A 259547-nucleotide genomic window follows, 5' to 3' on the forward strand; every position below is an offset into this window, starting at 1 on the left:
TATTTCTGGCCCTCGGTTTGCTTCTCCCCTTTCTCAGCTGCTTTCGCAAATCCCATCATCATTGTGAGAAGCCACAACAAGAGCCTCTCTTCACTGGGTATGAATCATCATGAAGGCAGCTTTCAGCATGACACCGCTTGGAAACACTGGCCATTTGGTGAGAAAAGTAAAGAACACAATGTTCATGGAACTCACATGGAGAATAACTCAAGACCTTGCCTCCAACACCAAACTTCAGGGAGCATTTCTAAATTCAGAAAGAAGTCAACCTTTCACCAGCGGCAACCACCAAGCTGAGCCCCTGTGCCACAAAGCAGCTTCTCACTGGCTATTTCACAGATGGAAGCATATAAATAAATGTCGGTGCTACTCTCTGTGATGATCGAGAGAGGTGGAATGGGGGTGGGAGGCAGGCAAAAAAAAAAAGAGATTTCACTAGCAGGATTCTTTCAGCGAGAGCCCCAAAGAGCCAATCTAGGTAACTGAGAAGAAACATTTAATTCAAAGTAGTAGTTAAAACTACTACCTTGCTCATCACAGTTTCCTAGTTAATGTTAGCAAAAGACACTTAACATGTCCTAAGTGTAAGTTTGGTTATACTCCAATGTTTGCATATGAATCCAACAGGCTATTAGATTATAAAACAATGAATTTGTTCACCTGAAAGAAATGCATTTTATGTAGTGACATAGAAATATGCAAAAGATCATGTGGCTGATCCAAAGCAAGAATGCTATTCTCTGCTTCTCTTCCCTCTCCTCCCTCCCTCTCCAATTCTTCATATGCCTCCAATGAGTTATCGTCTCCATTTGCACTTATTGCATAATACGAAATTCACTGTTCAACTGGAGGACACTCATTTCTGGGTTTTATTGTATTTGATTACAAGGAAAATGTCTGCTGGGGCTTCCAGACTGAGGTAATTTAGTATAAGTGTGCATGCCATATGGAAGGAGTAACAATATTCTTTCAATTCTGGGAGGGATCTCGTTATAGCCTCTGGCAGAAATCAGCTTATGTAAAAATGTTTTCTTTGACAGAAGGCGTAGAAGGTTCGGCCACTAAGGTTTGCTCCAACTTCTCTTGGAAACAGGCACTCCCAAAGCCTGACTGATGACTCTGGTAGATGCATTCCACCACCTTTGCCCGAGCAGAGAAAATGCATCTCAACTACTATGGTAACAGAGGAGCTCTAAACATACATATTTTTAACATAACCCAGTTGTACAATGCAGGACCTGATTTCTTTGTTGCTGTTGGGTAAGATGAGAGTACAAGGAATTTCTAATGAAATCATGAGTAGAGTCATGAGAGTTTTTATATGCAGAGAGAAATAGAAACTAGTTTTCTCATGGAGAAACCAAGTCCAAGGGTTTTACTACCATCTGCTTGAAGGCACTGTACTGGATTTGATGAGTACAAATCCAGTACTCACAGACTGCAGCCAATCAGCTGCCCAGTCACATCTTTGCTCTCCACCTGCTAAGAGTCTAGCAAGTTCCTGCTCATGGCTGCCGTCACAGAGACCAGGCTGGCGGTCTCCTTAATATTTCATCCTATATTGTTCCTTCCCATGTGCCGAAGCATTTCATCAGGGGCCAAACATGCTCCTAAGTGGTCTCCCTTCAATAATTACTAACCTTATTTCTAATGTTCTAGTATCTGAATGAACTCTCAAATCCGTTTCCCCGACATGAGACTTTCAATAAAACAATGGATGCTGTAAGTGCTGTTATATTGCCATCTATTCAACAACAAAAATTTATTTTACAGAGCGAACCTAAAGCTGTTAATATCATCCATCTTGTTAACTGTGTCGGTAATTTGGAAATGTGGCCTTGGGACACCAAGTCCATGACTTTACATTCTAAGCTTAGACATGTTGATAAAATACAAAATGGGGCAGGGAAGGGCACACATCATGTTCTCTAAAGTGTTATTCACAATCCTTTAAAGAAAAAATGTATTTATAAGTAGCTTGACCAGGTAACAACCTCCAGTATTTTCTAGATATATTATAGTAGTAGCAACTGGAAAATCAAGGACACACACTTTCACACACCAACAACAGTTTTTCTTTGAAATCTAAGTTCTTTGGCAAAACTATAGCTCAAAAATCGTAACGGTGAAACACATTTTGTAAATTAATTTTCTGACTACTTATAAAAAGTTAGAATTTTTCCAAACAAATGCTCCTGAGTCTTGCTTTCTGAATTTATAATTAGTGTGCTTATCAGAAGCAGCCTCTCATTTTATCAGCATTTATGCAAAGGCATTCACCCTGGCAAATGAGTGACAGAACATAGACAGGAAGTACATATCTAAAAATTTTTATTTATAATTAGGGGACCAAACCAGATGATCCTAAAGGACATCAAACCCGAATATTCATTGGAAGGATTGGTGCTATGCTGAAGCTCCAATACTTTGGCCACCTGATGCAAAGATCTGACTCATTGGAAAAGACCCTGATACTGGGAAAGGTTGAGGGCAAGAGGAGAAGGGGACGACAGAGGATGAGATGGTTGGATGGCATCACCAGCTCAATGGACATGAGTTTGAGCAAACCCAGAGAAATAGTGAAGGATGGGGAAGATTGATGTGCTGCAGTTCATGGGGTTGCAAAGAGTCAGACACTACTTAGCGACTGAACAAAAAACACCACCACCACCAGATTAAAATTCTTTCTGTTAAGAAAATTCACATCCATATTCCCAAACTCAAATTGTTAAGAGCAGAGATTCCAAACCTTTATTAAGGCAATAAAGAGCCTTATGAGAATTTAGCGAGAGCCAGGAATAATTTTTTAAATCTCTAGGAAAAGTGAGTATACCTGTAAATTTGCATATATTGGGAGAAAGCCTAGACCCTTGGAGTCCATCAAGGAGTCTGTGGTAAGGAAGCCTGTAGTCAAGAATCTTAGGAAAAAATTGTGTTGCCTCTTACACTGGCCACCTTACTTACGATGGATGAGTAGACCATATCGGGTTTCTGACATTGCAGGGCTCACAGGAAAGTTGGGTCTATAGTCTATACAATTAAAACTTTCCCTAGAGGCTTCCCAAGTAACTTAGTCCATAATGGTACAGAATTCTATTCTGCAAAGTTCTCATAAGAACACAGCTCAGACTGGCAGAATCTCCCATTACTTACCTTTGGTGGATTAATTCACGCAGTGCTGTTAATACTCACAGTGGTAAACTTTTTGGAGGGCATTATTGTGCCAGGAGCTCCACTAGGCACATTACACATTTTACTCCATCTAACCATGAGAACATGCCTGGTGTGGGATGTATTACTACCCTCACTTCACAGATGTTTAAGTACCTTCATTGAAGTCACGCGGTTCAGTTACTCAGCATAAGGCATTGCAATGCCCAGCTGTAGGAGTCTAAAGCCTGTGTTTCTGAAGCAAAACATTTTATACAACTTGAAGCTACTATACACCCAATTTGGCATCATGACTATTCAGAGGGTCAGTGTTTTGGGCCCTGGCCAAGGATCAGGAGTTGGACACCTCGGATTTGCCAGCCGACTATGTTCTTTTGGGGTCAACTCCCCGCTGTGGCCTGATCCCAGCACATTCACGAACAGGTGCATGCGAGGATCCACGCAAGCCCATGTGGACTTCTGCAAATCCCGTCAGCCTATGCTCACTGAGTCAGCGGTGACATTCACATGTCCTGTGCAAGCGTGTAAGACCCTACGGGAAACTGACCAGAGCACTACACTCAGAAGAGCAATGTTCTCAAGACTGGATTTCATTTTAAATTATGGCGCTTTTATGGGATTTCTTAGCCTTTCATCATGGAATATTTTAACAGAATGAAATAATCAACCCCTACTTACCACCTCCTGGCTTTAGCAATTATCAACTCAGCCAATCTCGTTTCACCTAATGCACAACTCACTCCTCCCTATCCTCATGTTATTTTGAATTCTCAGATAATTATATGATGTTTCACAGACATCATACAATTTTATCCATAAGTAAGGGGAAAACTTAAAAGTCCACGCTGGGCAGTAGTTACACTAGTTTGCTTTATGACCGGGGTCCTGGTGATGATCACTCCATGAACTGTGGTCTATGCAGTGAGGAATGCTGTGTGCATCACAAAGGGAAACAGAAACTACTCATGACAGTGAAATGCCAAAAATTCACCAACTCTATGCTTTTTTTTAACAATATCATTTTTCATCCTGCTGTGGCCTGTGGAATATGCATTATTCTGTTTCCTGCATTCCACACGAGATCACTGGAAGGTTTATGTGATAGAGTCATAAAAACCCTATATAACTAAAAGGAATTATTGCTTGTCATCCTCAAATTATATTGCTTTTTGACTTAAGAAACAATTAGCACCTGGATGTCTCATAGCAGTGAACTGTTGACCTACATTCTTATTCTACCTCTTGGGATTTTAAGCTCAGTTCACACAATGAAAATTTAACATTCTGAGAATTATTTTGCAGAAACACAAAATACTAAAATAGAAGGTCTTGCTGTCATCATCACAGGTGGCATGATGAACATGATTCCCAGATGCTTCTTGGGTACCAAGCCCCCACAGATATTCTGAATATCTCTGGGACCCCAAACTCTGTCCTTGCCATCTCAGCTGCTAAAACTGAGCCCTGACTGAACTTGGCATTTCTGGAGCTGCCAGAGACACACTTAGTCTCCTATCACTGTAGCTATCATTAGAAATTTAGAAGGATGTGGTTCTCAAAAAACTCTGGCAATGTCAACCTCTGCTTTAAATAAAAAGGCTACATATACACACTTTCTGATGCAAATTATATTTAGAGTCGTATTTGGTTCCATTATACCTCTGTGGCTTGGCTTGCTGAGATAGGTTTCCCCAGAGAGGAGGAGTTGTTTATGTAATAATTCTAGAGAAAGCAAGAAAGATCTTTCACAAGGTGAGAGAGAATTCCATGGGAACTGATCCCAAAGAAGACAGCCATGCAAATTATATTTAACATGTTCACTTTAAATAACTAGGGAAAGACATTCTTCAGAATATTTTGAATGAAACATACCATACCATGTTGGTCATTTGCTGTATAATGCTTTTAACATTTGAAAGAAAATGAGTCTGGGCATAAGCTTCACAGTGAACCATCCTACTCAGAAACGGGTGCAGCCCGTTCTGCCTGATTCATTAAGGGTCAGTGGACTGTTAAGCAAAACTGAAGCAGAGGACCAGATTTTAGATGGTGCAGCTAAAATATTTCCTGAAACAAAACAAAAAATACACAAAGAAAACAAGCAAAAATATGCCTTGGAGAACTTGGACAAGCTGGGGGGTGGATTATGTAACCAGGCAGAAGGAACTGGCATTCTAAAGAGTAGATTTACAAACATTTGACATTGTTTTAGCCATTTGAAATTGGTGAAGCTGGCAGCAGCATGAGATTATAAAATATCTGAATAACAGATTTAAAAAATGCTACATCCCACAAAATACTAGAACCTCTGACTGACAGGAGGACTTGAGCTTATTTTTCAAAACCTTCATAAAAAAAGAAGTGATAAGTTTAGAGAATAAACAAACTTTATTTTATAACAGTATTACAGAAAGCAAAATATCATTTAATACAACTTGCAGCTGCTAGATATCTAATCTGGCATAACTATACATGGGGGCAAAGCAAAGCAAAGAATGTTCAATACAGTTAATACGTCCCTATCAGGTCTCTGGCATCAGCTTTACTGGTGTAACTTTCTTACAACTGTCAAAAAACCCCACCATGGCCCTACTCCTCCAACCCAGCATCCTCACACCTGTGAGTCATCACGCTATCTGAAAGAGATACACCTGCTTGATAAACAAAAGGTCAGTTTTTACATGGAGACAAAGGGGTTTAATACAAAGCCAAGTGTTCTACACAAGTGTTCAAATAGTGGAAAGTATGGAAATGTGGACATGTTAGGAAAGAAAGCACTAAGGTTTTTAAGCTGCCTGAATGTTTTAGTAGGAGGGGAGAAAGCGTTGCCTCTCCCCTCTGGTTTCTGGAATGCTGCCGAAGAGCCCGTGTCGGAGAAGGACGGGCACCGCGGTGCGGCAGGGTCTCTGCACACAGTGTGTGGTCAGCGAACTTCATCATAGTTCTCCAGTCCGCAGATTCCCAGACTTCCTGCTCCAAAGTAAAAAGTCACAGGACTGGAAAGTCAAAAGGGTTCATTATCAAAAAATAGCCCCAAGGACATTTTCAAAACATTAGAAAATTTTCATAATGTAAGAAACACTTTTAAATCTGCATTAACATTTTCTCATACAGTGTCTTTACCGCAAACTGAAAACTGTAAATATTGACTTCTAAGAACCCAGTGGGAAGCATCCGGAAGAAGGAAAGCCACTCTCAAAATCAAAATGAGTCACAGAGTCTCCTTTTCGCACAACAGCACCCGATCCAGTGAACAGCACCGTACCAGCTGGGGCTGGCTTTGTTCACTATCATTTGATCAAAATGAGTCACAGAAAGCAGGTAGTTGTACACAAAGTAAACAGGAAACAAAAGACAAAACTCTCTAACTAAAAAAACAAAAAAGAAAGAAAAGAAGTGATATTTAGAAGTGGTTATAAAACAAAACAATATATTAAAATGCGGGGGAATGGTATAGACCAGAGCTGTTAAGGTAAGGTTTGGTGTTGGCGTTTTAATTCTTCAGGCTTCTGGCCATTGGAACCAGTCGCGGTATAAATTTGCTGGAGCAGTGGTGTGGCATTAAGACTTGGAATGGTCAAAATTCTTCAGGTTCACAAAGTTGAGTGTTGTCTATAAAATGAATTTCTAGGAGGAAAATAAAACAGAGAGAGAAGGCTTAAATATTCCAAAGACAGAGGCTTGGGGGGAAAAAATGTAAAATTCATTAAATTCCAAATGAAGTAATCGACAATTTCTATTTGCCTGGTTCTACAGTAAATAGTACTTTACCAGAAGACAAACATGAGAATCTGATTCGCTCTTGAGGGCCTTAAAATACCTGGAGGATTGACGAGCACAGTGGAAACAAGCGGTAAGTAAGAATCTGACCAAAAATTTTAACTATAAAACAGAGGTAATTCATATAGTAAAAATCTAAAAAATATATTTTTAAAACCAGTGTAGGTTTCAAAGTTAGTTTCAAGAAAGAAGGAAAAATAATTTTGACTTCATTGAAATGAATAAAAGGTGCCTCAGGCTAGGAGAACAGAATGAGGAAAGATGTAAGAAAGGGAGAAAGTATATGGTATTAGGTTGGTGCAAGAGTAATTGCAATTTTGCATTGTTGAAATTTGCCATTTGATACTGGAATATATCCTTAAATAAATGCAGTTATGTTATACATCATTTTAATGTGCATTTCTTGCTTTATGATTTTTGCTAATGACTTATTACTTGCTGTTTATTTATATTTATTTTAGACTATAGAAATGATGCTAGACAAAAAGCAAATTCAAGCGATTTTTTAATTCAAGTTCAAAATGTGTCATAAAGCAGCAGAGACAACTCACAATATCAGCAACATATTTGGCCCAGGAACCGCTAATGAACATACAGTGCAGTGGTGGTTCAAGAAATTTTGCAAAGGAGATGAGAGCCTTGAAGATGAGAAGCATAGTGGCTGGCCATCAGAAGTTGACAATGATCAATGGAGAGGATCACTGAAGCTGATCCTCTTACAACTACATGAGAAGTTGCCCAAGAACTCAATGTTGACCGTTCTATGGTTGTTTGGCATTTGAAGCAAATTGGAAAGGTGAAAAAGCTCCAGAAATGGGTGCCTCATGAGCTGACCAAAAATCAACAAAATCGTCATTTTGAAGTGTTGTCTTAATTCTGTGCAACTGCAATGAACCATGTCTCGGTCCAGTTGTGACATGAGATGAAAAGTGGACTGTATACAACTACTAGCGACTGCCACCTCAGTGGCTGGACAGAGAAGAAGCTGCAAAGCACTTCCCAAAGCCAAACCTGCACCCCCAAAAAAGGTCATGGCCATTGTTTAGTGGTCTGCTGCCAGCTGATCCACTGCAGCTTTTTGAATCCTAGTGAAACCATTACATCTGAGAAACATGCTCAGCAAATTGATGAGGTGAACCAAAAAGGGCAATGCCTACAGCCCCCATTGGTCAACAGAATAGGCCCAATTCTTCTCTACGACAATGCCCAACCATACACTGCACAACCAATGCCTCAAAAGTTGAACGAATCGGGCTACCAAGTTCTGTCTCATATGCCATATTCACCTGACCTCTTGCCAACTGACTACCACTTTTTCAAGTATCTTGACAACTTTTTTGCAGGGAAAATGCTTCCACAACTAGGATACAGAAAATGATTTCCAAGAGTTTGTAGAATCCCAAGGCATGGATTTTTATGCTATAGGAATAAACAATTTTATTTCTCATTGGCAAAAATGTGTTGATTGTAATTGTTCCTATTTTGATTAATAAAGATGTGCTTGAGCCGAGTTATAACAATTTAAAATTCAGGGCCCGAAACCACATATTACTTTTGCACCAACATAACAGTTGAGTATACAGATTATGGGGTGGAGGACAGGAATGAATAAGGCAGGGGGTGGGGGAGAGAGAGGACAGTGGAGGAATGGAAGTGATGGGGGCTAAGCCTTGGTATGGGGAGTAATCAAAGGCAAGAAAAAAACACGAGATCTACTTTTTAATAACAGACTGAGAAGTATGAGCTTGATTTACCGGGTTGGTGGCAAAGTTAGTTAGGGCTTTTCCAGAAAGGTACTTTGTGGCCAACACAATAAAACATAAAAATAATGAATTCAGAGAGAGCATTCAGACAAAAAATAAAAAGCAGTCAACTATCCATCTACTGCAATGACTTCAGAATGAGTCAGGGAACCAGGGGTGGGCCAGTTGACATAAGGCATGACAAACCCAGAAGAGGAGAAGCTTGGCTCTGACTGGAGACACCAGAGGAGACTAACAGGTGTGGAATCTGGGACCTCAAAAATAGCAGAATGAGAGGCCTAGAGCCTGGGTGAGGTCATAAGATTAGGGATGTAGATCGGCAAGTTGGCACCAATGGACACATGAGACCAACCGATGGAACCAGTCTCACGTGAGTATGTCTTGAGGAAGCCAACTATCAAAGGTAGGTAGGTAGGAGAGTGGACTAAAATAAAGTGGACAGGGAGGCAGACAAAATGTAAGGATGGTGCATTGTCTCTGCAAGAGAAAGGAGTTTTAAGAAGGCAATTGTTTCACTTTCTATTTCAGCTTGGTTGAAATTTTTGGCAAATGGTAGGTGATTAGAGAGGGCAGTGGAGAGCAGTAATTAATGTCCTTTCCAAGAAGCATTGGTCCAAAGTCAATTAGATTGTACATTCTTTTGATTAGATAAAATTGCCTTGTTTTAATGAAAAAATTTCCCACCAAGTAGATTTATCACAGATATTAGTATAGCCTCTTGATTATTCAGGACAGATTGCCTAATCGAATTCACAGTTCCCCACCTTGCTGTCTGCTCTAGGCTATTTCATTACTCAATAGGACTTCTGCTTGATTATAGGAAGGGGGAAAAAAAAAAATCAATGGAGAAAACAGTCTTCTTTTTTTTAGGTTAGTAATCATGAACAGAAATGTGGGGGCAGTAAAGGGGTCAGCTAAAGCTACCAATCAAATTTATTAGAGCGTAATGTGACCTTTAGTTGTGCTGTTTGTCTATTCCTATTTTCTTTCTTTTTTTTTTTTTTGAGAGCTTGTAACTCTGTTTTACTTAGTGAACAAGTATCATTTGTTGAACACAACTTCCACTCTGCCTAGCCTATGTTACAGAAAATAAACCCCTGGAAATCTTCATAAAGAATGAAAAGTAGTATTATATTCTCCACTTTCTTCACACATTTCCAGGACGCTTTATTACATTGAATCTGTTTTCACCAAAGATTAAATTTTTAATTTGTAAAAGAAAGCTAAAATTAAGTCTGTTTCAGTCATTAGCAGACAAATAAGAATCTAGGAATATACAGAAACTGCATCAAAGAGATCTTGGTTTCAAAGAACTTCAACATTTCTTGAAATATATGTAAAGAAAATTAGTTACCCATGTAAATCCAAATATCATGTACTTTCATTTTTTCACAATCAAACCATTAGAAAGTAAAATAAATCCATTTCTTTCTGTATTACAGAATGACAAATGACAGTATTACAAATGACAAGTATTACAAATGACAGCCTTAATGTGCTCTTAGGATTCCCAACAACTTTCAGAATCAAAGAAAATTATTTTTACTGTAATTTTAATATTCACTATATTTTTTTCTCATTCTTTAAAAAACTATAAATTGAGTAACTCTGAGTTAATTAGATATTCAATGTGTCAGAACATCCCAGTTCCTTACTGTTCTGGATGAACAGGAAGCAATTTATAGTATGAAAGATTTTATTTACACATTCACCTATCTTTTTTTACAATTTTACTTATTTATTCATTTTTCTGGGTCTTTGTTGCTGCTCGGGCTTCTCATCACAGGGGCTCCTCTTGTTGTGGAGTGTGGGCTCTTGGCTTCAGGACTTGCGGCTCCTGGGCTCTAGAGAACAGGTTCAATGGCCATGGTGCACAGGGGCCTAGCTGCTCCACGGCATGTGTGATCTTCCCGGATCAGGGATCCAATCTGTGTCTCTTGCATTGGCAGGTGACTTCTTTACCACTGAGCCAATCAGGGAAGCCCTCATTTATCTTTTTTTATTGTGTTCTGCATTTAAACACCTAGAGAAATATATTCCCAAGTACTAAACATCCAGCTTTTGAGCTGGGAAGAAGAAAAGGTGGGACTCACCAATGCCATTAATACACAAGCATCTGACATTTAAATTTTTTCTGTCTTTTTAGCAGGGGGAAAAAAAATAAACAACAGAACTTTATTATTTTGCCATTTTAAACAAACTACATTTTGGGTCTAAATAATTTATTACATAGCCCAATCAATCTGAAGCTAGGCACGGTTCTTCATGAAAACCTGTACAAGTTTTAAAAGCTTTCTTAAGTTTTGATTCTAACTCACAGACATAGAATTCTGGATTGTCAATGCAAATTGACACACATTAATTATAGCATTAATTCAACCTGCTTTCACTTTTTGACAGTGTCATAACATTCACCTTGAGTTTGGATATGGTTCCAACAGTTAAGTATAAGTTATACTTTATGTATTTGAATATTGGTCAAGTAAAAACAAAAAACCAAACTGCTATTTCCTTGCTTCAGTTTCCCACCCCTGGACTACACAATGTCAGTGAACATGGCTACTAAGTCATATTCCCTAGCCTGTGTTCCCCTCTATCAGTCAATGAGAGAACAGATCAATGCAGCCTTTTCATCTGATTACAGGTCTAACTCTACATCTCAATTTTTCAAGCATACATGCTGGTTGCCTACTTTGCCTTAAGTCTTCATGTAGGGTCCAGAGAATTCGTAAATTTATCTTTCTCAGTGTGCCTGATGAGTGTGGGCAATCAGCCAAGCACAGTGCTACAAAATTATCTGAAAGGCACAAACTTAAAGAGTTTCCAGAGATGGGGGTTCACATGGCCTCAATCTCGAGCATGCTCTACTCCAGAAATGGATTCAGTACACAGCAAATATGCACTTTAAAAAGATCATCCTAATGATGAGTGGGAAAGCACTCATCCAGAGGGGAGTCTCAATAAAAATGCAAAACTGTGGCCTTTATCTAACACAAAATAATGCAAGAAAATATAAAACCTTTCAGGATGATGATGACTCAATTATTATACCAGAGGGCAGTAATATAGCTGAGATTTAAAAAACATGAGTAAATTATTTCTGTAAGGTAATGCAACTATTTCAATAAAAATGAGGCGCATGTACTCAAGTGTGAAACAGTTTTAAATATGATAGTTTATGAATTTCAGTTATTTCTAAAGTTTCATTTTATTCTTCCTTGGCTCTCAATTTGCATTTTTTAATTTTAAAACAGAATTTTCATTGTAAGACTGTAAAACCCTAGGGCCAAAAAACACAAGTATGATAAATAATCTATTTGGTTAGACCAAGAAATAGTCAATTCTTACAATGCTTGTATTACCACTATAATTTAGACCCATCAGTTCTCCAAGTGTGGTCTGTAGACCTTGGGGGTCACCATGATTCTTTCAGGGGGTTATAAAGTCAAAGCTATTTCATAATCATCCTAAGACACTACGTGCCCCTTTCACGGTGTGAACACTTTCAGTGATGATGCAGAAGCAATGGTGAGTAGACCTGCCGACGTCTTAACACGGGCCAAGGGAGTGACACCAAACTGCCCAAAGTCACCGCATTCTTTACCACCAAGCACGCACAGTGAAGCAGAAAGCCAGCTGGTCAGTTTCTCTCAAGGATGTCCTCGGTGAAACGGGGAAAAAAATCTCAGTTTTTCTTACATCTCCACTCCAGCGTACATCTTTTTAATATTCTGTGTGATGAAATAAAAACGCATAACACATTCCCTCTGCATACAAAAAGTGCAGCGATGTCGAGAAGGAAACTGAATTCATATGAATGCATGAACTGTGAGCAGAAACCACTCTGGCACTGGATTTCTGGCACGCATTTTCTTGAAAATGAGATGAGCCTGTCACTTCAAGGAAAACAGTTGACAGAACTTGATACCAATGATAAAATTCAAGTTTTCATGTGAAAATGATAATTCTGGAAAACTGTATTTCGGGCCCCTTGAGCTTGATAGCTCCTCTATATTTAAAGACTCTTCTAACGAGATCGGCGGCAACCACAGATCTTTTTACTGTCTTAACCATTTTGCCTTTTCCAGGACGGCACAGAGTTAGAGTCATACAGTACATGGCACCTTCTCAGGCTTCTTTCACTAGGCGATTATTTTTAACTTAATATTTTGAAAACTGTTTAATTTGTAAGTGGCAAATTTTAATCAATAAAATTCACATAAAACACTCTTTGGACTACTTCAATAGTTTTTGTGTGTTCTGAGACCTTTGCTTGAGAACTACATCTATGGAATCTGCTTCCTGACCTACTGCTGTTTCCTGTTCTCACAGATGTTTGTGTGACTGCTGAACAGAGAAGGAAAAATGAAATCTAGTGTCTTTTCCTTTTCAGTCAAATGGCACAAAATGCCTCTTCCACAAATAATTGAGCAAAATACCTCTCCCACAAATAATTTGCATCTTTTGGTTTGCCTGAATACATTAATGCTATGTGGAGGCCACTTTTCTCATGAGGTTTGCATGAGGGTTTTCTTCAAAGCTAACAGTAAGCTTTCTGTTAGAGCCTTTATGCACATTCCAGTCACTCTCCCTAAAGAATTACTACACATGGCAATTTTGGAATATCCTGTCAAATGAAAGCAACATCAATTCTACCACATTTTTAAACATAATTATTCTATAAAATCTATAAAAGTTTTACTTGTTCACTTAGCTACATATTGCAGCCTCAAAGACATTCTGTCCAGAATACATTTTTCTAAAATGAGGTGTGCTTCAATTACTGAATCGGCCAAAAGTTCATTCAGGTTTTCCTATGACATCTTACGGAAAAGCTCGAACAAATTTTTTGGTCAATGCAATCCACTGGTGGAAATCTATATTTGAAAGATTCCCATCATGAATCCCTCAGAGCAAAGCAATATGCAGTGTGGAGTCAAACTGACTGAGGATCAGCTCTGGCTTTGCCAGGCACCGACAGTATGACTGGGTGAGGGAGGGACTACCTCTTTAGGCCTCAGAGTTGTCATGTACACCCTAAGTGACTGCAAGAACTAACTGAAATAATACGTGGTAGAGTCCTTCAACAGAGCTCAGCATAGAGTAGGCACTCAATAAATGTGAGCTGATACTATTACAATGGATTTTCACATACACCTTATTCCTGGTTTTACTTCCAAACTCAGTTCAAATCTACTCTTAAAGACAGAGGTCCTGTTCCGTTTTTCCATTAATAATTGCCTTAACCAATATAATGGTTTCTTTACAGAGTAATTCATTCAGTCAAACATTCGTTCAATCTAATCCTGCATACCACTGATAAAGGATGGTGCTAAAAATGCTCTTCTTCTTTGCAAATGACCAACAGAGCAAAGTTTAAACTGAGATACTCACGTAGAGTAACTCTGCCATTTGCCTCTGCCAGTCTGTCCAGCCCCTGCTGGGAACGCCAGCCCCAGCCCCATGTAGGACCTGCTTCTCCTGATGTCCGGCCCGTGGTTTTCCTATGTGCTCTCTCCTCTCTGCCCAATATGTGCGCCGGTGCTCCCCGCACTCAGCACGTGGGAAACTTGCCGCTGCCGTCATGGGGAGGTCTTCCCTGACCTGCCGATCAGAAACAGCTTCTCCTGACAACTTTCACGGCCCTTTCTCAAGGCTTCTCTTAAAACACTTTTTTTAAAAACCATATATGTTATTTGTACACTTGTTCCTATGCATTTTCTCACAACTATCACAGCCCCTTGAATGTAGTATGTCCCCAATGTACATTAATGAATCCACGAAGTAACAGGGACTAACCCACAAGGCAAGGCTGAAAAGCAAGAGTTGGGAGGGAAAACACAAACAGAATTGTATCCTATCCCTCGGAAAAAGCATTACTGGCCTGTCCTCACCATTAGTTTCATCTGCTGATTTAAGTGGAAAATTTTCAGGCTCCTTTTTCTGTTCTCTTTTGTTGAATAACTACTTCTGAGATATCCCAGGAAGACTCTTAGTTCTTTAAAACACTAGTTTTCCTGAATCTCTGCAGCTTTGACAAAGATTTCTAAGAGTAGTGAGTATTTGGCCCTAAAGCGAGAGGCAGGTCTTCTGGTTCACTCTGCCGACTTCAAATCTTGTGAGAACTGGATTTGAAAGCATTCCACAAAATCTTAAAGCTTCTTTTAAATAACAAGTGGACTATGGTAAGGTTACACTCAATATTGTCAATCTTAGGTTCACAAGTGGGGATGAGAACAATCTAATCAAATCAAACAAAATAGAAGTTGTGCAAAATAAAAGTAACAAAACTCTTTTATCGTTTAGAAAAAGTTTTGAAACATATATGACTAAAACTCACTTAGTATTTGTTTTGTATTTTCCTTAAATAGGAAAGTTAATGAAAATCAAAAGAATTCATCTCTAGACTCAACTCCCTCACTTATTAACATTCTTTTTTCTTACCTTTTCAGTATCCGGTCTGTTATTTTACACTTACAGGACAGCTCAATTGGGAATAGCCACATTTCAGATGCTCAAGAGCCACACGTGCCCTACCTGACAGAACAAGACCAGATTCTCACTCTGCTCCAATGCTAACTGAAGTATTTTGATGTGTGACAGTAAAATAAATGTAGGGCCAACATGTCCTGGGAGTATAATCCTAATAAACACAGGAATACCTTAAGAACATACAGAGACTTATTAATTTATCCCCCCAGCAAAATCTCCTAATCCACCCACAAAATTACATCAAAATTTAAAATTACTATTTAAAAACTAGTATCTGGGATGTCTAACATTAGATAAGTTCTTGAAACAAGTTAAACTATACTCAGCTCTACACATGATGGCATTTTATGATTCTTGCCTAGAACTGACCAATGACAAATTATTTCAATCTCTAGGGTTTTGGGGGGAAAGAAGATGCTCTATGTGAAGTTTTAAATTAAATATTCTTTTAATTTCCATCCTCTACAACACACCCCTGCACTAGGGTACAATAAAGTCACCACCTCCATATTCCTCAAAGGCCGGGAGGGGGGTAACATATAAGTAGGGAGACGGGTACCAGGACCCCAAAATGAAGAGACGGGAAGGAGACTTGGAGAGCTTGTTCTCCCCCTAAAGAGGCAGCACCTACTGAGCCACGGTGGCCTTGACAGAAAGTAGGCTCTGGCGTTTTTAGGATCACTGGGTGTCTTCCCATTTGAAGCATCAATAATTCCAGTTCTGTAACATGCTAAACATTAAAGTTTGTTTGGGCTGAAAAACAAACCAAAACTCTGGATATGGTCTGTGTGTCTCCAATTTGTTAATTTTGTCTTGGCCTCGCCCTCTCTTTTTAGCGCCATTTAAAATTCTCAATTATAATGAAAAACTGGAGAAAACATGCAGAATTTGTGACTAAGGGATTAATATTCTTAACAACTCTGTAAGAGATAAAAGATGATAAACACTTGAATAGAAGGGAATGCCTATCCACTCCAGTATTCTTGCCTGGAGAATTCCATGGATAGAGGAGCCTGGTGGGCTACGGTTCATGGGGTCCCCAAGGGTTGGACAAAGGACACAAAATGGCAATTCAAAGAAATGCAAACTGTGTTCATGTGCACATATGTATACACATATATGTGCAAATATGTGTACTTCCAAGCAATGAACAATAGTGATTTAAAAATACTCTATCCTCACAATTTAAAAAAGGGAGGGGACAAATGCTCTTTTCTCACCAGGTTGGCAAAGATTTTTTAAACATCATACAATCTTTAGTGTTGGTGAGTGTGCAGGGAAACTGGGAGACTCTTAAGCTGCTAGTGAGTGTCTAACTCTGCAGAACCTCTAAGGAAGACAGGTGGGAAATATGTCAAGAAGAAACGTTTGGTGGCACACCAACTCTAATTTCTAAAAATTTGTCCTAGAGAAACAATGAAATTAATGGCCTCAAAATGTACATACAACTACAATCTTCGCAGCTGTGCATTTACTTGTGAAAACTGAGAAATTATTCTAAATAGCCATTAAAAGGGGTCAAGGAAGCCGTCCTGTGTCCATTCGATGGCTGTTGGAAATTGATCAGATAATGATGGCAAAGTCACCTCCTATGTACTGTGAAGACACTGTATACAATGGAGAAAAATGCCAGATACATGATAGAATCAGCAGGATTGGCCTAAATGAATAGAGACATGAAAACACACGTGCAAGAGCATCTGGGTGTGTTCACACACACATACACTGTGGAAAGGGGTTCTCTATCTCTAGGAGCAGAGTGATTACAGGTCACTTACATTTTCTACCATCTTTCCCTTTCAAAAAACTATGATTGCCTCTCCTTTTTTATTACCAGAAAAAACACAGTTTCATTTGCAAAAACAACAGTCAATGATGATTCTGTCCTAAGAGCAAGCCCTGGGGAATCAGACTCCCAGGTGCTACACAACAGCAGAGGCATCCACCGCCTCCTCTGTGGGGAAGTTCAGATGCACCGGAAGGAACTCAGTTACAGCACCTGTCAGATTCACAGACGTTAAATGGAACATTCCACAGCATTCCGCAGTGAAAGCCGGCAGTGCCTGAAACTCACCAAATCCAAACTGACTTCATTTCTATGCAGAAGTCTTCATTTTAGGTTAACTTACACTGAAAACTAAGCTGTAATAAGACGCTAATTTGGGGGTACAAGACTAGTACAACTAGGCAAACAGAATAAAATAAGAATGCAATACAACAGCAACTGATATGCCTGAAACATCCCTGGCTCTTGAACTGAAAAGAGTCATCTGGAAGCTGATAGGCTGGTGCTTCTCTTCCAAGGACAGGGAGACACTCACATGTAAATGAGTCGCTTGTGATCCGTTAGAGCTCCGTTCCGCCAACACCATCGCTCTCTCTTGTCAAGGGAGGTAGACACTTGATGCTAATTTCCTGTTTGGCTTTTCCAGTTCATTTTGAAACCGTGAACATCACCCTGAGTCTGAACTGCTGATTGGAACACAGTATCATTTTGCTTAGAAACGTGTTCATGGATGCACGCTAGCCCAGAGAGCACCACCACTAACTCCGAGTTATTTACTGTGGGTGGGTCAGAGCCTGGAACTCAGGGGCCATCGGACAGGCTCAAAGGAATGAGGCATGTACCCGGTTTTTAGTGAGCACTGCACTAGCTTTGGTGGCTCTGTCAGACTGACACGCTCTGTCTTCTCAGATGGAGGCAGGCAAGGTGGGTGGAAAAGCAAAAGGCCCAGTAACTGAGCTTTCCTGCTTCCTGAAAGCACTCTGTGTAAATCCTGTTTCCTCAACCTGTTCTCCGCTCCCTCTCCACTATGTGACTGAAGTAGCTCTGACAAAACCCCCAGGCTGACTCTGGACCACCAATTCCAAAGGAACACGTCCCTGGTTCCTCTGTCGTATTTAATGCTTGGTTACACTCTCCTTCTCGGACTTAGCTTCTCTTGCAGCTTTTGTGGCGCCCTTCCTCCCGGTTCCTACCTTCTTGCCATCTGACTCCTCCTCCTAGAGCTCCTCCGGTCCCCAGGCCCCAACTCTCTGACCTGGTCCTGGGCAGTGTCACTCAAACCAAAGACTTCATCAGTGGACGACCCATTCAGATGTGTCCACCTCCTGTTTTCAAGCCTGCAGCGGTCTCTCTCTCTGAAAGCTCTTGGCTACTTCCTGGACCTCTCCATGGAGCTATTCCACATGCATCTCAAACTCAGCATCTCTGGGGTTGAAAATTGTAAATTTTTATTTGACTTTTTAAGAACAAAAGGGTCCATGGTTGGCCTTTTACGTTACAAAAAGTTTTTACAATGTGCCTGATTAACAAATTCTCGGTAACTCCTATTGTCTCCCCCAGTTTACAGATGGCAGAACTGAGACACAGTGAAATAAAATAAGCTGCCCACATCACACAACGATGAATTGGATTTGAACCCAGCAAAACTGCTGTTCCACTTTCTCTTGACACTCAGACTATCTGGTAAATTTCCAATTAAGCATATCCTATGTGTGTATGTTTAAGTCAGAGACTTATACATTTACTTCCAAGCTTCCACAATAATTCCCATGACAGTGGGCCTCTCCTATGGTACCAGACAATGACAACAACAACGTACACTTTTGCTTTAAGACGGCTACACTCAGAGAACCGGCCATATTGCACATGACAAATGAAAAATAAAACTCATGTGTTCTATGATTAAAGTTACAGGTACCACCAACCACCCATCTGCCCAAGACAGAAACCTGGGCATTATCTGGGATTCTCCCCAGCTCCTGCATCCTCCCAACTCACTAACTTCCATATCCTCATGCAAACAGTCAACAAGTCACAAACCTTATCTCCTTACTGTTTCTCAAATACAAAGGAATACCCCATAGCTTTTCGGGATAAACTTCAGCCTCTTCTGATCGGCCTCTCTGACTGTTTATGATCAGGCCTCTGCCTCTCTGCCCTGCTCACCTCCCATGACTCTCCTACAAGTGCCCTGCAAGTCAGCTGCATGGCATTTTGCACAATTCCTGGAGTGCTGGGTTCACAGAATCAGATTATGCTGGCTCGTGGATGGCCCCCTTCCACTCTTTTCTTCACTGGGCCAACTCTGATTCACTGTGACATTCAAGAGAAGCCACCCATCCTGATTCAGAGATATCATCTCTGTTCCCACCATATCCAGTCCAGAATCTATCAGAAAACTTGAGACTCTATTCTGCTGTGAGTGCAGACCTGTTTGATTTAAAATCTCCATGGTAAAACAGCAGATAACACTAATGAGCCTTCCAGCATATCTGTATAATGAACAACAACAGAGAGAACAAAATGAGTGAATAGATGAGAGACCGCTCCTCCTTCATTTCATCCTTTGGCCATCCACTGCTGTCAGTAAAAAGGAGGCGCCATTCACTTTTTCTTCCTACATCAGTGATCACTCAAGGAGTCTGAGTTCACAGAGCTGATGGTGCCAGCTGAAGCAGGGTTGGGAGCTCCCCCTCCTGGGGCTCATTCTTTCTGAGGCCACACAGATCACCCCGCCAAGCCTGGGCTCTTCTCCCTCCTCATCAGGACCAGTGGGGACACCATTCTAGTGGAGACAAGGTCGGTAACATTGTGTATCCATCCGAAACCTCATAAATACGCATTTAGGATAGAACGGTAAGGGAGAGTAGTCCTTAAGAGGACATAAAAACAATGCAAAGATTTAGGAAGTGCTCCTCCAAAGCATTTCCTTGTTCACAGAGCTGCATTTAGCTCCTCTGCCTCAAACGTCCGGCTAGGGGAGGCAGACTGGGAGTTCCGTCAGCAGGTTGTTCTTTGACCACCTTTCCACCCTCCACACCCCACTTTCAACGCTTGACCAAGAGGTCAGACCACTCCAAAGGGAGCGGTCAGGTTAAAGCAAGAGGAGAGCTTTTCCCACCTGAAAAGGGACATGGGGCCAACACAGCACAAACAATACTTTCTCCTTCTTCTCTGATGTTGAAATGCTGCTCTGTCTCCACCGACCTGCCGCCTCTGTGGGATTCTGGCAGGGCAGCCAGAGGGGAGCTGAAGCCGTGGAAACACATTCGTCCCAGCCCTGACAGTATCAGCAAAGCAGATTGTTCAGAAATGTGGTGTGGCCCGGCAGGAACGGAGATGCTAAAATGACTCTAAGACACACTGAGGTGGCTCTCGTTTGTCCTTCAGATTCCAACTCAAAACTGAGCTTCTCCAGTAATCGCCTAGTCTGGCAAGAGGTCAAACCCTCTGCTTTGTTCCCGCATATTATTTCCTTCAGACATCTGTGAGATATGCAGTCACACTTTGTTCATTTCGACGCCTCCCCGCCTGGAGTGGACTCTTCCGAAGGAAGGGGACCATGACTGTGCTGTCTGCCCATCTGACGATCCGAACTCTCACTGCCTAAGCTACCCCGGCACCTTTTGGCACTTGTTAAATATGTTTTCGATGACTGAATGAATCTTCCTAAGTTTATCTAGCTTGCCCACCTTACATGTGAATTTATACTTTAACCGCCTAAATCTGTTTAATGAGGATGCTTATAAAAGATGACCCCTGAGACAGGCATACTTCAAAGGCTGTGTGTATGTGTTCACTGCACAAGTGAATACAAGGTGCCAAGAATAATCCAGGACAGCCAAGACATTCTTGAAGAAAAAGAACCGGAGGGGTGTTATCCTACCAGATATAAATTTTAATTTTAAAGCTATAAGGCACTGGGGTAGGGGGAGGCACAGACTGATGGAAATGAGTGTGCTCAGAAACACACCCAGGCTTGTAAGAAACTTGCTCTCTGACCTGAAGACTACATGGGTCAAGGGTAAGCTCTTCAACAGAGGGCTGGAACACTGGCTACAAACAAATCACTGTTTTCTAATCACACAGAAAAAATTTCAGATAGATTAAGATTCATGAAAAGCAACATGGAAATTTCTGGATTGAAAATATCTTTAACACCTCAGGGTATGGAAAAAGCATATGCCATAAAGGAAAACTTGATGGTTGAACTACATTAACATATTAAATACTACATTGAGTATATTAACATATTGACCTCTATTAATAATAAAAGATAAACCACAAACCTGAAGATACTTGCAACACATAAAATTGATGGAAGATTAGTATTGAGAATCTATCAAGAAGCAGCAAAACCAAGAAAGTTATACGGCATTAAGTTACATGTCACTATATGTCGTAAGTTGTACGTCATTTCATATCTATCTATCACATTGGGAAAAATGAGTAAGTCAGAAGGGAGGCTGTGTTCTGGCAGGACCCCTCACTCCCAGCGATGGGACAGCATTTGGCCTTGCCACGGTGAGGAAGACGTGGTCTGTGACACGCCATTCCAGTGGGGACCTCTCTCTCAATTGATCAATGTATGGATGACTTTAAAAACAAAAATGCAATCTTAGTTATATGTGCTGTATAATAAAACTTGCTTTTCAAAATCCTAATACATACACAATTAGGAACACTTACTCCTTTTTTAAGAATTCTTTAATACAGCCTTTAACGGCGATATGTATTTTTGTCATCACATGGAAGCAGCACAATGTACAACCACTCCCTACTGCGGGCCATTTAGACTGCTTCACACTTCTTGCTAGCATATATAAAAATGTGATAGTCCTGAAGATAAATATTTGTATACATCTCTGATTATTTAAGAAACTCCTCACAGTAGTTCAAGTGGTAAGCAGGTTTAATATAATGTTTTGTTAACTTGCCCTCCAGGAAATACTACTAATTTATACACCAGCGTAAGTATAGTTTCCCTCCCACAACCTCCCTAACTCTCGCTAATATAAACTTTGCCACATTTAGAAGTGAATTTTTCATTTGTACTGATTTAGGCAATGAGGCCAAACACTTTTTGCTTAAGTTTCTACATGGTTTACTTGCTTAATCCTCTACTCTTTTTCTTTTTTTAAACTTAAGTGAGTGAAGTGAAAGTCACTCAGTCGTGTCCGACTCTCTGCGACGCCATATAGTCCATCGAATTCTCCAGGCCAGAATACTGGAGTGAGTAGCCGTTCCCTTCTCCAGAGGATCTTCCCAACCCAGGGATCGAACCCAGATCTCCGCATTGCAGGCAGATTCTTTACCAGCTGAGCCACAAGGAAAGGCCTTATTTTTTTTTACTTAAGTGTTTACAATTTTTGATGACACATAAATGACAATATATTCCTTTCTCTGCCAAGCATACTGAACTTTATCACTTACCCTTTACTTTTGTTTTTGTTGGTTTGGCTCAAATTGTAAATACTTGTATAGTCAAAGCAATCTTTCCCTTTATGGTTCCTTCTCTGATACACAATTATTCTTAATGAGCACATTTAAAAGACTTAACTCATCTTGCCCTTGGGCCCCTACAATAAAAGATCCTCATCTAACAATGGCAATAGCATCTTTCTCAGAGCGTCACTGTGAACACTCAGATAACTTATACTAATCTTACAAAATAGGACAGTAACACATAAATGTTGACTATCAGCAGCTCTCAACACGTGGCAGTTATCAACACCACATGATGCCCATTGATCCCCAGAGTTTATAATTAACTGAATGCAGGTCACCTGAGCAGGTGAACTTGGGGACGATTAAGACTGAAAGACTGACTCCTGCAGCTCAATTCCGGAAAAATAAATGACCAAAAAATGGGCCAAAGATCTAAACAGACATTTCTCCAAAGAAGACATACAGATGGCTAACAAACACATGAAAAGATGCTCAACATCACTCATTATCAGATAAATGCAAATCAAAACAACAACGAGGTACCATTACATGCCAGTCAGGATGGCTGCTATCCAAAAGTCTACAAGCAATAAATGCTGGAGAGGGTGTGGAGAAAAGGGAACCCTCTTACACTGTTGGTGGGAATGCAAACTAGTACAGCCGCTATGGAGAACAGTGTGGAGATTTCTTAAAAAACTGGAAATAGAACTGCCATATGACCCAGCAATCCCACTTCTGGGCATACACACCGAGGAAACCAGATCTGAAAGAGACACATGCACCCCAATGTTCATCGCAGCACTGTTCATAATAGCCAGGACATGGAAGCAACCTAGATGCCCATCAGCAGATGAATGGATAAGGAAGCTGTGGTACATATATACCATGGAATATTACTCAGCCACTAAAAAGAATTCATTTGAATCAGTTCTAATGAGATGGATGAAACTGGAGCCCATTATACAGAGTGAAGTAAGCCAGAAAGATAAACACCAATACAGTATACTAACACATATATATGGAATTTAGAAAGATGGTAATGATAACCCTATATGCAAAACAGAAAAAGAGACTCAGATGTACAGAACAGACTTTTGGACTCTGTGGGAGAAGGCGAGAGTGGGATGTTTCGAGAGAACAGCATCGAAACATGTATATTATCTAGGGTGAAACAGATCACCAGCCCAGGCTGGATGCATGAGACAAGTGCTCGGGCCTGGTGCACTGGGAAGACCCAGAGGGATGGGGTGGAGAGGGAGGTGGGCGGGGGGATCGGGATGGGGAATACATGTAACTCCATGGCTGATTCATGTCAATGTATGACAAAACCCACTACAATATTGTAAAGTAATTAGCCTCCAACTAATAAAAATAAATGAAAAAAAAAAAGACTGAAAGGCTGGGTGGACGGCAGGAGACGGCCCTGTGACGCAGATGCGCCCCCACGTCCCTCGGCGGGCTCGGGGACACGGCACAGACGACGCTCTTACCTCACTCGTCCCCCTCCTCCAGTTCGGTTTCCTTGTGCACCACCACCCTCGTGACCGACATGTCGGGGTGCTGCTCCCTGGCTTCCCTGATGGCCTGGGCCAGCGCCTGCGGGGTCAGGAGACAGCGTGGTGAGCAGAGAAAGAGGCTCTTTTTCGGGGTGGCAATGCACGAGCACGCCCATCACCTGCGATCCAGCCTCCAGCAAAAAGCAATGCATTCACTGCTTTACCATTACCAGAAGATCTGAAATGGCCTCCCTGTTCATTTTAGGGAGTCCATCTCATTCCCCCAGATTTCCCACTTCTCCCATCCATTTCCAGATAACAATTCATGGAGGAGAAACACTCTGGCCCTGAATTCCACCCAGCCTGGCACGGAGAGCATGAAACATGGAGAAAACAGATCTTCCCTGACCTCAGAATTTTCATCCATTACCTGACACTGGCGCCGAGACTGCAAAGATCACGTCAAGGCCTGCGGGATGGACTGAAGGAAGGGCATAAAGCCTTCGGCATGCTGTCTGCCGTCTACACTCTAGTGATACATGTAGTTATCCAGTTGCCTCACCTGCCCACCCATCCCTACACACGCCCCAGCAGGACCAGGCTCAGCTCATCTTTTCTCTCTGAGGCTCTCAGTAATTGCTTGAGGAATGCTGTGGGAAAATTATATCAACTTTCAGGACACAGAACGATTAAAACTGCAAGCAACAATGACGACAATCAGTAAAAGCTGAAGAGAAGACAGACTAATCTTTAGATAATAAAACACGGCTCCCTCTTTTACGTGGAAACAGCGAAGGTGCAAAGGTTAACAGGCTCTCTCAGGGCCATCCTTCTGGGGGCTACAGGGCCGGAGAAGGACCTCAGCCACCACTCCATTGGTTCATGGGCTCTTTCCTAGACCCGGAAAGCAGACAAGGTTTCTCTGTGCTTGATCAGAAAGTAAACTGTATATAAAGATTATATACAAAGTAGAAAGATCGTATTTTTCAGAGGGAAAGGTGTTTAAAGAGGTCTTAGGGAGAAAGTAAAAGAAAACCCACACAGAACAGAACTCTTCTGGGACAGATCGTGAAAACAAGAAAAAGAAGTCTTACTAGGAGAGAGTTGTATCTCATCAGGAAAACAGGCCTTTGAAAAAAGCAGCAGGATTTTCTTGTGACTGTCACCTGACTTCAAGGACAACTGCGTTTCTTGTTTGTAACACTGTTTCTGTCAGCTGGAAGGTTAGGGAGCAAAACCCTGAGCCTCCTTCCACAAAGAAACATAAAGCTAACAGAAGATTATTTTTTACACCGCAAGTTTTTTACTCAGCTTGGAAGTCACTTGAAGGTGCTTCAGTTCCTCCTGGGGAACAAATTCTGGCGACTCACCTGTGTTGGGACAAGAGAGAACTTAGGAGATCAGGCTTCCATTTGAGCCGCAGCAAAACTGCTCTGTCACATGGGGACAGCAGGCAGCCGGGAGGGCGGGAGTGGAGTGGGGACCTGGTCTCAGAGCAGGACAGAAAGTGCTGCCATGTGAAGACTGCAGTGTGCGTGGGGAAGGAGACCCCGTACAGTAGGCGGCCTCTAAGTCTGGGCGCCCGTGCAGAGGGAAGGCGGAGACCCAACAATCAACACTTGGCCTACCCCCGGCTGGTCTGCGGAATCCCATCTGAGAAAGGCCAACTCTGATGGGGGCCAACGTGGCTACAACCAGCTTCTCAGACACTCTGAATTTATGTTCGTGACAAAGGTCTGCCTGGGCTTCCCTGGTGGCTCAGATGGTAAAGAATCTGCCTGCAATGCAGGAAACCCAAGTTTGATCCCTGGGTCGGAAGATCCCCTGGAGAAGGAAATGGCAACCCATTCCAGTATTCTTGCCAGGAGAATTCCATGGACAGAGGAGCCTGGAGGGCCTCAGTCCACGGGGTTGCAAAGAGCCAGATGCACCTAAGCAAGCAGCACTTTCACTTTCTTTCACAAAGATCTGCCTACGTTAAACCAGTGCACTTGTTAAAGAGGAAATATACATGATACCCAAGAGAAGGTGGAATACACGAAACACACTTTAATTAGCTGAAAAGTAGGGAAAATGGAAAACTGCTATTATCATCTTCAAATGCATTTGAAATCAGTCATCCTTCAGTTCCTTTCCTTCCATAACCTCAGTACATATAATTAAATACTGTAAAATGTTAATGTATTATAGCAACAATCAAGACTGTGAGAAACCTATCACATCACATTGCCAAGTTGAGAAGTTATTTTATTAGAAAGGAAACATTCCTGCCATCTTGTTTCTCCCTCCCTGGTTCAGAGCTGAGAGCCATCAGGTGCAGAACTTGCAAAGCGAGTTTCTATAGAAGCATGCCTCTTTCATTTGCCAACACAAAAAGAGATTCCTTTTTTCCCTATCTTGCTCAGATGAAGGATTTCCTTCCACTATTAAACTTCTTCTAATGTGGGCAAAGAACTGAAAAAGGTGCCAATGACATGAAAGTCACTGCATGATCAACCTCAGTTTTTGCCAGGGAAGTGATTTTCCTCCTTCACTTTTCAATAGTTTCCTAGTCTCATTCACAGGCTTTATGGGGAAAGCAAATACACCATGAGCTTTGGATAACAAGCACCCCAGAAGCCACAATTACATTTACTCAAAAAAGTTTAAAACTTTTAACTTTTTCATTCAAGTTATGAAAAGGGTAAATGTCTCTTCATTTGGATATCTGACCTCATTTTTAGTTTTTTTTTTTTTAAACTGGAGTATATAGCTGGTTTACAATGCTGTGTTAGTTTCAGATGTACAGAAAGCGATACATATCCATTCTTTTTCAGATTCTTTTCCATTATTGGTTATTACAAGACACAATATAGTTCCCTGTGCTATATAGCAGATCCTTGCTGTTTCTCTGTTTATATGGAGCAGTGTGTGTGTTAATCCCAACCTACTTTATCCTCCCCTCCCTCCCAGTTTTAAAATGGGCTAAAACAGAACATCATACACACAGGGTGTGTGTCCTCACAGCAACACCTAAAGCTGTGATGCACCATCATGACTCTTTTTTAATGGAAGAGTTAGGAATGTATATTATTTTGGAACTGACATTTCACGCTGTGTTTTTAATATCTGCTGTTCAGAAGCAGTATCAAGGAAATTTTAGTTTTCAGGTGAAACAGGACAAAAGGAACACACATAAAATAAAACCTGAGAGTAATCCCTCAAGAGAAAAAGTGGCATTTTAAAGTCTGAAAGGGCCTCGTTGAGTGGAGAGAGTGTGCAGGAGAAACAAAGGCTGAGAGAAGGCGCCAATTCCCACCTTGCATCATGCCAAAGAATGTCGGCTCCTGCCCAGCACACATTCAACAAAGGCTGAGTGGGAGTCCCAGAGGGAAACAGACTAAGAATAGGGTTTATTCAAACTTAAGGTCAGAGCAATTCAACACTGTCCTAGTGAAGAGAAGTAGAATAAGTCCTCTATATGGGAAACCAGAGGCTTGGTCTCCACAGAGGTGATTCACTTCCTAGTGGTGAAGAGACACATGTACAGTCATGTACTAAGAATCCCCACTACTAAGTCAAAATAGAGTCAAGGCAACCCTTTACCTCTAAGAACTCTCTTGGAATTTAAAAAAATACATTATGAAATATGTAAGTAAAATTCTGTATACAGTAATGAAAAAAAAAGAATTATTTTCTTTCTAGGCATAGAAGAAATTCTACTCCTCTTTAGCCACATACAGTGAGCTCTTCTTAAACAAGAAATTTTATTCTCTAAAATTCTCTTTCCCAAGTCCAACAGTGTTCAAAGCTGGGTTAACCATCATTTGTTCCTACTTCTCAGCTGAGATGGCTAATTCAACATTTCCTTTTCCTCAAATTATTGTAAAAGAAAAAAGCTTGGTCTCCTTTAAAGTTGAGATAAAAATCACTGAGAATGTAACAAGACAAAAAATTCTCATCACCACTTGGCACTGCAGTCTAAAATTAAAACAACTCTCCAAGTCACAGTGATTCCATTCCTTGCCTGCTTTTGAAAGGCATGCATTCTGCTCAACAGTAGAACGAAAGCACTATTATTCTTTAAAAAAAATCTTTTCTGAATACATGTAAATTTTTACTTTGTAAGAGACCTTATATTACCTTCTCCTACCCCTCAATAATGGTAACGACTAGAGGAAAACACCTAGAGGTAAATAGTCCAACTTTTCTAATGCTATTAAAAAATACTTGATAAGTTCCTAAAGACAGGCATAAGTCAAATTTAGCAGCTTTTCTTATTTTCTGAAACCAAGGTCATGAAAATGCCATTTATTTTCTAATAACTGATGACTTACCGTTAAATCAGGCCCACGTGAATGCCTGATGGTTGCCAAAATTTTTTAATAGCTTAGACCCAAAGGTGCATGTAAAGCTAGTGGGAAATGAAAAAGCAGCCCATGTTTTATGCAATTCAGTGCTTCTAGGAAGGCTGCATGGACAGGCTGTGTGTCTAGGCTGTGAGCTGTCCTCATGCCAAGCTTAGGAGGTGGACTCATCCAGGAGGTCCTGGGAGAAGGGATATGGCACAATAGAAACTTAGGAAATGAGCATGATCAATCTCAGAAGCAGATACTCTGATCTTTACCTGGTCATGATCAATGTCTCCATCTCCTGTGATCACGATGCGTTTCTCAATTCTTGTTTCAGATATCCCACCTTTTACAGTCTAGAGGTCACAAAGGAAAAGGGAGGGGGGTTAGCAATCACTAAAACACATTTACACGTAACCAGAGAAAACACAAATGGAGCACACCGAGACCTTCTGATAACCATCAGGCAGCTGACACTGAGTGGGGAACACTGACGCTCTAGAAACTTCTTTATCTATAAGCTCAAGGTAGAATTCTATCATCCAATTTGAAAGCAACCTTAAAAGCTCTCTTATCATAATTCAGGTGAGATCAAGACGCAGTAGATGTCATTTAATCCAAACAATTCCACTGGAACATTTCATTACAATTTCCTGAGTTTCTTCATTTCCGATTGGCCATTATTTTGAAAAGAAGCAAGCGAGGAAGAAACAGTTGTTTGGTTTATGTAGAATTTACAGGGACTCCTAATCATTTAGACATCTGGTTTAGTTAGGTTTGGAAAATTGCTTGATGTTATAGCTCTGATTGTTCTACTGGCTTCATACAAATCCATCTGGCAATTTTGTTCAATTGGTTTAGCGCAATAACAGAAAGAGAACTTGGATTTGCTTTCAGATATGTAGGATGGGTGAGGGTGACAGACTTCCATCCAATGTTTGGTTTGATTCCACATGTGGCTGTGACATGAACACAGAACGTGGCTGAACAAAGGCTGGAGGGGACCCAGGAGCAGGAGTGTCTCAGTAAGCTGCCGAACAGAGTCACTGGCTTGGAGCAGGGTGACAGAGCCTCGGGCATGATAGAGGCTGAGAGATCACACGCTCTGACACTCTAAACCAGGAGTAAACACCACAGTCCTGAGAAAGCACAGACCCAACCTCTACAGCACTGATAAATTTACACAGTCATGGGTGATAACACCTAAGTGTAAGACACAGGGCTGACCATAGAGACCATTAGGTTTTAATAGCTAGATACACTTTAAAATGAACACCAATACCATCACGCATTTGGGGACTTTTTTAATTTACAAAGTTTTTTTTGTCGTTGAAATATTGAGTGAGGAGGGCAAAAGGGATACATTCGGGACCTTCAGTTTCTAATAGAAGCAGCAGGCATTACTGGGTTAGAAATGTGATGACCACAGCATACACTGGAATCACCTAGAGGGCTTACTAAACACTCCTGGGGTTTCAGAATATCTGGACCGGGGCGACAGTATTCACACCGCTAGCAAGCCCCTGGATGAGACTGTTACTGCCAGTGCAGAGACCACATTTTAACAACCACTGGTCATCAGATGTTAAACACTTAAGAGAATGATTTGGAAAAAATGCCCCAAATCCACATACTAGAACCTTAAATCAATGGGGGAAATTTACATTATTTGAATAAGTCGGCGAAAATTTCCAGTGGTGGTCTCCACTCCTTTGCTTCAGTCAGGAGAGCTAACTGGTACTTACCAAACCTGTGCTTCTATTTTATTAAGTTCCCTCCGCTCTTGTAGCTCTCTCAGATATAGCTATTTTGAACTTATTTTTACCCCTTGTACTTTACAAATTTGCAGTTTGGTTTAAATACAAAGGTCAGTGGAGCCCAATGTCTTGCATACTTTAAATCTATGCATATTTATTCCAGGGCACTGTGTGTAAAAATTTGCAGTGTGAAGAGGAACAAAGAAACAATTCAGAAAAGATTTTGTTGGCAATGTACATTCCCCTGGACTGCTTTACCTTGGTGATGTGTGTGGTTGTTGTTGTCGACACGGACTCAGACGTGATGGTCTGTGCGGTCAGTAACGTGCCCGAGTCACCACGAGCCCCGCCATCAATCTTGGGAGATTTAGGGGGAAAATACAAAGTAATGCTTAACTTCCATCCTATTGTCAGAGAAGACCCCTCCCCGTCAAACATGCATCTTTTAAGACCTATGCAGTTGGCAGAAGATGCTAGCTGCCAATCCCCTGCATGTCTGTAACGGCGATTTACTGATCGAAGATTGGCTAGCCATCCAAAGAGTAAAGGCAAGGATTAAGTGCACGTGCTGAGCAGAGAGAGAAAAAAGGAAGAATGGGAGTAGAAGATGGGACTGGGACCCGCCGGGGAGTTGTGAGAAAATCTGACTGAGGGCCACTTGCAGAATCTAGAAGAAGAAACCAGAGGACCAAGCAGAGAAGTTGCCACAGTGACCAGAAGTACTGGGTTTGTTGGTTTTTTAAGCACAGGTGGGTAAAAATAAGTGTTTTCTCATATTACTAAGCAACAGAGCCTGACTAGGAGAGACTACACTTAAGTGATTTGGTTAATTGCCTATCTCTAGATTTCTTTCTTAAATGACACTGTTCCGTGATAGTCTGTGCATATATACACAGCTACCATGCATATGGCACCTGGCAGGCACTCTCTCTAGATGTGTGTATGCATGTATCTCTCACACATAAATCTTATATCTAGACATATGTCTATCTACGGTTTAACTTCTTTGTTCTGATACTAGAAAGTTCTAGTTTACCAGGGCAAATAATGCAGCACATTAACGGCCTACAAGTTTATGCTAAGACCACCAAACATATTTGTCTCCAGTTTCCTGACACTGACACAGGAAATAACTGGAAGGTTCAGAGTCTTTCTTACTATAAGTTAGGAGGAAATGTTTCGAACTCAGGTCATGCTCCTGTATTTCTTTACAAGGGCACTTACCACAATAGAAACACATGAATACACGCTCTCCCACCACACCCATTCATAAGAAACCTATGCACATTTACAGAGAGCATATCTTAAAAAAAAATTTAAAGACTGTTTCACACATAAATGCATTACAGCATGAAAAACATATTTTGAGAGGATAATAATCTGCAATCCTCCACCATGGTACCTTCTAGAACACTAAATTTCTCAGTTGAGAAAAGAGTTGTCTAGGTTTCTAAATGGTTCCATTTCCAAATGATGACTATTTCCCCCATTTTGTTACTCTTAAGGTTAAATATCTTAATTCTTACTTCAAATCTTTACAGAATCAATGTGTGAATACCAAAAATCAAACACACGAATGTGATAATTACTTAGATGCATAGTATTACCATATTTACGTAAGAATGGCGACATGTTTTCAGAAAATAATCAACTGTGAGGAGAAGCACAGATGTGTATGTGAACATACAAACAAAAGTGAGTTGATTGGCTCTGTCTTCATGGAGTCAGGGGTGGGAAGGTGGCAGGGATAGAAGCCTAATTCTATGAATCCACAAATTTACATCAGATTCAATAAACCTTGTAAGATGATCTGTTCCCCAAGTATATATAAACATTCCTGGATATATCAAGCCAGAAATGGTTTATAAAAATAATAAGAACAACATTGGTACAGTCTGTCCCAAAAAATCACATATACGCTTCCCCCATAATTACTGGGTCAGCAATTCAATTGCAGCACGTTATGTGGCTAAAGTACAGTTACAAAATGAAAATTAAAAAGCTATGTCAAAGTCAGAAATGTAAACTAGGAGAAGACAGAATGGAAACAGAAACAAGCTAAGTAAAAAAGAACCCAAACCGTCCAAGTCTAGAGCTTTTGTACCTGTGGAGACTCATAAGTGATGGTTTTGGTCTCAGTTTGGACAATAGGGACTTCCTTGGTGGAGATTTCTGTCCTTTGTGAGGCATCAGAAATTGTTACCATCTCTGTTTTTACCACTGGTGGCTGAAGTGAAAAGGAAGGGAAACATAAATTCTAGAGGTAATAAAATAAATAAATAAATGTGTTTCATGGAGCCTTCAAAAATAACTCAAATATATCCAAACACACACTCATATGCAAATGAAAAGAGCAAAAGGAAATAATAAGACACAAAAGAAAAACACTTTCCTTCAAAATCATATATATGTGTATAGATATATATATGAAGAATAAGCTAGCACAATGGCTCCTGAAATTGTAGTAGGTTTCAAATTACGACGGTCCCATATTACTTACGTGTCAAGCCTGGTGTACAGTGATATAGAAACTTTAGTTTTAAGCAAGTAGTGATCAAATTGAAAAGAAAATAAAACAGAATTAAAGATGAGAAGTGACCTGCCTCCATTTTTTGTTACAGTTTAAAGAACCACATGGTCTGTGTGAAGGCTCATGGTCTTTAATTGGCATACCTGGTGGGTAAGCCAAAAAGTCCTTGCTGCCCCGCTGATATGGAGATCCCATTTTCAGAAAGAATATCTTCAAGCAGCATTGTTTTCAGTTATACTAACCTAAATCTTACAGTGTTTCTTCTGTATTACATAAGTTAAAATGTGATATATCTATAGTGTTACTCCACCATTGATGCATTAATGCTCTGAACTATTTAAAACATCCAAACAGAGGGTCACAGGCTGTTAACATTGGAGTCTGCCAAGCATGTATGCTTAATACAGACTATACTGCTACCAAAACACTACAGTGCTTTCCTTGAGAGAAAATTCCCAAGTGTAATAATTTAAAGAGGAAATCTCTGCAGAAAGCAATAGTTCAAAGCATTCAAAGACTTTCAAAATGTCATCTGAAGTGAAATCAGAAATTTAAAAGTAACATAAATCCAGTTAATTATTCCAAGACAAAGTCAGTTCAAGATTTTCCACCCCATGAACAAGAGCAAATATGGAAAACCCTCTACTTTTGGCATTTAACTTTAGAATCAAGGAACATTCACATAGAAGTAAATCTTTCGTCAGAATAACTTTAACTCCCAAATCAGAGACCCTGCACCTAAATGACCAAGACTTCATCTCAGGGGAGTGTGGAAAGTTCTGTTTCTTGAAAAGAAAAAGGGAAAGACTCATGCTTGATCGAGACGAGTCACAAAACATATAACCAAACTTGCAAATAATCCAGAATTGACTAGAGGACAGAATGCAAAGAGAAGGGTATCCTTTGCTTAGCTTCTCACTGCCCAGAAGGAAAGCTAAGTCCCTTGACCAGACTGTACAATCCCTGGAATCTAAAACCTGAAATGCCAGGGGTATTCAAGAAATAACATTTTCATCATTGCTAGATGCTGAATTCTGAGCACCACGGTAATAGGAGCCTGCTGCCATTCCTGAAAATCTTATATTGAAGAGAGAATGAGCCAGAAGGTCAAACCCAGTCGTGACACCAGCAACACTCACACTGACCATTTTTGAGCAATACACACACAACTTCCTAATGAACAGAATTCAGGCATTTAGTATGAGGAGGCAGTGCAACTTAAAGATAAGCCTTGAAAAAAAATCTGAAAACGTGCAAAGAAAAATTTCAGTGTGAAATGAGAAGGGAAAAAAAAAAAAATGAAGTGGCTGCTGTCGAAAGTTCACTCTTTCAGGAGATCCAGTTGTAGTAAAGATGCCAGAAACTGTGACCCCAGAGGGCGGAAAAATCGACAGAGCAGGGCCATCCCCCTTCCTCCCCGGAGAGATCAAATTCAGCATCTTGTCGAAAAAGCTGAAGGAGAACGGGGAGGACAGGAGAGGAGGAGAGGCAGGTGTTCTCCACCTGAAGAGCGGCTCTAGCGTTGAGCTCCCATTTACCTCTGAACAACAAATAATCTCTGGCAAAACATCAGTGTCAACAAGGGCCGCCTCTCCATTAACCTTCTGGGGCTCGGCCTCCGCTTCTTCGCTGGCGTCTTGCTCAACAGCGCCTGGGTCTGCACTCCTCTCGGCAGGGAGCTGGGGGGCCACTACCTTCTCCTGGGCCCCTGTCTCCGCCGGGCCGAGGCCGGCCCCCGCGCGCGGGCCCGGGCTGGCTGCCGGCACGGGGCGCTCCCTGTCCACTACCTTGGCTGCTTGGCCGGGGGCCTCCTCCGCCTCCTCCGCGTCCTCCTCCTCCCTGATGGTGCTCGCAGGCACCCGCTGGTGGGGCCGGTACTCCCCCACGTCCTCCTCCTCCTCGCTCTCGCTGCCGCCGCTGCTCTCAGAAGACAGGGAGGTGGAGTCTTTCTGCAGCCCTGGCTCCACCTTCCGCATCTCCCCAGGACCACGCCCAGGGGACAGCTCTTTACCGTTCATTTCTTCGGGGATTACTCTTTCGTCTTTCCCAACCTCTGCCTGCTTCTTCTCCTCCACTACATTCAGAGTCTCAAGTGAACTCTGCACAGAAACAAAAATGGATGAGGGGAAACAAAAATAGATGAATAAATCAAAACGACGGCAACCCAAATTAACCGATGGCAGGTTTCATGTCATGGAGAAAAGCAAAGATGATGATGATGATGGCGGACTGAAAGGGAAGCGGGGGGGAAACGTGAGCAGGATTGGAAACATCGGGCGATGGTGTTAACATGGTAAAAGGGAGAACCTTAACAGCATCAGCGGCTCCGGCGCAAGGCCCTTCGGACTCAGGAGTGCGTTTCTGCGGAACAAAAAGCAACCGAGGACACAGGTCAATAAAGGTTTACCTCGACACCCACCAAAGCAAACATCTGACACTGCAAAGCAGAGCAGCAAGAATCAACAGCTAGAAAAACCTTTTGCTCAAGGTCACGTGAAGGACAATCCAGACAAACGCAAGAAACTTAGGGAAGGAAACAAAAACACAAAAATAGCCAGCATCCTCCCAAAGAAATGAAATGCTTTTCTTATACTCAGATCTATAAGCTCCTTCTTGTTGAAAAGGCGTGGGGGAGGGGGTGGGGCATGGAATTATACCAAAGCTTACTCATTATTTTAAAGTTTATATATTAAGACTTTTAAAATCTATTGACAGATTGATTTTAATCAGACTTAAGAAGAAAAAAGCAAACAAACACACACACACAGCATGGCCTGAACACAATTCCTAAATGAATTATCAATAAGATGATATTTTTATAGTTTGCTGGCTTATTTAAAAATCAGTTTTAGTTGGCAAAATTATAGTTGGTCTCGGATAGTTATTAACACAAAAGTGTTGCCATTTCAGAGATGGTTATTAGCATCCCAAACTGTGTTATTGATTAGCAAAAAGGGGTATTATAACAGTAGGGTGGATGTCAGTGATGGCTCCAAGTGTTTTCGCTTAGAATTTAGCTCCTCCATTTGAAAATTGAAATGAACCAAGTTTATTATTTGAGATGCTCATTGCTGCCCCCCTGCAGATGTCTACTTTGGGGGGAGTAAATTTACTCTAGCTAAGTACAGCACCTAAATGTTCAAATAAATGCTTGAAGACCAAATATATTGATAATCAGGGTAGAAACTTTCTTAAAAAGGAATCTGTTTTTAAAGATTAAAATTTTCCTTATATTTTGAAAAGGATAATTTATACTGATACAAATAATTCCTAGCCAAGTTTCTGGCATTCCAGTAGCACTAATGCCTTGAGCTCTGACTTTACAAATTCAGCTACAGACAGTAGCCTGCTTATTTAGGAAGGTATCTCGATGCTGAATGAAGAACGCTGCGCCTCTGAACCCTCTGGGCAGAAACAACCCGCACTGTGAAGACACTAACTGGACTGGAGCTGCTTCCTACAGCAAATAACGCAAGCTCATGTTCATCTGCTCTGGCAACATGGAAAACCATGAGCAAAAGGTCCCGGAAAGACACCTATCAACATATACTCACAGACCATCTTTGACCTGCACTGTTATTCTTAAATGTATGGTAAAGGAACATTTTGAATGCTCAACATTATACCATGTAAATCATGTCACTGACAGAACAAGAGAACCATCTTTCCAGTGTTACTGAAAACTGAGGTTTCGCACATTAAACTGGAAACCTCTAAACTGACTTTGCTAATTAGGCAACATTCAACTGTAACTCCTTACAAACTTCTTTATAAATAAAGATATCCAGTGATCAGAACATTTCTAAAGGAGATATTTCATTATTACTACTTTTATTACTGAACCTCAAATGGCCAGATGGATTCTGCCCAAATTCAGGGAATCCCTTAGGGGTCATTCCCCAGATAATTTAAATTGACTCTGGCAGGCACTTCAGTTTTCCCCTATGAGCAGAATTCTTAAAATAACAAGCCATCTGAAGACGTTTAAAAGACATTTTGGCTTTGAAAACTTCTGCAAAAAATGCTTTAGCTTCTACGTAGTTGAAGGTTTCCCTCCACCTAACACCCCAAACTCTGTACCTTTGTGGCTGGTTTAAATGATTCTCTCAATTTAGGCAGATTGGAGAGGGGAGAATAGAAAGCAAGAGAAACATCCAATCAGTGTCTTTTCCTCGTGTTCAAATTCACTCATTATTTCTTGAATGTTTCTCCAAGGAAGAGTTAATTTCACCAATGAAAGCACTGGAGGAAAGGGTTCCTTAATACTCAAAAAATAAAAATCACTCTTAAATGTGACTTTTAAAAAATGGGAAACAAAGCAAAATGCACCTCAGGCAACCGTGAGAAGGGCGAGGAAAGCTTTTCAGAAGGTGCATTAGAGTTCACAGCAGTGCCCTCTGCTGTCCGAGTGGTGGCTGAGCTGAAGGAGGCTTTCATGCTATCAGAAAAGCCCTCTTCACTAAACAAAATGGATGTTATCTCCTCTTCTAGGCTCTGGAGAGGTCAGAAAAGGAAGAGCAAAGAATTAGCAATAAGTCAGAACAGACAGCGGTGACCTATTGAAAGAAAGGGAAGGTTACACAAGAAAGAATCACAGACCAGCATACACCGAAAGAAAGGCAAGGATTCTAACGATGCTGCGGCAGGCATCTGTGGCCATTTGCCGGGATGCTGGCCTTCCACCCTGTTTGAGGGTTGTTGATCGCTCTAACCTTCAGAAATGCACTAACCTCTCTGGTTTCTCACGGGAGCTTTATCACAAGCTGAGTATGACTGACCCACCTGCCCATCAATCGCTACTTCGTATAATGTTGAGGGAGCTCTCCGCAGGGGCCTCTCTGCATTCAGCAGCCTACTCCGGGGCCCCTCCACTTGCTGCACTTATTTCAGTGTTAGACTTGGGATGTCCATAACCCTCTGCCTCCAATGCTCTTAACTAGGCACTCTGGGCCTTGCCAATTCCGTCGTCACTCTGAGGTCCACTGCACGCTCTGCGTGTGGGCTTAACTATTTCAGCTCCTATGCGCTCTCCCTTCCCTACACCACCTTGTCCATACAACAAGCACTGTGAAAGTAACCCACTGAAGCTCCCTCAGATATGCTAGATATGCCATGGGATGAAGAAATAGTGTCTCTTTTTCTTTCAGTAAGAAATGGGTAAAGGAAAAAATTCTAAACAGGAAGAAAAACTTCAGAGGGTAAACGCTAAGCAATGTGAAAATCATCTGTCCCTGAAAAGCTACTAAGGTGAATTTAATCTTCGCCCTTCTAGCCCTTAAATGATGGTCCCTAATCTGCCTGAGGGTACAACAGGGAAGCTGGGGACTATCTCAGATATTACACCTAGAATACCAATAGTAAGGAATTATCGTGTAGCTCCCTCTCACGTTAGATGTGTGCAATAATATGTCCTAACAAATGGCACAGCTCAGAGATCAGAGACAAATGAATAAATGAATGGCATTCTGGGGTGCCTCGTGGGACAGTGCCCTAACCGGGATGAGTGGTAGCTACAAGGAGATGCGAAGCATGCTAAGTTGCTTCAGAGATGAGGAGAGCAAGGTGCATAAGCACTTACAATAGTCAGGAGAGAAAAAAGCTTCTGGACAATTTCAGCTGAATTAAGAGTCTCCGTAATTACATCATCCCTAGGGTCAGGTAGGTGGAGATGGTGTCCTACTAGGTAAAAGATCACTGGGGAATTTAAATAAGTACTATGCATCGAAGTAGTCAATAAAATATCTCCAAAAGTACCTTAAAACTACAGTCTATGTAATCTCTACTAGACTCTCGAGAGAAATTTTATACAAGTTCAAAGAAAGAAAGAGTGTGAAGTCACTCAGTAATTTCTGACTTTTTGCAACCCAATGGATTGTATAGCCTGCTAGGCTTCTCCATCCATGGGATTTTCCAGACAAGAATACTGGAGTGGGTTGCCATTTCCTTCTCCAGGGGATCTTCCCGACCCAGGGATCGAACCTGGGTCTCCCGCACTGCAGGCAGGCACTTTACCGTCTGAGCCACCAGGGAAGCCCTATACAAGTTTAAGTGTGTCATAATTCTCACAACATATGAGAATATATTTATGCAAAAAATTAATAATATTTAATAATAGTAATTAGCCTATATGTATGTATGCCCGTCGCTCAGTCATGTTCACTCTTTGTAACCCCATGGACTGCAGCCCACCAGACTCCTCTGTCCATGGAATTCTTCAGGCAAGAAGACTGGAGTGGGCTGCCATTCCCTTCTCCAGGGGATCTTCCTGACCCAGGGATTGAACCCGGGTCTAACTGCACTGAAGGCAGATTCTTTACCATCTGAGCTGCCAGGGAAGCCCTAATTTGCCTATTAAAGACCAAGTAATTTGACTTCAAATTTTCTGCCCTACTCTCAAAATCATTCATAATATACTGAAGTCATTTTGAAAGTTTGATGTATCAACTGCTAAACAAGAAACAATTTTTTTTTTAATCTATAAAACTCATTATTATAGACATTTGGAATTCTGGGGAAATTATACCTATGTATAATTTTTATTTTGCATTTTATTAAGGACTGCAATTTAAAGAAAATCAAGAAACTGTGAAAAATTAAGTAGCAAAATGAAGTCGGAAGAAAGATAGCAATTTAAAAGATACTCTGTTAAAAGTCAAAATACTCCAGTAGACTTACTTAACTTTCAACTAATAGTAGTGATGTATTATTTGAGGAGTGGGAAAGGAAGTACATTGTAAGTGGTCAAAAATGTTTATTGGGTGAATGGATGATCAAAGTTACAACAACCCATACATGTGTCAAATAAGTACATATTTTCTAGCATGTGCTACAGAGGAGAAGAATAAGAAAAAAGCAATAACTTCAATTGCAGATAAACCATTTAGGAGTTTAAGAGTGGGTGAATTCCAGATTTAAATTTCACATGACATCATCTTAATGTTAACTTCTACAATAATGAATGGATAGTTTTCACTGTACACGGTTTATATCGTACACTACTAAATGATGACATCCAGAAAACATGATCATTTTAAACAGCTTCACCAAAATCCCAAAGTTTCCTACTGTAAGGACATCACTTTAAATTGATCAAATAATGTCATCTGAGTCACTTCTCAGGAGGATAAATTTTCAAAACTATATAATATTTCAAAGCATATGATATTGAAATCATCATTTGATACAGAGTCTGATTTGCCTTGGATTTCAAACTAACCTTTCAAGTATATAGATGCTACTTGGTTTAACTTTATGATGTTATCTTTCACATCTGCAGTGTTGCAAAAATATTTCATCTCACCTAGACCTCAAATCCTTTTAGTACAAAGCTTCATCTTCCACTTATCCTGCCTCCTCTACCACCCCAGCGTACATTCTGATGAGTAATACTCTTTACTGATTAACAAAACCAAGACGAGGTGGGAGGGAAACACTTTCTCCTTATTCCAATCTGTGCTCTCATTCACATCCCCTATAATCCATCCCTCATTCAGCACCAGAGGGATTTTCGTTAGACACGTGGGATTATATTACTACTCAGCTTAAAGCTCTCCAATGGCTTCCCCTCACTCACTCCTCTAACAGCTCCAAATTGTTACTATGATCTTAAAGATCCTGCCAAGATGGGGTCTGACCTCTATGACCCTTCTAAGACCTTGTCATTTGGTCTTTCAGTCCTTTAAAGAAATTTCTGTCTTGGGGCTGTTGCATTTGCTCTTCCTTACACATGAAAGAAATGTCACGTGTCCACCTTCTTTCTCATCATTAAGGCCTCAACTCAAATGTTACCTCTTCTCATGCCTTCTCAATCCTCCTATAACACATAGTAAGTATGTCATCTCCTTAATACTTCTTTATACCCCAAAATTTCCAGTCACTAATGTGCATGTCTGCTCTCTCCCACACTAGACTCTAGGCATGCCAGTCCCAGCAAACAGAAGGTTGGTCAGCTGGCTAAACTAACTCAGTAGAAACAGAGGAATAAGAACGGAAAAGCAACAGAAAACTAACTTTCCTAGAAATGCCAGATACTTCATATATGCAGGAGCAGACAGATCTGAGGGGCTGCTTGTGTGCACCAAAATTTTTTGTCCCATTGAAAGTGCACGTACCTATGGTTGATTCTTGTCGATCTATAACAGAAAACCACAAAATTCTGTAAAGCAACATTCCTTCACTTAAAAATTTTTTTTAAAATCTTAAAAATAAAAATTCAAAGGGATTCCAAATGTAATCAGTAAAACAGTAATCTGGATCACACATAGTTTGTTATTTTAACACCACCGCAGTGAGCGTTGTGCAAACAGTGCACTGTCACGTGAAATCATGGTTTTCCAACTGCCAGCCACATCCATTGAAATGAGGGGTCACTTATCACCTAAATCGCTTACGATGTCTGCATTTCAAATTGTGGAGTTTTAAATCAAGTCCTTCTGCAATATGGTGATTCTCATCTAATAATCCCATGGAGTTATCTTTTCAAGCACTCAAAAATTACTTTTAAAAATTCAGGTTGACACAAGGGAAAAGACGTATCTCATGGCTGCGGACAGAAATCAAGGAAAAGAGGAGAAAAGCAAGAGTAGACCAAGGATGCGAGGTGAACACCTTGTCTGCCTCCTGGGGCTTTTCTTCAACTGTCCGCGCTGCCACCATCTGAGGCTTCTCCTTCATGGATAAAATGTCCTTGAAAAGATGGTCTCCTTTGCTCTATTGTTTTAAACAATAGACATAATCAACAAATAAGACAAACACATTACACCTACAGCAACACAAACAGAAAACGACTGTGTGGGTCAGCGGAACAAGCCAGACGAAGCGGCACATAAAGGGGGACCCAATCTCAGCACACCATCAGTCTCCCCGGAAAACACAACACTCCAGGGTTGATTCTGGAATATGGACATTAATATCTTCAGAAAAGCTGAAAATAAGAACTTAAATGTAGTATGCAACTTCAGAAGACGCTGCTATGGTGTTTTAAATCTTAATAGTGTCAAAAATCTTTGCGGTTTAGCGATTTTTCTTTTGCTCATCTGCTTTAAAGAGATTTGTCCCTTCCACTGTCACACAGAAGTTTAAAGCAAATAACAGCTTTGCTTTTTAAGAAAAAGGTGAATAAAAAAGCATGAAAATAGCGAATTCAAATGCCTACAATTTGGCAACATTCAAGTCAGACTAGATGATGAATTTAAGGAGAAGAGAGGGGTGAAACGAAAAGGAAAAAGAGAGAAACTGTAGGGTAATACCTGAACACACTTTTTTTTTTTCTGAACACACTTTTAAAACTGCATGTTAAACATAGGATGACCATTATTTCCTCAAGCAAAATAAATGAGCTAATGAAGTTCTTGGTTGACAGAAGGAGAGAATTTGGAGCATCAGAGAAGAACAGATGCAGACGCAAATGAAGAAATATTTTAAGAATATATTTTAAAGGCAATGCTTATGTTGGTGGTGGAGAAATAAAAACCGTGGAAAGAAAAAGGATGAGTTTGGAAAGACGGGTGAAAAAATTTTTAAAACATTAATCTGGATTTCATTACTAAGAAGTTTCAATTTAAGTTATACAATTAACATTTTGCCAGTTTTCAACAGAGCGCAGCAGTCTTCAAAGCTAAATTTAACTCTTTATCCTTACAGTAATAACCTTAAATCATTCTAAATATGGTCTATATTACTACATCCCTTTAATTACTAATTCTTTAATTATTAAACAAACTCTTACTTTAGACGTCAATAATTTAAAAACTTATTAAATACAATATACATTGGCTTTTAAGTCACTTGATGTAACAACTCATTACTACCAATTTACTCGAGTAAAATAGTGAAATTATTCTGAAAGTATTTGAAAAGTGTTTTGAAACTCATACAATTTACCCAAGAACTATGTCAATAAGTATTACACGCTGTTAATAAATATTTAGTATTTAAAAAATTGTTAGCAGTTACATTTAAAAAATGGGAATATTTTCTAACTTCTCATAAGAATCAACATAACAGATTAACAACCTAAGTTTTATGAACAGCTGGAGTGAGACATATAGCCAACAAATAGCTAGTCACATACCCCTTGTGTCTGTAGGGACAGAGGTGTGATACGTCGTTTTTCCCATTCATTAGGGCGTGGTTCAGGTGTGGATTCCATAAAATTGCGCTTGAGTTCACTAATGCTAGCCTGGTGTTTCAGTATTTCTTCCTGGGCCTTATCCAGGTCCTAGCAATGTGTAACGTAATAAAAGGGGAAAAATCCAAAAGGGGAAAAAAGAAAAAAAAAAAACCCAATAGGATAAAAATAAAAAATGAAACCAAAAATAAGACAAAGCAAACTTATGATTAAAAAAACATAATAAAGCAAGAAAAATGCCAAGTCTCAAAAGCCATATCACCACCTACAAATATGAGTTTGTCCAAATTTGAAAATTAAAGCCAATGTGTAATTTTTTTATGATTCACAGCTTAAAGGGTTCTGATTTCTTTGTTCAGAGTTGTTTAAGAAATCATAAGGAGGCGGCCATGGAACTCAACATGGCCAATAAACCTTCTTTCTCATAGTTAAGTTTGAAAGGTACTTTGTTCCTGCAAATTCACTTTTCAGATTTGGGCTACTACTAGAGCTGCATTCTGTGAATAAAATGAAAAAAGTAAAATTAGAGAAAGGTGGACTCAGAGCATATTGGGCCTGATAGGAAATGTGATCCAGGATCATACAAAAAAAGGGGGGAATGGTGGTGGGGAAACAACGGTTGACGTTTTTCAGGAAATTCCAGCAATGGTTTTTAATCCTTATGGAATAAACATAACAGCTGCCAGAAGCTGCTTCTGTTTGGTCTTTCTCTAAAATAAATGAACGTCATCTTGGTTTCACGTTCTTGCCAAGCATAAATGTGGGACCCAGCCATCCACATATCAAATGGTCCTTAAAAAAGGATGTGAGAAATACTACCGGGTCAATTTTCATTGAAATAGGCCCTGACAAATGTTACTTGTGGGATTTTTTTTTTAGATTGGTCCTGATAAATGGTATTTGTAGGAATAAAAGGTAGTATTCAAAAAAGTTTTAACTGAACTTTAAGTGCTTTCTTACATTTCAAAAATCATGGGGCCACCTGTGGATTACAGCTTTCAATTCCACTATTCCCTGAGAAATAGGTCATGCATCTGAGTAAAGAAATATTCCATATGCATGCACAAGCATAGTACGGATAGCTCATCTAGGAGCCCCTATTGCCATTTGCAAAAACTCAGGAAAATCTAAAAATCTTTGCATGGCATGGAAAAATGACTGTGGCTTGAGATCAGGCACATTTCTTGCATTTGTTCAAAGCGCTGTTATGTATTATTCTTTAGAGCATTTTAGTAAGTTATGCAAAAATACATTTCCAACAGTTATTAAAGCTGGCTAAAGCAACCCAACAGATTAGTCAAATTACTGAGGACCAGAGTTTTCCACTGAATACATTGCTATATCCTATCCTAAAAGAAGGGGGAAAAGAAGCAAAAAACCATTCTCGTGTGACATGGGGAATACATTTTACCTTCCTAATTGGGCAGCTAGGCTTCTTTTTCCTCTTTTCTTTCTCACTTTATTTCACTGCTTCTCTCTTTTTAATCAAAACAATCCCATTAACTAGCATCTTCTCAAAAGGAAGATTTTAAGTGGACCCCATTCCTAACTGCATGGATTTTGGTACTTCTTTACTTCACCAAAAAAAAAAAAAAAAAAAATCATGGACACAGATCTAGGGCCAAATGAATTAATGCCAGATTGACAAATATTTTTTGCAGTTAATATACATTAAGGTTGGGATCATGTCCATTCAGAGAAAATAGGTTTACTTGCAGAACTTAAAGATTAATGAATAAAAACTTTATTCATTTGATTACACAGAATCTTTTCTTCTTTCCCAGTTGTCACTTTGAGAACTTCTCATAGACATATTCCTACCTAAGCCACTTGAACAGAACAAAGTCAGAATGCTAACATGCACTCCCACGTTGAATTTCCCCCATGCATGTCGTGCACTGTGCTTGAAAGCCGCCAGCCAGCCAGCCTGTGCGTGACCCCCCGTCCACAGCAGCCTGGGCAGCCATTCGGACAGAGCTGTTTTCTTAAATTATACAAACCTCCAACATTAAATTGCTATGTCTGACATAAATATTATCTCCTTCTACTCTCAAGGAATTTTTCTGTGAAATTAAATCACACACAGGGAGGGAGGGGGGAAGGCAAATAAACATAAGTGTATCAATCAGCAAGCACCAGAAATGACTCAGAGTTGGACAGTCTAAGACATTAAAAGAGAAATAAAAATCTTAAGAACCTAAAGCCACAATGAGCAAAAGTCACAAATAAATCCTAAATGTGCACTCCCCCAACCCCCCCGCCGTGCAATCATAATGGCAGGCAGCAACCACCAGGTATTTAACTTTGGGGAATAATATCCACCTCCTCCAGCCGTGCTTCGTCCTCTTCCATCTTCGCCTGAAGTCACCCAGCAAGCAGCCAGAGAGAAGGGGAGTATTATTGGAAACACTATCACCAGTGCAAAGAAGCTGTATTTGAACTTAAATGGTGAACCAGCATTACCAACCTTTATTGTCTGGCCCTCAGAAGACGCAGAATATTAAGCCACTTTGGTCTTTCTTCACCTACAATGTTGTACAAATGATGGAAATGGTCCTTTGCAAAGGTGGAATAGAGAAGGGAAGCTTCACTCTTTCTCAGTCACCAGATAATGTGTTGCTTTTTAATATGTTTTGACTCAGGAATGAAAATATGAGAGTGTAAAAATGGCATAATTCAGTCTGCTCTAACCTGAAATATTTAAGTCAAACTGGCTGTAAGGGCAAAGTGTAATGATGCAAATTTTACCTTTCACTCTCAATCAGGGACAAATGTTCACCCTACATAGATTTCTTTCCTTGGGGAGGAACTGGTTTATTTTGCTACTTTTACGTAAAATGGTGGACAGTAAAAACTATTCCTGAGTTTTATAGTCACTTTTCTTTCATAAAATTCTTTAAACAAGCATATTTATTCATAGTTGGGACAATTCTCAGTTATCTAACGATCCAAAGAATAAATCTGTGTATTTAAAACTAATAGAAACACTGATGACTTACTGACTCATGGAACGGAATAGCATAAAGGAAAAATACTGATTCAGATGTCAAAGGAAAATAGTGTAACTTTCACGTGTTCATTTAGAGCAGGATTATATACATTATTTTTCTTCTTTACTGTACTTTTTTTTTTAGCCATTCAAGCATTTTTGAGAGGTAAACAGGGAACTCAGAGTATCTTTTGATCAAGAGGGAAAAACAGAATACAACCACTCAACAATCTGTTAAGAATAATCTTCTAATTCCTTGGTCAACACTTCTCTAAAATGTCAATATTTGGCATTCCTTGGGTAACATTTAGGAATCATGGATTCTCCCCCTGTGTTTAATTATCTTCACATTTTTCCTTAGATTTGCTCTAAATTTTGTGGTTTATTCTATGTATGAATAGTACCTACAGGATATAGGACACTAGGTCCCCAGACCACATTTAGCTAAACAATAAAAAAAAAGAAACACACTAAGCACAGCTTAGTACTGCAGAAGTAGCCTTTTATGGGGCAGAAATCCTCAAACCAGACACTTAATTTTAAATAAAAGGACACTAAGAGGTCTGACCCAACCTTAGGGCTACAGAGTCTAAATTTTCAAAATGCTGTGGTTTATTTTTCATACGTATTTGTTAAAGACAGAAGAGTATCTTCCTTAAAAATACCTGACAGGGACTCACAGATATGATTTTGAGTTAAAAAAATAAATAAATAAATAAAAGTAAATAAACTACATGAACTTCATCTGGGTCCCAAATGCTACAATAATAGGGAGACAAAGAGTTTCTGAGATTAGACCTACACACCCATCAGGAGTAACGGTCACAGGTGCATTCTCCTTAATGAAGAACAAGCTTGGCTTTCTAATAGCAAAATAGTAACACTAAGGAATTCTATTAATACATATCGATCAGTTATGTCCACTGTATTCGAAGTTCTATACCAAAATAAAGTTTCCATCCTAAAGGAACAGCATTAACATTTATGTGCAAAATGGACAGACCCAAAACAGACTATTAAGGAGGTCCCCCTTAAAAAGGGGGACTACTTAAGGGAGACTACTATGGAGGTCCCCCTCTCCTTCTTTTGTGGCCTAGTATGGTTCAGATATTTATTTTAAAAACCAATAACTTTGCACTCAACGTAGAATGTGTGGACCTAGTCAATGAATATCAGTGAGGGGAAATGCTTAATTACACTTATTTCTCATGCACTAAAGCTACGTGTGTGTGTGAAGGTGTGCAGATCATACTGTTTTGGGGGCAACCCATGCTGAGGTTTATGCGCATGTTTACACTCTGCATCAGGAAGGCTTAAGGAGAAGTGGAGCGCCGTTGCCCGCACAGGTTTGAAGCTGATGGAGGACAGCCCGTAAGTGCTTCCTCCTCCTCTGCCTTGTCACTCCAGTCACAGTCATAAGGAGCGGTCAGGGCGGCAGCTCTCGCCTCCAGATAGCAGAGGGAGAGCGCCAGAGGGAGGGAAAGGGTGAGAGAAAAGGGCACCGACTGAGAAGCGGAGAGAAGGAGCCCGAAGATGAGGATGAGCGAGGGGAAGAACGAGGCGGAGGCGACGGGCACGTAGGGCCGGGCGTCCGCGGGGAGGAAGGAGACCCAGACCTTGGGGAGGCTGGGGAAGGCCAGGGACCCGTCCTCATCGAGCAGCGAGGGGAAGCGAGGCAGAAAGCATCTGCAGAAACTGAACAAGGACCCACACTCGGAATCCGTGTGGTCGGCCTCTTTTGGAGCCTGCTCGGGTGCAGCGGGGCGAGCAGGCTCAGAAGGGGCTTCAAGAGGACCCAAGTCAGGAACACAGGGCCCCTGCTCTGACGCCTCGCCTGTGGAAAGGCGCTCTAAGCTGTCGAGAGTGATGCGATCGGCCTCCCCAAAGGGGTCTTCCTCTGAAATGTCAGAGAGGAAGTCCATCTCAGGGACTGGCAACAGGTTTGGGGAAAGAGATGAAGCACAGCGGATGAGTGGTGAAGGCGGGCACAAGGAAACAGGCTGTTCTCGAAAGCAAACCCATGGTTGAATGTGAAGTTACACAGCGATACAATCAGAGGAGAACCAAAGGTGAAAGAATGAAAGAGGAGAAAAGAAGAAAGTTAGTGAAAACTTTTACTCAGAAGTAACGGCTGTATTAACAGTATCATTAGAAAATTAAATGATCCATTTTTAAAAGAGGAAAACTGGACTACTTTCATCACATACAACTTAACAGGTGGAGCCTGATTCAATTAGTGTTTCCTGACTGGTTGCAAACGGATCCTATGAAACTCAGATGGCATTCTTACTTTTAAACCTGGTTGCTGACAAACGTTGAAAGTATCACTGAAAAGGCACACTGAGTCATTTGCCAAAAACAGGCAGAATTTCCCTGGGAATTTAAGAGAACTTTTCTTTTGTATCATATTAACTATGCAGGATGGAATAGAGACTTGCCGTGACGCCCAGCTCTCCTGTTTCTGATGGAAGTAGCCACTCTACTGGGTACACTGGCAGTGTGTTGCTGGTTAACACCAGTCGCTAAGTTGTGTCTGACTCATTGAGACCCCAGACTGCAGCACATGAGGCTTTCCTGCTCTTCACTATCTCCTGACGTTTGCTGAAGCTCATGTCCATTGAGTCGGTGACGCCATCCAATCATCTCATCCTCTGTCACCCCTGTCTCCTGCCTTCCATCTTTCCCAGCATCAGGGTCTTTTCTAATGAATTGGTAGCATAATCATAAACTCTCCTGACACCTATTCAGTTATTGATGGATACTGTTTGATGTGATATCTGCTATTCTTAATTTTTAACCAAATCCTTTGTAGAACAGGATAAAGACTTTTTAACAAAGCGATGAAAAGGATTTAATGGCTCTCTCTACCTGCAGCGCTTGTCCCTGCGGCATAGGGCAGGGCCCCCGTGGTACCTGAGCCCTTCTCTCTGCTGGGGTTGGGAGCCATCACTGCAGGAATTCCTCAGACACTGGCAGTTACCTCTTCTGGTAGGCTCTTTATGAATTCATGTTACACATCTTTAAAATTTTCCAACTTAGAATTTTGAAAACATTATAAATTTTCAAAGTTAAATTTCTGGAAATATTATAAATCCTCAGGATGATTTTATTTCTTTTTCATGTTTACTTCCAATGTTACCTATTCAAAAGTTTCTCTGTGGGATATGGAAAAGAGATCTGAAGGACTCAAAGCCATTCAGATCAACTTCTAAGTGACTATACTTACACTTGCCCATGGTAATATAAAATAACCCAAATAAGTCTGAAAACACAATATAGGTTATTTCTCCATTCATTATGGCATGCACACCAAATAAGACCGAAAGCCATACACCATCTTCTCACACGGTATTCACAAAACAATTACTTTTTGCTTAAGAATTTCTTCTTCAGTGACAGATTATTAATGAAAAACCATAAATTTCATAAAGACCACCTTTCTTCATTTCAAAATGTTCAAGTCAATATAATTATCAAGACATAGGCTATATTTTAAAATTTAATTGAAACAAACCAAATATGAATTTCAAATTATAGCTTTTATAATTGGGGGGCTTAATTAAATAGGATGATTATAAAGATGGACAAAAGGTCAATAAATTACTTACTTGGATTAAAGTAATTTACGTTGAAATATTTTGCTTTGAATAACAACCAGAAAAAGGTTAGAGACTCAGTCCAAAACAGCAAGAGTCTACACACATATGAAAGGTGGAAACTTTTACCAACAGAAAATACAATGACTGATTTTAAATGATACCTGAGTTCTGAAACAAATGCAATAGACAGCCTCTGATCTCAGCACACATTTAAAACTGCACATTCCACTAATTCACCATACCTTTCCTTCAATGAGCGGCATATGCGGGGCTTTAGCTGGGCTTCTCAGGTCCCTTCTGCCATCACCATCTTGTACCACGGCAGTGCTCACAACTCCAGGGCCTTGTGCTGAAATCTCCCCAGCAGGGCCAGGAAAATCCTTCATAAGACTTTGGTCCACAGCATCAATTGGAGCTAGTGACGAGTGATCACAGGGATCGCGTTAGGATGTTTAAACGAGAAAACATTATGAAAACCTCCCTTTCCAGAAAATCAGGCAGCTTATAGACAATTAATAGAAACCGGAAGATTCTTTTGATCGTGAAAATAACAAATCAAATAAACGCATGTTTATACTTTAAAAAATACTCTGAATTGTAACCCATTAAATTACACCAAGCTCTCGAGTCACAGATTTTTGAAGGAGAGATACTGATCATGGAATTGGCCAGTAGGAGGAGCTCTAAGACCAGATGAAACACCAGAGTCGGGGAAGTACCTCAGAATTACATGAGCAGTACTTCAGCTCTCTGGGGTTTCTTTAATCTTGCCTGCACTTATTTCTGAATCTATCTATTGTGAAATAATCACCTAGTTATTAAAATGGTTTGCTTTAATAAGTTTTAATAATTCCTCCATAAAGGAACCTTTAATTAGAACACTAGACAAAATTGTGGCAAGACAGGAAAGGTAGATTTTAGAGAATTAACTTCTCTGTTTATGTTTACTGTTTTTTATTTTTTTTAACCTCCCTCCTGAATGCCTCGACTTGACCTTCAGCAAGCCTAATACATAGAAACCTTCTGCCTTAGCAAATCTGGCCTTTTGGGTCCCTTCATCTATCATACAGATGGGCAGGAACATGTACTATATTGACATTTCTGTCATACGGCAGAGCAACCCAAGATGGCCTCAGATCTCAACAAGGCCAAGTGAGCAGCAACTGGCAAAAGCCTCTATCTTTAGTTTCTCCTCCAAAGAGTGGGACAACCACTGCAGTCATTTCACCTGCATAAAAAGCATCTTCCTGACACAGTATGGTTGGCTCTGGTTCCAGGCTCCCAGGGAAGCACAATAAAGACAGGCCTTTAGGCTACAAGCTCTTGAAGAGCAGGGACGGTGTGTGACCCACCATACTGAACTTGGGCAACATCTAGACCCCTAATTCATGTGTTACAAGAAGCCTTAATCCACACCCCTCACATGCTCTGTCCAAACTTCCTTCTTTTCTAGTCTCACCTTTCAGCAAATTACTGAAGTCAGAAACCTGGAAGTCTTTTCCTTTACCCCTCAACAGCCAGCACGTCCAATAGAGTCCTTGTATGTATTTCCAAACATGGCAAATACCTTCCATCTCTATTTTACCATCCAGGTACCTTTTAAGAGTTTCATGGCTTTTAAACACTCATACTTTGGAAAGCCTGCACCAAATCCAATTAAACATTAAAACAAATTCACATCATACATTAAGTATAATTATTTTCTAGAGTTTTTTTTGAACTTTTAAAAAGATTTTAATAATTTTTCCTTGAAAAGTATATGGCTTGAGTAACTCTTTAACCTAAGATTATGGTCCCTAAGCACTCATTATGCATACTCAGAAACTGACTGCAAAATGAGAAACTCTGACCTAGAAATGGTTTTAAATGTAATGATATCAAATTTTAATGAATATCAAATTTAAAGTTGCGTAATGAAGTTGGCAAGATGTTGACACTGCATACTTTTATTAAACAGTTACTGATTTCAGTTTGCTGCTATTAAGTTTTGTCAGGCCTTAAACCTTTTTAGAGCCCTGAGAGTATAAACCCAAGAGGCTTAGCCTACAGTGCCAAATGGCTAACTGTACCATCTGAGACAGAACCACCGTGACTCACCAGGACTGTGCCTAACCAGTCGGCCTGAGCTTCCTCCCTCATCCTCTCCAGTTGTTCTAGACACGGCATTAATCAAGTGCTGTTTTTTTTTTTTAAAGACAGCACTGTACACTTCATGGCAAGCCAAATAGATGGGAAAACAATGGAAACAGTGAGAGACTTTTATTTTCTTGGGCTCCAAAATCACTGCAGATGGGGACTGCAGCCATGAAATTCAAAAATGCTTGCTCCTTGAAAGAAAAGCTATGACCAACCCAGACAGTATTAAAAAGCAGAGACGTTACTTTGCTGACAAAGGTCCCTCTAGTCAAAGCTATGGTTTTTCCAGTAGTCATGTATGGATGTGAGAGTTGGACCATAAAGAAACCTGAGCACCGAAGAATTGATGCTTCTGAACTGTGGTGTTGGAGAAGACTCTTGAGAGTCCTTTGGACTGCAAGGAGAGCCAACCAGTCAATCCTACAGGAAATCAGTCCTGAATATTCATTGGAAGGACTGATGCTGAAGCTCCAAAACTTTGGGTACCTGATGCGAAGAACTGACTCATTGGAAAAGACCCTGATGCTGGGAAAGAATGAAGGCAGGAGGAGAAGGGGATGACAGAGGATGAGATGGTTGGATGGCATCACCAACTCAATGGACATGAGTTTGAATAAGCTCTGGGAGTTGGTGATGGACAGGGAAGCCTGGCGTGCTGCAGTCCATGGGGCTGCAAAGAGTTGGACACGACTGAGTGACTGAACTGACCTGTACACTTATGTGCTGGCACAAATGTGTACACATGTGTACATATGAACACATACAGTCTTCAGTGGTTCCCTGGAACAAAAACCACATTCCCCACTAAAGCCTGCAAGGTCCTGTGTGATCTGTTCCCAGCCTACCTCTCCCCATCACTAATCAGCTCTGACTACATTTGCCTTCTTTCTGTTCCTGGACTGTATCAAGCTGTCCCCAAACTTACGACCTTCAGACTTGCCACTACTACTACTGCTACCTGGAATCTTTATCTCCTATTAGAATAGGAGATCCTTTCTCATCCTTCAAGTCTCAACCCAAATGGTGCTTCCTCAGACAGACCTTACCCAGTCTGTAATGTCCTTCATCACACTTTCCACTTTCAGGAAATCATGAGTTCCCTGTTCTCACATGCATCCTGGGTGTTAGCACTCTCAATGACTGATTTGTCTCATTTCAGGTTTTATTGTGCAATCCTGGAATCTCACTGTTCTAAAATAGCTATCTAGGTTGATTTTTATTTGATATTTGATCTTTAGATATCACACAGAGAGTAAAAATCGACGTAATCACTAGTAAATTTATTTTGTCAAGCCTTAAATTGAAGAATATTTATATATCTAAATAGTCTGTTTAAAAACAGAAAAAACAAACTACAATACATATAAATAACAACAAAAAGAGGTATATTGATGGTGTGGTGAGGAAAATAAAGCTTAGTACCAGGTTACAGCCTAGCTTTGCTCTGAAGGGAAAAAAGAACATAAGCCCTAACCAAATAGTTCCCGGTCATGTACTGGCATGAAAAGCCTCCTATTTTTCACAATAACACAATAATCCTTTTGATGACTTGCCCATCTGATGAATTACAGTGTCCTAAACACAAAAGGAAAAATAATGGATTACTGTGGCATGTTTGTTGCTTTTACTTGTGAAAATCCTTGTTTTCAGACACAGACCCACTATCACCCGCTGCACTCACTGCCCGGACAAGACGGCGGGCTTCCTTGAGCCCAGTTCATGCACCTCCAAGGAAAGGCCCTGCTTCACTGCTCTTCTCCAACTCTAAACACTCACCACATATGAGCTATAAAAACCTCACAGTTTAAAAACAAAGGCTGAAACAGACAGTGTGACAGAAAGAGGAATGATTTCTCTCAAGGCATGAAACAACACTGATCGCATTTATTCAGCACTTGTATAAATGCTCTGTGGCAAGGGGCAAGGCTTGTGAAATATTTACACAAGCGGGCACATTCTCCGGATTTACTTGGAAAAAAGTGCTCAGTTGTTGATGAGCTGAAAGATACTCTGACAACTATCATATACCAATAATTCATTAAATGTAAATCACTACATTTGGGGATGTGGACATTTATTCAAACCATGATTTATGATCCCGTTGCACATTTTTTCCTGTGGCCTCATAAATTATATGAAAGATTCTCCAGAAGATTCAGTAACTATATATACCAAAATGCCCGCCAAATTATCTCTGTGTCTGTCCAGATCTGTTTCCTATGTTGATTCCAGGAAAAATAGATCTAAGCCAATGAATGTCAATCCTTCACTAATGAGAGAAGATTTTTTCATCTATTAGCATATCCAGCCTGCTTTAGCTACTTATATGAAACATAAGCCATTCAAGTTTGTATTTCAGAATGATTATCAGCAATATTAATAACAATCAAAAATAGGATTTTGCTGATAAACAACAGTAAAATAGAACTTACCCAGTTCAACATTAAAGGATCTTTTGCATATATGTTTTGAGATTAAGCAACCAAAATATGTTGGGAAACTACTTTTGGTAGAAAAGCATCCATACCAGTTACTTGCTAGTAGGTAGAAAGGAAAAAATTTTTTAAATATCTTAAAAAAAAATAACCTCAGCTTTTTTATAGAAAACCTGCTATTAACCCAAAATTAGGGTAATAAGATATATATATATGTGAAATGAAGGGAAGCAACATCAATTTATTTCCATGTATAATTTATTTAAAAACTACAAATATGTAGCTAATTAGAATTCGAATAGAAAAAATGTATATGAATTTGTACATGTCTCTCCTGGGGTGTAAGAACAGATGAACACATAATATTTCCTTTCTTGTTGTCAGAACACTGTACTTAAACTAATCCTTGAAGCTGTAAATGGTTTCCTATATGCTAGAATGTCTGTTAAGCTTTATAAGAGTTTTTAAACCTAAAACTATGATGATGCAATGAATGTTTTGCATTTCTTTGAATAAAGGGTCTATATATGCTACCACACCAAAAACCCAAGTTTGCCATTAATTAATAAGTTCAAGAAATTAAATCACACAAAATACATCACAATTAAGAAGTCTGTCCAACATCTCATCAAAAACTCTAACATCTGTGTGTTTTGACAGTGCCAAGAAAATTTAGGTTCAGAATGACAACTTCAAAACACTATAAAATTATTTTCATGTAAGTGTAAGTAATAGTAGTTTATTTACTCAGGGGGAAAAAAATATCTAGAGGCTATCCCTCTAGGTATTTCTAGGGGCCTTGTAATAACTAGTTCAATATTTTCTAATCCCAATGGATTAGAAAAAGAGGACTAGAATTCAGAATCCTAATACAATAAATGTGTTTACCTCCATCTAGACTCCTGGAGACCCGTTTACTAGAAGTGCGTTCGAAGTGTGGCGCTGGCCGGTCGATGAGGCTGCTGGCCTGGCGGGTCTGTGCCTGCGTGCGGCCGCTATAGCGGAATTTGGACCCTAAGGTCAAGAACTTGGCCTTTGGTGGCTGCTCTGGAGACACAAGCCTATGAAGGTGGGGAAGGGGAACAAAATTAAGACTTCATGGATTTTTTTTTTTTAACTTCAAAACTATATATTTAATATCTCACTTCATTAAGTATGATTATTTGGTCCAAAAAATGCTGTTTAATCTAATAAAAGTGAACACTGTTTATAAACCCTCCTATATACAGAGCTTTATGATCATGATAAGATGAATAAATCCTCATTCATGTATTCATGAGTAATATGTTTTCCTCAACCTGAGCAAAAACGCAGCTGTTCTTTGTGTACCAAAGGTTATTTATTTGTATTAATTTAAATCATTTATATAAACACATATGCCTGAATTCTTGCTCCTAGCCTTAAGTGCCAAGCAGCAATCCATTACCATTAGCAATTCTTAATATTTATGTCTATTTCTCTGGGAAAGAACATCTAATTCAAGAATCTGTTCCATCAAGTGATGCTCTCCCCGTAAAGCACATGGCAGATCTGCAGAAATGACTAACACCCTTTATTGGCAGCGATTCTGCTGCTTAAACCCCAGGTCCATAATGAATGAGGTAAAACCTTACTGATGTCAACCACTTCCAGACTTATGTGAAAACACATTTTTAGTAAATGAGCCAATCTTGCCTGGTATACAACCGAAATGATCTTGCTTTCACTGCCTGATCAAAAGCTAGCAAAGCATTTTAACAAAACAGATAATCCCAGAGCTCTCAGAGAATGTATTAAATAAGACAACTTCAGTTGACAGTCTCAGAATATAGAGAACTCCACCAAAATTTTTCTTATCATTCTCCAGAGAAGCGTGATTTCTTAAAGGGTTCTTTACTGTATATCAAGTATGTCAGGCATTTCTGCTCAATTTTTAGAAATCTTGTGCTTAACAAGCAATGAAGAGAGATTCAAGTCTAGGGTAAAGCCACATATAGTAACTCAAGTGGTGGCTTCCCATTGATTCAGAATTCTCAATCATATTAACCCAGAAATACAACATGTTAGAATGAAACTGATGAAAAAAGAACTGATACACATTTGGCTTGAGTCTTGTCATGGGGGGTGGCAGAAGTGTTTCTTGAGAACATCCATTTTATGCAGACCTTCAAAGGAGATACAGAAGTTGCTGCTGAGAAAGCAAAATCTGAAAACACTGGTGCCTCAAACTATACTTTGGAAAAAGCCCTATATTCTTAAATTAGAAAGCCAGAATGTTAAGACATTTAGACAGGACATGAACTCTTATCTGTGCTCTGTATTCTCTTTCTTTACATGGAAGAAACCGAGGCACTGAAAGCCTAAACCAACCATGAGGACCAGGGGCAAGGTGAGAAAGGGGGTCATTTACCATGTGCTGTTTTCTGATCGACTGACTATGGTAGGTTTCCCTACCTGGCAATCCACCTAACTATGGTCAAAGAACGCTAAGTAAGAAAGCAGTTAATGTATAGAGAAAAGGGTCATTGACAAGCTCATTGGTGCAGTAATTAACAAATGCTCATTCTCCTTGAAAAACAAGTTGACAAATTCGCATTTATTTTCATCATCTATTCATGAAGTATGCTCTGTAGGTATTGAGAGACCAGTACCTACAAAAAACCAGACATTTGTAAAAAAGTATCTCAAAGGAGAAATATGCATTGATGACCCAAAAAGAAATACACCCTGCTCCACAAAATTTCAAAAACTAAAGACAACCAATGCTGGAGAGAATGTGGAAAAGCTGGGACCCCTGCATACTGTTGGTAGAATGTGCAAAATGGTGCAGAAGGTGTGTAAGACAGTTGGGAGGCTCCTCAAAAAATTAAAAATAGAAATATCACATGATTCATCAATCCCACACATGAGTATTTTTCTAAAAGAACTGAAATCAGGATCTCAAAGAGGTAAGAGCATTCCCATGTTCAATACAGCAATGGTCACAATAATTAAGATGTGGAAACAATGTAACCATCCATTGATAAATAAATGGATAAAGGAAATACAGGATACACACAAAATGGAACACTATTCATCCTTAAAAAAAGAAGGAAATTCTGCAATATGTGACAATAAGGATAGACCTTGAGAAAATTACGCCAAGTGAAGCAAGCCAGACACAGAAGACAAGTACATAATTCTGCCTATATGGGGTATCCAAAATAATCAAATTCACAGACTCAAAGACTTGAATGACGGTTCCCAGGGGGTGGGAGAGGGGGCAATCGAGAGTTGTTAATCACTAGGAAAAAACTTTTAACTAAATAGGGTAACATTTGCTCAGTCATGTCCGACTTTTGCAACCCCATGAACTATACAGTCCATGGAATTCTCCAGGCCAGAATACTGGAGTGGGTAGCCTATCCCTTCTCCAGTGGATCTTTCCAACCCAGGAATCGAATCAGGGTCTCCTGCATTGCAGGCGAATTCTTTACCAGCTGGGTTATGAGGGATGCCCCACTGTACCAGTCAGTAATAATACTTAAAATGTGTTAAGTGATCCTGCCACTATAAAATAGAATTATTTTAAAAGGAGAAAAACAGACTAGAGGCAAAGAGGAGGGTGAGGCTGGACCTTCTGGCAGCCTCTGCAGGCTCTCCTCTGCTGACTCTAACTCAACCACAGGCCACTCCTTCCCAGAACCAGCAGCTCCACTTGAGCATTTTCTCTTATGTCCAGTTTGCAAAAGATACAAATCCAAGAAATGCAAGAAAAATATTTTAAATCTAAGAAATGCAAGATATAAGTCATAATGCAAAAGGGGGAAAGCCATTAGCCAGAGGATTTTTATTTTACATCACATTGAGATAAAAGGGCTTTCTTGCCCAACTGACAGTGATGACCACATACGCCAAGTATTAGCTTACAGATTAATTTCCTGATCAAAGAAATCTTTAAGCAATTAAGCTACAATTAAACAGAAATAGACATCAAAACAAAACAAGACAAAAAGGGTTGAACACAAGCATTTATGAGTTTTCTCCAAAAGAATTTTTTGGTGACTTAAGTCAGTGGTAATATGACTCCTCTGAAATGAGTGTATTAGAGCAGTCTTGAAAGTAGACAAACAGCTCACTATGCTACCAAACTAAGAATAACGATGAGTGCAAACATTATTACATCCCAGAAATGGTTCTAAGTTTGCTTCATGTGGGCTATACCGTTAACTTTTCAAAGCAACCCTATAATGTAGGGACTATTGTTACTACCATCACATGAATGATGAAATGGAGATTCACAAAGGTTGAGTGACTTACCCTTGTCACACATCTAGGATGTGGAGGGACAGCATTAGACCTTAAGAGTACAGAGCAGAAACTTTAAAGATGAAGGGTCTAGTACACAGCTATCTAGACTGCAGAGATAGGAAGCTGAGGCAAGGGAGGAAAGACCAGCACAGCGCACTTTGCTAAGAAAAGTGAAGTTGAAAATCATGCCCATGAATAAAAGTACGACAGAAGACAGGACGAAAGCCACAGGAGGCTGATCAGTCTGAGGGGATCTTCTGGGGTTTTTTCGTTTGTTTCTTTCTTTTGTTTTTAAGGGAACAAGACACACACATATTTATTGTCCAAAAAAGATGTCAAAGGCACCCACTGAAGGGCATGATTTACAGAACGCAATCCTACATGAGGCCTGGGATCATGGCAGAAGAACGACTCCTCTTCCTTGAGACAAGACAGGAAGAATGAGTGAAAGAGAGAGAAATGATGCTTAGTTATACACAAAAAGAGAAGATGCATGAAACCAAGAACATTCATGACCCACAGCATCTACTATCAGCGTTCCCAATGATGGAGGGCATCTGAGCAGTGGGGCAGGGGGCTGAAGAAGACCATGCACATTTGTGATGGTGGCCCTGAGGATCCAGCCAACGTAGGGAATGATTGCTCTGCAACAGCATCAACCCACAGAACTGTGCGAGTGTGTCTATGAGAATAGTTATGCTATTGAAGGTGTTGTGTGGCAAGCGCAGGTATAGAAACGATGAGATCAGGACACAGGATTAATCCATTGCCAGGAGACTAGACACTGATGTGCAACAATGACCGGGGCTAAGCGGGTTAGAACACTCCTGACAGACTAGCCAAGGGGCAGGGTCCAGAGCTGGTCTCGCTGGGAAAGAAGTCAAAAAAGAGGGAGCTGGTAAGAGCAGTTAAGTGACACCCGGTGAGTGACAGCGGAAGAAGGGCCAAGGCGGGCGGGTAGAAGGAAGGGCAGCTGGACTTCTGGACCATGGCGGAAGACCAGTTCCAAGCCGAGAGGAGCACGGCCAGGTGACAGAGAAAGATGCACGAACGGGGAGCCCGCAGAACCGCACAGGAGTGGCCGTGTCTGCCACTCTATCCGCTGCCGCCGCCTGTGATCTCAAGGGTACCCAGGGCTGCTCACGTGAATCCCAGGCTGTTTTCTCAAATTACCTGTAGAAAGTATGATGTTCCACACACACCTTCCATAGCCTTTTTGCTGCCCGATGGTTTGGCAGCTTAAAGCCAATGGTGCTCTCGAACTGTTCCAGCTAGAATAAATCCGTAAGACAAATCAGCATATCTCCTTAAGAGCAGAATAGAAGTTCCTGAAAATCATGGGCTCTGATATCTCACTAAAAACGAATTGTTCCCCTTGGAAAAAAGGCAAATACCAACCACTGACATAAACCAGCTATCCTTTAATGTCCACTAAAATTCATCTCACCACCTCCCCATCCACGGATCTCGACCACTTAGCTGATTCAAAAGAAAACCGAACCTCCCTGGTGTGGCAGGCGCATAATACTTTCTCTCCTCTGTGAAATTGTGGCTGATACTTGTTTTCTTACCAACAGGAATATATATGCAAGTTTATCATCAAAACCCTGATGTGACTATATTTTTTTAACCACAGAGGAATAAATAATAGTTCATTTTCTTAAAACTCAATGGAAAAGAATTCTGCTAGGTCATGGCCATAAAGGAGAACACTGACAAAGCCAAATTAGATATGCCCAGGGCTACGTGACTCTGCTTACCTCTGCTGGCCTAACTTTAATGTAGAAGTTACTGCGCTTATAGGAGATTTTCAGGATTTTCGGCCAAGCAAAACGATTGATTCTCAGCCTGTCTTTGTAGATGAGGAGTCCATTAGCACATACACCCAGCTTGATGTCCACGCCTTCTGAGTCCTGCCAAGAGAAAGCCATTTGACCATGATTAAAGCTGTGAAAGTTATACAGGTTGGAAAACCAACAATCTCCCTCAAACCATGATCAAGAATGCCAGTTTAACGGGCCTGTATTTCAATTTCAGCAACAGTACACATGTTAACAGAAGCAGGAGACCTGACACATCCTCAACCTAGATACTCCACTTGACGGGCCAGACGTTAGGTATGGCAACATGGCTACAGGACGCAGTGTTCTTCACAAGGCCTCACTCATGTGTTCTCGAGCTTGGCTGCAAAGCCCAAAAGGGAGGAAACAGACCTCGATTTAGACATCCTGAAGCGAGGGAGAGAAAACTTGTTTCGTGAGAGGCTGTTTCAGCTCCTGAGGACAGTGTGTCAGCCTGCCCTAAGGTCAGTCGGCCATTTTACTGCAGGCAAATTTACCTCAGATGGACTATGCCAGCTAATGGCTGTTAAATAACGCCTATATTCTGCACAACACCAACCTCTCACAGACAGTTTCTATTCTAGGCTGACAGTGTTGAAATCCTTGAATTCTTTCAAGCAGTTTTCCAATAACTCTTAAGTGCTGACATCTAGTTTTCATTACAACATTCCTTCAGCTAGCATATTTCAAAGGATGGTAGACTATTCCTAAACTTATTAATACTGTTTTCTTTCCTCAGTGTTTTAATTTGAAAAAGATAACCTTCTAGAATAATCATCAGCCTGAAAGACATTTTTAAAAATCAAATAAATTTACAGACAAAAGTAAAAAAAAAAATTGTCTCCTCACATTTCAAGTAGTATTGGAAGATCTAATATACATAATACTCAAGGATCTTTAAGAGAACTAGATCTCACTCAAGATATGAAAAATTATTCAGAGATATCTACATATTCAGAAATCATTAATAACATAGAAAAATTCTCACAAAATATGCTGAAACAAACCCCATACAGTCTAGGTTTCAATAAATGTGTAACATTTCAACTGTCTTGTTACTGAGAACAATTAAATGCAATTTTTAATCTGTTTTTTAAAAACAGAAGTACTAGGTGTGTGTGTGTGTGAGTCGCTCAGTCATGTCTGACTCTTTGTGACCTCATGGACTGTAGCCTGCCAGGCTCCTCTGTCCACGGAATTCTCCAGGTAAGAATACTGGATTGGGTAGCCATTCCCTCCTTCAGGGGATCTTCCCGACCTAGGGACTGAATCACGTTGCAAGCAAATTGTTTACCGTCCGAGCCACCGGGGAAGTCCACAGTGCTAGGTAACTGATGTCAACTGTATTCACCGCTGTGATATGTGAATAATTCATATGTATAAATAATATCACATTAGACCATCTGAGCAGGTTTAAAAATCTCATCTATCAGGTGCTTTTATTCACTGATATCCTGATGGTCACAGTCCTCTCTAGGAACAGAGTGAAAGCTGGACTGAACCAGTCACATGTACCCAAGCAACGTGGCACCAGCCACAAAAGATGCATTTGCTCAAAACATCACTAACCAAGGCCACAGGGAGCGGCCGGAAGATGCCCAAGACAGCATGTTCTCTGCACAAGGAGGGAGGCAACCTTCGTTTGAAACATTCAACAAAGCCATCACCCGTGTGAGGTAATCTTTCAACCGGACATTGAAGCTACTTTATCTGACTTAAAAATAAACACAATCTGGATCCAAGTTAATCAGTTGATTTTCGACTGTTCCACATATTGTTTAGAATTATCAGTATCTGTATGAATAGAAATTACAGATAAAGAAGCTAAAGGGAAGAAAGCCCTAGCTCTCCATGGTTGACTTCTGCCACTCAGCAACAAAGTCAATAAAATAAACTAATAAAAAGGGAGCACTTTCCTTCCTTCCTTCCATCCGCCGTGCTCACTGCCTCAGGAAGCCGCCCCACGCGGGACGTCAACAGGATCCCACGCCCACTGACGTCCAATGGCTTCAGCCGATGGGAAGTTCTCAGATATGATCAGAGAGGAGAAGCCAGAAAGGCCAGGGGTTTTAACACCCAGACTCCCTCCCTGTGCAGTGGCATCGGGGTGGCTCTGTCCTTGACAATCGCAGCTCCCCTCAAGCCCTCTCCACACGGATCTCTCCCCTACTCTCTGCCTCACCAATCCACAGCCAGAAGGTGAGGAGAGCAGCTGTTAACAGCTCACAGGTATCATTCTGCTCTTTGGTTTCCATCTGTCTTTGTCAAGAGCCCTTTCATTCAACATCCTCACCTTGTCCTGACAGAAGTGTGCCATTAAAAACTCTTTTGACAATAAAATAGTAATTAAAAACTTGTAAACATGCTCTCAAGGCAATGAAAAATGTATAAACACACAAAACTTTAAATTACATGAAAAGTGTTTTTAAATTGCTACAGATTTTTTTTTTCAATGAGCTACAAATATCTTGCTCATCAGGTATTATCTAACAAGTCCATCAGATGATATATTGAATAAATGCATGTTATTCTGACTTTTTTAAAGTGATATACTCCTAACCACACAGTAAGAACTGAAATTATAACAAAACCAGCAACTTTTTAACTTTTCTAACATCAGTTCAGTTCAGTTGCTCAGTCACGTCTGACTGACTCTTTGCAACCCCATGGACTGCAGCACGCCAGGCTTCCCTGTCCATCACCAACTCCCAGTGCGTGCTCAAACTCATGTCCATCAAGTTGGTGATGCCATCCAGCCATCTCATCCTCTGACATCCCCTTCTCCATAACTTCAAAAACAAGAATCCCGAAACCTTCCAGGATTACCATCTAAAAACTGGTTTCTCACTAATGATCAACAAAAGCAGCAGATGGAAGATTCACGTGTGGCAAGAATAACAGGGTTTAGAGGCGATATGGGTTCCGGGGGCCTTTAGGATACCAAATCTGCTCTCTGCTCCCTCCTTTAGTTCTGTGTGTCTGCTGACTCCGCCTGTCCCCATCCTACAGAGAAATGAGCTACAGGACACTGATCTGTTTCACCTCCTAGCAGGATGCGTCAGCAGACATCACACAGATGGGGCCACTTTACACTATGTGGCTGGGGGCAACAAGCCAGCTAGTGTAACAAGCCAGCTGCATTCTGTTTTATGTCGTTTTTGTAAAAATGAAAACATCCAAACCATAAATAAGATAGTATATGTGGAAGTGTTTTTACAAATTAAGAGGATACAGCATCTAGCAGTTAAAAGTGTTGCTGTCAGAGAGCATTTACTAACATGGAACAGTGTTTTCTAAGAGCAAGTTAAAAATTTACAAAATAATACGCATAGTATAATCCCATTTAAAAAATGTGACATTGCTCAGATTTTTTTTAATAAAACAAGAAATTTTTAAAAAATCAACAGTGCTTTTTTCTGCATAAACCGATTTCTGCCTTTTTATATTCTGCTCACCTCTATTTTTTATGATGAATGTGTATCTCTCTCATAATAACAAAAAAATATTTAAAGAAAGAAGGGAGACACAGAGGAAAAGGCAATTCTTTGCAAATATGAAGTACTATTAACACAAAAGCAAGAATTAATAATCTGAGGCCAAGAGAGAGGATATCTTTGAGTGAGGGGCTTTCCTAGAGATTTCTCAAATCCTCTAACTCCTATAACCTGCACTTCCTAACACGGAAGGATTGGCAGGGTGTTTTAAAAGCAGGCAACAATAGGTTCCCGTCTCATGTTGAGCTGATTCTGGATGTATTGTTCAAAACCAAATACATCTTTCCCCTTATCTTTTGTATCCCCAACCCCACCCTCCATCCCGACTCTCCCTACTACCGGATCATGAAAATTAGGATCATTAAGTAGGAGACGTTTTTTAGACACGAGGCAGCACTTGGCAGAGCAAAAACTGGGACACAGAGTAAAGACAGAATGAGGAGTAAAGAAGGCTGATCAGGTGAGTCTTATAGTAAGTATATATGAAAAGGGATCAACTCATAACATTGAGAAAAGAAGGAAGAATACAGGGGAGAATCAATGGTCCCACCTCACAACCAGAAACCCCAAGGAACTACTATAGAGGACCTCGGGTGAGGGGCAGTAGTCTTTGCTAAAAGTGAAGCAGGCTCGTTTAAAACTGAAGCCCTCTCAGAACTTCAGTCAACAGACCAGGAAGAGGCAGCTCCCCGTCACACTCCCAGTACCTTGGCATGGTGCAGGTCAACACCGTACATGGAAAGCCTCTTGGCGTTTTCTAAGAACTGAGAGTCAGCTTGTGCTGGAGATAAGCCCCTAAGGATCAAAAGAAATAACATTATCTTATTGGTGGATGCAAAGCAAATCTAGCCAAAATGGGGAAAGGCGTGCATAAGCTTAGAGTTTAGGACAAACAGGTTGGCCCAACTAAATGCACAGACAAGAAAGAAACAGGTAAGAAGGTTTAACCCTCAACCTTCAGCATTTTCTTCTTGTTGATGTTTTCAATCACCACATCAAGTCCAACCCTTCAAGACCCCATGGACTGCAGCACGCCAGGCCTCCTTGCCCCTCACCATCTCCTGGAGTTTGCCCAAGTTCATGTCCATTGCATTGGTGAAGCCATCCAACCGTCTCATCCTCTGTCGCCCCCTTCTCCTCCTGCCCTCAATCTTTCCCAGCATCTGGGTCTGTTCCAATGAGTCGGCTGTTCGCATTCTCAATAGGAACCTACTCATTGCAAAGAGGTGCCCCTCCACCCTCACCCTTTTTATCTTAGAAAGTTGCTTTCATTTTTTTTCTACTAGGGAAAAAAGCCCAGCAGTAATGGGTACAATACAAATTAACTTTAAAAATAAAAGAATATAAAGTCATTGTGTCTTTCTGAGTAGACAAATTTTATTTCACTAGGATTGATCATACCAAAGATCAGAAGTACCTGTACTTGATTTTACAGCTGACATACCCCAACTAAACAAATCTTAAGCTCCTAGAAAGCAGACTTCTGTTAATCTTCATATTTCCCATGGCATTTCAGCACCTGATATTTCAATTTCAAATTATATGATACATGTCTACTGAACAGAATTGGAATAAAGTTCTTAAGAAAATATTTAAAGTCAAATACTGCATTTATTTTTCTAAAGACAAGTCAGTGAAGGTGGTCTGTTAAAGACCTCTGATCTTTGAAATTTCCTTTCAAATCATTTCAATCAAAATTTTTGAAAAATTCAATTTTGCAATATGGGACTTGGTCACTGGGAGTTTTAAAAACTTGTGCTTAAGAAAGCCATTTGTTTTCACACAGATGTAAAAGTTCTCAAAGTGTAACATGGTATTTAAGTAATTAATAATCCTCAGCTAAACCAAAGTCATCCTCTGTGGACAGAGAAACCAACTGTCGATTCATTCCCTTTGTGTCCACTGCCACTCACATTTCTGATTCAAATCCTGATGCTTCATTATCTCCTTGGCTTTCTCAAATATGGTGATAAAAACAATTAAAAGGCAGAAGAAGTGCCAAACAAGTACATATGTTTGTGTCAAGGGTGTGTGTGTGTGTACACGCACACACGTGTGTATGAAGGGAGAGGACTGGGATAGGGCAAGGAGATGTCACAGGGAAATGTAAATATTTCTAATAAATGAAAACAGCCCCGTGAGCACAGTTCCTCGTATTATAGTCATAAAGACAATGAGAGGATATTTCAATGACTCCATGTTGTCTTGACCAGTCCTAGGTGAAGCTTCACAAGGGCAAACTGATAATCCTGTCAGCGATACCCAAATGTCTAGCCAACGCTCTAAGGGAAGTTATCTGAACCCACCACGGCCACTGGCTCCCCAGGAAGCCAGTCTACAGACCTGTGGGTCTTATGCAGCTCTGCCACCTTCTCTTCCAGCTCTTTTGTCTGGGTGGGGGCAAACTGGAAGTCACTGAGGTCATGACTGGCATGCTCTTCCGGGTCATAGTCCCCAAGCTCAGCCTGCAGTGTGTACGATCCCAGGAGGGCGTGAGTCACAAAGGAGCAGGGCAGGCGACCCGAGGAAATGTCCTGCCGGAGCTGAAGGCACAAGAAGTATCTGTGAAGAACAGGGAAGAAAGAGCAGAGAGAACAGTTACTCAAGACTGGAACACTCATAATTCCAATATTCCTTTGGAAAAAAATATACAATATGGCACTCTTCAAATCCAGAGCAAAAAAGTATTCCATAAGAAGAAGCCCGACGTCCTCCATGGATTCCTAATTTTGTGATCTATTTACAGAAACTGAATCAGGAGGGCAAAGTAATAGATGGAAATTCTGAACTGCTATTCTGGCAACAGTGTATTTTTACAATTACAATAAAGAGTTTTGTGACTGCAGGTGAAATTCTAATCACTTAGTCTCCTTGGACTTAAAACCAATCAAAATTAGCATGCCCTTCAAAAGTTGTAGAGATTAATAAAATTTAAGAAACAGCTGCAGTTTTTAAGCATTTGCAAGAAAAGCTAAGGTCACCCACCCTTTATTCTCTCTACCGTTTTCATGCTAATTTCTTTTCCTGAGATCCTTTAATAATAATTACAAATTAGTCTATACTTGGAAGCCCTCACCCGCCCATTTACCCCATCCAAAGAGGCAGCTATTTCAGTTTACAGTAGAAAAGGCATGGGTTTGAGAGTCAGGCAGAGCTGACTACTAATTTACATGCCTAAGACTAACTTCTGGTCTGTAAAATGGGAATAACTATTTCCCTTTGAAGGTAAGGGCAAAAAATTGGATAATATAAATTAAGCACATAGCATGGTACCTGGGAATCAGTGGCTAGTAGCCATAGTCATAATATTATCATTCAAGGCTCCAGGTGGATTATTATACAGTTATAAAAAAAATACTGGCTTTTACTAAATAACATGCAGAAACACATTATTTATACTCTGTGAGGATCCGGGTCGGTGGGGGGGGGGGGGGGGTGCGGTGTCTCCCTATCAGCTCTTTGTGGTAACATTTTAAAACCCAATTTCTACTCTTAAATTTAACTGCTTGCTAAGGTTACCATCAACCCCACCCAACAAAACGGCAGGATCCTCCCTCCTTCTTGAAGACTGTTCAGTGACTACCACTCCTACGGGCTGCGGGCTTCTTCCCGTGGAGCCTTTTCCCTGGCACGTGTCACGGCCCTGTCCTCCTCTGGCCTCTACCCAATGCATTCAGACAGACAAGCCGCTTCTGGTCCAGGACTCTTGTTGAGGCAGAGAACGTGGCCCAGTACAAGGAATCAGCCATCCCCCAAGTCAGTTACACCTGTATTACACCCTAATCTCCAGTCAGGCAGGGCAAGGACTCTGTTTATCATTATCATAATCCCACAGTAAACAAGAACTTGTGCTCCTTAATTTTCTAGGAATGACAAGTGCTCCATTATTTTCTTAAGGATGAAAGTCAGCTCACTATCACTGTTGGCATGCAGTTCAGGACAGGGTAGGGGGGGAACTGGGCTGTCCAGAGAGGAGGGCGGGGTGGGGGTGGGGTAAAAAAATCATAGTTCAATAGACTTCCAAAAATAAATTTTAAAAAAGTTTTTCATTCTTCTACCTTTGCATCACCTTTGTAATATAAGATCGTTACACAGGCACACATGGGTTACACAATAAAAACCATCTTAGTATTAAAATTTGAAACATTAAGTACCAGTAATTTTTGATAGTATAACACAGGAAACAAAATTGTTGCAACTTTTTTAAAAACTTCATTACTTGAATATAAGTGGGGAGTTAAAGAAAGGTGAACAAAATTTTTGAAACTAGTAACATTTCAAAGTATTTTGGAATATTCATTTCCCAGGAAACTTCTAAAACTCTACTCAAGAATAAATATTTTTGTTTTAATGCTGAAATTACCACCATTCCCCCAGGGCACAGGAATGAGAGCTGTAAGTAAAGAATCATTTTTAATAAAAATATAAAGTACCTGGTGATATCTTCAGTCAGTTGAGAAGGATCAGGAGGATAAAACTTCACATTAAAGCTGAACAGCCAAGGAAGATCTGTGATTATTAAAGATCATGATTATTCATCTGACCAACACAATGACCATTTATTTACAGATAAAACTTAAAAGTCAATTGGTGTTCATATAGTATAGATCAGTTCCAACATAAATCAGTTTGGAGAATTTTGTTTCTTAATTTAAAGAAAATATCATTGACAAAGCAAAAATGAAATAAAAAATAAAAATCATTTCCATAAAAAACCCATCATTAAAGAATAATAAGGTTCATTTTTTCATAAATGTTCACTGGTAGCCTCACATGTGAGGTTCCTTTACATGGTGAGCTAGAATGCAAAAATTTTAATATAACCTTCACATAATAGTTTAAGATCTGTTTTAACCACAGGATCTCTAGATGCCAAATCTCCACACTTAAAAACAAAAAGAAATCTAGGATTTCTACATTGTTGGGGTTTCAAATGATCAATGTAACCATTCAAGAAATGATTAATGGGCTATTTGAGAGAGTGATAAAACATCATAACACTTAAAGACAATAAAAGTATTTCCCAGGTTTTATAAAGTAGGCTTAAAAATATGCACATATAACATACACTTTGCTGTAGTGTGCCTAAAGAGTAAATATAGTAAGCAACCATGTCATAATGACTAACAAAAGTTAAAACATTGCTATCTATATTACCATGTAACTAATATTTGATTTATCATGCTTCAGATGGCTTTAAAAACAAATCAACAACAACAAACAGACACACACAACTCAGGGGACAGTGCAGGCATTATTTTCCAAAAGGGATCAAAATAATTCCAGTGGCCTGAATGTAGAGTTATACTCACAGTTCATGGTATTTCCAAATAGAAACCAAAAAAAGGTGTGTGTCTGTGTGCTATTTCATATACTATTTGAAAGCTTTACAGTTGCTTTCACTTTGGACTTGAAGAAAAATTTCTTGCATCCTATTCTCTTGCTTAAGGGGTCCTTTTGTTCTTTTCTCACCATAGACACATTGATTTTTCTCCCACTCAAAAGTCAATGAAGCTATTTGCAGGGCGGCGACAGAGACTCAGACATAGAGAACAGACTTATGGACACGGGGAAACTGAGAGGGTGGGACAAATGGAAGAAACAGCGCCGAAATACACACAGCACCGCGTGTGTAACAGGGAGCTGACGGGAAAGCGCGGTACCACGCAGGCAGCTGGCCTGGTGCATCCGTGACGGCCCAGAGGGGAAGCGGGGTGGGAGGGAGGCTCCCGAGGGAGGGGACGGGGCACGCCCGTGGCTGATGCATGCTGATGCAGGGCAGAGACTAACCCGACACTGTAGGGAGATTATCCTCCAATTAAAATAAACTTTAAAAAAAGTCAATGGATAGTTATCGAATGTCTACTGTGAACACGCAGCATCACATAGCACCCTTGCTGAGTCTGGGCTGAATACATCATTATTCTACTAATAAAAGTCAATCCTGCTGAATTTCAGGAACAGACTTTGCTTCCCTCTACACATTTAAAACATCATAAAAAAAGATATGGAACTTTTTTGAGTATTAAGAAACATGCCATTTTTTGGCCAGCAGCACCAGGTTGGCCGTGATGCATGTGTACTTGTTAGAGGTCATTCCTAACCCATAATTAAGCAAAGTCATCACAGAATTATCATTTCGTTTTTTAATGGATCCTTATTTACTTGTCTCCTAGGTATTAACAGTAGCACATGCTAACCAGGACAGACAACAGGAATAAGCTTCTAATAGAACACACATTTCAGGATCTATTTTCAATTTTAAAGTTATTTAAAAATAAATAAATAAAGTTGATAAAATGCACCAATAATGCTCAACTTTTTATTTAGTTATATACTATTGATATTATCATTTCTACCTAGCTATATAAACTGTGTGTCTAGCTATGGATTGTTTACATATTAATACAGGCAAGCCTAAGATACATAAACATAGTCTTATGTATCTATATAGTCTTACTTGTGCACATTTGCAAACATGAAGATTTTGAGGCTATTTTCACACAGGAACTTATCGGCTGTTGGTTGTTAGTGTTAGCTACTCAGTCGTGTTCACCTCTCTGTGACCCCATGGGCTGTAGCCCCCAGACTCCTCTGGTCCATGGGATTCTCCAGGCAAGAATAATGGAGTGGGTTGTCATTTCCTTCTCCCGGGGATCTTCCCAACTCAGAGATCAAACTCCGGACTCCTGCATTACAGGCTGATTCTTTACCATCACGTAACCCAAAGAAAGGCAGTGCCAAAAAATGCTCAAACTACCGCACAATTGCACTCATCTCACACGCTAGCGAAGTAATGCTCAAAATTCTCCAAGCCAGGCTTCAGCAGTACAAGAACAGTGAACGTCTAGAAGTTCAAGCTGGATGTAGAAAAGACAGAGGAACCAGAGATCAAATTCCCAACATCTGCTGGATCATTGAAAAAGCAAGAGAGTTCCAGAAAAACATCTACTTCTGCTTTATTGACTATGCCAAAGCCTTTCACTGTGTGGACCACAATAAACTCTGGAAAATTCTTCAAGAGATGGGAATACCAGACCACCTGACCTGCCTCTTGAGGAATCTGTATGCAGGTCAGGAAGCAACAGTTAGAACTGGACATGGAACAACAGACTTGTTCCAAACAGGGAAAGGAGTACATCAAAGCTGTATATTATCACCCTGTTTATTTAATTTATATGCAGAGTACATCATGAGAAATACTAGGCTGGATAAGCACAAGCTGGAATCAAGATTGCCAGGAGAAATATCAATAACCTCAGATATGCAGATGACACCACCCTTATGGCAGAAAGTAAAGAACTAAAGAGCCTCTTGATGAAAGTGAAAGAGGAGAGTGAAAAAGTTGGCTTAAAAGCTCAACATTCAGAAAACTAAGATCACGGCATCTGGTCTCATCACTTCATGGCAAATAGATGGGGAAACAGTGGAAACTGTGATAGACTTTATTTTCTTGGGCTCCAAAATCACTGCAGATGGTGACTGCAGCCATGAAATTAAAAGACCCTTGCTCCTTGGAAGAAAAGCTATGACCAACCTAGACAGCATAGTAAAAAGCAGAGACATTGCTTTGCCAATAAAGCTATGGTTTTTCCAGTAGTCATGTATGGATGTGAGAGTTGGACTACAAAGAAAGCTGAGGGCTGAAGAATTGATGCTTTTGAACTGTGGTGTTGGAGAAAACTCTTGAGAGTCCCTTGAACTGCAAGGATACCCAACCAGTCCATCCTAAAGGAAATCAGTCCTGAATATTCATTGGCGGACTGATGCTGAAAGTGAAACTCCAATACTTTGGCCACCTGATGCGAAGAGCTGACTCATTGGAAAAGACCCTGATGCTGGGAAAGATTGAAGGTGGGAGGAGAAGGGGACAACAGAGGGTGAGATGGTTGGATGGCATCAGTAATAATGGAAATGAGTTGAATAAACTCCAGGAGTGGGTGATAGACAGGGAGGCCTGGCATGCTGCAGTCCATGGGGATGAAAATAACTGGACACGACTGAGTGACTGAACTGAACTCAGCAAAGATTAATGTTTACCTCTGCTAGTTGTCTCTTAACTGAATAAAAAATCATAGCAGAGACTGGCCTAAGATAGAATAAACAGTTCTTTTGTCCATTTTAACACAAGCAGAAAGAAAGAGGTAAAAATACAACAGCTAAAACTTCATTTCCTCAGCCTACTTTCATGCTCAGGAAGGTACAGAAGTTCACTCAGGAAACCAGCTCCAATACTTTGGAAAAGCCAGATCCCATGTGTTACTGTTATTCCTCTTGCTAAACCACAAGGGCAAGTTCTGAAATAACTCTTTAAAAGAAAAAAGAAAGGAAAAAAACCTTCACAAATAATCAAAATGTAAGACTGTGATTCATAATCAGCAAGAAAGTCTTGCCCTCTGAAAGTTAGGATAGCTCCATGACTCTGAAATGAGTAGCACATAAAAATAATCCAACAAAAGCCAGAACAAAACCATAGGAAACAAACTCAATAGAACATCAATCGTGTTTCAGAGGTTATTCTGTTTCGTCCACGGGCTGGGTCACTTGGCAGGTCTGGTTTCAGAGAAGTGAAAGAACCAAACATCTGTCTGTTTTGTGAATTCATGAACTTTGCAGAGTTTTAACAACTGTAGAGAGGACTAGAAAAAGCTCCAAAACTTTCTCATACAGTTTCGTACATAATGTAAGCATAATGTATCTATGTCTAATTACTACTTTCCTTTATTCTCTCCCTTTTCTATTACGGACCAAACGTAACTGGATAAAACATCAAGCTGATAAATGTAGGACAGAGGAATGGATAGAAAGCCAGGGGTGATAGTCAAAAGACAGGGTGACCCCAGATGACACTAAAAGCCCCACAGCCTGAGAAGCCCGTCAGGCCCTCAGTCCTGGGCAAATCAGGAAAGTTACTCTAATCAAAGATATCTTTAAAACATGAAAAGAAAGATGAGTATACAAGGAGAGGAAATGGGAAAAAAATAAATTATACACTCAGACTGGAAAAGGAGAGTACAAAAGGAAAGAAATGACAGGGAAAATTGCCCAAATGATCAATAATTTGAGAGACAGAGAGAAAGAAATGAAGAAAACAAATGTGGAGAAACAAAACTGAGACAGAAAGTAGATGGAAAGAAATAGAAGGGAAAAGCAGAGATGTGTTTCGGTGTTTTAATGCTGGGAAGAAATACGTAGGGAATAACAAACAAGAAGAGAAAGGAAACCAACAGTCCCAAGGGCACCCTGCAGCCAGCACCCAGGGAAACAGCTTCTCCCTGGACAGCTCTGGGGCCCAGCATCCAAAGGGCTAGGAAGAAATCTGTTGTCTTGTCTAAATATTCCAGCTCTTCATGGCTCCCTGCCTTTTCTGCTTCAGACTTTAACAGACCCCGAAGTAAATGAAGTAGCCAGATCCTCTATCAGAGATTCCTGTGTGATGCTAATGATTCCTGACGCAGATATTACAAAACCAATCACAGGAGAGAACTGAAGCTGGTTAGAGAGGGATACATCAGTCACTTAGGGAGACAACAGAACAAATGGGAAAATGGAAGACAGGGACAAGCAGGACCAAGAACAAACCCAGACTCAGAGCACCAGTGGTCCAAGGGGGGATGGTTCTTTGTGATCTTCACCCCTCAAACCCTCACTCCAGGACATCTAGGAACACTGTATCCACATGCTTCTGGGGCCAGAGGTCGGCTTATCAATTAAACTAACTGGCTGCTGCTGCTGCTAAGTCGCTTCAGTCGTGTCCGACTCTGTGCGACCCCATAGACGGCAGCCCACCAGGCTCCTCTGTCCCTGGGATTCTCCAGGCAAGAACACTGGAGTGGGTTGCCATTTCCTTCTCCAATGCATGCATGCGTGCTAAGTCGCTTCCGTCGTGACCGACTCTGTGTGGCCCCGTGAACCGCAGCCCACCAGGCTCCTCTGCCCACAGGATTCTCCAAGCAAAATACTGGAGTGGGTTTCCATTTCCTTCTCCGAAACTAACTGGACCCACCATCAAAATCAAGTAGACAAAGCAAGGGTAACAGGGCTCCCTTAGGTACATTTTCTATAAAAAGGGCAAGTTACAGAAGAGTGGCTTTCCATTGTTTTCCCCAGAGATAAAGATCAGGTGTTGCTTCACAGTGGTAGACATCGTGAGCAAATATTTAAGACTAGGGATCTAGAACCTCTTGACCAGTAGAGGAGTCCCTAAACCATCACCAAAGTAAATAGTCATAACTCTACAAAATAGTATGAGTTTCAACTTGCTATATAGTATGAATGCAAACTAGAGTCTATCATTCTATCACTATCTTATTCTAGCTTACATCCCTATGAATTTTACTAAAAAAAAAAAATAGACATAAATATTAACTTAATAAGTTCAAAAGTATGATGATCTAATACTCACTTCGCAGCTGTCTCTTTATTTCTTTTGCGGGATCTAGCCAGTTCTGCAAGGGGAGAAAAAAAGGTTACTTAACCCATAAGAAACAGTCTCCATAGTCCAAAATGAAACAGTTGACAGTTCACATACTTATTTAAATATAAACATATTTTAACAAAGTCCTATGCTATTAGCATTCCACTAGGCTTAGTACCGATTTGTTTTTGAAAGTGTATGTGTGTGTTATAAATAAAATATTGAAACACTTTAAGGTGGATCTCTTGGGCTTCATTTTCTAGGATGTGAAATCAAAACCCACCTAAATGAGGAGACATAATATATGTACATATAAGTCTTTATTTTGCAGTAGAACAAAGAGCAAACAGCCCCTGCAGACACTGAAATGATAGCTCAGTCAAGGACAATGATGGGCTCTTATTCATGAAGGACAAAATGTGCATTGGAAACCACGGGTTGAAAGCACATATACCCCAATCAAACACAGTCATCTCATCTCCTAAGGCCAAGTCCTCCTGAGACCGTGGCTTTTCCCTGCCTCTGTACAAGGCCATGGAGAAGCACTGTCAGACTGGAGCTGGTCTTCATGTGAGATCTTTTTTTTTTTATGATCTCTATTTTTATTTTATTTTCCTGTTTATTTTTTTATTAGTTGGAGGCTAATTACTTTACAATATTGTAGTGGTTTTTGTAAAGCAACCTAGATGCCCATCAGCAGACGAATGGATAAGGAAGCTGTGGTACATATACACCATGGAATATTACTCAGCCATTAAAAAGAATTCATTTGAATCAGTTCTAATGAGATGGATGAAACTGGAGCCCATTATACAGAGTGAAGTAAGCCATGTAAGATCTTTTTAAATCTTCTTTCCGAGTTAAGAGTGACAATCCTAAGCAACTTCTTTCTCCTTCTCCTTTATTTCCACACTTGAAGAAAATTTGAAAAGATTCCAGGAAAACATTGTAATAGCTTAAAGGCAAAAAGACCAAATTTTGAACTAGTAGGTTCAAATCATTTAAGGACATTAAATATTTGTCTTTCAAAGCTACAGGTGAAAGGCATATCCAAAAATAACTATATATACATACATATACACACACACATGTTTATATATGCTATATGTTTATTTTTATATGTCTCCTACCTTATCCTCAAGTCATTATTAAAGTTTACTTTATCCTCACTAGCAGAACAATTATATTTTATGAGATATATTAAAATGATTCAAATAACTGACTTTACAAAAAAATAAATTTCATGCATTCTAAAAGCATCTCAAGTAATGTGTTGTAACATTTGTATTTTAAATATTAATAGAATTTTATTTGCATATATAAAGCAAACAGTTAAAAGATTTATCGTTATAGAGAAAATTATAACAGACAATCTTAACAATACACTGAATGGGTACAACAGAACATCATCTTACCCACTATGAAGTAGTAGTAATAACAGGGTGCTTTGACAGCAAAAGCATGGGTCTTACTGTGCCATTCAGGGCTTACACTCGGGGCAGCAAGGATCCAAGGTGTGCATGCTCTGTTCAAACACTGGTCATATTCAACCCTCTCAACAAGGAGCTGCCAGAGCCTGGGCGAAGTTTCACAGGACTGCTGGCCCAGCTGTGTGGCCCGCTGAAGCGCAGGGCCTGCGGGACCCCCTCACGGGAGCTCCAGGGCTGTGGCAGGGCGCGGCTCTCCTCCTCCCCGAGAAGACAGCCTGCATTCAGCTTCCCGGCCCTGCAGCTGCGGTCCACGACAGCTGGCTCACAAACGGCGCGCTCTCATGAGGCCCAAGAATGAGAAAACACATCCTTCAGTCTCCAGCGCAGCCCGGGGAGTGGCTGGGGGAGAAGAGGGAAGGAGGCTGCAAAGTGTGGTGGCGTTTCATCCAAGGAAGGAACCACCAGAGCGAGAAAAACTGAGACAACCGGTGCCACGCTGAAAAGGAGAAGTCCCTCAGAACACAAGAGCAGACAACGAGAAGGGGAGGAGGGACTACTGGTCTCCCAGGCCTCAGCAGACCCTCCCAACCCCCAGCCTCACCGTGAGACAGTTGCTAGAGATGCCTCCCGTGGAACAGAAGGAAAAAGACACCACCTCTCTGTTCTCAGAGGGAAGCAATACCATCTTCTGGGACCCCTGGGAGTAGCCCTGTGACCCCGCCACCTGGCACCGTCCATTCCCAGCTGAAGCACCGAAGCCATGGAGAAGTCAGCGGACAGCTTCTGGATAGCGCGGGGACAGTCGATACCAGCTCTGCAGACCCAGGAGAATGACCGAGAGGCTTCAGTGCCCCAGCCAGCCACGGTCAGACCGACTCGCTCTTGGGCCACTTCTCACCACACTGTCACGCACAATATTAAGGTCGAAGTGCTTCTCTTTATTTCAGAGCCCATTCAGAGACTAAGTAGGCAGAGTGCTCCTCATGTGATCAAACAGGGGCAGCAGAGCGGACTTCTTGCATCCACCAACCCGGGTGGCCCCTTGCTCACCATCAGCTAACCATGCTCACTCCCACAGGAGTAAGGAGGTCTCTGTAAGGCCAGGAGAGACCCCGTTTCCTGTATCCTTCACAGGACTTGGCAGCCCAGGCAACCAGTTTAAGTACTAAATTAACACATTATTGACCAGAGACGTATTAACACATCTTCTGTCCCGAAATGTTACTCACTGGAAACAGTTCAATATTCACTTACACAGCACATCTCTGGCCACCGGTGTTAAGTTTCTGCAAAAACCCCCCAGTCAGTAACAAGCTAATACCTGTTGGTGAGTACCTGGCCTTTGTCAGCCTCCTCCTTCCTCTTGCTGTGGTCACCTTAAAAGACTACAGATTATTTTTCTTAGGTTTATTTTTATTTGAATAACTAGCTCCAATGAGTCCTTCAATCATGATGACTGGGATATAATTTTACTGCCTAGGGTCGTAAGTCCATAAGCAAAAAACCCAAAAATGCCTTAACATGACTTTTAAAAACAATACCAAGTCTAAATTTTCTGCATTATCAATTACAAGTAAATAGCAGATATAAAACTCTTTAACAAAGAAATAATAAATTCCTGGTTTTGATACTTGTAGATCAAGAAGCAGATGCAAAAAGACGGACAAAGCCAGAGAAAGACATGAATGCACACCCACGCACACCCACGACAGACTACGCTGCACCGCTTGCCTTGTTTAAAGGTTTGCTGCCACACACATAGATTTTCGAATCAGATACATGTAGAGCAAAATTCTGCCTTCCACCGACTCTGTGATCTTGGGCTCATTAGTCTTAATTTAAGCCTCAATTTCCTAAATTTTAAGATGAAGATCACATCATCTACCTCATGGGGTTCTTCTTTTCAAACATTCATTCAAATGTTTCCTGAAGAGTAAGGACACACGCAAAGGACTTTATCCAATGCTTTTAATAGCAGATGTTTGCTGTCAATGATAAAATTAAATTGGTCCATCACCTTTCTGTGTATATCTCTTTTCACGTAATTTTTTATTTCCAAAGGTGATGTACTATATATATTAAAGAATTTAATGTTTATGTGACTATTTCTACCCACAAAAAGTTAATAAATCAGACTCTGGATTCAAAAAATATAGTCACTGCAGTCATGGGCCAGATGAGATAAAAAAATCAGAACCCTCCCTCCTCAGAGAATCCTATCACAGGCTTCCAACAAAAGTAAATTAAAATTAAAATGTGGTCCTAGAATATCTGTGCTATTAAAATTATCTTAATGAAATCAAAAGTCTATGAATCAGGGGGAAAGAGTGTTACATCTCTATCTTCATTAACCTTTAGCTGAAATTCAACATTACAATCAGTTATGAATACAGAGGGGAAAAATTCTGGCTAATATCAGCAGTGCTCTTAGCTTTGTCACTGATAGGAATCAAAACTTTTTCCACAGCACATCAGAGTAGTTGCAGATCTTAAAATATCACTTATGCTAATATTCTGAAATCACAGTAGGGGTTAGATATTGATGATGACTTTATCTCAATTTTTAAATTAATATGTTAGAATGTTATTTACTGGTTTCCTTCATAGGCCTTGTACTTTATTATAATCACATATTTCAAACACTGTTCTGAGAAGCATCCCATATATGATTTTACACAAAATTATGAATAGCTTAAATCATAGTCTTATGGTTGAAAGAGGCAGTATGGACTGGAAAGAAATCCCAATTATATGTCAATGTTAATCTTTCATTCAGCGTTTAAAACTTAAATTGTGAAACACGCTGAATTATGAGTAATGAATACCAAATATTTTGAAATTGGCAATTAGCCCACTGAATAAAACTACTTCTTGAATACAAAAATAAAAAAGAAGCAGTGCATAGAATTCACCAGACTATCAAAGGAATCCACCACAAACAAAACAAAAATCTGCCTTGGAAAGTTACAGAAAAAAAAATTTTTTTTTAAACTAAGCAGCAAATAGCTATACACATATTTTTTCTTTCACACTCAAGTCCTTCTGCCACTTAATTAGGAGAAGCTCCTTAATCCTTGTTGCTGTCGCTAAGCTGTGTCTGACTCTTTTCAACCTCATGGACTGCAGCACACCAGGCTTCCCTGTCCTTCTCTACCTCCCAGAGTTTGCTCAAATTCACGACCACTGAGTCGGTGAGGCTATCCAGCCATCTCATCCTCTGTCATCCCTTTCTCCTTTTGCCTTCAATTTTTCCCTACTACTCTCTTCTCCACTACAAATCTGAGGCTGTAGAACAGTTTTGGTTAATATCAAGCTGTCTGTCATTTCCCTATAACATTTTCAATACTGAGTCTCAGAAAACATGTGAAATAAAGTGATTCTCATTTATTTTCTAACAGAAACACCTAGAAAAATATAAAAGCTTCATTACGAATCACTATATTTACGTTCATTGGATGCTGGTGTTAGAAAAACCTCAGAGACTGTATGGCGCAGATGTCCACGAGAACTGTGAAGAGCCTCACTCCCCACCAAGAGGCTGTGAGCACCCCAACACCGAGCCACTTGGGGTTACTAGTGCCCCCTGCTTTCTTGGCTTTCGTGACATTCCAAACTCCAGTAATTCTCTCTGCCACTTCAAAAGAGCACTTATGCCCTAGATCGGTGCTTCTCAAGCCTAAATGTATATGTAAATGACCTGAAGCTCCAGTCCAAATGTAGATCACCAGACAGTGAGCCTGGGGTGAGGATTTGGAAACCCTCTCACCGCTAACAAGCTTCTGGGGGGTGCCAATGCTTCTGGGCCCTGGACCACCCTTTGAGCAGAAGAATCATAGACTAGTCATGCCTTAAAAACTGGTGCTTGTCAATTCTGCCAGTGAGAGACATTAAAGTTAACCCAACACACACCCTATCACCAGATGGTAAACAATAATTTTGTCTGAAATCTGCATTTTCCTTTAAGAATTTATAGCACTGAAGCAGATCTACTTTACTGTACATACCTCTGTCTAAATTAAGTTTAACAGAACACTGCCATCATGCTGGTGTTAGCAGAAACGTCACAGGCCTTCTAAGCTACAGTGAAACATCCACCATGCGTCTGGGAGAACATGATTCCAACTCCTATCTGTGGTATTATAAGGTGTATCCGGATTGAATATAGAATTTTATTAAAGAACAGTTTATATACAACAAATAGTTTAATATTGGAGTTTTTAGTTCTAGTTTTGGTGAGGGGAGGAAATGGTCTATCAGAGAAATGCATTAATCAATTTTTATAAATTTAGCTGTGGATATCAGCTACACTTCAAACAAGCTCCCCTTTCAATATAGCTGGAAGCAAAATGACATTAAAATCCCTGGGCCAGATGCCAAATTCTATTAACATCAAAAACTCAAGACAGTCTTTTTTTTCCCTTTAAAGACAATCCAAAACTCTTAATGATGGTTCCATTTAGACATGAATACAAGAACTATATAGACTTAGACTTCTGTGTATAAAAGAATAACACATTGCTTGATTTCACGTATTTTTAACAAATTTTCCACAATAAAGCTTATATGAGTTCTCAGCAGACATTAAAAAGTTCCAACATTAATAATGATAGATTTTCATACTCAAGAGTGACGTGAAAGGCTTCCAACCATAAGAGATATAGCACTACACTAAAATAAAGATTAGACTTTCCTCTCCTTGGAAAGTGTTCATACAAATAACCATGGCTTTACCTCACCTTCTTATTATATGTTAAAATAAGTGACTGAAACATCTATAAACACAGATAATATTCAGCATAAAAAAAAGCAGTTTAAATTCCTATATCCTGTAGCACTGCATTGGTGAAAATGCATGAGCTGAGTTAGTGCAACAATATAAGTTTCTGTGGGGAAAAAAAAAGACATGATACAAATTTATATCGGGGAAAATAAAAGTTCTTTTGCCCAGATGTCTTAAGAACTGGATTTTATCTACATAAGCAAGAAGGAGTAAGAAAATTACACAAGACAAAAGTTACGCAGGAAAATCAGATTATATGTGAAATAATTAAATATTGGCAATGCCAATTACATGTGTGCATTCATTTTCTGCAAAGTATTTCAGAAAGGACACCCCACTGTTTATTCTCCCATTGTTCTACAGTTAAGGTCTAGATAACAAAGTGTGTGCCTAATTTTGTGGGCATTTTCATCCCAAATTTTGGACGAGAAACTACAGAGTTAAAAATACACAATTATGAGTTCTTGGTTTAACAGCTTTTTTGGTCCATGGCAACCCTATGGAGAACCCCTCCAAACTTAACCTTACCTTAATCCTGCCTTAATGACCTTCGCTTCTCTCTGATTTCAGTCAAACCTTTTCATGGCTGAACACTGTCTTGTCACCACACAGAGTTCTCCGCCTCATCAGAAGTCATCATTCCATTCTCAGATGCAATCATTTCTTCTCCTAAGTCTTCTCCCCATTTATTCTAACCATACCTGCCCTTCAACTTAGAACTTTCATCCCTCGGTCCCAGCCGTTTTCTCCCAGTCTATCAGCCCATTTCAGCTTACGTTCCTCCCAGTGATCTTATGAATCAATTAGCTTGATTACCTATGCATCAGGATCTCTGGCTTTCTCAACCTTTTGCCCTCTTACCATAACCACTTGAACATAACACCCCATTTCTCCACTACTATGCCCAGGCTGCAGAGAGCAATAAGAGAAGCAAAATGTATTCTGCTGCCATCACAGTTTTATGATCTCAGCTGGACTGTCAACAGCAAGCAATCCATATCGCTTTTAAATCATTTGCTTGTCTACTTTCTCTGCCATAACCTCAACTGAGGCTCCTTTTATGCTTTGGAGTCCTGCTCACACTCAGATCTTTTTAAAGGCAAGACTGGTTGTCTCATATCACTGCATCAGCTTATCAATGCCATCATTTTTCTGAGCATAAAGGAGATCTCCCAAGCCTTGATAAATAAATATACAGCCTAGATGGCCCTGCATAACCTGACCCCTACCAACACTCGGTCTCCCCTCACTAGCCGCAAGAGACGTCTTTTCATTTTCCAAGAGGTCAGCTGTCCCTACTCAGGGCCCTATGTGTGTGCTTCCTAAGTCCCCTTGGCCCAGCTCAAACTTCAGGTCTCTGCATAAGCATCATTCTCTCCTAGGAAGTCTTCCCTGGTAGTAACCTGAACTCTTCCTATAGAGCAGTAGTCAAAATTTATTAACTGAGTAATTTGGGTTTTTTCCTTTTTTTTTCACTCTGTCTTCTCAACTGGAACTAAGTGGGGACATTCGTGAAGGCAGAATTTATGTCTTAATTATTCACTGCTAGAGTTGCAGATGCATACTAGTTTGCACATGGGTGGTAATTTTTTTTAATGTGGTTTAAAAAAAAAACACAAAATTCATCCTCTTAACCAACGTTTACTGTACAGTTTAGCAGAACTAACTATATCACATTGTTGTGCAACAGATTCTAGAACTTTTTCATCTTGCAAAACAAACTCTATCCCCAATGAACAACAATTTTCCATTATCTCCTCACCCCAATCCAGGTAACCACCATTTTACTCTGTTTTTCCATGGGTCTGCCTAGGGAATACCTCATACAAGGGACTCACAGTAATTGTCTTTTGTGACTAAACATTTCATTCAGTGTAATATCCTCTAGGTTCATCCATGTTACAGGATTAACAAGACTTCATTCTTTAATGCTCAAAAACATTCTATTCACCATATTCTGAATATGCCATGTTTTATTTATCTAATTCATCCATCAAGGAACATTTGGGCTGCTTCTACCTCTTGGCTATTGTAAGTAGTGATGCAGTGAATGTGGGTGTACAAATACCTCTTCAAGATCCTACTTATGATTCTTCAGGATATATACCCAAAAGTGGTAAATCTATTTATAATTTTTTGACTAACTTCTCTACTGTTTCCCTAATAGCTGCACCATATTACTTTTCCATCACCAGAATACAGGTTGGTTTCCTAATTTTTTCACCATCCTTCCTTGCCAACACTTGTTATTTTCTTTTTTTTTAACAGTGACCTTCTCAATGGGTGTGAGATGGTGCACAGGTGGAATTTTACAATATGTGATACTGTCTAGACACACAGAAGCTACACTGTTTCTAGAACAATGGGGAGAAAGACTGATAAATAAGGTGTGTGCTAAACATCTAGATGGACATTTGTGCTAAATGTCTAGATGTCTAGCTAGAATCAAGATTGCCAGGAGAAATATCAATAACCTCAGACACTCAGATGACACCACCCTTACGGTAGAAAGTGAAGAAGAACTAAAGAGCCTCTTGATGAAAGTGAAAGAGGAGAGTGAAAAAGTTGGCTTAAAGCTCAACTTTTTCTTCAGAAAACGAAGATCATGGCATCTGGTCCCATCCCTTCATGGCAAATAGACGGGGAAACAATGGAAACAGTGACTGACTTTATTATTTTGGGCTCCAAAATCACTGCAAGTGGTAAGTGCAACCATGAAATTAAAAGATGCTTGCTCCTTGGAAGTAAAGCTATGACAAACCTAGACAGCTTATTAAAAAACAGAGATATTACTTTACCAACAAAGGTCCATCTAGTCAAAGCTATGGTTTTCCCAGTAGTCGTGTACAGGTATGAGAGTTGGACTATAAAGAAAGCTGAGCACCGAAGAAATGATGTTTTTGAGCTGTGGTGTTGGAGAAGACTCTTAAGAGTCCCTTGGACTGCAAGGAGATCCAATCAGTCCATCCTAAAGGAGATCAGTCCTGGGTGTTCATTGGAAGGACTGATGCTGAAACTGAAACTCCAATACTTTGGCCACCTGATGTGAAGAACTGACTCACTGGAAAAGACCCTGATGCTGGGAAAGACTGAGGGCAGGAGGAGAAGGGGACAACAGAGGATGAGTTGGTGATGGACAGGGAGGCCTGACATGCTACAGTTCATGGGGTTGCAAAGAGTCGGACATGACTGAGTGACTGAACTGAACTGAAATGTCTAGAAGACAGAACTGTTAACTCTCCTTGAGTTGGGGCCAGGAAGGATGATGGTGGAAAACAACCAAGGAAAATCTCATAGAGTCGAATACCTAAGCTGGATCTTAATAATAGACATTCAGATTCAAAAAAAGAAAAAAAAAATGAGAAGGATATTCCAAATACAAGGGATAGTATGTTCAAGCAGATATGCTATGGACGGGCAAAGCTTCCCTTATGAGAGAAATATGGTGTGAATTGAATATGGATTTTTGTGAGGAGTTACTGAGAAATGAAGACAAAGAAGTAGACCACAGTCACTTGACCAAGAGCTTTGTAAACCACACTAAGAGGGTTAGATTGCATCCATTAAATGGCTTTAAGCAAGGAGTGCCAAGATGGGCTATGCCTTCCCGAAAGTTCGATCTAGCAGTAGGGAGAAGAATGATCACAGAGGTCTGGGACTGGGCAGTTAAACCAGTTAGGAGGCCGATAAAATATTCAAAGCAAGAGATGACAGGGGCCTAAACCAAAGCAAGAACACTGGACAAAGAGAACCAGGAGAAGGATGCCAGCAGGTAGAAGACAGAACTTATTGACTGACAAGCAATGAAAAGAGGTATAAAAAGTGTAAGCAATTTAAAACTACTCTTCAGGGAATAGATGAAGGAGAAGACTAGTTTCCTTTTAGACAAGTGAGTGTAGTGTCCAGTAGAGAGTGAAGTATATGAGTCTGAGACTCAGGAGAAAAACACGGATCAGGCACATATACTAAGAGTCAGCAAAATAAAAAATAGAGACTCCTACTATCTAAATACCATTCTTCACCATGCAACTCTAATGTTTCAGAAATACTGTATGTCTTAATACAGCATATCATGTTTATAACAGAAGTTATTCTACACATTTTACAACATATTGATGGTTTTCCTTCTTAAGAAAGATTAAGTGCTCCTAGCCAAATTTCCATCACTTTCTCTTTTACAGCTTTGAGGGCCAACAGAAGAGCACATGGTTGGAAACATTATCAAGACTACCTTATAATTTAAAGTCTAAAAGAGCACCTAGTTTATTTAGTTGAATGTCTAATATATTATTACTTCTAAGAAAAATATTCTAAACAGAGTTCTAATAAGAACACTTACACACTATTCAGTGGGCAGGCATGCAATTTAATTGTCTTCAGTTTCAATGTGGAATTAAACCACAAATTAGGTATCAAGGATTTAAAATGCAGCAAGTTGAGAAAAGTCAGTTTATATATAATCATCACTGTTTGTATCCTGCATTTCATTACCAGAATGTATAAATACAAATAATGAAGGCCTGTGGATAAATAAAACTTTACAGTCTATATTCACCTACCTACTGACTCTGACATGAATATTAGATGTTGGGAGGTAACTGCAAAGGTCACAGTGTGACCAAGCGTTCTGGGCATCCTCAGAACCATCACAGTGAGTCTGCCCACAGCCACCGTCTAAAGATTCCAAAGGGCTTCCTTTCAGGGCATAACCCTGGACCCAGCCTTCACTCTTCACCCTGCATCAGTATCTTCTCCACGAGTTAAGTCCCAGTACTCAGAAAGTGAAGTAGAGAAAGAACTTCCTTAACAATGAGGAGAGTGACAGAGGCTGAAGGCTTGTGTCCTTCCCCCAAATTCATACGCTGAAGCCTAATCCCCAATGTGACAGTATTTGGAGTTGAGGCCTTTGGGGTGATTAGGTCATGAAGGTGGAGCCCACATGAGTGTGATCAGCGACATTATAAGAGAGGCTTTGGAGAGCCCTCCTGCTCATTCCACCATATGAGGATACCACAGGAGGTCCATGAGCCAGGAAGGGGCCCTCACCACACTGAATCAGCGGGCACCTTGCTCGGCCTTCCCAGGCTCCTGAACAACGAGAAACACAAGTCTATTGTTTATAAGTCACTCAGTCTACAGCACTTTGTTAGAGAAGCTCAAACTGACAAAGACAGAAGGCTAGAGGTTAAGTCTGGTTAATTGCCAGAACTGGGGAATATTTCTCTTTCATATGCTTAGGAAAGGGAGAAGCCCTGAAGGTCCCTGGAATTAGCATCAAGCATTAGAGCACTCTGATTGTCCTGCTTAGCGGCATATCAGGAAGGTCCTGGAGCAGAAACCATCTCAATGCACTCTGGGATCAGGCAGATCTTCACAGAGTCCTGGCTGATCAAATCTACCACTTCAGGGGACTTCCCTGGTGGTCCAGGGGCTAAGACTCCCAGTGCAGAGGACCTGGGTTCGACCCCTGGTCAGAGAACTAGATCACTCATGCAGCAAATGAGGAGCCCAAATGCAGCAATTAAGGATCCCTAATGGCTGCAACTAAGACCTTGTTGTCGCTTTAGTCACTCAGTCACGTCCGACTCTTTGCAACCCCACGGACGGTAGCACACCAGGCTCCTTTGTCGATGGGATTTTCCAGGCAAGAATACTGGCGTGGGTTGCCATTTCCTTCTCCAGATATATCAAGTCACCTCTACTCAGAAGACAGTGGGCTCTGGCAAACTCCACTCCCTTCCGACCTGCCAGTTTGATTCTTATAGCGCGGACGTCTGCGTCCAATTCAAGTCACCATGGAGGGGGTCCAGAACGCACCACGGTGGATAAACACCACGTTGAGCTGCAGACACGTAAGAACAGGCTTTCCTTTTACCTGAAAGCAGGAGAACTAGGTTGTCATAAATCTCTTCCCTTTCTTGGAAGGAAAAGAATACCTTTTCCTTCCAACCAGGGAAGACTGACTCATCACTGAGAGGAGAAGCCCTCAGCTAAACAGACACTGGCACGAAACGAGCCTGTCTCCCACCTGTTCTCCTACAGGGCCCTCACCTTCCCTAAAAGTCACTCATTTTCCGTAAGGGCCTTTTCCTACCTCTTTCCCCTGTTAAGATGCCCTGACCACTTCCTACAGTCACAGTTTTCTGTGAACTCCCACTTACTCACATGAATAAAAGTCATCCTTTGTCAGTTTAATTTGCACACCTCTGGAAAACAACTTAAGAGGGTATATTAAAACATTTCCCTCTGACTCCACGGGAAAATATAAGAGTAACTGGGGGAAAGTTTGTATTATTATTTTATTTTTTTCTTGCAGTATGTACATATAAAAAACAGGCTATTATGGACTGTTTAATTCATTTACTAAATCAAACGGCAGAGACATCTTAAGCACACAGTAAGAATAAACCAGTTTATACCATCATCCTTTGATAAAAAGGTTCAGAAACAGAATCCTAGAAAAACAGAAGTGCAACAAAATTGCAGACAATAAACTGATCACAAATCTACCCTGGTACAGCCCAAATCAATCGATCAATCACTCACTCTACCACGTTGTGTCAACTGGACTCTGCCTTCTGTTTTGCCCCCAATAACCCACACAACAGGGCAAGGAACACCTTCATCCCTACCAACCACTCATCTATTCAGCAAGGCAAACGCTCTCCTGAACCTCCAGATAAGTACAGATGGGTATTCCTGATATTTCTTCCAATATTCCTCCTTCCCTGCTTTTTGGGCTTCCCTGGTGGCTCAGACAGTAAAGAATCTCCCTGCAATGTGGGAGACCTGGGTTCAATCCCTGGGTTGGGAGGATCCCCTGGAGAAGTTCATGGCAACCCACTCCAGTATTCTTGCCTGGAGAATCCCATCAACAGAGGAGCCTGACAGGGATTGGAAGAGCCGGACACAACTCAGTGACTAAACCACCACCACAATGAACATAAACTGTCCTAATAATAACATGAAATAAGTTATTTGAAAACTAAATTTTACACCAGTTAAGAGAAACACACAGTATTTTTTTAAGACAATATAAACAAACTTAAGATAATTTCACTTACTTTCTGCTCAGGGTTCTCCTGAAACACAAGTCCAAAGTAGTCCTTCTCCAAGAGATTGAGATGTTCACACACTTTGTCAAATAACACTTGCCCCTTAGCACGTTTCTGAGGAAAAAGAATAACATCTTTACTTTTCAAGCACTAAAGGTCCATGAGTGCTATAAATCAAGGACATATCAGATAAAATTACTTAGCATAAATTAATATGAAATATTTTCCAATCCTCTATTAAAATAATACCCGAAAATGATTCATAACTTTTCATTTTAAACTCCCCACTCCCAAAAAAAACATAAATTCCAAAACGAAAGCATGATTAGCCAGACGGCCTAGGCTTTACTGCTACTCCATGTTAATATTTCAAAAACCAAAAAAATTAAAATGCTTAAAGAGTTCACTTATTTGTTTTTAAAGCAGTACAAAAGTATGTCCAAGCTGCCCCCCTCAGTTCCTCAAAGTGGCTCGGGTACACTCTCCCCAGGAAAATCATTAAGCTCCACGTACCCTAACACAAATCATTCCATCACGACTTAAGTGTGATTTTTATTCCAGAGTGTCTGTAGAGTAGAAATTATGTTTTTCAATACAAAGTTACACTTTTTCTGGAAGATCATATGGCATTCACTCCTTAGAACAAATCTTAAAAATAGAAGAGAATGAAGCTGAGACAGTAAATCAGCTGCCTCCAAGGATTTAATCTACTATCAACAGAGATATAAAAGCCTATAACAGCTTCAGAAGAAAAATTCACTGTTTAATCAATGTCAAAACATAAAGTGGTGACTCCAATTAAAAGGCACAGCCCTGGGAACCACCAAGTGCAGAGCTGGGTCAGACACACCCCTCCTTCCCCTGCATGGAGATAAACAACCCCTGGACTGCAAGTGAGACGGGAACAAGCCAGAAGACAGACATGTTCATCCTCGAGACAAATGCCTCACATTATTGAAATGTCTACTAGTTAGTTCATCCAATGTGTGAAAATGAATGCTTGCCACACAGACATCTTTAAAAATGGAGTAAGACATAAAAGACATTTCAATTTCAAATCGGGACGACTCTGATAAGGGTTTTCAGAAGATAAAGTCTTCACGGAAACTTGATTCAAGTGTGTGTTTCTGTCCTCTGCCTGTGGAAGCAGAGGTAAGAAATCCATGCCTGCAACACTTGTGAAGCAGAATCTGCAACCTTGATTATCAAATTTTCATAGTTAGACACTTCTTTTTTAGGAAAAGAATTACATTAAATAGTAGAGGAAAGAGGGAGAAAAGCCAGAGAGATTACATGATTTCAACATTACAAGCAGTGTGCTATCCACCTCGCTACAGATTCAAACAATGATAAAGTATACATGAAACAGATAAGTGTTTACACATCCACACATTTAAAGCACACACAGATATAGTGTAATAAGTGGGAGTATTGGGCTCCAGATTCCAAATTCCAAAGTTCGAAATGCCTTTCCACTATTTACAATCTATGTAAATAGATTGTATTTACATAGAGGCAAGACACTTAAGTTCTCTTTGCCTGAATTTGTACATCTATTAAAAGATAATAGAATCTACCATACAGGAGGTGGTTAAGTGCTAAATGACTTATAACATGATGAGAGCTTAGAACAGTGTGTGGACAGTGAGGGCTTATTCAATATTGGCTCTTATTAAAAGTTGGAGAGTTTTAAAACATGAAAAATAACTCAATTCACTTACATGAAATTTAGCATTAATCTTCTAAAATGAAAGTTTCTGAATTTCATTATCTGCAAGCCATTACTAATCTATATAATTAAGACTCTGAGTTTGAAGGTATTTTAACTGACTTTATAAGGAGAAGGTGACTCATATCATGATAGTTACTTTTTTAAATGTGCAGTAAAATCCATTATCTCTTCTTCATAAGTGCCTGGAATAGATATGAGACTTGGCTGCAAACAACAGCGAAAAATATTTTAAGGTAATCAATAATCTAAGATAGAATTCAATTTCTCTGACATTAATTTCAACAATATTGTTCAGTCTCTAGAGAGAAGAAGATTGCCCAGCATAATAGATGCTTGTTGAATCAAATGAAAATACAATAATACAGTGTACTCTATGTGACATACTTATTTTAAATGTAGTGACAGCTACCACTCAGGCTCACAGTGACTGACCATAGTTGTATTGATAATTTCAGTGACTACTTTGTAATTAGGAATTGTTCTTATCTAAGATAGCAAAGGGGGAAAACTGCTGCAGCTCTTGCCACATCCGTCTACTTGTTCATCACACACTAAGTACTTATAAGGAGGGATAAAATAGGTCACAGAAGATTTCACCTACTATAAAGAAGAGATGATCTTATTTAGAAAGACACTAAGAACTCAATGGATGCTTATATAGGCAGTCGGCCTTTAATCAGATATAGGTTCCAAGCAAAGGTGTTACTTCTAGGAAACCTCTGACAGAATGACAACTACTTTCAAATAAGCTAACTACTGAAACGGATTAGCCCTGGAAGATCATGGTGAAATGTGACAGCCTCAAAGGAGATTCATGCTACTTTATTTGGTTGGAATGGTATTTGAAATTAGGGTAAAACGGATAGCTAAGACAACTGACGTCTATAAATACGAACACATACCTCAGTTCAAAGAGAAAAACATGCTCCAACATTGCCTTACCATCAGTTTTTATTAATAAATCATACTTCCGCACTGCTTTCCATTTCAAAGATAGAAACATGCTCTCATGGACAGAATTCCCCTAAAAGGTTCAGAGCAAAGTATCCACACAGCTCGCTGCCGCAGCCTGGCGCTGGTTCGCGGGGCAGCAACGGGAGGCCTTCACACGGGGGTCGGAGTCAGACCCCGTCCCTCCCTTGTTCAGCTTTCCGTAAGCACTTTACTATTATTGGACAAGTCTAACAATGGATGAACCACTTCGTCTCCTTAACTGTAAGATGAGACAGCAGCTCTCTCACAGCTCACTGTGAGGGTCAAATAAACCCAGGAAGATAGTGTATGTTACAGTGCCAAACCAAGCGCCTCACCCAATCACAGCTGAATTCTATTCCCAACTCTTTCACTAGCCCACATCCAACACCAAAATATCTTCTAGATGCTCAGATTGCTTCTCCACAATTCTCTGCTTCCCTTCTCCAGGAAATAGATATTTTAAATGCTCGATAAGATCTTAATTGCACACAAGTATTACTTAAGCTTTCATTCAGCATCTCCACCCTCAAGGAACTTAACTGGTTGGGAAGACGAAAAAGCAACAAAGCCAACAGGCATGTGCTGAAAGATGCAAATGCAAAAGTGCACGGGAGAAGCACCAAGAATGGAATGAGTAAAAGCGGCTGAGAAATATCATAACCTCACCATGGCTATGGCATCTGAAATGACTCTTAAGGAAATGGAAAATAAATGATTCTCATAGATAAAATCCCAACAAATACAATCAAAAAGATTAAAGACACATAAGGAAACCAGCTACCATTATTGAGCCTTAGATATGATATCAGTCAGAAATTCAGAGACAGTAGACAATGGAATTATCAAGTACAGAATACAAAATTAGCATTTTTATATATTTAAAGAAATAAGTATTTTAAAATATCAAGGAAAAAGTAACTATCAAAAAGCAGAACTTCTGAAAAGAACCAATTAGAACATTTAGAAATAAAACTAATTAAATTATAATCCAAATGGACATGGGTTGATACAGTTAAAAGGTGTAAAATAGATCTGAAAAAACGACCCAAAATGAAGCACAGACAGATAAAGACTATGAAAGAATTTCAGACCTGTAAGCTAGAAGAGGGGATCTATTCTATACATACCTTCCCAGAATTCTAGATGAAGACAATAAAATAAGAAAGAGGCAATATTAAAAGAGTAATGGCTGATCAATGCTAAAACTCTCAAACTAAGGAAACCCAGTGGATCTCTAGTCAGATAAAATAAAACCCATTAACCTACAATCACTTTATTCCATTAATTATTTATACACATTAACATTCAAAAGATTTTGACATGTTTTTAAGAAAAAAATAGACACTACAAAGTCATCAAGACAAGAGAGGAAGAAACAGGAGCTGGGGAATAAGGAGTAGAGAAAGAAAACTTATAGAAAACTGAAGAAGTTATTCTTAAAACACCTAAAACTGATCTGCCTTGGAAGCTAATTAAAAAAGGCAAACAAATTAGCATATTTCTTCTAATTTCATAAAGAACGCATACCAAATTATCAGAGACATAGTAAATGACACATATTTACCATACCAAGTTATCACATTTCATAAATATTAATCTACAATCAACCTTGCCTGAGTGTGCTCTGACAGCAACACGACCCAGTGGCTCACCACTTCTTTTTTGCCTTCACGCTGTTCACAACTCACTCCATAAGGAATAATCCTCATCGTTTGGAGGAGAGGAATCAAGATTCACTTCATAATACAAGTACATAAAAATGTTGAGGGTGGGATTCCCTGGGGGTCCAGGAACGGTTAGGAACCCACGCTTCCATTGGAAGGGGCAAGGGTTTGATCCCTGGTCTGGGCAACTAAGATCCCGCATGCCACATAGTGTAACCAAAAAAAAAAAATAAAAAAAACTGTGTGGGGGACATGCAAAGTGAAATTGTTCCTTCTCCCCTCCTAGATTCTGGCATGCACCACCACTCATGGGAATCATCGATCTCAACAATATGCTGGTCAGAGCATCACTACCAGAGCAGAATGGGACATGGATTTGAACACCAGCCCTACCTCTTAATCACTGTGCAACCTCAGGCATGTCTTGAGTCACCTTATGACGGTGATCAAAAAGTTAAATGTAACAAAGTACTTAATAAAATATTTGGCACATTATGTGAATGCATTAAAAGGCAGCTGAGAGCACAGAAACTTTCTGAACTATTCTAAAATAATAACTGACTTTAAATATCATTATAAAGAGCTTTCAGTTACTACACTCAATCTCATTTCACAATGAGAAAACTGAGGTTATAGAGAGTTTAACTGATCTAACTTTTTCAGTCTGATTTCCTGAATTTCTTTTAAAGAACTGAATTCTTATTTGCGATGTCCATAAACATTAGTACTCTACATTTGTATCCAGGAAGGCAATTTTCTCATATTATCATTGTTTTGATTTTTCTATAAACAACTTGAATTGTGGTGCGTGAAGGGACTACAAACACATTTTTCAACCCAGCGGAATACACAGATATTTTGCTTTACAATGTGCATTAAGATACTAGTATACGTGGCTGGTTCATTAGTTGTAGTAACTATGGGCAGGTGCTGCTAGTCCCACATAAAAAGGTCAGTTAACTTGCCAAGGCAAGCTCGTAATTTCTTTTCTACCTTAATTTCCAAATGTTAAAACCCTACCTCTAAGACACATCTCCAAATTCCCCTCCATGAAGCCTATTTCAATCTTCTAATACTTATCCTTCTCCATCAAGTACTTTATTTCACATCTATGGTACTTACTCTTAAGTTCTACTTCTTTTGATACTTATTACTTCTGCAGACCGGGTTCTTTAAGCAACAGCGTGTCTCACTCCAGTGTCTCCAACAGTAGGGCTGCCTTGAGTAACTCAGCTCACTTGTAGGCCAAAAGATACGCTGGGGGCAATGGCTTGGCACTTAAGCTGGCAGAGTTGAGTCTAGAATCAGGTCTTCTGGCTCTCAGTCTTACGCAAGCTCCCGGCTCTACAGCTCATGGACTACCAACCCATAGATATTCAAGGAACTAAGCCAGACTCACACTGCCAACTAGATTCTAGGAGAACAGCCACAGACCTACATTTTATTTTCACAGTTCTACATTGTACTTAAGACTCTTCCTTAGTAATTAGAGCACTTCCAAATACTTCTCAGGAACTAAAGGAATGACGTCAGCAGAAAAACCAACATGCTCCTTTCTCTTAAGAGCCAGCCATGCACCACCTTTAACCAAAAGGAGACAGTGGGGTTTTGCAGTCTTTACACATTCCTTCCCTAGGACATCAGTCGCTGTTATTTCTTCTTGCTATCTGAAGCGTGCTTTTGCTTTATATCTCTTCTTAGACCAGAATCTTCATAGAGTACAAACTGTGTTCATCTCTATTCTGATAATGTAGCACCAGTTACTTAAACAAGTAAAGCCATACAACAGTTAATCAACTTGCCAAGTACACTTCAAAAAGAAAGCTTACTTCCTATATTAAATGCCAGCAAGCTTTACAATCAACTTTCCCCCCATCTACCTCTCCTTAACTCCAAGAATATCATTGAACAGAAGTATAAAATCAATGGCTTGAGAATTTAAACTAAAAAAAAATAAAAATAAAAACAGTCCTTTGGTCTATATCCCAGGTATCAAGATTTTTTTTTTTCTTTAAAAGAGGACATAACCCATGAGAGACGTCCAAAAGACAGAGACAAAGCAAGACAATTTAGGTAGGCTTAAAATATGTATTCTTCAAGGATTAGAAGACTAGCTTTGGGGAACTTCCTTTGGGAGGGGTTGGGAAGGCTCAGCAATCCACAACAAGCCCAGCTGAAGAAAGGCAGGCTGGAATCTGAGACGCGGAGTCCCCGTGCCTGTGCTGTTATTTGTGGCATTTGCTATTGAGGCCAAAACATGACATTTCTGGAGGCCTCTTGACTTGGAGGAATTTGCGCAACTGCTTACCCGGCAGATTGCAGTTGATGCCGCACACCAGTGGCGTTTTATAAAACACCATCACTGTCTCCGTGTGGGCCCTCCACACTGCAGTTATTGTGCACCCAGGAGACAGTGCTGGGAAGTATACAATGCAATCCATACAACACAGCCTTGAGCTATGTATTTTGCGCTAGCTCAAATCTACACTGTGCAAGTATAAAAGGCCAGGGAAAGAAAGGTATACACAGAGCAAACACAACAACTGAGACATTGTCATGGGGTGGAGGAAATCAAAGAGAACCATACAGAAGGGGAAAGGCGTGTCTTCAATAGTTGCAGGCCATCATTTTATCGGGTCGTTCTTTTCCTACCCATCTGAATGACACACCTCAGTCCCAAAGTTCATTCAAATCCTGGAAAAAAGGAAGAAATCACATCCAACAATTGTGTGCGTGTATGAAAAATGTAATTCCAGAGTAAATATCATCATAATAAAGGAAGATTTTTAAGTTCCGTTCATTCCCCTTATCATTAAACTTGAAAACGTTTTTCTGACTGCTCAAAAAATAATATGTATTATAGGTATTTTATATATAATAAAATAAATCTTTTATAAAACCTTCACATATGATAGGTTTCTTATAAGACACTACAGAGAATAAGAAGAAAAAAGAATCCACCTGCAATGAGGGAGACCTGCGTTCGATCCCTGGGTTAGGAAGATCCCTTGGAGAAGGGAAAAGCTACCCACTCCAGTATTCTGGCCTGGAGTCCATGGGGTCGCAAAGAATCAGACACAATTGAGCACCTTTCACTTTCCCTATACAGTATTCCTTCAAGTGTGTGCGTGCTAAGTAGCATCCAACTCTCTGCGACCCCATTGACGGTAGCCCACCAGGTTCCTCTGTCCATGAGGTTCTCCAGGCCAGAATACTGGAGTGGGTTGCCATTTCCTCCTCCAGGAGATCTTCCCAACCCAGGGATCAAACCCACATCTCCTGCATTGGTAGACAGATTCTTTACCACTGAGCCACCTGGAAAGCCCGCAATTCCTTCAAGAGCAGCCTCCAAGGGAGGAGGGAGGAAAAGTGAAAAATCCTCTCATAGTTCATTACGAAATCTTTCTTTCCATTCCTTAGGATTCTTGAACATGGGAAATTCTGCAGTGCTGTTGACATGAATGACATAAAACACTATTCAGTGTAGTTCTAGGAACTAGAAATAAAAATTAAAAGGCTACTACAAAACAAAACATATGCTAGGCCAGAACAAACTGAAAAATATGCTCAAGTAACTGTATCCTACAATAATATTAAAGGAAATCCTAGTGTAGTTGGAAGCAGCATACAGGCTCATCTTTAATAAAATCACATGCATGCCTTAATTAACTCCTCAAGAACAGAGGAGCTTGCCTTTCTCCTATGTTATAAAGCCCTATTTCATGATTCAGTGATTCCAAGTCTACCCAAGTCTACATGCAGTACTGACATGAAATGCTTCTCTACTCCCATCTGTTGGGTTTTGAAATGTTTCATAATTCTTAACAGAGCACACAAATCATCTGATGAGCAATCAGATAAGTTTAGATGGCAAATAAGATAGAAAAATGTTTCACCTTTATGGTACATGGAAAATGGCAAATAAATGCTAACTTTTAGTTTTAATAAATGAAACAAACTTTTAATCTTTTGTCCACAGCCACACATCCTTTATTTCTAATCAACTAATTCAGCTACAGAAGAGGAATAACTGTGAGGGGTCAGAAACATGGAGATTCAGCAAGGAAGTTAAGGAGTGTCAGAGCATGCCTTCCCAAAAGTCCACCTCGAATACAACCTTCTACCTCCCTCACAAACCGCTTTCATTTTTCACTTCCCTTGGCTTCATGAGTGAAATCCGACCACTTATGAAGCTTTAGCATGAACAGGTTTCTGTTAAAAGGCTAATGTCTCCTAGAAGGCAATATAAGCAATCATCCACACACTGGAATCATTCACTCAGGCTGCTAATTCTCTCTTTACTTAGCTGAGAGATCTACTAACATTTGGGATTAGAAGAATTTTGATTCTGAATGGAGAAACAGTAGGCAGGTAACAGCACACTTTTGTATTATAATACTACAAAAAAGTAACAGAATATCATCATGGAGCTAGCAACAAGAAAATCTAGGCAGTAAAAAGCACTAAGAAATAGAAAAAAAATATGGGGAAAAAAAGGGACTTTAAATTTTGGCCTAAATTAGAAAAATGAGGTAGAAATTCTGTCCTTATCCACCTGTTCTGAGATTTAGCACCCAGAACTCAGTTCAGAAACTTATATGTATACTTTTATAAATCAACTTGGAAGTCTAATCATTTGTACATTACTTCTGTGGGAAAACATACACTTCAGATAAATAATTTTCTGAAATATGATGTACATATAGAACCTGTTCATAAGCTGGAAATGTCCTTTATAATACTTCTCTGCTCATATGTATTCACATATTCAGATGGTCAACTCAAAGCCCTCCTATCTTACTTCTGCCCTAAAATGCAGTTGTGTGTGACATGTGACATCTGCTTGAAATTCAGAATCTTTTCCAACAGAAACAATATTTTTACATGGTCAGTGGGTTTCCGGTCAATCATTCCCTATCTTCAACTGCCATCCCCACCCCTGTGAGGTCTGTAACACGTCCAACTGTAAATACTACAGTCCATCATAACTTTTCTAGGAGAATCTGGAGTTAGTTTAACATTTCCTAGGAAATCTTAAGTAAAAACACCATGTGATTGATGAAATAATCTAATTGCAGGAGACTCGGGAATAAAATGTCTAAAATGTCAGTGGAAGAAAGGGCAGGTGGATTGGTGCACGTATGTGTATCCAGCAAATCTACAGATCCAATCAGGCTTCCTGAAGGGGGAAGAACAGGTATAACTAAAAGTGAGAAGTAAGCAGTATCACTAGGAAGAAGGGTATCTGGCTTGAAAGCACAGTTACTCTTGGCCTGCGGACAGACGTATTCACCCTCCATGGTGGATCAAGCTACAGGAGGCTGAAGACGCCTGTTGTTATAATACTCCTTACTCTGCACTGCATGCTCATAAAGATCTCTTTAAGATGTAGCATCTGAAATCACCTCGTGACTTTCTTATTATGAAGGAAATAAATCTAAATGTTTATTTTTCCTAGCAGTTATCTCTCACAGTAAATTCATTTCCAGGCATTCTTATGTCTACATTTATGGGACTGGTCAACAAAGGCAGTTTTCCTCTGCCTGACTGTCGCAGGCACAGTGAATGAAGAGTTAAAGTGTATCCTACTGCCGAGCATCAGATCCTACCCAGTGAAATGCTCCCAAGTCCATTCTTGTTGAAGAACGCCCCCCACATCCAACATTGTCACCAATGTCCAGAAATGTTTGATGAACAAAGCCACAAACTCTATATAAGTACCTAATGACCCAAACCAAGTGAATAAAAACTAAATCATACCTATCAACTGTCACAAAATAATGTATTTTAAGTGGAATAGCATTTCCATTCTTCTACTTTGACCCACCTCTGCTCTGCCCAATTACAAATATACACACAATAAAATGGACTATCTAGACACCTGCAGGAGGAAACGAGGAGGAAAAAAAATGAAGACTAACAAAAAACACCTGCACGAAAACAACAAACAGGATCAAAACAGATGCCACTAAAGCTGCTACAACTGATTCAAAGTCTTTTTATAATGAGATATCCAGAAAACTTCCTGGCAACTTTGATATGTGCTATTCTAAGGGGAAGAGCTCACTTCACTTTATCCTGGTGATAAAACAGGCTCATTGTTCAGATTTTCCTAAGTAGAAAATGGACTTCTAATTAGAGACAGTACACTGAAATGGCACATTTAGCTCTGCTCCCTATGGAAGCTATTCTAAAATGATGTGTTGTGTGCACACGCACATATTCTTCCCCTCTCCCCCGACAATGGAAAGGAGAAAGAGAATGGGATTAATGCCAACAAAATTTTGGAAAGTAGACTGGAAAAGGGTAAGCAATAGTGTCCATCCAATTTTGGGTTTTTTTTTTATGTTTTCTTTGCAACCTCTCCTATGGGTGGAAGCCCACCTCTTCTTAATATTTGGCAGAAGTGAAGAGATTAAACCATTTGAACACCAACGGTATTCGGGTTCTGCAAGATGAGAGAACTAGTGAAAGCCAATCCAGAGAGCCCAGGCCAAAAATGAGAACACTGGCCAGGCAAAGCATGGCTTGTCCTTAACAAAGTTTAATTTTATTATGTTTTCTTGACATAGAAGGAAGTAGGCATTTAGGACTTTTCCTGTAACCCCAAATTTCTGCTTGGATTTTATTATTTAACCATTCTCAAGTGAGAAAAGGTATTAGGCTAGGTATTGTTGAGTTTTCCTAAATATTATTGTTGTTTAGTCACTAAGTCATGTCTGACTCTTCTGCGATCCCATGGACGGTAGCCCACCAGGCTCCTCTGTCCAAGGGATTTCTCAGGCAAGAATACTGGAGTGTGATGCCATTTCCTTCTCCAGGTGATCTTCCCAACACAGGGACTGAACCCGCAACCCTGCATGGGCAGGCGGGATCTTTACCACCGAGCCACCAGGGAAGCCCTCCCTAAATAATGATGTCATTGTTCAGTCATAAGTCGTGTCCGACTCTTCGAGACCCCGTGGAGTATTGCACACCAGGTCTCCTGTTCTTCACTATCTTTCGGAGTTTGCTCAAACTCATGTCCACTGAATCAGAGATGCTATCCGACAGTCTCATTCTCTGTCACCCCCTTCTCCTCCTACCCTAAAGACTGGGTTGGCCAAAAAGTTCTGTTAACTTTAAGTTAACAATACCTCATTCTTCAAAGTTAAGAGTCTTTCTCCTTGATGTAAGATTTTCTTACCAACTCCAGCCCATAATAACTTGGCACTTCTGCACTTGTATTTATCTAAACCAAAAACAGTACTTAAATCAACCTTGTATGTATTTTTATTTCACATGAAAAGTTTATCTCTGAAAGTAAAACCTACAAGCAATGTAAGAGGACAAATTATACTTCATACTTATCATCTTCCCAGACAAGAAAACAATCAATATTGGGGGACAAAAATTACTTCTAAACTCACAATATGTATTTAAATGAATACTACTCAAGACCAAATTCATAAACACTGTGGAAATATGACACCCTTAACTTTCTATTTTTCTTAGAAATTACATATCATCACTAATGGAGGTCCCTGGAGGAGGAAATGGCAACCCACGTCAGTATTCTTGCTGGGATAATCCCATGGAGAGAGGAGCCTGGCGGGCTACCGTCCACGGCATCGCAAATAGTCAGACATAACTAAACAACTGAGCATACACAACGGAGGTCAGTAACCAATCAGTAAATAACTTTTAAGAAGTAAAAGCTTTAAATTCTTTTTGTCCAGCTTTTCCTATTATTCACTTTGAATAGGTAACTTAGCATAAATCTGTGAAAACTATAACCTCTTAAAAAACAACAGTGACTAAAACTGTTAAGATTATAGAAACAGGCTGGCCAGAGAAGCACACCACATTTCTCTAAGTATTATTTTAAGAAACTGCCAAGTACTGTTCGCATTCGAACTTATTTCAAAAAGTGTAAGCAGCAAACTTCTGTAGGCTAGCAGATTCTCTGTAAACTATTTGCCTAGAATGAATTCTGACATTTGATTTCAGACAGGCTTTCTGTGCTATAGAAAAAAAAAAAAAAAACGCTTACTAGAGCATTCCTATTTGACTCACTTTAAATTGCTGCTGACAGAAATATGAAAAGAGATCAATAGATATAACAAGCAGATCCTGGTAAGACTTAGATTAAGTTTCCTTCCTATGTTAATAACTAGATGGTGCACAAACTCAGACAACTTCAAAACAGGTTAAAATGCCAGAATCCACAAATATCACACACAGTTATGAAAAGTAGTTCAGCTGGTAGTTTTGAGGCTGTCTCTCCAGTTTAAAAAAAAAAAGAAGAAGATTCTTAATCATAACTGTTCTAACAGAGTTTATGTAAAACTCTGCCACAGAATATAACAAATATAAAAATGGCAATCTGACAGATCATCTATCAGTACTTTAATCATTTAGCCACCTTGCCTGAAGAAACTGCTTTTCTGACTAATCCTGTAGCTTTGTATAGGCCACATTTTATTTTGTTATATTGCCTTTAATCCCTTTAAGATCCAAATGCTAGCATACTATATTGTGTGTGTGTGTGTGTGCGCTGAGTCACTCAGTTCTGACTGTGGCCCACCAGGCTCCTCTTTCCATGGAATCTTCCAGATAAGAATGGAAGAGTGGGCTGCCATTTTCTACCCCAGGGGATCTTCCTGACCCAGGGACTGAACCCATGTCTCCAGCTTGGCAGATGGATTCTTTACCACTGAGTCACCTGGGAAGCCAAACGTACTATACTGCAGTGCTGTAAATAGCGATGATAAATTCTGCGCATGTTTCCACTCAGTCACCGAGTCGTGATCCTGCTATGGAAAGGATGGATGGAAAGAACAGCCTCAGCTCGAGCTTCTGTGAAATAAATTAAATGCTCACGGGTAAAGGCCAGATTCTCAAATCTCTGTTCCCCCATTCAAGCTCCTGCACTCAATCTCCATCGAAATCTTAGTGGGAGTGGGAATAGGAAGATAGGATCAAGGAGGAGAATATTTGGCAAAATTTCCTAATGGCTGAGAAATAAAAACTCTGTCAGAAACATCTTTAATTTGCTCAGGAAAACACTGGAAAAGAGATTGGAAATAAGAGAGTAATGAAAACAGAGATTCTGAATAGAATAGGTTTAACCAAAGATACTTTGTTTTTTGTTGAATGAGAAATAAAATTATGCCTCATTTGATGAACTCTGATAAGGAGTTAACATTTTTTAATGCCTACTTTCCTGAAAGATCGAGAAAATGTATCTGAACAGATTTTAAAGTACAAAACTTATTCTGAAAATGATTTTCCCCACCATTTCAGAGGTTATTCAACCTTCAAATAATTGTCATTCCAAAACAGGAAAAACAAAAACATTTCAATGATCTGCTGCCCAGTCTACTACCACCCTGAGGTGAAAGGAAGAACTTATTAAGTAGTAAATTGCCTGTGAGTCAGCTTGCCTGGCAGCAGGTGTCAGAAGGAGACAGAAGTGGATGCTGCCTTCAGAATTACATCAGGATGGTTACTCGTGAGCCGGGAGCTTCAAGTGTCAAGTTTAATGCTTTCAAAAACCACGGACACAAGAGCAAAAAAGGCAATCCCCTGATTGTGAAACCACAGTGGGGAAGACAAAAGAGAGGGCATGTGGTTGAATTCTTGACTACAGAGAAATTAAACCATAACATTTTTTTAGTTTGTGCAAGAGAAAAGAGGAACATTAGAGAAAAAGAGGCAGGGAGTAAGATGTTAACTTTACTCTCCTCCTCAAGTTCAGGCTATACCCAGCCAGCCAGCCATCTGACCTACAGCAGTTCAGATTCACAGGAAAGACTCGGGAGTCTGCATTCCCTCTAGGGCCAAGACCACTCCTTATCCACTTTGGCATCGCTCTCACGCCCAGACAGTTCATAGCCTTTATAGAAATTTGATAAATCATTTTCATTTATTTAAGCCCATGAAGTGTTTCTACAAGAAGTTAGCCTACTGTTTCTAAGCACTTAAAAAGCAGTGCAGCTGTGGATAGAAGAAGAAATATGAGAGGGTGGAGGATTATACACACACACAACAGTGATCTTTCTTTTCTAACTGGAGAGGATGGAGAAAAGAACTGGGAACAAGCAGACACAATCCTTTAGCTTAGATAAGAAGGATAAAAACTTTAAACAGTACAGGAAAGCAGAGAGAAATCAACAGTTAATATTTTATGAGTAGCGCTAGAGGTGAAGTCCTGTGTTAATGCCCTATGGGGAGAGAAAAGAAATTCCTTTTCTCAAGGAATTAACAATCCAGGTAAAGAAACAACACAGCAATGAAAAGAAATCAAGAAGTAACATAAAGAGTTTAACTGATGTTCAGCACAACAATACAAGAGACTCTTTCACAAGGCGGCACATGAGTAATTCCCCAATTATTGGTGCAATCAAGTTCAGAGGAAGAAAAAACATCCAGAAAGCTGGATTTAAGCTAGACATTAAAAGACAGGGAAGACGCGTGTGGATGGGGAAGTCAAAATGGCAGAGATGATCTGGGTCAGAAACCAGAAGAAAGGACAGACAATTCAGTGCCTGATTAGAAGACCAAACTGGCTGGAAGAGGAAAGCACAGAAAATCTGTAGCAACATATCAAAAGACAGTCTGCGGGCATAACAGTGCCCTGAAGCCCAGCTAATGAGCCTGCTCTGCTCCTGTGAACCCCTTGTGTCCTTCAAGCTGGACCAAAGCATTTAACTACTCTCATGACATGGAAGCCTTTTCCCATTTACTAAATAAAAATTATTAGATAGAATCTTGCCTTAAATTCCTTCTTTCAGCTAAAGGGATAAATGGACAGCTAGCCACAGACATTCCATCTGGACCTATGTCACTGGAATTTCAAATCGCATACAATATATGCCAACTAAATTGTTCACAGTTCTATTTAAGTCATATTTAAATCCAATATTATTTTATAGGAGTTTAGAGAGGGACACAACTTCCAGATGCTCGCCAAGGATACAGATAGTTAAAACTATTTAACTAGTAAACCTAATAAGGGTCAGTTACAGAAATCTGAAAGAACAGCCTTGGAGGATGACAGCAGACATAAACAATCAAGTACATAAATAAAACACTCAAAAGCAATGATATCAAATTGCATTTCTGAGGCCAGTACTCTACATAGGAAAGGCAAGAAGACCTTGACACCATTCTACTGCCTGATAAATAGTTTTTATCAGCAGAACACTGACGAAGAGCGCCTACATTCTGATAGCTTTATTCACAGTGCTGAGAAAAAATGGCACTGACATTCCTATGTGGGCAAGAACAATGCCCTCAATTCTCAGACAAAATCAACACGTGGGAACGACTTTCAGATGCCAGAGGAAAATGTGAGCAACTCAAACTCAGAATGCATATTCACTCATGCTTCCCAAGTCTTACAGGAACTTCCACATTTATTTTCAGACTTTATATATATACACACACACACACACACAGACTTATCAGCTGTAGTAAAGCCAGTTCAATCCCAGAAATAGAGGAAACAAATATTTTCATTCTTAATCTGCAATCTGAGAAGAAAAAAGAGGAAGTGACTTCTCCAAGACATCCAAAGAGCCGAAAGAAAAGTAAGCACAGATCTCCTGATTCTATACCCATAGCTCCAACTAAATCTTACTGTATTTTTCCTTAGAGGAAAAAGCCCTGCTGTTTTAACACATCAAGTATGTAAATGACTTCAGTGGCAATATCACAAGAGTCCTTCTATAGGGGTGTCTCTGGAACCAGCATGCAGAGTATAGGAAACACCCCAAAATTCTTACAATTTATTCTGATAACAAACGAGTTTCTCATATACCATTATATCTATCAGTGAGATAAAAACAGACATATCAGAGAATAGAAGTTATAAATTTTCTTCATGAAAAAATCATAATCTTCAATGAAAAGATTTTTCTCAAAAAGTATTTGAGATAGTTTATTATCAAGATGATAAACTAGTATAAAATGTAAATTGTAATTTTTACTAACTTTAATTAAAAAATACTTCACACAAAAATCTGGAACAAATGCACAGACTCAGCCTTGCGTCAAAATTAATGCATGGTTTGGGCTGCAGCAATAACATTAACTGAAATCAAGCCATTTCCATATTGTTTTGTACTTAAGTAAAATCGTTCTCCAAAAATGCACGATTATCCAATACATGCTCCAAATATTGTGTGTGAAGCATTTTTTTTTTCACTCAGTATTAACACACACTCTCTTTCTTCAAAAGAATGCAGACTTCAGAGATAACAATGTTTGAAAACGATTCTGCCATGGCTCCCTGGGTCGTCTTCACTTTCTGGAGGTTCAAGAATACATGCAGATGGCCCACAGGAAAAAGAATACAGAAGTAGTGAACCAAGAAAGAAGGGGGTAGGGGGATGATAAAAAAAAAACGCATATGTGGAGATCTCTGTATTTTAAGCAAATAATCTCAAGCAGAGATGATATTAAGACACCAAACAAAAATATCCCCAAGAACTACGTTTCTTGATTTTAAAAATTATTCAGTTAATACAGTCACACTGACATTAAATGATATAACAGTGCTGCTTTCCTTAACCAAAGGTACTGACAGATACAAAAACAGGAAACTGTCTAACTTTCCCAGTGTTCTAATCACGTTGATTAAATTGTATCTATAAAGACTACTGGTGTACATCATGACCAATGCAGTGGATAAAAAAGTCTCCCTTTAATTACTACAGTCATATTCTAAAATTAAGTAGCATTCTTAATTTTGCTAGGTCTTATATACTAACAACTGTAAACCTCTGGTCCATTTCTTCTCAGCCCCTTTCACTCTACTGATCAGTTTAAATCCTCTTATCCTGACATTTGTGGCCTTGTAGAACCTCATCCTCCTCTACAAGGTCCTTATAAGTTAGGCTGTTCCAACTCAAGACTTTCTGAGCAGGCCATGCTTTCCTCTACTGCTGCAGGTGCCCTAAGTGAGGACATTTATGCCATCTTCAGTGGGTGGGCTATAATCTGAAATTCTAGTTGAAATTTAGATACATGTCCATACAGAAAAAAAAGCAAGCAATAACTATAGGCATCTAAAAGCCATGAAAGACATAATTGTCATCTTTAATGACAGTAAACAACTGGAAACAAATCTAATCTCCCCGGGCCAAATAAAGTAAAAGTATTTATTTCCCACAATGTGTTCATTTCCTTAAGTACTTTGGAGTTCATTAATCGTTGCAGTTTCCCACAGCACACTTCCCCACAGGCAGTCCTCAGACGCCAATTTCCGGCAGAGAGCTACAGAAGCCGAGGGGAGCAGCACCAGCACATCGCAGATCCTCTGAGGTCAGTGCTGGGATCCGGGACGAGCGCTCCAACCACGTGACAGCTGCCGTCCAGCTCTGCTCTGAAGCGGAAGTGACTGCAGTGGGATTCAGGATCAGACACAGTCTAAGGATGCTGCGAACTCAAAGAACCAAGATAGGGAAGAGAACTGGATAAAACAGAAACTCATCCAAAGAGGGAATACCACGTATCATGTGGGCATCGTTACAACTACTGCCGTGACAGTGATGAACTACACAGCCTCTGGTCACATATAAACGTGCTGCCTAGGATCCCAGTGAACTGCTGGTACATAAAATCTGCTGTGGGGTCACCTCACTGAAGTCTATTCAAATTCCATTTGCTTTGTACTTGACCGAAAAAAAAGTTTACTCAACATTTTATATGCTGTAAGATTATTTCAGATTTATATATTGTCCTCAAAAGCTCATTCTTATGATGGTATATTTACTAATTAGTTATTAGCTGAAAAGACAATCTGCAAATTAATATAGTCATTGACATAAAGACTCCTCTACTTCTCTAATCAATTAAGCGGACCCATAATGGGATGAGAAAATATTAGGAACTGAATGACAATTAAAAGTACAGTATTTTAAAACTTGTGCACCCAACAAGAGATACCTGAAGGGAATATTAGAGCCCTGAAAACATACATTTTTTTGGTCAAATACTCAATTCAAGAAATTGGGGAATTTCTTGAAACAGAATAATTCCAAGGGAAAAAACAAACAATAAAATTTACAAAACAGAAAAGAAACAAACAAAACCAAGCTGTTTCTTTGAAAGAAAAGATTTAAATAGTTAACTCTATATCAAAAATAATCAAGAAAATGCAAATAACACAAGAAATTAGAAAGAAATCAAAACCAAAAATACAAGATAAGAACACTACGAACAACCTCATAGGTTTGTCAAGTTACATGAAATGGGCAGTTTCCACTAAAAATATGAATTACTACAACTGATTAAACCAGAAATAGACTATTAGAAAATCAAACCAATGATTTAATAAAACAAACAAAAAAAAAACCTCCCAATTCCATTTTTCTCACAAAAAGGTCACCAGCCCATGACAGTTTTAAAGGCAAGTTCTACCAGATCTCCAAAGAACGGTTAAATCCCTAACTTATCAAAACATTTTTTAGAGAATATCAAAGGCAAGCAGCTCTAAAAGCTAGTACATAATCCAGATAACAAAATCTGATGAAGAAAATTTGATAAAAGAAAGTTAAAAAAAAATATGCAAAAACCACAGGTTAAAAATACAAAATCAATGCCAAATGATCACAAGTATCTATGTTAAGAATTCAACGATAGCTTCATATTACAAAACATTAATATAAATTATATTAACAGATAAAAAAAAAAAAAGATCCTCTCAGTTGATGCAGAAAATACATTAGAAAAGATTGACTACCTAGTCATGTCTTTTACCATCTAGTCACAAAACTTTCTAGTTTAATCTTAGAAACTAAGAAAAGAATATCCTGAATATGATAAAGAATGTCTTTTTTTTTTTTTTTTAAATCCTACAGCAATCCTAGAAAACTACACTTACAAAAAGATGCTCAGCCTCTTCAGTAAATTGTAGGATTATTTCCACGTTTTCAATTATTTACCAAGCTCTTCCTGTGATGGGCTCAGGCTTGCCCACCTATTAACCACAGGACTTGCTTGGCCAATGAGATATATAAGTAGCATATCTTATATCTATATATAAAGATATAATACTTCCAGGCAGAAGATTCAAGGACCACAGTGTGGTTCCACTGTGTTTTCTTTCCGTCTATCGTAGAGGATACACATTTAGTCTTGATTCAAAAATCAAGAAGACATGGAGCAGAGCCCACTCCCATCAAGGGCATGTAACATGAGCAAGGAATAAACCACTGTCATTATGCATCCAGAAGACCGGGAGGCTGATATTATGGTATAACCTAGCAAAAGTTGACAATAATCAAGTAAGTGCTAACTAAAATTTTGAGATATTTCATACCATTATGATAGGTTGAAATTAATCTAATAACAAAAAGTGATGATGACAATGTGGAAAAATCAAACAGCTGGTTGCAGCTTGAAATTTAAATTGGTACAACCACTTTGCCAAATCTAGGGAAACTGAAGAAGTAAAACTACATCTTATCAATTCTACTCTGAGGTGTTCTTCCCTGAATAAACTCTTACACAAATAAACAAGGAAACACATACAATAATGTTCACTGAAGCACTGATTGCTGAGCTATATAGAAGCGATAGTGCCCCAGCAGGGGATTGGATAAACTTGGTTAGTCATTCAAAAGAAGACTATATAGCAGCCGAAATGAATAAAGTAGATTTACACATGATATAACAACAAATGCATAGTAACAAAGAGATGGGAATGAGACACTTTAGCAACATCTTTAATGTTTTATTTATTTTTAAAACATCTAAAACACATGGCTGAATGATGAATCTGGTTAAAATTTTTATGGTGAATATACAACTATTATTACTACATTTTTGTATTTTTAAATATATCATGACTTTTTAAAAAAACAGAGAAGAAAAATAGATTTAAACCATAAAGCACATTGGTCAATTACAAGGTTTGGTGATATAAAGCACTTCAGAGATGACAGGGGCCTTCTAGATTATCTAAGTAATATTATATTCTAAAGATGAAGTCAATTTCTGGGCCTCAGTTTGACACACAGAGATTGAGTAAATAATGCAAGGTCACAAAACAAGTTATGAACAAGTTCATTCTTAAAATCTAAACTTCCTAACTTCTAGGACAGGTAGGAAAAACGAGGGACATGTGACCAAACAGTGCAACTGAGTCAAGCTCAGAACACCGTTCTTCTGTTTCTCTGTCCCCACCTCTACTCCTGAGACATACCGTATTATTCTGTGCGAGCTCCAAGGATTTTTAATCATCTGCTGCTACTCCTTTTCTCAAAACAGCTAAAATATGAGAACAACTGTAACTGAATGAGTAAAATAAGTTCTACCCAACTAATGCAAAGGTGAGTAAGGACTATGAAGCGCTGATAAGAGTTCAGTGGTCAGGTTCAAGACCTTCACAGTCAAAGGTCTAGACTCCTGATTCAACCACTAACTAGCTATGAAATTTGGGGCAAGTTACTTAACCTCTTTAAAGCCTTGTATTCCCTCACTGTAAGATGGGGACTATCCATAATAATGCCTACCTCATATACAACCTTATCAGTGTTACATGAGACAACCCATTCAAAGCTCTTGACATAAGTCTTCAGTAAAAATTAGCTTTTAGTATACGTCATGTATGGCTTCCCTGGTAGCTCAGCTGATAAACAATCAGCCTGCAACCCCAATTTGATTCCTGGGTTGGGAAGATCCCCTGGAGGAGAGAATGGCTATCCACTCCAGTATTCTTGGGTTTCCCTGGTGGCTCAGATGGTAAAGAATTTGCCTACAATGCAGCAGACCTGGATTCGATCCCTGGGTTGGGAAGATCCCTGGAGGAAGACAAGGCAACCAACTCCAGTAACTCTTGCCTGGAGAATTCCCATGGACAGATGAGCCTGGCAGGCTACAGTCCATGGGGTCACAAAGAGTTGGACACGACAGAGCGACTAAGCACAACACAGCAAACTATACATCATGTAAATAAAGTACCTGAGCTCTGAAAAGGAACAAACTTTGGATTATCATAAAATTATAAGGCATTAAATGCTTTTAAAAAATTACATTGACTTTGGTCAGCATCGGTGCTAATCAACGGTAAGTTTTACAAATCAAGAGTGTCTTTTAATTAAATGAGCTAGATTTTAAATCATTACCCGTCTCGGGATGAAAACACTTGAGGTTAAACTGCTGAAATTTCATTACTCTGAGATTTCAACCTACTGCAAGGTTTCTCCTTAAGTGAAACACTTAGGGCCACAGGTCATTTCAAGCTATTTAATGCCCTTTCAGAATGAACACCAGCCAATGCACATGATCGATACAGCCTGGCAGAACATCGGTCCTGCTAATTATAAAGGGTCAGGAACTACTGTTTCTAATAGAAATAACGACCCTCTTCTGTGTTTTCTTAGTTTTTTTTTTTTTTCTTTTTAATGTTAAATTTTGACAAGCTAGTTCGCAGGAAGACAAAAATCTGTTCACAGTGCCAGGCCACAGATGAAGGCAGAGGATACTTGTGCGGTCATCACACACACGCAGACAGCGCCCCACCCCGCGCCCTGCCTCACCTCCAGGTCGCAGCAGTACTGGGTGCCGTCCAGAAGGGTCACTTTGCACTGGGCAGTTCTGGTCTTCTTGGGGGCTTTCAGAGAGGCCTTCTCTGCTTTCAGCTCATTGGTCTGCACCTCCTTTGTCTCCCTTTTTGCTGCTTCATCCATAACTTCTGCTTCCTGTGTTTCCTTCACCTTCTCTCCTTCTCTCTCCTTCCTTACTTCTTCAACAGGCTGGTGAGGGGGAAAAAAAAAATTAAGTTCATAGTAAATGTGACCAACTTGCAGAAGATGACACACACTAAAAAGAAAGATCTTTAGGAAGAACTGTGATTACTGTAAACACTGTGAGCCTAAGATTTTATTTATTTTATTTTTTTTGACCCTAAGATTTTAAAAGATTTTGAAACTTTGTCAGAAAGGGTATCTCACCACACCTTTCCCCCAATCCATTGCCAATTTTCTTATTTTGCCACTTTGGCAACCAGCATTAAATGAGTAAAAGAAACTATGTCCCAGCAATGACATTTCAATATCATGTTAAATAATAAAACTCCTAATTATAATTACATAACCATGGCAAAACTTAGGCTTCAATAGGCAACCAAAATGCACACACATACAAATCTACTTCTTCCTACCCCCTTGAACACTTAAATAAATCAAAGATACAAAAGCGTGTATTATTTAAGAAGCAAGGTGATCCTTGCCTGAGAGTACTTGTTTAGCCCTAAAATGAATAGATATGACTTTTTTATGATCTGCATATACAGGGGATTTTTTTTTTCTTTATTTTGAAAGCTTTAAAAGGAATAACAAGAGAATGCTGTGGTAGACCCTCCAAGATCCATATTCCAGATACAGTAAGCCAAAGCAGTATCTGAATTCAAGAAATCTGGAAATGGTTCAAAACAAATCCTTTCTGTTAACCTGGTTATGCCATCAAAGCCTTCACTTCCAGACAATCACTTCTCAAAATACTTGTGTCTCCGGACTGCTCACCAGAGGTTTCTCTTCCTTGACGTCAAGCTTAATCTCCTGTTGTTTTCTCTGAGCTGTTTCTTCAGCATCACCCTTGGCCTGCCTTTCTTCTTCAGGAAGAGATTCCTCCTTGTCTAAAACCTGTTCTTCCACAACAGGTTCGGTAGGCTCTTTTTTATCTCCTCCATCTTTGGCCACTACTAAGTTATAGGACTTTTGTTTCTTAAGCCAAGGGGGTATGAATCGAGAAATCCCCCGGCTCTCAGATGGATCTTTCTCTTTTTTCTGGCGGCGTGGGCTACTTTGGCTTTCAGTTGGAGGAGATGATTGGGAACCTTTTTCCTCCTCTGGATCAGACGTCTGATTCTGCTGATTTCCCGCTACTTCTTTCGGTTTCTCCTTGGTTGCATCTCCTCCTAACTGGTCAGATTCCTTCTTCACTTCAGATGCGGAGCCCACTTCAGTAGTCATGGTCACAGCTTATTCTATAAACAAAACAAAACCACCAAGAGTTATTTTACAAACTCTCCCCATTTTAGTTTGGAGGCAAGGGGCAGGGTAAGGAAGGGTGGGGAGGAGAATGGCAGAAAGATGACAGGGAGGAAACACATTTTAAAAAGAAGGTTCAGAAGCATAAGAGAAAATGGAGACTGCTATCCTTAACGTTTAGAAATCTCTATCAGAATTGAAGAACTGAAACAAGCATCACAATAGAATTAACTGCGGTTAATTTTACAGTACAGAGAAAACTTTAAATCGTCAAGAGTTCTAGAAAAAGTAATTATTGTTCAATTTCATCTAACTATGAAAAAATAATTCACTCCCCAAATTTTTAGGGAAAATCACTTTTCTCTATACTTCAGTTTTCCTCATTCACAATATTAAAGCTACTGATATTAAGCTACAATATTAAGCTCCTGATAATGCTAGAAAATCCTGAGACATATTTCACTGCAATTTCAGAAATTAAAACCAATATCTAAAAAAATTTTAGGTATAACAAAAGTGAATTTTAAGTACTGGGTACTAATTGTGAGAAAATTAAAATGAAAACAAATATCTTTTTTGTTCCAATATTAAACCCCATAATTCACCATCACTATTCCAAGGTAAGTTAGTCTTTAAGAAAGCACTAAATCTATAATCAAAACTCCCAAACTCCACACCACCCAACCTCATACACAATTTTCTTAGTGTATGTGATGATAGAAAAATATCTAGGGCTCCCAATCTAAACCAAATGAAGACGACATAGGAGTGAAGGAAATGCATCTAGTATTCAATCCTATCACAACTAATGAAAACAAAACTGAAACTAAATCTAAAAGTATCTGGTTGTCTAAAATTTACACAAAGAAAGAGGGACTTTCAAAGTATCATAGTACCACTGACATTAAAAAAAAAAACAAGAACAGGCAGGCATGTGAAAAGATACTCAACATCATTAATCAAAGAAACGCAAACTAAAACCACAATGAGACATCACCTCACACCTGTCAGAATGGCTATCCTCAAAAAGAACACAAATAACGAATGTTGACACGGATGCTGAGAAAAAGGAATTCTCAAACACTGATGCTCGGAATGGAAATTGGTGCAACCACTGTGGAACAGTACAGAGGTTTCTCCAAACTCTGAAAGAACTTTTGTGTGATTCAGCAATTTCACTTCTGGGTATATATCAGAAACAAACAAACAAACACACTAATTTGAAAAGATATACACACCCCAACGTTCATAGCAGCATTATTTACAATTACCATGTCATGGAAGCAACCTCCATACCCCTCAATAGAAGAATGGATAAAGATGCGGCGTATATAGACAATGAAATACACAGTCACAAAAAAGAATGAAGTTTTTCCATTTGCATCTGGAGGGTACTAAGCTAAATGAAATAAGTCAGACAGAGAAAGATAAATAATGTATGATATCACTTACATGTAGAATCTAAAAAATAGATTAGTGAATATAACAAAACAGAAACAGATTCACAGATACAGAGAACAAATTAGTGGTTGATTACCAATGGTGAGTGTGAAGGGGGATGGGCAGAATAGGGGTAAGGGATTAAGAAGTACAAACTACAGAGTACAAAATAAATAAGCTACAAGGATATATTATACAACACGGGAATATAGCCAGTATTTTATAATAACTGTTAATGGAGTATAAGCTTTAAAAATAGTGAATCACTATGTTGTACACCTATAACTTACATAATACTGTACATCAACTATACTTCAATAAAAACATTTTTTAAATAAAAAAAAATTAGGCAGGAACAGCAGACACAGCACACTCTCCTTGCTTGCCAATGATAAAAGAATTCAAAGACCTGGTGCCCTAACCAATGGAAAATTTCACAGCTATCTTCAAAAGTGGTACAAACTTGAAAAGTTCAAAAAACAAAGTACATTGGATTTTCATTTTTTTAAGATGTATTGAAGTATAATTCACATACCATAAAATCCACCCTTTTAAACTATACAGTTAATGATTCTAAGTATATTCAAAACTTTGTACAACCATCACCACTCTCTAATCCTAGAACATTTTCATCATCCCAAAAGAAGTCCTGTGTCATTAATAGTTACTCTCCAACCTCCCCTTCTGCAGCCCATTGAGATCACGAAACTACTTTCACTTTGTATAGATTTGCCTATTTGTCATTTCAAATAAACAGAATCATACAACATGTTGCATTTTCACTTAGCATAATGTTTTTAAGGTTCATCCATGTTGTAGTACATATCAGTACTACACTTATTTTTTTAATTATTCACTTCTTTTGCAAATCATATATCTGAGGAGTCCAATATCCAAAATATACAAAGAACTATTTTTTTATACAAAATATTTGTATACAAAATATACAAATAGGAAAAGGAGTACGTCAAGGCTGTATATTGTCACCCTGTTTATTTAAATTATATGCAGAGTACATTATGAGAAACGCTGGGCTGGAGGAAGCACAAGCTGCAATCAAGATTGCTGGGGGAAATATCAACCTCAGATATGCAGATGACACCACCCTTATGGCAGAGAGTGAAGAAGAACTAAAGAGCCTCTTGATGAAAGTGAAAGAGGAGAGTGAAAAAGTTGGCTTAAAGCTCAACATTCAGAAAACTAAAATCATGGCATCCAGTCCAATCACTTCATGGCAAATAGATGGGGAAACAGTGGAAACAGTGGCTGACTTTATTTTTCTGGGTTCCAAAATCACTGCAGATGGTGATTGCAGCCATAAAATTAAAAGCTGCTTACTCGTTGGAAAGAAAGTTATGACCAACCTAGACAGCATATTAAAAAGCAGAGACATTACTTTGCCAACAAAGGTCCGTCTAGTCAAGGCTATGGTTTTTCCAGTGGTCATGCACGGATGTGAGAGTTGGACTATGAAGAAAGCTGAGCACTGAATTGATGCTTTTGGACTGTGGTGTTGGAGAAGACTCTTGAGAGTCCCTTGGACTACAAGGAGATCCAACCAGTCCATCCTAAAGGAAATCAGTCCTGGGTGTTCACTGGAAGGACTGATGCTGAAGCTGAAACTCCAATACTTTGGCCACCTGATGAGAAGAGCTGACTCATTTGTAAAGACCCTGATGCTGGGAGAGATTGGAGGCAAGAGGAGAAGGGGACGACAGAGGATGAGACGGTTGGATGGCATCACCAACTCAATGGACATGGGTTTGGGTGGACTCCGGGAGTTGGTGATGGACAGGGAGGCTTGGCGTGCTATGGTTCATGGGGTCGCAAAGAGTCGGACACGACTGAGCGACTGCACTGAACAAAGAACTCTTACAACTCAATAGTAAAGAACAAAAAAGTATTATTTTTTCAATGGGCAAAGGCTTTGAGTAGAATTCCTCCAAAGAAAAAAAATGACCAATAAGTACTTGAAATGATTCCGAACATTATTAGTCATTAGGGAAGTGCAAATCAAAACCACTATGAAATACCACTTCACATCCACTAGTATGGCTATAACCAAAGACAATAACACATACTGGTGAGCTTGCTGGAAAGTTGGAACCCTCAACATTGCTGGAAATGATGTAAAATGGTACAGCCACTTGGAAATCAGTTTGGCAATTCCTCAAAAAAGTGAACATAAAGCTACTGTATGACTCAGCAATCCCACTCCTGGGTGCACGCCCAAAAGAAAAGAAAATATATGTTTACCCCAAAACTTGTAAATGAACTTTTCTAACAGCACAATTCACAACAGTCAAAAAATGGAAACAATCCAAATGCCCACCAACTAACGGATGGATAAACAGAACGTGGTCCATCTACACAAAAGAATAGTAAGCAGTTCTGAAAAGGAATGAAGTACTGATACATGCTTCCATATGAACCTTGAAAACATTATGCTAAGTGAAAGAAGCCAGATACAAAAACCCATTTGTATAAAATTTCCAGAACAGACAAATACTCAGAGATGAGGAGTAAACTAGTGGTTGCCAAGGGCTAAAAGGAATGGAGAATGGGGAGCAAGTGTAATAGGTACAGGGTTTCTTTCTGGGGTAATGAAAATATTTTGGAATTCGACGTGATAGTTGAACAACCTCATGAATATACTCAAAATCACTGAATTGTGAACTTTAAAGGGGTAATATCTCAATTAAAAAATAACTTTTAAATTGTTATATACTTCCAATAGGCAGGCATAAAAACATTCATTTAGTCAGCCTATATTTCATGGGCATAGGGCCTCCATGGTGGCTCAATGGTAAAGAATCCGTCTGCTATGCAGGAGACCGCCTACAATGCAGGAGATGCAGGTTCAGTCCCTGGCAGGGGAAGATGTCCTGGAGGAGGAAATGGCAACCAACTCTAGTATTCTTGCCTGGAAAAGCCCATGGGCAGAGGAGCCTGGCGGCTTACAGCCCACTGTGTTGCAAGACTCAGACACAATATAGCAACTAAGCCACCAACCACCGTCGCAATGTGCCAAGTACGAAGCACGTGAATAAAGACGACCTTCCAAGGACAGTGGGTTACAGATAAGTCAAAAGCATGCTGCTCAAAGAGCACGGGAGGAACACTTAACCAGGATTAGAACGAGAGAGTTATCAGACAAGTCTTTCTACAAAAGTCAACATTTGAGTTGCTTTAAAATAATGGGTCAAAATGGGAAGCATGTGCCAGACACAGGCAAGTGTGGAGAAACATGAGAACACTCCTTCCATAGGAAACTCAAAAGTGCTGAACAATAACACACTGGACAAGTGAAGTGGGGGCTTGTGAGTGGAAGGAGGAAGGTGAATTGGTGATGATGAAGTAGGAGAAACAGGCTGAAGCTAGAACACAAAAGGTTCTGAATGTCATGCTAAGAAATGTCTGGAGGTTGATTTAAAAGCAATGAGAAGTCAAATAAGAACTTCAAGTAGAGGAGTAAAGTAATCAAATTCATATTTGGGATAGCCCAACCTTGTTATAAGTAGAGGATGAGAGAAAAGAATGAAATAGGAAAGTATCTAGGAGGCTGATGCCATAATCCAAGCATGAGAAGATAATGGTCTACACTATGGCAGAAGCAATTAGGTATAGGGTAAGAAATGAATCTGATGGTCAAGACAAAGACTGAACATGATGTGGCATCTATCTGCAATCAGCAAGTCAATGAGAAGAACGAGTCCAGGAAAAGTCCTGGGTCACGAGAGACTGGGATGATGTTAGAACCATTCACGGAAATAGGGAACACAAGGAAAAGAAGGTCTGGTTGACACAAACCTGGTTTTTAGTTCACCGTGACTAAGGAGTCTGTGGAGGTATTCAGCTGGCCACCTGACACACGAGTCTTAAAGGAAGACCACACACACACTAGAGATTTGGGAGCTGTCGCCATGTGAGAGGTAGCTAAAGGCTCAAGTGACAGTGATATCACCCAGGGAAAGAAGTGTGGTCTGAGCCTCAAGGGCTCTGAAGAAAAGCCTTCTAACCCCAGCATTTAAGAGCCAGGCAGAAGGACAAAGGCGAGAAGAAACACACAGTCAAACAAGGGGGTTAGAGGACAGTGATGTCCCTGAGGGCAGTGCTACAGACGAGGGAATAGTCAGGTAACTGTGTTAAATGCATGTCCAATCTTACATCTTATTTTTACATGCATGAAGCTCAAAATCATGTCTTCCAGTAAGACTTTTATATGAGTACTTGAACTAGCCCCATATTGCACAGAAAATCTTTTTTCCTTCTTTAAGGTACCATTTTCCAGGTACCAATTAAGTGGAAATAACTATTTACATTAATCATGAAGTGAGCAAAGCTGACTTTTGGCAATACTCTCTAATTACATTTGAAGAGCCAAATCAATGTCCTGGTAAAAATTAAAATAAAAATGCCTCATACTTTCCTAAGCTAACAAAGATAATTGGCAGTTCTCTAACTACTTTAGCTGTGAGAAACAATCTGGAGACTGATCAACTAAAGCTGATTTGGGGTCAAAATATTTCAGAAGCAATGAAATATAAAACTAAAGTTTCCACTATTATGTTAAAAGTATTCAGTTCAGTTCAGTCACTCAATCGTGTCCGACTCTTTGCAACCCCGTGGGCTACAGCACACCAGGCTTCCCTGTCCAATATCAACTCCCAAGCCTTGCTCAAACTCATGTCCATCAAGTCAGTGATGCCATCCAACCATCTCATCCTCTGTCATCCCCTTCTCCTCCTGCCCTCAATCTTTCCCAGCATCAGGGTCTTTCCCAATGAGTCAGTTCTTTGCATCAGGTGGCCAAAGTATTGGAGTTTCAGCTTCAACATCAGTCCTTCCAAAGAATATTCAGGACTGATTTCCTTTAGGATTGACTAGTTGGATCTCCTTGCAGTCCAAGGGACTCTCAAGAGTCTTCTCCAAAACCACAGTTCAAAAGCATCAGTTCTTTGGCACTCAGCTTTCTTTATATTTTCTTTATATTTAAAAGTATTATTATTTGCATTTTAATCATAAAATCTATCACTCACTGCTTACCAGGTCAGACATCACATATATGATTTCTGCTTCTCACAACATCCCACACGGCAGGTATTAGCCCCATTGTACAGTAAAAAATGGAAGAGTGACTTGTTAGGTTACTTGTTAAGTGACTTGTCTAAGGCCAATGAATGGAGGCCCACACAGGTGTGTGCACCTATATTTTGTAATGCAGTCACAGCTCCACTGTATATCAAAGATTGAATCAACCAGAGCCCATGGCTTACTCCTTAAAAGAAGATTCACATCAGTCTATCAAAATGACTACAGAATAACATGACTCTATTCTGTGACTTGCTGTAATTAGCCCAGCGTGCAAATGTGTGTGTGCTCAGGTGTGTCTGTCTCTTTGAGACTCATGGAATGTAGCCCACCAGGCCCCTCTGTCCACAGGATTTTCCAGGCAAGAACACTGGAGTGGACTGCCATTTCTGTCTCCAGGGGATCTTCCCAACCAGGGAATTGAACCTGCATCTCCTGTGTCGGTAAGCGGATTCAGGTTCTTTACCACCACACCACATGGGAAGCCCTCCCCCCCGCAAATAAGAAATGTACAGAGGCGTTCTCACCACAAAGAAAACCGTATCTGAAGGTTACTACCTGGCCATGCAACCACAATTGAGCTGATGGGTCAAAACCAAAACCAAGGTGCTACTACAGACTCAAAGAGGACAGATAAACCATACTGCACCACCAAGCCTCACAAAGCAGCCCTCTTCAAGCACCATGTACTCGCAAAACTTGTTTTAAGCATTTCAAAGCCGAGCAGTGTTGCCCATCAAAGGAAATTACAAGATAAGTTACAATGGAAATGGCTAATTGGATTGTAAATATTCAACAATAGGGTGGATATAATTTATGTAAATATGTACATTCTTAAAATAGTCTCAAGAGATCGTGTTTAGATCAAACCTAAACACTACCTTCTTTGTTGATAAAACGGTTTCTTGAACAAATTACCACCATCAAGAAAACATGATTATAGCACATCCATTCACCATAATTATCATGCCTGCACCGCTCCGAGCTCCAAATGTGGATAAGCCTTTAAATACCACCGCCCACTAAAATGGAAACTCCTGCAGTGGAACGCAAGCCCTCCACTAAAATGAAAGCCCCCTGAGGGTTGAGATCTTGGGATCTTTCTTTTATTTCACTGCTATGTTCCCAGCATCTAGACTGGCACATAAGGGACATCAGATAAATATTTACTGAATGAGTGTTGTCTGGACTAATACCTTCATTTTATCTTATCAACAAGGAAACTGAGGCTCAGCAAGACTAGGAGATTTGCCTGAGATTACAAAGCCAGGTGGGCAAAGCCAGAACCAGAAAGCACTCAAACTCCAGCAACGCTCATTCCACTCAGCTTTAATTACAAATACCTAAAATCCATCATTAAGATAGTTACATAACATACTAAGTAAAGACCACCCTACTTATCAGCCACCAAAAAGAACACTGCTGTGAACAGTCAGCCCATTAGACAGGCATGAGCTCTTGACACAATTACCATGTTGGCAAGCTCCATCTGGGTTGATAAAAGCGTTCATTATTGTAATAGCTCCATGAGAAAAAGCACACATCATTTAACACACAACCAAGCAGAAAACTATCACCACCAGAGGAGCAGCACAGCTCAGGTAAAGAGCTATATTACATGAAGCGACTCTTTTTTCTGATGTTGAAAAAAGGAGGCAGGCTCCAAGGTGCAGTCACTACCAGTAGCCTAAACTATCTATCCTGTAATATTATGCCAACAACGTTAGCAACACACCAGCCCTTAAAAAGAGGACAACAGTAAGCAAAGCCAAGCAAGAAGATACACAATCTAGACACTCCTACAAAGAACTTCAAGCAGAAGTCCATGTTCATTATTGGGTCCAGATGTTTCCTTAAAACCTTGAGAGAAGCAGCGCTACTCTAAGAGTCCTCACTGTTAATAAAACCCGTGTCCAGGAGGAAGAGGGCAGGAGCTGCTGCCGACTGAGGAGCTCCCATCCTCTGCTGAGATCACAAGCAACAGGAGGTCTTTGATTTCTATCGACAGAGCTCGATCCATTCGTTAGGGAATTCAAGATTTACAGAATGGGGAACATGCATTTCTAAACTTGAAAAATGGGGGTAAGGTATGGCAAGAGGCTTTCCTTTGAGACAGGAACAAAATGTGCCAGAAAGACAAACTTTAAAAATATTGGCAACGTGTACACAGTTCCAATTTGGTCACTTTCCAGTGTGACAAATCCTGTTTTTAATCCATCGTTGTGACTGGGCAGAGGATATAGAGAGCCACTTTCTGAAACCCACAATCACTTTCTTACATTCATCTCCCCAAACAGATCTCTGGATCCTAAGAAAACAAATTTCCTGGATCCCAAGAAAAGGTCTTTTAATACACCTACTACCTTCTTTTATGTGAATGTGAGAAAAACAAAACAGCAACCCCAAAAAAGGAATGACTAAGCAGTCACCTAACTGTACCTAGGAAGTAATAAGAGCGATGCTTCTCAAAAAATGGTCAACATTTTTTTTAAGGGAAGGAGGGAAGAAGAGGAGGAAGAAAGGGAGGAAAGAAGAAAAATATCTGGAGAGAGAGAAGTAATAACAAAAACAGGCAGGCTGAGAGCCGACTGAAAGTAATTCCTCTCCTTTGTAGGCTTATTTTTCTTCAGTGTCAAAAGGTCTAGAAAATACTATATCCCATGTCCAAATACATACAACTACATTTCAAAGGGACTATTTGTTAGTTTAAATTATCTATACGGTGAGGGTAAACAGAGTTATTTTTTAAATAATTCAATGCTGCCCACCCTAGTTACCTTAATAACACATTACATCGTTTGTTTGGTTTCTTTTAAAGGGATAAAGGGCCTATAAGAGAGAGAGAACTATTCTATAAAGATATAAGTAAACATCTGGTTTAAATTAAACCCACATATACAAAAGATATGAACTGTAGCCCTTTGCTAACTCAAGTCTAGGCAGGATCGGATTACATTCAGAGCATGAATTTCCTCCAGCCTTTCCACTACTTTTTAACAGAACTCAAATCTTGTTCAGCTTTTCTCTTTTCCACACGCGTGCCAGCAGAGGCTGGCTCCAGGTCAGGCCACAAGGTAATGGTGTGCTGGCGTAGGGTAATCATGGTAGCTCCCCATCCCTCTGCCAGGAAAACATGTAAAAGTCCGTTGGTGGGCTCCTGGGGAAGGATGCCTCTGTCTAGAAAGAGCCACAAGAAAAGAAGGCCCCCTCTCCTGCCTCTAAACACTGTGTATGTGGCTCCCAGAAGTGCTGTTACCATCCTGAATAATCCATGAGGGGGGAAGGCCTGGAGACAAAGTGACATATAGCAGAAGGCACTGGCAAAAGTTACAGGGAAGAGGACCAGCCTGCTGGGCATGCTACCGGTGACCAGGTCCTGGAGTTGAGCTTCCCATCACGTGAGATAACATACTGCTCCCCATGGTTTAAACAATTAAACCAGGGGGTACGGTTCCTTGCAGTCACTATTAGTCTCTGCATATTCTGAGGCAAGCGTTAGAAACTAATCCCTAAGAAAGTAGGAATACATATAGAACCAACTCAGGCGATTATTACTCCCCACTGGGTTTTAGAGCCCTCAAGCCTAAAAGCTATGATTGTCCAAATGCCCCACTTTTTCCAGATGTTCAATCTTTGAAAACCTAGTATTAGAGATAATGGTCTTCCCTGGTAGCTCAGCTGGTAAAGAATCTGCCTGCAATGCAGGAGACCCCGGTTCGATTCCTAGGTCAGGAAGAGCCCCTGCAGAAGGGATAGGCTACCCACTCCAGTGTTCTTGGGCTTCCCTGGCGGCTCAGATGGTAAAGAATCTGCCTGCAATGAGGGAGACCTGGATTTGATCCCTGGGTTGGGAAGATCCCCTGGAGGAGGACATGGCAACCCACTCCAGTATTCTGCCTGGAGAATCCCCATGGACAGAAGAGCCTGGCAAGTTACAGTCCACGGGTCATTAAAAAGTCAGACACGACTGAGCGACTAAGCACTGCACAGCACATTGGAGTTAATATTAGTGAGATAAGCCATTAATTCTTCATTCTATCAACTCTAAATAAAAACGAAAGAAACTATCTTAGAGTTCAAAGTATGATTCCCCTTATTCGTACACTGGAGAGGAGGGTATGTGAAAATCAAGGCATTATTCTCCACAATGTCGAAGCCCCAAAACACCTAAGATAAGTGCTAACAATCTGATTTGTTAAAAGCAAGTCTCTGCTGTTCTCATTAAGAATCAAGCCAAGAAAAAAATCTGAGCGAGGCAAAGCCTTTTCCGCAGGCAACTAGGGTCACCGAGGGACAGCTGCCCTTTCCCAGAGCTCAGGATACCAGAGGCTATGCATGAATCACCAAGGATCCCAAAGCTCCGTACCATCATTCTCATAATCAAAATGCACATGAAGCTTGTCATTTGGGGCGCTCCAGCCTCACACCCTCATCAAGGTGATAGAGACATCCAGAATGCTGTTGGCTCCTCGTTAATCAATTACGGACACTGAGTTGTGGGCTCAGAATTATCAATGAACTGTGTTTGCTCAAATTCCTTCTCTCAGACGGGGCCCTGAATTTTTGTAAAGGCCAGAGCCGGAGCTACATTCTTTGTGTGCGAAACCAGCTATAATCTTTGGATAAAATAACATGATGATTTGGAGATCAAGTCTAGGAACTGAAGAGACCAGGGTTAGGATTCCAGCTGTCTCATACTAGCCATGGAACCACAGAAAAGTTATTGAGGCTCACTGAGTCTCAGTTTCCTCATCAGCAAAACGGGGATATTTATACATACCCACTGGGTGACTATAAGGGTTAAATTAGATGCTATACATAAAGTGCCTGGCACAAAATAAACTCATAATAAATGCTGGGCCACAGTCATCATATAGGGATTCTAAAAAAGAAGGGACTATATCTGAATCTTCACTAATCTTCCTGGTTCCAAATAGGAAAAGGAGTACGTCAAGGCTGTATATTGTCACCCTGCTTATTTAACTTATATGCAGAGTACATCATGAGAAACGCTGGGCTGGAAGAAGCACAAGCTGGAATCAAGATTGCCGGAAGAATATCAATAACCTCAGATATGCAGATGACACCACCCTTATGGTAGAAAGTGAAGAAGAACTAAACAGCCTCTTGATGAAAGTGAAAGAGGAGAGTGAAAAAGTTGGCTTAAAGCTTAACATTCAGAAAACTAAGATCATGGCATCTGGTCCCATCACCTCATGGGAAATAGATGGGGAGACAGTGGAAACAGTGTCAGATTTTATTTTGGGGGGGCTCCAAAATCACTGCACTTGGTGATTGCAGCCATGAAATTAAAAGACGCTTACTCCTTGGAAGGAAAGTTATGACCAACCTAGATAGCATACTAAAAAGCAGAGACATTACTTTGCCAACAAAGGTCCGTCTAGTCAAGGCTATGGTTTTTCCAGTGATCATGTAAGGATGTGAGAGTTGGACTGTGAAGAAACCTGAGTGCCGAAAAATTGATGCTTTTGAACTGTGGTTTTGGAGAAGACTCTTGAGAGTCTCTTGGACAGCAAGGAGATCCAACCAGTCCATCCTAAAAGAGATCAGTCCTGGGTGTTCATTGGAAGGACTGATGTTGAAGCTGAAACTCCAGTACTTTGGCCACCTGATGCGAAGAGCTGACTCATTGGAAAAGACCCTGATGGTGGGAAAGATTGAAGGCGGGAGGAGAAGGGGATGACAGAGGATGAGATGGTTGGATGGCATCACCGACTCGATGGGCACGAGTTTGAGTAAACTCCAGGAGCCGGTGATGGACAGGGAGGCCTGGCGTGCTGCAATTCATGGGGTCGCAAAGAGTTGGACATGACTGAGTGACTGAACTGAACTGAATATTTGAATCTTCACTAAGGATATTAATAGTAAGAATAGAAATAACAATAAATAATGAAAATATCAGCTATTGGCTGAAGACTTTTCTAGAGATTTTACATGAAGCAATTCCTTTAATACTCACAGCCTTTGTGGTAGAAACTAAAATTACTTTCATGCTGCAGATGAAGAAGGTAAACGAGGATCAAGAAGGTAAATGAGGTACCCCAATATTCATTGCAGCACTGTTTATAATAGCCAGGACATGGAAGCAACCTAAATGCCCATCAGCAGACGAATGGATAAGAAAGCTGTGGTACATATACACAATGGAATATTACTCGGCCATTAAAAAGAATTCATTTGAATCAGTTCTAATGAGGTGGATGAAACTGAAGCCCATTATACATGAAGTAAGCCAGAAAGAAAAACATCAATACAGTATACTAACGCATATATATGGAATTTAGAAAGATGGGAATGATACCCTATATGCAAGACAGAAAAAGAGACACAGATGTACAGAACAGACTTTTGGACTCTATGGGAGAAGGCGAGAGTGGGATGATCTGAGCAAATAGTATTGAAACATGTATATTATCTAGGGTGAAACAGATCACCAGCCCAGGTTGGATGCATGAGACAAGTGCTCGGGGCTGGTGCACTGGGAAGACCCAGAGGGATGGGATGGGGAGGGAGGCGGGAGGGGGGTTCAGGATGGGGAATATGTGTAAATCCATGGCTGATTCATGTCAATGTATGGCAAAAACCACTACAATATTGTAAAGTAATTAGCCTTCAACTAATAAAAATAAAGGAAAAAATAAATAAATAAAATAAAATAAAATATCAAAAAAATAAAAATTCAAAAAAGAAGAAGAAGAAGGTAAATGAGGATCAATGCCATGAGCAGAGCCGCACAACCAGTAAACAGAAGAGCCAGGATCCAAACCCAGGCCATCTGGCTCCAAAGACTTCGGGCAATCCTGCCAGCAGTCTCAAACAAGTTCACTGTCATATAGCCAGCATCTAGCACAATTCCTTAAAGTTCATTATTTGTTGAAAAACAAAAATCCATAAACTATTACTACCATTTGGTGGTCGTCTACAATCCAAAGCAACATGTTTTAACAGAGCCCCTGATAAGTTTTACCCATTTTCAGGATGTGGGTTTTATCAGCCTCTTAGCCCCTCCTTTCAAACAAATGTTTTCTGAGGACTGTCATAACCTATGTACCAGACATCAGTAACACAGATGAAAGAAGCCTACTCTTAGCAGCAATACATATTTAAACCACTTGCCATTAATTCAGAACTTTTGGAAATTTAAATTCAGAAACCACAACCAGTTTGAAAAGCTGACCATGGTTTTCTTTACATCCACCGTTGTCATCTCTTCAGGAAGTCACACATGGGAAATCTTGGTTAAAGACTCATAAAACACAAATAGGTATCATGCTTTTTATTTTTTTTTTCTTTTTTTTTTTTTTCTTTTTTTGGTATCATGCTTTTTAAAGAGCACTTAATTCTCATTCTCAATTGTATTTGCTAGAAACATATTTGCTCTATAGCAGAATTTAAGTAATTTCAATAAAAAGCCTAATAAAATAGACCTGGTTATAAATTTCTTCAACATCAAAACTGCAAAACAGGGAGTTTAAGGGAGAATGGACATGGGTGTATGTATGGCTGAGTCCCGTCGTTGTTCATCCGAATCCATCACAACATTGTTAACAGGCTATACTCCAATACAAAATAAAAAGTTAAAGAAAAAACTTCCAAAATAAATTGTCAGCTAGGCTGACCAACCATCCAATAGGGGAAAAAGTGACTGAAAGATGAGTAAAAAGTTAAGAGGAAAAAAAAGAAATACAAAGGACCCATGAAATGTATGAACCCATGAAAAGATGCTTACCACACTCATAGTAAAATAAATACAGTTTAAAAATTTAGCATGGAAAAATCCAAAAGCTTAATCATGTAATCACTGAGCAAGATTATGGGAACAGAGGCATTCTCAGATAACTGCCAGTAAAAGAGTAAATTGGGACAGATCCAATGGGAGTCAGTGTGCCAACAGGTATCAAAGTTCCAAATGCGCACACATTCTAAACCAGTTACTCTGCTTGTGGGGCAGATACATCTGAATATGTACAACACTTACACACCGATGATTCCCTGTAACGCTGCTTGTAACAGCAACAGATCAGTGTTCATCAATAGGTGACACTATGCGACCTTCATACAACAGAATACTATGCAGCTATAAAGAAAAAGGGGAAGGTTTCCACCTATTACAGAAATATCTCCCAGTTACACAAGTCCAAAAAGCAAGATTCAGACAGCACATCAGACAAGCTGCGCCTTGTGGGCTGAAAGTAATGTGAGCGGGAGGCCTAAGTGTGTGAATCCACGTGCACGCATCCATCTGTATAAGCATGACGAAAACAGCAGTGATTATGGGGAATGGATGATGACTGGGTGGATGAAGTGCAGAGATGCAGATATGGAGACAAAGACATCACTGAGTGGAGTCTGCAAACTGAAGACTTAAATACTTTATTAGGAGGACAATACTCATGCATTAAAACGTTTTATGCATTATGCGAACCCAGCACGATCGGTCGGCTTTCTTGGAGACAACCTGAATGCCACACTGCCACAAGTGATGATGTCGCTTTGACCCGTCACATAGCTCTGACCTCACAAATGAATGGTCTGGGTGCAAAAGCCTTCCAATCTATTCCAGCTCAGCAGCTGCATTAAGACAGCCTAAAATAAAACTGATTTCTTAGCATATGACCTTTAAGATTATCTCTACATTCTCAAAAGAATATTTCTCCTAGCCTCCGATTCAGCATACTTTACAAACCCACGCCTTACCAGGCATAGCCTGTTCTTGAAAGCAGGAGAAGCTCAAACACCTAAGCTTTTACAGCAGCGAGATAGACATCTTTTAAGAAGTTCATCAAGTATTCATCTCATAAAAATAATAATAGCCCCTAGAGTTCCTTAGGAAACTTTGCCAGCTTTTTATCCTTCTCAGAGTGAAGCTAAAACAAAAATCTGTCTTTTGCTAACAAAAATATCTGTGCCTACACAGGTAGGCCAAAAAAAAAAAAATTAGTATTCCTTATTCTCTGCTGGAGGAGTTGGAACAGAGAACTTGGAAATAATTTCTCTGAAAGTTGAGGAAATGTTTTCAAAGGAGAGTAAAACAGCATGGGAAGATTCTTATTAAATTCCTAAGCTGGTCACACACAAACATCTCCAATCTTGATCTGCAGCTTCCTCCTCATTTAGAGGGAAAGGCAGGAATAAAATTGGCTTGAGCAGCATGAGGATGTCGTGTTTCCTGTCCACACCGCTTCCCCACCCCGCATCTGCTCCTGTGCTCCCATGAAGGGGGTACTGTTGTGCAAATAAGTAACTGCATGTTCCCAGTGCACTGGTAGGCAGCCGGCAGCTTCTCGATAACTGTCTTTTGTGATGTTCCTAGTGTTCGGGGAACATTGCTTTGGACCACCATCATTAAACAGAATGTTCTATGGAGAAGAAAAATATACCTACTTGCAGTTTCTTCCAATGATGTCATAACTAGGCTCCCAACAGCAAAAACACCACCAAAATTCTCACCTTGTCATAAGAGACACCAGGGAATACACTTCTGAATCATCCCACAACCACCTTCTGAGCGGGATCCTTACTCAGCCCCAACGTAAAACTCACCTGATATCAAGCAGTCATCTACAACCAGTCTAATATTATTTCTGTGTGAAGTAAACTCTAAATTCTTTAGCTAAAAAATAACAGTGGTTCAGGAGGCTTTTCCCAAATAAGCTAACAACAAATCCACCAAGGTTAACTGCACAGGATAAATGCACAGGCTGCAGACGCTGCATTTTAATAGGTCATAAGACAAAAGCCTGTCAAACTCAATCAACTCCTCAGGCCATGACAAGGCCACCAGGCTGGAGCCTACACTGATCTCACACTTTCAAATCCTCTTCTCCATAAGCTTTGGAACGCTGCCGTTGACAGGCATAAATATCTAAACCTTGTCAAAAAATGGAATTCACTTTTTCAGTTTTGGTCGTTAGCTCCTCTATCATTTTACAATATTTACAGCACTGCCAAAGAGTTACATCAATGCATAACATGTATTCTTAAAATATGAGACTATAAACGGAACAATTTTTCTAGCTTAGGTAAGCAGATCCCAATGTGAAGGCCAGTCCTCCAGTCGGTTGGCTAAAGGTGCCATAGACCGTTAGCATATGGACCCTCCAAGCGTGATAAAAGCAACTTTCCCCAGGCGGGAAAAGATGTAATTACAATGGAATTACAGACATGCCATCTGGAATGCTTAAAAACTTTTTCTTTTCCCCAAGTAGTTCTACTCTAAGCATTAGTACATTCAAAACTACTTAGTCAGTTTTAAACAACTACTTTTTAGGTCATGCTGGCTAGGGACAAGCTTTCACTTTGGCTAAATATATTTGTTTCTTTGGAGGTAAGATTCTCAAAATGCAACATCTGTAAAAGTGATTTGGTAGAGAATCTACTGAAGAATATGCTAGGTATTCCAACCCTTGGAACCCACCAAAAGTTTCAAGCCAACAAAATTTTCAAGCCAAAGTTTAAAATTTCTCATTCCAACTTTCTTTGTGATCCAGCTATGATGCTAAACAATAGGTCATCAATATATCATACAACAAGTACTGGAACACTCCAAAATAGACAGTCCATAGGGAAGGTGGGGGTCCTATGAATGACTGTCCAGGTCATCAGCATCAATTCCATAGACATTTATTCCCTCACCTGAGGTGTCAATAGTTTGAAGAGACAATTCTTTGTTAAACCTAAAAACAGAAAGCTTAAACTTCACAAGTATATATGCACCTCCCCCCACAAAACACTCAGTAATTTCCTCAATGGTCTAAGAACATTCCGGGCAATGTCAACAGCAAAGAAGGAACTTACAGATGTAATCTGGCCATCACAATGGTACTGCTTTTCATTTTGTCAGAAAGCAGCAACGGAACAAGTTTCTTTCCCCAGGAAGGTTGTTAGGCAGGTAAATTATATCAAGAAGAAGCATGAAGACGACTTTTTCTAAATTTGGATGTTTGAATCTGGGCAACATGGTGGGTTTTCACATTTCTTCAATGTGACAAAAGATTAAATATTCAGTAAAAGAAGTTGATACCTATTATTCAATTAATATTTACTTAGGCCATGACAGCATTAAAACAATATATAATTCTTGATAGCTCTTAATGACCATTAATCTGTAGATGCTAAAAGTAAAAAGCAAATTCAAATCTCTGCTAGCCGTAATGTTTTTTAATCAAAGGAGTTAACTTATAAAATGTTTCATTTTCATGATAATTGAAATCTATCATCTTTTAACATGCTAAAAAAAAAACTGTATGCTATTAACCTTACATAGTCCTCATTGTGCTTTAGGAATGATTCATTTTTGTACAGTATATAGTACCACTGAATAAATCAATTGTGAAACAGTAGAATAAATATCTAAAACCAGCTGGCTCCACTATTCTCATAGGTCAAACCTAAAAAGGCAATTATGTTAAAGATAACTTGACAAAACTCAACATTTGCCTTAGAAAATGCAAACAAATAGTCTAAAAATACATACACATTTTTCACAGGGCTTGGTTCAAATATAACTGAACATATTCTCTTGCCAGATAGTGCACATAATCAGATTCCATCTACTCTGTACTCTATACATGAGTACTGTCCAAATTCTCAGTCTCCTAGATACTGACAGTCCGAAAGGCAAACTTTTTTCAAAAGCAAAAACGAGTATATACCCCCAAACCTAACTGCTACAATAGAAATTTCCGAACACTCCCCAACTCGAAATACATACGCAGTTTTATAGAAGTACATCGAGCCCGCTGTCTGCTGTTCCCTGTCATTAGAAAGCTGTGGAAAGAGGATGGAAATCCAGCTTCCAACTGCGTAATGAGCAAGACCAGCCCCACCCAGGCCAGACCCCGCTGGAGAAGGGCATGCTCAGTAGAAAAGCCCAGCGTGGTTCCAAGTTACTTCATTCCTCAGCTAGAAAACCCACATGGGTCAAAGAAAGTCATCCCCTTGCTATCTGTTCTACCCACTAAATGAAGAACACTTTACACAAAGAACAGTTTTAACGGCACAACTGTAATCCTATGATTGTAACTGTTTACAATTCTACTACTGCTAGGGAATTTTTCCCTCGTTTTTTGTATTGTTTTTACATTGCTTTGAGTTTGCACTCCTCAACTTTGCTTTTATTTCTTGCTATTTTAATCCACCCTATAAATAGACACCAAAAGTACATGCATATAACATATACTCATCTTTCTTGATAAAATTGGTGTATATATATATATAGATATAGATATAGAAAAACCATTCAAATACATATGTATTTCACTTTTATATATTGAAAACTGGACTATTTTGATTCATTTGTAAGAGAACTTGCTTATTCATTCACACTGTATTTAAAGGAAGGCCCGTTTCAATCTAGATTTATAGGTACCATCATATAGTTACAAAGCAGATAAATTCTTGTTTCATTATTATATTGTCTTTCTAAATTGAGCAATGAAGGATACAAAAGGTGAAATCCTACATCCATTTGTCATATGAATACAAATACATATGGAAGCAAGGTAAATTTATAGTCACTAAAGGGAAATGCAATTATTCTAAGATTCGGGTCAGAGAGCATTGAAAAACACCAACCTTCATTAATTCTACAAGACCATCCCCCTAGTCCCTTACATTTCCACATTGAATTCTGGTTGTTTTTCCCCCCAGCATAGATAACTACATTAACCAATGAGGACCAAGACAGACTCTGAATCTAGGTATACATATTTACATCTTGACCCTGTTACCACACCACACTGCTCTCCTACCAAACAGTTCTTAAGTCAATGAGTATTATATGTTCACATTCACCCTACAGCAGTCTTCTTAAAAGAAGAATTATTACAAATAAAACATTAGATAATTAAATAGATTATTAAATAAAACATTAGATAATTAAACAAGATATCACTCATACCAACTAGGAGAGAAAAAGTAAGTTTTCCTTTACAGGAACTTAATGAAAATATGTTTCAGTAGCAGCTCTGAAGAGATTAATCTCTGTCAAAATGAACAAACACAAACTTAAAAAAAATCATTCTATATAATGGAAGTAAACTTCACTATCTACCCACAAAGCTTTCACTGGTTCACAAAAGGGCAATTTGGTGAGTTTTTTAGTAGAGCTTTATTGACTATGCCAAAACCTTTGACTGTGTAGATCACAATAAACTGCAGAAAATTCTGAAAGAAATGGGAATACCAGACCACCTGACCTGCCTCTTGAAAAACCTGTATGCAGCTTAGGAAGCAACAGTTAGAACTGGACAAGGAACAGACTGGTTCCAAATAGGAAAAGGAGTACGTCAAGGCTGTATATTGTCACCCTGCTTATTTAACTTATATGCAGAGTACATCATGAGAAACGCTGGGCTGGAAGAAGCACAAGCTGGAATCAAGATTGCCGGGAGAAATATCAATAACCTCAGATATGCAGATGATACCACCTTTATGGCAGAAAGTGAAGAGGAACTAAAGACCCTCTTGATGAAAGTGAAAGAGGAGAGTGAAAAAGTTGGCTTGAAGCTCAACATTCAGAAAACTAAGATCACAGCATCCAGTCCCATCACTTCATGGCAAATAGATGGGGAAACAGTGGAAACAGTGAGAGACTTTATTTTGGGGAGCTCCAAAATCACTGCAGATGGTGATTTCAGCCATGATATTAAAAGATGCTTACTCCTTCGAAGGAAAGTTATGACCAACCTAGACAGCATATTAAAAAGCAGAGACATTACTTTGCTAACAAAGGTCCGTCTAGTCAAGGCTATGGTTTTTCCAGTGGTCATGTATGGATGTGAGAGTTGGACTGTGAAGAAAGCTGAGCGCTGCAGAATTGATGCTTTTGAACTGTGGTGCTGGAGAAGTCTCTTGAGAGTCCCGTGGACTGCAAGGAGATCCAACCAGTCCATCCTAAAGGAGATCAGTTCTGGGTGTTCACTGGAGGGACTGATGCTGAAGCTGAAACTCCAATACTTTGGCCACCTGATGTGAAGAGCTGACTCATTGGAAAAGACCTTGATGCTAGGAAAGATTGAGTGCCGGAGAAGGGGACAACAGAGGATGAGATGGCTGGATGGCATCACCAACTCAATGGACATGAGCCTGGGTGGCCTCCGGGAGTTGGTGTTGGACAGGGAGGCCTGGCGTGCTGCGGTTCATGGGGTCACAAAGAGTCAGACACGACTGAGCGACTGAACTGAACTGAACTTAGTAGAGCCAAATTTATTTAATCCATCTTTTATTCAGATTGTGTTTTTCCCACATTTGTTAAATGTATTTTTTAAAACAGAAACAGCAATAGAAACCAGCAGTAGGATGGCAGATTTACTTCAGTATACTGACTTAAAAAAATACTGGCTCCAAACCTTTTTCTAAAATGTATTGCTCCATAGGGCTTCCCTGGTGGATCAGACAGTAAAGAATCCACCTACAATGCAGGAGACCTGGGTTCGATCCCTGGGTTGGGAAAACCCCCTGGAGGAGGGCATGGCAAGCCACTCAAGTATTCTTGCCTGGAGAGTCCCCGTGGACAGAGGAGCCTGGTGGGCCACAGTCCACGGGGTCGCAAAGAGTCAGACATGACTGAGCAACTAAGCAGAGCATTGCTCCACAGAATGCAGAAGTCTCAGGACTACTGACGGACAGCACTGGATCCAGCGAAGCTGACAGAGGCAGATGCTTACCGTCCACCCCAGGCAACTCTCATCACCACTGTGCCTGCCTTACTTCCTAACTCCCCTACTTCCATCAACTGAATTATATCTCCCCAACATCCATATACTGAAGCATGACCCCCCCCCCAAGATGATGGTATTTGGAGGCGGGCCCTTTGAGAGAGAATAACGAGATTTAGGTGAGGTCATCAGGGTGGGCCATCACGATGGAACCAGTGGCCTTCTAATACGGGACACCGGTGAGCTTGCTCATTCTCTCACAGTCTCATTCTTGCCCCCTCTCTCACCTTGCTCTGTGCGGACACAGGTTAGGCAGCCATCTACCATCTAAGAAGGGAGTCTTCACCAAAAACTGACCGTGCTGGCACTTGATCTTGGCCTTCTGGTCTCCAGAAGTGTGAGAAAATAGACTTGCAGTTTAAGTAAACAAGTACATGGTATTTTGTTATGGAAGCCCAAGCTGACTAAGGCAGCTACTTTCTTAATCACAGAACCCAATGCCATTGCTCAAGCTCCTCTGCTGGCTTCAATCCTGCCCATGAGACATCAGATTCTCATTATTCAAACAAAGGTTAAGAGAATTAAGATAAGAGGTGAGTTTTGTGTTGGACAGGTGTTGGACAGGGAGACCTGGCGTGCTGCAGCTCATGGGGTTGGCAAAGAGTCGGACACGACTGAGCAACTGAACTGAACTGATTTGGAAGAAGAACAAGTCATTAATAGAGTGGATAAAAGGAGAACCCAGAGAATTTAAATGAGTTTCCAAAACTCATATACTCAATACGTGGTAGAGGTAGAAATTACACCAGTTTAGTCTGCTTCAAAACCAATACTAGTGGTTTGATGGTACAGTGGAGAGCAGTTTGCTTCAAAGCCAACACACTTTTCCACCAATGCTGCATTACCTCAATTTCAACACCCTTGTTTACCAGATGAGTAAACTAAACCCAAAGAAGTGAAATAACTTATAAATAAGATTACTCTGTGGGTTTCTGGCAGAGAAGCTACAAACTAGGTCCAGTACCATTTAAATTATTTCCAGTAAGGCTTTAAACACATTGAAATACATAAAACACATATGCTGAAAGGTCTTAAATATAAAAAATTGCTCATATAAATGTGTATCTATTGCATCTGTCTTCAGAAGATCCTATATAGGCTTGCTTTGACACTGTTTTATTGTTTCATGAAAAGGGGAAATTAGTTTATCCTCAGAATACTACTTCAGTATTCAAGGGAGTTGGTTGGGCATAGGGTGGGGGATATTTTTCCTATATTTGTATAGCTAAGTTGATGTATAAATTAAATTAAACCCAGTAAAATTATTTCTTGACTTGTACAAAATGTCTTATTTCCTGACTTTGAGGAAAAGGAATGTAACTGAATGGGATGCAAGGATGCAGTAACCTGATGGTGACTCAAAGCTCCAAGACCATACAGGACACCAACTCTGTGCAGAAAATAAAGTTCTCAGTGTCACAGAAAGACAGTGAGCAGAAGAGTTCCTTTCAGTCTCCCCTCTCCCCATTATTCATCTAGCCTCCATTGGAGAAGCATATATCATCTGTCAAGCCAGAAAAAAAGAAGTACAATTTTCTAACATAACCCTAAAATAACCTAAAAGGTACTCCAAAAAATAAAAAATAACCCCTCTGTTTTTGAACTCTACTGATTTCACAGAGAATCCAACTTTGCTATATACCAATCATCATGCAAGACTATCCTTCCTGAACAAAACGTGGAGAAAAGTTTTATGATTCTCTCCATCTGGATGAATTTCAACTTGTCTATAAAATTTTCTAACAGTCCACATCTCATAGGATCATTGCCATTCGATGTCGACAAAAAGAAAAAACCAAACAAACAAAAAAACCGAAACAACTACTACGCTAGTTCCACAGCCTCTGGCTAAGTTATCTTTTGACCACACACCACAGTTTAACTTTTCTCAGGCGCTGAACCCATAATAATTTGCACAACTGCACATAAGTCACTCACAAAGTTTCTTTCCCATCATGTTTTGTAAAACATAACATTAGAAAGTACTACAGATTTATGAGACTCTGGGCAAGAAAAATTCCATATGACCCCAGATTTTTACAGGGGGTTTGGGGTGACAGAGCAGGAGCAGGTACAGGAGGGAAGCAAAAGAATAAAGGGCTGGCAGTTGGGACTCTCTAAACAAAAAGTTCATGTTCTGAAACCATCTAAGAAGTGTTAGGACAAAGCAGTAACAAATGCCCACCCCTCCTTTTTTTTTAAACTTCAAAAGTCAAAAGCATCACTATCAGAATTACACATTCAGACCAGTACAGTAATTCAGCATTTACTTTAAAATGTATTATTTTCATTTCACTTACATCTGAGAAAACTTTGCTGAGGTCCCCCTTTGCCCCAGACATTGGTCTAAGCCCTCAGGACTGGAAAGTTTTTCCCCACACCAGTCCTCAGGAATTTCACAGTCTAGCAGGGAAGACCGATATATAAACAATTATACTACATGGGATAAGGACTGTAACAGAGGTACAGTCGGGACACAGCAAAGTGGACAAGTTCCTTGGGGAGGACAGGAAGGCATTATAGGCTTACAATGTTTAGGCTCATTCATCTCTCATTTGAGATGAACAAATGATTCTGCTAATAGCGTGGTAATGAGTCTCCTTGCCTTAGAGATTAAAAAAATAATTATCACAAAGCCCATCACATACAAAGCAGAAACAAAGATCTTGCTAGCACCTGGGCAATACCATCCACATGACCGAGCAAAATGGGATTCTTATAAAACAAATAAAGAACCAAAAGGGATCTCAGCTCTTATGTACCTCCTGTCCTTGCCTTTCACAGACGGGTAACCTGAAACCCAGAAGTTAGGTCACCTGTCCAAGTTACATAGTAAATCAGGAGCAGAAGCCAGCCTGGATGTCAGATTCTGCCTAATAACTCTACTCGCCTTTCCCCACTGCAGACTGTCCTGCCTGGATGTGACGGTAAGGGCCGAGACACTCTTCAGAAGATACCCAGCAACAGAGAGCTTTTATGGCTGTCCAAGGGCCAGAAGAAACAAAGATCTCTGATGCTAGGCACCCAGCTGACCCCCCAAAAGCTCCTCAACTCTGCCCTACCCTCTGGATCCAAGAAAAACCCTACACCTTCCCACTCCCCCAAAAAGTATATTTCCAAAATAAAGAAGTCATTGTCAAGAAATTATCTCATCTCCCCAATCTGCAATAACATTAAATTCACGTGTGAACAGTCTGGACATAACTCCATGCTGTCACTTAACTAAGTCTATAAGATGAAGGTACCAGCAGATAAACTACCTATATAATAGGATTCTTATGAGCATCACAGGAGAACCTACATGACAGCTACTAGTCAAGTGCAATATGTTACATAAATGCAAAGGACTATTAAACACACAATTTCAATCATCAAAAAATTCACCTAGGCTTTCTCCTCAAAATGGCTGAATATACCATTACACTTATTCTTAAGTCAAACATTAACCTACAGTAATCTACCACCATTTATTTTTTCCTCAACCTGTAGAAAGAAAACTGCTCCCCGACCCTAAAGCTACCCTCCAGAGTTTCCCTTCTTTTCTTTCTTTCCCTTTAAAACAACCACTACTATTTCCAAGACCCCTACTAGAACCACATAAACAGGAAACCTGCCAACATGAGGCTCTTATCAAGAAACATGTTGCAGAAAGTTTAGCAGAGCAGAGAAGCCACAGAAATGCTAAGGTGCATGCAACGTACAGAGCCCAGCTCTGTACAGTGTCGTCAGGCTCTGGGGACACGCAGCCCCGTCTGGGGTCCTGTCCTCACTTCGCGTGCCTCACTATCTTCCTTCAGCCTGCCATCTGCATGGTTTGGGCACTTGTTTGAGGACCCAGAGTACTTCCACCCTCCACACCTTTATTACCTCCATATTCTGAAACTCTCACTCCACTCATTTCTTTCTGTAGCTTCACCTTTAAAACTTAGCTCTCCAAATCTGAATTATGAAAGAAAACCCTAAGCATAAGTGATAATACATTCTCAATCCACAGCCCCTTCCCACCTGAAACAATAAATATCCAACATTAATCTAGAGTGGGGGCTTTCCTGATGGTTCAGTTGGTAAAAAATCTGCCTGCAATGCAGGAGACCCCAGGTTGATTCCTACCATCTCCAGTATTCTTAGGCTTCCCTTGTGGCTCAGCTGATAAAGAATCTGTTTGCAACGCGGGAGACCTGGGTTCCATCCATGGGTTGGGAAGATCCCCTAGAGAAGGGAAAGCCTACCAACTCCAGTATTCTTAGGCTTCCCTTGTGGCTCAGTTGATAAAGAATCTGTTTGCAACGCGGGAGACCTGGGTTTGATCCCTGGGTTGGGAAGATCCCCTGGAGAAGGGAAAGTCTACCCACTCCAGTATTCTGGCCTGGAGAATTCCATGGACTATATAGCCCATGGAGTTGCAAAGAGTCAGACACAACTGAGCGACTTTCACAAGCTAGAGGACTCACCATTATCTGTACCTGTGAGATCCTGAATTCTGTAATTTTAGGTTTTGCTGAGATCCATTCATTGAATGAGGAATTACCCTTTGCCTACTGGTAGCTGTTCATGATACGCACCTGTATAAAACTTGGCTCCATCAGTGCACCAGAAGAGTCCTTAAATAAATAATTACACTACAAAGAGAACAGAGCTACAACACAGGCATGAACATTTCAACAGTCACTGACTTGATGAGGGAAGAATGCTTTCCAAGGTGACGCCGGCGCTGACCTTGAAGGAGAAGGAGGGCTGACGGTAAGCGGGTCGGAGCACACTCCCCGCCGTGGGAACAGTGAGGGAAGGCACAGAATCACCAGAGATAAAAAGCACTGCTGAGGACGGCGAGTCCACACCTCATCTGCCCGGAATACGGGCTGGGCAATGGAGGAACTGGGACAAGGGAGGCAGTAGCCAAATAACGAGTGATCAGTACGCTAAGCTCAGATGTTTCAACTCTGTCCTGTAGGCAATGAAAAATAAGATTCATTTTGCATTTCGGGAGGATGGCTTCGGCACTCATGTGATAACAAATGCCACGATAAAAGGAAACTGGTTAAGCAGAGGCTCCAGTGATGCAGAAAATAGCATCCAAACTGACACAGAGGCAACAAGGAAGCAAATGAAGAGATGAAGTCAGTAAATATTTAGTAGTTAAAATGGACAGGATTTGAGCAGTGGGAGTCAGGGAGAACGAAGTTCCCAGGTTCCTGGCAGTCAAAGGTCAGACAGTGGGAACATGAACCTACAGATAAGACTTCCAAACAGAATACGAAAGACGGATGAAAGAAGCCCAAGCTTCCACTTTTAACACATTTGGACTGAGTGACTGTGTGACATCTGGGTGAAAAATCAGGCCAGCTGGAGATATGTGTCTGAACCACAGAGCCTAGGTTTCCATGCCAAGATTTAGAACTACTTGGTCAATCAGTGTGATTTGAAGCTACAGAAGAGATGAAACCCAAGGCAAGACAGAGGTTAAAAAAAAAAAATGCTCATAGTAAATAACCGGGCAGGGAGCAAAGAACCTATGAAGGAGGGTGGGAAGGACCAGAATAAGATAAAGACATCAAACCAAGCAGGTATTGCCCCAAAAGAAGAGCTGGGCTGGGAGCAGTGGACAACAGGCGAAGGGCAGAGTGCTTCTGGTAACAAATACGGTTTTGCAGGCATCACGAAAGACTGCTGATAGCCTCAAAGAGTGGTCCAGTGGATAGTCGAAGAAAAAGACAACTGGCTAAAGGGAAAATACTGAAGAGAGGGGAGTAAACTATATCTCTGAAATTTAATGCCAGAGAAGAGGCTGGAAGAAACGACAGTAACTACAAGAAGTACGGCTGCGAAACAATGCTTTTGGTGGGAAAGATGAAGAGGGAGAGGTTCAAGATGCAAAGGAGAGAAAGGAAAATGAACGCCAGGAAGCTCAGAAGAGAGGGACGGATTTAATCTGGGACGGCAAGAGGGGCATCTCTAGCCCAGAGACGGGACCTGGAAACATCCACGGACTAGAAGAGGAAGAGGTGTAAGGAAAATGCAACCAAAGAGGAAATATGGTCAGTCTCCTAGAACACCGTCAATGATAATCCTCTTAGCATTCGTGTTAACACAGGATTCAAAATGGGTTAAACGTAACCATTTTCAACATGGAAAATTATTGGTATTGTAAGTTTTTCAAAATTGGGGATGCTCCGCATAATCTTCTACCTTAACTGATTTGTAAATCAGTACCTATTAAATTATCAATAATATCATAAAATGAGTGCCCTCTTCATATCACTATAGATGCCCAGAAAAAGAAGCTAAAAAAATAAGTCACTGAAATCGCAAGGTTTGGAGAAGGGTATTTTGTTTTGCTTCAATCACAGCATGTGCCAAGGGCTTGGTTAAATGTATTTACAAGATACAATAACCGTAACTGTAATTCCTGTTCTCAAACTGTGAAGCCTGTGTCTCAATAAAATGCCAGTTTAAAAGACAAGACAATAAAGACCACGGTCACCACCAGAACCCCATAAGAATATGTGAAAGGTTATAAAACAAAACTCCTTTTATAGAGTTGAATCCTTTCCAGGGTGGGCCTTTAAGACATTCTGACAGTACACACAAATACTATCTCTGGAACAAAACCAAAACGGCCCAGCTGCGAGACATCTTCCACTGAAGTTGTAACTGACTCAATGGCAGTCCTTCCTTTGAGCAAGAGAGTCTATAAAAACCAGAAGCAGAGCTATTTTCCCCTACAAACTGCTGACTGGAATCACTTTCTCCTGACCCAAACTGCAGCTTTATTAAAAAGCAAAAATAGACAGCATGGCCAGTATAACTCCATAATAAATCTGTAAAAGAAAACATACATAAAACTTGAAAAAAGTATATATATATAAATATATATATATATTTTTTTTTCATTAAGAAAAATCCCCAACTAAACTGAAACTATAATACATGGATATACACATTTTTTAAATTACAGTCTATCACCATCACAAACAGGAAATTTGGATCTGCCATAATAGAAATTTTTCCCCAAATGCCTTAATAGAAAATTTTCCCCAAACCTCTAAGGAGTAGTACTAACCAAAAATAACTAGATGAATATTAGTGTTAATATCCTCAATACTGACTTGAACTTTTGATACCTAGATATTTGTGACCGAAAAGGGAAAAAAAGTCAAAGACATTTTGAAATCAATTAGATATAACTCCAACATATGAAAAACAATTCAAGTAGCCAAATCAATACTTTGTGATGTTTCTCAAGCTGGATTTTGACTATGTTCCTATAGCAACATCAACAAAATACTCATACACATACTTCCACACCCAAGATGAAAACCAGTAACCACTTCTCTAGTTTATTCTTACTACAGCTTTCAACCGAAAAAGAAAAAAAAAAATCAGCCTTCCTAAACTTCACTCCAGAAACTTCAAAACCTAAAGTTTTAAATAAATAACTGTTGCAGTTAACCACAAATGTCAAATATTCTCAAATTCTTCAGAAGGGAGGGTGATGACAATTTTGTTACTTCTTTGACAATAACTCATTCTGAACAACAACAACAAAGATGAGAATGGAAGAAATTGCTAACAAATGACTTACTTGGAAAATTATCTAAATTCTAGAGAAATAAAACACCAAAAACTGTGCCAAAATGTACAGCAAAGAGTTCAATATTCTAAAGCCAAGAGATAAGCAACTTTCTCTGTGTCAGATATACTTTGAAAATCTCTTTTGTTGGAATTGTTTTGAAAAAACAAAATATTTAACTAGGATTAATAGGCCTGCCTATTTTGTGAGCAAGCTCTCTGCCTTATTCTTTACAAACATCCCTATTTATGTCTCAAAACATCTCTGCACAGTAAGTATTATCAAGTTCATTTAATAAGGAAATAAACTGAGGCTCAGAGAAATGAATTAACTTGCCTTAAAAAGCATGGAATGCAAAATACTAAAGTGGTTAACTGTCAGTCTTGGAATCAGACAAACCTGAACCTGGATCCTGGCTTAACCTCTGACAACAATGTATGACACAGATGTCTGAGGTTTGAACCTAATTCTATTTTATTTGAAACACGTTCTTTACATTATACCACTATGCTTATGCAAACTCCCAGTTATTCGTCACCACACGCCAAAAAGCAGTCTTGACATAAACAGTCTCACTACCTCTGCCTCATATTTGCACATGGACTTCAGACATTAGGACTTACTATAAATACATGTTCTACTCTAATACATGTCTAGCGTTTAGGATTCCTGGTTTTCACCCAGGCGGCCCGGGTTCGACTCCTGCTGCGGGGAAGGAGATTCTCTGGGCTTCCCTTGTGGCTCAGCTGGTAAAGAATCTGCCCGCAATGCAGGAGACCTGGGTTCGATCTCTGGGTTGGGAAGATCCCCTGGAGAAGGGAAAGGCTACCCACTCCTCCAGTATTCTAGCCAGGAGAATCCCATCCATGGGGTCACAAAGAGTCGGACACGACTAAGTGACTTTCACTTCACTCTAATACATGTTCTCAAAAAATATTTTTTTAGAAATACATAAGGAAAACTTCAAAGAACAAGTGAAAAGTCTTGATCTTTCTAATTTCCAAACATATATGTATATTTCAACAGATCCTTACCCAGCACATAATGTTAATGGCTAGGTATACCACATCATGGGCTTCCCAGGCGGCTCAGTAGTAAAAACAATCTGCCTGCAAAACAGGAGACAGGAGTTTGATCCCTGGGTTGGAAAGACCCCCTGGAGGAGGAAATGGCAACCCACTCCAGCATTCTTCCCCGGCAAATTCCATGGAACAGAGGAGCCTGGTGGGCTACAGTCCATGGGGTCACGCAAGTGTTGGAAATGACTTAGTGACTAAACAACAAAAATACCACATCGTGCCTTTCTTCAAAGCACTAGGAACCATATGAAGAGACCAGAGAAGTGCAAATAAAAAGCCATCTACGTAAACCTGAGAAAGGTGCAAGTTTAGTTGTTCAGTCATGTCCAACTCTTTGCAACCCCATGGACTGTTGCCTACCAGGCTCCTCCATCCATGGGATTTTCCAAGCAAGAGTACTGGAGTGAGTTGCCATCTCCTTCTCCAGAGGATCTTCCTGACCTAGGGATCGAACCCAGGTCTCCCACACTTTAGGCAAATGCTTTACCATCTGAGCCACCAGGGAAGTCCTATAAACTTGTGAGTTAACTATAAACGCATCAAATAAAGTGTATACCTCTTGACACTACAAATACATATACGAGATTTCCCAAAATAGTTTTGATTTCAAACATTCCATCCCACTCTTTGCGCAAGCAAACTTACACGTAATTCCAGATCACACGTAACAAGTTTTTAAGTGAGACAACAATCATCTGATGTAGGCATTTGGGACTAAGACAATGGCAGGCTAGAGTAGCAAACAGAAGAAATTTGAACAGAACTTTGTAAGAAAGGATATATTGTCATTGGTGGGAAAGAGGGACAGTGATATTCAAGACAAGCAGGAATAGTCCTTGGGCAAACTGAAGCAGCAAGATGCCCAAGATGGTTTGGATGTCTGGCAAAGCAGGAAGCAGTGAGCAGGACAGTGGGCTGACCACTATCACTGCATCAGTCACATACAAAGATAAGTCAGAAGTAATGCTGAAATATGATAGCTGGAAAGACTGTTGAGAGCTTTGAAGACAAGGAAAAGGCCTCTGGGCTAACAAAGATAGGTCACGTTGCCTACAGTTTTATTTTGGTGGGTTTTTTCCCTGCAGAGTAAGGGAGCTAATAACAGTTTGTTGTTGTTTTTTTTTAATATCATACAAGCTACCCACTTTTAACCATAAAACTCAATGTTTTTTAGGGTAGTCAGTTGTGCAACCATTACCACAAACAATTTTAGAACATTTCATCAACTCAAAAATAAATCCCAAACATCCCAACTCATTCTACGAGGTCTGATACCAAAGATGTCACAAAAAAGGAGACTATAACCAATACCCCTAATTGAGGCAAAATCCCTCAATAAAATAGTAGTAAACCAAATTCAGCAAGGTATTAAAAAGATCTTATATCATGATCAAGTGTGATTTACTCTAGGAATATAAGGATGATTCAAAAAATGAAATTCAATCAATATAATTATATTAATAGAAGAAAAATACACAATCATCTCAATAGAAAAAGAATTTGACAAAATCCAACATCCTTTCAAGATAAACAAACTAAAAAAATAAACTAAAAATAATAAAAATAAAAGGAAACTTCCCCAACATGCAAAGAGCATGTACAAAAACCCACAGCTGACATCATACTAAACAGCGAAGGCTGGAAGCTTCCCCCTAAGATCAGAAACAAGACAAGATGCCCCCGTCACAACCTCTGATCATTCTATTCAGTGCTGTGCTTAAGTTCAAGCCAGGGCAACTAGGCAAGAAAAATAAAAAGCATGCAAATAGGAAAGGGAGAAGTAAACTATCTCTACTTGCAGATGACATAATTGTAATAAATAAAAATCCTTAAAAATACATTTAAAAAGCTAATGGGTACAGGAAAGGTGCAGGATATAAAATGAATATGTAAACTGAGTTGTATTTCTATACGTAAGCAATACTATACGTAAGCAATAAACAATCCAAAAATATCTCGCTTAGCATCAAAAAGAGTAAAATACAAGGGTAAATTGTGAAAAAAAAAAAGGTAAATTTAGATAAGGAAGTATAAGGCTTGTACAGTGAAAAGTATGTAACAGTATTCAAAAAAAATCAAAGACCTAAGTAAATCCATGTTTATGGATTCAAGTACTTAGTATTGTTAAGAGCCCATTGACCGTCAAACAACTGTGATAACACAGACATAGAGAACAGACTTATAGACACAGGGGCGGGGGGCGGAAGGAGAGGGTGAGCGCTATGGAGAGAGGAACATGGAAACTTACATGACCATATATAACACAGACAGCCAATGGGAATTTGCTGGATGACTCGGGGAACTCAAACACGGGCTCTGTAACAACCTAGAGGAGTGGGAGGGGGAGGGAGATGGAAGGGAAGCTCAAGGGAGGGGACATACGTATACCTATATGACTGATTCATGCTGATGTTTGACAGAAGCCCGCAAAATTCTGTAAAGCAATCATCCTTAATTAAAAAACAATTCTTTTAAAAAAAGAGACAGGAAAAGAATCAATTGGAGTAAGGTATATCTAACAGGGAGGAAAAGGCCAGTGAAAGGAAGAACACAGAAGAAAAGATATCCAGAGGAAGTTATATCTAAATTGAGACCTGAGAGTAGAATATTGCTAGCAACATGTACAAAAGCCTAGACATGACAGAAAACCTGATATATGAGCTAAATTCAAAGAGGAAACCTGACATCTGAAACTCAATAAGTAAGTTAAAATCCAAAACTGCAAGAATAAAAGTGACGTTACAAAGTTTGAGGCTCTTCTGAAAAGTTAAGTGGTACCATGAAAGGATTTTAAGCTTAAAACCAAAAGACTTTAAAACTACAATTCTGACTACAATATGAAGAACAAAAATTTTTTAAACTGTGGGAGGAGGGGTGACAGGAAAACCAGACAGAACATTACATATCTATTATATAGATATTGCATATCTAAGAAACGCTGCTGCTGCTGCAAATTCGCATCGGTCACGTCCGACCCTGTGCGACCCCATAGACGGCAGCCCACCAGGCTCCCCCGTCCCTGGGATTCTCCAGGCAAGAACACTGGAGTGGGTTGCCATTTCCTTCTCCAGTGCATGAAAGTGAAAAGTCAAAGTGAAGTCGCTCAGTCGTGTCCGACTCTTAGCGACCCCATGGACTGCAGCCCACCAGGCTCCTCCGTCCATGGGATTTCCCAGGCAAGAGTACTGGAGTGGGGTGCCATTTCCTTCTCCATCTAAGAACTGATAGCTGCATTAATGTATAAAAAATAAAATATTAGCAAATAGGTAGCCAGTCTCTGCTTCCTCATCTCCAAAGAGAATTTTGCCATTGCAATTTCAATTTTGAAAGCAACTTGACTGATTTATCGTGGAACGGGCTGAGTTGCTAAAGAACAGATCCATAGAGAACTCAGCGGGGACTCAAACTGAAGCTGAGAGCTGGTGTTCACTGTTTGGGGGGAGGCTGGCTGAAAGGGAAGAGTATGAGAGCTCTTTTTAAACTGTGATGAGGAAGAATAAGAAAAATTCATAAAGTGATATGGAGAATTTTTAAGTTTTGCAGTTATTATAAAACCACATTCTGGTGTTTCAAGAGACCAGAGTAAACACATAAGTGGTTTGTCAATTCTTTGTCAATGTTAAGACCTGTATTTCTTTGACCACCACAGCTAAAACTGTACCCCAAGACAGCTCAGGTCGTGCAGGTTATAGGATCTGACGAGAGACAGTATCAGTGGAAGGAATGGATAAATTCAAGCAATATTCAATTGGTAGAATGATAAGAATTTGGCAACACATCAGAGTTAAGAGAGAAAGATAAAGAGCAATTAATTGGGCAGCAAAGTCAGTCACTAAAATAGTTATAGAAGGAGGAACAGAGGGTTTGGAGACAAATTAAATGAGTTAAATTAGGTAACAAAGAGGTATGTAAAAAAAAGAAAAAACAAAATGAAAAAAAAAAAAGAGGTATAGATGAATAAGCTAATAGTAAAGATAGAATGGACTTAAAGAAAAATAACTCAATCCAGAGGAAGACAGAAAAAGAAAGGGGTTAAAAAAAAAAAAGAATGAAAAGATGGAACAAACAGAAAACAAAGACCAAAATGGTGCCCAGCAACAATTAATTAAAAGCAAATGGCCCAAATGTACCAACTAAAAGAGATTGTCAGAGTAGGTAAATGATCCATTCCTAAGTAAGTTGTGTACAAAAAAAATCTACTTTAAATATTAGGAATGTGAACAAGAGAAATGGCATGAAGAAGCAAACTGTGCTTTGTACAGAATGAATTGTGATGGCAAATCAAAGAGACAGCCCTAGACAGCAGAAATGAGGTGTTTTATTTCCTATAAGACTGAGATGGGGAAAGGTCTAGAAAAAGAATTGATAATATTATAACTAACTGTGGTCGCTATACTATGTTAGGGTATAAGGAAGTGTCCTGAACATGCTTAAAACCTAATTATATAAGCAAATTTTTGTTGCTAAACTGTATAATCTTGGTTCAAAGTCCATGACATGGAACCCCCAGAGGCTCTGAAACTAACATATATCAATTTTAAGCCTGTGATACTTCTTTACTACTCTGATTTCCACTTTCCCTTTCTATTAGCTAACCGAGTAGAATGTGCACCACATGACTGTCTCTTCTTCCACACCAACACAGACCATGATGGCAGTCATATTAGGGGGGTGGGGGGCGGTTGCAGTTTAAGAAATCTGTGTACCATACCAAGTATTGTCACCAAATGCCAAACCTACACAGAACATTAAAAAGCAGAGACATAACTGTGCCAACAAAGGACCGTATAGTCAAAGCTATGATTTTTCCAGTAGTCATGTATAGATGTGAGAGGTGGACCATAAAGAAAGCTGAGCGCCAAAGAATTGATGTTTTTGAACTGTGGCATTTGAAAAGACTTTTGAAAGTCCCCTGGACTGCAAGGAGATCAAACCAGTCAATCCTAAAGGAAATCAATCCTGAATATTCATTGGAAAGACTGATGGCCACCTGATGCGAAGAACTGACTCATTAGAAAAGACCCTGATGCTGGGAAAGATTGAAGGCAGGAGGAGAAGGGGATGACAGAGGGTGAGATGATTGGATGGCATCACCGACTCAGTGGACAGGAATTTGAGCAAGCTCTGGGAGTTGGTGATGGACAGGGAAGCCTGGTGTGCTGCAGTCCATAGGGTCACAAAGATTTGGACATGACTCAGCGACTGAACTGACTGACTGACACCAAGTATGCATTTATAGGGGCTTTACAGTTTACAAAGCCTTTACCACTTCCCAATTACACTCATATTTAAATTTAAGCTAAGAGACTTCTGATGTGTCTAATTTATATTTTGTATAATAGAAAGCTCTTACTATTGCATACCCAGTTTATTTTGCTAGGCTTCAAAAATCTAATGCTATAGTAGTATTTTTATTTTTTTACTCCCAGAACACCTACATTATTTAAAACAGCAATGTCCAATGATATCTGAACTTCACCAGATATACAGACTGCAGCCATGAAATTAAAAGATGCTTACTCCTTGGAAGGAAAGTTATGACCAACCTAGATAGCATATTAAAAAGCAGAGACATTACTTTACCAACAAAGGTCTGTCTAGTCAAGGCTATGGTTTTTACAGTGGTCATGTGTGGATGTGAGAGTTGGACTATAAAGAAAGCTGAGTGCCAAAGAATTGATGCTTTTGAACTGTAGTGTTAGAAAAGACTCTTGAGAGTCCCTTGGACTGCAAGGAGATCCAACCAGTCCATCCTAAAGGAGATCAGTCCTGAGTGTTCACTGAAAGGGCTGATGTTGAAGCTGAAACTCCAATACTTTGGCCACCTGATGAGAAGAACTGACTGAAGAGTCAGAAGAACCAGAAACATTAGAAGACCCTGATGCTGGGAAAGATTGAGGGCAGGAGGAGAAGGGGACGACAGAGGATGAGGTGGCTGGATGGCATCACCAACTCGATGGACATGGGTTTGAGTAAACTCCAGGAGTTGGTGATGGACAGGGAGGCCTGGCGTGCTGCAGTCCATGGGGTTGCAAAGAGTCGGACACGACTGAGTGACTGAACTGAACTGAACATGTATACTTCTTTCTACCAAGTTCTAAGATTCAAAATTACAGCCAAAAATTCTCAATGAACATTTTGAGGTGTTGTACTAATTACAAGGAAGGATGGGAACAATATGAATACCTAGTATACTTAACATCTTATCTTTGCTTTAACTCCTCTTTAGAAAAGGATATTAGTATTTGCAAGAGAGAAGCATAAAAATATTTTTTCAAGCTTTTACTTTGAGAAGACCGTGAAAAGTTCACATCCATGGTTATAATTTGTTTCTCTTGGATCTAAACATACACCCACCCATTGGCTTCAGAAAAGTGCTTGGCCAGAAACCCTAGGACAGTGATACTTCCTGGAAATTTCAATTGGAAAGAAAAAGTATCCTATCCATGAAGGGATCGCCAGTAGCAAATAATGCAAACGTTCTTTTGTGTTAATACCAATTTGTAAAAACCTATTCTTACACAAAAGATACATTCATTCATTCAACAAATATTTCCTGTACAACTATTAAGAAGGTAATTTACAAAAAGATTCTCATTTACTTGATACATGGTATGATTTTATTAATTATTAAGCAAAACAGTTAAAAAATGTTTTATTTATCCAGTTTTCAAGGGCAATTCCCAGTCCCCCAATTCCTCTTTGCTATTGACTGGCTGTCTCTCCATGTAAACGATAGATTCCCAGGGGCAAAGACTGTAGTCTTACATCTATATCCCCCACAACCCAATGTAACACCTATCATACAGTAAAGGAAGCCAGAGGAATGTTTGATGAATGGACTGATAGGTCATACTCAATTAGTAGTACAAACAAAAATCCCAGTAAAAAAAAAAAAAAATTAAATTCAGTACAGTTGTCACTCCTGACCCTTTCCTCACTCTTCACCAGGCTCACAGCGCTGTTCTTTTCCCTATAGGTACTTCTACTGCTGAAATGACCGTTTTTGAATTCTTGGCATCAGTCTTCCTCACTGTGAAGTTATGTGCAGCTCTGTCTTCGTCCTCATCTTTAAATGCCCAGCCTGGCTCACAGTAAGACTGGGCACAAATCTGTCTCATAATAAAGAGCAACAAATACCAAAGACACCTACTTAAATCAGTACTGCCAAGCTTCAGGTTATCACTCTGCTGTAAAAACAAAGTACTTAACTGGTAACAGTGAGGTTTACTATTAAAATTAGGTTAAGTAAATATTTGATCCTAGTCACCGGTACAATAAATACCACCCAAAAACCTCAGCACCAGATTTTATTGCACAGAAATACAAAAGTGTTACTGGAGTTGGAAATTTCACCTAGAAGCCATAAATAAAAGAAATATAAAAGGAGGCTTCCTTGGGTAGATGCCTTTAACTGAGGGTAAAATTCACTGGCACAGATACCCAGGGAAATCCGGTAATTCCCTATAAAACCTGGCATGTAGTATTTCTGCAACACAGATATTTGCCATTATGCCTCTTCCTTCAAAGAAATAATAGCAATGAAAATTTCTGAAAGGCTTCCAGTGGCTCTGCAGGGACTACGGACACCAGACTGCTCCGTATAATCTCCCGGGTTCCGCACCGACTGACTCCAGGCCAGATACGAGGCTCGTCTTCTGCTTCTCTCTCACACATCCCGAGCTGCAGCCACACCAGCCTCCTCGACAAGAAACGCTTCCGTGTCCTCATTAATGCTGACTCTCCTCTGTCTAGACTGTCCACTTCCCCTGTCTACACTTGAGGGAAAAAAAAAAAAAAACCAACCCCAGCTTCCAGGTAGGAGGTTAAAAACAAGCAGTTTGTGACCAAACCTAACAATAGCTCTGTTACTGACTTTTAGAAAACAGAATAAAACATGGGGGCGGGGGAGGCAATCAAGTTATTTGTGAGTTTATGGTACATACACACTCTCACAAATCACAAGGCTCTCAAAGGGAAGTCTGGTGAACCAACCTAGCAGGGAGTGTCTACCACTCCAGAAGGACCCACTGGCAAAGGATGCAGGATGCCGAGATGGCGAAGGCAGACTTAAATGGAGAGTAACACAGCCCCTTCTCAGAGACGGCCCTGAGGTACACACAGTGAGTGAAGGCGATCCTCCAAATGGACAGAACCAGGAGCAGTCAGATCTGATCAGGAATCACACTTCATGGACAAGCTATCCCCAGAGCCATGGCTCCTGCCTACCTAGTCATACACCCCACGAACCACACAACTTGGTGATCCAAGAGGGTAATTTACGGCTACACAACAGGACAGGGCAGGGTAGAGCACTGTCCGGGGGGAAATCTCAACAACGCGGCTGATCGCTGACATCTGATCTGGATGGAACTGAAGCCAGAGGGAGGGACATCACCGGGACAGCGTGTTCTGTGAGACAATACTCTGCCTCTGGATGCAGCAGGCCAACAGAACTTTATGTGGTCTGTCCTTGGAAGGGGGAAGGATTGTACCTGCAGTTGACCTGTGTAAGCTGAACTAAAAGGATGTACACACAATTATGCATTCTACTTAAATGTATGGAACTGTGTGTATACATATATGTGTGTGTGTGTGTGTGTGTGTGTGTGTGTGTGTGTGTGTGTATATACATATATATCAGACAAATGGTGGAATGTAGCACTCCTAATAATCTACTTAGCAGCTACATCTAACTTCCCCCTCTGTCACCATCCCCCTGATATTTTCCTCCCACCAAAGAATTTTCCTGGATCTATTCAAGCCATTTGGGTTCAGCCATAATTCGAGTGTCTCATATCTTCCTCAATCCCTTTTTTATCTCCTCCCATTATCACCTGTGATTCCATGTTAACCATACCAGAACATCTAACTCAATGAATGCTGAATGAAACAACAGAACAGCACAGATATAACAAGATCTAGAAACTTGTTCCTGCTGGCTTATCATCTATATATCAAGAGTAAATACTCTTCCCATTGGATCCTAGAGTAATAAGAGCCAGGCTTAAGGCGCTTTTCTCTTCTGGAAGAAGACTGGTCGAAGCATCCACCAATCCCCTGGGGAGGATCTCCTCTCACCTCAGCCTTTAATGTTGCTGACGTCGTTTAGTCGCTCAGTCGTGTCCAATTCCTTGTGACCCCGTGGACTGCAGCCCACCTCGCTCCTCCGTCCACGGGATTCCCCAGGCAAGAATACTGGCGTGGGTTACCAGGGCATCTTCCCGACTCAGGGATCGAACTGGAGTTTTCAGTGTCTCCCGCACTGTCAGGCAGATTCTTTACCACTGAGCCACCTGGGAAGTTTATTTCTGCCATGGAGTTTAGTGTTAACAGGATCTGTCCCACACCAACTGCGTACTTATCTCTAAAAGAAACAGATGGGATGGCATGACACAGGGCTTGGTATCCCTGTCTAAAACCAGCCCAGCTGATGGCTAGACATATACAAACACTGTAATCCCGGGGTACCTCTGCCCCAGATGACAGGAGCCGGGCCACCACAGAATCAGCTCTTGTTGGAAATCAATGAGCCAGCTGTCCAAGACGAGCCAGGGCTTATGTGATAGGATCTTTCCTTGTTTCAAAGGCTTCTTAACAGTTCTAATATAGACCTATTATGCTTTTATGATCCTGGAAAACATCCAAAATGATTCGCCTATCCTTTTCTGACTCATATATCTTTAGGCAATAAATGTATACACTTTCTACTAATTGAGAACTTTCAAGTGAGTCCATCTAATGAATGAATGCCCTATGGAGTAACATTTCCAAAATTAAGCACTACTATCTTAAGAATTTACAGATACAGAAAATAAACTCACGGTCACCAAAAGGAAAGGGAAAGAGGAATAAATTGGTAGTATGGGACCAACAGATGCACACTACCATATATCAAAGAGAAAAACAAGGCTTTACTATATAGTGCAGAGAATTATATTCAGTATCCTGTAATGAACTCTAACTGAAAAATAATATAGATATATATAACCGAATTACTTTGCTCTACACTTGAAACTAACAATGTGCTACTGATGTGCTCAGTCACGGCCGACTCTCTGTGACCCCATGGACTGTAGCCCACCAGGCTCTTCCGTCCATGGAATTTGCCATGTCCTTCTCCAGACACTAACAATACTGTAAATCAACTATACTTCAATTTACAGGAGAAGAATTTAGATATACATTTGCCAAGGGCAAACAAGCATGTTTAAAAGGACAGTGCTGTTGTTCTACCTCATATGTAAATTAAGATAAAACCCTGGAAATGCTCAGCTGTAATGGTAACAATTGCTGTTCCTGAATGTGGACAATGGGAAATTTTGCTTTATTTGTATTTTTCTATATTAACAAGCTTTTCCCACTAAACATATAATTAAGAAATGTTTTAATAAACTAAAATCCACTAAAACAAAGAAATATGAGTTTCCCCCTTCATTTCTGTACCCCTACTTTAGCAGTTTTAAAAGCAGTACAAAAGAAGATGGCCAAGTCCCAGCAGAGTCATAACAACCTGGTCGTGTGCCACGGGGCATAGATCTACCTGAAACACAGGGATACATTCATGCTGTTCCCCTTCGAGCTTGGCACTATCCACAAGAAATCACTGGACTCCACGAAGCACATGCTTGCAGACACTGTTACATCAGAGGCCTTTTTTAAAAGTTCGATTTTAACTGGATTTAAAAGAATGAAAGGAATTTCCTGGATTTTATCAGGGCAATTTCCCAAAAGATTTTTGCCCCCACTTCTTAGTACAAGGATTAAAGCCACTTAGCAAATTAGAGGGGATACTTGCCACTTAAAATGCTATTAAGAACATATAAATTAAGAGATCTTTAAAAAGCAGTACCTGTTCGAAGAAGCTGTTTTAACAGTTTTCTGTGAAGTTAGTCAAAAAGCATCAAATCTCTGAATAAAGGAGGGGATCTACTTTTGGACCACACAACGCTATAGAGAGATGGGGACCACATATCTACAGTCAAGAAAGAGCCTTATGTTTTATCATCACGTGACAAGTTATCACTGTCAAGTTTTCACTACAACTTCATTAAAATACCAAGCCACACACACACACACACAATATAACACAGCAGAAGGAGGACAGCGACATATTTTTCGGAACTGCAAAATGGCATCTGCAGAACGTCTCAAAGGAATGACAAAGGCACTTCTTTAGCCCAAACAAAGAGAACAATGTTTCCACCAGGACACTACAGGACTATTGCATTTCAGGGGGGAAAGGCAGCAAAAATTAACACAAAACAGAGCTCAAAGTGTAGAATGACAGTCTGTGGGGAAGAATTAAAAGAAACTATTGAGAACACAAGTTTCACATGTTACAGTGCACAAAATTAAAAGAGGGCTTGAGGTTTTAAAAGTTGGGTGATTTCATTAAATTTGAAAAGAAAATTACCTTTAAAATTCAAAATGTGAAATTACTTATCGGTTGAATCAATTAACTGTTTTAGATTCACAAATACCATGCATCTATGTTGTTTAGAAGATGGCTTACAATCTACGCCAGCACATGGATCATTTCACTTCATTTCCCATGAGCACTCTATTAGAAATGTACTATCAATGCCTGCATTTTATAGATAAGGAAACAGACTTGCAGATACAAAACGATTCAGCAACAGGCAGATCTGAGTTTCAACTCTAACTCTTTCACTCAGTAGCTACAAGACTTTGACTTTCTTTCCAAGATACTTTGACTTGCAAGCTAGCAACACCAAACAATGTTCACAAGGATTACAGACAAACTATTGTCAAAAACAGGACAAGAAAATTCCTAAAACAGCATATACTACAATGGAACTAAACGCTTATTAAATGGAGGTGGAGGTGAAGTGGTGATATACCCACTCAATCATGTAATGTCTTTAAAGCACTGATATGAAAAGGACTTTAGAAATGCCTTCAAGGGAAAAAAAAAAGTTGTGAGAGAATGCCAGGAGTCAAGGTTAATTACAAAATATAGTAAATAGCTGAATATATTTAATGGAAAAAGATCACAAGGAAGACAAACTGATAGTTTCTCACTTTTATCTGAAGGGTATATACTTAGTTATCTTCAGTGGAGAGTGCCCTAAAAAAACAATTTGATGACTTTTGTACTGTAGGAAAAAAACAAGAGGTAGACTCTGATTCAAGTCAGTAAAACCAGTAACAAAGTTACCGACAGGTCAAATTTTCTCATAACTAACATTTTCTCGTAAATTTGTTAGCCCTACTGTGACTCTCTATCCACCTCTTCTTCCTACACTCCAGCTCTGATCACATCACTTCACCTATTTGGAAAACTGCAGAAAGAAAACCCAAATTCTTCCACCTGAAATACAGTCTTCTAAGGCTCTGGCCACACCCTCCTTTCTAACTTCTCTGCTCAGTAGGATGCATGATGATTTCTAGTCTTGAGGGAGGAAAACTCCCAAGAGTCTCCAGGCTTACTCCTCCAGCTTCTTCTCAGAAGTGAGCAAGCCAAGAAGCATGCCCATCACAACCACCACCATCAGGCAAAATGCAGCCACCAGCTATGCCCCATCCAAAGACGGCCATCCGTCTCTCCTCCAAGTGCCCACAACACTCCCTTACCCCCTTCCAGAGCTCTGCACTTTCTGTAGTACCGGCCCTAAGAGCACATCTTAGCCACCATACTTAACAAGTCTGTCTTATCTCTGGATCCCCCAAAGCAAAACACACACTACTTTGCACAAAGTTATGCTTAGTACATTTGAGGAGAAAGAGATGAGTATAAGAAAACGCTTTTTAAAAAACAAACTGTGCACCTGTTTTTTCAGACAATTCCTGGCACTGTCATCTTATTTTTCTATTATCCAAGATAATCACCTTAACGATTCAATAAAGTAAGCCTAATATTAAATTAAAGGGCCCTCTAACAGAATAAACACTATTTTGGCACATTTATAACAAGAAATGTCATGCCATCTTTTTAAGATTCATATAAGGACAATGTGAGGAGTGTGAAACAACTATCTTCACCTGTATGACTGGTTCTCGTGGGTTAAGAATGACCTAAAGGATCACCACCTATAAAAAGGTACTGAATTCTAAGAGAAGCAAGAAGAAAACAGAAATGGCTCTGAAATAAGTCCTCCAACAATATGTTTGGGGATGTACAGTCCTCCTGAATCATGAGTCTGGGAGGGGCCTGAAAATGTAGCCAATCCTTTGCATCACAGACACAAGAGAATCTAAGAAATTCTGAGCTAAGTGAGGGAATTTTTATTTTTTTAAAGAATATTGTAAGAAAAGGCAGAAACCTAATTTCCTGGCCAGGTTTGTTTTTCCAAAACACGTTTTCCTCTTGGTTTTTCTTTTCCCAGTGTACCTCATACTTCAAAACTTCCAATTCCCCACAGGTGTAAAAACAGTACAAAAATGCAGACTCGTGGCTTTTTTTTTTTTTTAACCACAGCATTTCTGTCATCTCTCCTTGGTGCAAAGCATTCACCAGAGAAAAGTATGGAGGATTTTGCTCCTTTCTCCACTCAGGGTAACACAGAAGATCACAGGAGAAAGCAGGAACAAGGGAAAAGTGCAAGGGAACAGCAGGAAAGCAGGAGATGTACTATTTAATTCTTCTGGAACACTCAAATACAACTGTGTAATTATACAGAACTTTCAGGACGTATCTATGTAAATACAACATAAGCTTATCTTCCAGGAAAGCTGGCCAACCCAAACACCCAAATCTGGACCGTACCACAACCAGCTCTGCGGCTGGTACCTCACTGGCCATCATCCTCTACTTACTTTAGCTGCATAACAGGGCCCCGTGAGACAGAATTCAGGGCTAATCAGCCCATCCCAGGAGAATGACACAGAGGTAACTTAAAAACCACGATCCCTAATGTGATCAAAATAGAGCATCTAAAGAAAAACACCAACTCACGTGCACCGGGGCTGGATTCACCGGGTGATCACTGCGCTCCTCGGAGCTCACACCAGCAGCCCAGTTCTGTGATCACTGCCACCACTGTGCTCGTGGGCACAATCCAAGGACGCCTGGATTAAGATAAACGCCTTAAGGAGCAGTGCTGACACAATTCAGTTCCTAACGCTTATGTCAGGCGCAGCCCAGCCCTGGGTCAGGAAATAATGCGACTGATACTAGAACCCAATGGTAAACATAAACATCTTTTTAGGAGGCAGTGTTCCTTTTCCAATTATAAAATTCATCCCTAAATTATTTTCCTCTTTTCACTAACCCGAACAGAAACATATGGAAAAACAATTCCCAATAGCCTGGAGAGCATGCAGAGCCATTATTACTTACAAATAATGAATAAAAAAAAAAGACTTCAAAAGAAATAAGATCACATTCTAGCATCACGAGACTTCTTCAAGGGAAAAGAACACATGTGTGTGCACATAAACATCACACACGTGTACGAGACTTCTTCAAGGGAAAAGAACACATGTGTGTGCACACAAACATCACACACGTGTACCGGGTCTCTAGAATGATGTGGCTGTTGTCCTGCGGTCAACTCTTGGAATCAGTCTCCTTTGGCAGCACATTTGTGTCCTGACAGTTTTCCATGCTGAACAAGCTGAAAGAGGGGGCAGGCTCGACACCTATTCTAAGGCAAGCAACTCCGCAGGAAAAAAGGAGTTGATCAAAAACGAGACTCTTCATACGATACTGAAAAACTTTTTGGAATACATTAAGCACAGTATTATAAGAAAGGCAGAGCACTGCTGGAAAAAAAAAAAGAAGTTTCTTAATTCTGTTTCTTCCTACCTCAGTCACTCAAGCTATTTCTGTCATATTCCTCATCCAACACTTACACTGTCATCTCTAGTGGAGTTTCCCCACCCACGGCAATCATCTGAAAAAGTTTTGGGAAGAAACCAAAAGTAAAAGCATCTTTGCCAAATGACATTCAGATTTTTGTCCCCACCCTAATAGTTGGCTATTTATCCTTATTTCTCGATCTCTTTCCATTCTCACTCTTTCCTTCCACCTACAAATGTATCCAGGCCATTATTCCCTTTCTTCTCCACTTCCTACTCCTGAGACTTCAACACTTTTAAGTTTCTTCACGCCCCTCATCCCACCTTCCATTTCTTCCCTCAAGATACAGAAAGTTCAGAAATGTACAAAAGCTTAAGTTCTTCAAGATGCGGCATTTAAAATATGCTGAAGACTTCCTGTGGAGGAATTTTTCCAAGAAAAACAAAATCTGAGGATTCTCTGTCACCTATTTTTCAGACAGCCCTGCAGCAGCCCACCCATCAGCTGTTTTATACAGTTTCTTCCAGCCTAAGTTCAAACAGAGGTGAGGGTGGGTCTGAGGCTGTGTGTGCCAATATTGTATGAATCCATAACAACTGCCTCAAAAAGGACATCTAACTACTTGCTGAACAAAACAATGTGCAAATCATACTAGACTTGCTTTTTCTGCAGAGATGTTCCTGAAATCAGCGGTACCAGCAGGACTACCAAACTCACAGAGAGGAGGCCATGTTCTCGGATTTGCCCTAAATGTGCTCAGAACTTTTTTAACAAGTTATAATAATAATAGAGTGAGCGCACAGGTGCTCTGCTAGGACTATGGAGAGGAGGCAAAGAGAAGGGGAGAGAAGTGGAAGGAAGGAAAATGACAAGACAACATCCTGTCCTTGAGGAGCCAAGAGTCTCATGCACACAATCTCATGGAAAGTTAACATTCACAAAATGTTACTGTTTCAAGACAACAGTAGAAGAAATGCCGTAAGACTATGTGAGTAGTTGCCAAAGGAATTACACAGCCAAGAACTCCTATGGGAATTCAGCAAAATAAGGAAAAGAGAATTCCAGAGTAGAGGAAATTTGGCAAAGGAGATGATAATTAACAGTTTGGCAAGACCACTAAAAAGTTTGAAGAGATTTATTGGTTTTAACATGACAGAAAGAAACACTTCAAATATGCTTGTGCTAAGTGTAAAGCATACATTTTTAAACTTCACTTCTTTCAGGTTCACATCAAATAACCCTAAAATAGCAACAATCCAGTCATCTCATAATGGTTTCTAACGTCTCCAAATCACTTGGGGCAAATTAATTTAACTACACAGGTGTGTTTGAGTAGTCTCAAAGTTTCGCTTTTTTTCATACTCAAAGTTAGAGTGAGATGGATTAAATTATCTAGGGCAACAATCTCTAATTTATCCTAGAGATAATTATTCACAATATTGCCAGTAAATAAAGTAAAATAGGCAGAATAGGACAGTTAAAAGTATACTGGAATAGATGGAACCAGTTCTAATTCCAGTTCTGAAAGTAACGAGAATTTAGAGCAAGTCATTTAACTTCATTTTATTAAATTATCTAATCTATGAAATACAGGGAGGATTCATTATCTCTTTAAGTACCTCATAGTTCTAAAATTCTGCATTCTAAAAAAAACTACTTGGCAAGGCAAATGGGACACAAAGTTAAATGAAAATAAACATCAAAACCACAGTATGAGCCCTACTTGTGAAATGTACATAAATGTGCATTTACTGAAGTGTTCATCCTCCGAATGCATTCTGTCACCTCCGAATGCATTTTATACAATATGAAAATACAAAGAAATTATGTCTTAAAGTAGGAATGAGGCTGCCTTCTACTATTTATGTTTCTCTATATTGCAAGCTTTATTCAACAAACACATAAATTTATCATGAAAAAAAAAAAAAAAATCCAATCCCTTGTATCCAAGCTTGACATTTGGAATCAGAGCTCTTCGGCCTCTGTGAAATACACTGGAAATCAGAGTTCTCTTGGAAACACTCCAGGCCAGTCTTGGATCGAGGGAGAGCAGGGGGAGGAAGCCCCTCAACCCTGTTTTTTCACAGCTACTTTTCTCGTCTAGTCTGAACCCCCTCCTCGGTCCCACCCTTCCCCATCAAAATCTCCTGGGAGGGATTGAACGCAAGTAACTTAAAACTGGAATTTCTGGAACTGCGTGATCTTCCAAAAGCACTTTATTTTCATCTCTCTACCTACACACATACACACACACCCCCAGAATTGGATTTCATACTTATTCTGCAACAAATCCTCAGAGTAGGACTTAAACGTCCTTTAAGAAAAAAAGGCGTGGGCAGGCTATATTGGAAAAAAGAAAGAATGATCTGGCACCTGCGGTGGTGATGTCATTACCAGCCATGGCTCTGAACTGTCTCTGGAATGCAGCTGTGGCTAGAATCCCTTAGGCCACCCAATGCTATTTAACATAAAAACACAGTCTTTCCTGGCACAAGAAAACCTCACAGTCACACGTGACTGTACTCTGCTGAGGAATCCTACACTCGCAACTTTATGGCTTTAAACACGTTGTAGAGGACAGCCATCACTGGCAGGACCGTCCCTGAAGGCCAAACCCCAGCAACTCTAAACCGTGAACTTCTCGCAGGCCTGAGGACTAATTCTGCACGCCTGTCTATAGGCAGTCCAGAGAGAAGTGACTCATTGGAAAAGACCCTGACGCTGGGAAAGACTGAAGGCATGAGGAGAAGGGGACGAGAGAGGATGAGATGGCTGGATGGCATCACCGACTCAAGGGACATGGGTTTGAGCCAGCTCCGAGAGCTGGTGATGGACAGGGAGGCCTGGTGTGCTGTGGTCCATGGGGTCGCAAAGAGTCGGACACGACTGAGGGACTGAACTGAACTGACTCACGACAGGCCAGATTTTGAGTCACTGCCTTGGAAACAGGAAAAAACATACATACACCCCAACCCCAGATGAAGTGAGGACTTGGTTGGGGAAGGAGTGAGCACAGTGGGGAATGAGATAAGGATGACAAAAATGAAGCTGGGGATGGTATCCATGGGGTCACAGAATCGGACATGGCTGAGCAACTGAACAACAGACTCTAAGTAAGTAAACGTCAGTTGTTATTATTTTTTCCCCATAGAAACAGCCACTAAAGGCAGTACTAACTCCCCAGGCCTACTTAAGAGGGTCCAATGAATCCATAAAGCTTAACTGCAAATTTTCAGGAAAACACACGTAAGGAGTTTCCCCTAACACACATTCGCTCCCCAGAAGAATGAGCGGGGGCTGACCCTGTCCATCACCCTTCGTTCACACTGAGACAGTCCAGTGAAGAATCCCGACCCTACCCCTTCTCCAGCAGGGATCAGCCTAAAACTGTGGTACCTGACCAGGGGGTTGACAGGACAACTCTCGGCAACTGGAGATGAAGAGGCACAGGAGCCTGGGCCTCCACCCAAACTGCCCAACTCTCCACCCCACCGTGCCTTGATCCCTTTTTTAAAGCCATGGAATTGTGGCCTGCTTGCCATTACCAACACCTGACCAACAGGGCCCAGAGGAAGGGAAACGAAACTCTCCACCTCTCAAGTTCAGACCAGAACACTACACGAGGCCTTACAATTTACGGTCAAGATTTTACTCCTCAGAGCACGGGAAGGGGGACAAGGAACATCCAGACGCGTCTGTCCGTTCTTACTTACATTCCAAAGACAGAGCCAAGATCACACGGGGATGCTGATGCTCGTTTACTTTTTTAAAGTCAACAAGACAGCCGAAAAAGAAAGAAGCCAGAACTTCTAACTCACCATTCCCACGACTGTCCACATGAGCTTTTACAGAGCTTCGTCACCCTCACAACCCTCTAAAAATCAATTTTCAATTTTCTACAACTGACCACATGTTATGTGGTAACCCCGTGACTCTGAGTTGCAGAAAGCTCTCTCCCTATGACCCAGAACACATCAGAAGCCCCCTCTCCTCACCACTTAGCTTTTACGGAATCACAGGATCTCGGCTGTGACCCACACTTTGACTTTTTTCCAGTATATTTCCCTCAGTCTGACAGAAAAGCTCCCCAGACCCAGGGTTGAGAGAAAAGCTCAACCAGTGTCTGGACCATACTTCACCACCTCCCGACCACATACAAAGCTTCTGCTAGAAGAGAGGGGGTTGAACCCCAAACCTAGGATGCATTCCAAATGAAAGTCATTTTCACTATCAGTACTCCCCCGCTGCTTTCTGTAAGGTACAGAGCAGGGTGGGTGTGAGTGTGAGTGAGTGTGTGTGAGTGTGTGTGCGTGTGTATTGTTTCCTGCTCTAAGAGCGAACCCCATGATCCTGCCCTCTGTACCCTGTTACCCATTCCCACGGTTCCCAAACACTGTCTTTCCATTTTTTTTTTCTGTGACCCACAGTAAAAGAGTAAAACATTTTACATCCCAACCCAGTTCACAAATACACACCCCGGTTTAACGGACACACAGTTTTCAAGTGGCCACTCTGATGAGGCCTAAAGCCTAAGCGCTGTGTGCTAAATCCAGCGCCAGCCCCAGTGCGCCTTCTCCCTGCCAGCAGGCTGCCTCAGCCAGGAAAGGGGGCACCTCTTTCCTCCCACCTCCCTGCCCCTTCCCCTTCCCCAAGGGGAAGCTCTGTGCGGTGGCAAAGCTCCACTCTAGTCTGTGAGGTTTGTCCAAGGTGTGATGACTGCTAATGGAAAGCTTTTCCCAAGGGGCAAGTCTTTCTGAAACTCACATAAAATTCTGTACAGACTAGATAAGGCCCCAACTCCCCTGCTGTTTATGCCATTTCACTTTCTAAATGCCAGTTGTGGCCTTCTAAAATGATTTCTTGAAAAATCCTGCCCTAGACCCATATGTAAGCCTACCATTATCTCATTTTCATTCGTTCCAACCTCTGATTATCTTCTGTCCTTCCCCGGGAACCACAACTCCAACAACTCTGTGACCCTGAGCGGCCCGTGTCCCCAGCCCCTCCCCACGGCCGCATCTTCACAGCAGCCTGACTTCCATGGGCCACCAGCAGACCTTGAATTCCCAGCCCCTCTCTCCTCCAGCATGTCCATGTACTCTCTGGCTCCACCTAAGGTACAGCTTACTTCAGGCTTGCACCCAAGCCACTGACAAAAATAAGTAACGGATGGTAACTTTTCTCAATTCAAATTCATGGCCACAAACTTTAACTGGACTCTCAGAGAGCTCCAGAAATCCTAAGACAGTTCCCTAGTCAACCCACACCCCCACTCTCCTAGACATAGATTTCACATTTGTGCATAAAGCCCAAAAAAATGACAAACCAAAAATATATTACACTGGATACTGGTTCTTCCTATGATCTCAGCCACAATATAACTATAGTTGTCCTCCAACAGGGAAAACCAGATAGCATTCAACACACTCAATGGTGTAAGCAAATAAAAAAAGTTACTAGCCATTCATTAAAACAAACAAACAACAACAAGAAAAAAACCTGCCTGGTATAAGGCAGGCTTAAGTTTAAGGGCATTTAACTGTTAAAGAATAAAAAGTCTTTTTGCTTTCTCTTATAAAAAATGTTTGGTAATACTCTCTCCTCAATTCTCTTACCAAAGTAATCCATGTGCAACTCTGCCCTGCCTTTCTAATCACTGTCAGGCACAACAGTTTATTGTCCAAATATAATTTGTTCAACCATGCAAACACCTGTGCAATCAGGCATGTTCAATTTGCAAGGGACAAGTCCAACGACATGGCCACAGTGATAAGCACTGGTGCCTGGCTAGTAAGCCTTTCACTGAAAGAGACAGCTTTTCTCATAATTATCTCTATTTTGAATCAAAATGTCTAATGCTTTTATGTAATTCAACAGAAAAACAAAACACATGCACTACAGAGTTGCTATTTATTCCAACCCAGGCCACCAATGGTGACACTCAGGCACATAATAAACCCCAGAGTAAAATAAAGCTGCGGCTCTTGAAATTCAAGGGCCAGAAGAGAAAGCAAAGGAAGCAAATCTGCCCAAGGAGACAATAAAAGGTTAAGGCCAGAACTCTATGTGCCCTAAGAGGGCAGCCACAGTGAAATCACTGCCCGGTTTCAGGGGTCATTTCTATGACTTGAAAACTCAGTTCTTCCTGGAGGGGGGCCGGACATGACCTAACGCGGTTGAGAAATCCAGATTGAAATAACATATGCCAGCAAACAGGCAGATTTGAGAACACGCAAAAGCTATAAAAGCCCTTCAGAAAAAGAGGGTAATATAGCCTGGAAGAACTTCAGGTAAAAGACATGAACACCACTTATACCAGCAGATATGCAGAAAGGGCCAAGGCCACAGACTAGCCTTCCCACCTCAGTCACCTAGACTGCCAACGTTTAAACAAGAAAAACACGTGCCCAGCACAAAAACACCAACAAGGTGATGCTAATACAACAGTTCCTACTCTTCACTTACTTAGGCTCCTTTTCCAGCACCCTGAGTTTCAAAAGCTCTCCCAACCATTTTCTGTTACTCTGTTTAAAGACTAAGGTGTTCCCTCCTGGCTCTGCCTCCTCCATTCATCCCGTCCATGTGGAGGCGATGGCCACTCTACACTCAGCACTCTGCTAGGACATGTAACCTAGTAAGGGAGCCGGGGAGGAAGCCAATGATTACAATCCACTCCGAGAAATATCTACTTAAAGCCATCTGCAAAACAGGAGATGAGCAGAGAATGACTGTAAAATTAGAACCATCTCTGAAATTGCGGTGCTGGAGAAGACTCTCGAGAATCCCCTGGACTGCAAGGAGACCAAACCAGTCCATCCTAAAGGAAATCAACCCTGAATATTCATTGGAAGGACTGATGCTGAAGCTGAAGCTCCAATACTTTGGCCACCTGATGCAAAGAGCTGACTCACTGGAAAAGACTCTGACGGTGAGAAAGATTGAAGGCAATAAGAGAAGGGGACCGAAGAGGATGAGATGGTTAGAGTGCATCACCGACTCAATGGACATGAATCTGAGCAAACTCAGGGAGATAGTGAAGGACAGGGAAGCCTGGAATGCTACGGTTCACGTGGTCACAAAGAGTCGGACACCATTCAGCAGCTGAACTGAAGGATGAAGATGCAAAGAAAGGAGGGACAGCATCCCAAGTATTTGCAAAGACATCAAGAGACTGGTACAGGTTGCTCCTTTCAACTTGTTACATTTAATCAAAATCACAAAGGTTAGACCCAAGAAGTCACAAGGCAATAAAATACAAAAGTCAATTTCCCTACTTATATGGTAGGCTAAGTGATAGTTATTAGGCCTAGAGATTGCTTTTTCAGCCTATCTGAAAATTTCACTCGCCCCTTGTATTTGTTCTCAGTTTACAAAAACTAATCAACAGTTGCCTCTGTAATTATGTGCGGACCTGTGAAGATCACTCACAGATTCATCACCTGAACTAACATGTTGGCAAGAGGCAAGCTAGGACCTTCATCCAAGCCCCAACTTTTGGTGCATGTTCCCTTCATTCTCTTCCTTTTCTCCCACCTCAAGTCAAGCTATTTCATGTGCCATTCTTAATAGTCAACTAATTGTGACTAAGATAATGGCAGATAATAATTGAATGTGTGATCTCATTTAGGTCAGGAGAGGGGATGAAGGTAGAAAACAGTTAAAAGAATCCAGTGTAAGGTCACCTTGTGTCATCTGGCTTAGGGCTGGGTGAGCAGACTGACAGCCTCTTCCTTGACCTCTAGAACGGAGAATAAAAACTTGCCTAGCTACCAGAGTTGTTTTGTTATTTTTAAAAAGCAAAATCTTACAAAGAAACGGTTTCCAATTAATAAGATTTGGTTTGGTCTATGCCCTGTGTTAGCTGGGGTTACCTGTAAACAGTAAAGAATCTGCCTACAATGCAGGAGACCCAGGTTTGATCCCTGGGTCAGGAAGATCCCCTGGAGAAGGGAATGGCAACCCACTCCAGTATTCCTGCCTGAAGAATTCCATGGACAGAGGAGCCTGGTGGGCCACAGTCCATGAGGTTGCAAAGAGTTGGACACAATTGAGTGATGAACACTTTCACTTTTTCTTTCTGTGTTAGCTAGGTCAGGGTTTTCCAACCTCTGCACTCTCGACATCATGGCCACATAATTCTTTGTCATCTCAGAAGCTGTCCTGTGCATTACAGGATTTTTAGCAGCATTTCCGACCTCTACATAGAAATACTAGTAGCAGGTCCTTAAGTCATGGCAACCAAGAAACCAAACCTCCAGACATCGCCAAATGTTTCCTAGGAGACAAAACTCACCCATCCATCCCCATCTCAGTAAAGAATCACTAGATTATCACACCAGCCTATTTACTAAATAGAGAAGACACTGATGTTGATGAACAGGGCAAAATCTTAAGAAAAGGGTCATGCCTCAATTAACTATTGTCTGTAGTTTAACGAAAAGCTAACAGATATCCCCAACAGAAGAGGAACGTCAAACTTAAGGTCAAAAAAAGTAAAGCCTGGAACATTTAAGCAATAATAAGTATACAGATGCTCAGGAGTGGTGAAAGCTGGAATCGAAAAAGCGCTTAGTGAAAACACTGAAACTAAATCAAACCAAGTCTATATTTATCCAAAACGCGTTAGCTGCTCAGTCGTATCCGACTCTTTGCGACCCAATGGACTGTCGCCTCCCAGGCTCCTCTGTCCATGGAATTCTTCAGGCAAGAACACTGGAGTGGATGGCCCATTCCCTTCTCGAGAGATCGAATCCAGGTCTCCTGCCTTGCAGGCAGATTCTTTACTGTCTGAACCACCAGGGAAGCCTGTTAATCTTTATATAAGCCCAACCAAATAAAAAAAAAAATTTTTAATTCTACAAATTAAGATCTGAAATAGTAACTATTTTGATATCATTAAGAAAGCACAAACAAGAGTCCAAATCCTGGCCCATTCCACCCATTCTCTAGCTACCTGACACTCACCCTAAGCTTCTTCCCTCTTCTAGAGAAGTAGACAACGTAGCCAATCTAAGAACATAAGCACGGCACCTGTCACATTGTAGGTACCATTAAGTGACAACTACCAATAGTTTCACACGGATATTTTATAAACATACATCAAATACAAAATGGAACACGACACTCAAGTTAACGAAGAAAACACACTTCTCATAGGTTAACTAAAAAAAGAAAAAAAACCCATTACTATAGAAACACACTCCATAGATGCCAAGATTTACCTGCACTTTTTAAGGCGGAAGACAAATGGGTAACCCTCTCCAGACCCACGGTTACAATAAAAGCAAAATATAAATGCTGCCCTTTTTTAAGTACCAAATTATGCACTGCTTGGGCTACCTCCAAATATATTTCCCCAGGTTTTTATGCAAACCAGCCAAAACACCATTTTAAGCGTTTGAGTTTGAGAACTCACTGTATAAAATTTCTATAAAGCCAAACAATGAAGTAGGAAAGAAGAGCATTTTCTCACACATACCCAGAGCCAGTTTGCAGTTGCTGTTCTTGCCTCACAGAAGTTGTTTGCTAGCCACAAGCTACTACAAATTGTTCAGACCTTTTGGCAGCAACACAGGAAACTGCCCTTTTCACCCGTTCTCCCACAAAAATGTAGTCAATTTCTAGGCAAGCCCATCTCTCAAGGCTACTTGCTTTATTGAGCCAAATGCACACCATTTTTCATTTAGCAATATGAAAGGGCCCCAGATATTTTGCATTTTTGTGAAGAAAGCTGAAAGCAAGTCACCAGAAGACCTGTGGGCAAAGCTCTCTATTAAGTCAGCTCATAAACTGTGCTAACACCGCGCTTTACACCAGCATTTGAAATTTATAGGGCATTTGGCATTACAGCTGTTTCTGTTTTATCCAAATCATCCAGGACGCAACAGGCAACATGTGAAGCCATTTCCTGACGCTTAATTGTCCTTGGCTTCCCACTATTCTCAACTTGTCATGTTCGAAATAAGTTTTTAAAGTAGGCACTTTTGATTTAAAAAAAAAAAAATCTCCTATCTTCTCTTGACTCTAGGCTTTTTCCAGTCTTTTTTTTTTTTTTTGTATACCAATGTTCATAGCAACTTTATTTATGACAGCTCAAAGATGGAAAGAATCCAACTGACCAATCAACTGATGAATGGTCCACAGTCTTATTTCTTTGTTGTTGGTTTTTTTTGTCTTTTTTTTCTTTGGTCCACAGTCTTAAGGATCACATACAGGTACTTGGGCAAGCTACAAAGATGAAGTTGAATATTTAGCTTTATATTCAGGTATGCAAAACCAATCTGTATTTTTCACTTTCAATTATTTAAGCAGAGGTGAGGCCAGGAGGTAGTGAATTACTCGACAGCTGCAACATATTTAACTTCTAAAAATAAAGGCAAAATTGCCCTTTGAATGCAAAATTAAAGAACCTTTGAAAACCAGGAATTCCTTTGTATCCCGTTTGGCTTAAAATTTCACAGACAGATCATTTATAAATAAACAAACAAACCCAAATGGCAAAAAGGCAAACTGAAGTTACTCACAGAATAAAGCTGGACACTAGTCTACCCTGGAGAGTCAAGTTCCAAAATGCAGTCTGGTGAACCAAGCTCATAATTCACAAACTGAAAATCAGTCCAGTATTTTCCAGGGAACACTTCTGTCTCCCCAAACTGACATGCAACCTCAAATAAGTTCCAATCATGACTCAAAGGTAACTTCTCCAAAATGGTACAGTGTCAGAAACCAAAAACCACACAGACAAAAATGATAAGCCAAGGAAACTCAATTCAATTACATACACTCATTACTTTAACAACAGATAACTTTATTTTTCAGAGTCCAATACTGACACTAATTTATAAAATATTTCAAGTTCAGAACCCCTTTGCAAAAGCACCTGAATTTTTCCAGCAAATAAATCCTATATACTGGGAGGAAAACTAGATGGCAAACCAGGGAATCAAAATTGAAAATTCAAAGGCAAAATCTTCTGTGTCGAGTTGGTAAAGGGACCTGGCTTGCCTGAAACTAGTAAGCACAGAAGGCATGCTCTGTTACTGTAATCTTTCCAATTTAAATGGATAAATTGCACATATCAAACAAGCTCTAACTGCAAGCATGCTTTCATTCGGTGCTTTTTTTTTGCCTTAAACTTAACCAGTAATAACCCATCCTTCATCTCTTTCAACAGAATATCAAAAGGATTTCACATTACTGTTTATCAGCTTAACAACATCTTCAAAGTAAATATAATTGGTAATATTTCTGAGAAAGTGTCTACAGAAGGAGCAGGAAGATATGGCCTCCTTGTTAAAGACTTCTTTACTCCGGTTTGGGGGTGAGGGGATGTCCTGAGATAGTCAGCATCAACATGAAATAGCCTATTAAGACAATCACCAAAGAAAGAAGTGTTCCTTAAGTTAACTGTCCACATCTTCACATGACTTACTTTCAAATAAGTAAATAACAACAGAGGAAGAGCTGCCCAAGGTTATCCGGAGGTCTGGCATGAGAGAGCACTCAAGTTCACTGTTCAAACATGGGTTTTCTGGCCCAGGTTAGACAAGTTCAGCCTGGGAAAGTTTACTTCAAATTTGAGCTACACGGGTAATTAAAGAACCTCTTTGCTACTGTTACATTTTTACATTTCTCACACCACTAGAAAAACTCATCTTAAGGACTTTTTTAAACAACAAAAGAGATGAAAAGCATAGATTTGGTTCTCATTTCTGTTGGTCTGCATCCTACTTTCACTGTGTTCAATTAGTATTTATTCTGCAATTAGGACGTTAAAAAGCACAACTAACACTGACATGGACGGGTAAAGAATGCACAGGAGGCATAATTCTTACCAAACAGGTGATGTCTGCATGCGCACTAGCACACAATAGGCTGAGGGTGTTTTGTTTGTGTGTTTTTGCTTTTTTCAAGTATCTCTATGTGGTTTACTTTCTCTATCGCAAGAGTGCTGGAGGCCCTTCATGTGTCTAAATGAAAAACTCCATACACATTTGGCTTCAATAAAGCCAGCAGTCTCTTGAAGATAGGTTCCAGCCATGAATCGTCTACGTTTGTGTTCTGGAAGGGGTGAAAAGGGCAGTTTTCTGTGTTGCTGCCAATGGGCTGAACAATTCCCAGTAGCTTGTTAGAGAACAACTTCTCTAAGGAGAAAACTTTCAAGCTGGCTTGCTATACTTGTGCAAAATAACATGATTTTTCTCCACTTTACTCTTATTTTGTTACAACGTTTCCAGTAAAAACCTTCCCTTGCCTTTTATAGTCATGTTTTTAAGTGATCTTGCTAAGGAAACGTGTGTTTGAAAATAATACCTAACAGGTTACCTGAAAACCAATTTCAGCACACACCTAACTTCTGAGTATTAAAATTCTTTCTAGTCTTCTCCATCCACAATTAGTGCAGTACTAACTTTGTCCAGGTATTCACTTTTGGAAAGTGCTTCCCGAATTCATCCTACAACCATCTATTAAGTACTTAATAAGGAAAGATACATGGATTTTCCTGGTGGCTCAGCCGGTAAAGAATCCACCTGCAATGTGGAAGACCTGGGTTTGATCCCTGGGTTGGGATTATCCCCTCGAGAAGGGAATGGCTACCCACTCCAGTATTCTAGCCTGGAGAATTCCATGGACAGAGGAGCCTGGCAGGCTACAATCCACGGGGGTTGCAGAGAATCAGACACGGCTGAGTGAGTCTCACTTTCTTTTCACGGAAAGACACAGCCCCCACCAGGCTGTTTATGCACCAAAATGAATGAGAACAGCCCTTAAGAAACTAATCCAGTAATGCAGAGAAAGAGAAAGGGCAGGATTCTGAGGCTGGGGGCAAGGAGGGACGTGTCAAAGAATTTCTGTAAATTTACTGTAAATTTTCTGCAATTCTTGTGTATATTAAGATTTAAGAACTAAGGTTTAAAGTTTAAGAACTGTATCAGCCCCCAAAAAGCAATAAATCAGCAAGTTATTATTTACTTAAAAAAAGAAAGACTCTACACTAGATCACTCCAATTAGACAGTCATTACAGTTATATTTAAAATATCACTTGTTATGCTGCATAAATGAAATATACCTAGACATTATATATTGGAAAAACTATAAAACTATGAGAAAAAGAACTAAACTAAAATCAGAAAGCTAAGACCAACTAATGCCACTTAATTTGAATAAGAATTAAAATCCTGTCCATTATCTCAGAAAGCAGTTACTATAATTAGGTGAAAATACACATGCAAATATTTTACCAAGTGCTTTAAAAGCTTAACAACGTATCATATCACAGGTCAAGGAGGAGCTCTGGTCACAATATCCTCAGTAAAGAAGACCCTGTCAGGAATAAAAGAGGCAATGAACCGATAAATTGGTTGGATTTAAAAAAATTTTTTTTTTAATTTTTTTGGCATCCAGAACCTTTACTGATGAGTAGAAAATATTTGCCAAGGTTTGTATCTTTCAGTAGCCAGGTGGTGACATTATCTGGCATAGTTTCAATGAGTGTGAGAGTGTGTGTGCGTGCGTGCTCAATGATGTCCGACTCTTTGCGACCCCGTGAACTATAATGGAATTTTCCAGGCAAGAATACTGGAGTGGATTATCATTTCCTACCCCAGGGGATCTTCCAACCCAGGGATCAAACTCGCGTCTCTTGAGTCTCCTGCATTGGCAGGAGGGTTCTATACCACTAATCCAGTTTCCATACTGCTTTCATATGTTATATATTATCATCATATTCATAGTCACTTGCATTTTCAGTTCAAGACTACGTTTTCAGATTTATCTATGCTCATATGTGTAACTTTACACTTACATTTGTAAGTCATAACATCTCAAGGACCACTTCTTTGGCATCTCTGTGCAAAGGTACAAGAATCTCTAGGATACCTGTCTAATGCAATGCTGGCTAGTGTAACACCATGAGTTTTACCTGATACCGCTAAAATGTTTTCCCAGGATGGTTCTCCCACTTTATATTCTCACCAACAGTGACTGATAACAATTTTTCTACATGTTTGCCAACATTTAATATTTTTAGTCTTACAGTTGCGGTTATGGAAAAGCCTCTGTTTTAACTTGCACTTCCTATTAGTGAGATTCATATGCTTACTGGTCATTTGGTTTCCAGTTCTGTGAACTGCCTACAGTTGCCCTCAATTTTTCTATTAGGCTGTCTTCCTTTTTCTTATTGATTTATAGGAATTGTTCACATACGCTAGCTTTTAATCCTTGCAGGATACAGGCTATTTTCAGTAACCCTACCTGAAAGCCCAACTACAGCGTCTAGATAGACCATTTTTCTCATATTACTACAAGTAGGAGAATAGGCAATTCATGACTGACATGTCTAGCTGAGAATGTCATCAACGAACTAGCCTTTTAACCTCCTGCTCTGCCATCCTTAACCAGTACCTTCAGCTTCTTCGCTGCAAGACAGCTGCTGAAGCTCCAGACATTATACCCACATTCCAGGCAAAAGGAGAAAAAAAAAAAACAAAGGAAAGAGAAAAACTAGACCCCCATATTCAGGGAGCAAAGCTTTCTTAGAAATTTTTAGCTTAAATTTCATTGCTCACAACTGATGACTTTTGAAGGACATCAGAGAAGACAGTCATTTTTAAATGGGTATAAAATTAGTAAAGTTAGAAATAAAGAATAAACAAGCTAGGCAACTAGTAATGTCTTTCACACATCCATTTAAAACATATTTGTAGCCTTGTCTTTCTTCTTCAGTACACTTCCCTGGTGGCTCAGATGGTAAAGAAAATATACTGGTTTATATGGAGTTTCCAGTTTCTATCAGGTCTAATTATTACTGGTCTAATTATCTATCCTATTATTATTGGCCTAATTATCTATCCTTGCCACAGGAGTGTGGTAAGGCAAGTCTTCCCAACGTTTTAAGATTATTTTGACTATTCTTGAACACCTGCTCATTTCCACATGAATTTTCCAATCAACTGTTCCATAAAAATCTTGCCTGGATTTTGAGTGGATTTTCACTAAAATTACAGATGTACTCAGGGAAAACTGCTAGGTTTATAATAACAATCATTCCCATCCATGGACAATGAACAACTCTCCATTCAATTGGCAGCCATTCTTTTACATCCTTCCGTGTTCTATAATTTACCCAATACACATCTTGTTAGATTTGTTCATAGATATTCTGCATTATTAGGAAATAAAAATAAGATCTTTACATAGCATTTTTAAATTGGCAATCTGTGATTCAACTGAGTTCTGCACAGAATATTACATAAACCATGAAAAATAATGTTGATTCTAATACTTATATTCATTTTTTTCCTTATAATATTGTATTGTTGAATTTCAAGAACCACAGAAATGACTAAAAGTAGTAATTTTTTATTCTGAACTTAAAAGACTGTTATATCATACTGTTAAGTATAAAGCCCAGTATTATTTTGAAACAATAGGGTTTATTCTTGGTTCTTTTTCTATTGTCTTAAATGTAATGCTTAGCTCATTTCAAGGTTTTTTTTCTTTTCCCATTGAATATGACAGTAATTTAAAGCTATTAATTTCTGGTGAGAGCTTTTGTGGTCTCTCTCAAATTTTGCTCTGTAGTGTTTCGCTCGTTACCATGTTCTAAATAGTCTGTAATTCTAGCTTTTATATTCTCCTTGACCCAAGGTGGTTTCCTCTCCCTATCTATTGCTTACACATATTCCAAGATGTTACCAACACTGGAGTTTCATTCACAGTTGAATGAAATGACAGCAAAGAGACCAGTGAATTGATTTTCCATGCTAAATATCTCTAGTATATTTGAGAGATGACAATCAACAATTTAGGCTCACTTTGGAAATCAGTCCTGAATATTCACTGGAAGGACTGATGCTGAAGCTCCAACACTTTGGCCACCTGATACAAAGAACTGACTCATTGGAAAAGACCCTGATGCTGGGAAAGATTGAAGGCAGAAGGGGACGACAGAGCATGAGATGGCTGGATGGCATCACTGACTCAATGGATATGAGATTTGAGCAAGCTCTGGGAGTCAGTGATGGACAGGGAAGCCTGGCGTGCTGCAGTCCATGGGGTTGCAAAGAGTTGGACACGACTAAGCGACTGAACTGAACTGAATATATGGCATCAACTAGCCCGTCACTGATGATTATAATCAAAATTGCTCAGATCACGGACAGGATTTCCACAAGCCCCTCGCAATCCAGCTCTCACTGTGCTGCTCACACTCTTGAAACCATTTTTGAGCTTGCCTCAACCCCTGCCTTTCTCTCCCACCGCATGTGGCTTAGCGATGTTTACCTGGAAAACTACGCTTGCATCAGTGACGCTCAGCTGGAAGAACACCACTTCAGCAAGCATCCTCTCAAGGCTGGAGGGCTGTAATACACTGATGGTTCAAACTATCTGTTAGAAGGGAGAGCAAGCAGGAATAAATGACAAACACTAAAAATCCTACACAGACTCAAAGAGCCACATTCAATACCCTTCTAAGCAAAACCCTGGTGAAAACCACCAAACTGATACAAAACAAACAAATCAGGAAAGTACAGATGACATGTATTCAAATATAGAGCAACTTTTTTTTCTAAAAGAAAACCAACCAACCAACCCTCACAAAACCTTGGAATAACCTTTAAAATAAACCAGGGAATAACCTTTAAAAATGATAATAATAAGAGCATCAACTAATATGTCCAGGCGCCATGCGTTGTACTGAGAGTTTTTGCATATACCAACGGGCAAATAAGCAGGACCGCTAACCAAAGCATTCATGTCAACTATGCTACTGCTGCTGTGTCCGACTCTGTGCGACCTCATGGACGGCAGCCTACGAGGCTCCTCCGTCCACGGGATTTTCCATGGACTACGAAGTCCACGGGATTTTCCAGGCAAGAGTACTGGAGTGGGGTGCCATCGCCTTCTCCGTGTCAACTATGAGCACACAACAACTTATTACCGCTTTAATAACCAAGTTCCCAGACTAGACCGAGAGGCCTCTGATGTCTTATGACAGCTTATATCCCAAATATCTACTGCTGCGATTCCTTTGCTTAACAGATATTAAAGGCCTGTAACGCAACAGAAATTATAACAAGCACTGGATACTCATCCCAACTAATCTCAGGACTTCTCTGAGAAAGTGATATTTCAGATGATACCTACGAATGAGAAAAATCCAGCTTGTAGGATATTCGGTTCCTATCCCCTACTTATATCCTCTGCTCATGATCAACAGTAAATCATCTCCTTCTGAATACCCTTCTGTTTGGATTCAAACTGTTTGGAATTCTCCAGTTTCTTGGTCCACTTGCTCTATATTCCTAAAATGAGATATTATTCGACAACCTCAATCCAAATCATTTCCTTCTCCACTGGCAGTCTCATTCTACCCTGCTTATCTCAACTTTGTTTTGTTTTGAAAGCCTTATGCTTTTTTTAATTGCTTTCATATAAATTATCTACTTAAGAGGCAATATGATATAGTGATTAAGAGTGTAAGCTCAGCAGTAAACACCTGCAAGTTCCAACTCCACCTTTCCTATGATTTTAGGTGCCTCTGTATGCCCATTTCCCACCCCTACCCCCACCCATATGTTAGGGGTAAGTATCTAATTCCTACTTATTTTAAAGGTTACAAGAGATACTGTACATAGTAAGCAGCATTATACCACAGTTAGAGACATTAATATTGTTAATCATTAACCAACATTCTAAAGAACTTAAGGAGCTTTTTAAAAGTTAAAGATAAGACAGCCATTATTTCTAATGGAGATTGCCCAAATGTATATTTCTGACCTTAATCAATCACTAGAGTCACAATATCAAACCACTGACCCATGCTCATCTCCACGTGGATGATCTATAGTGGCTTTGTCAAAAATCAATTATCTTTCCACAAAATCAACCCCTTTTTAGGCTTTCACTTCTAACTCCACCTTCTCCTTCACTCATGTTTGTCATCATCAGCATATGCCATTTATTCTTTGCAAAGGTCAGTAGCCTCATCCCTTTGTCTTCATTCCCGTAGCCAACCCTCTCTACAAGCCCTCTAGGTTGTGGAAACACCGTGTAAGCAGCAACGTAGCTCAGAGCCAGAATACCACTGTGAGCAGAAGCTGAACCCGAGCTGACCTCCTGGTTGACTTCCCTGGCAGCAATCTTGGCATATTTCATATTGTATGTAGTTCATGGGAGCTAAAGGAAACCCAAATATAAGATTGTCCTTTAAGAGCGCACACACACACACACACACACAAAATCATAAAATGAATCAAAGCTGTGCAAAGTCACCTCAAAGGTACCAAACAGCCCCCAGGTCACTAAGACTTGAGTGTGACAAGTCTTGACAAAGCAAAAGGAACTCAGAGGGAGAGAGTATGTGATCAGACTGAGCCACATACTTAGTCCCTCCTAGCAAGAATAGCTTTATTGTGAGGATGGATGAGCGCAGGGAATGCATCCATTCTGTTGACGCTCTATGAGTAAGACAGCATCTAGCCCAGGAACAGGAAGGTAACAGATACATAAAATATGAATGAATTCCTCGTAAGCCTTCTCTTACTATAACCAACCTTTCAGTTCTTTCTCCACACTCACCACTCACTATCTGACAGCTTCATGACCAACAAGCAGAAACTCACATTAGACAGAAAGGTGCAAATTATTCCTCTTGTCCGTTTATTTCCTTCCACAAGTTAATAGATTGGCATTCTGATAATCCAGAACCTCCTGTCTCTTAAAAATAAAGTTCACTATTTACTCGTCTGTAGGTACTAGGTTTGGGATTTTTAGTTTTCTTGCTTGGCAGGTGGAAGGAAGAAAAGCCTGGTTCCTCTTTCCCATGCCCCATTTTTATTAAGAAGATACTGACTGACAAGATCAAATTTGCTTCCCTAAGGCAGAGGCTCAAACCCTGAGCTAGAGAGAACCGAGCAACATAAACGTCAGGCCATGAGGGAGGCCCTGTGCGTCAGTAAACTTGCTTCTCCGGTGTTTCACACACACCACCCAGCACATCTCTGCCAAGTCCTGTCCATCTTTTATAAATCTTATTTGCATCTTGCCACAGTTTAGCAGCTACAATGGATCCCTACTGTCTTTCAGATCAAGTTTTAACTCCTCCAGTTGCACTGAAGGCCTCCCCCGGTCCTCTGGCCATAGTCCGGCCTTTCTGCATTCAGCCCATTCTCAGCGCAGGTCATACCCCTTTAACCTCCATCCTCTGCTCCTCCCTTATAATCTGATTTATAAACTCTTCCCAAACCTCCTCCCTTACTATCAGTTCCTTTAGATACCTTATGTAACACATAAAATTACTTAAAATTACTGTCAGACTTCCCTGGTGGCCCAGTGGATGGAATCTGCCTGCCAGTGCTGGGGACTCGGGTTTGATCCCTGGTCCAGGAAAATTCCACGTGCCTCAGAGCAACTCGGCCTGCGCTCCATAGCACACAGGGCCACCACCGTGATAAGTCCACACGCCGCAGCAGAGCTGCCCCTGCTCAGCGCAACTAAAGAAATGCCCAGGAGCAGCAAAGAACGACCCACTGCAGCCCAAATGGAATATACAAAATTTGTTTTCATTACTGTCTTATTTTATCTAATTAGCTCATTGTTAATGCATAAGTTCAAGTACAAAAATTCTTATCACTTTTATATCCCTCATTCCAAGTATGTATGGGCTAAAATACATAGGGAAAATGCATGTGTTCCTAATGAGTTAAAATACTTGGTAACAACCAAATTCTAAAAAGTTAAATTTCTTGTCTATATCAGGTTTGGGTTTGAAATTTATTTTTTCTTCCCTCTGTAAGCCAGAACCATTAGGTGTAACTGGATTTTTAAAATCTGAGATACACTTCACGTGAAGGCCTACGATTCAGATTCTCATCTAAGTGTGTATCACTCACATTCAAGTATGTATTTTAATACCACGAAAGTTGACAATTAGGCACATGCACCGCCTCCTTCCCACACAGCCAGGCTGCAGCCACATAGCTCCCTCTGGAACAGGACACAGTGCGTCTGAGCAGGCTGTTGCCTAGGAAGTCAAACAATTATTACCCATTACCTCACAAACCTGCAGAGATGCAAGTGTTTTCCAGAAAGATGCAAGGCCAACAGTGAATGCAGCCAATGGCTAATAGTGGCTCATGAGCCAAACGCCACAGCAGTGGAACTGGCATCGCTCTGAGAAGTTTATAAGGACGCTGTTATGTCAGCAAAAATGAAATTCCAATGTTTATCTCAAGATAACACTTCACTAAGGATAGCACATTGTTCACACTTTTAAAATAAATGAGGCATAACCTCTGGGGACCATTAGCCCTTAATTTGTTTCCAGGCCCGATAGTGACCAATCATTTCTCCGTCAGATCAGGAAACCATGTAATGCAACTCTGACTATTTCTCATAATAATTGTTTACAAAAGCTGTGTCTATGCAATTTCCTGGGTAAATGTACATTTAAAATCATTGCCTTCAAATGGTCCCCAAAGTGGGAAAACATCAACTTATTAAGCCTCCCAACAATAACAACCAAAAAATCATTCATTCAACAAAAAAAGTACTCAGTTCCTAACAGAGGAATTAGAAATTTAATGATGACCGTGATCTTCAGTTCCTTAAAAGTTTAAAGAAGAACTACCTAAAAAGTATGTTTCTAAGAGTCTCACAACATTTCAAGGCCAATTCAACTTTCTGCTGAATTTTAAACAGTTTATCCAAAACTGCCAGGATTTGAAGCATTTCCAAAGAAGGCAAAGTGAAACTTCTACATCATCATTTATGTCATAAGCGCCTAAGCAAAATACAAGCATCCACCATGTTGTGTATTTATTTGGTGGCTGCTGAGATAATTTCAAAAGATAATTTCAAAAAAACTGCTAAGGGTAAACAGAGAGCCAGCATTCCAACAGGTTTTTATAAATCAGGGACATGAGTTTAAAAACTCTTATTCACAAAGTAAATTTGTTCTTCATTACTACCATGAAAAGAGATCGTATCAAATCACCAACTCATGTAACCAGTTACTCTAGAGCAACATCAGACTTATTGATATCTTTGGAGAATTAATACTCCTTTTAAAAGAGATAAAGCAATTATGAGGCCCCTAAGAAAAGTAAAAACCAAACAAGTCCTTCATGCCATGGGCACAACACAGCTTTCTGTTCTGTGTGCCGCATTCATTTTCCCCTTCTGAGATTACCCAGTCATGTGCTGTTTGTCACTAATGGACAGTGTGACGCTTTTGCTCTCTAGCGAATAAAGCAATGAAGTAAAAATATCCCATTGTCTGATGCTCATGACTTACCAGACTACACAAGTTGACTCTACTGGTCTATTATTTAAAAACGGAAAATACTAACTACAAATGTATGATGGAATCCTCATGTCTGATCCAGTACTCTGAACATTAAAATATTATCTCATCTAAAGTACATGTCCCTTCCCAAAGCAGCCCTCAGACAAATGAGTTTTTTATGTCTCCGTAATCAGAAAAACAGGAAAGAAGATCATGCAGTCTCTAAATCATACACCAAATTATCCAAAGGGATCGAACCCAGGTCTCCCATGTTGCAGGCAGATTCTTTACCATCTGAGTCACCGGTGAAGCTCAAATTATCCAAATCAGGTGCTAAGTGATATCAGTTTCATGGAAAGGTCTTCAGGGTACATTACCTACTACAGATAAATACATACTTACATATATATTTTTCTCTTCATTACTGCTCTCCAATCATCCTTGAGTAATCAGATGACTCAGATATAATAAATAATAATTATTGAGAATAATGTTTCTAGCTCTGAAATAATCTGAACTTGTCAGGCCTTTACTCCTCGTGGCCCCACTTCTCCAACCATCTGAAAAAAGTCTTATCACATTTGTGAATGCTCGAATGACTGAGAAAACACCCTAATGATTGCGGAACTTGGCTGAAGAGGGCTGCAGAGCAGAAAGAGGTCTCCTTGTCGGGAGGAGCCGCTCTCCCCGGGAGTTCTGAGGATCAGTTGCTTTTGGTGCCGTTTCATGCACTCAGCCAAGTCCGATCTTTATGACCCCGTGGACTGTAGCCTGCCAGACTCCTCTTTCCATGGAATTCTCCAGGCAAGAATACTGGAGTGGATTGCCATTTCCTCCTCCAGGGCATCTTCCCCTCCCAGATAGGGTCTGGGCCAAACCTGCGTCTCCTGCATCCCCTGCATTGGCAGGCGGATTCTTTAACACTGCACCACCTGAGAAGCCCTTAGTTGCTTTTATCAAAGAGCAAACGTTTCAACCTTCCAGTCTTCCAATCAGTATTCAAAAGAGAATACTAAAAGGAAAAAGAAAATCTTAAACTATCCATATTTACATGGGAATTTTCCTCCCTAGAAGTCTTCCTTTCCAAAATTCTGATAAGGGCATATAAAATTTTATCTCCTTAAGATTTACTTCCCTCTTTGGTGGTCTATATTTGGGAAAAGCATCCAGTGAATGCTGAGGGCTGTTGTTTAGGACTGAAAGAGCTTAAAAGTTTCGTGTTTACTTTGCCAAAATCTGAAAATATCACCGCACCCCACTCCTCACTTCAGCATTTGTGTAAAGGCATTTTCAGTAAATTCTACTAATCAAATTCTAAAGAGTCACCTGGGTAAATAGTATATTAATCACTTTTTTCAAACTTTAAATTTACATTCTATAATTTCATTCTATGCAAATATTTTTTTAAACAGAAAGGATTAGTTATCATGGCTCTGTTTTTAAGCTGCCAAATTAATTCTAAAAGTTAAAAGGGCATTTCCTTCCATGTAATCCTGACTATGATTCCCATGTCAAAGAACAACTTAGATTTTATACATTTACTCTGGAAAATCTAAGATGCCTGTCAAATTACAAAGCAAGTGCATAAACATTCCAGTGACATTTAACTGCTACCAAACTGCTGAAAGTTGATCTTTAATAGGCCACAGCTGTTGGTGGCCACACTGCCTTAAAGTCTGAACCAAGCCTTGACTGTTCGGAGCCCTTTAGCCAACTCTGAAATCCTCAGGGGAGGATTTGCTTTGTTTTGTTTTTCCCACAGAGCACCCCGAACCCAATGAGAAGAACATGTGGACTGCAGGCATCAACAGACAGACAGACAGACAGACAGACACACACACGTGTGGACTGCAGCCATACACACACACACACACACACACACACACACACACACACACACACACGCGGACTGCAGCCATCAACAGACACGCACACACACTATTCAGAACCATTGTTTGCAGTTCCTTAACCACTTTAACAAAAACTATTTCTCCCTTAACTAAACAGCCAGGAGTTACTTGCATAACACTCTGCTATATCTCGTATCATCAGAAAGCGAAAAGTAAATGGCAAGTAATTTGTTTTCTACAAGCTTATTTTTGTATAGCAGTAACATCAGAATAAAATATACAGCCTCCCCTGCCTATCTTAGGTCCATAGATATCAACAGTATCGGTTTTAAATGCACTGCCTGTCTAAACAGGCAATTTCTCAAGCAGTTACCTCAGTGGTCAATAATTTTCTTAATCTGGATCATTTATATAATGACTCTACCAGACTCATCTTATAAAAATGCACTTGCAGTCAAATACAATAATCACATGTATATAGCAACAGCTGCTAATAAATTAAATGACATCCTTTGCCTAGAGGCGCCAAATGCTCTGATTCAAAAGTTTACAAAGAGTGATAGAATATTGAAGTGTAGCATAGTGTTAAATCTCTACTGGGCAACTCAAAATAAAAAGGCAAAAATGAACTGCCAGTGTTAAGATAATTCTACTTAACTATTCATTTAGACTACGAGGTAGAAAAGTGAAAAAACAAGTAAGATGAGGAAGCAGCAAAGATCAAACAAAGAAGGTACAATGATTAAACAAAATTTAACCAACAACAATGAACAAAATAAAATAATTCCATAGAGCTGACTAGGAAACCAAAGTGGCTCCAAAATAATCAAAAATACAGGCAGCAAATTCACTATGTTGTGCCAATAAGCAGGTTGAAAGAATAGATGCTAAATTCTAAGCATTAGAATCATCTGCTTTAATTCACTGGAAATCTTACTAGTTACAAATTAAATCCAACTTATGGCCAATGTTAAATTTTCTAATTTCTTCATTCAGTTCTTCCATTATATGAATTACCACAAAAAAAAAGAAAATAATTTATAAACATACTAAAAATTCAGTAGAATTATAAACATTCATAATCAAAAGAGTAAATAATCCAACCCATAAGTTATTAATTACATTTGCTCTAAAATGAACCATGGAAAATATGGATGTGTTATCCAGAATTCTGACAATGATGGTCTAATAATACATCTTCTATCTCAACCATTCTCCAACTCCAAAGGCAGCATTTAATAAAATATACCAATGAGAATTAAAAAAAAATCTATTAAAATATTCACACTGAAAGGTCTATTTTCCTCTTTGCTTTTGCTGCACTGCACAGTCGGGCCCGACTCTGCGACCCCATGGGCTGCAGCCCACCAGGCTCCTCTGTCCATGGGATTTCCCAGCAAGAATACTGGAGTGAGTTGCCATTTCCTACTCCACAGATCTTCTTGACCCAGGGATCGAATCCGCATGTGATTTCTTGAGGAAGAAGAGGGTGTAACCACATCCACAAATGACAAGGTCATTGACCCCAAGAGAATAATGTGTACAGGGGAAAAGGAAACCCGCATCTGTTTAAACCATACAGCGAACCTCAGAACGGCTTCAACTCTGAGAGCTGTCCCTAAAAACACATGTGGAAAAGAAAGCCACTCAAAGAAATGTTGACCACATACACTCATGATCAAATGGCTTTGTATACGTGATCACACTAGGAACAAGAGAAGAGGTGGTGTCTTAGGACAGCACAATGAAGTCTTGCTCAGAGAGCTGAGCACCAGCGGTTTAGAAAGCCGTGCAACAGCATGAGGGATTTATCCTTCCTTTGTTTTCTTTTACGCATCAAAATACACTAGCGTTCATCTCCCTTTAGCTCCTGAGAATGTCAGGGGAATAAAGAAAGTAATTTGGGACCCTTTGAAGAAACTGCTAGGCTACCTTCATTTTTTTCCTCTCATGCTTCAAAAAAATGGCTTACATAGATTGCAGAGTCTCATTGGGCCAAAAGTAAAAACTCATCAGTGGAAGTATCCACTTTACAAAGTACATTCAGATTCATACTTCAGTCTCAAGGACCAGTAGTGAGGCAGCACAACCCTCAACTCAGCTGGTCATCCTGACACGCTAACCTGCCCAAGGCAAGGACTCTGGTCCTGAACTTGAAAACCCAAGTTCTGTGTACTTAATATCACTTAAGATCCCAAAGCACAAAGAATTTGTATTTGTGAGAAACTGTATGAATGAGGATGCTTTCTTCTCTACTAGCCAGGGCAGAACAACAACAGTAAGGTAACAACCGAACATTACCAACATTGAGGTCAGTATCATCACCACCATGCTCAGGCCATTCAGTCGTGTCCGACTCTGTGCGACCCCGTGGACGGAGCCCACCAGGCTCCTGTGTCCTTGGGATTCTCCAGGTAAGAATACTGGGGTGGGCTGCCATTTCAGTGGTGGCTTCCATAATCACATTAGATTTAAAAGTCAAGGTCTAACTACTCGACAGCTACAACAGCAAAAAATTAAAAATAGGCAAAGGTATGGAACGGAAGTTTCTCCAAAGATGCTCAGCATCACTCAGTCCTTAGGGAAATGCAAGTTAAAACTACACTGAGACCCATTAGCATGGCAGTGATAATCTTTTTTAATGGAAAAAATATGCGCAGAAAAGATGCTGAGAAATTGAATCCTTTGAGAATTGCTAATGAGGGCATGTAAAATGGTACAGTCACTGGAAAAAACAGTGTGATGGTTCCTCAAAAGTTTTAAGAATTACTGCCTGACTCAGCAATTCCACTCTGAGGTATACACCCAAAATAATTGAAAACAAGGACTCAAACAAATATGTGCATATAAATATTCACAGCAGTATCAGGCACAATAGCCAAAAGGTAGAACCAACACAAATGTCCATCAATCAATAAATGGACAAACAAAATGTGGCATAATTTCTAGAATAAAAATTCAACCTTAAAACAGAATAGAATTCTGTCACATGACACAACATAGATGAACTCTGAAAACATGCTAAGTGAAATAAGCCAGGCACAAAAAGACAGATATTGTATGATTCCACATACATGAAGTACCTAGAATGGGCAAATTCAGAGACAAAGTAGAATAAGAGTTTCCTGGGGCTAGGAAAAGGGAAGAAGGAGGAGCTACTGTTTAACGGATATGGAGACACTGCTTGGGAAGATTAAAGAGTTCTAGAAATACATAGCAGTGATATTGACAACATCGTGAATACACTCAATGCTATTGAATTATACACTATTGAATATAACCACTAAGTGGTTAAAATGGTAAATTTATAATACATTTTTATGTATTTTTAATGTGTATTTTACCACAATAAAAATAAAACTCAAGGGCTAAATTTATACTCAGCAACCATTACTTGAAGACATAGGCACAGAAAGGATTCATGACCATCAAATCACCCCCTAATGAAAATGGGGAACCATAAAGCCAGATTTCCAGCTTCTGAATACAAGTCAGGATTAATACTGTTGCAAATTGACATGAGTCATATTTTCCCAAATAAATAAGAATATCACTTATGGTTTCATATCTATCAGAAACAAACTGTGAATCTGACATCTGAAGTGAATGAACATGATGGGGGCGGGTAGTATACACTCCAAGTTATTAAAAACGAGAAATGAAAAAAATGAAACTCAGAGTTACTTTTCCAAAACCACACCACTTTTCCAAACCACTTTATTTTAATGATAAAATAAAGACTAGAACAAGTTAGGTGTCCCATCTGTAGTGCGCTTTCTACACTTGGTTTAGCTTATTTTACTTATCCTCCCTCTCAAGATATGGATAAGCATTCATTTTAAATAAGGAGAAGGCAATGGCAACCCACTCCAGTACTCTTGCCTGGAAAATCCCATGGGCAGAGGAGCCTGGTGGGCTGCAGTCCATGGGGTCACTAACAGTCAGACACGACTAAGAGACTTCACTTTCATGCATTGGAAAAGGAAATGGCAACCCAGTCCAGTGTTCTTGCCTGGAGAATCCCAGGGACAGGGGAGCCTGGTGGGCTTCTGTCTATGGGGTCGCATAGAGTCAGACATGGCTGAAGCAACTTAGCAGCAGCAGAATTTTAAATAAGGTTATTCAAATGTCCTGAAAATTATACTTCACTTTTACACTCTGTAACCCTTAAATCTACCTCCCTTAACTGAAAGCAGTTCATTCCCATACTCCTGATCACTAATGAATTAAGCTGGCACATTTTTCTATGGGGGAGGGGAGCGGTATTTCAAAAGAACAAAGACAACTAATAACCTCAAACCCTAGAAAAATGGAAAGCCAATATGCCTGAAAGCTTAAGGGTGTCACTTTGCTAATAGGAAGAAGGCACAAAAGATTTTTCACATCTAACTGCCTGACTACAAAAGGGCAGTCATTCATGTAACCCACATCCATAATCAAAATGTACCTGCACAGTTTAAGGATCCCGAAAGTTCGGAAGTTCTCAGTTGAGAAGACAAAGTTCAAGAAATTCTTAGAAAGAAGAGCCAGAGACCTCTCTTGATTTCTTTTTTTTTTTTTTAACAATCATATTTGGAAAGATATTTGCTCATACCCTGGTTGAGAGAGAAATTCAAGACTATTCAAGAAGGCAACACCCAATACAAAGAACAAAGCCAGAGAAAACAATATGCCACTGAGATGCTTTTGCAAAATCTCACAGGTAGATAAAGGTATAATATCTCATTACAGCCACTAAACATGGAAAGTTATAGAGCTCTCCTGTCCTCATCATTCCATAGACCCTTCAGTCAATGCCACACCTACATCCCCTTCTTAGATCTGGCGCCTAAACTTGAGAAAAGCTTCACAGATTACCTGTTCCTCCCCAGAGCACATCAATACTGTGACCTTCAGAACATAGCCCCCAAGTTATGATCCTCCCAACTGAAATCAATAAGTATTTACTGAATTCTTCTATGATAGATGTTATAGGAAATACAGGAAATACAAAGACATTAATGACCTGTTCCTTGTTATCAAGAAATTTATAATCCAGTGAAAAACAAAAGATGTTTACCACCCTTAAGAAAAAATAAAAGATGTTTACCAGTAAAAAAGACTACAAACACCACAGATGGGCTTGGCTTTGGGATAAAACCCATCTGAGCTCAAACCTAAGCCTTGATCTTTTCATGAGATGGTTGGATGGCATCACCGACTTGATGGACATGAGTCTGAGCAAGCTCCAAGAGTTGGTGATGGACAGGGAAGCCTGGCGTGCTGCAGTCCACGGGGTCGCAAAGAGTTGGACACAACTGAGCGACCGAACTGAACTGATACCTCAGTCTCTTCTTTCTATAATGTGGATAACAATACCTACTCTGTCGTGTGGTTGTAAAGTAAAAACGAAATAAGCACTGAGTTGACCAGTTGACTAGTGTTCACAGTTCTTCAACTAGGAAGCACTAGTAAGCAAGCATTCAAAGGTCAGTAATGCCATTGTTAGTTATTATTAACACAGAAGCACAAACGCTGCCATGAGACCATAAACAGCACTAATGATTGGAGGCCAGAATAGACTCTCTAACCGAGGTGATCAGAGAAAGTCTGAGAGAAATGCTAGAATGAGCTGCATCTTAGAAAAAGGTCTTGAGAAAAGTGAACAAAGAAACTTGGGATATAACCCAGGTCTGAGGCTTGGGTGGTGGTAGTAATTGAACATTTCAAAGTCTCAGTCTCTATATCTACAAATTAAAGATCTGAATCAAATGACTGCTAAAATATCCTGAAACAAAGATTATACGATTTGGTGTAGGAACCAATGGGCAAAATGAAAGAAGGAAATAAATCTAGGTACAGTTTATGGAATTTAAAAAAAAAAGTCAGACATGTGACTGTACAAAAGACAGGGAAGAAGAAGGAAGGTGGTGGGGTAGACAAACTGCTCATTTCAACTTCGCTTACAGCAAAAGGGAACTACTAGAGGTGCCTGGGCAGGAGGGCAGCGTGAGAACAATGAACAGGAAAAGAACATGGGGAAATAAAGGACAGAATAAACTGGGAAGGGGAGATTAAGGGGGCAAAAACCGATCAGGAGACTGAAAGGGAAAGTGGTAGTTGCTCAGTCGTGTCCGACTCTGCAACCCCATGGACCGTAGTCCATCAGGCTTCTCTCTCCGTGGGATTCTCCAGGCAAGAAGACTGGAGTGGGGAGCCATTGCCTTCTCTAGGGCATCTCCTCAACCCAGGGATCCAAGCGGGGTCTCCCACACTGCAGGTGGATTCTTCACCCTCTGAGCCACCAGTGATGTCCTTAACTAGGAGACTAAATGATGGAACTCAATGATTCTGGGGTGGAGAGATGGAGAATGGCAGCCAAGGAAAGGATTTACAAATCCCTGAGTTCTTGCCTCGTCTTGAATTAGAAGTATTGGGCTAATTAATTAAAGTAAAACAAATTAACAGACAAGTGCAAAAGTAAGTCCTCTTTTGCAACCCACAACTCATTGTTCAGTATGAGTTTTGATACAGATAAGAAGGAACATGATCCATAAAATGGGTGTGTATTGATGAGCATAAAGATTGCTTCCAGGGCTATAAAGTTAAATAAGCTTTTAAATTACCAGCTGTATTGATCCTAGTACTCAGTTTTAATGTTGACATAAAACAAACGAAGATGGGCTCCTCTTTTTAGGCTTTTATCTTCGGAATACAGTGTCTGGATTTTCCAAAGGTATTGGCATATCCCAATGATCTCTGTCAAGTTCTAGGGTGTGATAACATAGGAATTAATATCATTTGAACTTGATAAGCTTTTAGAGAACTAGACATCCCATCTCCTGACCCTAAACAGGAACCTATAGTGAACTGCTTGAGGAAATTGGATCTTAAAGATTACAGGTGGCAAACTTTGAAGTGCACTCCACTGAAGATCAGAGAGGCCCAACTAAAACAGCTGTGGCATCACAGCTGTGGATTGAGCAGAACTTTTTGTAGGGCTGCCTTGAAGGTGACAACTTTGGAGGAACTATGGTGACTGGCAGTGGAAAGAATCAGGACGTGTGAAAATCCTTAAAAATTTATTGACTTAAATAATAATGTTATGAATAAAAAGAAACCTTTGTGCAGAAAAAAAAAAAAATAAATAAAGTAAAACAAAACTTTTATTTCTTTCAACTCTACAATTCTAGGATTCAAAGATTCTAATACAATTGATCTCTGTCGGAGCCCAGGCTTTTTTCCCTACAGGTCCCTAGGTGACATTAATGTATAGCCAAGGTTGAGAACCACCGTCTAAAAGGAAAAACACAAAAAAAAACACACAAAAAAAAAACACACAAAAAAAAAACACACACACACACAAAAAAAATAAAAAATAAAAGGAAAAACAGACAAAACAGTTTAGCAGTTAATTCACAGAAGGGTATCTCTGAGACAGCCAAAAGTGATGAGGACAGGATTCTAGGGTGCAACTTGGAGCTTCCCTATCCACAGAATAGAAGGAGGCTATCCTTTCCACTGGGGGGCAGGAAAGAGGAAAGGATGGGTAAGTCAGTGCTGGATAGAAAAGCAGTTGTTACCAGCTGACCATCATCTTCTCCATATAAGAATCTGTTTCAAATTCTCTATAAGTCAATTCACATTACTATTGGCACTTCGGAGTTTTCTCTAGCTTAGAAAGATTATCAAACTCAGTCAAAACATTCACTTCTTCCAAAACAAGCAAAATATTTAATACTATAAACTCTATTAAAACTTTAATTTCAAAAAAAAAAAACTTTAATTTCACTTCATTCAATCCACAAACATCTATATAATGCTTTCCTCTATGTCAGTCACTGGGAGTACACAAGTAATATAGGGTTGTTGCCCAGGAAAAATTCATAGAATAAGAAAAACTGACCTTTTTAGGATTCTGAAATCCAACCTGATAATTGCCAACAGATTTCTTGGGAGAGACAGGAAAAAGAGATATTATTAACTGTACTTGTGGAAATTAGAAAAGACTTCACAGAAAATCTGACATATGAGCTGTACCTTGGAAGAAATGACTCACTTTCACAGGGACCAGGGTTTAAAAGAACTGTCTCTCAAGAATATAAATGCTTGTCATTTTTTAAAAACTTAAAAAATATCAGGTTCAACTATTAAGTATCATGACTTCCTTTTTTCAAAAATGTTATTCATCTTTATACTTTAAAATGCCAAAACATTTAAAGATAATATTCATGGAAAAGAATCTTCAATAATCTCCAGTAGACATTTCAGAGAAGAGTAATGACTTTATCATTATATTCTTTAAAAATACTTGTGTAAAAACATATACAAATATATACAAAACAAAACATCAATAAAAATGTATGCCTGTTGTTGCTATTCAGTCCCTGAGTCCTGTCAGACTCTTTTGCGACCACGTGGACTGTGGCCTCCCAGGGCCCTCTGTCCATGAGATCTCCTAAGCAAGAATACTGGAGTGGGTTGCCATTTCTCTCCCCAAGGGATCTTCCCCACCCAGGGACGGAACCCACATCTCCTGCATTGGCTGGCAGATTCCTTACCACTGACCCACCAGGGATAGGTACCGGAAAAGGAGGGGTGTGTGGGGGCAGATTTAAACACACACACACATACGCTTTTTATTTTGTATTGGAGTAGAGCCAATTAACAATGTTGTGACAGTTTCAGCTGCAAAGGGACTCGGCCATACATATTTTCATTTTGATATTTTCTTTTAATTTCTAATTTACCAGACTTCAATTTGCTTTTTACTTAAGCAACTTAATCATACATACTCCGTATAAGATATCTCAAATCCAGTTACAGTGGTGGAGAAAATAACTAAATCTAAATACATACACTGGGTATTTCTCATGCAAGCCTCTATGGTTTTATACAGACAATCCAGTACAGATTACAACTGCACTAATTCACAATTCATTAATACTACGAATGAGAAGAAATGTATCAAATTCTTCCAGTTGCTGTCACCATCTGGAAAATTCACAGAATGAACTTAATTTACTAGATATAACAATATTCATAGTTTCTGCAATTAAAGCAACTGAACACATTTTTAAAGGGTTGGCTTTCTTTGAAAAAGTTAATGATCTTCGCATACATATAAAAATGATCTTAGAGGGTTATTGTACAAACTAGCCACGCCTAACACTGAAAAGAAATAGTTCTAACTAAAACACAGTATAGTCTTTTATTTACATAAAAACTAAACTCACTGATGAATAAATACAGAATTCCATAATACTTCTTTCTAGGAGAAGAAACTGTTTTTCAAGGCAAAACATTTTGTTTTTATTAGTTTGGTATGCAGCTGTATTATTTGTACTTCTGCCCAACATTCAGTATGTTTTCAAAGTATTCAAAAAAATACTGGCAATTCATATCCAATTCCTAACCAAAAGTCGTCATAGTGACTACTGGGGGCATAAGGATAAAACCGAGTCACACTTATTCTGGAAAAGAAAACTGAATGGAAAAGAATTACTGCTTATGGGATGACCATTATCCACATTACATTGGGAAAAGTCAATTTTCAAAACCAAAAGTTTTTTTTTTAATGTCAGATGGTATCGTCCAGAGGTTTGAAAACATGATACAAGTATTATGATGTTGGTCCTCACAAATTCAGTTATACATTTAAACTCTTGATAAAGCCTCTTCTGTTTACTCAAATGAGAGGAAATAAAGCTGTCTGCAGGAAACAAGACAGCAGCTTATCGATCGAGCATTTTAAGGCTGACCTTCTCTACATGCAATGTTTAGCCACATTTTATTGGGATAAAAGGCAAAGGTTAGGATGCAAACCCCTTCATGCTTCCTCTGAGGATGGACTTTATAACTGTGAAACATGTGTGTGAAACCCTCACATTTCCATTTTACAGTCCTTTAATCCATGGCCCAGGAAGCTGACTATCAGAATAGGAAGAAAGTAATAGAGATGTTACTTAAGGCAAAACCTAACAACATTCAAACTCTTGAAATATTTTGCTCCAGTAATAACAAAATGATAAAAACAACCTTATATATGGTAAAAGATCACACAATTAAAATGAGAAGAGGCCTTAAGAGGTCTTCTAATTTCACCTTATTTCTCCTTATGTTGATGAATTAGGACCTTGGTATTTTACTCTGCTCTATGGCACTTTTCTATAATATGGATGCTATTTGTGCTTCAGCTAACACAGATTTGACCCTATTCTCCAAAGAAAATTTTAGTGCCTTTAAACAAACATATCCCTTACTTTCAAAGCCTGACAGGGTCATGTCCAAAGGATTTAAGAGCCAACTTAAAGGGACTCCCACTGGCCAAGCTTGGAACAATTTGAACATCAAAAAGAATGACTGTACTTGATGGAAATACATTGAATATATAAAAATCCACAAGCCAACAAAAAATCTTGAGATTACTATTATATATTAATGGCTCATTCTAAAATTTGATAAAGGGGAAAATTAAGTTTTTAATTGTTTACTCCTACATTTTAAATTAAAAACTATTTCATGGTAATCAAATAGCCTACCTTGATGAGAAAAAAGCTATTTTTCACAGAAAATTGCAAGCTTACAAAGCTGAAGGCAAGAGAAAACTCTTAGGGTAAAGTGTTCCACTTTTGCAAGATGAAAATAGTTCTGGAGGTTAGTTGTGCAACAGTGTCAATGTATTAACACTACTGAACTATACACTTAAAAATGGTTAAGATAGTATATTTTCATTATGTGTATTTTACCATAATATTTTTAATCCCATTTTATCACCATTTTGCAACTCCCCGTGATATAACTGATTCGGGACCATCAACATATATTAACATCATTAGATGAATAACTGATAAAGAACCAAAATATTTGTATGGTGCTAAAGTCTCACTCCCCCTGGATTATTTGCCCACCACAAAGGGGAAAACATAACTCTAAATAAGGAATTTAGTCACCATCCTAATCTTAGCTTCACTAACAGTGGGATAACTATATTATGTGGGTCTTGATTTGATGTGATATGAAATATACAACTTGGCTATTAAGTACTCTTACCAAAAATGTTTATTCTGAATCTAATCATGCCTTTAGATTTAAATTCTACTTTGCAGAAAATAAAGAGTACTGAAGACTAAGGTAAACATCACCACATGGAAACAATCGGACAAACCCAGAAAAAAAAGAAAGACTCTACAAGACCTTAGGCAGCCGTCCTGCATCTTTCCAACAGGTCACTGTCAGAAAAAGACAGTGAAAAGAGAAAGGAGGAGGACTGTTTTAAATCACAAGACTTAAGTGACATAACTATATACATGCTCCTTCAGCATCCTAGTTTGATAAATGAGCTATAAAGGAAGTCATGGGGTGATGGGAGAGATTTTCATATAAACTCAATATCAGATAATATTAGAGAACTATTGGCAAGTGTGATATACGATGGTAGTGTCCCAGTTAAATGTGAAAACTTTCATTTTTTACAAATATATAATAAAGAGATTGGGGCAAAATGTTATGAGTTCCATAGTTTAAGTAATTCAGAGGAAAAAATACATGGTTATAAGTTAATGCAATGAAACAATGTATCTAGGCAAAGATTATCAGCGCTGCTAAAAACCTCTAGGCAAAAGCTCCCTAAGAAACTACAATGGATGGATTGAGCTGGCTGACAACACCCGAGCCCACCAAGCAACCTTCATCTCAGAAAGCGAGCCAGCAATCTACGGCCTTACCACCCTGACCGTGCCCTGATCCCAGAAGCTAAACAGGGCTGGGCCCGGTTAGTACTTGGACGGGAGAAAGTGGGCCAACCATATATTGCCATACATCCTGAAGTTGCATTAAGAAATAAATACCAGTAACTATGATGGATCCTCCAAACCACTACCACCACCACCAAAAATCAACTTGGAGTCTTATTAAGCATCAGATCTATAAAGAAACCAACAAGAAAAACATTTATGAAATAAATGGGAAGATAGGAACAGTCACTGAATATCTGATGTTAAAGAAGTGTTAAATTTTTTAGATGTGACAATGGAATTGTGGGTTTGGTCTTTTTTTAAAAATGCTTACCAGACATACAAAAAACCATTTATGGGTAAAGTAATATAATGTCTGGGATCAGCTTTAAAACAATCCAGCATGACAGGGTGGGAACACAGGGATTTGCGGATACATAGATGAGACAAAACTGACCATATGTTGATAATTACCTAGGAGATGGGCACATGGGATTTCATTATTCTACTCTCTCCATCTCTCTACATTAATGTTAGCTTCCATTATTAAAAAAAAAATTAAAACAAGGCAGAGAATAAAGCCTAATCACAGCATCTTCATCAAATAGAATCTTCTTCACCTACCACCTAACATAATAAACATGAACCAAAATAAAATAAAATCCAGCAAAAGATTTACCAACACGAACAAAACAAAGAAGAAAAGATGTAAGGCCTATGCTACAAGTCTTAAAGCAAATGAAACAAAGATTCTGCTGAATTACAGCATGACCGCTGACCCAATTTTGGAAAATGTGCTAAACATGAGAAGGGGAAAAAAACTATGTAATGGAAACATGGATACTCATTATACTATCTTCTCTATTAGCACATTTGAAATTTTCCATAGTAAAAAAATAGGAAGAAGATTACCAATATCCTTCAAAAGGATCACCAAAGAACGCAGTTATTTGATTCCTCGCATACATACCGACTCACTGGAAAAGACCCTGATGCTGGGAAGGACTGAGGACAGGAGAAGAAGGGGAGGGCAGAGGATGAGATGGTTGGATGGCATCACCGACTCAACGGACATGAGTCTGAGCAAGCTCCAGGAGATGGTGAAGGAAAGTCACAGGAGCCTGGGGTGCTGCAGCCCGTGGAGTCGCAGCGAGTCAGACACGACTTAGCAACTGAACCACAATACACTCCTTTCTGACCTGCCATCTTCCCATTTTTATTCTTTTACGTCCAACGGCCAACGAAGAAGGGATGGGGAGTAACCACTGACAATACTTGCTTGCAGAGTGGGAAATTTAACCAGCAAAACTGCAAGGTTTCCATACTGTGCTAGAATAACCAAGACTGACTTTACTGTAAAATGTCTCACTTTAGCTGAAAACCTGATTTGTGGTCTGAAGTAATTACCAAGGCATCTGCTTTCTCCCTTTCTTTTTTGGAAATGAAGCTGGACAAGAAACTTGTAATTTGTATTTGGATGTGGTGTTTGCGGGATTATCATCTTCCCAAACTTCTAAGTGGTTCCATCTGTTTTTATGGGGAACTGGGCTTAGGATGACTTTGAAAAATGAAGAACTAAGAAACCCAACCAATCATCCTTACAATTAAATCTGGTATACCCTGAGCAACTTTAAGAATAGAACTAATGAAATATTCATGCCAAAAAATATTTTAAAATTTGAACCTCTAGCTGATAAAAGCTTCTGGATATGACAACCAATTTATGGGACAGAGGAACAGGTCAAACTAAACCACAGGGATGGAATCAGCAAAATCAAAAGTATAGGGAATGAGAGAGGACAAACAACCCAATTTCTTCAACTAGATTACAAGGAAATGCAAAAGACACAACCTATAGATTAAAAAGAATCACTGACTGCTATGTGTGATTCCTAACTTGGATCCCCATTTCAGCAAAAAAAAATTAAAAAAAAAGCTATGAAAGAAAATAAGAACAAATGGAGTATGGCAAAAACCACTACAATAGTGTAAAGTAATTAGCCTCCAACTAATAAAAATAAATGAAAAAAAAAAGAACACATGGAAACTTGGAGTTTAATATTTGATATTAAAGATTTGTTGTTAACTTAAGTGTAATAATGGTATTGTGATTTTTCTAGAAGTCTTATATTTGAATGATCAGATGCCTGGAATTTGCTTCAAGATAATACAGTTGGGGTGAAGGCAACAGAAATGTAGATCAAACAAGGCTGGCCATGAGCTGATAAACTGTTAAAGCTGAGAGATAAGACTGCATGGGTTGGGATGAGGGGTGTCATTATAGTATTCAGTTTACTTCTGTATATATTTAAAACTTCCCAAACTTCTCTTTGTTGATAAAACATGGAATAAAGTTAGCTTATCAAACAGAAAATTTTATCAAAATGGGAACCATTTTATCAAAATTTTATTTTATCAAAATTTTATCAAAATCTTAGACTTGGGAGACACCTTAATGGTCACAAGGTCCCATCCCTCACCCAATGACTCTTTCCCACACCTTTTAAGAGGTGACTATCAGCCCTGGGGTCTTTCTTTTTATTTATTTATTTATTATTGGTGGATAATTGCTTTACAGAATTTTGCTGTTTTCTGTCAAACCTCAACATGAATCAGCCATAGCCCTGGGGTCTTTCAAACCCTGGAAATGTCACTCCCTCCTATGGCAATCCATTCCATTCTCTGCCTGCTTCAACTGTTAAAAAGTTCTCATAGTGGGTAGGAAACTTCTCTTCTCTGAATCCCTTATTTTTATCCATGTAAAAAGGATAAACAGATCACAGGCCACTGGTGAGTTGTGAAATCTAGTTAGTGGTTTGTTAACTGACATTTTATCATCATTATTTAGAAAAGAAAATCTGAGCATACAGCACATAAGTAAGGCTAAGAACTAAATCTACAAAGCATGTCTGTTTTTCACATATATACACACCTAGACCTCCACACTGAATAAAGGGTCAAGGTACAAAGTCTATTTTTAAAGTGGATTTTGTCCTGAGAAAGTTAGAAAGCCAGTGCTCAAAAGACAGTCTTAATAAGCCGCCCACCCCAGCAAGTCTTACTCTTTCAGCTGTTTCAACATCTAGTTCCTCATGTGCTATGTTTTCTCCGAACTTCAACATTCCAGGAGCCCTTCCATAGACATGGACTCAGTATGTCTATGCTTCCACTCATTCTTACAGAACAAACACATACTTAGTGCATACAACATATCTCTTAAAATGTAGTATCTAAAAATGAACAAATTATTCCAGGTTAAGCACAAGACATTTCACATATTCACTAAAAAAAAAAAAAAAAAACTTTGAGATACTGGTAGATTCCTCTAAGTCATATAAGAATTCAGAGCTGAAAAGAAGACAGCCTGGTGAGAGACTTGAGTTAACAAATTATGATTGTAGGTTAAGTCATGGGTGATACGAAAACAGTCAAGGCTAAGAATCAAAGACCGAGGACCCTGGGAAACAGAAAAGAAATGAAGGGGTCGTCAGAAGAAAAGAAAGAACAGAAAGAATATATAAATCTTGCAAAGAACAGAAGGAATATAGAAAAAGAGCCCTAACATGTCAGGAGAGAATTTCAAAGACAATACGGTTGGTCACTAATGTCAAAAATAATATAAGGAAAATGCATTCAGAGGACTTGAGGACAGAGCAATCTCTGTTGTTTCCAGAGCAACATGGAAAAGAACAATTCCACTGGGGTGGTGAGGCCAGAAGTCAATAAAAGGAATAAAAAGTTATCTACTACTTTTCAAGTAGAAGTACTCAAAAGAAGGTCTAGCTATCCTGTTTCTCTTTCAAAGACCTTATAATAGACAACTTTTACTTCCAACAACTTTCATCTTCTTTATTTCAACCCATTTTGTAGCTAATAAGACAATCTATATAAGCCTTATTCAGTTTCCCTGCACACGTCCATGAAATCTGTAAATCTGATTAGCAGTCCTTGTCTGTCATCAGGAAGATTATAGGCAAAAATATTTTGGATAGAAGATGACAAAGATTAAAATTTCAGTAACAAACACCATCATAGATTCCCTCTAATACACAGTTTTTCCCTAAGGCTGCCATTCAGACAGCATGAAAACATTATCAAGTGTTTTGCCAAAATTCTATGTCTATGTTTTCCCTATACAGAAAGGCATCTTAAATTACCTTCTCAACGGAGACAAACGAATGAGCCACAGACAATATCTTAAATGGATTTGGACCTATGACAACTGAACCACTTAAAGAGAAGAACAGACACGAGAACAATGTCACTTGCCCAATGTCACACTTAGTAATTGGTGAACTATTTTCTTTCTATCCTCTGCTACTTTCAGAAGAGGAAAAAAAAAAAAGTGGAGGGAGACAGGGAAGAATATCAGATACCTGGTCTGTTAAAATTCCAGTCACTGTAGACCCAGGACAAAGCCCCACAAAGTCTACACTTTTCAGGACAGACCAACGAAGACCAACGTTCCAACAATATATCTGCACTTCAAGGTACTCAACTGAAGGTTCAGTGCTACTCTGAAGTACTGGCTTCAACAGCTGCTTTGTGACCTGTGAGCATTCCAGATGGGCTCAGCCTTCTCCTGGGGGGTGGGGGTGGGGGAAGACACGTGGGTGGTTCCCACTCCACTTTCACACGCTTCCCCTTTATGACTAAAGCCACTAAAGGAACAGGAGCAGAGCCTCATCAACAGCTTTCAAGTTTCTCGGTGAAAAATACCCACCCAGTCATCAAATTATAATCTCATACAATGGTGGAGCTTTGGCTCTGGTTCAAAATGGCTCCTCTGGGGAGGGGAATGCAAGCACAAATAGGGTATGAAGAGGAATTTACATATTCTCAGGGATAATGTAGGACAGTCGTTATGACTTTAGACTCAGATGGCCTGGGTCAAATCCCTACTCTCCCATTAATTAGCTGAGTGACCTTGAGCAAACTGGTTCATCTTATGGTGCCTCAGTTTTCTTAAGAGGCAAACCTAGAATAACAGTACAACCACACAGGACTTCTGTGAGGATTAAATGAATAATATGTGTCAAAGTACCTATAGGATAGTGTCTGACACATACTAAGCATTCAAGAAATGTTATCTATTATCTATCATTGTCAGCATTTTATAATTCAATATGTGATACCTTTACAAAATATAAACTATGCTCTAATTTAAAAAAATTAAAATATAAAGTAAACTATCTCCAACATAAAAGGCATGCTTATTAATTAGGAAAAGCACTTCAACTATTAAGTGAGTGCCAGCTTTGGCTATTATGCCAATGTTTTACATGTGATTTCTCAACAAATATATGATCATTGTTTAAGGCGTATACTTTCCCCACTGTACTGCCAGACAAAACTACACATATGGCAAGTTGCTATGATTTTATAACCGCATAGTCCCATTAAATTTTAGTCAGCTAAAAAAGAAAAATGTTTCACCTGGTCTTATTCCAACATATTGACACAAAACTATGCTAAGCAAAAGAATGAAAGGCAGAAAAAAGAACTGAGAGAGGGAAAGAAAAAAGAAAAATCTAAAAACAAAATCACTGAATCACTTTGCTGTACACCTAAAACACAGCACTGTAAATCAGTCATATTGCAATTAAATAAATAAAAGATAGAAATAAAAATAAATAAGAATATTAAAATCTAGCATTAACATAGACAGGAGCCATGGAAAAACAATTCATAGAAGATCAACATTACCTTGAGAATGCACTAGAATTTGAAAATCCATTCAGATTTGGCTTAGAAATTACATTTTTGAGCACTGGCTAAAGCATTTCCTTTATGTCCATGGCACTGCATTTAGATGAAACTGCTTTCACTGGTTAAAACTCAGATGAAATTGCTTTTACTGATCAAAACAATATTCAGATATTTATTCCAAAAATGTGACAACTGAATATGATGTAAATGAACTAATTTCTGTAATTCTACAAAATCAGTAATGAACATGAATTCTATTTTGGAGACCACAGAGCACAGAGGCGGAGGGTGGGACTCTCACCTACTTACAAATGAAATTATATAGTATCCGGAATTTGCTTCAAAGTCATGAGAGTGGGGGGTATCAACAAGACTGGCCAGCCCTGTGCTGGTACTTGTCAAAGCTGGGTGAGGCTTCTCTATACTTCTGAATATGTTTAATTTTTTCCATAATAAAAAATTTAAAAAAGAAAAATACTTTTCTATTGCTGACAATGGTACATTTTTTTCTCAAAAAAAACAAAAAAAAAACCACTTCAAAACATAATAATCAGATACAGTATAAACATGACTTTAAAAAAACCTAACAGCAGCAACAAAAAGAGAAAGTCTTAAAGAGCCACATTGGGCAGTGGAGAAAAAAAAAAAGAGCCATATTATCCTTCATTGTTCCATGAGTGCTGCGCAGAGTAAGTAAGACAGATCACAGATCTATAGAAGGCTCTAGATTCCGCCCGCAAGTCTTTCCATTTAAGTCAGCCACACTGAGGATGAAAGTGAACTGGCCTCAACCAGGAGAAAAGCGGGAGCCGCGTCTGAGCTACACGTGCAGCCGCCCCGCAGAGCAGCCCGGGTGGAGGCGATCTTCCCCGCACCTCTGATTTTCTGTTTGGGGGTGGGCAGAGAGGGCGGAAGGGAGAGCAATGTTCACGTTCCCTTCTGTGCGTAATTTAAAACAGACAATCTTAGCATTAAGGAAATTAGGACTCTGGCTTTACTGATGTTGATTTTAATGGCCAAGATCCAAAAACAGTTCTGGTTACAAGCCCGTGGATAAACTCTCAATTCCTTTGTCAGTGGAGAGACCCAACTCATTACTTAGCACTCTAACCTTTCCCATACACAATTTGGATTCATTTTATTAAGAAAAAAGAAGTCTGCCTTTTTCTCCCTAAGAGAAGTGAATTAAAGACACTTTTTAAGAAAGATGTTCATTTAGCAGCTTTCCTCCCAGAGTCTAAAAGCAATTAAACAGAGAGTACTGGGGAAAAGTAAAAGATTATCATATAAAAATGGGCTCCAAAATGAAGGCTGAATATGCACCATTGTCTAGCATATGACCACCGAGCCACATTTGCTTTTCAAATTCTTGTGAAAGCATTTGGCACCGTTTTCCAATAATCCCATAGGACTTCTACTTCCTCGTTTTTTCAATAGTATTTCAAAACGTTGACACATTTATTGAACTATTTTTGGAAGACCTAGCTCTGTCTACCTTCAGGGCTCAAGATACAAATATATAAAAGCTACAGACAGCTATAAAACTTGGCAGGCTTCCTAAGTTCTCCAAGAAAACTTCAATTGGCAACTCCATTAACATCAAAAGAACACACACACTAGAGGGAACAACGCTGGACACTGGGAGACCTTGGCTGTGCGTGAAGCTCCATTACTAAATTGCTGAATGCCTTTGAGAATGCTTAACTCCTTCCTGACTCACTCTCCTTACCTGAAACAGAAGTCTACGCCACAGTCAGCATATGCAGTTTTATGTTGTTATCTACTAGGAGAAATCTTATTTTAAACCTGCCCAAAGTTTATCAAACTCTAGTAATCAGACCTGCTTTATAATTCTTGCCAAATCCAAACGGCCACTGTATTATTCCTGATGTGACACTTATCCTTTTATTGTCACTTTAAAATACCTACTTGAGCCTTATAGTATGTAATATCAATGAATCATAGTTTTGAAGTGCTTGGGTATTTTTCTGATAAACACTGACATGTGTATTTAACCATTAAAAGAAAAAGATTCATCTGTGTACCACCTCAAATCATTTTAACATACCACCACATTTTGGGGAGATACTGCCCTGATCTATTTGCCTATAACATCCTCTACATTAATGTATAAAGTATCTGAATTAATAAACTGCTAAAACCCACTCAGCAACTTAACTAACACTAATCACATGTACTCAGGAGCCCTGGGATCATCCTAGAGCTTCTCAGACCTTTCAGCCACTATCTTATCCAGATCCTCCATTTTTGGTTCACTTTTCCCAAAACTCATGCACAAAAACCCCTAATGTGTGTGTCTTTCCATTAGAATAAGTCCCACTCTCTATTTATGCTCTAGTAATGAAATTTTTCACCCTTAAAGCATTTAACAGAACCCACATGAGTTCAAAGTTTCCTCTAATAACCAAAGAATAGTCAAATAGTCAAAGAATATTCAAATGTATGTATGCCAATCATGTGTCAGTCTAAAGACAGACAAACTAAGATATTCAATAAATTCCACAATAAGGTTGCCATTTCTGATACATATACATCAAACTGGTTTCTACTGTGTATTTTTAAATCTAGTTCAAATACATAAGATTAAGTGTGTGTACTGAATTAGTCCTTGAAATATCACAAGAAAAAAATATAATACATTCTCTGAGCTCTTCCTAAGAAGCACTTTCTTATTTAATGACATACTAGTCACCCACTCCCACCCACCCTAGAGGTTGACTCAATCACCTGACTTTTCTGTTTTTCTATATATATATATAACTGAAGTTCAACTCAGCTTCTGGCATGAAAAAAAAGGACAATTTTATGATGGCTGCAGTTCTTACCAACTGTGAGTACCACAATAATCTTGGAAATTTATTTTTATCAATTGAAAGCCCTAAATCTAGTGGGTTGAACATGAGTTAATTTCTGCTCACTCCGAAAACCACAGTAAATGACAGAAGGAAAATTAAAGGGAAAAAAAAAAAAAAAAGGTACAAACCCACAAAAAGAAAGAAATAGGGAGGGGACAGGCCAGCAGATGAGATATATCAACAGAATTTTAGAAGATGGAAAACAGATGTACAAAGTAACTGACTTAGAGCAGAGAAAGTCTAAACTTGAATTGCTATTCTGGTGGGGACCTACAAAAAACACTCTGATTGTTGGAGAAGCCCTGAGGGCCCTAGGAACTGGAACTTCCAGAAACTTCTGAGGGCTGAAGACAGGGACCTGTTGGAAATAAGGGCAAGGAATGCTTAAATCACACATACACTCTCATCAAACCTTGGCAGCCAGAAGACAAGAGGCTCACTCTAGGGAACTTAAAAAAGAAAGGCTTTGCACTCAGAGGGCAGAGGTGAGGTTCTACCCGGTAAAACAGGGGGTCCAGTTACTCAGTCAACAAATATTGACCAAGTGCCTACTCGGCACATGCACTGTGGTAGGTACCAGGAGTAATGAACAAAACAAGACAGAAAGATGTGCCTCTGTCAGGCGAGTGTACGCTCCTCGGTTCTGTCTCCTCACAGCAAAGATTCGGAGCGACGGACACGAAAGGCCTCGGCGCGTCACAGCTCTCGGGTCTTGGACACACCGCGTTATAGCTCTTAGACAAACCAGGGTTACAGCTCTATTTTATTTAGAAGATAGCAGGAGAATCCATCCTCGAAGTGTGAGGGCATGCCAACCCAAAGACGGGAAGAGAAGAGAGTGGAGCAGCTGGGGGAGGGGGGGAGAGGGAGGGGGGAGAGGGGGAGGGGGAAGGGGAAGGGGAGGGATGGGAGGGGGGAGGGGGAGGGGGGAGGGGGAGGGGGGAGGGGAAGGGGAGGGAGGGGGAGGGGGAGGGGAAGGGGAGGGAGGGGGAGGGGGAGGGGGGAGGGGTGAGGGATGGGAGGGGGAGGGGGAGGGGGGAGGGGTGAGGGATGGGAGGGGGGAGGGGGGAGAGGGGGAGGGGGAAGGGGAGGGATGGGAGGGGGGAGGGGAGGGAGGGGAAGGGGGAGAGAGCAGCATGCACACACGCGGGGTGGGGGGTGGAGAAAGCGCTTTGGCTCCTCCTTTTATATGCTTTTTCCTCCCCCTGGGCCTGCCCTGTGCAAGTTGCGCTTAGCCAGGAGTGCTGTTTGTTCTACCTGAGGTCTTCACTCTGGCCCTCAGGCCTTCCTTTGACCTTCTTTTGTTCTCTTTTCACGGGCTTTTCCCTTCCTTGTCTTTTAGTCACCGCCATTTTGGACTCCTGTTTCCTATTCTAACTACCTAACACCTTCATCCAGCTTACATTCTACTGGGGGGAGATTCTATACACAAAAACTAAAATATAAGGGTATCAGATGACAGCAATACACACTGCAGAAGATAGAAAGAAACACAAAGAACGGATTCAGGGCACACTGGGGTAAAGGGGATGGGAGCTGGGTTGTAGTTTCAAATAAATGATCATGGAAGCCAAACTGATGGAGCTAAGGCAGTAAGCTGTGCAGGTATCTGCGGGAAGAACATTTCAGACAGAGAGAAAGCAAGGGGGGACATCCAGATGGGCAGGACTGGAGAAACAACATACACGAAAAAAGAAAAGGACATTATCAGAAAGAATATTCAGTAGCCAAGGAGCAGCTTTGAAAATAGAAAAGCAAAACAGTTCAGTAGAGAGATTAGAAGAAAACACTGAAGTAATTTCCGAAAAGAGGGAACAAAAGGACAAAGGGATGACATCAGAGAGAAAAAAGTATCAAAACTGAAGGCACTGCAGGAAATTCAACATCCAAATTAACAGGAGTTCCAGAAAGCACAGAGAACAAAGAGGGAGTCATTGTCAGAGTGGAATATTTCTGAAAGACAAGAGTTTCCAAGCTGAAAGGGCCCAGTGAGTGCTCAGCGCAATGAGTAAAAGACTCCCACACCATAGCACATCATCATGAAATTTCCAAACACCAAGTCCAAAGATAAAAATCCTGAAAACTTCTAAAGAAAGCAAACCAGCCACATACACAGAATCAGAAATTAGAATCTGGTCAGTCTTCTCAAGAGAACACTGGGATGCTCTAAAATATTAATATGATGAAGCAACACCTTCAAAATTCAGAGGGAAAGCAACCACTAACTTAGAATTCTATACCCAGCCATACTATAAATGCATTCAAATTGAGAGTACAAAAAGGCATTTTAAGAGCGGGAAAAGTTGCTTTCAAATAGCAAGGTCTCAAGAAATTCATCTTGTTTGCACTTTCTTGGGAAACTACTGGAGGATGTACTCATGTAAAGTAAGAGATAAAGAAGAGACAGGAAGTCTGGCACCCTGGAGTTAGGAAGAGAGGAAAAGAGCAATTTCAATGATCCTCTGGAGGGGAGCATGGCAACCCACTCCAGTATTTTTGCCTGGAAAATGCCATGGATAGAGGAGCCTGGCAGGCTACAGTCCATGGGGCTGCAAAGAGCTGGACAAGACTGAAGTGACTTAGCACACACACACAGGCACAGAACATAACTGCAAAGCAGTTCTAGAAATAAACCAGCCCAGGAAGGATGTCCTTAATAAAAAAAGAAAATGGTTTGCAATATAGTTTTCAACACAGTTTAGAGTTAAGGATAGGAACAAAGAAAACTAAACAAATGAGGAAGAAGTAGGCAATTAACTTCAGGATAAAGCAAAAAGCTGTAAAAGAAAGTATATGCAGCCAAAGCAGGATACACAGCTCGACTGCTGACTGTATGTGTTGTAGAAAGAGAGAAAAGTGTGTATCTGTGTTGGGGAGGAGGGAGTCAGTAAAGGAGAATAACCCCAACCAAGGTGGAAAGTCAATAGCTACTACTGTCTAAAGTGGAAAAAGCAAGAAAATCATGGTTTTAAACAAAACACGTAGATAATAATAATAATAATAAAACCAAAAGAACTGAAAGCAGTTGCCTCTAAGGAGCAGAAATCTGTCATGAAGGAACATGAAAAGCAAGGGTCTACTGCTTTTCTTTATAATCCCTACTCTAGTACCTGACTTTCTAAATCATACACTAGCCCCCTGGGGAATGCCATTTGCACTGTGAATGAAGCAACAAAAAGCCTGAAAAATAAAAAAGAAAGCCTGAAAAATAAAACAAAAAAGGAGGGAGGCACACATTTTATTCTGATGTGTTTCATACTCTGGGACATTTTTTTTACATTGAAACATCAGCCTGACAACATTACACTAATGTGAAAAACAAGATGAAGGAGGGCTCTCGCCATTCCAGCTTGAGTCAAGACTCATGCAGCTAAAAGCAGGACTCTGCTTCATAATCACACCATAACAAAAGAAACTAGAAGGCAAAAACCAGTTAGGAAAACAAGTTTACCTTCTGTTAAGTCAGATACTGTAGATGCCAATAAATGTCTGAAATCTTTAAGTTCTACAGAGTAATAGCATTAATCAAATAAAGCAAGTAACTCACCCTTCCCTGCAGAAGAAACAGAAGTTTTAGCAGCACACAAGTTGGGTGCCCTTGAGCAAATTATTCTGGCTTTAAGCCTCAATTTTTCATCTGTGAAATGAGCGTACCAGCTATTTCAAGGTGCTGTTACAAGAAGGAATGGGGATATTAACATGAATAAAGCACCAACTACAGTAGCTGGCTGTTGTTGTTCAGTCTGCGCTCCAAAGGTTAATTTTCTTTCTTTTTCACCTGTTTATTATCAATGCTTCCAGCCTTGTCAGATGGCATACAGTGAAACATAGAACCAGGCTGAGCCACTAGCATCAAATGCACTTGTTCAGCAGAGACAAACAAGAGAACACAGCTGATGGGACAGCACCTCCGGCCAGGATGAAGGCTGGATGGAAGGCAAGCAAGAAGTGTCAAACAGAAGCCTACATCACGGAGGAATGGTACAAAAAAACAGGAAGAAAGAAAATAAAGAAATTGAATTAGACCAATTTCCTATATCCTATTTAAATAAAATACAATAAAATACTACCTATTTAAATAAAATACAAAGGAGAAGGAATAGGTTAACTACACTAGAGGGTTGAAACCAGCAAAATTCATGCTGTGAGAACATAAAACAACAAATCAAATTTCTTCAACATACAAACTCCTGCAAAGAGAAATAAAGAGATGAAGGGGAAACCAGAGCTTATCAGTCTTAGAAGATACACCAACCAAACAACCTAAATGGGAAAGGAATTTGAAAAAGGATACATGCATAACTGAATCACTCTGTTGCACACCAGAACTAACATTGTTAACCAACTATCAGTCAGTTCAGTTCAGTTGCTCAGTCGTGTCCAACTCTTTGCGACCCCATGAATCGCAGCACGCCAGGCCTCCCTGTCCATCACCAACTCCTGGAGTTTACTCAAACCCGTGTCCATCGAGTCGGTGATGCCATCCAACCAACTCATCCTCTGTCGTCCCCTTCTCCTCCTAACCAGCTATACTCCAACATAAAATGTTAAAAAAAAAAAGATACACCAACCAATCATAACATGAGGATCTTAACCCAATCTGGATTCAAACAAGCATTTTCAAAATTGGTACTTAAGATAATTGGAGATCTGAATATCAAATATTTGAATATCAAAAACTGAATATTTTATGAAATCAAGGAATTTTCAGTGTGATGATGGTATTCCAATCATGTCTACCAAAGAATTATCTGCCTAGATATATATACCAAAATATTAAATGATGAAATGAAAAAAAAAGGTCCTCTAAAAAACCTGAATAACATATAAACAAGGCACAGCTATGGGGTTCGGCAGCGTCACACTAGGCTTCAGAGGATCAGGCAGTCTGCTTCTGAGAAGGGGTGAGGGACTCTGGGAAGAACCTCGAGAGCACTCTTTCCACGTCTGACTGAGGATCTGCTGTATGCCACGCTCCAGAAACCATGGCTGACTGTGAGCCAGAGGTCAGTCTTTGCTAAGGCAGAGGTGGGGAATGACCTCTGGCCCTGAAGCTAGAAAAGCCCCACTGCCCAGGACACCTTCTTGAAGGTCATAGAGATTGGGTCCTTTTTGTATCTTCCAAAATTGCTATTTAGTAAAAAGAGATTCATCTCATTTTACTGAATTTACATCTCATTTACTGAAATTCATTTCATTTACTCAATGAAAACTCAATGAGTTTTCAACCCAACAGTCTAAAAGAGCCAGGTATTTGATGCAAATGAATGAAAAGGTCCAGTGGTAATCTGAAGGAAAATGGGAGGGACTTGGGCAAAGTAGGGGGAGCATGATCTGTGCCAGATGGGGCAGAACTCCTCAGCTCCAAGAGAAAAGTGTGGGCCCAGGGTTGCCAAGCCCCTCCAATTTCCCCAGAGAAACCTAAAATAAAGATATTTCTGTGACTTTCCTGGTGGTCCAGTGGCTAAGACTTCATGCTCCCAATGAAGGGGGCCGAGGTCAGATTCCTGGTGTAGGAACTATATCCTACATGCCACAACTAAGACCCCGCGCAGCCCAATAAATAAATAAATAAAATTTCTCTTTTAAAAAAGACATTTCTGTGAAACCTCCTGATTTCTTAATGTTGTCAACTAATTGAAAGTTAAAACACTCTGTTATGGGGAAAACATGTCTGCAGATCTACTTCATGTACAAAAAGATGTACTAGATGTAAAAAGGTCATATTTTAATGCCATATGTAGAGGTTTAAACACTATCAATAAAAATTTCATTAACAACTTTCTTGCACCAAGCTCACCGAAATTACAAAGGAAGTTATAATACGATAGCATATACATACAAATTTTACACTACAAATTAGTTACCTCCAGCAACATAATAAAAAAGACTAAAATCTGTCTGTGATACTGAAATTAGATCCAAACAGTTTTGCCACCTATATGCTTTTTAAACACTGCCAAAAACAGTGGGTAGTTTGTTAAAAAAAATTCTAGAGATACCGTACTGAAATTGTGAAAAAGTGGTTTTAACTTGCGATCACCATAGGAAATTACAGTTTCATATTGAAGACTGTACTTCCACACAGATAATTATTCCTGATCACTGCAAAAAAAAAAAACTGCTTACCACATATTCACATGAAACCCACTAGATCTTTTCCTAACCTAACAATTTTCACAGAGGCCAGGCCCTGTGCGAAGCATTTTATAAGCACTAGCTCATTTAGTCCTCTTTTAACTTTCTGAGGTAGGTTATGATTATTAATCCCCATAGGGAAGATAAAGAAACTGAGTCCTTGAAAAATAATTTACCTAAGGTTCCACTGGCATAAATGGCAGTTTAACCAATACCAAAGTGTGGACTTGTCACTGATCTCTTCTAATTAATATTTTCATCAAAGAGATTTTTAAGGAAATAGTGGCACATTAAGTTCAAGGTAAGAAAATAAGAGGCCAATATTATACCAGAATTTAGTTTAACCTTGACAATCGGCTAAAATGGGACAACTAAAAGAATTCAACTGAAAGGAAATAAGCACAATAGTGGGGGCATGAAAGTGCAATGGGGTGACACATACACAAAAAAAGGAAATCTCTTAAGACTTTGATTCTCTAATCTCAAAAATAAGAATAGAACTACATCAGCAGTTTTCAACATTTTCTGTTTCCCAAAACCCTTTCAAAATCTTCTCCCCAAAATCCCTCTCTCTCTGACACACACACACTTTACTTAACAGTCTCAGACAGTTCATGAACCCGTGGGGCCCACTCACCCTGAGCAACACCTTCCCCACCAAACCCACACTTCTCACCTCAAGGTCAAGAATCTAAACTAAATGATACTCACCCTCCATTCTCGTACCTTAGGGAGATGAAGTGAAAAACAAGTAGACTAACTAGACAAAAAGGAAAAGATGTAAGAATTCTAGCAAACTGTACATTACATATTAATTTAGTAGCTTCAGGATGCTGGGATGTGTACATATATTAATAGACTACAAGAAACTCAAAAACATGATTAAACTTAGCACTTTTTTATCAAGGTGGTAGGTCCAGCTCCAACACTCATCAGGAGGTCTGGAAACCTGAATTCAAAGCTTAGAAAAAATGATTAGAGAGTTGGTAATCAGACTTATGTGAAAAGTTTTTAAAATCACAATTTTCTTGGAAAAAGGCAATTAGAGGGTAACATAAGTCTTCACTTGTAGCTCAGTCGATAAAGAATCTGCCTGCAGTGCAGGAGACCTGGGTTCGATCCCTGGGTTGGAAAGATCCCCTGGAGAAAGCAATGGCAACCCACTCCAGTATTGCTGCCTGGAAAATCTCATGGACAGAGGAGCCTGGTGGGCTGCAGTCCATGAGGTCACACAGAGTCGGGCACAACTGAGCGACTAACACTTACTTACTTACTTACTTAGTCTTCAAGTATTGAAAATTCCTTCACAGAGGAGACATAAAAGCCATAAAAAGAGCAAAGCAAGAGGAAGCTGGCTTTTTGGTAAAAGTATGAACAATTTAAATATCAATACAATGAACTCCCCTAACTGACCTAGACAAGGACCTACAGGTAAACATATGACAAAATCATTCTGGAACTCTTTGCATGTCCTCTGGTTCTTAACCTGGAAAGAACCAAAACCATCCCCACGACACCCAACTTAGTTACAAATGTAAAATGTCAGCTGGACTACTAAAGCAAATCTTACTTATGATAGTTCTCAGAGCAAATAAAAAGATAATTCTTATTCTTCAAATTGATTCCATATTACTATAAAGATTACTTCTGAAGCAGTCTATATACATTTAGATCTTTATGGCTCTATCTAATACACTAGATATCAGGCTTCCCAGGTGGCACAAGTGGTAAAGAAACTACCCATCAATGCAGGAGACATAAGAGATGCAGGTTCAATCCCTGGGAAGATCCTCTAGAGGAGGAAATGGCAACCCACTCCAGTATTCTCGCCTGGAGAATCCCATGGACAGAGGAGCCTGGCGGGCTACAGTCCACAGGGTCACAAAAAGTCGAACGCGACTAAAGCTACTTAGCACACATGCACAATATCCTGGAGTAAAAAATAATAATAATAATACCAAAATGCAGAGTGTATGTGATATGAAAATATATTTCTATTTTAAAACTAAGAATATGAAATTAGTCCAAATTCAATCTTTGAGGGGGGGAAATAAAAAGCAGAAGGGACTTCCCTGGCAGTCCAGTGGTTAAGAATCTGCCAGCCAATGCAGGGGACATGGGTTCCGGGAAGACTCCACGTGCTTCAGAGCAACTAAGCCCACAAGCCACAACTACTGAGCCTGAACTCGAGAGCCTGCGCTCCACAACAAAAGCCACTGCCGTGTCCTTGCATGACAACTAGAGAAAGCCCACAGACAGTAACAAGGACCCAGCACAGCCATCTAATAAGTAATTTTTTTTAAAAAAGCTGAAGCAGTATGGATGTACTCATGAGCCACCTGAGATCTACCCCATACTAAGAGGGAAGCAACATCACTTTTTAAAAAATGAGAAAATTGAGAAAAATCACTAAAACTCTCATTTAAATCAACGATATCCCAACCACCAGATATTTAGGAAAATAAAGTACAGGTTATCTACCCTCCTAGACATGAAAACCATGCATCTAAGAAACCCATATAGATTAAGCCAACCACAGAACAAGAGGAAATAATCAGAGTAAGAAAACCAAATCCTCTATATGAAATATAACCTACATAACATTTCTACATGCAACCGTACCAGATTCTACAATGTTAATTCCAACTTTCAAAAAATCCTCACTAACAGCACTTCCAATACATTACATAAAGTTTCAACAAATTAATTCATCAAATTATTAAGTACCAACAACGCCATAGACACTTCACATAACTCTACAAATGGACTCCCTTTCTCATATAAAACATACATACTTTATAGAAAAAAAATTTTTTTTAAACATTAACCATCACCATTTATTTCTAATTGATATTAGAAATTATTTTCTCCTTTGGCTTACCTGTAACATCTAAGTAACAACAGTATTTACACTTGGAAGCCATTCCCCTATACTTAAGGATACCAGGCACTGACTCCATTTTAGATTTTAATCTGGGGCACTGCTCTGTCAGAGGAATGAAAGAAATCTTATGAGTATCAGGTTGCTGGTCTATGCCAAAACATGGCATCCCCAAAGGGCACTCTGTCTGGAAGCTGTGGGGGAATCATATACAAATCTTCTATGAACTAAGGCCTTCCATGGAGGCTGGCAATGTTTGTGTGTTGAGGGCAAGGGCTGAGAGTGGATCTGCTGACTCCTCAAGGTCCGGCCCTGAGATTCCAAGATTCTATAAACGGGCAGTAAATTAGAGTTTGGCTAGTATTTGCTGAGTACTGAAGCCAGCATAAACATTTACTTGAGGCTTTTAAATGTGTAAAGGGTAGCCAGTGGTTAGGTACAGTAATTCTGAATCTGAAAAAAACAAACAAGGCCACTGGATATGTTTCTAAATAAATGTGGGGGTGGGGGAGGTCAGCATATTTCCTTTGTTTTCTCTGAGTTAACAATACAGACTTTCAGAAATGCAAAATTGGATCCTCAGCAAGATTGATCCCTATAAACTATATTAATGCCTTAAACAGATACTAGCAATTCGTACTTCTCCAGAAAGTCCACGCATAGTCTCTAAAAAGACTATGTCAGTTCAAAAAACAAAGGAAAAAGGCCTATGCTTTCCTGTGGAAACAGAAACAAAACTAAATCTTCAAAAATATTTAGCATTCTGCTACATAAAACATAAACCCCACATTCCTAAATAAAATGACAAAGACAGAACCTTTGTAGTTCTCTAGTCAGTTACATGGGAGTGGTGATTCAGGGCAAAACCCGACCTTAAACATAACTATACGATATTACTAAATTACAGAGTAATTTTACCAATAAATATTCCAGTTAAGGACTGCTTTGTCATCTCTGCAAGTATTTTTAGTTGAAAGCAAGTGGTTGGGAATTCCACGTGGACATGGTTCTGATTTTTTAAAAATCTATTTTTAAGACCTGGTGACTGGATAGGTTTTCTAAACTCAGTTCTTTCGAACGGGTAATTTGGAAAGGGTAAACCACAAGGACGTTACTTAAGGAGCAAAGGACCTAACAAGCTTACCAACTCAGATCAACACAAAACTAACTTAGAAACCTCCAAATCTAATGATAGGCCCAGTCATTAATGCCTGTGCGCACACAGAACTGAACTGAAAGCTACCTCTCCAAATACAGCAAGGGCTATCGGAATTCTCTTGTTTTATATTGCCATAGTTGTTTGAGGGTGGGCTTCTCTTTGCGTTTGTCTCTTAAATCTGCAAATCTGCTCCTTTTTACTTGGAATTAAGTTTCAGATTTTAATATACATATCCAGTTTTATATACATATATATATATTCACACACATACATATATATGCATACACCCAGTTTAGTATACATACCCAGTTGGGAATACTATATAGTTTAAATTTTTTATTTAAGTTAATAACAATTTTACTGAAATTCATTAAATGATTTTTTTTAATCACTTTTAATTGTTTTAGGCAATCCCCATCCAATTTAGATAGCAAGAATCTGAAGTTGGGGGCTCCACTCAACCACGTATTTTCTCTGGAACGCCTAACTTTGACTAGAAATAAAAGATTAAAGCACTGTTATGATTAGGTCTTTCTTAAAGAGGGATGTTTTAAAAGGAAAGAAACTGTCCCCTCCTGTTACTCTAAATGAGCAGCCTCCTGTTCTCAGCAGTCCTTCTGCACACAAGCCCACTACTGACTTCAGTGGGAATTCTGCCCAAGAAGTGAGGAAGACAGGGAGGATTAAATTAGCCCTAAATCCAGGCCATTGTTCCAAGCCATTACCACTTGTACAGTTCTCCAATAACCTCTATAAAGTAGACATCTGAGATTCGATGGTGATTTCTCCAATTGAATTTTAGGACTGACCCCTGGAGCTCTGACAGGTGACACAACCTAGCTCTTTAAAAGCTGTGTCAGCCTGATGGATGTACTCAGCTGGCCCTTATCACAATCCAAGATGGTGATTTCTCACAGCAGAGTCCTGCAAAAGGAAACTGAATAGGATTAAGTCCTATCCGTTTCCGAGTAAAACCTGTTCACAGACAGAATTTTAACTCCCAGCTCCTGCGGCCAAGGAACTGACTCAGTTTCCCTCAAGTGCTAAACCCAAGAGGAAATGTGATAGGATGCGAGTTAAAACTCAAATTCCCCATACAGTATTATACATCGAGAATACAGAAATAGCTGATTCCGGCTAAAGAAGGAAAAAAACAAGGGAAAAATAAAAGGAGAACTAAAAAAAAAAAAAGCAAGAATAAAGAATAAACTGTTGAGATTCATTTTTTAAAAAAAGCTTAAATAACAGTAACAAGAATAAGATGCCTGGCATACACGTGCCATTTCTGATGCGAGAAGTTCAAAAAAACTGAGGAAAGGATGTGATTCAGAAAAGAGAACATATATTCACAGATCCTCTAGGTTCTTCCTTCCGTCTCACCCCACTAGAGCTCTTAAAAACGGCCAGCTGTGCTGTTCGTGGGGAATGCAATTTAAGGCGTCCTAAGCAGCAGCAGCAAGTCAGCGGGAAGGATCTACACAGACCCCCTCCCCAAAATAATAGACTAAGCAAGGGCTCTTCTAACCTCGCCAAAACACCCTGACCTCAAGGGAGATGAGAGATCTCAGAAATTACTACCGACGTCTTCCCGAGCTGCCCGGGGCAGGGACTCCTGCTGGGGATTTAGACTCTGATTCCAACCCTGCTCGCTCCCGGTCCTTACCCCAGCAGCGCAACTAAAAATGTTCCCAACTCTCTGCCGTCAAACAGTGGAGAAAAATAAGCCATCGCTGGTGAGGTGGCCTGGGTGCCGGGACTGCAAGGATCAGAGACCAAAACGTGCGTTTCTCTCCGCTTTGGTCGGGAGGTCCTCGTCTGGAGGGACCGAGCGAGTGACGCCGCCCGAGCCCCGCTACCCGGAGCGCCCAGGCGCGCGGCCCGCCCCGAGACGCGTGGCGTCCTCGCCCGCGTTTCCTCTCCCAAAACCATCCTGCTGAAGGGCAACGCTGCTGCCGCCGCGTGCCCCCCGGCCCGGAAGGAGGGGGCCGCTCCGCATCGGGACAGGCTCGCGCGCCGCGGCCCGCGCCCAGGATGGAGCCGGATCCGTCCTGCAGCCGCGCCGCGGGGCCCGGGACGCGTGACCCTGAGCCCACTGCACCCCCACTGCACCCCCGCGGGGCCGGCGCAGCCCTCCCCGTGCCCCCACCTCTCTCGGCGCCGACCAGACGCGGCCCCCGCTCTCACGAAGGGAGAAGCAGGGGGACCGCAGTGGAGCGGGGATCCGGCCTGGAGCAACAGGACCGGTCCCGGGTCGGGAACGGGGAGGAGGGCAGACAGGGAGCCGCAGAAAACCCCAACACCGGCAGCCCTCCCCCTCCCGGTGGGACCGTCCCGCCACCGCTTCCTGCCCGGGATCAGCTTCCCAGCTGCAGCCACAGGAAAAATCCGAGCCGCCCCTGCAAATCCGCAGAGACCAGACGCTCGGCCCCGGGATTCCCCCGTCCCGGGCCAGCCATTCCGCAGCTCCGCACGCCTCCTTACCCGGACGCCGCACTCAGAAGCTCGCTCGCCGCGGGGACCAGTCCCGCTCCAGCCCCAGCCGTCGGCCCGCCGCGCCCGCCTCCTCCCTCCGCTAGGTTTCAAATTGAAATTCCCTGGCTGGGGCCGTCAGAGGACTCGCGCGCCAGCCCCGCCCCCTCGCGGCGGAAGCTCCTCCCGCACCCCCGCCGGACGCGCCCCCGGTGCGGAAACCCCCGCGGGCCACGACACGCCCCCTACGCCCAGGCCACGCCCCCTCCCCGCCCCGGCCATCCGACAGACTCTTTCAGCGGGATTAGCGGCTCGGGGTCGCCGGATACCCGGCGCGGAAGGACGCGGCTCGCCCTGGGAGCTACCCTAGATAATGACTGCTGATGCTTGTATTCAAGCCGCTCTTACCCGCGCATCCAGATATTAAATGCCCTTTTATCAACTTCCAAAAGTTATTTCTTCAAAGTGAATCCGCTTACTAAACCTTTCTTGAGCACCTATTCGGTGGCAGACCCCAAGCTAGGCCCTGGAGAAACAGAAATAAGGAAAACTAGGTTCTCCTCTGTCTAGAGTGGAAGAAGTGCTTTCACAGCCAAGACAGTGAAAGGGAACCGTTTATTCCTCCTGTGGGAGGCACCGGAGGGATTGGGGAAGCCCTCTGGAAGAGGGGCTTTTATACTGAACCCAAAGTGTGGGTAGATCTCCAGGCAGGGGCCTAGGAGCCTGGACTGCGGAGCAGAATGTGGCGGAAAAAAAAAGGCTAGAAACCCGAGGTTCAGGCCAGTTGTGGAAAGACAAACAGACGATTTCTTCCGGTTCTTTTGTATAATTAGATCGCTTTCTCTCAGATTCTACTCCTTTCTTCTTCTCTGAAAGTTGGCATGTCCGTCGGTCGGCTTGTCCAGATCATTACCTCCAGCGTCGGCCACACATGTACCTCTTGTTCTTTGCCTCCTCCCACCTCGACTGAGATCTTTAAAGACTCCACCTCGGCTAAAGCCAGGTCTTTTCTTTCCTAAACAGTCTTTTCTAAAATTACCAATGTCAAAAGAAACATCAGTTATAATACCTTTCACGTGTATGATATTTTCAGTTAACAAAGCATATTAACATTTTATCTTTTGATCCTCACAGGAGTTTTATGAAAAAGGCAGGGCAAGTGTTATCTTCACTACATCAAAGAAAAAAGTAAGAGTCAGGAAGATAAGTTACTTGCTAAGGTCCTGCCAGTGAATAATAAAAATAATAAAATCTAACATTTATTGCTTGCTTTGTGTGCCAGGGATTGTTCTCTGTCCCACACATGAGTTAACTTAGTTAATGCCCCCTATGCCAAGTACTCAAGTAAAACTTAATAGGGTAGGTTAACTACCACAGAGAGGAAGTCTGACTAGAAAGCAGTTCTGGTAAAGAAGACCAGGGAATATTATGAGACAATACTATTATAAACTTTCAGGCAGATTTACAATGAAATGAGGACTTGAAACTACACAGGTCTTAAAACTATGCAGACCTTGAAACTAACGTCACATGTGTCATTTTCTTTTTTTAAAGACTCCCTAAAATTATATAAGACTTAGGACCCATAGAACTTTAATCAACCTGTGATGAAACCCTTTTAAAATGTTAATGCACTATAATAAATTAAATGTAGGCATAATTTATAAAACATAATGTCCTTATCAGAGGACATTATGTCCCTGCTATATCATCTGTTGAAGTCTGCAAATCACTTCTGTATACCACTTTTTAAAAAAATAATTGTATTTATTTGTTTATTTTTGGCTATTCTGGGCCTTTGCTGCTGCACAGGTTTTTCTCTAGTCGCGGTGAGCAGCGGCTATTCTTCGCTGCAGTGTGCAGGCTTCTCATTGCGGTGGCTTCTCTTGGCGCAGAGCACAAGGACATGTGGCCCTCAGTCATCACAGCGCATGGGCTCCCTAGCTGCAGTTCCTGGGCTCCAGAGCACAGGTTCAAGAGCTGTGACGCATGACGATCTGTGGCATGAGGGATCTTCCCAGACCAGGGATCTAACCTGTGTCTCCTGCATTGGCAGGCAGATTCTTCACCACTGGGCCACCAGGGAAGCCCTGCACACCACCTTTTAAGAGGAATGTTGACAAGTTAAATTATATCCATAGATGGGTAACCTTGATAATGTGGGAACCAGCAAATCTTAGCCTAAAGAGACAATTAAAGGTGATGGAAAGACTGTTATCAAATATCTAAAGGCTATTATGTAGAAGAATTATACTCTATTTTGGACACAGCCTTACTTGGCCCCAACATCTCAATGGAATGAAGCAAATTTAGCAAAGACCTAGAAGGAAGTGAAGGTAAGAAGATCACAAAGTAGGAGCTATAAGGAAGTGAAGAAAACAGGTGGAACATGGTACCACACAGATGTCAGTAAACAACAGGTGGTGGTCTGGGCAAGCAGAGGAGTCCTCACAGGGCAAGAAGAGGGACCAGACGGACAGCAGGACAAGGTCCTGAACAGGTGATATGCAGAGATGTAAGCAGGCTGCAACACTGGCTACACAGATAAGGCGATAATATTAATCCCTCAGAAAACAGACTGATAAGAGCAAGTCTGGGTTTTCCCACCAGACAGATTGGAGTGACAGGCGAGACTGACACTGAGAAAAGACAGGAGTAGATACCAGATCTGAGATTCATGCTACATCACATGTCTTAATTCTGGGCACCATCTGCAAGCAAAGCCAGTCTGGCAATTTGGACTATAAATTCACCCAGGACTTCTTTGGTGTTCTTATTTACCCACTCACTCACACAGGCATGCTCCTGAGAAATCTTGATCTCACTATGCTGGTGATTCATTCTTTTATCTTTTGCCTTCTGGGCACCAAGCCCAACCAGGTGGAAGTATCTGGGTGACTCTGGATTTGAAACCTACCCTTCTTTCCACGATGCACAGGCAAGAAGACCCAGCAATGCCCTAGCACGCTGTGTGATGGAGGCAATCTCAGGCTTCCCTGTGAATGCGTGCATCCCAGTTCTACTGCCAGAAGCTACAAGGACTCCATGCAGATGCCAAGAGGAGTCACTATCACTTGGCCACTCATTGGAGCAGTTTGTGCTCCCTGTGACTGCACAACTCCAAATTTTGATGACAACCATTCTATTGCTTCTGATTCTTCAGGGCCGCCATGCAAGCAGCGCTCAGCAAGATGGCTCATCTCTGCTCCATGTGGTGTCAGCTTGGGAGGCTCATCCACCAATGAAGGATCCAAGATGGCCTCCCCCCCATGTCTGGCAGTTGGTGCTGCCTGTCACATGGGGAGCTTAATTTCTTCTTTACAATCAACTCTCATCTTCCAAGGCCTCTCTCTGTCCACGCAGCCTCTTAGCTGGATACCCCAGACTTCCTTACGTGACACCTGGCTTCTGAGAAGGTAGAAGCAAAAACTGCAAGATCTTGCAGGCCTTGGCCCAGAAGTCCTAGAGCCTCACATGTGCTCCATCCTGTTGATCAAAGCAAGTCAGAGAGCCAGCCCCAATTTGAGAAGACTTCTTTCCAGACTTCATCTCTTCTTCATAGGCTTCATCTCTCGCTGGGAGGAGTGGGAGGTGTATACAGTGATAGGAAGAATTGTTGGCAGTCATCCTGGTAAACAATTCATCACAGAAGCCAGCATTTTTAAGCAACCCTTCTCCTTTCCATGTATAGTAAAATTTTCCACAGGTTTTTCCTCAAAAGCAACACAAGGCCCCTTTTCCATCTAAGACACACTGTGTGATGACAATCTCCTTTTGAAAGGCCATTCCCACTATTACTAATAATGCAAATAAGCATATCAAGCCTGTTAGATCACAAGGAACACACTGATACTAATGGAGAAGATTGCCCATTTCCCAGAGATCCTGGACATTGTGCAGGATTCCATGACAGGAGACTTTGCATTGTTTTCCTTGTGGAGGAAAGATATATGTTCTTTGTGTGGAAGGAAGGATAAAACAGGTATTTGCTGACAGAGTAGATAATGGCAGAGACAAGGCTATGTGGTTACCAAACCATATTTTCTTTTCCTCTGGAGCACAAAACTATCTGTATCTCTGAGCCTCCTTTGCAATTAAATGTGGCCATGTGAGTGAGTTCTGGCTAACGGAATGTGGTTAGAGCTGATGTAAACTGCCTCTAGGAATAGTTCCTATTAAAAAATCTCCTGTGTGATCTTTCATGCTGCTCATCTCTCTTACTTTATTTGCCAGATGCAGAGAGCCCAGAGAACTCTGGGCCCTGAGATGATAGATTCTCTAGAAAGTAGATCGAAGATCCCTGAATGACTGTATGGAGCAGAGTCCTTCCTCATCCCCATCCATAACCCACATTGGATTATGAGCAAGAAGTAGGTACAGAATAAACCTTTATCATGGTTGCACCAATAAGATTTTGAGGTTGGTTTTTTTAATTAGCAATTAGCCTATCTACAGGACTTACCCAGTGATTCAGTGGTTAAGAATCCACCTGCAGTGCAGGAGACAGGAGTTGGATCCCTGAGTCGGGAAGATCCCCAGGAGGAGGGCATGGCAACCCACTCTAGTATTCTTGTTTAGAAAATTCCATGGATAGAGGAGCCTGGTGGGCTACGGTCCACAGGGTCGCTAAGAGTAGGATACAATTGAAGTGACTGAGCAGGAGCCTATCCTGAAATTATAGCAATGCTAAACTAATTCTTCCAGAAAATAGGAAAAGAAGTAACATGCTTCAAGTCATTGTATAAAACCAAAAGTCACTGACAATGATACCACAGGGAAGATCTTGAGGTTAATGTCAAAAAACAGGCAGAACAGTTCTAATAGTTCTAACGGAAGATAGTAGTAATATAAGGAAAAGAATGATAAATTCTCATTAAGGGTATTCATGGAAATTGGACAAAGTGGGTAGGTAGCTTTTAAGAGGAAACACATAAACAAAGGTGTTAAGGCTTTAAAAAGGAGCTTGAGTTAGGATTCACTGCAGGTTTTCATAAGATTGTTAGTCTATTAAATGTTTTATCCATTTGTTATTTTAAACTTAACTTTCCCAGAAAGTTTTAGCTAAGCAAAAACCCCAAAGCATGCTAATTCGATTTATTTAAATTCACACTCAGTCAGATTGAGCAAATACCTTCATCTGATGCACCATGTGCTAAGCAGACTGGCGAGCCACCCCATTCCCACCCCCCCAAAAAAAAGAGTAGCACTTGGCTTACAACTGTTTAACCCATTGTTCAGTGACACCTAAGTAAGTAGTTGCTTAGTGAAAGTATTATATATAAAAAAACAATGTATACTTCATCTGAGAGCCTCATGTACCTTTTGTAAGAGTATAACATTCACCCTAATGGTTGTACATGTCAAGTACTTAATTAGAAAAAAAATGTAGGTGAACTAAAAGAGTGTGACTGAGTGGAATCTTCCAAAGGTGGATGGACGTGAGACTTTGCGGTAAGATCTGATTATTTGTTTGAGCTCAGTGATGTCAAGCAAAGCTGTCTTGGCAAGTTAAACTGGGTGCTCTATTGACTGGAGTGGAGTAGGGACTCACAAGAAGAATTCCAGACACATGGGAGTTTTTCGGAGAACGAAAGTCTAAAGTGAGAACAGCCTGATTGGGACACCTATTAACTAAACCACCAACTTTGATAAATCTTATCAACCTGGTCAAGCAGCTTTCCTGTTTCTACACTGACACCTGTTTGGACTTCCAGAAACGCTGTGACCCAGAGTACAGGTTTCCCAGTTGGTTTCATTTAGAGCTTTAATAGAAAAAAATAAAAGGTTTTTGGTATGTCTTAGAAAACACCAACAGACAAGGACAGACGTTGAAAATAAGAGTAGTGTCTAATCCTTACACCACAGAGAAAATTAATAAGGTTGTCTGGTTGTCCAGAGTTAACCAAGGTGTGACGGGGCTTGGGGGGAAGGGGTAAAGAAAACCCATAGTGAAAAAATTAAAATTTCCCCAAGGGAAGAGTCATCTATAATATATATGCAAATAAGACAGAGTGAAAGAAACCTATTAATCTGTGTCATTCTTTTTAACAGTTCAATGTTTAGGTTAAAATGTATGGAACTTGTCTCTTACCAATGGACATGTATATATTTAAAAATCTTTGCTTCTATATGCAATACCTACAACAAAACTAATATCCTTGTACCTATGTCTATGAGTACATGTAGGAGTCTTTTGGTCAATATCCTTTATCAAATTAAAAATACTTCTTAATCTTAAACTGCCAAGACACTGCTTTTTCTCTTTTTAAATCATGAACACTTGTTGACTCAAATAATTTTTTCTGAATTTATTAATATGATCATAAATAATTTCTTTCCTTTATCTGGTTTTGAGGTAAATTACATTAAATGATTTTCAAACATTAAATCAATTTTGCCTTCCAATAATAAAACTTGATTTTGAAGTAGTATCCTTTGTATACACTGATCTGATACATTCAGTTTGCTAGTATTGTAGCTAGAATTTTAAAATTTTTATTCATGAGAGAAATTGGACTGTAATATTGCCTTTTTAATAATACCCTTTTCAGACTTTGACATCAAGGGGAAATGAAGTGAAGTGAAAGTTGTTCAGTTGTGTCCAACTCTTTCAGACTCCATGGACTATAAAGTCCATGGAATTCTCCAGGCCAGAATACTGGAGTGGGTAGCCTTTCCCTGAATTTGGCAATAAGGAGTTTATGATCTGAGCCACAGTCAGCTCCTGGTCTTGTTTTTGCTGACTGTATAAAGCTTCTCCACTTTGGCTGCAAAGAATATAATGAATCTGATTTCAGTATTGACCATCTGGTGATGTCCATGTGTAGGGTCTTCTCTTGTGTTGTTGGAAGAGGGTGTTTGCTATGACAAGTATGTTCTCTTAGCAAAACTCTGTTAGCCTTTGACCTGCTTCATTTTGTACTCCAAGGTCAAATGTGCCTGTTACTCCAGGTATCTCTTGACTTCCTACTTTTGCATTCCAGTCCCCTATAATTAAAAGGACATCTTTTTTTGGTATTAGTTCTAGAAGGTCTTGTACATCTTCATAGAACCATTCAACTTCAGCTTCTTCAGTGTTACTGGTCAGGACATAGACTTGGATTACCCTGATATTGAATGGTTTGCCTTGGAAACGAACAGTGATCATTCTGTCGTTTTTGAGATTGCACCCAAGTACTGCATTTCGGACTCTTTTGTTGACTATGATGGCTACTCCATTTCTTCTAAGGGATTCTTGCCCACAGTAGTAGATATAACGGTCATCTGAGTTAAATTCGCCCACTCCAGTCCATTTTAGTTTGCTGATTCCTAAAATATCGATGTTCACTCTTGCCATTACCTGTTCGACCATTACCAATTTTTGCCTTGATTCATGGGCCTAACATTCCAGGTTCCTATGAAATATGCTCTTTACAGCATCAGACTTTACTTGCATCACCACTCATTTCCACAGCTGGGTGTTGTTTTTCCTTTGGCTCCATCTCTTCATTCTTTTTGGAGTTATTTCTCCACTGAGCTGCAGTAGCATATTGGGCATCTACCAACCTGGAGAGTTCCTCTTTCAGTGTCCTATCTTTTTGCCTTTTCATACGGTTCATGGGGTTCTCAAGGCAGGAACGCTGAAGTGGTTTGTCATTCCCTTCTCCAGTGGACCATGTTTTGTCAGAACTCTCCACCATGACCCACTCATCTTGGATGGCCCTACACAGCATGGCTCATAGTTTCACTGAGTTGGACAAGGCTGTGATCCATGTGATCAGTTTGGTTAGTTTTCTGTGATTGTGGTTTTCGTTCTGTCTGCCCTCAGACAATAAGGATAAGAGGCTTATGGAAGCTTCCTGATGGGAGAGACTGACTGTAGAGGGATCTGGGTCTTGTTCTGATGGGCAGGGCCATGCTTAGTAAATCTTTAATCAAATTTCTGTTGATGTGCAGGGTTATGTTCCCTCCATATTGTTTGACCTGAGGCCAAACTATGGTGGAGGTACCGAGCATGATGGCGACCTCCTTCAAAAGGTCCCATGCACGCACTGCTGCTCTCAGTATCCCCGACCCTGCAGCAGGCCACTGCTGATCCGTGCCTCTGCCGGAGACTCCTGGACACTCACGGGCAAGTCTGGGTCAGTCTGTTGTGGGGTCACTGCTCCTTTCTCCTGGGTCCTGATGCACAAGGTTCTGTTTGTACCCTCCAAGAGTCTGTTTCCCCAGTCCTGTGTAAGTTCTGGTGGCTCTTTGGTATGGTTAATGGCGACCTCCTCCAAGAGGGCTTATGTCATACCCAGGTCTACTGCACCCAGAGCCTCTGTCCCTGCGGCAGACCACTGCTGACCTGTACCTCTGCAGGAGACACTCAAGCACACTTCTGGCTCCGTCTCTTTGGGATCTCTGGGTCCTGGTGCACACAATGTTTGTTTGAGCCCTCCGAGCATCTCTGGCAGGTATGGGGTTTGATCCTAAATGCGATTTTGCCCCTTCTACCATCTTGCTGGGGCTTCTTCTTTGCCCTTGGATGAGGGGTATAGTTTCTTGGTGGGGTCCAACATTCTCCTGTTGATGGTTGTTCAGCAGCAAGTTGTAATTTTGGAACTCTCATTGTTCTCCACCATCTTTTGGCAAATTTGGAAATTTGGAAAACTCAGCAGTGGCCACAGGACTAGAAAAGGTCAGTTTTCATTCCAATCCCAAAGAAAGGCAATGCCAAAGAATGTTCAAACTACCACACAATTGCACTCATCTCACACACTAGCAAAGTAATGCTCAAAATTCTCTAAGCCAGGCTTCAACAATACATGAACCATGAACTTCCAGAAGTTCAAGCTGGATTTAGAAAAGACAGAGGGATCAGAGATCAAATTGCCAACATCCGTTGGATCACCAAAAAAGCAAGAGAGTTCCAGAAAAGCATCTATTTATGCTTTATTGACTATGCCAAAGCCTTTGACTGTGTGAATCACAACAAACTGTGGAAAATTCTTAAAGAGATGGGACTACCAGACCACCTGACCTGCCTCCTGAGAAATCTGTATGCAGATCAAGAAGCAACAGTTAGAACTGGACATGGAACAACATACTGGTTCCAAATAGGGAAAGGAGTATGTCAAGGCTGTATATTGTCACCCTGCTTATTTAAATTGTATGCAGAGTACATCATCTGAAATGTTGGGCTAGATGAAGCACAAGCTGGAATCAAAGTTGCTGGGGAAAATATCAATAACCTCAGATATGCAGATGACACTACCCTTATGGCAGAAAGTGAAGAAGAACTAAAGAGCCTCTTGGTGAAAGAGACGAAAGAAAAAGTTTGCTTAAAACTCAGCATTCATAAAACTAAGATCATGGCATCTGGTCCCATCATTTCATGGCAAATAGATGGGGAAACAATGGAAACAGTGAGACTTTATTTTTTTAAGTTCCAAAATCACAGCAGATGGTGACTGTAGCCATGAAATTAAAATCGCTTGCTCCTTGAAAGAAAAACTATGACCCGCTTAGACAGCATATTAAAAAGCAGAGACATTACTTTGCCAACAAAGGTCCGTATAGTCAAAGATTTGGTTTTTCCAGTTGTCATGTATGGAAGTGACACTTGGATCATAAAGAAAGCTGAGTGACAAAGAATTGATGCTTTTGAACTGTGGTGTTGGAGAAGACTCTTGAGAGTCCCTTGGACTGCAAGGAGATCCAACCAGTCCATCCTAAAGGCAATCAGTCCTGAATATTCATTGGAAGGACTGATGCTGAAGTTGAAACCCCAATACTTTGGCCACCTGATGCAAAGAACTGACTCACTGGAAAAGACCTTAATGCCGGGAAAGATTGAAGGTGGGAGGAGAAGGGGAAGACAGAGAATGAGATGGTTGGGCGGCATCACTGACCCAATGGACATGAATCTGAGCAAGCTCCGGTAGTTGGTGATGGACAGGAGAACATAGCATGCTGCAGTCCATGGGATCTCAAAGAGTCAGACATGACTGAGAAACTGAACTGAATGAAACTGAGCCCTTCCCTTCTCCAGGGGAATTTCCCTGCCCAGGGATCGAACCAGGTCTCCTAAACTGCAGGCAGATTCTTTACCAGCTGAGCCACAAATTATGTCGACCTTAAACATAAAACAAAATAAAAAGTTTATATTCATCTTGTTTTTTCCTTAACTGTATAAGTAATTCACTGGTAAAGCCAAATGAGCTTAGAGTTTTCTTTGTGGAAAGAATTATTATGGGCTCATAATTGTATTAGATAACATTTTGGTAAGTAACATTTTCCAAGGAATTTTAAAATTTCATCTAAATTTTCAAATTTATTAACATTTATAGTTTATAATGCTTTTAATTACTCTTTGCATATCAAAATGTAGTGATATCCTTTACTTCATTCCTGATCCAGGTCATCGTGCCTATCTTTTTTCCTTGGTTCATCTTCCCAGAGGCTTATTTTATTTATTTTCAAGAAAAACTTTAATATCCAAGTGTTTTCTATCTAATTAGTATTTGCAGCTATTTATTATTCTTTCATTTTGCTTGTCTTTTTTTCCCCAAAAATCTTGAAAAAATTACTCATATAATTGATTTTTGGTACTTGTTTTCTAATAAGACTATAAAATTCTCTTGAAATATTCTGCACATTTTCCTGTTACATTTTTGCTTTTATTCATTTAAAAATATTCTTTTAATTCAAACTTTATGGGGTTTTTTTAAGTATTTGATATCAAGATTTATTGTAAAGCTATAGGATGTGTGATAATTCTAGAAGGATAGACAAATAGACCACTGGAACACAATAAAATGCCCCAAAACAGTCCTACACATATATGGTCACTTATTCATGAGAAAGGAACCACTGTAGGGAAATGGAGAAAGGATGGTTCTGTCAATATATGATATCAAGTCTATCAAATAGACTCTTCCATCTCCTGCATTGTCAGATGGATTTTTTACTACTGCACCTGGGAAGCCCATTAACCACTAGGGGAATGCAAATTTAAATAACAGTATTATACCACTATATGCCCATCAGAGTGACTAAAATTAAAAGAATAACACCAGATGTTAAGAATGGTGAGAGTTGGTAAAAGCATTTTGTAAAGCATTTGGCAATATATAGTAAAACTGGACATATGCATATAGTATGCATTCAAAAGTTTACTCCAAGAAGTATATTCTAAAGAAATGCTTACATAAAAATACCAAGACATGTATGCAGGTGTGCACAGCGGCATTTTTTGTAAAAGCCCAGACAACAGAATATCCACAAACAATAAAATTATGCTCTACTCATAAAGTCAGTTATAATACAACAATAAAAATGAATTAATTATAGCTACAAGCAAAACTCGGTATACCTCAAAAATATGATGCTGAATAAAAAAAAGCCAGACACAAAAGAATATATACAGTGTAGTTCTATTTAAGTAATGTTCAGAAAAAGGAATAAGTCTATGATGACAGCAATCAAAGATGATTTAATTTTACTGGTGGAGTAATGACCAAGAGGGGGTTCTGGGTACTAGGAGTGATTTACTTCCTGATGTGGGTAGTGGTTACCCAGATGTGTTAACCTTGGAAAAATTCATTGAATGATGTACTTAAGAATGCGCACTTTCCTGTATGAACATGTTTAAAAAGTTTAATTTTTAAAAATTCTGAGAAAAAAATGTGTATCTATATCATCTCTCTGGTGTGTCTCTGCTTTTATCTCAGGCCTCCACAGCAGAGAGAATTAAATAATTCCTCACTTGGTGAATGTGCTTCAAATTGTCTTAACAATATTAAAACCAGCTTTAAAATAGCATAGATATTACCCTTAACATTTGATTGAATAGGATTGATTTGTCTCCTTAATGTCAACCTGTTATCTACCAAGTGAGTAATTACTAGTTTTTATTTTTATTTCTGAAAAAAAATTTTAAAGGAGCACGGTTGTCAAAATTAAATATGCTTCTGTCCCTCAAAATTGTAGATAAATTTTAGGCCTCTTGTTTAAATAAACATGTTTTATATTTATTTCTCAGTTTTGCTTTCTATTTAGGAATATCAATTGCTGACGTTAAAATAAGTACATGGTAGACTTCCCCAGTGGTCCAGTGGCTCAGATTCTGAGCTTTTACTGCAGGGAGCAAGGGTTTGATCTCTAGTCTGGGAAGTTCCAGATGGTGCAACCAAAACAACCACCACCACAACAACATATATATATGTATATATATATACACACACATGGTAGAAGTTTATTTCTCCCTATATGACCTTGATTCCCAAAGTATGTACTCATTTTTTTTAAACAACATAACAAAGTGAATTAGATGTGATTGTTCTTTTCAAGAAATTAGGGTAGTATTATAATTATGCTTGTGAACATGGACTCATCTGAAGAAATACATCTCCCATCACATATAGGTTCCAAAGTCAGAAGTGTTTTTTTTTTTTTAATCACAGAATATAGGACACATAGCTTGTGGGAGTATTTATTTAGGCCAAGAAAGGCTTGCCTTACTATAATCTTGTTATCCATCAAAAACCAAAAAGCAAAAAAGGATAAAGACAAATCAAGGCAAAAAGTAATAGGCTAAGTAAACAGTTTATGTTTTTCCAGTTTGGCCGCATGTTCCTTTGTTGGATTACAAAACAATTTCAGCAAAGAGGATTCCCAGGGGAAAGGATGTAAAAGACGAGCCAGAAAACAATGTAATAAAAGCAACTGAAAACCACTTCTAAATAAGTATTTCACCAATTGTTCAGGATATAATGGGGTTAATTCTAAGCAGGTGGACTTTTCCATTACAATAATATGTACAATATATGCCTCCTTCAAAGTTCTTTAAGCTACACTCTAAAAGTGAATTTACTATAAGGGACTTAGTGCTATCTTGTAAATCCTTCTGTAAAAGAATCGTGTGTTTTTGTACTCACACCAATTCAGATGGAAAGGATGGTGATGATCAGTAGAGAGAAGCAAGCAATCCAACAAAGCTCTATCAGAAGTGTGAAAGTAACGCTAGTTCACCTCACACACGAAATGACAATGGCTACATGTGACATCTCTACTGTATTATCACGGTTTAAATTTCAAGTCTTTCTTTTTGTTGTTACTGTCTGCAGCCTTAAAATATTGTCTATCTTTAAAACAAAGAAATCAGATTCTTAAAAATCTTTCACACACTGTCCCAAGCCTTTTTTGCTTTTATTTTAAAAATCAGAACTCTTCTTCTAAACTTCAGACTCCTTGAGATTTGGAGTTTAACCACAGTAGCTAACCAAGCATCTCATTAATATTTCTCCCTGGGGGCTCAGATGGTAAAGAATTGACCTGCAATGCAGGAGACACAGGAGACATGGGACATGTGGGTTCGATCCCTGTGTCCGGAAGATTCCCCCAGAGAAGGGCATGGCAACCCACCCCAGTATTCTTGCCTGAAGAATTCCATGGACAGAGGAGCCTGGCGGGCTACAGTCCATGGGGTCCCAAAGAGTCCAACAAGACTGAACGACTAACACTTTCTGTTCACTTTCACCGTTTTCCCAATTGATTCCTCACCTTCACTAACTCGTTAGCATTCACATCTCCAGCCAACAGATCCAGACTTTTTACTCCCCACTGTACACATTGTCATTCACTTTGACGTTATCTTAAGTAAACTACTCTGTCACCAGTGGTCTGTGGGTTGACCAGGCGCAGCACTTGACCCTTTGTGCTAGGGAAAATATCCTTTGATGTCAATAAGACTTTTCAACATATCAGCTTTGCTGGCCAATTGGTAAACATTGAAAGACAGAGATATGAACATGGGAAGTCATTTTGTCATTATTTCTATTTCATTTCCTTTATAATCTCACAGAAAAGTCTATAATCCTGTATTTATTATGAGACTATAACCCTGTAAACGACTTTGAAGTTAGGACTTCAAAAACGTTTTCAACATCATGAGGTCTAACAGGGTACAGAAGACATGCTTTATTATAAGTCTTATTTAATCAGGGAAAAACTTTGATAATATACAAAGTTTCTAAACAAAATTATCTAAACATCTGGAAGCTATTAAAGAACTGAGGAAGTTACGCCGCAGTTAAATTTAGGAAGGTATTTTTATTGTAAATTCCTTATAAAGCGAGTCTATGAAAAACAAAAGTAAATTACCATTACCATTTGACCTGAATTTCTCATATTCATTAAGCCTAGACACTTAAGAACATTGTAATTAAAATAAACAATTACCCTTTAGGAGATCAATGACTTCGTGTTTATCTTATGATAGGTACGTAAATGCTGATTTTAGTAATAATGTTAAGGTACTATTTGCACTCATCTTGATGTTTATTAAACATATTGAAATATTATGGACCTAAGAGTTCAGAGTTAGCTTTAAATTCTAGCTCTGCCACATATTAGTTGCATAAACTTAGGCAAGATTTGTCAACTTGCAGCCATGATGTTCTTCTCTGTAGAGAACAGAGATTTTTTTTTTTAGTTGAAGTATAATTGATTTACAATGTTGTGTTAGTTTCAGGTGTATAGCAAAGTGTTTCAGTTATGCATATATCTATATATATATATATTTTTAGATTCTCTTCCCTTGAAGGTTATTAAAAAATATTGGGTACAGTCCCTGTGCTATACAATAAGACTCTGTTGTTTCTTTTCTACAGTAGTGTGTATATGTTACTCTCAAACTCCTAATTTATCCCTCCCCGTCTCTGATTCTTTATTAACCATACATTTGTTTTCTATGTTTATAAGTCCGTGTCTGTTTTGTACATAAGTGCATCTGTATCTTTTTTTTTTTTTCAGATTTCACATACAAGCAATATCATATGATATTTGTCTTTCTCTGGCCTGCTTCACTTAGCATGATAACCGGTATGTCCATCCATGTTGCTGCCAATGGCATCATTTCATTCTTTTTAAAAACCAAGAGGATTAAGTACATAATACCCGAAAGAGTCTAGCACAGTGCCTCACCCTGAGTTCACGCTCAATAAATGTTTCCTGCCTTTCCCCCATCTCTGCTATCTTGCTTCCTCCTCTTTCACCACCGTTACTAGTATGTTACACTGGCTTTCCACTTCAGAGTCTAAGGGGATGTTGCATAAAGGTTTTTATAAACTTCCACGTATTTCATACTTTTCCATTGTTACCAACAGTTTGAAACACTAGAGCTCCTCGGGGACAGGAGTGTAGGGGGAACGTTGTGAGTGTATATTTTGTTTGGCAGTGAGTCACAGATAAAAGAAGAAAACTTGAATCTATTGAACCCGATGCTGAGCGTGTGTGTGCTAAGTTGCTTCCGTCATGTCCCACTTTGCGACCCTATGGACCACGGCCTGCCAGCCTCCTCTGTCCGTGGGATTCTCCAGGCAAGAGTACTGGAGTGGATTGCCATGCTGTCCTTCAGGGGATCTTCCTGACCCAGGGATTGAACCCAAGTTGCTTACATCTCGTGCATTGGCAGGAGGGCTCTTTACCACTAGCGCCACCTGGGAAGCCCAATACTACTTCACGTCTTATAATATTTACTCATTTTTATCCTCATACTAGTCACATCTGCCTGCCTCTAAAGCTCATGTTCTTTTTGTTCAAAAATGCTGCCATTTGCTTTTACAGATGTGTCTGAGGGACAAACAGTTTTTCACAGTGTTAACAGAAAATGCATTTTGAGTTTAAATCACTGTCTTATGAATAGATGTAGATGGTCAGGACAGATCTGGGTGGGAATGCTGCTTAAAAACAAGAACATGTTCATGGGGAACCTGGTGCTAAACCATCTGTAGATGACCTGCTTCTGGGTCGGGGTTTCGTACATAGCAGAGCAGCTCCCTGGCTGCGATCTATTGAAAGTCAGCCCTCGACAGAAGGGTTTGCAAAAGAGGAAAGAAAAAGAAGGGGGAAAAAAAAGAAAAAGAAAAAATAAATAATAAAAAATAGAAAGAAGAAAACATACAAACAAAAAACCAGAAGGCATTTCTGGTGGTCCAGTGGTTAGGACTCTGCGCTGGAGCTAAGGTCCTGCAAGCTGTATGGTGTGGCAAAAAAAAAACAAAACAGGCAAACAAAAAATAGAAAGGGCAGTACACAAGACATGTAAATAAATCAAGAGCAGCGTTACCTGCAAAACTGTTTGCTGATACCCTGAACTCTAGAAAAGAAGCAAAAATAATAGCTGAGAATCAGAGCAAGGCCTGAGGCCAGAATGTACCAAAACACAGGGCAAACTGGACCAGCTCAGGCTGAGCTGTCCATGGAGAATGAATTGAAAACAGTTGAAAATACATCAAAGAGCAGGGTGTGGGGTGGATGAAGCCTGGTGATTCATGATTTAAAATCTCAGCATACAGCGCACCTCCCCAGATTGGGGACAGCTTCTTAAAGATCATCCATCAGGCTGTACAAATTAAACTAAAAGGAAGACATTCTCCTACTTACAGTCACTTTCCAGCCAAGTCCATTTTCTGCAAGGAGTGTTCCTACTCTTAAAAGCTCTGCTTATAAACTGGTCACACTTTATTACGCAGTCATTTTATGAATGATGATAGGAAACGGAGCAAATTTATAACTCAGTGTGCATAGCTGTCTTTCTCTTGCATATACCTTTAGAATGACACTTGCTACTTAAAAAATTTCTTTTAAGGTAGATAGTTAAGTTAAATTAAAATATTATTCTTATGTTTGTCTAAAAGGTATATTTCTAAATAGTGATGGTTAAAATGATGGATTCTGATTAGACAGATCTGGGTTTAAGCCTTGGTTCTTTCCCTTACAAACTGTGTGACTTTAGGCAAATTACCTAATCTCCTTAACTTCATTTCTTCACCTGTAAATACTGGCATTATTGAGAGCATCTATTTCAACTGGAGAGGAACAAATTGAGATGTCAATAGCTTCCAGAATATTTTAATCAGACAGAATCATCTCAACTCATCACATTTTTGCTCACCCTATATTGGATCCATAGGTGTTGGCTTACTGACTATCTTCACAATATTTTCAGATTTCCTTTCATCACCTCCACCACTCTTGTCTTGGGCCAAATGCCATCACCTTTCCTTGGATTATTGCACTCTCCTAACTGGTTTCACTATTTCTGCTCTTACCCACTTCAGACTTAATATGTATCCAGGATCAGCCTTTTCAAATAAAAATCAGTTCACGTCAATTATCTGCTCAAACCCCCTCCCTCCCCATAGTTTTCCATGTTACTTAGAGAAGAACCACAAAGTCCTTACCATGTTCTCCAAGGACTCATGGGACTTGGCCAACCTCTTTGTCACCATCCTTTGATGCCCTCCCCTTTTCTTATTCCACTGCAGCCTCACTGGTCTTCCTGTTCCTCCCAGAACACACCTTCACAACGACCTCAGGTAGATACTTTGCACTTGTTGAAGTCTCTGTCTGGAATGTCCTTCCCTAGGATTCATGCAAGACTTGTTCTTTCTCCTCCTTCGAATCTTTGCTCGGGTGCTACCTCCTCTTCTCTCACGACTTTAATGCTATGCAGCCTCTCTCTCTCTTCTCTGCTTTGCTATTTTTTTTCTTGGTTCTTATCACTTTAACATCCTTTATGTTCTTTAGGTTTTATTTGTTGATTTGTTACCTGTTTCTGTTTCTATTCTATTCATGTAGAATATGAGGTCCACAAGAGCAACGATTCTCACCTGGTTTACATCTAGCCTGTAAAACACTGCCTAGCATATAGCAGTAAATTCAGTAAATAAACATATAAGTACACGTTGAACAAACAAATGAATGATTGGGTCACATGACTGCAACGTGGCTCAACCATGTATCTATACTTATACCTATGAGACACAGCTCCTTGGATGGCATTGCGTCTAAGCCAAAACCCATTCGTGACGTTCAACTCTGACCAGTAGGAAAATACCTCCCCAAAAATATAGCCCCAGCTACTCGGGTAAAGATTTTCCAAGGCCCAAAGGAAGCAAGAAAGAAAAGGGAAGCTTCTAAAAATCCTTAGTCAGGTTAGAAGACAGGAATAGACAGAGAAGGTCACTCACAAAAGCCTTTGAGCTCTGAGGCAAGTTACCTTGATGTGGGAGAGAGATGCGGAGGGGAATTTAATCATGGGAGGGCAGGACTCTAAGACATGCTGTAGCAGTCTTATAAACCTGAATGCTTTTGACTATTTCCATTTCTTCCCCCATTCACTCAGTCAACTCTGAACTTTTAACACAGCAAAAAATCCCACCTGCAGGAGAGGCTGGTAAACAGCTTGAAGAAGCGCTTTCTGATGCCCTGGTTACCTGCACTGCATAGCCTCATACTGCTGATCTACAGCCAAAGACTTGTTGGCAAAAGCAAATGTTGAAATCATGAGTTACTTTATTCCATTACATTCATTATGATTTCTGGGAATATGTTACCTTGAGAAAAGATTTCATATGGGAGAGAGGCAGAGAAATAAGAGAGAGAGAGAGAGATGGAGGTGTGAGAAAGGGATTAACCAAGTTAATAGTAAGCAAAGAAAGACGCGTTATCCAAATTTGAGTAAAATTTTGCATTCGTTGTCATGGAATAAAAAGGGAGCTGGTGACGGTTGATTTACAAGAAAGACATTATCTTATTACAAGCACTTTTTAATGTCACTAAAAGAACTAATTATGTGATTTTCTTTGGTCTGAACAAATCCCTTTTTATACTGCTCTTTATGGCAGACTATATAGCATGAGTCAGAAATTTCAAAAGCATGACAATCTTCATCCTTTATGGCACCTGTTCCAATATTACGCTAATCATTGGTTGATAACCTTTAAGGCTGAGAACTACACACTTAATACTGTTGTGTCTAAAAACATACAGTGATGCCAGATTAAGCTGATGACATTGTCATTACTTTCATTTTCAAATGTTCATTTTGACTTCAAATTTTTTCAGAAAAATTACTTTCTAAACAAAGAAAGCATTATTTTTCTTTTAAAAGGCTTGGACACACATACTGATATTTAAAAAAACTGAAAATGTCATGTAAAGGTATTTCCTAGTGACTTCAGACTGTTGATAACATTCTAAAAAATCCTTTTTAAATGGGATTTCTCTGTCACTGTTGCTGATTCTTCTTTTTACTATTAGTGGAATGGTAGCCTTCACAATTATGCAGCAGCTTCAATTTTCATTCAGAAGTATCACACCTGTAAAGAAGAGGTTTTATTTTGTCTTGTTTTATTGTGATAAAATATACATAATAAAAAAAGTTACCATTTAAACCTTTTCCAGTGCCCAATTTGGGCTTCGCAGGTGGCTCAGTAGTAAAAAAAAATCCACCTGCCAATGCTGGACATGCAGGTCCAATCTCCGGTTTGACAAGATTCCCTGAAGGAGGAAGTGTCAACTCACTCCAGTATTCTTGCCTGGAAAACCCCATGGTTGGAAGAGCCTAATAGGCTACAGTCCATGGGGTCACAAAGAGTCTGAACATGCACACAAATGTCCAATTCATTGACTTTAAGTATCAATATATTCACAGTGTTGTACAACCATCACCACAATCCATTTCTAGAACTTTTCCATCATCTCTAACAGAAAATCTGTTAAATACTCATTTAATACCAACTAACCATTCCCAAACCATAACCAAACCACAAGTTCCTGGTGACTTCTAATCTATTTTCTTTTCTCTATGAATATACAATATTTGTCCTTTTGTGTCTGGCTTATTTCACTCAGCATATTTTTTGAGGTTCATTCATTTTGTAGCATATATCAGAATTTCATTCTTTTTTAAGGCTGAATAATATTCCATCTTGTGTATATACCACAATTTGTTTATCCATTCATCTGTTGATGGACCTTTGGATTGTTTCCACCTTTTGGCTATGGTCAAAAATGCTCTGTGCACATTGATGTACATTGTTTTGTTTTTAAACACGATAGTGTTTATTTTCTCTAGAGAGTCAAAGAGCTTTTTAAATTGCTTATCCCCTTACTATACAGCCACACATTAAACCTTAAAACTCACAGCAGGTACTGGACAATGTTGCATAGGCCAATGTAGGATGGTAGGACCATAGTCTGCACCTCTGAGGCTGCACATTACCATTTAAAAATACTGAAGCTTCAATCCTTGAACCAAAGCAACCAAATTAGACTCAGGAGGTGGGCTAAAGCATTGGTATTTTTCACCCTTTCTCCTGCCTACGCCTGCTCTGTGATTCTGTTGTGTAGACAGGGCTGAGAAAGCCTGATCTACAGCAGTCTGATATTAGTCAATGGAGCAGCAATCTGAGCTAGACTCCTACCAGAGTCCTCAGAGAACTGAGAGGAGATCTTATTTTACAATCCATGTCCTCTACAATTAACCACCATAATGTTACTTGGCTTCTACAAAGTAGTCAACAGATGAATTAATTTTCCTACTTATGCTACCAATTGAGGTTTGGATCAGAGCATTAAAGGATGAATGGAGGCCTCTGAAGCCAGGATAACTGTGTGAGTGAAAATAAGCAGCAATTCCCCAGGGGAAAGGTGAATTTCTTTTTTTTTTTTTTTTCACTTTGTGTTACAGACTAAGTATTCGCATCCTCCCCAAATTCGTATACTGAAGCTCCAACCCCTAGTGTGACGGTTTTTGGAGATGGGGCCTTTGGGAGGTAATAGGTTCAGGTGAGGTCATGCGGTTGAGGCCTGGGCCGATGGGATTAATGCCTACATAAAAGAAGGTGATTACACTCCCTCTCGGTACGCACACTAAGGAAAGGCCATGTGAGGACACAGCAGTGAGGAGACTATCTACCAGCCAGGGTAAGAGCTCTCACTAGGAACCAACCCTATCGACTTTTATCTGCGACTTTCAGTCTCTAGAACTACGATAAAATTAATTTCTGTTGTTTAAACTACACAGTCTACTGTGTTTTGATATGACAGCCCAAGCAGACTAAGACTCTGACTTGTTGACTGCTTCTTGATACTGTCTATATATAAATATATGTATATCTATTTCCCTATTGCTTCTGTTACTCCAGGAAACCCTGATTAATATACAGGTCAGTTACTTAAATAACAACAACAACAACAAAAAACAGAAGCCAAGTATAGAGAGTTGTATGGGAAACAATTCAACTTCCAGACAACATAAGGCTAAGAACTATGACAAACCTGAGGGGTTCGTGTTTTTATTTTTCATCTTTTCATACTCAGTCGTTCAGATTCCTCATCTACCAATTGCTGAAATTACCTATCTAAAGAGAGTTAGGTCTGTTTCATCTAGATACACTGTATCATCTTCCCAATATTTAACATTCTGAAAGTGAAAGTTGCTCAGTCATGTCCAACTCTTTGTGACCCCATGGACTATACAGTCCATGGAATTCTCTAGTCCCGAATACTAGAGTCGGTAGCCTTTTCCTTCTCCAAGGGATCTTCCCAACCCAGGGATTGAACCCAGGTCTCTGGCATTGCAGGCAGATTCTTTCCCAGCTGAGCCACAAGGGAATCCCAAGAATATTGGAGTGGGTAGCCTATCCCTTCTCCTGGGGATCTTGCCGACCCAGGAATTGAACTGGGGTCTCCTGCATTGCAGGCGGATTATCAACTGAGCGATCAGAGAAGCCCTATTTAACATTTAGTTTTATATTTATTTTAATATTATATTGCTTGCATCCTTTGTAATCATCTACAACTGTAACTTCTTTCATCGATACTAATTTCACTGGTCAGAGATTGACAAATTATGGTCCATAGCCTGTTTTCACATGGCATGCAAGCTTAGTAGGGTTTTTATATTTTAAATGATTTTTAACAAATAAAAAAGATAGTATTCTGTGACACATACAAATTATGTGAAATTCACGTTTCAAAGTCCATAAATAAAATTTTATTGGAACACGCTTCAGTAGGGTCCAACTCTGTGTGAATCTATAAACTGTAGGCTGCCAGGCTCCTCTGTCCATAGGATTCTCCAGGCAGGAAAACTGGAATGGTTTGCCATGCTCTCCTCCAGGAGATCTTCTTGACCCAGGGATCAAACCCACATCTCTTTGTCTCCTGGATTGGCAGGCAGGTTCTTTACCAAGAGCGCCCCTGGGATGCCCTTATTGGAACACAGCCACATTCATTAATTTATCTATTATCAATGGTTGTTTTCACATGCTAATGGAGAGTTAAGTAGTTGCAACAAAACACATTTAAAAAAGTGAAAGTCGCTCAGTCACGTCTTTGCACCTCTATAGATTGTAGCCTGCCAGGCTCCTCTGTCCGTGGAAAGCTCCAGGTAGGAATACTGGAATGGGTAACCATTCCCTTCTCCACGGGATTTTCCTGATCCAGAGATAGAACCTGGGTCTCCCACATTATAGGCAAATTCTTTACCATTTGAGCCACTAGGGAAGTAGTTGTTGCAAAGACCAAATGGCCCTGAGAAGCTGAAAATATTTAGTCTGGCTGGTTTTACAGAAAAAAATCTGCTGACTCCGGTCCTAGATGGCAAAAGGATGCTTGTTTAGTTTCTTTTGTATATTATCTATCCTTTCTCATCAAGGCTATGTGCCACTAGCGTTGCTTTTGACTAGGCCACACAAAATCTGTTATATAGGAAAAGATTTAATAAGTATTTCATATTCTTCACAAATCTAGCACTTAGAGTATATATAATAAAGGTTTATCAGAGAAATTAGTAAGTAACTCCAATGAATCTGGAAGCATGCAGCAAGAAGTTAAAGAAAGGCATACTTATTCTTGCTGCATATGTGAACAGAGCTTGATGATGGATAATTGCAAGAAGCATGTCCATATCTGATATTATAACTCCTTCCCACCAGATTTATAAGATGTTAAAGTTGGGGAAATAAATATCTTGTTATTAGAGACAGTATCATAGAATAACAGAACTGTTACCTGAAAACCGGGTTTGTCTTTTCATGAGTACTGAGCCAAGAGACAAAACCAGGGATTTCTTGGGTGGTCCAGTGGGTAAGACTCTGCATTACCAGCGCAAGGGGTCCAGGTACTATCCCTGGTTGGGGAACTAGATCCCGCATCCATGCCACAAATAAGATCCCAAGAGACATAACTAAGACTTGTACGTGCTAATTCACTTCACTCGTGTCTGACTCTCTGTGACCCCAAGGACTGTAGCCTGCCATGGGATTCTCCAGGCAAGAATACTGAAGTGGGTTACCACCCCTTCCTCCTGTGCATCTTTCTGACCCAGGGGTCAAACCTGCAACTCTTATGTCTTTAGTGCCTCCTGATTTGGCCACCTGATGTAAAGAGCTGACTCATTGGAAAAGATCCTGCTGCTGGGAAAGATTGAGGGCAGGAGAGAAGGGGGCAACAGAGGATGAGATGGTTGGATGGCATTACAAACTCAGTGGACAAGAATTTGAGCAAACTCTGGGAGATACGAAGGGACAGGAAAGCCTGGCCTGCTGCAGTCCATGGAGTCGCAAAGTATCGGACATGACTTAGCAACTGAATAACAATAAAGGGCCACCCAGGAAGCCCCAAATAAATAATAAATTAATATTTAAAAAACAAACAAAAGAAACCCCTAGGACACATCCAAACAAAAGACTGGGAGAAGGAAGAGTTTATTATTTGCAGCAAGCAAGGAAAACACGGGATCTTTCTTAAAACAGTGTCTCCCCAAACAGGAAAACTGAGGAAGTTTTAAACTAAGAGTATTTGCATATTCATGAAGGGATTTGAGCAGAGGAGAATTCAGAAAAGAATTGGGGCAAAGGTCAACAGGTCAAAGCTTTAGTAGACTGGACTCTGGAGGGTCACTGTTATTCTGTCCTCCACTGGATGGGGTCTTAGTTCCTGCAGAACTCAAAGACAGTATCAGATTGTTATGTATATCCCTTGAGGAGGAACTAGGACTTGTGTTTTAAAGCTAAACTATTGTTTCTTGATTGCTATTCCTTTGTTCTTGCATGCCCTTACTTTCCTTAAGATCAGTGAATGCTGAGACTTGTTTAAGAGCAAGCTTCTGAGCGACTGAGCACAGAGTACATTGCAGCCAAGCTTCAGTGCAGTTCAGTCGCTCAGTCGTGTCCGACTCTTTGCGACCCCATGGACTGCAGCACACCCGGCCTCCCTGTCTATCAACAACTCGCGGAGTTTACTCAAGCTCATGTCCATTGAGTCAGTGATGCCATCTAACCATCTCATCCTCTGTCATCCGCTTCTCTTCCTGCCTTCAATCTTTCCCAGCATCAGGGTCTTTTCCAATCAGTCAGTTCTTCGCATCAGGTGGCCGAAGTATTGGAGTTTCAGCTTCAGCATCAGTCCTTCCAATGAATATTCAGGGCTGATTTCACATACAATGGACTGGTTGGATCTCCTTGCAGTCCAAGGGACTCTCAAGAGTCTTCTCCAACACTACAGTTCAAAAGCATCAATTCTTCCGCACTCAGCTTTCTTTATGATCCAAGTCTCACATACATACATGACTACTGGAAAAACCATAGCTTTGACTTGATGGACCTTTGTTGGTAAAGTAATGTCTCTGCTTTTTAATATGCTGTCTAGGTTGGTCATAGCTTTTCTTCCAAGGAGCAAGTGATTTTAATTTCATGGCTGCAGTCACCATCTGCAGTCATTTTGGAGTGCCCCAAAATAAAAGTCTCTCAATGTTTTCACTGTTTCCCATCTATTTACCATGAAGTGATGGGACCAGATGCCATGATCTTAGATTTCTGAATGCTGAGCTTTAAGCCAACTTTTTCACTCTCCTCTTTTCACTTTCGTCAAGAGGCTCTTTAGTTCTTCTTCTCTTTCTGTCATATGGGTGGTGTCATCTGCATATCTGAGGTTAGTGATATTTCTCCCAGCAGTCTTGATTCCAGCTTGTGCTTCATTCAGCCCAGCGTTTCTCATGATGTACTCCTGTTGCTTCCTGACCTCCATACAGATTCCTCAAGAGGCAGGTCAGGTGGTCTGGTATTCCCATTTCTTTCAGAATTTTCCACAGTTTGTTGGGATTCACACAGTCAAAGGCTTTGGTGTAGTCACTAAAGCAGAAGTAGAGATGTTTTTCCAGAACTCTCTCGCTTTTTCTATGATCCAAAGGATGTTGGCAATTTCATCTCTGGTTCTCTGCCTTTTCTAAATCCAGCTTGAACATCTGAAAGTTTTCGGTTCACATACTGTTGAAGCCTGGCTTGGAGAATTTTGAGCATTACTTTACTAGTGTGTGAGATGAGTGCAATTGTGCGGTAGTTTGAGGCTTCTTTGGGATTGCCTTTCTTTGGGATTGCAATGAAAACTGACCTTTTCCTGTCCTGCAGTCGCTGCTGAGTTTTCCAAATTTGCTGGCATATTGAGTGCAGCAGTTTCACAGCATCATCTTTCAGGATTTGAAATAGCTCAACTGGAATTCCATCACCTCTGTTGGCTTTGTTCGTAGTGATGCTTCCTAAGGCCCACTTGACTTCACATTCCAGGATATCTGGCTCTAGGTGAAAGATTACACCATCATGGTTATCTGGGTCATGAAGATCTTTTTTGTATAGTTCTTCTGTGTATTCTTGCCACCTCTTCTTAATATCTTCTGCTTCTATTAGGTCCATACCATTTCTGTCCTTTATTGTGCCTATCTTTCCATGAAATATTTCCTTGGAACCTAATTTTCTTGAAGAGATTGCTAGTCTTTCCCATTCTATTCTTTTCCTCTATTTCTTTGCATTGATCGCTGAGGAAGGCTTTCTTATCTCTTCTTGCTATTCTTTGGAACTCTGCATTCAAAGGGGTATAGCTTTCCTTTTCTCCTTTGCTTTTCACTTCTCTTTTCACAGCTATTTGTAAGGTCTCCTCAGACAGCCATTTGGCCTTTTTGCTTTTCTTTTTCTTGGGGACTGTCTTGATCTCTGCCTCTTGTACAATGTCATGAACCTCTGTCCATAGTTCTTCAGGCACTTTGTCTATCAGATCTAATCCCTTGACTCTATTTCTCACTTCTACTATATAATTGTAAAGGGTTTGATTTAGGTCATACCTGAATGGTCTAGTGGTTTTCCCTACTTTATTCAATTTAAGTCTGAATTTGGAAATAAGGAGTTCATGATCTGAGCTCCCGGTCTTGTTTTTGCTGACTGTATAGAGCTTCTCCATCTTTGACTGCAAAGAATATAATCAATCTGATTTCAGTGTTGACCATCTGGTGATGTCCATGTGTAGAGTCTTCTCTTGTGTTGTTGGAAGAGGGTGTTTGCTATGATCAGTGCATTCTCTTGGCAAAACTCTATTAGCTTTTGCCCTGCTTCATTCTGTACTCTAAGGCCAAATTTGCCTGTTACTCCAGGTATTTCTTGACTTCCTACTTTTGCATTCCAGTCCCCTAGAGATCACAAAATGACTTAGGCTTAAGCCAAAACTGTGTTCTCTTATGTCAAGAAGCCATTCTGCTTCTCTTTCTTCAAGGACTCTCTAACCATCTCTCTACAGATCTAGAAGGGAAACATGTTATACAGATTCTGACTTTACACAGGACTGTATTTAAATCATTCTCAAAAGATGTTTGATCTATAATAATCCAAATTCGTAGACACTTTACAGCTTCCTGTGGTTAGGTATTTCAGAATGTCGCAAATAAACTCTTATAAAGTACTTCCTTTTCTTAAGCTTTGTTCTTCATGTAGTAATAGCAAGTTTTTTTTTTGCAATAAAGTTTTTTTAGATATATAATTTCATTTGTTTATTTATTTTTGGCTGCACTGGGTCTTTGTTGTTGCTCGGGCTTTTCTCTCATTGCAGCGGCCACGGAATGGGAGCTACTGTCCAGCTGTGAAACTGTTAACCACAGACTGGGACTTGAACCCATGCGTTGGGACTCAAACCCAGCCAAAACCCACGGTACCTGGTTTCAGAACCTAATGAAGCTCAGGTTCTTGATGTCTCATCACAGAAAGAATTCAGTGAGAGATGAAGTGATAGGCAAGAAGTGGATTTAATCAGATACAGAGAGAAACATACTCCACAGACAAGAGTGTGGGCCCATCGCAGAGGGCGAGAGCAGCCGTGAAATGTGACGGGGCTAGTTTTTATAGGCTGGGTAATTTCATATGCTAATAAGTGGGAGGATTATTCCACCTATTTTCGGGAAGGGGCAGAGAGTTCCAGGATTTGGGCACTGCCCCGTCCTTGGTATTTTAACCGTGCCTTGGAACTGTCATGGCCCTTCTGGGTGCATCATTTCACTTGCTGATTGAGGATCAAGGTCTTGTCTCCCATCTTGGTCCCATCTGATTCTAATCAGTTTATGTTGTGTCCTTGGGCTAGGGCATTGTTTCACAAGTCGTGCCCTGCCCCTTTCCCTCCTGTTAAAGCTGTGGGGGCTTCCCATTGTGGTGGCTTCTCTTGTTTCTGAGCACAGGCTCTGAGGCACATGGTCGTCCACAGTTGTGGCTCATAAGCTCAGCAGTGTGGCTCATGGGCTCAGTTGCTCCGCAGCATGTGGGATCTCCCTGGGTCAGGGATGAAACCTGTGTCTTCTGCATTGACAGGCCGATTCTTTACCACTGACCTATCAGGGAAGCCCTGGCCACAAAGTCTTAGAGCTCTGTCTCCCTTCTCGTAGTCAGCTTATTCTCAATTTGGGGGCAGGGCTTGGTATACTTCTATATGTTAAAAGTTATCACCACCACCACATAGCCAGCCCCAATATTCACAGTGATGGGACTTAATAAATTGTCTAGTAAAAATAGTAGACTTGGAGTCTAAAAATCAAGATGTGTTCTGGTTTAAGGTGGTGCCTATAATAGAGTGGATGCTTGGTAAATATTTGTTCTCTTAGATCCTTTTCTCTGTGAGGCTGGTGATTGACTGACTCTGAGCCTCAGTTTTCTCAACTATAAAATGTGAGTAGAAAATACTTTCTGGGATGATATGGATATTGAAAACACTAGCCCTATGAAACATTACAAAACTGCAAATTATATGGGGAGATAAGAATTTAAATATATATTAAAAAAGTACAAATGGCAGTACAAATTAAGAGATCAGAGAATCAACATCTGCAATTGTCTTTTCACCACCTACCTCTAGATTTTGGAGCCGAAGTGTTAACTCTACTCCATAAACACAGACCCCTAGGTCTCTACTGAAGACCAGCTTCTCTTCATTCAAATCAAAAGGCATTTCAGCAGTGACCTCCAGTGAATTCTAAATGAGGGTCTTGACTTGTGCTGAAATTTGCATTGGAGCTTTTTCAAAATAGGCAAACAAAAAACTTTTTTAATGTGCTTCATTAGAAACACTATTTGGTTGTCAATCAAATATTGTGAGTAACTTTGTTCAATTGGTAGAGACTATACATAGATTTTTTGTCCCTAGGTGTTAAGATTTATTGATTTATATTTATGAATATATATATGTATGTATGTATATTATTTATTTATTTATTTACTTTGGAAGCACCAGGTCTTAGTTGCAACACTCAGGATCTTTTAGTTACAGCATGAAGAATCTTCAGTTGTGACATGTGGGATCTGGTTCCCTGACCAGGAATTGAACCCAGACCCCTACACTGGGATCATGGAATCTTAGCCGCTGGACCACCAGAAAAGGTCCCAGGCTTTTTAATTTAAATTTTATTTTATTTTTTATCAGTGGTTGAAAGCAGCACAGCTCTATTTTACATTAGAATCTGAAGACTGAAAGTTCACTTAAATAGTTATTGATTATTTCAAATCTCAGAAAAAAAGTATTTGGCTTTAATTAGTACAAATACATTTTAGTATTTACTTTTAGAAGTAAACACAGTACTTTGCTGTTGTCTTTAATTTAAGGGCAATATTTTGACTGATCAGTAATGTCCCTGTTTCAACTTCTCAGTTTGCTGTTGGAAGGTCACAGCAGCCATAGATGATGTGTAAATTAATGGGAACTGGAAGGGATCCCATTAAACTTTGTTTACAAAACAAAAACATGGCCAGCCTGCAAGCTCTAGTTTTCTCCGATTCTTGTTTCAAGCTAAATAAGTGAAGCCAGAAACTGCTTAGTTTTACCCAAAAGTACACAGGGTCCGGTCCCGGGGTGATGTGGACTCTCTAGCTCTCCATCTTAATCTGCACTGTGGTCAGTGCCCAGTCGTGTCCAACTCTGTGATCCTTTGGACGACAGCCTGCCAAGCTCCTGTGTCCATGGGATTTTCCAGGCAAGAAGACTGGTGTGAGTTGCCATTACCTATTCCAGGGGAATAATCCCAACCCTCTGAGAAATCATTATGCCGGTCAAGAGGCAACAGATAGAACTGTACAGGGAACAAAAGACTGGTTCCAAATCGGGAAAGGAGTATGTCCAGGCTGTATATTGTCACCCTGCTAATTTAACTTCTATGCAGGGTACATCATGAGAAACGCTGGGCTGGATGAAGCACAAGCTGGAATCAAGATTGCTGGGAGAAATATCAATAACCTCAGATATGCAGATGACACCACCCTTGTGGCAGAAAGCAAAGAAGAACTAAAGAGCCTCTTGATGAAAGTGAAAAAAGAAAGTGAAGATATTGTCTTAAAACTCAGCATTCAGAACTGCAGCCATGAAATTAAAAGACACTTACTCCTTGGAAGAAAAGCTATGACCAACCTAGACAGCATATTAAAAAGCAGAGACATCACTTTCCCTTCAAAGGTCTCCATCTAGTCAAAGCTATGGTTTTCCCAGTAGTCAGGCATGGATATGAGAGTTGGATATAAAGAAAGCTGAGCACTGAGGAATTGATGCTTTTGGACTGTGGTGTTGGAGAAGACTCTTGAGGGTCTCTTGGACTGCAGGGAGATCCAACCAGTCAATTCTAAAGGAAATAATTTCTTAATTTTCATTGGAAGGCCTGATGCTGAAGCTGAAACTCCAATACTTTGGCCACCTGATGCGAAGGACTGACTCTGTGGAAAAGACTCTGATGCTGGGAAGATTGAAGGCGGGAGGAGAAGGGGACAACAGAGGATCAGATGGCTGAATGGCATCACCAACTCAATGGACATGAGTTTGAGTAAGCTCCGGGAGTTGGTGATGGACAGGGAAGCCTGGCGTGCTGCAGTCCATGGGGTTGCAAAGAGTCGGACACGACTGAGCAACTGAACTGAACTGATTCTCAATCCAGAGATCAAACCCGAGTCTCCTGTGTCTCCTGGACTGGCAGGCAGATTCTTTACCACTATATCACCTGGGAAGCTTAATCTAGCCCACAGGAAATTTTCTAGTCTTGCTACCCCACAGGACTTCACACTGGTCCACTATATATTAGTAATGTAATGATGATTGAAACAAGTGAGAGGAATTCACAAGTACCTTTATGTTTTTTAAGGCATATGCCAGAGTGTGGGAGATAAACTCTTAAAATTTCAGGGCCTGCTAACTTGGTAAAGTGTCTGTGAGTCCAGTGGCTCAAGGGATGGCAAGTTACCCAAGGGAAAGATTTAATTTCTGCAACTTACAACCCAATCATGCTAACTCAATGCTAAAAAACAATCACTAACTCACACTACATTCAGTCTCAGAGAATTAACTGACTATCCTTAGGGTAATGAGTCATATCTTATTTTGTTGTTATTTAGCACCATTTCCAATCCCTTTGATTCTCTCCCTTTCTTTCATTGCAGGGATCGGATGAATGATAACTACATTTTCCACACTGTTACTTGCCAAATGGCTTCCAAGTAGAGCTTGGGTTCTGTCAATGAGATGCACAAGTGCATGAATTAGAAGGTAGAAGAGAGACAGAAGCCATTCCTCTTTCTCCAGCAGTGGTGGTGAACATGTGTTTAAGATGGGACTTTTTACAACACCTTCCATATTTCCTGTTCACCCTGTCACCCCAGTGTGGGGGAGGGGAGCAACCATGATGACTGATTTCAGACCTTTTTTATCTTCTTGTTTCTGCAAGAAAGCAAGAACTTTCAGATTCAATTTTTCAGATTTTTGTTGTTGTTGATGTGGACCATTTTTAAAGTCTTTACTGAATTTGTTACAATATTGCTTCTGTTTTTTATGTCTTGTGTTTTTGGCCATGAAGCATGTGGGACCTTAGTTACCCAACCAGGGATGGAACCTTTACTCCCTGCATTGGAAGGCGAAGTCCTAACCACTGGACTGCCAGCTAAGTCTTCCCTCAGGTTCACTTTCGGTGAATCTGAAAACGGGTGGTAGCGCCTCTGACTTTCACTCCTTAAACCCTTTCACAAGCTTATAAGTCCTACCTACTTCTTGGTGTTAAATACCTCTAGCTTTAATATTTAAATTGCTTTCTATTTTCTTAAGGGACTTCCCTATAGCTCAGATGGTAAAGAATCTGCCTGCAATGCAGGAGACCCGGATTCAATCCCTGGGTCAGGAAGACTCCCTGCAGAAGGAAATGGCAACCCACTCCAGTATTCCTGCCTGGAAAATTCCATACACAGAGGAGCCTGGCAGGCTACAGTCCATGGGGGTTGCAAAGAGTTGGACAGAACTAAGCGACTAACACACACTATTTTCTTAACTGAGCCTTGACTGCACATAGAAATAGGATCCAATTCAGTTTTGTATTCTCTGTAATTCTCAACAAGTATTTGTCAATGAAGTGAGCAGGATGAATGAAGAGATCTTGTTTATGTACCATATTCTAATAATTTTATTTGTCATAAAGCCCTTTCTGGTATGATTGTATTTCTTACAATGGTGCAGATCATTATTTTCACATCTAAAGCTCAAGCAAAAGAGTCTTCCTAAGGGATTAGTACAGAGTATTATCACTCACTGCCATCTGGCCGTCTGATACAAAGAGATAAACAAGACCTTAGTTGAGATAAACAGTCCTTGCCAGTTTAACATCATGTACAATAGGGCACTTGGGTAACATCTCTTAGTAAAAATTTCAAGAGCATAGGTAAACTAAAATAATCAGAAAATAGTGTGTTTTGATATTTATTATCTTTTTTTTCAAATAAAAAGCTTACTGGGATATAACTCACATACCATACCATTCATCCATTTAAAGGATACAATTCAATGATTTTTAGTATATTTATAGAGTTGGGCAACCTTCACCACAATCTAATTTTAGAACATTCTCAACATTCCAAAAAGAAACCCGAAAACCACCATCCCTTCCCCTGCCTCCCAGCTATAGGCAACCACAAATCTACTTTCTGTTTCTATGGATATGCATATTCTGGACATTCCTAATTTCTCCACGTCCTCACCGATATTTGGTTTTGTTTGTATTTTGATTACAGCCATCCTAGTGGGTAAGTATCTCATTGAGGTTTTGATTTGCATTTCCTTAATGATTAATGATGTTGAAGAGCTTTTCACTCGCTTATTGGCCATTTGTATATCTATTTTGGTGAAGTGTCTGTTCAAATTATTTATCCTTTAATTATTTATTTTTGTTGTTGTTGTTTTCATTATTATCGAGTTATAAGAGTTTTAAAAATATATATTCTGGATACAAGTCCTTAGCCAGATATATGATTTGCAAATATTTTGTTTCATTGTATAGCTTGCATTTTCACTTTCTTAGATGTGTTTTGTGATGCAGTCCAATTTTGATACTTTTCTCTCCTGTCAATTTTATTTTTCATTTTATATTTAAGAAATCATTGCCTACCCAAGGCATAAAGATTAACCCTTACATTTTCTTTGTAAGAGTTTTATGCTTACTATCATTTTAAATTTAATTTATTTTACTATCATTTCTATTATTTTTAGTAGTAGGTGGACTTAATCACCACCTTTCAAAATTCCTGAAGCTCAACAATTGGCTACTGCAATTTGGTATAAGCCAGCTCCAGCACACCATTGGTACCAAGAATGTACCTTGCTGGGTGGTCCTAGAAAAAAAACAAATTAAAATTCTGATGAAACTCACCCATGAAGGCAGGGGTGCCCAGGGAAATCTAACCCTGCTCTGAAAACTAGTCTTTCTAAAGGTAACTAGAAAAATAATCTAAGGCTAATTCCACGAGAAGTCTCAGAATTCTGTAGTCTTAACTACAGAAGCTGTAGTTAAGACACACCAATAAGAATGTGATTCCTTTGGACTAACTGGGAAGACAAGTTGGAGTGGTGATGATGGCAGCATTAGATCAACCTGTATTTAATAAAATTCCTCAAGAGGTTAGGAGACAGGGAAGTCGGTTTTAACTGAAGAGAAAGAGCATTGGCTGGTAGGAAATAGATATGGCAGGGAGCCCAAGTCATTAAACAGAGTTCAGAGCCAGTTTCCACGCTTCATCACTGCATAGATCACCAGTCTCTGCAGAGTATGAAATCAAAGTCAAATGATACTAGCTTTTCTAAATTACATACACTGACTGGCAAGGAATATGAAAAACTGGAGGAGATACCAAGAATACCCAGATTTCAGGGTTAGCAAGAAAAAGGACTGAAGGACATCTGGTTCTGATAGAATATCATTTGAGATACTCTGGATGACTCCCCTTCACAACACCAACTTCTTGGTCCCCTGCTGCCAAAAACAACTAGACTTACTGCATGAACTACCTAGAAATATTTTTAATATTTCACGGAGTTGGCAAGACAGCAAGGAATCTATAGAAACAACAACAAAGAAAGAAAAAAGAAAAGACTCTGAAAAGGTAACTGATCTGTAAAACTGATTTTTACAGTAAGAATCAACTTAAGGGACCTTGAATTTACATTTTGAAAATTACACGCTGAACCGAGGACAGCAGATAAAGTCAAGGATCTGTGGGAAATCACTGCAGAGATCTGAGACTCTAATGAACAATACTATCATAAGAATGAGCAAGGGACTTCTCTGGTGGCTCAGCGCTAAAGAATCTGCCTGCCAATGCAGGAGACACAGTTTGATCCCTGGTCTGGGAAGATCCCACATGCCACAGAGCAACTAAGACCAGGGGCCACAACTATTGAGCCTGTGCTCTGGAGCCACAACTACTGAGCTTATGTGCTACAGCTACTGAAGCCTGTACCCTACAACAAGATAAACCACCGCAATGAGAAGCCCATGCACTGCAACTAGAGAGTACCTTTGCTTGCCACAACTAGAGAAAAGCCCATGCAGCAGCATAGATCCAGTGCAGCCAAAAGTAAAATAAATAAATAGGTAGAATTAAAAAAAAAAAAAAAAAAGAATAAGCAAGAAATAAATCTACCTCAAAGAAGAAGATACTGCAGATTTATCAGTCTCAATCTTTGCCCTGGGGGAATGGAAAAAAAAAATTTTTTTTTTTGACACTTCATAACCTTAAGCAAGCCCTAATGTGAGTTTGAAGCCAATTTCAAGCTACTTATATGTGTATGGTTGCTGGATTTAGCAAATAAAAATAGAGGATGCCCAGTTAAACCTAAATTTCAGCTAAATGCACAGTTTGTTAGTATATCTTCCAAATATTTCACTAAAAAGTATTTGTTATCCAAAATCTAAATTTAACTATGTGTCCTGTGTTTTGTTTGGCAACTGTACCTACCTGGTATGAAGCATCCAGCAGCAAATTTAAATTGTTCCTGATTAATAGTGCCCCCTGGTGACATAGAAACAAACTCATATCCTTTTAGGAGGACAGTAACTTCAAGCCTTCAAGACTGTGAGTGAGTTAAGTCACTCAGTCATGTCCGTCTCTTTGCGACCCCATGGACTGTAGCCAACCAGGCTCCTCCATCCATAGAATTTTCTAGGCAAGAGTACTGGAGTGGGTTGCCATTTCCTTCTCCAGAGGATCTTCCCAACCCAGGGATCGAACCCAGGTCTCCCGCATTGTGGGCAGGTGCTTTACCGTCTGAGCCAACTTCAACTATACAAAAAAGATCTTAATGACCCAGATAACCATGATGGTGTGATCACTCACCTACAGCCAGGCATCCTGGAGTGTGAAGTCAAGTGGGCTTTAGGAAGCATCTCTACAAACAAAGCTAGTGGAGGTGAGGGAATTCCAGTTGAGTTATTTCAAATCCTGAAAGATGATGCTGTGAAAGTGCTGCACTCAATATGCCAGCAAATTTGGAAAACTCAGCAGTGGCCACAGGACTGGAAAAGGTCAGTTTTCATTCCAATCCCAAAGAAAGGCAATGCCAAAGAATGCTCAGACTACCACACAATTGCACTCATCTCACATGCTAGTAAAGTAATGCTCAAAATTCTCCAAGCCAGTCTTCAGCAATACGTGAACCGTGAACTTCCAGATATTCAAGCTGGTTTTAGAAAAGGCAGAGGAACCAGAGATCAAATTGCAAACATCTGCTGGATCATAAAAAAAGCAAGAGAGTTCCGAAAAACATCTATTTCTGCTTTATTGAATACGCCAAAGCCTTCAACTGTGTGGATCACAGTAAACTGTGGAAAATTCTTAAAGAGATGGGAATACCAGACCATCTGACCTGTCTCTTGAGAAACCTGTATGCAGGTCAGGAAGCAACAGTTAGAACTGGACATGGAACAACAGACTGGTTCCAAACAGGAAAAGGAGTACGTCAAGGCTGTATATTGTCACCCTGCTTATTTAACTTAAATGCAGAGTACATCATGAGAAATGCCGGACTGGATAAAGCACAAGCTGTAATCAAGATTGCTGGGATAAATATTAATAACCTCAGATATGCAAATGACACCACCCATATAGCAGAAAGAAAAGAGGAACTGAAGAGCCTCTTGATGAAAGTGAAGGAGGAGAGTGAAGAAGCTAGCTTGAAACTCGATATTCAAAAAACTAAGATCACAGTATTTGGTCCCATCATTTCATGGCAAATAGATGGGGAAACAATGGAAATAGTGAGACACTTTATTTTCTTAGGCTATAAAATCAATGCAGATGGTGACTGCAGCCATGAAATTAAAAGATGCTTGCTCCTTGGAAGAAAAACTATGACCAACCTAGACAGCATATTAAAAAGCAGAGACATTACTTTGCCAACAAAGGTTCATCTAGTCAAAGCTGTGGTTTTTCCAGTAGTCATGTATGGATGTGAGAGTTGGATTGCAAAGAAAGCTGAGCACCAAAGAATTGATGCTTTTGAGCTGTGGTGTTGGAGAGGACTCTTGAGAGTCCCTTGAATGCAAGGAGATCCAACCAGTCCATCCTAAAGGCAATCAGTCCTGAATATTCATTGGAAGGACTGATGCTAAAGCTGAAACTCCAATACTTTGGCCACCTGATGGGAAGAACTGACTCATTGGAAAAGACCCCAATGCTGGGAAAGATTGAAGGGAGGAGGAGAAGGGGACAACAGAGGATGAGATGGTCGGATGGCATCACTGACTCGATGGACATGAGTTTGAACAAGCTCTGGGAGTTGGTAATGGACAGTGAAGCCTGGTGTGCTACAGCCCATGGGGTTGCAAAGAGTCGGATATGACTGAGTGACTGAACTGAATTTCAAGCCAGGTTTCTAAGAAGTTCCTTAGATTAAAATCCAACACAAGCTCATAATTTAAAAAAATCACAAAATATTTAAGAACAAAAAGGAAATATAAGTATGAATCAGAAAAAAGTGAGGAAGTATAATCAAATCCACAAAAACTTTAGAAATTACAATTACCACATTAAAATATAAAATAACATGATTAATGTGTCTAAAGAATTAAAGAGACCTGAAAACATGAGCAACAGCCTAGAAAAAAAAAATACGAGTAGATGTGAAAGAAAAACGAATAGAGGTCTATGAAGGAATGAAAAATATAATGCCTGAAATTCAAAACTCAGTGGCTGGGTGAATGACCTATTAAACAAAGCTGTAGGACGGATTAGTGAACTGGAGGAAACTCTTGAAGAACCTATCCAGATGAATCCCAGAGAGACCAAGAGATGAAGAATAATATACAGAGGTTAAAACTAGTTGGAGACAAGCAGGATTTCTAACTCAACTCAATTAGAGTTCTAGAAGAAGGAAAGATTATGAGGAATAGGCAATAATACAAGAAACAATGGTTGAATATTTTCTTGACTTGTTGAGAGATACTAATTCTCAGATTCAGGAAGACCCATGTTTCCTAGAAGATAAGGAGAATAAATTCATGCCTAGATCCAGAAAAGCAAAATTATAGTGCTCCAAAGACAACGAGATGATTTTTAAAAACTGTTGGAGAGAAGAAAGATTATTAGGTAATAATAATAGCATGTAATTGAGGTAAAATCGCTGGTAAATTTCTTGCTTTTGTCAAGATTAGCTTAAAATCTTGGGGTCAGTTACTTTAAGATTCAGCCATGAAAATTAAGGAAGGCAAATCTCTCTAATGGACACAAGGCAAATATTACAAAAAAGTATGACCACTCAAAGGTTTTGGTGAGGAAATCACTGCATCATCAACTCAAAAATATTGCTTAAGATTAGTTCGGGGGACTTCCCTGGTGGTCCAGTGGTTAAGACCCCAGGATTCCAGCACAGGGGGTGTGGGTTTGATCCCTGGTCAGGGAGTTAAGATCCCATATACCTTTAAAGACTTTAAAAATGGTTCATATAAAAAAATCTTTAAAAATATTACCTGGAAATTGCCTAGATTTTCCACTTTATTTTTATAGCATAGATGAGATAAGGCTTTGGTGTGTCAATGTGGATCAGTCAACTTGTCATTTATTTTGGAAGAAAAAAAAAATCTAGTCTGTCTTAAATATTAAGTGAAGTGCTCACCGTCCTTAAGGCGCTAACTATCCAATAAGATGATTATCTATCATGGAAGGTAGACTATTTTAACTACTGCAGAAGAAAATAAATTTCAGAGTACTTTTAGTGTAGAGAATATTCCTATTTGGTTGGGAAGATCAGATAAATGGGACATATGAGATGGACATTTAAGGAAGAACTGAAATAATTTCTACAGTTAACGAATAAGATATTTTAGGTGAAGTCTACATCGTACACTAGAATATAGTTGGCTGGAAGTCTTCAAGGACACTTAGAAAATAGCCAATTATTACTTCTCTGGATGTATTTGAATGACTTTTAAACTTGCTTTTTTTTTTCATTTCTTATATCATCTAATTCTTACATTAGTCATAGAAAATCTCATACTGTCAATTATACTCTGACTAGCACGCAAATAAGATTAGTCTTGCTAGTGAAGTCTCATGTAATGTTGTTTTAAATATCAATTACACAGCTAAAAATGAGAAATACTTATGCCAAATAAGCCATAAGATGACTAAATTTAGAACGATGTGAAATCTGCTAAGCCAGAACATAATATATATTAATATCTCCCTGAAAATAATTATAGCACGCATTTAAAGTTAAAAATAACAAATTTAAACATCAACTACATTAATACTTTCTAGCACATGAACAGGGCTTCCCGGTAGCTCAGCTGGTAAAGAATTCCCCTGCAACAGGACAATGAGACCAACAAATAATAATATACAGCCCTTTTTGAGCAGAAGCCAACACAATATTGTAAAGCAATCATCCTCCAATTAAAAAAAAATACAGCCTTGATGACCCTGGAAAGTGGAGTTTGACATAGCTCTTAACATTTTCCTTTTAGTATTTAGGAGGTCTTACTAGCGAGTAATAACAACAAATTAATGCAGAATGCTCTATTGAAAAGTATAATGGTGGCTTACATGATGTGTTTGATACCAAAAATAGTCAAGAAAACATACAGCTTCTAGCTAAGATATCTTATAAACTATCAAATGAGAACCTAATCCCCAGCACTAATCAAATTCAGAAAGCATAATTAGAGCTGTTAAGTCTAATCTTCCAATTTGGCTTGTGCCCAAAATGTGGTCAGGAGCACTAACTACTTTAGAGTATAAAAATAGACATGGTCTCAAAACCAACAATTTAAGAACATCATTATCTCTGAGTAGTAATACAAGCGAGCATGTTCATTATAATAAGTAAATGTTTCCTTTTCACTTGACTGAAGAAGAATCATGTTCTTGAATTCCTTCTTACAATGATTCTTTCTTATCCTTACCCAGAATGAAAAAATGTAATAAGTTGGGCTTCCCTGATAGCTCAGTTGGTAAAGAATCCACCTGCAATGCAGGAGACCTGGGTTTGATTCCTAGGTCAGGAAGATCTTCTGGAGAAAACATAGGCTACCCATTCCAGTATTCTGGCCTGGAGAATCGCATGTACTGTATAGTCCATGGGATCACAAAGAATCGGACGTGACTTTCACTTTTTTACTTTCATGTAATAATCCAGGCAATTGATGAAATGTATTTTAAAAAAAATTTCGATCATTATCACAAAGATGGTGAAAGTGTTTCATCCATAGTCCCCCAAGTCCATACACTCTTCCTGAATGAATAAACCCATCGTTTCAACGACATCCATAAAACTTCCAAATCACCAAGATTCTTCCTTCAGTGTCATCTTCTCCTTCCAGCAAATAACTTCTCTTATTTTCATTAGGAAAGCTGACATCTTTAGAAAGTTGTTTCCTTAACCACAATCTCATCCAAATATCTACCAAGACCCACCTCCATGAACTTGCTTCCCACCTATCTCTCTTATCTAAGATCAATGCCTTCATTTTGTTCTGACTTTATACTCCTAATGTTATTCAATCAGATTTTTGTCTTTATTGCTTTCTTAATTGACTTTTATTGGAGTATAGTTGATTTAATGTTGTGTTAGTTTCTGCTGTATGGCAAAGTGGATCAGCTATGCATGCATGCTAAGTCATTTCAGTCGTGTCCGACTCTGTGCAACCCTATGGACTGTAACCTGCCAGGCTCCTCTGTCCACGGGCTTCTCCAGACAAGAAAACTGGAGTGGATTGCCCTGCCCTCCTCCAGGGGGTTATTCAGAACCCAGGGATCGAACTCGCGTCTCTTACATCTCCTGCATTGGCAGGCAGGTTCTTTACCACTAGGACCACATGGGAAGCCCACATATCTCCTTTACTGTATCTCTCTCTTTCCATAAGCATTTAAATGGAACCCAGTTGAATGTCACTCCTACCCCTCAAGATTCAGTGAAACTGGCTTTCACTTGAAGGCATGTTTGAGAACTCAAATTCTCAGGTGCTCGCAGCCATAGGACCAGCCCTTCCAGCCTCTGAGCCCAGAATCCTGTGCGCTTTCTGTTCCTCAGCCTTCTCTTTAGCTTCACAACAAGCTCGCTCACACTTAAGATCAGTGAATGTATTTACTGACTCTCCTGAGGATGTCAGAGATGGAGGACGGGTCCCGTCAGCCAGCACACACTTGCTGCCGTCTTGCTCACTCAACTCAGCCCCGTGCCCACCGTCTCACTAGATGTCCTTTTCTGGGTTGCTTGGGAGCACCCAGTTCACCTCACTTCTACATCTTTGTGCCAGCAGATCAATTTTCTCTTTCTCCACATTGCTGATTGCTAGGTTTCACTAACTATTGTCTTGAAATCTAAATCTACGACTTTTGATTTTATTTCTAGGACATCACCTTAGGTTGGGTTTCTGACCCTCACACGTGGATTACTGGAACTCCTCAGTGAACTAATGACATGGGGTTTGGACTCTGTTCTCCCTCATAAATCCTGCACAGACCTTAACGATGTGTCTTTCTAAAGGCACACTTCACCAAGTCACTTCCAAGGCCAGTTCTTTAACAAACTCCAATCTTATGTAATAAAAATCCCAACTGCTTAGTCTGACATTTAAGACCTTCAATAATCTGGTCCTAAACTAATTTTCTCACCTTATCTCCCAGTCCTCTGACTCCTGATCCATTCAAACTGGTAGACCCACTGTCTTTTGCATCTACTTCTACCATCTTGCCTCCCAAAGGTTGAATGTGTTACTAATACCACCCCTCCATGCTCCAGTTTTCTTAATCCACTCATTTTCAGATCTGCTTTCAAATACTGCTTCGTCTTTCAAGACTTTCCTGGTTCTCTAAGCCCATAGAAATCTTTGGACATATGATCTCATTTCTTTCCACTTGTATGAGAATGATTATCGTCTCTGTTTGCAGGGGCTGAGTGGTTTCCCAGGACATGGGACTTTTCAGTGCTAAAAATGAACAGTCCTGTGTACACTGGAACAGTTGGTCACTCTACCTGGAATATATATGGTACTTGCAATATATGTGGCAAGGGACCTGGGGCAGGGAAGGAAGGCCATGCTTTTTATACAGGCCTACTGTGGAAATTTAGATGGCAGGGCTGGCCACAAAAAACTCCAGGGAGGGAAAAGGAAGGTGGTAAGGACTCTTTTCTCTTTTCATAGCATAAATTTTTTGGCCATGCCCACGCAGCATGTGGGACCTTAGTTCCCTGACCAGGGATCAAACCTGCATCATGTGCATTGGAAGCTTGGAGTCTTAACCATTGGGCCACTAGGGAGGTCCCTGATAAGAACACTTTTTGGATCTAAGGATAGGCCAAGTTGGGCTGAGACCTTCAGATAAACACATAGCCAAAGGGACTCCACTGCTGCAGTTTCCCTCATTTTCTCTCTCTCTTTTTAAGGAATTAAGAAAAACAAGGTAATGGCACCCCACTCCAGTGCTCTTGCCTGGAAAATCCCATGGATGGAGGAGCCTGGTGGGCTATAGTCCATGGGGTCGCCAAGAGTCAGGCACAACTGAGCAACTTCACTTTCACTTTTCACTTTCATGCATTGGAGAAGGAAATGGCAACCCACTCCAGTGTTCTTGCTTGGAGAATCCCAGAGACGGGGGAACCTGGTGGGCTGCCGTCTATGGGGTCGCACAGAGTCGGACATGACTGAAGCGACTTAGCAGCAGCAGCAGCAAGAAAAACAAGGAGGAATAAAAAGATACATGCTGAGTAAAAGAGTTTTAATAAGGAGCAGACTGGGTGGGAAAATCACAACTCTTAGAACTGAAGGGAAAATTTAAACAGGTAAACAACTTTTTCCTTTTATTGTTTCCTTAGAATCAGAGCTATTCACTACCAGGAGAATTAAATGAAATCTAGAAGTTAAGGTCAGAGTTCTGGAGGTTTTCTGATGCCAAGTTGAAATCCAAGGTGAGTTATGAAGGTTTGGTAATACAGCAGCATATTAACCAGTCAGAGAATTGGGTTAGAGATTTCTAATATGTCCATGTTGTATTGTTTGAGAATACTCAGATCTATTACAGAACAATTACAATATAATTGTTTCCTCTGTTGCAGAACAAAAGATGGAATGAATGAATGAAGATGTATTATGTACAGATCAGTGGTTAGCAAGCAAAGCATGTACATGTTAAATGTAGATGCATGTTAAAATGAATGGAAGAATCAAGAAGTATCTAATAATCATGAGGCATTAGATGTATATCAGGAACCTGTGGCCAGGAATACTTATCCTTGTATCTTTCCATCAGAGCAGGTGTGTCAGTGGCTCAAGGAATATGCTAGAGATTGCTTGATCCTCAATTCTGGTTCTCATAAGAGAAACCACACCATAAGGAGAGAAAGCTGATGGAGCAGCAGAGAGAGATAGCATGCATGAATACTGCACACTCTTAAGACGCAGGTAGTGTAGCCAATTCACCCAAGTCACGTCCAACTCTAAGTCTATTAATGCACTCCTTCTTTTTCCCCTCGTTCCTTACTGTAGTTTTAAATTGATTAGATAAACTCTGTGACATGAGCATTTTAATTTGGTTTGGGAATGTTTCTGTTCCATGACCTCTGCACTTGCTTGCCCAGTAGAAGACTTGAAGGCCACTTTGCATCAAGATAATTTCCTGCATGACACAATTTCAGAAAAACATTCATCTTTCACAAAGGTGTGTTTCTTCAGTTGGCATTCTGTTATTAAATGAGTATTCACTTTAATAAATAAGTTCTATTTCTGCACAAATTTGAAGCTTGAGACAGTATATAACTATTTTGGTCAACAGATTTGTGGCATATTATTGGTTGCCCAGATTGTCTACAACTTGTGGCAATAGTTTTAATGGGATTTGCTTATTTTCTTTTCTATTTTTTTTTTTTTTTTGGTTGGGAAGAAGCAGAGTGCCAAACATTAGTACTTAAAATTACTAATTGCTTACTGTATTCCTGTGTTTCAGAAGTCATGCTTTGGAGGTTAATTAGCTATGTGAACGCAGACTTAATATCCAAAAATGTAGTAACTTTAAGATGATTGAAGTAAATGTCTACAGGCACTGCTAATCTTATGAGTGGGCAAAACAGCAGGCAAAGGCTGTCAGACCTCCCAAATCTCCATCCTCGACTCCCGTTATTCATCGACTTAGGATCAGGTTCAATCTTTAGTCAATTCATCAAGTAAATAACTCATTCAATGAGTATTTATTTGGATATGTCTGTGTGCTAGTCTCTGAGTGAGCACTACAAAATCCTTACTCTCATGGAATTTGCATTCTAGTAGGAAAGACAGATGAAGTGAGTAGCTGACTAATACAATTTGGATAATGATAATTGTTAAATAGAAATTAAGCAGTTAAATGGCTGTCATGCATACAGTATTTTCACAAAATAATTCATAGAGAATTATTAGTACATTAGCACAGTTTAGTTGTGAGATTGACTGACTGAAAGTATGACCTGACACGATCTGACAAAAAAAAAGGATGTTCTGTGTGGGGAAAGGACCTGGAAGTGCTGACTGCGGATTTTTTGTCAAGAAATAGCAATGGAGAGGCTTCCCCTGGTACCGCAGCGGCTGAGACTCTGGGCTCCCCATGCAGGGGGCCCAGGTTCAATGGAGTGGCTTCCCTGGTACCCCAGCGGCTAAGACTCTGGGCTCGTCATGCAAGGGGCCCAGGTTCGATCGTTGGTCAGTGAACTAGATCCTACATTCTGCAACTAAGAGTTCTCATGTTGCAACTAAAGATCATGCATGCTGCAGCTAAGACCTGGCACAGCCAAATAAACAAATAAATATAAAAAAAGAGATGGCATGGAGCGGCTGGTGACTTCGGAGGGAAAAAAGTACTTATCTCAGGGAATAAATAACATACGTTCCAGATTCATAAAGAGTGAAATATTAAAGAAATAAAGATGGAGACGTCTCCATACATAGTCCCGAGAAAGGAAAACATTTTTAATTGTTAGAGCAAAGAAATATTATCACTAAGGAAAATTAATACATAAGACTATATGCAAACTTTCAAATTCTCCATCTTAAAAAACTACTGCACAGAAATTAAAATGCAAATAACAAATTAGAGAAAATGTTTTCAACATATATGACAAATGCTTTAAAATCATTAAAAGAATCTTTAATAAATAGGGAATTCCCTGATGGTCCAGTGGTTAGGACTTGGCAGTTTTACTGCTGGGGCCCAGGTTCAATGCCTGGTCAGGGAATTAGGATCATGAAAGCCACACAGCATGGCCAAAAAAACAAAACAAAACAAAAAATCATTAATAAATACACAGGTTTTTATGATGTAGTCAAAAAAGATAAACAACCTGGAAGAAAAATAAGCAAAATTCTTTTTTATAAAAGACAGGCTAATGGTTATTAAATACATAAAACAATATTCAAATTCATTTACAATGAATAAAATAACAAGCCTTTATACCTTTAAAATAAAAATGAGGAAATAATTAGAATTAGAATTTCATAAACTGCTTGTAAGCATGAAAATTGGTGGATAATTTGGCAATATATATTTCAAAAGCTTTACAATGATTTATAATCTTTTACCTATCAAGTCTCTTTCTGGGAATTTATTTTAAGGAAATAATAAAATAATATATATATATATACAAAGATTTATAGAATAAAGCTTTATCATAGAGCTATTTTTAGTAATGAAAAACCTGAGATGTGTTTAAAGAAAGCTGAACAATCGCAATTGATTAAATACATTGTGATACATTTATATAAAGATTCAATATGCAATCATTGAAAATACACAATTTAATGACATGAAATATTTGTCACAATATGTTGCAAGAAACAGAGCAGGCTACAAAGCAATACACAATATAATTCTATTTTTATAAATATATACTATAGTGGTATGTGTATGCATATATGTATCTAGAGAGATAGAATTCTGGTTGATGTATTATAGATAATGTTAGTTATTCTATGAGCTTTTCTGAATTGAAAAATTGCATAAAACAGTAAAATTTATTTACACAAATTAGAAACTTGAAGTCAGAAATATTTAAAATAATTTAAAATGTTCATCCTGATTCTTAATATTATCAGACCCTTTAACTGTATTTGGCTATTGAAATAAAACTATTATGAAATAGGGATGCTAAGTCACTTCAGTTGTGTCTGACTTTGCAACCCTATGGACTGTAATCTGTCAGGCTCTTCTGTCCATGGGATTCTCCAAGCAAAAATCCTGGAGTGGGTTACCATTTCCTTTTCCAGAGGATCTTCCCAACCCAAGGATCGAACCCCCGTCTCTTATATCTCCTGCATTTGCGGGCTTGTTCTTTACCACTAGCACCACCTAGGAAGCCCTTATGAAATAGGGGTAGTGATTTCTTTTTTTTTTTTAATGTAATAAACATGGCCTCCCTTTGCCCCTTTATTATTATTTTTTTAAAAAGTTATTTAAATTTAACTGAAGGATAATCACTCTACAATACTGTGTTGGTTTCTGGCATACACCAACATGTATCAGCCATAGCTTTACATATACGCCATCTCTCTTGAACCTCCCTCCTATCTCCCATCCCTGCCCCTTTATTATTTTTTAATGTCCTAAACAGTGATTTCTCAAACTCTATACTCGAGCATTAGTTGAAAAGCATACATGTTTTATTGTTAAGCATATGTCCCTCTTCCAACAAAATGAAATGTCATCCAGAGTCACTGTGGGTCACCAAAAGTCTCGGCTGATTTTCTATTGGGTGGCTCAGGTGGTAAAGAATCTGCCTGCAATGTGGGAGACCTGGGTTCCATCCCTGGGTCGGGAAGATCCCCTGGAAAAGGAAATGGCAACCTATTTCAGTATTCTTGCCTGGAAAATCACACAGACGGAGGAGCCTGGTGGGCTACAGTCCATCGGGTCACAAAGAGTTGGACATGACTGAGCGACTTCACTTTCACTTTTCTATGGAACTGCATGATTTTATTCTCCTGTTACCAAATGAAGGTTCATGTGCCTGATGCAGAGTGAGGCCAGACAAACCAAAACATCAGAGTTAGGAGCAGGGAAAGGTTTAATGAAGGGCCAAGCAAGGAGACCGGTGGCCCAAGGTCTAGTGGAAGTCAACTTGTCCACCATCTTGGGCCTATTTGGTTTTAATTAGTTTACATGTCCTTGGGCTACGCCATTCTTTTAAAGGTTGTGCCTACCCTCTTCTGTCCTGTTTCAGTATCACAAAAGAGAATGAGGGAACTAAAGAGAGAACTCACCACACAGAAGAAGACTTGCAGAACAAATATGCCGATTTAACAGCAGGTCTTGAAGGTCAGAGGTCAAAGGTACAGGTACAGGAAAAGTGTGGCAGCTTGAACTGGAACCCTTCCAATCTAGTTATCTTGACAGTGTGTACTGTTATCTGGGGGAGAAAAAGAGGTGTATGTGAACTGTTTAAAGATAAACTGAGGCATATTACAAATTTTGAGTTTTTTGAGCAAAAATTGATTTAAATCTAGCAACAACTAACCTAGCAGTTAGAAAGGAGCTCCAAGGAATGGTACAAAATGAAAGATTTTTACAGGTAGAAGGAGTGGGAACAAGAAAGTTATACTACACAAAAAACTGAGTTGGTTATTGCAAGGTTGGGCTTTCCTGATGGCTTAGGGATAAAGAATCTGCCTGCCAATGCAGGAGATGTGAGTTTGATCCCTGGGTGGGGAAGATCCCCTGGAGAAGGAAATGGCAACCCACTCCAGTGTTCTTACCTGGGAAATCCCATGGACCAAGGAGCCTGGCGAGATACAATCCATGGTGTCACAAAAGAGATGGACATGAAAAAAAAAAAAAAAAAAAAGAGTTGGACATGACTTAGTGACTAAACAACAATCACAAATTGCAAGGTTACTTTCCTTAAGGGGATGGCAGGGATTTATCAGGCAGATTACCTAGCTGATCAGACAGTTCCTAATTGACTGGTTTAATATACCATTTCTGGGAGAGTAGAAACTCTAAATCTGGTAACATGGGGCTTAATATAAGCAACTCCATTCTGAGCTTGTTTTGTTTTTAACAAAAGGAACATGCTATCTCAATGAATTCTGTAACTCTCAGGGGTTCAAATCATCTTTCTGACATCAGTCACTGTGCCCTATCTGCTATGCAGCATAGCACATGGAGGATGAATTGGTCTGTTCATTTGTAAGAGATTGTCACCTTGAGGACGGAGAGGATTCACCATGACCAAGTGAACCACCAATCAGCTGATGTGAGGACAGAGGACTTCTGGAACAAGACTGGATCAGTGAGATGAGGCTTGGGCATGGGTGGCAGCCTCGAAGATTCATTAGTGGTGTTAGGCACAGTGTAAAACATTAGATGCATTCTGGAGGGATTTCACTAAGGGCTGGAGTTCTGGCTTAAGCAAATATGTTAATTCAACTACCCAGATTTAGATATGAATGTTAATAGCAGCTGATTTTTAGCCTCAGGCTGGTGAAGGTTTATGACATTAAGATTCCCATGATACTGTTTTTTTTTTCTTGAAATTCATTTGGGTTGTTGCTTTTTTTTTTAACAAATAGGAGCACAGGTCTGATGGTTATAAAACTTTTATTCATTCATTTAACAACTATTCATTGAATAAACTCTATACCCTTGGGAAATCAAACACTAAAACAGTCTGTGCCTTCAAGGGGAATTGCCTAGAGATCTAGTGCTTAGGACTGCCTCTACAAGTGGAAATTTATGTCAGTTTCACAAAGTAAAATTGATGCTCTGGTGTTAAGCAGAAAGGGAAGGGCAGACAGTTCTTCAATATGTTTCTTGGTTGCCTCCAAAAATAATCTTAATGCTAAAGTGGCATATTTTAAGCCCCTTCAACTGTGGACTACGGATTTCTTTTTTTTTCCAGCTTTTAGTTTGTTGCTTATTGCAATTACTCATGTTTAATTCCAAAAAAGGCAATGGCAACCCACTCCAGTACTCTTGCCTGGAAAATCCCATGGACGGAGGAGCCTGGTGGGCTGCAACCCATGGGGTCGCTAAGAGTCTGACACGACTGAGTGACTTCACTTTCACTTTTCACTTTCATGCATTGGAGAAGGAAATGGCAACCCACTCCAGTGTTCTTGCCTGGAGAATCCCAGCTAGGGGGGGAGCCTGGTGGGCTGCCGTCTATGGGGTCACTCAGAGTCGGACACGACCGAAGCGACTTAGCAGCTGCAGCATGTTTAATTCTCTATTAAATGACCAACTCCTTGAGAAGAAGACTTATCTTATTCACCTGCACACCCTCTGAACAGAGCAGACTTTAGTGGAATCAGTTCATAATTACTATGGGCATGCAAACCAAATATCCAATTTGCTAGAATTATTTTGCAACCAGGATAATGAGGTTTATGACTTTTTGTGTACAGTTTTAATGTCAACTATTTTG

General features: G+C 40.0%; 2 protein-coding genes, 1 non-coding gene and 1 pseudogene across 15 annotated transcripts; 2 read left to right on the top strand and 2 right to left on the bottom strand.

Moving 5' to 3' along the window:
• Positions 1-5540: 5540 nt before the first annotated feature.
• Positions 5541-211402, bottom strand: EPB41L2 (erythrocyte membrane protein band 4.1 like 2). Of its 13 annotated transcripts, XM_043888089.1 has the most exons (23): positions 211263-211391; positions 154319-154431; positions 110012-110475; positions 109028-109243; positions 87138-87242; positions 73852-73894; positions 67880-67955; positions 65790-66008; positions 64154-64241; positions 59872-60024; positions 59285-59382; positions 54731-54903; positions 49514-49686; positions 44684-44746; positions 42627-42773; positions 41162-41263; positions 34862-34915; positions 34093-34653; positions 32129-32251; positions 30283-30381; positions 28543-28623; positions 23931-24036; positions 5541-6798 (listed from the first exon to the last, which is right to left on the bottom strand). In XM_043888089.1, the coding sequence occupies exons 3-22, from the start codon at positions 110459-110461 to the stop codon at positions 23932-23934; spliced, it is 3129 nt and encodes a 1042-aa protein (XP_043744024.1). In that variant the 5' UTR covers positions 110462-110475; positions 154319-154431; positions 211263-211391; the 3' UTR covers positions 5541-6798; position 23931. The 13 variants fall into 13 exon arrangements, with proteins under 13 accessions (XP_043744024.1, XP_043744022.1, XP_043744027.1 ...); XM_043888087.1 differs by lacking the exon at positions 154319-154431 and having other exon boundaries at positions 211263-211402; XM_043888092.1 differs by lacking the exons at positions 154319-154431; positions 211263-211391 and adding an exon at positions 210445-210606.
• LOC122684160 (band 4.1-like protein 3) lies at positions 44753-49507 on the bottom strand. The gene has a single exon (XM_043888101.1). It carries the CDS (start codon positions 47592-47594, stop codon positions 46986-46988), a length of 609 nt encoding a protein of 202 aa, XP_043744036.1. The 5' UTR covers positions 47595-49507; the 3' UTR covers positions 44753-46985.
• Positions 184713-184832, top strand: LOC122684566 (annotated as a pseudogene).
• Positions 211403-255293: 43891 nt separating the features above from the next.
• TRNAK-UUU lies at positions 255294-255365 on the top strand. Its single transcript has one exon. It is a non-coding gene; the product is annotated as a tRNA-Lys (tRNA).
• Positions 255366-259547: the final 4182 nt, after the last annotated feature.

This window comes from Cervus elaphus, chromosome 26, assembly GCF_910594005.1.
Source record: "Cervus elaphus chromosome 26, mCerEla1.1, whole genome shotgun sequence".
NCBI classification, from domain to species: Eukaryota; Metazoa; Chordata; class Mammalia; order Artiodactyla; family Cervidae; genus Cervus; species Cervus elaphus.

Excerpts from the sequence above, each read along its gene's own strand:
- EPB41L2 (XM_043888087.1), bottom strand. The coding sequence starts at position 110,461 with ATGACTACTGAAGTGGGCTCCGCATCTGAAGTGAAGAAGGAATCTGAC. Across the intron at positions 60,025-64,153 it reads TTGACCTGCACCATGCCAAG|GACTCAGAAGGCGTGGACAT; the intron begins GTACTGGGAGTG and ends TTCTCTTGGCAG. Across the intron at positions 34,916-41,161 it reads AGCCCCAGGAGGCAGACAAG|AAACGCACTCCTGAGTCCGA; the intron begins GTGTTCACCTCG and ends TTTGTTCCGCAG.
- LOC122684160 (XM_043888101.1), bottom strand. The coding sequence starts at position 47,594 with ATGGACTTCCTCTCTGACATTTCAGAGGAAGACCCCTTTGGGGAGGCC.